Here is a 288,358-nt window from a genome sequence, read left to right as displayed (position 1 = left end):
TGCGCTGCTATGCTGAATTTGATGCCTGCTTTAAAGCAAATAAAGGTGACATAGAATTGATTAAAAGAGCACTGAGCTATGTCACTGACTCTATAATTAGTTGTTACACTGGTGATTGTGAAAATTGTTTGAAGTATTCTTATGTATGCAAAGGTGGCTCGGAAACTATTTTCCCTGAGAAAGGCAAACTAGACTTTAGCAACTCTGAAGATATGCACATCTTAAGACAGTGCCTAAATTATAGACTGGGCCCAAGGGCCATTGAATCAACAAAACTTAATACCAACACACAAAAAGTGGAGTCTTTAAACAGGATATTTCAGAAAACTAATAATAAAGTTGTCACCTTTTCGCGGAACTTCGAAGGCAGGATTCACAGTGCAGTTCACTTGAGGAATAATTGACTTAAGCAATCCACTTTGAGTAAAATGGCCTCTGTTGGTGTTAGGCCCACTTCTTCAGTTGTTAAATATCTAGAGAAAGATGAAAAACAGATGAAAATGAGAATAAATCACAAAAAGACAGTTGCATTTAAGTTAAGAGCTAGATGGAGAATCCTTAGCCGTTACAGAAGATATGACAGATCTAAAGCATTGAAAAGTAATAATGACTACAGAAGATGCATATCTATGCCAAAACTTGTATTTCCTGATCACAGCTATTCAAAGAGAGCAAGCAATTAAAAGAAAATGTATAATTTCAAGATACTACTCTGCAATAAACTGGTTGTGAAATATAAAAAAAGTTTGTTGGTCTTTCTTCTAGTCTTAAAACTTAGAAATATAATTGAGAAATCTATAAACTAAGTAAATGTAAATTTAATCCCTCTCGGAATTATCATTATAATAATAACAATAATATTAATAATTATCATATACACAATTTGGCCCCTGTCCGTGTCCGAGGCACCTGCCCACAGTATGACAATGTAATCTGTTATTGTTGATTCCGTGAGGCTCTGCTGTGACTCCACACAGGTGAGATACATGTACTTCTGTCCCTCTCGGAATGAGTAAAACCCTCTCCTTAAGCATAAATACCACCCTGTGCACTCCAACAGTAACAGAGTGTCTGGCCCCAGCAAAAGTAACCCTCATCTTCCCATAACGGACCCCACTGGAACAACTGGTGCCCCCAGTCCAAAGCCAACACTATCCCTCCTGTGTGTTATGCAATTTTGCATGTTATTTCTCTCTCAATTCTTCAAATAATTGCTGATTAGCCATTTTTGTCTGTGAAATGATGCAAGACCACCCTTTTATATCCTGTGCTGCTCTAAATTTAGAAACTGAGCCAAAAGTGAACAGTTGTCACTTTTCCTGTTCAGGGCAGAAACCACCAAATAATTTCCCATTGACGACCATACTAAGAAATGCCTTCAATACTGCATGAACAAAATTACTCTGTGAAACATTTCCCATCCCCATGGACAGTAGACACACTGACATAACTCCCAATGGCAAAAAAATATACTGTCATATCAGACTTTCTTGCTTACCGGCATCATTTGAACATTTGCACCCCTCTGTTTGTAAACAAACCACTGCACCACTCACAGTCAGTAGCCCCCTCCGCCAGAGGTCTCACGACTGCACCGCACCTGAGCCTGGTCCTGAAAAAAAAACTGGCAGTAGTATACACCCTAGCCTGCTAGTTGATACCAAAATTAACCCTAGCAACACACAAGAAATGCCAGGAAAAAAAATGGAAAAAAGCACTAATTTTCTCTCACTGAACTACATTCGTCTATAACAGGTGCTGATAGGCTGATTTAGTGGTTTCTGCCCTTCACACAAACCACCACCCACCCCCCTGTTCTTACCTTCTGACACCAAAAATTATAACCTTATTGCAATGCCAACTGCTCCGCCCAATATGACTGAGAACGGTCTCTTGATGACTGAGCCCTGTCAAGTTGAAAATGTGGTTGCTGTATGGGCCACTTTAGCCAATATTGCACCTGGTGAGAAAGCAAAATTTCATGAGTGATAAAAAGTTAAATGCAAATTTCTGTGCTTGAATTTGTTTCAATTGTTTTGAAATTTTGACACCTGATACTGGACATGTGAGATAATTTGAGATAAGCATCTTAACCAGTTGAGACTGGTTTAAGTGCACTTTGCTGAGAAATAAAGTGTAAAAAGTGGAAAATTACTAATAAAAAGATTTTAAAATATTTAAAAATTACTTAAACTCAAGTGCAAGGTTAATTGTCACAACTGTTGTTTATGTTTGTTTGTGTGTCTTGTGAGGAAACAGGAAATCATGTTTCCTGTCCCTCCCTGCAGAACAATACTCACTTGCTAAGCTGGGGACCCCCCTCCTGCACTGGGGCCATGCAGTTTGCTGTTTACAGGAAACTCCACTTCCAATCATTGTTCATACCTTTTGTTGTCATGTATCCTGCTTTCCTGCACACCTGGGAGAGACAATGGGCAGCTGATGCTATAAAATGCCCTGTCTCTGCCTCTGGACTCAGAAGTCACTTTCCATCCACCATGCCGTACGGTAAAGGTAGCTGGAAAAAACGAAGAAAAAGTGTATTTGTGAAGGGAAACAAGTTTTCCACTGGACGTCAGCAGTCTGACCAGCCTCCAGAGCCTATTGTGAGAAGATACATCAGACCCAGCCAAGAATTGTACCAGGCAGCCTCCTCTCCACCCCCTGTCGGGCCACCCACAACCCTCAACAGCAACCCTGATGCACCCGTCATACTCAGACCTAGGAGGGCCCAGTCAGAGAGTGTGTCCAGTAGCCAGCCCCAACCCCCAGATGATGAATACAAGTTGGTTTCACCAGAAAAACTTGTCAATCTGGTCAACAAAGTCTTGTCAGAGCATACAGCTGAGTGCACTGGCTCAATGGTTCGGGACAGAGAGGCAGAGAGCAAGTGGGGAGTGGCTTGGTCAATGGGATTAAATGTGACACATGTCAGTACAGGACAGGGAAACAGAAATTGTACAATGAAGTCGAGAGCAAGCAGTGTGGCAGGAGAGCAGCAACGGTGAATGCAGGCTTGCAAGTAGGCCTGTCACAAAACATGATCTCCAACACGGCCATGAGGCAGATTCTAATGGCGACCAATGTGACCCCGCCCAGTGCATCATCCATGCAAAAGCAAGCAAATAAAGTCGGTGCTGCCATAACCAAGCTAAACAAAGCTGACATGCAACAGCGCCGTGAGAATCTACGCCGCATTCAAGATCTGAGAGGGTGTGAAGGACAGCCCATAGCAGTGGAAGGAGATGGCAGATATAATAATAGTCTTTTCAGTGGAGGGAACAAAACACCATACCAGCCAGCCACTCAGACTGTATACACTGTTGCGGAAAATGTAACCAGCAAAAAAGACATCATTGGTGTTTACACCGGAAACAAGTTATGCCACAAAGCTCACCTGCTGAGAAGTAGAGGGGAAGATGTATCCTGTCCAGAGCACAGTGGTATCTGCACGGCCAATCTGCGAGAAGACGACAGCATTGGAGATGAGAAACGTGCCATGCAGCAGATTCTTGAGGAAATTTCTGGAGAGGTCACAGTTGGTGCCTTAACCACTGATGGGGATAGCCAAGCCCACTCTGTATGTGATGATGTCGAAAGTCTTCGGGACACGCGCCACTTCACTTAAGCTCTGAAAAAGCAAATTGAAAAAGCACCATTTTCCGGTCAAGTTTTTCCAGGGAAAACTAAGTACTCAAGAGACAAAATGCAAAAACGCTTTGCTCAGTGCATAGCAATGCGCTGCTATGCTGAATTTGATGCCTGCTTTAAAGCAAATAAAGGTGACATAGAATTGATTAAAAGAGCACTGAGCTATGTCACTGACTCTATAATTAGTTGTTACACTGGTGATTGTGAAAATTGTTTGAAGTATTCTTATGTATGCAAAGGTGGCTCGGAAACTATTTTCCCTGAGAAAGGCAAACTAGACTTTAGCAACTCTGAAGATATGCACATCTTAAGACAGTGCCTAAATTATAGACTGGGCCCAAGGGCCATTGAATCAACAAAACTTAATACCAACACACAAAAAGTGGAGTCTTTAAACAGGATATTTCAGAAAACTAATAATAAAGCTGTCACCTTTTCGCGGAACTTCGAAGGCAGGATTCACAGTGCAGTTCACTTGAGGAATAATTGACTTAAGCAATCCACTTTGAGTAAAATGGCCTCTGTTGGTGTTAGGCCCACTTCTTCAGTTGTTAAATATCTAGAGAAAGATGAAAAACAGATGAAAATGAGAATAAATCACAAAAAGACAGTTGCATTTAAGTTAAGAGCTAGATGGAGAATCCTTAGCCGTTACAGAAGATATGACAGATCTAAAGCATTGAAAAGTAATAATGACTACAGAAGATGCATATCTATGCCAAAACTTGTATTTCCTGATCACAGCTATTCAAAGAGAGCAAGCAATTAAAAGAAAATGTATAATTTCAAGATACTACTCTGCAATAAACTGGTTGTGAAATATAAAAAAAGTTTGTTGGTCTTTCTTCTAGTCTTAAAACTTAGAAATATAATTGAGAAATCTATAAACTAAGTAAATGTAAATTTAATCCCTCTCGGAATTATCATTATAATAATAACAATAATATTAATAATTATCATATACACAATTTGGCCCCTGTCCGTGTCCGAGGCACCTGCCCACAGTATGACAATGTAATCTGTTATTGTTGATTCCGTGAGGCTCTGCTGTGACTCCACACAGGTGAGATACATGTACTTCTGTCCCTCTCGGAATGAGTAAAACCCTCTCCTTAAGCATAAATACCACCCTGTGCACTCCAACAGTAACAGAGTGTCTGGCCCCAGCAAAAGTAACCCTCATCTTCCCATAACGGACCCCACTGGAACAACTGGTGCCCCCAGTCCAAAGCCAACACTATCCCTCCTGTGTGTTATGCAATTTTGCATGTTATTTCTCTCTCAATTCTTCAAATAATTGCTGATTAGCCATTTTTGTCTGTGAAATGATGCAAGACCACCCTTTTATATCCTGTGCTGCTCTAAATTTAGAAACTGAGCCAAAAGTGAACAGTTGTCACTTTTCCTGTTCAGGGCAGAAACCACCAAATAATTTCCCATTGACGACCATACTAAGAAATGCCTTCAATACTGCATGAACAAAATTACTCTGTGAAACATTTCCCATCCCCATGGACAGTAGACACACTGACATAACTCCCAATGGCAAAAAAATATACTGTCATATCAGACTTTCTTGCTTACCGGCATCATTTGAACATTTGCACCCCTCTGTTTGTAAACAAACCACTGCACCACTCACAGTCAGTAGCCCCCTCCGCCAGAGGTCTCACGACTGCACCGCACCTGAGCCTGGTCCTGAAAAAAAAACTGGCAGTAGTATACACCCTAGCCTGCTAGTTGATACCAAAATTAACCCTAGCAACACACAAGAAATGCCAGGAAAAAAATGGAAAAAAAGCACTAATTTTCTCTCACTGAACTAAATTCGTCTATAACAGGTGCTGATAGGCTGATTTAGTGGTTTCTGCCCTTCACACAAACCACCACCCACCCCCCTGTTCTTACCTTCTGACACCAAAAATTATAACCTTATTGCAATGCCAACTGCTCCGCCCAATATGACTGAGAACGGTCTCTTGATGACTGAGCCCTGTCAAGTTGAAAATGTGGTTGCTGTATGGGCCACTTTAGCCAATATTGCACCTGGTGAGAAAGCAAAATTTCATGAGTGATAAAAAGTTAAATGCAAATTTCTGTGCTTGAATTTGTTTCAATTGTTTTGAAATTTTGACACCTGATACTGGACATGTGAGATAATTTGAGATAAGCATCTTAACCAGTTGAGACTGGTTTAAGTGCACTTTGCTGAGAAATAAAGTGTAAAAAGTGGAAAATTACTAATAAAAAGATTTTAAAATATTTAAAAATTACTTAAACTCAAGTGCAAGGTTAATTGTCACAACTGTTGTTTATGTTTGTTTGTGTGTCTTGTGAGGAAACAGGAAATCATGTTTCCTGTCCCTCCCTGCAGAACAATACTCACTTGCTAAGCTGGGGACCCCCCTCCTGCACTGGGGCCATGCAGTTTGCTGTTTACAGGAAACTCCACTTCCAATCATTGTTCATACCTTTTGTTGTCATGTATCCTGCTTTCCTGCACACCTGGGAGAGACAATGGGCAGCTGATGCTATAAAATGCCCTGTCTCTGCCTCTGGACTCAGAAGTCACTTTCCATCCACCATGCCGTACGGTAAAGGTAGCTGGAAAAAACGAAGAAAAAGTGTATTTGTGAAGGGAAACAAGTTTTCCACTGGACGTCAGCAGTCTGACCAGCCTCCAGAGCCTATTGTGAGAAGATACATCAGACCCAGCCAAGAATTGTACCAGGCAGCCTCCTCTCCACCCCCTGTCGGGCCACCCACAACCCTCAACAGCAACCCTGATGCACCCGTCATACTCAGACCTAGGAGGGCCCAGTCAGAGAGTGTGTCCAGTAGCCAGCCCCAACCCCCAGATGATGAATACAAGTTGGTTTCACCAGAAAAACTTGTCAATCTGGTCAACAAAGTCTTGTCAGAGCATACAGCTGAGTGCACTGGCTCAATGGTTCGGGACAGAGAGGCAGAGAGCAAGTGGGGAGTGGCTTGGTCAATGGGATTAAATGTGACACATGTCAGTACAGGACAGGGAAACAGAAATTGTACAATGAAGTCGAGAGCAAGCAGTGTGGCAGGAGAGCAGCAACGGTGAATGCAGGCTTGCAAGTAGGCCTGTCACAAAACATGATCTCCAACACGGCCATGAGGCAGATTCTAATGGCGACCAATGTGACCCCGCCCAGTGCATCATCCATGCAAAAGCAAGCAAATAAAGTCGGTGCTGCCATAACCAAGCTAAACAAAGCTGACATGCAACAGCGCCGTGAGAATCTACGCCGCATTCAAGATCTGAGAGGGTGTGAAGGACAGCCCATAGCAGTGGAAGGAGATGGCAGATATAATAATAGTCTTTTCAGTGGAGGGAACAAAACACCATACCAGCCAGCCACTCAGACTGTATACACTGTTGCGGAAAATGTAACCAGCAAAAAAGACATCATTGGTGTTTACACCGGAAACAAGTTATGCCACAAAGCTCACCTGCTGAGAAGTAGAGGGGAAGATGTATCCTGTCCAGAGCACAGTGGTATCTGCACGGCCAATCTGCGAGAAGACGACAGCATTGGAGATGAGAAACGTGCCATGCAGCAGATTCTTGAGGAAATTTCTGGAGAGGTCACAGTTGGTGCCTTAACCACTGATGGGGATAGCCAAGCCCACTCTGTATGTGATGATGTCGAAAGTCTTCGGGACACGCGCCACTTCACTTAAGCTCTGAAAAAGCAAATTGAAAAAGCACCATTTTCCGGTCAAGTTTTTCCAGGGAAAACTAAGTACTCAAGAGACAAAATGCAAAAACGCTTTGCTCAGTGCATAGCAATGCGCTGCTATGCTGAATTTGATGCCTGCTTTAAAGCAAATAAAGGTGACATAGAATTGATTAAAAGAGCACTGAGCTATGTCACTGACTCTATAATTAGTTGTTACACTGGTGATTGTGAAAATTGTTTGAAGTATTCTTATGTATGCAAAGGTGGCTCGGAAACTATTTTCCCTGAGAAAGGCAAACTAGACTTTAGCAACTCTGAAGATATGCACATCTTAAGACAGTGCCTAAATTATAGACTGGGCCCAAGGGCCATTGAATCAACAAAACTTAATACCAACACACAAAAAGTGGAGTCTTTAAACAGGATATTTCAGAAAACTAATAATAAAGTTGTCACCTTTTCGCGGAACTTCGAAGGCAGGATTCACAGTGCAGTTCACTTGAGGAATAATTGACTTAAGCAATCCACTTTGAGTAAAATGGCCTCTGTTGGTGTTAGGCCCACTTCTTCAGTTGTTAAATATCTAGAGAAAGATGAAAAACAGATGAAAATGAGAATAAATCACAAAAAGACAGTTGCATTTAAGTTAAGAGCTAGATGGAGAATCCTTAGCCGTTACAGAAGATATGACAGATCTAAAGCATTGAAAAGTAATAATGACTACAGAAGATGCATATCTATGCCAAAACTTGTATTTCCTGATCACAGCTATTCAAAGAGAGCAAGCAATTAAAAGAAAATGTATAATTTCAAGATACTACTCTGCAATAAACTGGTTGTGAAATATAAAAAAAGTTTGTTGGTCTTTCTTCTAGTCTTAAAACTTAGAAATATAATTGAGAAATCTATAAACTAAGTAAATGTAAATTTAATCCCTCTCGGAATTATCATTATAATAATAACAATAATATTAATAATTATCATATACACAATTTGGCCCCTGTCCGTGTCCGAGGCACCTGCCCACAGTATGACAATGTAATCTGTTATTGTTGATTCCGTGAGGCTCTGCTGTGACTCCACACAGGTGAGATACATGTACTTCTGTCCCTCTCGGAATGAGTAAAACCCTCTCCTTAAGCATAAATACCACCCTGTGCACTCCAACAGTAACAGAGTGTCTGGCCCCAGCAAAAGTAACCCTCATCTTCCCATAACGGACCCCACTGGAACAACTGGTGCCCCCAGTCCAAAGCCAACACTATCCCTCCTGTGTGTTATGCAATTTTGCATGTTATTTCTCTCTCAATTCTTCAAATAATTGCTGATTAGCCATTTTTGTCTGTGAAATGATGCAAGACCACCCTTTTATATCCTGTGCTGCTCTAAATTTAGAAACTGAGCCAAAAGTGAACAGTTGTCACTTTTCCTGTTCAGGGCAGAAACCACCAAATAATTTCCCATTGACGACCATACTAAGAAATGCCTTCAATACTGCATGAACAAAATTACTCTGTGAAACATTTCCCATCCCCATGGACAGTAGACACACTGACATAACTCCCAATGGCAAAAAAATATACTGTCATATCAGACTTTCTTGCTTACCGGCATCATTTGAACATTTGCACCCCTCTGTTTGTAAACAAACCACTGCACCACTCACAGTCAGTAGCCCCCTCCGCCAGAGGTCTCACGACTGCACCGCACCTGAGCCTGGTCCTGAAAAAAAAACTGGCAGTAGTATACACCCTAGCCTGCTAGTTGATACCAAAATTAACCCTAGCAACACACAAGAAATGCCAGGAAAAAAAATGGAAAAAAGCACTAATTTTCTCTCACTGAACTACATTCGTCTATAACAGGTGCTGACAGGCTGATTTAGTGGTTTCTGCCCTTCACACAAACCACCACCCACCCCCCTGTTCTTACCTTCTGACACCAAAAATTAAAACCTTAATGCACTGCCAACTGCTCCGCCCAATATGACTGAGAACGGTCTCTTGATGACTGAGCCCTGTCAAGTTGAAAATGTGGTTGCTGTATGGGCCACTTTAGCCAATATTGCACCTGGTGAGAAAGCAAAATTTCATGAGTGATAAAAAGTTAAATGCAAATTTCTGTGCTTGAATTTGTTTCAATTGTTTTGAAATTTTGACACCTGATACTGGACATGTGAGATAATTTGAGATAAGCATCTTAACCAGTTGAGACTGGTTTAAGTGCACTTTGCTGAGAAATAAAGTGTAAGAAGTGGAAAATTACTAATAAAAAGATTTTAAAATATTTAAAAATTACTTAAACTCAAGTGCAAGGTTAATTGTCACAACTGTTGTTTATGTTTGTTTGTGTGTCTTGTGAGGAAACAGGAAATCATGTTTCCTGTCCCTCCCTGCAGAACAATACTCACTTGCTAAGCTGGGGACCCCCCTCCTGCACTGGGGCCATGCAGTTTGCTGTTTACAGGAAACTCCACTTCCAATCATTGTTCATACCTTTTGTTGTCATGTATCCTGCTTTCCTGCACACCTGGGAGAGACAATGGGCAGCTGATGCTATAAAATGCCCCGTCTCTGCCTCTGGACTCAGAAGTCACTTTCCATCCACCATGCCGTACGGTAAAGGTAGCTGGAAAAAACGAAAAAAAAGTGTATTTGTGAAGGGAAACAAGTTTTCCACTGGACGTCAGCAGTCTGACCAGCCTCCAGAACCTATTGTGAGAAGATACATCAGACCCAGCCAAGAATTGTACCAGGCAGCCTCCTCTCCACCCCCTGTCGGGCCACCCACAACCCTCAACAGCAACCCTGATGCACCCATCATACTCAGACCTAGGAGGGCCCAGTCAGAGAGTGTGTCCAGTAGCCAGCCCCAACCCCCAGATGATGAATACAAGTTGGTTTCACCAGAAAAACTTGTCAATCTGGTCAACAAAGTCTTGTCAGAGCATACAGCTGAGTGCACTGGCTCAATGGTTCGGGACAGAGAGGCAGAGAGCAAGTGGGGAGTGGCTTGGTCAATGGGACTAAAATGTGACATGTCAGTACAGGACAGGGAAACAGAAATTGTACAATGAAGTCGAGAGCAAGCAGCGTAGCAGGAGAGCAGCAACTGTGAATGCAGGCTTGCAAGTAGGCCTGTCACAAAACATGATCTCCAACACGGCCATGAGGCAGATTGTAATGGCGACCAATGTGACCCCGCCCAGTGCATCATCCATGCAAAAGCAAGCAAATAAAGTCGGTGCTGCCATAACCAAGCTAAAGAAAGCTGACATGCAACAGCGCCGTGAGAATCTACGCCGCATTCAAGATCTGAGAGGGTGTGAAGGACAGCCCATAGCAGTGGAAGGAGATGGCAGATATAGTAAAGGAAGTTCCAGTTAGATGGACGATTAAGATAGGCCTTGTTAAAGTTATATGTATTGTTTACCTCAGTTCAATAAAAGTATGCATGCCGGGAGGGGGGGGGGGAGTCAGAACAATTGTGCCTATCCAATTGATACAGAGGATTTGTACATACTGGGTACTAGTACAGGTGACTTTAATAAGCAGAGGATTTTCTTTTATATTCCGTGAAAAATACACTAAATTTATATAAAATAATATCATGGTTGGCCAAAAATTGTACGCACAGTGCATCCGTGCGTATGCCTAGTTACGCCCATGCACACACTCACACACAGACAGGCAAGAAACACATCAAGATTGAACACACACACTTACTCTTTCTCTCTTTCACACACACACACATACACACACGAAACACACCAAGACATCATTGAGTTTTAGGCTTCGTTCACATGCAATGTCTATTTTCTAATTTCTGTTTTCTATTTGCGCTATCTTATGATCACGGTCTGTGGCCTGAATATCCCGCCGCGTAATTACTGGCAGTGCGAGTAATTATAGTAACTTATAGTAACTGGCTCGCGCTGCCAGTAATTACGCCGCGGGATATTCAGGCCACAGACCGTGATCATAAGACATACCGCAAATAGAAAATAGAATTTAGAAAATAGACATTGCATGTGAACGAAGCCTTAATGAAGACTTCAGCTTCACTGTAAGGTGCTGCCGCCAAGTGGATAAAGCAAGCACTACATTGTAAAATGCAGCAATATGGGAAGAGCATCCCCAAGCAGTAAAGTATCATATCTTGAAATAGAAAATATGTAACAAACCAAAGAAAAATGAACAAATTGATTTCTATAGTTCATTCAAAATAATTGTTAACACAATAGCACAGGATTCAAACGACTGCGCATGCACGAAAACTGCACTGTTTGAAATGAACAAGTTGTTGAAATTGACAAAGCCTCCCAGTGTTTACCCGCTGGTTGATTTAATTAAATTTGCCCTATGGTGTTCTTTTGAAAATTTATATTAGAAACATTCTATTGATTTTATGTTTTAAAAAGTATATTCATTGGAATTTCCTTAGAATAACAGGGATCCTTATTCCTGAGTCAAAATCTCATAGGGCCACTTTGGCCCACTTGGTCAAAACAATTGGGCCATTTTTAAAAAATGTTTAACAAAGTGATCAAAATTATTATTTTATAATATGACTGACTGACACATACAGTGACAATAAAGACATAGACAGTGATCAGAATACATATAGACACATTCAATGTCTCAACAGACAATGCAAAGGTATCAAGATTTATACATGAAATTTTGTTTATATCAAGATTTTTGCCAAGCGAACCCTCGCCCCCCAACTCCAAACAGTTAACATTAACCCTTGTCACCTTGAACATATCAAAATCTGATTTGGATCTCAATGGCCCATTTACAATTGATTATTTCCCAGCTACAACATATAGTAGCGATGGTCAGAAAGGGATTGAATAGAATCAGCAGTAGGGCAATATTGTTGTTGCACTGACCTTTGCTGACACTGTGTGGTTGTAGAACGAGATGGTGAACAGATGAATTCAACTGTCCTCAGTGTGATGATAATCCAGGAAACACCTTCATTTCTACTGAAAACAGATAATAAATCATCAATAAAATATATATATATATATATATATATATATATATATATATATATATATATATATATATATCCTGGTTTGGATGGCTATACGGTAGAATTTTTTAAATTCTTTTGGACTGATCTCAAGGAGCCTCTGCTTAGGTCACTGAATAAATCCTTTGAAGTACAGTCAATGTCTACATCTCAACGCCAAGGTATAATCAAGTGTATACCAAAGGAGGGGAAGGAGAAAGTATTCCTTAAGAATTGGCGTCCAATTACTTTGCTGAATGTCGATTACAAACTTGCTTCTGCTTGCATAGCAGCCAGAATCCAATTACACATTGACGATATCATCTCTTTTACACAGGCTAGATTTGTTAAAGGTCGCTATATAGGCGAATGTTCCAGAACTATTCAAGATATCATCCATAAAACAGAAAAAGATGACATTTCAGGAATTTTATTAATGCTAGATTTCGAAAAAGCTTTTGATTCTGTAGAGTGGGCATATATTTTGCAGTGTCTTAAATTTTTTTTAATTTTAGTGAAGATATTCAAAACTGGTTCAAAACCCTTTACTCTAATATTTCCACTGCAGTGGAAAATAATGGACATCTAACAGAATTCTTTAATGTCACTCGGGGCGTTAGACAGGGTGACCCTCTGTCCCCTTTCATATTTATTATCTGCATAGAATTGCTCAGCGCAGCGGTCAAATTTGATCCAAACATAAAAGGGATCTTACTGCATAACTTAGAATACGTCATTACACAATACGCAGATGACTCCACGCTCCATCTAGCAGATGATAGAGAGTCATTGAATGCAGCTCTGGATATGCTAGAATTGTTCTCTCAATGTTCAGGATTGAAAATAAATTTTGAAAAAAGCCAGGCTGTTTGGATTGGAGCAAAGCGCTGCTGTGGTGAGGAGTATCAAACCTCTAAAAGTATATATTTTGGAATCATAGTGGGAAATTTAAACTACTGGGTATTTGGTATAACCTAGCAAAGGATGACATTTATGAAGAGAATTTTAGAGAAAAATTACATTCCATCAAATCGTTGTTAAATGATTGGTCGTTCCGTCATATTTCACTCCTAGGTAAAGTAACTATTTTAAAATCCTTGGCACTCCCTACTATCATCCAAATATTAACTGTCCTTCCTATGCCTGCTGATCATTTCTTTAAAGAATTGGAGCGAGTTTTTTTATCGCTTTATCTGGAACAGTAAAATAGATAAAGTTAAGAGAAATGTTATGATTAATTCTTATGAAAACGGTGGATTAAAGGTCCCCGAGGTGAAATCCTTCTGTAAAGCTCTTAAATTGATATGGCTAAAGAAATTGGTAAATCCACATAATTGTTCTTCGTGGAAAACTCTTTTAATGGATGAGATTGCGGAAATCGGGGGAATTGACGTATTGCTACTTCCATTGAAGGGCCTACAGTCTATACGTAATATTAATATACTAAATACTTCCTGGAAAGAGATTTTGGTAATATGGGCTTCTGTTCAAGAATTTTCTATTTCTTCTCCGGATGATATCCTAGCACAACCTTTATGGGGAAATGATCATATTAAGATCAATAAAAAGATAATCTTCTATAAACCATGGTTTCGAAAAGGTGTGCTTTACGTTAATGACCTGATTGATAATACTGGTTCAGTAAAAAGTCTAGACGTTTTTTGTGATGAATATAATATAGATTGTAATTTCCTTGACTATCAAGGCGTCATCAGCGCTTTACCTTCTGCCTGGAAAACTATTATAAGAGGGTATCAAAAGAACCTTGCAGCAATAACAAATAAAAATCTCGTATTATTAAAATCGAAAAACAAATTAATGAAACTTTTTTACCCGAAATTTATTTCAGATAAGGAAGCAATGCCTTTTAACATCCATGATAAGTGGAGGGAAAAGCTGAACATTGATTTTCCAAGTGAAAAGTGGAAGCTAGTTCATGCATTGCCCTTTCGAGAAACAAATGATCATAAACTTCTCACATTGCAATTTAGAATTTTACATAGAATTTATTTTACGAATTTGATGCTTTTTAAATATAATATGTTAGAACATGAGCGATGCACTTTCTGTAATGACCCAAAAGAAACTTTATTGCATATTTTCTGGGACTGTACATATGTTCAGGCTATTTGGACTTGTCTCATTCAGAACCTACGCACACAGTACTCTGTTGAATTGCAACAACAACCGTGCGTGTTTATATTTGGAATCCTGGACGACAGCCCTCTCTTAGGTATTAATCTACTACTTCTCTATATAAAGAAATATTTCACTCTATGTAGACAGAATAAAATTACACCTCTTTGGAATGCCTGCAAAAAGTATTTGGAAAAGCAAAAGAAAATAGATTTTCAATCTTTATACCTACTGGGTCCTCAAAAGGCAGATAATCTAAGAAAAAAATGGGACAGTATAGAAAAAATATTGATATGAATAGAAAAGAACATTTATCGTAGCCTAGGCCTACTAAGATTCTTTTATTAAAAAAAAATTCTACATGTATTTTTAATCAACATTTGTAAGAACTTTATTTGCAGTGTGTGAATGGTATGTGGAAGGTGTATCTGTCTCTTATTGTGCTTTAAATGTCCTGTATTAATTTTTGTGAATAAAAATATATATATATATATATATATATATATATATATATATATATATATATATATATATATATATATATATATATATATGCTTTATTCATACTTTCTGCACCAGACTGAGCTGGTGAAAATGTACATAGATAAGGTAATAGCACCATTAATAATGATAATAGTAATAGCAAAATACATAGATAAATAGCACCAAAATACATGTATAGAAATGTACCAATGTTTCTACTATGTGAACTAAATCTTCGTATTTATAGTAGTAATTGATAGATATCATGAAGTTGAAGATGTAGCACAGTTTCTTTTGTTAAAAGCAAGGTTAAGGAATTTGGCCAAGGAAATAATCACTGTTTCGTTTGGATTATTCATTATAAAGTGGAATTTATCTTTGTTGTTTAAATGTGCAAAGAGTTCTTTTCTGTGTTCTGTATACAGAGGGCAGGTAATTAAGAAGTGTTCTTCATCCTCTATAACTCCAGAGTGGCAGATTTGGCATTTTCTGTCTTCGACTGGTGTTGGTTTACCCTTGACGTGGCGACCTGTTTCTATTGTGCAAATTGTGGCTGCTGATTCTGAATTTGGTTAGGGTTTGACGTTTTTCTTTATCTTGTATTATATCAAGATATTTTTCTTTCTCAAAATGAAGTTTGAAAGTTTTATACCTTCTCAATTTGAGATTTTCTTGCGATATCCTACTATGCCAAAGTTGTATACTACTGTCTCTAAGTCTAACGCTAAAAGTTATATATACACACATACACGTTAGATACAACACAGACATAACACAGTGATCAAAATATATTATTATATTATAATAAACATATACAGCACCAATAAAGACATAGTGATCAGAATACATGCATGCAGACACATTCAATGTCACAACAAACAATGAACAGGCATCAGAATTTATACATGAAATTTTGTTTATATCAAGATTTTTGCTGAGCACACCCCCGCCCCCAAACACAAACAGTTTATATTAACCCCTGTCACCTTGAATATATATAAAACTGAGTGGGATCTAATTCACCTTTTTCCAAAATGATAATTTCTCAGCTAAAACATATAGCGACAATGTTCACAATGGGATTGAAGAGAATCAACAGTGTAGCAATATCGTTGTTGAACTGACCTGTGCTGATGATGTGAGGCTGAGATGAGTTCAGCAGAATACATATAGACTCATTTAATGTCACAGCAGACAATGCACAAGCATCAAAATGTATACATAAAATTTTGTCTATATCAAAATTTTTGCTTATTAAGCGCACAACTCCCTCCCACCCCCACCCAAATCTCAACAGTTCACATTAACCCTTTAAAGTCATCTTGAGCATATCTAAAACTGAGTATGCATGATATAATGACAGAATATTACAGATATAAAGAGTTTATTCTCCTGGTCATGTACGTGGTATGTAATTTTTTATTAGTTTTAAAATAATGGATAAGCTGAACACTTTTTGTTTTAACAAAATGTCAGATTTTTCTGTTTTTGTGTTTTAAAAATAATACAACTTTCAAAATTGGCATAGAATTATTGTGTTTAGTTTTTTAAAATCAATTTTGAAGTTCTTTGAGTTTTTTTAATACTTAATTCTCTATCTCTCTTACCACACCCTCCCACAAACAAGTTCTCTCTCTCACTCCCCCTTTGCTCTATCTCTCTAACACACACACACTAATTGTTTCACTCTTTCTCTCTCTCTCACACACGCACACACACATTGACAGACAAGAAACACACCAAAACATCAAGATTGAACACACACACACTTACTCTTTCTCTCTTTCACACACACACACACACACACACACACACACACACACACACGAAACACACCAAGACATCATTGAGATTTAATGAAGACTTCAGCTTCACTGAAGGTGCTGCCGCCAAGTGGATAAAGCAAGCACTACATTGTAAAATGCAGCAATATGGGAAGAGCATCCCCAAGCAGTAAAGTATCATATCTTGAAATAGAAAATATGTAACAAACCAAAGAAAAATGAACAAATTGATTTGTATAATTCATTCAAAATAATTGTTCACACAATAGCACAGGATTCAAACGACTGCGCATGCACGAAAACTGCACTGTTTGAAATGAACAAGTTGTTGAAATTGACAAAGCCTTCCAGTGTTTACCCGCTGGTTGATTTAATTAAATTTGCCCTATGGTGTTCTTTTGAAAATTTATATTAGAAACATTCTATTGATTTTATGTTTTAAAAAGTAAATTCATTGGAATTTCCTTAGAATAACAGGGATCCTTATTCCTGAGTCAAAATCTCATAGGGCCACTTTGGCCCACTTGGTCAAAACAATTGGGCCATTTTTAAAAAAATGTTTAACAAAGTGATCAAAATTGTTATGTTATAATAAACACATACAGTGACAATAAAGACATAGACAGTGATCAGAATACATATAGACACATTCAATGTCTCAACAGACAATGCAAATGCATCAAGATTTATACATAAAATTTTGTTTATATCAATATTTTTGCTAAGCCAACCCTCGCCCCCCAACTCCAAACAGTTAACATTAACCCTTGTCACCTTGAACATATCAAAATCTGATTTGGATCTCAATGACTCATTTACAATTGATTATTTCTCAGTTACAACTTATAGTGGCGTTCGTCAGAAAGGGATTGAATAGAATCAGCAGTAGGGCAATATTGTTGTTGCACTGACCTGTGCTGATGATGTGAGGCTGAGATGAGTTCAGCAGAATACATACAGACTCATTTAATGTCACAGCAGACAATGCACAAGCATCAGAATGTATACATAAAATTTTGTCTATATCAAAATTTTTGCTAAGCGCACAACTCCCTCCCACCCCACCCAAATCTCAACAGTTCACATTAACCCTTTAAGTCATCTTGAGCATATTTAAAACTGAGTATGCATGATATAATGACAGAATATTACAGATATAAAGAGATTATTCTCCTGGCCATGTACATGTTATGTAATTTTTTATTAGTTTTAAAATCATGGATAAGCTGAACACTTTTTGTTTTAACAAAATGTCAGATTTTTCTGTTTTTGTATTTTAAAAATAATACAACTTTCAAAATTGGCATAGAATTATTGTGTTTAGTTTTTTTTAAAATCAATTTTGAAGTTCTTTGAACTTTTTTAATACTAAATTCTCTCTCTCTCTTACCACACCCTCCCACAAACAAGTTCTCTCTCTCACTCCCCCTTCTCTCTATCTCTCTAACACACACACATACAAGAAACACACCAAGACATCAAGATTGAACACACACACACACTAACTCTTTCTCTCTTTCACACACACACACACACACACGAAACACACCAAGACATCATTAAGATTAAATGAAGACTTCAGCTTCACTGTAAGGTGCTGCCGCCAAGTGGATAAAGCAAGCACTACATTGTAAAATGCAGCAATATGGGAAGAGCATCCCCAAGCAGTAAAGTATCATATCTTGAAATAGAAAATATGTAACAAACCAAAGAAAAATGAACAAATTGATTTGTATAATTCATTCAAAATAATTGTTCACACAATAGCACAGGATTCAAACGACTGCGCATGCACGAAAACTGCACTGTTTGAAATGAACAAGTTGTTGAAATTGACAAAGCCTTCCAGTGTTTACCCGCTGGTTGATTTAATTAAATTTGCCCTATGGTGTTCTTTTGAAAATTTATATTAGAAACATTCTATTGATTTTATGTTTTAAAAAGTAAAGTCATTGGAATTTCCTTAGAATAACAGGGATCCTTATTCCTAAAGTTAAGATGGCCGACATGGAAGTTGTGCACAGTCAGGTAGTGAGCTGATACACTTAAATACTGATGTCCTAAGCTCTTAACAAAGACAAATCCAGTCAGAAATTGTGCATGAATATGGAAAAAATTCAATGGGAACACAAATAAGGAGTAAATGAGGACTTTAATATTGGATATTTCAAGTAGAAGGTGGAGAGGTCACAGAGGAGGATGATTTCACTTCAAATTCAATGGAGGGTCTCAGATGGACACTGGAGCAAGTGACTATAGGTAAACTCAGATAGAATATATGATAGTTCAGGAATATTCAAACAATATAGAAACAAATCTAGAAGACTCTTGAACATATTTTAACTGCTATTAATTATTTTCAAAGACAAAAACTGCCTATTATCTAAATCATGGAAGGGAAAAACAAGAAAGACAAAAACTATTATTCCGTTTCAAAAGGAAGGGTACCAGGAGTATACAAACAATGGTGCAAAGCTCATGACCAAGTCAACCTTTTCAAAGGAGCATCGCACAGAGGATATGTCCATTTTACAGGAGCCAAAAAATTTATGGAATCATCCGGAATAGAAGATTTCCTTGTTTATGATGGTGAAAATGTTTTTTCATGTGAAGAATATGAGAAAAAGACTAAGAAAGAAACAAATGCTATCACAAGTGGCACACAGAATGAAACCCCACAAACTCTTGAAGAAGAAAAAAATATAACGGACATGGTCTTTGATAGCAGCTTTAATTTAAATGACTTGAATGGAAGGGTGAACACCGAGTTGTTTCAAAAAGATGAGTCTGCTGACACCAACAGCTGTCTCTACCAGGAAACTATCAACCTCAACAGCCCAGGCCCAAGCACACCCACAGTGACACCCTCTGTGAAAAGGAGCCTACTTAACAAAGCGAGTGCAACGAAGCGTACCATTGAGTCAAACTTTCTGGTAATTAACAATACCCTGTCCAACATGGAAGCTTCCTACACAGCTTTAATTATGCGCTTGGACGCGTCAATGCAGACACAGACAAACAACAACAAGCAATTAATGGAGCTAGTCAAACTAAAAGCAGAGAAGTTAAATACACTTGTTAAGAAAACCTCCCACCTTGAAACTGAATTAAAGGAAACTAAAGCAGAACTGAAAGAAATTAGGGAAATGTCCAAACTCAAATCAGATCTGGAATTAGAACTTAAAAGAGTAGAAAAGGAAGTGAAAACACTTCAAGAGTCAAAAGAAAAAAAGAGGAGCCAAATGTGTGAAAACAAACCATCCCCAGAGTGTGAAAACAAATCAGCAGCATCTCCAAAGAGTCAAAAACAAACAGCGAAGGATGCCCAAAATCCACAAAAGAGAGAAGATGATAACACAGGCAGACCATCATATGCTGATTGTGCCAAAATTATCAAACAAACAGATTATCTTTCAAAAGATCCACCCAAATCACAAGGCAAGAGCAACAATGCAGAAAACAACTCAAAAGCTACAAAAAGAGTGCCAACCAGGGGAGTGAGCCACAATTCTGTAAATAAAGAAGCTGTGTTGATCCTGTCAGATTCAACATTCAATCGTCTAGACTGCGCACGTGCTTCAACATTAGGATCCTTTAAACACAAATATGTAAGAGGAGGGGTAAAGGAAATGCATAACTTCATAAATAGAATGGACAATCCAGACTGCAGTCATGTCTTATTCATACAGGGACAAATGACATCAAATTAAATGCAGAGCTGTTACCGCAAGACTATCAAAAAATGATTACAACAGCGCAAGAAAAGTTCTCAGGGAAAAAGATCATTGTGTCTGGTTTATTGCCTCGCAGAGACATGGCATACTATAGCATTAACAAAATCAACAAGCAGTTAGAACAACTATGTTCTTCCAAAGGGATTCAATTCCAATGTAATGACGCTGTTGTGTGTACTGACTATGGCTTATGCGAGGCTCTTTACCATGATGAGGTCCACTTAAATGACCGACACGGACTTCCAAGGCTAATTATACACACTAAATACACTCTTGGATGGCGAAAGCAAGATGTGGAAATGCCGATGTCAAAAACTGAGAGTCATGGTCATCCCTCATACAGGTACAATGACAGGTACACGCATGGAAAACATACATTCCAACGCTACGCGCGCAAACAAACCCACAATCATAACACGCATTCTTCCCCAGAGGATAATGGATACTACGACTGGAAACTGGTTCGGCGTAATTAGCGAGGGGACATCAGTAACTTTTCATTCAATTCATGAGAAGAATACAACAAGAGAGCATTCGTATCGGATGCTGGAACATTCAAGGTCTAGGGTCAAAACTTGAAGACACAGATCTTATCAGTCTCATTACACAATACGATATCTTTGCACTTACAGAGACATGGACTGATAGCAATACAATACCTTCAATGCCAGGATATGTCACATTTCACTGCTATAGAAAATCAAAACTAAAAACAGCACGTAGGAACTCTGGAGGGATAGTCATATTTGTGAAAAAGTGTTTAAACACTGGTGTAGAAAGAATTACTAGTAGGAACGAATATATTTTAAGTCTTAAACTTAAAAAAGCATTTTTCCAAACAGAAAAAGACATTATGCTAGCTACAGTATATATAAGTCCGGCTAACTCCAGTTATAGCAATCGTACAAAGATGGACATGTTTGATGAGATCCACAATGAGATTGTTCAGTATGCCAAGGAATGTGACATTATTGTACAAGGGTACTTTAATGCCTACACCAATATTCACTCAGACTTTATTGAACAGGATTCATCCCTTCATTTGCCGATAAACAATGGATACTACGTTTGTGACACTCCCGTGCAAAGAAACAATATGGACACACACAAAACAAACGAGTATGGAAAAAAGTTATTAGACTTATGCAAGTCCAGCAAAGTTAGAATTCTTAATGGAAGGAAAGCAGGAGACCTACTAGGGAATTTTACCAGCTTCCAACCAGGTGGGTGCAGCACTGTCGATTATGTCTTATGTAGTACTGAGCTCTTCTGCAATATTCTCTATATGAAAGTTGAAGATTTAACCCCCCACTCAGACCACTGCCCCCTCCATTATATGCTGCCATGCAACATCACCCACAAAGAAGGTCAAGAAAAAAAGTTAAAACCAAAACCACCTAAATACACCTGGTCCAAGGATTCTAGTGAAAAATTCACAAGTGCTCTTGCTAGCACAGAATGTCAAAGACTTATCAAAAACCTTAACGACACACTGGACCTCCAAAACCAAAGCCCTCTTAATTCAACAACTTTAGTTGACCAGTTCAATTCAATAATGGCAACAGCCGCTGAAAAATCACTAAAATGCATCAGATACTCTACAAAGAAAAGAAAAACCAATCAAAGAAAGTGGTACAACAAAACATTAAAGGAAATGAAAAGTGAACTTAAAACACTCAGCAAATCCAGAAATAAATTCCCCAACGACCCTGTAGTCTCAGGCACATACTACTCTGCCATGAACAAATACAAACGAGCCTGTAAAAAAGCCCAGCATAAATACAAGTCAGACCTTCTTGAAAAGCTCAAATCTATGGAAAATACTGACCCGAAAGTATTTTGGCAAACAATTAAAGAACTAAACGACAAAACCACAAGCTCAAATGCCAAGGATTATGTAGACCCTAACATATTTTTTGAACACTTCAAAAATCTCAGCAGTAACGCCGATAGCGGTGATTACGATAACACCTTTAAAGAGAATGTTGAATCCCAGCTCCCAATTATGGAGGCAAACAATGACAATATCAGTCTCTTAGATCATGAGATAACCACAGAGGAGATTATTAAGGGAATCAACTCCCTAGGAAACAATAAATCACCTGGGGAAGACAAAATCACAAATGAAATGTTAAAATCCAGTAAAACAATAATAGCACCAATTCTTCACAAACTATTTAATGCCGTCTTCCACAGAGCAGAATATCCAGATATTTGGAATAAAAGTTTTATTATACCTATATTCAAATCAGGCGACCCCAGCAAAGCAGACAACTATCGTGGAATTTCCATAACCAGTTGTGTTGGAAAATTATATAACTCAATCCTGCTAACCAGGCTTAAAAGCGAATGCAAAAAGAAGGGCGTCCCACTCCCCCATCAAGCAGGATTTAGGGAAAATCACAGTACTGCAAACAACACATTTATTCTCAAGTCACTTGTAACAAAATTCGCTAGGTCTAAAAGAAAACTGTACACGTGTTTTATAGACTTCAGTAAGGCGTTTGACTGTGTTTGGAGAGAGGGTCTCCTGTATAAACTGTTAAAGCTTGGGGTTGGTGGGAAATTTTACAGAAACATCAAAACCATGTATAGTCATGCAACGGCTTGTGTTAAAACCCCTTCCGGCATCACCGATTCATTCTCCACATATAAAGGTGTTAAGCAAGGGGATACTCTAAGCCCATTCTTGTTTAACCTATTTGTAGATGATTTACTAAGAGGTATAGACAATTCAAAAAGTGACCCCCCTCTGATCAATAATAAACCGGTGTCTGGGCTATTCTATGCTGACGACCTAGTTCTCTTTTCGAAAAGCCCATTAGGTCTCCAATATAGCCTGGATTGTCTAAAAACGTATTGTAAACTATGGAGACTTTCGATAAACATTTAAAAAACCCAAGTTGTCATTTTCAACAGCAAGGGAAAAATCACGGACGGCACCACTCAAAGCAAACACAGATTTAACATTGGCGGTAAACTACTCACTATCTCGTCTAGCTACAATTACCTAGGAATTCTTTTCACTAGATCTGGCAAATTCACTGCAGCTCAAACAAGATTAAAAGAAAAAGCACAAAAAGCATTTTTTGCACTAAAAAGTTACTTTCATCTAACCAGCTCTATTAAATCATCCCTCAAGGAAAAACTTTTCGATACAATCATAATGCCAATTGCAACGTACGGATCAGAGGTCTGGGGATATACCCCCCTTACAGACAGAACTCCATCGGAAAAGCTAAATCTCAGTTTTTGTAAACAAATTTTAGGTGTTCACCCAAAAACTTCAAACCACACAGTAAGAGGAGAGACTGGAAGGATTCCTGTTTACATAAAAATTAACATACAATTAATAAAATTTTGGCTCAAAATATTACGCACAGACGAAAACAACCTACTCAAACAAGCATACCTAGATGAATTACATTATTACAATTTACTCACAACAGAAAGCCTGCCAAATTTGAATGATGATAACCTGTCATGGAGTGAAGGTATTATGAAACTCTTGTTTGAAAACGGATTTGGAGATGTATGGCTAAAGCAGGATCCTGACATAAATTTCCTAAGTATGTTCAGAGAACGAATCATTAGTGGGTACGTACAAAACTGGCACAGTGAGCTTGAGCACAATTCCAAATCCAAAGTATATTGCCAATTCAAAAATACATTCAAAAAAGAAAAATATCTAGACCTTCTTCACGATACTGATAAAAGACCTAAGCCATTTTCGCACCAGTGGGCATAAACTTCACATTGAAACAGGCAGATACAACAACACTCCTCGGACCGACAGAATATGCCATTACTGTTCTAAAGACAAAATTGAAGACGAAAAACACTTTCTCACAACATGCCCCCTATACAACGACCTGCGCACAATATTATATAAGGTATTTACAAAACACGATACACATTTTGGCCTAAAAACAACTGATGAAAAATTTACTATAATTATGAAATGTCAAGAAAAAGAAACCATTATTGCACTAGCTCAGTTTCTCTCCTCTGCTTTTGCTAGGAGGGATCTACAAGATAGTGCTGCACTCATCGCAATTGAGTAATAGTAGTAATAGTAATTTTTTTTTTTTTTAATAGTAAATAAGTTAATATTCTTACTCATTGTGATTGTTTAATAACATATTCACAAAAATTGTATTCATATTGTCATTTTCATCCACACAAGTGGATGCATATGTTACAGTGAAATAAACTTTAAACTTATTCCTGAGTCAAAATCTCATAGGGCCACTTTGGCCCACTTGGTCAAAACAATTGGGCCATTTTTAAAAAATGTGTAACAAAGTGATCAAAATTATTATATTATAATAAACACATACAGTGACAATAAAGACATAGACAGTGATCAGAATAAATATAGACACATTCAATGTCTCAACAGACAATCCAAAGGCAGCAAGATTTATACATAAAATTTTGTTTATACAGGTAACGGATTATGTCAGAGGACAACGCACCACTAACGCGTGGGGTGATTAAAAAATTCGTCTAATACCTAACTACGCCCCCTTTTTATGAATGGTCGCCGTGGGAAGAAGACAATGCGACCATAAGTAATTAACGCATCGGCATTAAGGTTTAACAATGATGTTTTTCTCAAGCCAGCACTTAGCGCGAGCCTTGTCAAAATAAGCTGTTGAAGCTGCAGCGGGACGCCAACACCACTTTATCTTTGCTTGTTATGTAATCCGGTAAACGACGCGTGGCTCGTTGAATCAGCTAATAAGATCGCTTCAGTTAATTATAACCTTGTGGAACGTGCTTGCATCATATATCTCCCTAGACAACTTGATTGACTTATTTCATTATGGATTTGCCGAGCATTACTAAAATTTTACCTGAACAGTTTACCGGCCGATCTCGACAGCGTGACCCTCACATTGCAGGGCATGACTCGTGTATATGCACAGAGTCTGCTTGATATGAATATACTAATGCTGCCGTGGTTTAATATGTTCTTTAAAACTTCATATTACACTGTTAACATCTTTTCAGGCCACCATTCACAGAAAAATTATTTTCAAAACAATAACTACATTCCGCATCGAATCGACTTTGAGCATGCGGCTGATATTTCGGCGCCATTTTTTACATGTGCAAGCAACAATATATCGAACGCGCTAACTATATAGCGACAAAGTCGTTTTCGCTTTTAGATAAAACTGTTAAAAGTGCTTATGCACCTCTGCCCTTTTTTGTTTACTTTACACTTTTATTTCCAATTGAATTTCAGGTTACAAGTACGGTTACAAAGGTAATTCAGACGATGTAAGCACATGTACATGCCTTATCCGACGACAGTGTTAATTTATTGGTTTGTTTGTGGTCATTTTTATGTTGCCATGTTGCTCACTATTTTTGTTTTAATGTTTCACCTAAAAGACAACTTAAATTTTATAACCATTAATTGCATGGAATCAACATTTGTTCGGTTACACTATTAAACTAAATTAGACTTTTAAGTAACAAGTTAAAACTAAAAAAAAGTTAAACTTTTAAATTGTGGAAAAAAAGATCAAACTAACATTCGAACTAACATATTCACTGCATGCAACGTTCAGTATTATTTTGTTATCAACATTTTCTTGCTGGTAAAAGTTGTTGTTTTAAATAGGTCCGTTTTTCATATGAAGTAATAAAAGGTCCCTTAAATAGCCTAATTTTCATAAGAATTTTCAGTGTTTAAATTGTTTGTTTTTATTTGCTTCATTTTACAGATTATTGCTTGCTGAAAATTTGATAAAATATAGGACGTTTTAAGGACAATTAACTTTCTGTAAAAATTATCCAGCGTTTGTATTAATGTAAACAAAACGTAATTAAACCTTATTTAAAATAATACAATTGTTCTTCATGTACGCATACACAAATTGAATATGTAGACCCCCCTCCCAAGTAAAACGCTTCTAATATATACCCTGTATCCTTTTTTCTCTTCAGACAGACACAATAGAGAATGTGGTCAAACCAAAAATGATTTTTGGCAAACAGATAACAGATTCATCAGTATGAATAAAAGGAAACACTTCAGCAATTTTTTCTTCTGTTTTTTTTTTTCCTGTCTCAGTGAAAATTTAAATACCCCTAGGATGCTACGTGGGTCAAGCGTTCCAAAGTAACACGTACCAGTATCAGCATTCTTCAACAAAAAGTTAGAAACATTGGTATCTGCAGTGCAGTAAAATTTGAAAGAAAGACAGAAGACAAAGGCCACTCTCACATCAGGTTTTCTCCCTGTCATTATTTTATATAAGGAGTCCGTTAGTCCTCTGGTATTCCCTCCTACTTTTTTTTCATCACTACATTCTTATTTCACCTACAGGTGTTATTATAATATATCTTAAATAAGAATAAAGCAAAAATGAGTATAATATCGCATAGTTTTGGATCACTATAACATATATTTTCTTATGACGGGGCTGAACCCGATCTCAATCAACAGCCTACAAAGCACATACCAACATCTCAACATTCCGTTTGAGAAAGTTCTTTTCGAAAAAAGTATTTGTACAAATTCCGAGTGTTGGTAGTGAGTGCTTTCAATCTTTTAGTTGATCTTTGAAATAAAATTACATAAACTGTGATAATTTTGAGCCTTCCAGAAGTATTGTTATATGCGTGCTGATGTCTCTGTCCTTATCGGTATTCATCGGACATACCTCAGCAGACAATGGAAGAGGAAGTGACAAAAGAGTAGGAAACTATCAATGCTCTCATGAGACAGCACTATTGTCCCTGAAATAAAGACAGGCGATGGTTATCTGTTACTGCCTCTGGTTGAAGAGAATGAGGTGAGAAATCGACCACTAATTACTATGGCCATAAACTTCGTTATTAACCTAATTTGCCTTCTCCACCTAGATCTCGATGCCCAGACTATCACGATGCAAATACTTACGTCTGTGACCACATTCTGTACACCGCAACGTATACCAAGTAATATACATACATTGCGAACAAATCTAAAACAAATATATATATAAAGCAACTACCACACGCATGAGATGGACAGTGAATCGGTCAGCTATTCGGGGGATAAAACCATCTGACTCAACGCACTTCATGACAAAGAACGTTCACACAAAAGAAAATGATAAGATAATAAAAACAATAACGAAACGCCACCCTACAATACATATCACCCAATTTTGTAATTATTTACCAGGGGGTGAAGGATGCCAACATTCTTTGTATCTATATTTATTACAAATGTTTCACTGCCACCCCCTTACCCAGTACACACGACAGTTACTGCTCATATTTGTGTAGTGATAATGGGTGAGATAGCATATATGAACTGATACAGAGCTTTTTTTCTGTTTTAGGAAAGTGATCTTCGTTTTGTACTGCGTTTTGTACTGTTTACTAAACTAGTAATTAACCAGCGAGGGGTAGGTTAAGAGTGCAATTAGCTCGTAACTAACAAAGAGCTGCAACTCTTGTTTACGCGTCAGGGCGGATAAGACTTCTATCAACTTGTGTCGCTGTAAATAATCAAAGCAAAGTCTAGCAACACACGCAGAATGTTCGACTTTGATGTGGAAGGGTAGACTTTCATGAAGCAAGTAAAGTTTTGGAAGTTTCTACGACGACTCATATATTTAAGAGACACGAACGAAACCGCTATATCCAGGATGTAATGAACAAAAGCTGGCTGGTGGGGCAGGACATGTTAAAACATTTTTGAGAAAAAGTGCATATAAACTTCACGAGCTACGCAAAACCTAAGCATTGCCTATACACAAGTTAAAATCAACCCCCCTTTACATAAACCCCACGAGCAAATCTGTTGATACACGTATTAGTGCGGTTTCAGGAAAGTGATCTACTGCGTTTTGTGATGTTAAGTAAACTAGTAATTAACCAGAGAGGGGTAGGTTAAGGATCAGGGGCGTAACCTGACCTTTTAGAATTCTAAGCACAGATTTTCAAAATTCCCAGGTACGGTTAAATGTAAATTTAAAATAAATTAAATTCGCCCAAAAATCATAGCTCAGTTGTCACCAGTAATAAAATCATCAGATAAAATTAAATACATTGCGGCTATTCAATTAAGTTCAATTACATCATTTCACCCAGAACCAAGCCTTTTTTCTAGGATTGGGATACAGGCTGTCCAAAATGGGGTGGGAGTGTGATGAAGTGAAAAATATTTTATAAAATAATAAATTTCAATGGGAAGGGAGAGTTAATAACAATCGATAACGATCTGCCGCTGACACTCTTTTTCGAACCAATTCCCATGAATGAATATGAAAATTGCCTCTTCGTCTCGCTTAGATCGAGAACGATCTCCGGCTGACGATCTTCCGCAAACGGAAGCTATTGAACGGATATGAGAATTGCATTGTCGTTTCACTCAGATTGCGAACGATCTCCCGCTGACGATACGAAACTGGCGTTCTCGTCTTGCTCTTTGGCTAACAAAGTCTTTTTAGCAGATAAGAAAATTGCCTCCTCGTCTCTCTCGGATTGCAAACGATCTCGCGCTGAAAATGTGAAAATTGCCTTTTTGTCTATCAGCTTTGCCAGGTGCCGTATGTATGGAGGTCCAGAAGGTGTCCACTTTCATAATTTGGCAGTTTGTTTGTCATACGAATAATTAAAATGACTGCAATCTTATAACCCTACTGCAGTGTATCATGGTGTACGACTAGAATAATTATGAAAATTTATGCAGTTGTGATATTGAAATTAAATACCTTGACAATGATATAATTATAACATTTAAATTTCTTAATTTTACAGTGCATCAAACTGAATAAACGCAAGTCGGGAAAGATAGTGCGTAATTTTTACTAGCGTGTTTCGCAACAGCAAAATGTTCGTCATTTGAAATGTAAAAAAAAGTATTATAAAAGGTGGGATTATTCAAGGACTTTCAGTTATTAATTTTTTCTTCGTGGTTGTTCAACAGTATAAGGCAATTTGAGAGCATTTAATTCGAGAAATACGCGACGCGATCCGCGGGCTGCTATTGTTCTTACTCACAAAGACCGGTATTTTCACCCCGTTCACCCCATCAGGTTTATCACCCTGTTTATCTAAATGAAAGTGCAGGAGTACTTTTCTATTGATGATGGTGTCCTGCTCACAGTGGGTGGCTAAAAGCGAGCTGAGTAAATTTAGGCCGAGTTGGAGTAGTATTTATCGCTGCTGGGTCCCAACGGCTTAAGGTTTAATTCCCTATAATTAACGCACCGATAATAGTCATTTAACTACCATAAGGATTATAAACCAAGGCTATTAATCCTGTAACTGTATCAAGATTTTTGCTAAGCGAACCCTCGCAACCCAACTCCAAACAGTTAACATTAACCCTTGTCACCTTGATCATATCAAAATCTGATTTGGATCTCAATGACCCATTTACAATTGATTATTTCCCAGTTACAACATATAGTGGCGAGGTCAGAAAGGGATTGAATAGAACCAGCAGTAGGGCAATATTGTTGTTGCACTGACCTTTGCTGACACTGTGTGGTTGTAGATCGAGATGGTGAACAGATGAATTCAACTGTCCTCAGTGTGATGATAATCCAGGAAACACCTTCATTTCTACTGAAAACAGATAATAAATCATCAATAAAAAATATATATATATATACCGGTATATATATATACAGGAAGACCCAGAATCCGCCCTAAATCCGCCTCTGATATATATATATATATATATATATATATATATATATATATATATATATATATATATACACACACGTTAGTTACAACACAGACATAACACAGTGATCAAAATATATTATTATATTATAATAAACATATACAGCACCAATAAAGACATAGACAGTGATCAGAATACATGCATGCAGACACATTCAATGTTACAACAGACAATGAACAGGCATCAGAATTTATATATGAAATTTTGTTTATATCAAGATTTTTGCTGAGCACACCCCCGCCCCTAAACAGTTTATATTAACCCTTGTCACCTTGAATATGTATAAAACTGAGTGGGATCTAATTCACCTTTTTCCAAAATGATAATTTCTCAGCTAAAACATATAGCGACAATGTTCACAATGGGATCGAAGAGAATCAACAGTGTAGCAATATCGTTGTTGAACTGACCTGTGCTGATGATGTGAGGCTGAGATGAGTTCAGCAGAATACATACAGACTCATTTAATGTCACAGCAGACAATGCACAAGCATCAGAATGTATACATAAAATTTTGTCTATATCAAAATTTTTGCTAAGCGCACAACTCCCTCCCACCCCCACCCAAATCTCAACAGTTCACATTAACCCTTTAAAGTCATCTTGAGCATATCTAAAACTGAGTATGCATGATATAATGACAGAATATTACAGATATAAAGAGTTTATTCTCCTGGTCATGTGTTATGTAATTTTTTATTAGTTTTAAAATAATGGATAAGCTGAACCCTTTTTGTTTTAACAAAATGTCAGATTTTTCTGTTTTTGTATTTTAAAAATAATACAACTTTCAAAATAGGCATAGAATTATTGTGTTTAGTTTTTTAAAATCAATTTTGAAGTTCTTTGAGCTTTTTTAATACTAAATTCTCTATCTCTCTTACCACACCCTCCCACAAACAAGTTCTCTCTCTCACTCCCCCTTCTCTCTCTCTCTCTAACACACACACACACTAACTCTTTCACTCTTTCTCTCTCTCTCTCACACACACACACACACACAGACAGACAAGAAACACACCAAGACATCAAGATTGAACACACACACACGCTAACTCTTTCTCTCTTTCACACACACACACACACACACACGAAACACACCAAGACATCATAAAGATTTAATGAAGACTTCAGCTTCACTGTAAGGTGCTGCCGCCAAGTGGATAAAGCAAGCACTACATTGTAAAATGCAGCAATATGGGAAGAGCATCCCCAAGCAGTAAAGTATCATATCTTGAAATAGAAAATATGTAACAAACCAAAGAAAAATGAACAAATACAGTGTTTTGCACGGTCACGTGACTTCTGCTGAATTTTCCGTGAGAACACGAGATTTTGCGGGATTTGAAGTTTCAAGGGGCAAGTGCGGAGTGTACACGGCGGACGCCATGTCGACGAGTGCTCGTTTCGATCTGAATTTTCATGGATTTGTAACATGATAACACCTGAATTTTATCGAGAACACATTCATGCGAGTAATTGGAATAGAAATTTAACAGACGTACCTGATGACTTTTTCAAGAAAGAACTGAATACGTATCTCATAGACAGCAAGGATAGGACATACGATAAGAAATTTGTGCAGGCATTCAAAAGTCTGAAAGCTTATCGGTATTTTCAAGATGGATATGTGCAGAATATCTACACAACAGCTTTAGTGGACCACTCTGTGTCACCAGAAAACTGTCATGTTTAAAGCTAGACAAAAACAACAGGCCATATTTGAATCAGAACATAGCTACTTCACTCAAGTCCAGGGTCAAATGGCTGTGTATAACATTCATGAGTATGATTTTGTTTTGTGCACAGAGAAGTATCTCTTCATTGAATCTGTTATGTTTGATGCTGTTCATTGGGCATCTGTGGTTCCCAAACTGACAAGATTTTACAAGACATTCATTTTGACAGAGTTGGTGTACACTACTATTAAACATTTTTCTTTTTCATTCAAAAATTCAAGCTTGATTCTATGTATGCATTTAATACCAAACTGAGAATATGTGCAATATTATTCTGCATTGTGATCTTGGGTTATGAAAATCTTTAGTGTTTTATTTTCATGCTGTTATAAAAATTCCTTGCATGATAATAGTTTTTTTTTTGTATTTAACATGGATATAGATATTAAATAACACTGTGATAAAGTAAAGGTTTTAAAATATGGTTGTATTAGATGGTGCTATTATATAGGTTTTACCGGAATACAGTAGAATGGAAATGGTTCTCAGGAGTTTTAACGGTTAAAACTTTCACCGTTTTAGACTAGATTTTTTCTTTTATTGAACAGTTGATGCAGGATTCAAGTGCAATTTGTATATATTTTATGTATTTAGCAGTGCAATGGATATTTAATTACACTGTGATATAGTAATGTTTTTAATTATAACTTGGTCTCAGATGATGGTGCTTTAAATTAACATTTCCCATGTAGGTTGGTTTTATTTTACTCTGGTGTTAATGTGCAGCATTTTTAGATTAATTTTAATTGGAAGATGGCACGATGCTAGTGCATTTACTATATATTTATTTGCAAATTTGGACATGCAACAGCTCAGAAGTGAGCAAATCAAATATGTCTTTGTGTTAATATTTTTGTACGCAGTTTTACTTTTCTAAATTAACGATGAAAGAAAGTAAATTTGCTGTGATTAGCTTCTTCAATATAATTTTTCTAGTCCTACTCTCCGCCGCTTCGACCCATGTCGCACTTGAAATACTGTTAGCCGTTTTGCGTGACTTTGGTAAATCAGCTGATGGTACTGCATCAATAGACATACTATCTTTCCTGTTTGGCCTCCCGGATTGGAAGTGACAGCCACAGACCTTGAAGTTGTCAGTTATATTTTTCAATGAAATGTTCGAACGAACGAATGGCACTAATCCATAGCAATGTCCAACGTCTGTCCTTTGGAAATACCCAAAAAAATACAAACATTGCCTCTCCGGTGGCTGCAGTTATACACACAGCAGTTGTCATGACCACCCATTACCAATAAATGCAAAGAGCGGGAGATCTACTTTACATCGTGACAGCAGTCCATGAAAGCCACTTCTACTCTTTCCCCCTGAGAAACAGTCCCGCACAAAATGGTGCGAACTGCGCATGCTCCCGATTTCGTGGAAAACACTCTATTGATTTGTATAATTCATTCAAAATAATTGCTCACACAATAGCATAGGATTCAAACGACTGCGCATGCACGAAAACTGCACTGTTTGAAATGAACAAGTTGTTGAAATTGACAAAGCCTCCCAGTGTTTACCCGCTGGTTGATTTAATTAAATTTGCCCTATGGTGTTCTTTTGAAAATATATATTTGATTTTATGTTTTATAAAGTAAATTCATTGGAATTTCCTTAGAATAACAGGGATCCTTATTCCTGAGTCAAAATGTTGTAGGGCCACTTTGGCCCACTTGGTCAAAACAATTGGGCCATTTTTAAAAAAATGTGTAACAAAGTGATCAAAATTATTATATTATAATAAACACATACAGTGACAATAAAGACATAGACAGTGATCAGAATACATATAGATACATTCAATGTCTCAACAGACAATGCAAAGGCATCAAGATTTATACATGAAATTTTGTTTATATCAAGATTTTTGCTAAGCGAACCCTCGCCCCTCAACTCCAAACAGTTAACATTGTCACCTTGAACATATCAAAATGTGATTTGGATCTCAATGACCCATTTACAATTGATTATTTCCCAGTTACAACATATAGTGGTGAGGTCAGAAAGGGATTGAATAGAATCAGCAGTAGGGCAATACTGTTGTTGCACTGACCTTTGCTGACACTGTGTGGTTGTAGAACGAGATGGTGAACAGATGAATTCAACTGTCCTCAGTGTGATGATAATCCAGGAAACACCTTCATTTCTACTGAAAACAGATAATAAATCATCAATTATATATATATATATATATATATATATATATATATATATATATATATATATATATATATATATATACGTTAGTTACAACACAGACATAACACAGTGATCATAATATATTATTATATTATAATAAACATATACAGCACCAATAAAGACATAGACAGTGATCAGAATACATTCATGCAGACACATTCAATGTCACAACAGACAATGAACAGTCATCAGAATTTATACATGAAATTTTGTTTATATCAAGATTTTTGCTGAGCACACCCCTGCCCCCAAACAGTTTATATTAACCCTTAATTGTCAACTTGAATATGTATAAAACTGAGTGGGATCTAATTCACCTTTTTCCAAAACGATAATTTCTCAGCTAAAACATATAGCGACAATGTTCACAATGGGATTGAAGAGAATCAACAGTGTAGCAATATCGTTGTCGAACTGACCTGTGCTGATGATGTGAGGCTGAGATGAGTTCAGCAGAATACATACAGACTCATTTAATGTCACAGCAGACAATGCACAAGCATCAGAATGTATACATAAAATTTTGTCTATATCAAAATTTTTGCTAAGCGCACAACTCCCTCCCACCCCCACCCAAATTTCAACAGTTCACATTAACCCTTTAAAGTCATCTTGAGCATATCTAAAACTGAGTATGCATGATATAATGACAAAATATTACAGATATAAAGAGTTTATTCTCCTGGTCATGTACGTGTTATGTAATTATGTACAGACACAGATGTGTCATTATGGGAAAACTGTGTTACTTATTATTATTTTCAACTTACAAGTATGATTTATAGGATTGGCATGCAGTTCAAATAAGAAAGCCAGCTCAAATGGGTTATCATTTATTATTGAATTTATGCAGTTTTATGTGAAATTTTCATTTTTCTCATTCTGACATTTTCAAAGTGTGAACTAGTACTCCCATGGGCCTGAAGCCTTACGCTTGTTACACATTTCACTTACATTGGTATTACCAGTTGAGCATAATTAAAATTTGATGTTGAATTTGCAGTTAAGCATAATGTACTTTTGCATTAGAATTGACAGTAGCCTATTTTGTGCATTGTTATTGTCTGCTTTTTGTCTGTACATTTGACAGCTTTGCTGCCTTGTTTTTTATTAGTTTTAAAATAATGGATAAGCTGAACCCTTTTTGTTTTAACAAAATGTCAGATTTTTCTGTTTTTGTATTTTAAAAATAATACAACTTTCAAAATTGGCATAGAATTATTGTGTTTAGTTTTTTAAAATCAATTTTGAAGTTCTTTGAGCTTTTTTAATACTAAATTCTCTATCTCTCTTACCACACCCTCCCACAAACAAGTTCTCTCTCTCACTCCCCCTTCTCTCTATCTCCCTAACACACACACACACTAACTCTTTCACTCTTTCTCTCTCTCTCTCTCACACACACATAGACAGACAAGAAACACACCAAGACATGAAGATTGAACACAATCACACACACACTAACTCTTTCTCTCTTTCACACACACACACACGAAACACACCAAGACATCATTGAGATTAAATGAAGACTTCAGCTTCACTGTAAGGTGCTGCCGCCAAGTGGATAAAGCAAGCACTACATTGTAAAATGCAGCAGTATGGGAAGAGCATCCCCAAGCAGTAAAGTATCATATCTTGAAATAGAAAATATGTAACAAACCAAAGAAAAATGAACAAATCGATTTGTATAATTCATTCAAAATAATTGTGCACACAATAGCACAGGATTCAAACGACTGCGCATGCACGAAAACTGCACTGTTTGAAATGTACAAGTTGTTGAAATTGACAAAGCCTCCCAGTGTTTACCCACTGGTTGATTTAATTAAATTTGCCCTGTGGTGTTCTTTTGAAAATTTATATTAGAAACATTCTATTGATTTTTTGTTTTAAAAAGTAAATTCATTGGAATTTCCTTAGAATAACAGGGATCCTTATTCCTGAGTCAAAATCTCGTAGGGCCACTTTGGCCCACTTGGTCAAAACAATTGGGCCATTTTTAAAAAATGTGTAACAAAGTGATCAAAATTATTATATTATAACTAGAGGATCAGAGAGGCGATACCGCCTCCGAATATTGTACCACCAGCTGGAGTAAGCGCAATCATATACAGTTTTGTGCAGAGAAGATGACATTACGGATACGGATAAAGCAAAAACGATTAAGTTGTCTTACGTACGCCCCTTAAGAGGACAAAAGAATTGTGTGAAAATTTGTAAGCTAAGGACAATGCCGACTTACGTATATTTTACGGACATCTTACGTACATCTTACACACATGCAGCGATGAGTAAGAAGGGGTGGTCTTATGTAAATAGGGTGACGGCGGGGTGTTTCTCGCCTTGCGGCAACACAACCATGTGTGAAAAGAGGCGTGATATATGATCCCGCTTAATTGTGGGCTATTAAATTGTCCTCTGTTATGCTGCGACGCGACCCAAACATGACTTTGCCCTGGTTAGAATGGGACGTTTAAGAGTAATTTACATTGATTTATTGATTTCTTGTAAAAAATCAATCTCAACAGAGACTACTAGGATGCCCAGTCAATCCTTACCTTCGCCAGCAGTTATGCACGCGATTCTTCTTTTAAAAGGTGTAAGGCATTTTTTTCAAACAACTTGTTTCTCAAGCTCCGCCGACTTTAAAATGGCCAAAAAAAAAAATAAATAAATAAATAAAATACATAAAATTGAAACCAAAAATAATTTTGTTTTTTTTTTTCACCGATGTCCGACTGATCATACTGTTCAATTGGAATAACATAAACGCAAAAATTCTTACTCTCACGTCACATGACTGCCTACAAGTTGTAAACGAAGGCCATTTGTGCCAAGGTAAACGCTTGGTTCATTTCCTCGAGCTTCCGGTTTTTAAGCCAATCAGTACTTCGTTGATATTTTACACTACACATTCGACTACATGTGTCAAATTAATGCAAAATGGCGGGAAAGTGAGCTGGAGTAGCCGTCTTGATTTAAGCAGGAATTTGACCACTGTTGTGTGGCTCAGTTTATAGTAAGGGGGAACCAAAATTATTATGCAAAATGGTCTGCCCGGCCAGTGTTACAGATGTTTTAGGCAATTTTATTGACTACTTTCTGTCGGAAATGAACATATCAGTTGCAACACTTGCGTCACGTGTGGAGTGTTTAAACAGGGAACCAGCAGCGTAAAGAGCACAAAGCATGTTTTTTTATTATTATTTTGTAATTTACAAGAATGATTGACATTCATTTAGAAAAATAAAACATTGAAAATAAATTGCTGTTTTTTGTCCAGAAATTGCTTAACTGTGTTTTAGTTTTTACCATTGACTAATGTAGTGTTAAAAGTGAGTTACCTAAAAGTATTTTTCACTTTTTTTCACTATTTTTCACTTTTCACCCCATCCGACCTCTGTCAAAAATAAAAATTGTTTGAGAAAATAGTAATTAAGGCGTGAATATCACTGTAACACTACCTTTGTTAAACGCACAATTACAGGCCAGACATTATCGGTGGGGGTGAGGGGGGGGGTATACGCTAAATCTATTGTATTACAATATATAGAGCCTGTGTCTGCTTTGACAAGAGTCAGTATGGTGTACAATACTAGATAGTAAAGAGGTGCTAATAGTAATCCGTAATTATGCCGTTTCTGTAGCACATCCCACTCCCTTGATTTTAGTTTGCTTACTAGTCGATACCCTATTTAGCGCAGTCTAATTTTAAGAGTGTTGTTTTTTTTTTTTTTTACCCGTTTAAGCAACGTCCAATCCTATGTCATGAACATCAAACTTACAGATCACATCAACAACATAACAGTATAAATCTTAACGGAACCTTCTTTCTGTAATGTTTGAGTTAATTGGTGGTGGGCAGAGTCTTATTATTCAATGATGATAATAATAATTGTAGAAGTAGGGCTACATGTAGTCGCACAAAAGCACATTCCTTAATTCTGTGATCTATTCTAGGGTGTAGGTTTTCGTATATTTTTAACTGTACCATCAACTTACCAGCTTTGGACAACTGGCGAGCAGACAACTCCGTGCTTTTGATTTCCTCTAGGGATGATAATTTCACTGTTGTCAGGTGCTGGTCTCGTATCGGCAGTTGCCGCAGGGAGCGTGATTGAAATCAAAACTTGGCACATTTTGAAAGTTTAAGTCGGACAAAAGAATTTCAGGTGACCCTTTTAATCAGAGCTGCCAGGTAAGCTAACAGTTTAATTACTGCAACGTACAGGTAAATTGAGAGTTGCGATAAGTTCACCTTCTTCCTATCTCTCCATCAACATATTTCTTGAGACTGCCTTTATTTTCGTTCACTGTTCCACAAGGATAATTATCAAACGAAGAACATTGTATGGAGAAGGGGTTTTTATTCATTATTTTATTCATGAAACAATAAGCAAACTGCTTGTTTCAGCAGAAGGATGGGAATATAAAACCATTTATTTAAAATAAAGTTCTTAAAAAACTGTTTGCTTAAAGCAGTCCATCAAGATACACGTGAACTAAATCTGGATTGAATAAGTTGTATGAATAATGTCATAAAAGAATATTTGCTATATGAATATATGCCAGACATTTCACTCACTGCAATAGATAGAATATTCTGCTATAAAATCGAAAAAAAAAAACAGAAGGTAATGGTGACAGCCCGTATCGGTAATGTATAATTTGGCAGAGCAAGCTTACTAGTCCGGTTGCTTAGGGCAAAAAAATGGCCAAATCGTGACATGGCGGATAAAAGCACCAAATTTTGCATGTGGGTACCTTTTGACATACTAAATCAAATTAGAGCTGTAGCCCACGGAAAAAATTTACCGTTTGGCCAAAAATCCAAAATGGCCGCCAATTTGTGAAATTCTGTAGAAATATATACATACCTATGTTGATTTTTATCAAATTAAGTATTTTCTCAATGTTTTCCACATCCTTATTACCCTTATTATGCATATGTGTCAGGTAACAAAGTAGTGTCCCTGGACTTTTTGAAAAAATCCAAGATGGCCGCCATATGGCATAGGAATACTAGATCTTGTACACAGGTTTTCAACTAACTAATGCCAACTAGGAAGATGCATTGTCCACTATCTAATTGTTTCTTATTACACAAATAAAATATTTGTGGTGAGTAATTAACCTTTATTCTCAGGCATTTCCAGGAAAATCCAAGATGGCCGCCATATCAAAGGAATACTAGTATACACATAGGGCTTCTCCTGCCATGGAGATATAATATTAATTGATAAATTAGGTTTGTTTCTGAGTATTTTCCACATCTTTTTAATTCACGTAATATATATATGATGAGAATGTTATGTGTATCCTTTTTGAAAAGAAAACAAAACAAAATGGCTGCCATTAGCCATAGAAGGTGGGGTTCAGTTAATACCTGTGGGAGATAGGCTTACATATAAAATGAAGCTGAATTCAGTTGTTATTCTGTTTTTTTCAGTATTATTATCCAATGATACATATCTGTTAGGTAATTAATGTCCATATTTTATCATTTTGGGGAAATCCAAGATGGCCTTTTCCCCATAGGAAAACTGATGCATTAGATTTTATAGGCACTTCTAAGGCAAATGAGGGTAATCATGATATTTTGTCAAAATACATAAGGGTATACATATGTTACCCACCACATAGATATCTCAAAGTCCAAAAAGAATGTGGGAAATACCAAGAAACAAAATTAATTTTACATTGAACCCAATGTCTCTCTGGCAGTAGTTGAATGTACTATTCCTATTGTGAATCAGCAATCTTGAATTTTCTCAAATGCGCAAGATGCACACTTGCTACACACCAGATTTATATAGAGTAAGGTTAATAAGGATGTCAACATGTTTGAACATCAAACGGCTTTATTTCATGTTGGAATCAATGCCTGAACTGTTCCATTAATTGACACCTATTTGCATTTGAATGATATATTCCTATAACCACTGGCAGCTATCTTGGGTTTTCTCCGAATAATACTCAAGGATACATACACTTTCTACACACACGGAGTCTTTCATAACTGCATTTAAATTGTACTCATTGTATCTCTGGCATTATTTGATTATGTGTTCGAATATTCTAATGACAAAAGGCAGACATCTTGAATTTTTTCCAGAATACCCAAAGATACACACATGCTACAGACCAGGTTTACATCATAGGAGTAATAATAAATGGAATGAAAAACATAAATCATTTTTAAAACAAACCCATGGTAATGTAATTGTATAATAAACCATATGCCTCTCTAGCAGCATTTGAAACCCACCCATTTGTATTCCTATGTCAAATTGTAGATATATCTTGGATTTTCTCAGAATATCCAAGAATGTACACTATTTACCCATCAGATATATATCATAGGACTAATAAAGATGGGCAAAACAGGATAAGCAAACACAATTTCACCCTGGTAGTAGATGAAAAGCCATGGATATGCAGTTGTAATTCCAGTAGTATTCCTATGGCCAATGACGTCCATCTTGGATTTTCTCAAAATGATCAAATATGCACATTTATTACCTGCTAGATATGTATCACAATGTAATAATTATCTGTAAAACACTAAAAAAATAAATAAACTGAATTTGATAGTGAATTAGCTGGCATTAGTTCCAACCCTTTGTAACACTAGAAGTATTCCTATGACATATGGTGGCCATCTTGGATTTTCTCAAAATGCCCAGGAATACATGTTAGTTACTCACCACATACATATTGTGTGGGTGGAAAGGATGTGGAAAACACCCAGAAACAAACTTAATTTGATAGTGGAAAATTAATCTTTCCAGTTGCCATTAGTTGAATCCCCCGTATACTAGAATTCCTGTGGCACATGGCAGCCATATTGGATTTTCCGAAATGCCCAAGAACACTTTGTAGTTACTCACCACAAACATATTATGTGGACAACAAAAATCTGAGAAGCAGACTTAATTTGATAGTGGACAACGTATCTGTCTAGCTGGTATTAGTTGTGCACTAGTATTCCTATGGCTGTTTCTATGGCATATGACAGCCATCTTGGATTTTTTCAAAAAGTCCAAGGGAACTTGTTTGCTATCTGACATATATGAATAAAATGGGTAATAAGGGTGTGGAAAACTCTGAGTAAATAATTTATTTGATAAAAATCAACATAGATAAGTACACATTTCTATAGAATTCCATAAATTGGCGGCCATTTTGGATTTTTTGGCCAAACGGTAATTTTTTTCCGTGGGCTACGGCTCTAATTTGATTTAGTATGTCAAAAGGTACCCACATGCAAAATTTAGTGCTTTTATCCGCCGTGTCACGATTTTTTCCTTAAGCCACCGGACTATACATGCACCAAACCAAACAAATTTCAAAAAACAATTTTTGTAACATATTTATTGGTAATGGTAGCCGGTCAGATTCCTTGAAAACATTATATAACCATACTGGCAGACACTAATAGAAAAGTGCAATAAACACAGATTGGCTAGGTCAGCAAGTAGATGTAGTTATCGATGAAGGTTACTTCTGACAAATGAATTGCGGTAAAAAATGATAAAAAATTTCACCACAATCAAAATAAGCCGTAAAGCCAAAATGTCACATAAGATGACAAAATTACAAGTAAGACGTGGCACTTCTTTGACTTTGGCATTTTAAGTCGAACAAAAGATTTTGGTTACATGTTTAATCAGAGTTTACCTGCCACGTAAGTTAGATTAATAACTCCAAAGCACAGGTAGACTGAGATTTTCGATAAGATCATCCACTCATTTCTCCATCTCCGCAATTCTTTGGAGCGTCCGATAAGATCTAAAGGGACTCGGGCACGTGGATTACACGCAATTACCATGACCGTTGATTATCTTCCTTAAATGCTTGCTTAAGCTCCGATCATCCATTTTTAGCCGACTCCATGTTCTTAGAAAATCCTTTTAAAAACCATTTCTACAAGCATTTAATTTGATGCACGAGTCAATGGATATTATCGTCGTCGTCTTAATCTCCAATTGAATACTCCGCACCGCTTCATTATTAAAAGTAAAAAAAAAAAAGAAAAACGTGTTTGGATAGAATACCCGACCCCTGTTGTTCTTCGTGACCGAAAATGATGTTAAAAGGTTAGGGCAAAGCCAGGTTAAACTGCAATCAATTATATGTTCAAAATTTATAATAGTGTGAGCATTTCAATGTAATAATTTGAGATGAAATTGATGACTCAAGGAAAAACGTAAAATACGCCGTCTTAAGCCTAGGTCCCAACCGAACAAACGGGCTGCTACGTGTGGTCTACGGCCAAAAAAATGGGGAAAACGTGGGAGTTCGTGCGTGAGGAGCACGTCCATCGTGCGACTTTTGGAGGACGCAAACACCACGTAGAAACTTTTTCACATGATCAACAGCCGCTACGTGCGATCTTGCTACGTCCTAGCCGGACGCTAGTAACCTGAAAACCGTGCGTCCAAAACGTAGTTGGGACCTTGGCTTTATTAGGATTATGGATCCTTTATTTTTAACATTCAGAATCAACAACACGCAGCAAAAACATCTATTGAAACAATTTTAGGAGAAACATTTTATATTGTAACTGAGCCTTGAGAACCAAGACATCGTTAAGAAAGAAAATACTATCTAAAATACTACCTAAAGGACGAATACAATGAAAGCGTGCCCCATTTAGATGCACAATGATTGTGTGCAGTCGGGCAGATAATCAGATAAGCGGCTGGGACTTGGGAGATGATAATTAACGCTGTCGCTCAGCAGCATCAGTAGAGGGAGAGGTGGCAATTAAGGCTGTCACTCATCACCTCAAACGAGGCCAACTCGACTTACTTCCCGACTTCCTGACTTACGCAAAGCATTGTGGCCTATTGTGTTTACCCTGTAATTATGTTAAATGTGCGATACGTAAGATTATCCGTATCCGTAATGTCATCTTCTCTGCACAAAACTGTATACCCCCACACACATAAAAAAGGGACACCAGTCTTGTGCCTGACAAGCTGTAAAAATGCAATCAACAAGAATTCTCAAAATATGCAAAAATATATATATAACTAAAAATGGTACAATCAAACTTCAGTTCATAGTAAGGTAGGTCAAAGGTCAATTTAAAGGTCACAGTAAATTGCCTCTAATGACTTCATATTCAAGTTCATTAGTAACTATGGACCTATCTTTGCCAGTTTTGGAGATAAAAGGGAACCAAATTTTGCAAAGTTCAATTCATGATGAAAAGTAGGTCAAAGGTCAATTACAAGGACACATTTATATTGTCAGTATATGACTTCCTATTCAAGTTCACTCGTTACTATGGACCTATCTCTGCCAGTTTAGTAGATAAACGGGCACCAAAATTTGTTAACTTCAATTTATGATGAAAAGTAGGTCAAAGGTCAATTTCAAGGTCACATTTAGATTGCTAGTATATGACTGCCTATTCAAGTTTAATAGTAACCATGGACCTATCTCTGCCAGTTTTGGAGATAAAAGGGAGGCAAAATTTGCAAAGTTCAGTTCATGGTTAAAGGTCAATTTTAAGGTCACCGTAAATTGCCTTCAGTGACTTTCTATTCAAATTCAAGAGTAACTATGGGCGTATCTCTGCCAGTTTTGAAAATAAAAGCATTAAAAAGTTGCAAAGTTCAGTAAATGGTGTAAAGTAGGTCAAAGGTCAATTTCAAGGTCACATTTAGATTGCCAGTATATGACTTCCTATTCAAGTTCAATAGTAACCATGGACCTATCTCTGCCAGTTTTGGAGATAAAAGGGAACCAAAATTTGCAAAGTTCAATTCATGATGAAAAGTAGGTCAAAGGTCAATTTCAAGGTCACATTAAGATTGCCAGTATATGACTTCCTATTCTACTTCAATAGTAACTATTGACCTATCTCTGCCAGTTTTGGAGATATAAGGGACTAAATGTTATAATTTTGGAGTTACAATAATGTGCCATAAATTTCCTACAGAAAAAAATTAATTAAAATGAAGAAAAGGTCATTTTGATCAAAATTCTTGAAATAGGAGGTGCTCTGAAGTTCCAGATGTTCAAATTTGATGAAATAATGTCATTTTTGACCACAAGTTGTCTGCCTCGCCAAGCCTTTTGTTTTATTTTTCCGGAGTTCAAAATTTATTATCCATTACCGTACTGCAAATTTTGCTTTCACCACCAATATGTACATTTTGATACAGCGTAAATTGAAAACCGTATGGAATACAAAAAAAACGGAGACCACCTTTAGTATTGGGCTTTACATGCTCTACAAAATGCAAAAAAGAATGGGTCTCTAGCATTAACGGTTCCCGAATTAGAGACAGTTTTCAGTTTCGGTATCTTATGGCCGCTACTCCCGTGTGTAACATAAACGTGCTAACTCTGTAAGCCGCCATGCTGGAACACACGTGTATTATTCAAGTCGCTTACAACATTGTAAAATAAGAGGTGGTCGCTTAAGACAAATAAAATGTTACATCTCCCTCTTTATAATCAACTAAGATTAATAAAGTAAATAAAAGCATGTAAATTAAAATAAATTCAGTTTTTGGTGTTCACAGTTCTTTGTGAGTGTTCACTTTAACTTAAAGTCTTTCAATGTTCAATGTGAGAAGAGCATTCAGAGTCTCTGATCTTCTAGTCCTTTTGTAAATAATTTTTTTTTACTTTAACTTAAAATCATTTCATGTTCCTCAGAGAATGTCTTTAACAGTCCATTTAAATGAAAGAAAAGAAAATTAAAGAAAAGTCTTTGGCTGAGTCTTTGCATTATAACTTAAAACTGCTTTAAAGCAAGTCCACATGAAAATCCACATGTAGTATTAAATTAATACTGAATCGTTCACAAAAAACAAGTTATAAATTTAATCTGTCTGGCGGTTTCACCACACGACCAGATCTTGTTACAATCCTTGGGGTATTAATCGCTGATGTCATTGTTTTTGTTGGTGTTTTACACTGATCCTTGACAATATCTCGGGTTGGTGTTACTGTCTCCTCAGGTACTACATGCTGATCCTTGATAGGTGAATGTAATGGCTCATCACATGGCTCCAAGTCAACAAAATTGGGGTTATAGTGATGTGCTTTTTCTGTTGATGATCTTAAATGCTGACGATTACGTCTGTATACACGGTCATTTCCTTCCACTATGTATGATCTTGGATGTGTATGACGTTTAACAACAATGGCTGGTGCCCATGTTTTTGAACCTGGATGAGGCTGCATTCTCACATGTTCTCCAGGGTTGAAAGCTTTCAGTTCTTTAGCACCTTTCCTTTGATCATAATAATATTTCTGCTTTAGTTTCTCCTGGCTAAAATGACGTTTCACCTCTCGTTGGTTATATGCCTGTGGTTTTAACAGATTTCGAGCTGCAGGCAGTGTGTTTCTAGGTCTGCGTCCCATTAACAACTGCGAAGGGGACAAGTTTATGCCTTCCAAAGGTGTAGTTCTGCAGTTGAGTAGAGCAAGATACTTGTCATCACATTTTTTTCCACATTTTCTTCACAATTTGAATAGCTCTCTCAGCTTCCCCATTTGAACCTGGGTACTGAGGACTGGAGGTCATATGTTCAATATCATACACTTTGCAAAATTGTTTGAATTCATATGAACTAAACTGTGGTCCATTGTCTGATCTGATTTTAAGAGGTATGCCATGACAACTAAACACATATTTCATAGCATTGATTGTAGCAGTTGTAGTTGCGGCATTCAGTTCTACAACATCAATGTACTTTGAATAGTAATCAATGAGAAGTAGGTACCCAAAGGGTAACACTTTCCAATAATATTATTGGTTATGTCTGTGTGGTGTCTGAATAACAGCGCAAATAATTTTTTTTCGTAAAAAAATTCATTTTTTAAAAAATTTTGGCCCGTTTGACCTTGAAATAAAGGTCAAAGGTCAAATCCAAGGGCATATTTGAAATCTACACATATGACTTTTGGAAAGCCGTCTGTAGAAATTTTTCCCATAATTCCTTCCGTAGGGTAGATAATTAGCATTTAATTTTGCCATTTTTGGACAAGGGTGCATTGCAATGAGTGCCACACCTAGACCCCAATACCGACAAAGCCCAAATTTTACGTGGCCCTTACCGTCTAGGAGGAGAAGCAGTAACGGTAACATGGCGGCGGAGCCGGCAGAACGGACCGGACGGGACTAAAACCATGTGTACCGCCAGCGCCAACGTTGGTGGTACAATAAACACATACAGTGACAATAAAGACATAGACAGTGATCAGAATACATATAGACACATTCAATGTCTCAACAGACAATGCAAAGGTATGGAACGCCATTCACGCAAAAAATACACCACGCAATTTAAGAGTGTATTTTTTTTTCAAAAGTGTATTTTTTTCTAACAATGTAGTCGGATCATTTAATAATGTAGTCCCGTAATCTTATAAAATACACCACGCAATTTAAGAGTGTATTTTTTTTCAAAAGTGTATTTTTTTCTAACAATGTAGTTGGATCATTTAATAATGTAGTCCCGTAATCTTATAATGTAGTACCACTCGTCAAAAGTGTAACGTCGCGCCAAAAGTTTAATCCCGCAAGAATAGTAATGACATCATTAGACACCAGATGGCGCAGCGATCTGTTGTTGTATTATCTGTTGGCTATCTTGGAAAAGCGCCACCTATCGTGAGGTCCGCAACTCAATGCGGAGAATTCAGTATCCATGATCAGCAAATCTGAGAGCCACGTGCGGTTTGAGACAGACCTGGGCGGACAATTTACGGTTTTACCTGCCACTATTTCCTTAGGACTCAATATACTCAACCTTTGTAGCTGGTATCCAGCAGCTGAGAGTAAGAATTGGGGGATGCTGAAGTAGTGGTTATTGCTCGTACAGGAAAAAACCCAGTCCAGAGTAAGGTAAGCTGCTTTCACCTACGGCGCCTTGGACTTTGGTGTTACGGCCGCCTAAGTGTTTTACTCTTCATTAGACTCGGGGAACCAGTCCATGTCATTCAAACCACTTTACAATAGTGACATACGGCTTCCGCCTGACAAATTTGTCTCATTATATAGTATACAACATGATATATGGAAACTTATATGTTTCAGGGTAAAAAAGCATTTAGCTGTGTGTGGAGTCTGTCTAGCCAGTAAACTGTGACAACAGAAGCTACAGGACTTATTGTTGTTGTAGGGCAGGCCTGAAAAAAATTATAAAAATCAAATTTCTTAATCTTATTTATAAAAAAAATAAATGGCCTTTTCGCTTGCCTTCCATTTACATGATTTGGCCATACTGATAGCTGGCTACCTGTGGTAACTGGCATATAATTAGACTAATATTGAGCTGGGGGCCTAATAAATAAATTAGGCTTATCTGGAGCCGGCAAGTAGAGGCCTACACTTCACTACATTATTAACAAGAAAATAATAAACTCACCTTTTCTTAGTTTATGTAGGGAGCACAGACGTCCCTAGGTGGCGCTAATTGTTCGATTACGCGAACCACCATAAAAGCTGTCCCTAGAGTGTCAGATTTCAACCCCTTCTTACAATGCACGGCGTGTCTCAACTACTGCATCGGGAACAGCCTAACTTTGACACGTGATAGAGAACAGCTGTTTCTTCCTATTTTACTTTGTTTACGTGATCTACAAGAGGTCAGAAGTGAAAATTTTAAGGGCAAACTTTTGAACTGAATATTTTTTAAAAGGCGGCAAAGGGCATCAAGAAGAACAAAGACTAAGGTTTTTTTACCAGGGGAAATTGGGGCAAATATTTTTTTGGTAATTTTTTTTCCATGCACCCCCCCCCCCCCCCTCTTAGACACACACTTTCACGCCTGTTGTACCTAGTCTGCGAGGTCAAGTTTTACTGCGTACGCTTTACTCAAGTTAGTAGAGAGCGTGTGCATATATCAGTTAGAAGTGATAATAACTCTGCTTAGGAAAATGCTATGTGTTAAAACTATGTGTTAATGCCCAACTCCTATACTTATTTTGTGCCAAATTTCAAAAGTCTGTGACAATATTAAGGAGATAAAAAACGTTAGTCTTGTTTATGAATACACAGATTTTCTAGCTTTTGCCCACCAAAAATCGTTCATTTTGCCTAGTTCACATGCACATAACTCTGCTTTGGAAAATGTTTGTGATAAATATTAAGGGGATGAAAAATGATGGGGGCAACTTTTGACTCATTTTCGAAAATGGCGCAGAAAAAAAAAAGGATAAACATAGTGTCACTAAAACAAACTTATGATCTAAATAAAATAGATAAAAAATGTAAACGTTTTTTTCATACTAAAATATGTCGCACCAAATTTCAAGTCTGTAGCTCAATTAGAAAAAATCATGTGTGCTCCCTAGTATATACCCATGTACACATATCTTATTTCATGTCTTTGACTTTTATTTTTAGGCCTAGCCAGGACCTAGTCCTAGCTTTATAAACCAGTCATACTCATAGGCCATATTAAGTAGTAGGCCATAGGCCTAGGTAGTAGGGGGAAGGGCATTATGCCTGTAGTCTGTATTGCTGGTCAACTTTGTCCAATAAAGTAGATTAGAACATCTTTCTTTGACTAGCTGAAAGAATTGAGACAAAAAACGAAGATAGCTTTATGTGAGATTCATATAACATATCTGACAGGGATTGACCAGTAACTGTGAAAATTCAGTAATCTAATTCATGTAGGCCTAAATCACACTGAAATCCTGAAAGTGTGGTGCATATCTCTCCAAGCCTCGATGTTCTTTTTAATTCCAATTTTTCTTACTCTTCATTCTTTTTTAGGACTGATGCAACACCATGGAATCAAGAGAAATCCATACTGAAGTAACTCGACGATTTGAAAATTTGCTGCAGCAGGTTACTTCTGGAACAGATATTGTAGCTATTGACAGGCAGTTGGAGTGTTTATGTAGGGACCTTATATATGAGTACAGGAGGCACATAATTGTCTCGGAGGATATCATCGAGATATGCCTCAAGGCATATTCTTTAGCTCGACAACAAATTTCAACAGGATCTGATGAAAACATCCAGAGTTTTCAGGCTGTCGAAGAGCAAAATACTGGAATGAGGGGTCGTCCTAGATTCATAATAGGAAAGGAGCAACTGGAATCTTTATTAGGTGAGGCTTGCTAATGTCCTTGATTCAATTTTGTCTGAAAATCAATAAGAAATGCACCAGTCAGAATTTGAGCAATGCCAGTATAAGTATATTTTTCCTTTTTATTTTTTCTTTCAGGAAATAGATTTACAGTTCCAGATATTGCAAAACTGTATCAGGTATCACCTCGCACAATATCATATCGTATGAATCAATTCAACTTGTCAGTCCGAAACCAGTACACAGACATTCAAGATGACCTGCTTCAATCAGAAATATCACGGATCATTTCGCTTTTTCCAAATGCAGGTGAGGATCTAAAATAAGTCAAGAAGGTGAATTTCTTGGTAGAGAATAGAGCATTAAAAACTTTGTTAATGTGCTGCTATACACGTAAATCTGTCCTGATGTTTGAGCTTTTTCTATTTTAGGTGAGAGAACAATTGAAGGTCATCTTAACTCTCAAAATATATTTGTCCAAAGGAGACGTGTTCGTATAATCATACAGCAGCTAGATCCAAACAGATGTCAGTTACGTAGGTTATCTTCAATTCGACGACGTCAGTACTCGGTTCCATCGCCCCTGGCCCTCTGGCATATAGATGGTAATCATAAGTTAATAAGGTGAGATTATTTGTTAATTCACAAGATAGAATTCAGTTTAAAATGAGGATCATTTAAAAAAATCATGATGTCATATTTTTAAGGGAAATTTATTCCAGACAGGGTGTCACTGCCTGGAAGGATTGTTACTGGGTGATGGTTTTCCCCCCTAAGCGACATACACATTCTGGGAAACATTCCTTCCGATGGCGTTTTTACTGTATTTTAATTGGCCAATATTTATCTTTTACAGATGGTGCTTTGTAGTGCACGCAGGAATTGATGGATATAGTCGGTTAATAGTCTACCTTAAAGCAAGTCCCAATAACCGTTCATCAACAGTCCTTAAAGCCTTTGAAGAAGCTGTTGGTAAATGGGGTCTGCTGTCTCGGGTCAGGGCCGACCTTGGAGTTGAGAATCGGGATGTGGCCTCCTACATGTTAATACACAGAGGCACTGGATGGAGGAGTTTTATCACCAGCAAAAGCGTACACAACTCAAGGATCGAGCGGTTATGGCGAGATGTCTTCGAAGGTGTGCTTAATTCTTTCTATCAACTATTCCATCATCTTGAGGATATAAATGTTCTAGATCCTTCCAGTGATGCAGATATATATGTCCTGCATATTGTCTACCTTGGAAAACTGAACAGCATGCTCACAGAGTTTAGTGAAATGTGGAACCGGCACAAGATAAGAACTGCACAAAATAAGAGTCCACTGCAACTGTTCATAATGGGTATGCACAGGGTTGCACAGGCCGACAATATGGTGGCTTCAGAATATTTCCAACAGGTAACTGTAATTCTTAGCACCCGTATTTCAAGATATTAGTAAGCCATTTTGTAATCAAATCTAACACTGACATTTTGTCATTTATATTACAGTCAGTCCCTCAAGAGTTTGGTGAGGACCCCAACAGTCCACTGGATCCCGAAATAGATGAAGCGGTGGTTATCCCTAACATAACCCCACCATTTGAAAATGAGGAACAAGAAAGACTCTTTGAAGCAAAAAGAGAGGAAGTTTATGAACAATGTCACACAGATAATATGTGGAATCCAAATTACTATATTTTACTAAGAGAAGAACTACATAAAATACTTTCTACTGAGTGATTTTCAGACAAGATTGAATAAACATGTTAAAATCAGAATTCAGAATTTCCAATAAAAATTGGTATTTAAGAAAAGCAGAAAATAATGCACAAAATAGGCTGTCAATTCTGATGCAAAAGGACATTATGCTTAACTGCAAATTTAACATCAAATTATGCTCAAGAGGTAATTCCGATGGAAGTAAAATGTGTAACAAGCGTAAGGCTTCGGGGCCAATGAGAGTTCACACTTTGAAAATGTCAGAATGAGAAAAATGAATTTCACACAAAGTTGCATAAATGCAATAATAAACAATAACCCAATTAAGCTGCCTTTCCAATTTGAGCTGCATGCAAATTATAAAAATCATTCTTGTAAGTTAAAAATAATAACATTTTTCTTTAAATAATGTTTGTAGTAGCAGTGAAAAAAGATTTCCGTCAATTTTAATGTAACATTAAATAATAAATAACAATGATTGTCACTAATTTTTTATTATTGACTGTAAATAGCATGTACAAAATTTGATTACCACTCTGCTTCATGCCCATGTTAAATCCGAGTCCCACAAAGAATATGCCAAAACAATAAAAATAAATTTTTCACTAAAATGTTTAACTTCCAGAAAAAGAAGCCAATTAGACTGCTTTACCAACTCGTGCTGCATTCAAGTCCTAGCTGGGTTTCTTTTTTGTATGTTTGACAATCATAAGTAACATGGATTTCCCATAATGGTCATCATGGCAGCAACACCCAAAATTGTGTTTTCTTCTATTTTGATGCAATATTATATAATGCTTAACAGTATGACCATCAACTTTTAATAATAAAATATTAGTAGCATGGATATTCAGAAAATGTGACTTGCAAAGGTCTTTAGCCTATGGAGGTTCAAAGTTGCACCTTGAAAATGCCAAAATGTAAATTAAATAGGAGAGAACTGTATTCAAATGGGTTTTCTTCCATTTTTAACACTTTTTACACAGAAAAAAACAAATTTACTATACTTTTTAAATGAACAACTAAGAAAATTGTTGAGATGGAGAAAATATCAATAGAACAATGTTAAATGTTATATTTGCTCCATTCTGAAACTCTAAACATAGTGATCGATTGAATCTGACAGACTGCAATGACACTTATTTATACAATAGATCACAACAGGTTTTACACCATTTTTATATAATCAACTAACAATATTGTAAAGATGCCAAAAATGTCAAACAAAGGGTTTTACGTATCTTATTCTTTAACTAATGACACTGTAAACATGCCTATGAAATGAATCTGAGGAAAAAGCACTTACATTCAAAACAAGGCATAACTTCATCAAAACTGAACCGATCAAGTTGATTTTTGAATTTGATCTGTATATTAGTAAGATTGATCACTCCTGTGAGTTTCATGACCATACGCCATTCGGTTTTCCATGAATTGTGTTTACATTGTTGCATATCTGCTTAGAAGTGATCCACCTGAAGGTACAGCAACTTTTACTTTCCATAAGCCCTGGTTGATGAGCTGCGCTCGCTGAGCTCCTGTCGGTACAGTGTTAACATTTCTCTCGGGGATCACAACGATAGTTTTAGCAAAAGTTTTTTCTGCAAGCAGAATAAAATGACAAATTATTATATTACCAAACCAGCTAACACCTTTACATTTCAAACATTTATATCATCAATATCACTTTTAACATGGATTTGCTAGTGAATGTCAGGTGAAATTGTTACTTGGGCCACACTAAAAAAATGTTTGTTTACACTAACCCGACTTGTCAATTTGAGTTAGGGTAGGTAAGGAAGTTAGGTAGGGAAAAAAGTTTTACATTTTATGGAGGAACCCCATATGAATCCCAGATTCAATGAAATTGCAGGATTTCAGCAAAGTGTTTAATTTTCCAATCCTCCAAAATGGCTAGAAAATGATTCCAGTAGACATTTTTGGGTAACAGCAAACCAACTTTTCATAAGTTTATACCCACGTGTTTCAGTGCGATCAAATGTGTATGGACTGAAACGGCGCCTTCTATTCCTATTCCGTGGTCTAAGTGAGGGGTTAAATGGCAAGGGGTTAAATGCTTCGCCCTGTAAAGATATAGAAATGATTACAAGTAAGCCCAAGTTCTTGGTGCCTGTATACACAATAAAATCCTATTTCTTTATTTCTGGAATTCTGCATCAATTTTCAAAACAATGAGTTCTAACCTACGGAACATAGCATGCTGTGCTTGTAGATGGAAACATATGGTGTTTGCTCAACAAGTAAGTGCAGGCCTTCACTGGCTTTTTCAGGCTTCATTTCTAGCTAGGCCTGCTACTAAACAATGCTAAACTCACACTAAAGATAGGCAAAAATCCCAGAGAATGAGAGATGGACAGATTCACTTCTTCATAATAATGCTTACTTGGCCTACTGTTGTTACTGAACGTGGTGGTGATGATGTTCTTGATGCTGTGGCTGTGCCTGCTGTGATGGCTGTTGTTGTGTTGGGTCCGATTCTGTTGTTGCTGGAGCTCCTTGTCCTCGATCTTGAAAATAACTGCCTGTGTTCTGCAATCCGTTCATTACTAATTGTTCTTGCTATGGTTGTCACTACTGATGATGTTTCAGTCTCTTCGTCATGTTCCTGGCGCTGCTGCTGCCATAATTCATTTGCCCTTTCCAGAAGCCTACCAATTTCTTCATAGGTTTCTTTTCTACCAGTAGACATGATGACACGTGGTTCCCCGAGACAACCAAAACCACTGCGATATAACCACAACTTCAGCGTAAAACCGTAAATTGTCCGCCCAGGTCTGTCTCAAACCGCACGTGGCTCTCAGATTTGCTGATCATGGATACTGAATTCTCCGCAATGAGTTGCGGACCTCACGATAGGTGGCGCTTTTCCAAGATAGCCAACAGATAATACAACAACAGATCGCTGCGCCATCTGGTGTCTAATGATGTCATTACTATTCTTGCGGGATTAAACTTTTGGCGCGACGTTACACTTTTGACGAGTGGTACTACATTATAAGATTACGGGACTACATTATTAAATGATCCGACTACATTGTTAGAAAAAAATACACTTTTGAAAAAAAATACACTCTTAAATTGCGTGGTGTATTTTATAAGATTACGGGACTACATTATTAAATGATTCGACTACATTGTTAGAAAAAAATACACTTTTGAAAAAAAATACACTCTTAAATTGCGTGGTGTATTTTTTGCGTGAATGGCGTTCCATACAAAGGCATCAAGATTTATACATGAAATTTTGTTTATATCAATATTTTTGCTAAGCAAACCCTCGCCCCCCAACTCCAAACAGTTAACATTAACCCTTGTCACCTTGAACATATCAAAATCTGATTTGGATCTCAATGACCCATTTACAATTGATTATTTCTCAGTTACAACATATAGTGGCGATCGTCAGAAAGGGATTGAATAGAATCAGCAGTAGGGCAATATTGTTGTTGCACTGACCTTTGCTGACACTGTGTGGTTGAAGAACGCTATGGTGAAGAGATGAATTCAACTGTCTTCAGTGTGATGATAATCCAGGAAACACACATTCATTTCTACTGAAAATAGATAATAAATCATCAATAGAATATATATCAGTCATTCTTTGCTAGTGGTGCACTGCGGGGGGACCATAACAAGAATGTTATTTAAATTTAGATAGCCGACCAAATTCTCATGACATCGTTGTGTATGTTTCAATAACAAATCAAAGAAGCTGCATGAGCAAGGAGGATATTGTTATAAAAGCAAAAGAAGAGAAAAAGCAGAAAATATATATCGAAATTACCCTCAAAATGGCGTCTTTTTTTGTGGTATTTCGACCCTACCTCTATTTAGGAACAGTTTGTTTAGGGTTTGAATGAATTATTGAAGCAGGGAATACACTTACTGCAAGAAGATATAATAAACAGAATGTGCAAATGGTTATTTAAATAAAAATTTATTTGAAGTCACTGAAAAATGATCACAAAATTAGCTTAACTTACGATACATGCGGTGTCCCACCCCGATGAAAATTTCATCTAATCCTATCTTTCCGTATTAAAACTGTTCAATCGTCCAAAGTAGTATATCGGTTAGTTTGTGTCACGAAATAATGATAATATCAGTTTTCTTAAGAATTTCACATTTATTGCTCAGCAAGGTCGATATTTCTTCACCGCGTCCCAATATTACGTTCGCAATGCTGAAACTTCAGAGATCGATTCTTATCAGACGACTTTAAAATGCCGCGTGAAAATTATACATCGATAGCGATCTTCTTCCATACTCACTAACTGATGACGTCTACACACGAATGGCTTCTTTTACACACTAAAAAAAAACAGCTCAAACTGGCGGGTGGCCCATTCTGATAACATGTCCCGCAATGACGCTGTCGAGATAGGATGCAGGGCACAGGTGTAATTCCCTCGATTTAACCGTCACAGGATTGTTTATTGGGATCTTCTTTGTATGAAGGTGAGAAATAATGAGTTTCGTTTCATTTTTCAACATATTTGTGTACCGATTGATTTTTACCATTCTATAAGTAGGGTGACTTCGTCTGAACTTTCGTTTTGCGTCTGTTTCACATGGGGGACTAAAGGTCATATTGAACATGGTGACGCGGTGATACCGTATTCATGTTTTCTTGTTCTCGAAAACTCAATCATCGAAATTGAATTACTTTTTTTTAGTTTTGTCTTAAATTAAGCTGCTACACTGTATTCCGTGCGTTTAAAATTTAACCATCTGTAAAAACGGCAATAATGGATTACTAGCAACACTTATGTTACGCAATGAAGCACCGAAAATGGGTGAAGAAAATGTGTCTCAGTAATGCGTGTTTGCCACTCATAATGCACTGTACTTTGCTTGAATAAGCAATAAACTATTTGTGATCTTAGGTTATCCATTGTTTGTTATCAGAGTTAACAGATTCTTTGTGTGATTTTTTTTCAGAATCCAAGGGTGGATGCCTTAGTGAGCACAGAACAGATATCACCATTGGTCTACATATGTCAGGAAGAATGTTATAATTATGAACTTTGTGTTACACTGAACTTCATTTTGTTAAATTTTGTATTTAACTGAACTTTATTGTGTTAAAATAATAATAAAAAAATAATAGTTCTGATAAAAAACTACAATCTGGAACATTCTTTAGATCAACTTTGTTCAGTGTGTGTCCCATATGACAGAGTTACAGTAAATAAAATATGTGCATTATTCCTCTGTGTTTGTCAATTCCATTTTAAAAGCATGTGAAAGTGGTGTGCCCCTCATGAATGAAGTGTGTATGGATAATAGAAAAAATATTGTTATTATTTACATGATTATAAAAAGTTTTTGTACCCGCGTCAATAACGTTACCGTGACCCACATATTCACCATTTTTATTAATTATGAAATGTGGATTAAATTCTTCAAAACCAGTTTTGAAGCATTGAGACAACACCCCCTTATGATTTAAACTAAAACTGAAAACATTCCATTAGACTTTCATTAGTTTGTGCAAAATATATTACCCAGGGTAACGCGTCTTGGATTTGGTGGGTATAGCTGTTCAACTCTCCTGTGTGCCCTAAAAAGGGCAGCTGCTGTTTCCCTTTTTATGAAATGATAAACTGTGATGGTGTAGCTATCACATCGCAAAATTACAGCTTCCCAGAGAAAGTTTGAAATTTTCGGTCAAATTCAACATTTTGTAACCACTAGCAAAGAATGACAGATATATATATATATATATATATATATATATATATATATATATATATATATATATATATATATATATATATACGTTAGTTACAACACAGACATAACACAGTGATCAAAATATATTATTATATTATAATAAACATATACAGCACCAATAAGGACATAGACAGTGATCAGAATACATGCATGCAGACACATTCAATGTCACAACAGACAATGAACAGGCATCAGAATTTATACATTAAATTTTGTTTATATCAAGATTTTTGCTGAGCACACCCCTGCCCCTAAACAGTTTATATTATCCCTTAATTGTCACCTTGAATATGTATAAAACTGAGTGGGATCTAATTCACCTTTTTCCAAAATGATGATTTCTCAGCTAAAACATATAGCGGCAATGTTCACAATGGGATTGAAGAGAATCAACAGTGTAGCAACATCGTTGTTGAACTGACCTGTGCTGATGATGTGAGGCTGAGATGAGTTCAGCAGAATACATACAGACTCATTTAATGTCACAGCAGACAATGCACAAGCATCAGAATGTATACATTAAATTTTGTCTATATCAAAAATTTTGCTAAGCGCACAACTCCCTCCCACCCCCACCCAAATCTCAACAGTTCACATTAACCCTTTAAAGTCATCTTGAGCATATCTAAAACTGAGTATGCATGATATAATGACAGAATATTACAGATATAAAGAGATTATTCTCCTGGTCATGTACGTGTTATGTAATTATTTATTAGTTCTAAAATAATGGATAAGCTGAACACTTTTTGTTTTAACAAAATGTCAGATTTTTCTGTTTTTGTATTTTAAAAATAATACAACTTTCAAAATGGGGCTATCAGTTTTTTTCACCACTGGGTGGCGCGCGTGTTTTAGTTGGGGTACTTTTGCGCATGCGCGTACTTTCTCGTGTGTTTGCAGTTTCATTTTTAATCTGACGCTGTAAATATCGCTCTAAATAATGCCAGGATACTGTTGTGTTCCAGAATGTACATCGTCAACAGGAGCTCATTCTTTTCCGAAAGACACAAAGCTGAGTTACCAGTGGAGAGTTGCCATCAGGAGGGTGGATTCTACATCAAAAACACTATGGAAACCAAAGGCACATGACAAAGTCCGTTTCCTCCACTTTTGTTAGGAAGATTACACTTCTACGTAAGTTGTACTTGCTGTTGTCGCTTTTAGTATTAATGAGTTTGTCAACTTATTCATCAGGTCTTTGTTATCGATGTTTAAGTAATTATGTCGTTTAACATGCTTAGTATGATAATTTTAAAGACATCCTTCACCTAACATTATGTAGCGATTTGGGGGGAGAAAAGACTCTACCGACTAAGCTTCCGAGCCCAGGTCAACCCCGACCAGCCAATACAATTATTTCTTCGTTTTTATGTGATAATCCATGATGTTTTTTAAAGGCCACGTTTTCAAATTAAGACAACTTGATTTTTATTGTATTAATAATCGTTATGTGCACTCCTTTTGCAGATGAGAGAAAAAGACTGAAGCCAGGAACGATACCATCCATATTTCCATTTAATAAAGTGAAAGACGTACCATCATCACGTACTAGCCGTCTTGCTAAACGCCGCAAAGTATCAGATCCGGTGACAGTACCAACAGCTCCTGATTATATTCATGTAATGGAGGTAAATATAACGCATGATATAATAACAGATTTATAAATAAAATGTTTCTTATTATTTGTATAATTATCTGTGTAAATACTAGAAATACTAGAGACGGACTAAAGGGGACGAGAGGCAGTCAGATCTGCGTCATTTCTGTCATCTACACTGATTTTATGTGTTAATTAATACATGAAGTATTTTTCTTTGTGTAATTTATTAACTTATGTATTTATTTTTTGTTGTATCCTATAGGTTGATTTTCAAGCAGATGAAGCAGTGGAAGACAAACATGAAGACTGCTCTGGTGAGAGCCAAAAAGAAAGTACAACTTCCCAGTGTGATATCTCTACACCATCAGACACAAGAGAAAGCATCATGCTGTACCAGAAAAATGCAAAGGCTGTCCAGTATCCAACTGGATTTAGTCATTTTGAACACTTCATGTTGTTTTTCAATTGCCTTGGGCCAGCAGCTCACCACTTGAATTTCAAATGTTTGTCACCAGAGGACCAATGTCTTTGACCATTATGAAACTGAGACAAGCCTTTGATGATTATTATTTAGTTCTCCGTTTCAAGCTATTGGAATCAACAGTGTCAGAAATAATAAGCACATGGATGAACTTTATGTTTTTCCAGCTCAAGGAAATGAACATTTGGCCAGAACGTGACATTGTTGACGACTATATGTCTGTAAATTTTAAGAAATATGGAGTATTGATTTCATGGGTAAACAAGAGTGACTGGCATAATTTGTCCTTGTCTCGTCTTTCGGTTGCCTTCAAAATATCACCAAACCTAAAAATGATTAAATTAGTGAGATATGTTTTTATACTGTTCTTTTCAATTTGTATTTCAAATGCAAAATGAAATTGTACATTAATTCATAGCATAAAATTTTGACCTTCAAACCATGATATACTGAGTATCATCTCACAACTTGTATTTCTGTATCATAATGCAACTACAGGTACATAGTAGCTCAAGCAACATGATATTGATACAAGACATTTGAACAAGTAAAAAACTAGCAAACTTATTTTCGTTTGCACACCTACCTCGATGCTGTTATTCTCCATGATCTTTCTTCATGCCACACTCGACTTTTACTTTGGCCTCTAGTTCTGTTTTCAAGTTCTGACACTTCCTTCTCTGTGACCTACCAACATCAATGCAAGGTTATGAGGGAGTGAAAAAAAACAATGATGCTAACAAAACGATGCTAACATTCTTGGCAAACACTGTTTTGATTGTCTACCTCATCTACACTTAGTTACGTCAACTGTCATTGACATAAAACACGCATCAACCCTTGTTTCTCCTTCACAAATTTGCGTTGTTAAATGTGTTAAATGTCGGACCTGGTACACGAAATTTGATTACCGAAACGGACGGTCCTTTATCGGCTAGGAGTGCCTACAATAAACATATTTTAAACATAAATACGTTCAATATATTCTCGGAATATGGAAATATGCAATGACAATATCATTATCATGAATAAAAGTACTAAATTAGGCATATAAGTAGTGCGGAAGTAGCCGCCGCCTACACCTGGCTTTTGACAGGGAGCTCACACAGAAACCCATATTTTACAGGAAGATTCGAGCGCGAAACCTTCAATGTAAGTGATACTGTTGACACATTTATAAGTAAATACACTAACCTTTCTATCAAATCCAGTTTCTTTCCTCTTGTGGGGGCTCCTCTCTCAACTAGTTGAAATTTTAACTTCGCCAACCGTTTGCTTTCCATACTCTAAAGCCATTTCTACACGGACGCGAAAACGAGGCTATCTTCAATAACCACTATTACCCCAGCGCCCTCTTTAGGACAAACGGCTCCGCGTATAGCCCCATTGACATAGAATTATTGTGTTTAGTTTTTTAAAATCAATTTTGAAGTTCTTTGAGCTTTTTTAATACTAAATTCTCTATCTCTCTTACCACACCCTCCCACAAACAAGTTCTCTCTCTCACTCCCCCTTCTCTCTATCTCTCTAACACACACACACACACACTAACTCTTTCACTCTTTCTCTCTCTCACACACACACACACACACAGGCAGACAAGAAACACACCAAGACATCAAGATTGAACACACACACACACACTAACTCTTTCTCTCTTTCACACACACACACACACACACGAAACACACCAAGACATCATTAAGATTTAATGAAGACTTCAGCTTCACTGTAAGGTGCTGCTGCCAAGTGGACAAATCAAACATTGTAAAATGCAGCAATATGGGAAGAGCATCCCCAAGCAGTAAAGTATCATATCTTGAAATAGAAAATATGTGACGAACCAAAGAAAAATGAACAAATTGATTTCTATAATTCATTCAAAATAATTGCTCACACAATAACACAGGATTCAAACGACTGCGCAAGCATGAAAACTGCAGTTTGAAATGAACTAGTTATTGAAATTGACAAAGCCTCCCAGTGTTTACCTGCTGGTTGATTTAATTAAATTTGCCCTATGGTGTTCTTTTGAAAATTTATATTAGAAACATTCTATTGATTTTATGTTTTATAAAGTAAATTCATTGGAATTTCCTTAGAATAACAGGGATCCTTATCCCTGAGTCAAAATCTCGTAGGGCCACTTTGGCCCACTTGGTCAAAACAATTGGGCCATTTTCAAAAAATGTGTGATCATGCAAAATTATTATAATATAATAAACACATACAGTGACAATAAAGACATAGACAGTGATCAGAATACATATAGACACATTCAATGTCTCAACAGACAATGCAAAGGCATCAAGATTTATACATTAAATTTTTCTTTATATCAAGATTTTTGCTAAGCGAACCCTCGCCCCTCAACTCCAAACAGTTAACATTAACCCTTGTCACCTTGAACATATCAAAATCTGATTTGGATCTCAATGACCCATTTACAATTGATTATTTCTCAGTTACAACATATAGTGGCGAGGTCAGAAAGGGATTGAATAGAATCAGCAGTAGGGCAATATTGTTGTTGCACTGACCTTTGCTGACACTGTGTGGTTGTAGAACGAGATGGTGAACTATGGTGGCCCCTATTGGATATTTCGACTTTTCGAGTTTTCGACTTTTAGAGTTTGCGACTTTTAGAGTTTTCGAGTTTTTGACTTTTCGACTTTTTTCTGCGGACAGCTTTTTGCTGCGGAACTTCTGCACATTTGGCACACGGAAAGCAAGCAATGGAAAATCTTATTAGTTATTATTTCAAAGCAGGATACACAGCAACTGAGATTGCTAAAACTTTGTCACTTGCCCATGGTACCTATGTAAGGTGAGTGTAACTTTTCCTATGATATGGTACTGGAAAGGTTAGTATCCTCAATCATCAAACTTAATTATTGTAACTGATTATGCAAGGGGTCACGTCGGTGCGGGGGAGTATCCGGATGTAGTCTTATGTAATACCAGTTTTCAGTGCTTAATTAAGCCTCGAGGGATTTGCACATTTATTTATTTGTATTTTATATTGCAAAAAGATGTCATCTTTGCTCCCTCCTTTCTCTCTCTCCCCCCCCCCCCCATCATCAAACTTTTGCATTCTTGCATATTTAAACATTCTATGTTAAAGATATATTTGCATGTTTTGTATTTATTTAGATTGTTGTACAATGTATATATACATATTTTCTCATTTCATACTTAGTGAATCATACTTGAGGAAACGTACGTCTTGTCAAATTGAACTTAAGAAGAAAATCAATTGAAGAGGATTTACCTGAAGTGATTCATGCAATGAGAGTGAGTCTTCTAAAGAGAAACTATATGATTGTAAAATGTTAAATATCCTGCTAACTCATACATGTAGTTAAATTTGAAAACTTCTGCAAGTTTTGGCCTTTATTCTCATTTTGCACCAGGTAGTGCAAAATTCATGTACAAGCAATTCTTACTGGTGATTCTGATATGCTTTGCCTATATCTGAATTGTCAATAGGAGTGCTACATGTAGTGCATGAATTTCGTGCTATTCACCAGGGTGTCTTTTTTTGCTCATTTTAGTCTTTATAGCATGTTACACTGAGGAATGCCTGTTTTTTTTCTATGCAAAAATTTGATGTCCAGCTTATGATCTCAGCTCCTGAAATGAATTGACAAACAGTGCAATATACCAGTCGTTGAGCCCAATGAACACTCTGTTAATATTATTATGTTTACCAAATCCAAAATTTAAATTATTTTTTGTTAAATCAGTATCAGGGGGTAACTCTTACTCCACTACAGTGAAGATAGGGTTTATTAAATTAGTAACTCATGTTTTAAGCAACATTTTCAGTTGCCTTACATGCCTTGTTGCAAATAATGTAGTTTATAAGCTTGGATAATTATAGAAGATGCATTTTACAATTTACTATTCTATAATATTATTTATTACTATTTTACTATTGATTATTTTAATTATAATGGGTTTTATGTAAGAATTAGACTGTTTGTAATCATTGTCTTTATTGTAATCTATTTTTTTTTATTTGAGAATGTGGTTTATTAATTATGTAGAATCTTGTGAAAATGTGGTTTAAATGCTTGTTTTTCATGTACTGTCACTAAACATGTGAAAATGGATTTTCATTTTCTGAGGCTGTTTTGATGTAAAACCTTTGCAGGAAGAACTTGAAGGAACTGGCAGATGTCTTGGTTATCGTGGTATGTGGTCCCGACTGAAGAAAAAGTATGGTCTATCTGTAAAAAGGTACAGAAAACGTTTTTTTTTTTTGCACTCAGCTTTGTTATTGTACCACCGGCATGGTTTTAGTCCCGTCCGGATCATTCCGCCCTCTCTGCCACCATGTTACCGTTACCACTTCTCCTCCTAGACTACAAGGGCCTGCATACCCATCTCTTGGATTTAGGTCACCTATAATCTCAATTCGTTCCACGTTAAATTTGGGCTCTTTCGGTGCTGGGGTCTAGGTGTGGTGCTCATTGCAGTGCACCCTTGTCCAAAAATGGCAAAATTAAATGCTAATTATCTACCATATCGAAGGAATTATGAGAAAAATTTCTACAGACCGCCGACTGAAAGTCAATTATATGTGGAGATTTCAAATATGCCCTTGGATTTGACCTGGAAAATAAAATATAAGGCTTGGCAAGGCAGACAACTTTGGGTCAAAAATGCCATTATTTTATGAAATTTGAACATCTAGAACTTCTGAGCACCTCCCATTTCAAGAATTATTCTTTATTTCAATTAATTTTTTTGTTGGAAATTTATGGCACATTATTGTAACTCCAAAATTGTAACATTTAGTCCCCTATATCTCCAAAACTGGCAGAGATAGGTCCATAGTTACTATTGAAGTTGAATAGGAAGTCATATACTGGCAATTTGACTGTGACCTTGAAATTGACCTTTGACCTTCTTTTCACCACGAACTTAACTTTGCAACATTTTAGTCCCTTATATCTCCAAAACGGGCAAAGAAATGCCCATGGTTACTATTGAACTTGAATAGGAAGTCATATACTGGCTATCTAACTGTGACCTTGAAATTCACCTTTACCTACTTTTCATGAATGGTAAGATGATTTTGTCTTACAATTTTAATCAAAATCGCTAGGGCAGAAATATGAAATCTGAAATATGAGAGAGCGTCCTTAAAGGGATAATAACTCTTCACTTTGGACAAAAAATGAATTTTCCTGGAGTAAACAACACTTTTCCCATACTTACCAATGGTAATGAATCCATTTTTACATTCAAAGTTAGTACCTGTTTTTTTCTTAAAAGTGTGTTTTTTGTTTTAATCTCTTAAGATATTATAACAGAGAATAGCCATCAGTGGAGGTCACGTGGTCTAAAGACAAGCTCAGATATCAGAATAATAGCTATAACTGCCGTTTTTGTGGTATATCATATTTCTATGAGTTGTTCACAATGTTTTTATTGTGAAATATAGATCTCATATGAAGAGTTATTATCCTTTTTAGGAAACAGCTTAATTGGGCAAAAAAAGGAAAAAGCACTAGCACTAAATGTTCAACAAATAATACCAATCCCTTTAGCTTTATGTGGAGAAGATGGATCCCCCTATGGAGAAGATGGACCCCCCCTATAAAAGAAATAAGTCTTTATCAAGACATTTTTTTTCAATCAAATTACCCACAAGCTTTTAATACAGGGTTCCCTAAAGAAATTGCCTATACTAACATAGTTATTGATGCAATGTTTCAGGTAATAGCACCACCATTACCATTACTTTCAAACAATATGCACAATCTTTTTACAATAGGAATATCTGGGGCAGGCTAACACTCACCAATTTAGCCAAATGCTAAAATTGGCTTAAATTGGCTAAAGAAAAAGGGCTTGATTTGATGTTTTAGCCAAATTATAACCATTTTGATAACAAATTGACAAAAATGTGGTGATTTGGCTCAGTGAAAAAAATTGCTAGCGCTACCCCAGAATATACTTAAATTATTTAAAGTCAAAGATATTGTGGAAATTCATGTTGTTTTCGATAAACCAGTGGACAAAAATACTGTAAATATTATCCTAAACAAGTTGAACATGATAGGAGAGATCAGGGTTGCTTAGGATTAAATGTGGAAGAAATTACTCATGAAACCTCTTTACCAGCAGTCTGGAATGATTTTTTAAGCAATATCTAGATCTAACAAGGGTAAACTAATAGCCTACCTTGGTGATACCTTATTGCAGTTTCACTGTGAACAGTCACACTAAGATATAGGAGTACTAGGTTGTGTGTAGCTGGTAGTTATAATGACGTATGCAAGTTAGCTGTCAGTGGTTCTGTTAGGGAGGATGCTTTATTTAGTTCAAATCATGAAGAAGGGGACAGTTTAGTCTGGCTTCACAGTCTGAATAGTTCAGAAAATAATATGATAATCATATCACCAGATACTGATGTACTAGAAATAGGGCTTGGTTTGTATGATAGCAGAGAGTACCTTGGTAAAAACATTTTGATAAAATTAAGTTGTAAGTTGTATGAGGAAATTTATGTTAATGTTAATAGGTTGCATGGTTACATAGTTAATGATCCCAACTTGAGTAGGTTAAATAGGTCAAAGGTGGGTAAAATTATGCAGGTTTTGTTTGTACCGTATAGCTAAAAAAAAACACGACTATTGGTACGCGTATGATCGATAACTGATTTAATTCTCGTAAGATTACCATCCGCCCCCTTCCTTATGAATAGGTATTACTTTATTAATACAATGCAATCGTCGTGTAGCCGCATGTTAGAAGACAATGTTTGATTACGCACAGCAGTAGGAGGCCGCTACCCCTTCCCAGCAAGGAGTCAACACAGCAGCGCGTAACCCGGGGTTAATTAGGGGTTATTAGCTGTCCACTTATGATCGGTATTGTTCGTCTTGATTGCAGCACACTTCCTACTCACTATTGGTTCGACCGCCTCTTCTTTAAATGCTCTCTCAAACCTTTCCTCAGTCAGCCGAGAATGGAAACACGTTTATCTGCCGATAAACTACGTCGTTGATGTATTATTCGGCATCATTCTACAGTGGGTCATAAGGCTCTATCTATCATTTTTTTCGTCTCGCATTTTACCAGATTAAGCTGACGCTCGAAAACTAAATTTAATGAATAATTTTCTCACGTGCACCGTATCCAGCTAATTTTACGACAATAACTACCACGGCACCTCCGCCATTTGCAATTGTAGACGAACCACGTGTTTCCAACTGATAGGCCAATACAACTATACCAGACCCATTGTACGAGAAAAGACCGTTTATATTTAATGAATTAAAAAACATTTGAGGATTGCGATTTTCTATTGATATACTATCGATGGTATCCCTGTATTAAATCATCCACTGCTACCCCCTCTTTTGTAGTGTAGCATGACTCGTATCACAAGATGGCCTTATAAATGAAGTAAGACAGGCCTACACTCTGATAGTTTTTAGTCTATTATTAACCCTAATGTCGTTGCTTGTCATTCATTCTAGAACTCTCTGAGCCATCGCAAAATTATTTGCCAGGACATTTAAAGGCTACTTCTTAACGAATTTTTTTTTATTTGCACTGAGTCCAAAATGTTCGAGGACGTCTCTGTCGTTATCGCCGTTTCTCGGACGCAGTCCCAGACAAAGGATCGGAAAGTTTCTAAATAAAAGAACTTTTAAATGCTGCCACTAGCCATCCTTATTGTTCCTAAGTAAAGAGAGGCGATAATGATCTTTTCTTTCTTCTAGCTTAGTCTGTCGACTAGAATGAACAAGGTTAGGCCTACAATGCAACCACCTATTATTACGACCATTAATGAGGTTCTTTGCTACACTCCCTTTCTTCATGATCGCGAAACCAGTGGGGTGCTGTGTTTTAAATATATAAAAAAGGGTCTCGCGAGGTGAAGCTATAATAATGAAATAAAAAAATCCAATGAATAGGCCTATCTAATAAACCATGAAGCACGTAGTCTAGGCCTCTTCTTTGACCGACATCACATTTTTTCATTCTTTGTTTTAATAGGAGGACGAACGTGGTCTAATTTGTCTTTTGGTGGTGTGTGATTTTGCTCGAAGTAGCGGAGTCAAGTAAATCGGTGATTTACCGTTGGTAAGAGTAGCGATCATCACTCCTGCGTCCTCATAGATTACTTTCTAATCACCCGTAATTAACGCAGTCAGGAATAAGCGCTCAAATAGGGGTTTTTGTATCAGGGAAAATTTTAGTATTAATCTTATGTTATTATATATCTGTATTATGTAATCATGTAACTCATTTTCCCAAGGCAACCACCAATTATGACGACCATTAATGAAGTTCTCTGCTACACTCTCTCCTCATGATCACTTGCTCGATCGTGAAACCCTGGAGGTGTTGTATATATATTTGGGGTAGTTTACTATAGCATGCTACACTCTCCTCATGATCAGCTGCTCGATCGTGAAATCTGGAGTGAAACCCATGGTTTATCTAACAATGGTTTAAATAAATAAAAAGGGTGTCACGGAGGTGAAGCTGCTTAACTCATAAGAATAACGAACGAAAAAATACGATGAACATTTAATAAACCACGAAGCACGTATGTTTTGACCGTTATCGCCTTTTTTTACATAAGATGTCTCAACAAGAAGGCAGATGTAGTCCAATTTGTCTTTTGTTGGTGATTCTGCTTCAGGTGGCTGAGATTAGTTGATCGGTGATGCACCGTTGGTAAGAGTAGCAATCATCACTCCTGCGTTCTAACGGATTACTTTCCAACCCCCCATAATTATCGCAGCCAGGAATAGGCGCTGAAATAGGGGGTATTAAATCAGGAATTAATTTTTGTAATTATGTATCCGTAAAATAAGAATCGTAATATTATCACGTATTTTTCCTGATGGAAAATATCATAATTTATGCACACTGATCGAATTATAAAGAAAATCTCCAGATATAAACAAAGGTCAGTCAAGTATCACTCATCCCAGGCTGCAGGGCAGATATAGAGAATTGAATGAAGCGCCAGTGATCTGGCAACCCTACAAATTTGTCATAATGATTCATGGGCAAACAATAGAAGCATGAAATTAACACCTTTTACAGTGTGAATAACGACACCTTATGAGGCTTTTGTTTCTTCCCCTGGGTTGTTATTACAAAGTAAGTATGTTGACGTAAGTGTGTTGACTTTTGCATGTTCAAAGGAACAATGGAAATGTCATTTCAAAACAAAGAGCCACATTTCCCTACTTAGGTGGCCAAAATATTGTCAATGAAACGCAAAAAAGACAAAATCACCAGCTGTTACTGACTGAGTCTAACTCAAATGCAAAAAGGTACGCACAGCGACAAAGCGCTATTGTAAACAATGACCTGACGATGAGATCAATAAGATGTATAAAATGACTATTTGTACTATAAAACTGTACCCCTGCCCCTACTTGTATACTATTACACACACAAGGCCACCCTATACCAGAGTTACAGATTGATTTTTCATTACACAGTCTCTTGCACTGAAGAAAAATACTCATAATTAATTTGCGGCCCTAGTAGAGGGTCTTCTCTCGCTTTCTCTCAAATCAAAATAAACTAGCAAACATGAAAATTGGCAAAATGTATTAGAATGTAAACTGTTGCGAACCCTTTAAACAAGGTGAATGGTAATATGCACGTTTAGACAAATTTTAATTTTAATTTCAATTAAATTAAATTTTAATTAAAATTGATATTACCAAAATTAGTAAATGTCGTTTGCGTCATGTATCAATATTTTTGCGCATAATAGTACCTACGTTATAAACATTCAGCAAAGATATTTGGAAGGCCGCTCTTTTGTTGTTTATATCAAAGGAAAACTATTTGATACCCATCGTATCAATCATTATACCATGATAAGAGATAAGCATACTAATTTATGTCCCCAGTAATAATAACTTTAACAATAACAACAAACCTTCCTACTGTGCTTTCCGTTGAAAAAACAATTAGCCACGACTGTTTTATATATTAATAGATATTTATAATATATGACAATTTCAAAATCTTCAAAAGTACCGACAGGGACACGAACTCCCATCCGGTAGGTTGCAGACGACTCGACGACGTTAACCGTTGTTCCACCAATTCTATTGTTCACGCATACAGATATCGACAGCTCTGTATTGCCGCGCATGCCGAAGCTTTGCGGAAATTGCCGAAGGCTAGGAAAATTCTTCAAAATATACTTTTATTACATTTAATCAAATCCAATCTCCCACTGCCCTGAGGTATGGCTAAAGGCTTTCAGTTGTCATCAGACTTTGTAATTTGGGAGAAAAAAGTGAAACAGTAACTTCTGGTGATGAATAATAGGTAATAGTGCTGCAAGGTGTTGTTTTTTATCCCTGATGTACGAGTAGCTTTTTCTACAGTTTCTATAATTCTTTTAACGTATGAAAATATGCAGGTTTTCTGATATAATAAGACTTTGATAAAATCAAAACCAATAATACTTTTAAAGCCGAGAGTCGGGATAAATATCAGCAAGGTGGAGATATGTCCCGCCGGCGCTTCCGCAACAGCAAGACTGAAGGACGCAAGTTACAAAGCAAAACATGTTTAGTCAAGTTAAAGACTTAATTACCGGTTTAACTTCGGCGGCAGTGCCTACTGCTGTGAGCAACATGCGCTGTCCATCGTAATCCCCCTATCATTAACACTGTCGGGGACGTGCGCATTAGCGCGTCTGATGTAGACAGCGTGTGCTATTAAAGTGACCGGGGACTTATTAGCTATAGTGTATGTTCTGGGTGTGATTATGTTTCGTTTTTTAGGGGATTTGGTAAAAAAACAATCTACTCTGTATTTTATAGGTATGCTGACTTTATATCCGGAAAAATTGCTGTAGGAACTCTTGATGAAGTAGGTGCAGGGAACTACAGAAGTGGACTATTAGCTTTTTACCATTTGTTAGGTTGTCTTTATTTTAGGAAATGCTGCACAGGATAATTTTAATTTCTTAATGAAAGGGTGTATAATTGTAGGAAGGTAGACCACATGTGGCAACCATTGTTGGAAGTTGTGTATGTGATGGGGAGTGTTTAAATAGCTTAGATAATTTATGTAGTGAAGAAATTATAAAAGAAAACGGTGATAGTGAAAATAGTTGTAGTGAAGCAGAACTTTAAAAGCAATTCGAACACGCAAACATAAATAGCTAGGCATGCTTTATTGTTGACAGAATTTTGAATGGCTACAGAATTTGAATGCTTTGGGCTGCACACTTTTAGATTGATATGTCAGTAATAAATGATCCAATCTTGATGTCAAAGCTGATTTCCTTAAAATTTCAGTGGATGTGTCCACATAATTATTTTGGTTTAGAGAATATGAATGCTTTGGGTTGCACACTTTTATATTGAAATATCAATAATAGATGATTCAATCTAGGTGACAATCTTTGATCATAGGCTTTGATTTGATTTTATTATATTCGTATTTCATTAGGTGTTTCTACAGAATTATTTTGGGTTTGAAAATTTGTTGCTTTGGGTTGCACACTTTTACAAAGATATATATTCAACAACAAAATTGTATATATTCTTAATGGGGCAAGTCGAAATTTCTTTAAAAAATGAACGACATTTTATCAAAATCAAATGGACTAGGTACTTGTTTTTTTCAATGAAAAATCACAGACAATTGTGAATTTTACACATACTGTATTTTTTAATTAATATTTTTTAATTGTAATTTTCTCATTGAGTGGTACAACAAAAATAAGAGTGCCTTATTACAGTTTTATTCTTTATAATAAAGACACAAATCCTACATGGAAAAATATTTTTTAACTGAACTTTGCAAATTTTCTATCCCTTATATCTCGAAAACTGGCAGAGATACGCCCATAGTTACTATTGAACTTGTATAGGAGGTCATATTCTGGCAATCTCACTGAGACCTTGAAGTTGATCTTTGGGTGCTTTCCCAGAGATTTAGATCGATCTAAAGATTAAGATTTAGATTGACCTAACTCCCTGGGGGTTCACGCTAAATTGCATTCAGCCGAGCGGGCACCATAGTTAATTACCCCCTTACAGCTTTAAGTAGGCGGGACAGACGCTTAAGCCGGCCAAGCTGACAGTAATCTAGTGAGACTCCCCACAGGGATAGATCGATCTAAAAAACCTATGGAAATGGGGTGTTTGATTTACTTTTCACCATGATCTAAACTTCTCAATTTTTCAATGAATGCTATTATTTGTCAAGGGTAGAGTTACACACTATTTATAGAACTTTCTTAATTGTCGGAGTAAAATAAAGATTTTATTATTACAGGTGTTTAATCAGTTGAATTTTATTTAGATAAGACAGATTACTAATGTGCTATTTATATTTTTCAGTAAATGAAAAAAGAGACAGGAAGTGAGAGGTCTTCAACAACTTTAATAAAACTCTTAAGTCTTAACCTAACCACACCTTACCAGCTGACTGCCCACATACCTTGTATAAACTATGGATTCTGCTATGGTCTGACAGCCAAGGTATGAAATACAGTCAGTAGTACAGAAATTGCATATATGTAAAGGTGGATGATTAAGAAAGTAGTTTTAATGAGGAAAGTTGCTTTGGAATATAAAACCTTTGAAACATTCAAATGTGAATTTGTGTGAAATAATTTTTAAAATTAGCTTTGTTTCATTTTTCAGATAACAGCATTGCAAGGGCCACATACTGATCAAAAGGACATACAAGGAATGCATACTATTTGCTGTTAAGAAGAGACAAGAGATGGACATTTTATGTATTTTTTTTTTGTGTGTCTGTTGTTTAATTTCAAATGGTTGAATGTCTCATGTGCCTAGATGTTACTGTACAATTATATATTTAGCTTGGGGTATTTTATATGCTAAAATTATGTCTGCATATATTAGTGTATTGCCATTGTCTGGTGGCAGCGTGGATTTTTTGCTTTTTTATTGCCAAAGATAAATCCTGATTTAAATAGAGATGGAAAGTGACATCAGTGCAATTTAAATTCAACTGATTAAAAATTATTTAATACTAGCATCTCATCTGCTGAAAACATCAAGGTTATTGTAATGTTACTGTAGAATTAAAATAGTATTTAGCTGCTGTAAAATTAAAATAGTCTTTAGCTGAGGGGCACACTCCCGTCTAGACAGATAAATTTTAACTAGAAAAACTTGATTTAAGATACATCTGCTAGAAGCTACTATTATGATATGATTTTTAAAAAATTTAAATTTAAATTAAATGTTGAAATTGGTACAAGCATTTAAGAAGTGGTTGCATGCCTGAAATGTGCAATAAATTCTTTTGTTTTATGGGCATAATGGTCTAAATGCCCATTTTATTGCTAATAAATTACCACATATATATATATATATATATACATGTGCATAGTTGTTTTTTCTTTCATTTGTCACTCCATACAAGTCTCACTGAGGCAAATACCAATTTGGCATAGATTTTCTTAAATAAAAATACACTTGCCATAATTGTTAAAAAGTTGACATAAGACAAAATAAGTTATAAGTAATTAATAAGTAATAATGATAAGTAATATCGGAGTTTTTTTTTCATTTTTCATTATTATTTTTTATACAAACATCGTATATGTTTCTTGTCTTTCATATGTATTCTCAAAACAAGAAGTACATTTTAACTATCAGTTGCTCTTGTCTTGATAAACAAATAACACTGACATCTGACGGCTAGTATCACGATGCCAGTTTTCCGACTGGTAAAAAAGTTGCCAGGTTAGATTTTAATGAAACTTGATAGTCAATTTTCTCATGCGAAAAGCCACCTTCCATTGACGTGAATAAGTTGCACAGTTTCTGTGACATGAGATATCTAAAAATGTTAGTGTTGCTATGGCCAAAAAGTGACCAGTTGGCTGACTTCGTCGAGATCTACCTCATTCATTGCTTCTTACTTCTAGGTAAATCACACACGATAATACACATAATAAACTCTGCTACCATGTCTTAATTTTCACCAGGTACTTATGAAGGGAACAAAGTGCAATTCTTGAACTTCCGCGAAGGTTACGCAATTTACAAAATTTCAACCGCGACTTCATCTCAGAGCACGCGCTCCGTTCTGAATATCTTCCTACGCGCAGCCAGTGTATGACTGGTAAAAAAAGTCGAAAACTCTAAAAGTCAAAAAGTCGAAAAGTCTAAAAGTCGCAAACTCTAAAAGTCGAAAAGTCGAAATATCCAATAGGGGCCACCATAGTGAACAGATGAATTCAACTGTCTTCAGTGTGATGATAATCCAGGACACACACGTTCATTTCTACTGAAAACAGATAATAAATCATCAATAGAATATATATATATATATATATATATATATATATATATATATATATATATGTTAGTTACAACACAGACATAACACAGTGATCAAAATATATTATTATATTATAATAAACATACAGCACCAATAAAGACATAGACAGTAATCAGAATACATGCATGCAGACACATTCAATGTCACAACAAACAATGCATGAACAGGCATCAGAATTTATACATGAAATTTTGTTTATATCAAGATTTTTGCTGAGCACACCCCCGCCCCTAAACAGTTTATATTAACCCTTGTTACTTTGAATATGTATAAAACTGAGTGGGATCTAATTCACCTTTTTCCAAAATGATAATTTCTCAGCTAAAACATATAGCGGCAATGTTCACAATGGGATTGAAGAGAATCAACAGTGTAGCAATATCGTTGTTGAACTGACCTGTGCTGATGATGTGAGGCTGAGATGAGTTCAGCAGAATACATATAGACTCATTTAATGTCACAGCAGACAATGCACAAGCATCAGAATGTATACATTAAATTTTGTCTATATCAAAAATTTTGCTAAGCGCACAACTCCCTCCCACCCCCACCCAAATCTCAACAGTTCACATTAACCCTTTAAAGTCATCTTGAGCATATCTAAAACTGAGTATGCATGATATAATGACAGAATATTACAGATATAAAGAGACTTTCCTCCTGGTCATGTATGTGTTATGTTATTTTTTATTAGTTTTAAAATAATGGATAAGCTGAACACTTCTCTGTTTTAACAAAATGTCAAATTTTTCTGTTCTTGTATTTTAAAAATAATACAACTTTCAAAATTGGCATAGAATTATTGTGTTTAGTTTTTTAAAATCAATTTTGAAGTTCTTTGAGCTTTTTTAATACTAAATTTTCTATCTCTCTTACCACACCCTCTCACAAACAAGTTCTCTCTGTCACTCCCCCTTCTCTCTATCTCTATAACAAACACACACACTAACTCTTTCTCTCTTTCTCTCTCACACACACACACAGACAGAAAGAAAAGAAACACACCAAGACATCAAGATTGAACACACACACACTAACTCTTTCTTTCTTTCTCACACACACACACACACACTAGAAACACACTAAGACTTCATTGAGATTTAATGAAGACTTCAGCTTCACTGTAAGGTGCTGCCGCCAAGTGGATAAAGCAAGCACTACATTGTAAAATGCAGCAATATGGGAAGAGCATCCCCAAGTAGTAAAGTATCATATCTTGAAATAGAAAATATGTAACAAACCAAAGAAAAATGAACAAATTGATTTGTATAATTCATTCAAAATAATTGTGCACACGACTTTGTTCAAATAAAGATTTTTGCTGAGCACACCCTCGCCCCCAACAGTTTAAATTAACCCTTGTCACCTTGAATATATATAAAACTGAGTGGGATCTAATTCACCTTTTTCCAAAATGATAATTTCTCAGGTAAAACATATAGTGGCAATGTTCACAATGGAATTGAAGAGAATCACCAGTGAAGCAATATCATTGTTGCACTTACCTGTGCTGATGATGTGAGGCTGAGATGAGTACAGCTAATCAGAATACATACAGACCCATTTAATGTCACAACAGACAATGCATAAGCATCAGAATGTATACATTAAATTTTGTCTATATCAAAATTTTTGCTAAGCGCACAACTCCCTCCCACACCCACCCAAACCTCAACAGTTCACATTAACCCTTTACAGTCATCTTGAGCATATCTAAAACTGAGTATGCATGATTTAATGACAGAATATTACAGATATAAAGAGATTATTCTCCTGATCATGTACTCTGAAGTGCCAAATAAATGTGCCTACTGGAATAACAGTGCCCCCCCGGAAAACTTTCCAAAATTATTAACAGTGCCTAGCAGAATAACTGTGCCCCTTGGAAAAATTCCTGATATTTAATAACAGTGCCTAGCAGAATAACTGTGCCCCCTGGAAAAATTCCCGATATTTAATAATAGTGCCTAGTGCCCCCATAAAATTTTATCAAATTTAATAATTTCCGGAAAATTTTTTCAATCCAGGTGCAATTTGGTACATTTTAAGGTATTTAGAACTGATTTTTTTTACATTTTATGTGGCAATGACTTCTCTTGTTTTAGATGTTTTGAAAAATAAATTCAGTAATGACATAAAGGTTTAGACAAAATTTATTTTCCAGTCTGTGCATCTACTCAGTTTAATCCTTTACAGTTTACTGATCTCACAGTTATCTTAGGCATACTTTACCCTTCTGTTGGGGTGCCTCAAATAAAAGGAGCACACCAACTGTCCAAAATCTGTTTCTTTAGGGTTTGTGCCAAAACCTGAAATTTTTATACAGGCAGAGAGGTGTTCCTTCTCCAGCCTGTTTCTTAGACCACACCCTCCCACAAACAAGCTCTCTCTCTTTCCCCACTCTCTCTATCTCTCTAACACACACACACACACACACACACACACACACACACACACACACAGAAACACACCAAGACATTGAGAATTAATGAAGACTTCAACTTCACTGTAAGGTGCTGCCGCCAAGTGGATAAAGCAAGCACCTAGAACAACCTTAGACTGTACTCTTACTTGAGAGTACTCTATTTTATTGTCTCTATGGGGGAATATGGGGACTTCACGACATTCGGTTTGAATGCTTTAACCACTTTTGACAGGGCTTTTTTGTATTGTATTAGATAAACGTGGCAGTCTAAGGTTGTTCTAGGTGGTTTTCAAATTTATGCACCCGGTTTTAATATCATATAGCGATTTTACGTTTACTATCCAATCATAGTGACAGCCGAGCATGGGCTCATCCTGTTGGTGTTCTGACTGATACTCCAAAATGCGATCTGACACACACCTTGAAAACGGGTAGTGTGGTCCGATATTGCCCCTATTTCACACAGACCATGAATCCCACGAATGGCCATGAATTGACAAATTTCAGTTCGTGAAGTTCTTAACAGATTCGTATATATTCGTAGTCAGTTCATGCATTTCTTGACCAACAGGAATGGGTGGCAAAAACTTTGATGCCCCTATTTCACACAGACCAGGAATCGCCAGGAATTGAAAATTTGGTTGAATCGTAATCAGTTCGTGAAGTTCTTAACAGATTTGTATATAATCGTAGTAAGTTATTGCAATTCTTGATCAATCGGGAATTCGTGGCAAAAATTTTGAGCTGTTCATAGTTTTGGCCACGATCTCCCGATTCCAAAAAAGCGTAGTGAATATCTGGACAATATTCGTGCGATTCCAGCCGAATCCCACGAATATTCGTAACACTATCGCACCTGTATCATAACTGAATCGTAGAGCGTGTCGAATTAGACCAGAAAATTGGCAAAATCTCACGATTCCAGCCGAATCCCACGAATATTCGTAACACTATCGTACCTGTATTGTAAGTGAATCGTGAGCGTGTCGAATAAGACCAGAAAATTGGCAAAATCTCACGAATCCTCACGAATCCTAAAATTTGTGATGTCTATTCTGAATGAAACCAAATATCGACAGTGGGTAGAATACGTCGTAAACACCTTCAGATAGACCATATATAGCGTTTGCTAGCAATAAAAAGTTTGGGAAGAATAAGCAATTTATTTTCAAGTTCGATTGAAATATATATGCAGATGGGAAACGTTCTTGAAGTCAACACCGCAAGATCTTACATTTACTACAAACGACCAAAAGATCAGCGGGATCGACCGCCCAGACTTCTTGGCGCCAAATACCACGCGCTGTCAAAATCTGACGAACACGTGTAGCTGTTCACCTGCATGGATAACTGATTTGTCAACAATAAAAATGACGTCTTCCTTAACTCCATGGGAACTTCACAGAGAGTTCCACTGGGTATTTACGTTACCTGTGAGTCACTTTCTATTTCCCCAGATGCATGAAATGTTGATAATATTTAGTGTAATCCACGAAGAACTCCATTCCTGTGACCCCCTCCCCCAAAATGGGACTGTCTTCATTAACATGTGGTTTGTGCTATGCTGGAGCAGACCAGATAAGACCAGTCTATCATTTCTGCATGTGCTCAATTCTCAAGTCAAATTATAAATGCACCTGTTTTGTGAAAATTATGGCAATTAAATGCTTTTTTAAGTTCGGGTTGTATCAGTGGGGTTTTCAATATGCACCGTGGTTTGTGCACAGCTAGAGTATATAAGTAAGAAAATCAGAAGAGTGCCAGCAAGATACTGTATGTCTATCGGCACAGGTAGGCTCCGTATTTTGCCTTTTCTCAATATGTTTTAATATGACATGCTTTTTAAATAAAATACTTAAAAGTAATTTGAAGTTACACTGATTTCCGTTTGAGCACCAGTTGGTATTCTTTCATACGGGTGATTGAATTTTCTTCGGAAGTACGTACGTCTACGCCTCGATGCTGAGCAAGCCTTGCGGGTGGAAAACAACTGATCTCAGACTGGTAAAAAATTTCAATTCGGTTGATTTCAGTTGTCATATAAAAATTCAAATGGGGCGTATGTAGATCACACAACTAGTTTAAGTCCTCTAAAGCTACCGGTTTCAAATATAAGTGACTAGCCTTAGTTTACAACACCTGTCTCCGGGGAAATACTCGTCCCACTTGTGAAGCGCATCATGAAAATGATTGTAGGTGAGGGAAATATATAATTAGAAATTATAATTGTCGTCTCTTTTGATGTTAAGTAATGTTAGCACGAATAATACACAGGAAAATAAGATTTCAGGAGGATAAAACATGCCTGAAACACGTGTTAGGCAAAAATTGCGGCTTATCTTGCATAACACTTCTGGTAAAATGCAATACTTCCGGAGAGATGGACGTTTTGGCAGATGCCCCTAACAATCCGACAATGTCAAAGGTTTCCATTTGCTGTATTAAATCAATTCGACCAAACTGACATTTCCATGAAATTAATTAATCTTGGTCGAATTGTTTGGCATATTACCGTAACCCTCGCACCTTGAACATATCAAAAACTGATTTGGAACTCAATGACCCAATAGAATTGAATAGAATCACCAGTGTGGCAATATCGTTGTTGCACTGACCTTTGCTGATACTGTGTGGTTGTAGAATGAAATGGTGAGCAGATGAATTCAACTGTCATCAGTATGATGATAATCCATGATACACATCTTCATTTCTACTGAAAACAGATAATAAATCATCAATATATATATATATATATATATATATATATATATATATATATAGTTCCAGACTTATGCAGACACTACCCGTAAAAGCAGTGTTAGGTAGACCATCGTGTATATAGGTATTAGATGATCATTTATAATAAAAAAATAACTTTATTTTAACACTCAATGATTATTATGCACAGATTATAGAGGCACAGAAATAACAAAAAATATACAAAAAAATGGTCTGCCTAAGTTTCTGTAAGGACAGAACCAGCATTAGGCAGACCAGAACCAGCAGTAAGTAGACCACATGTACTTGTATAAATATATCAAAGTCCAGCATTAGGCAGACTATATTAAAGTATTCATTTGTTTGCTATTAATTATTGCATAATGTTGCCACTCACAGCAACCAACAGTTTAGCAGAGTAATTATTCTTGTTCATGCAATCTTGCTATTCTGTGTAATTTGGGAGACAATATGTTGTATACATTTGTGATTTTATAATTAATGGGATTGTTTTAAAAAGCAATGTCTTCACAGCCAAAAATCCAGGATAATTTTAGCAAATCAACAAAGTTTTGAGCACAAACAACAATTTATTTGGCATACATGTAACTAAACAGCAATAAGCAGACCATTTACACTATATATATATATATATATATATATATATATAAACAGCATTAGTCAGACTTTATATCAAACTACATTATTATTTATTTTTGCACTATGTTGCAACACAAAGTGCTTACCACTCAGAACAATCAACACTTTGGCACATTTTAATTATTCATGTTATCTATTTTTTGTCATTTGTGGGACAGTATGTTGTACTTTTACAATTTATGAGTATAATTTATGAGTGCTGTAACATACCATTCCTTTTCAACCAAAGAGCAAGGATAATTTCAGCAAAATAAAATTTTGACCTAATCCCACACTTTATTTTAACGTTACCCGTTATTGGATTTTTTTGTGTGACATGAAAAACAACTAACATAAACAATATGTAAGGTCTTAACATATTTATTGAGGTCACATCATTGAACAGCCTGGATGAATAACATGCACCAATCTACATAAACATAGAAAAAAAAAAAAAAAAAAAAAAAAAAACAGACAATGGACACAATTTAAGTGTAACCTGTCTGCCACCAAGCACATTACATCATTGAACAATCTTCAAGAAATGGAACTTCACTGTTACTTCAAACAGTTAAATGTGTGAAATATTACTTCCAATATTTTGGAGAGCAATCTTTGTGAAAAACTTAGTCAACTGTAAAATGAACTTGAAATGGAACACATTGTTTCTCCAAGCAACAGTTAAGTATGTGAAATATTATCTCCAATATTTTGGAGAACAATCTTTGAGAAGAATTTCATCAACTGAAATATTGAAGGTAATATTTATATACTTTGCTGTTGTTTGAAGAAACATTGGTGTTCCATTTCAAGAACAGTCATCCTCCAACAGTTGCATTATATTCTTTGAAGTTTTTTATTAACATTTTCCCTCATTGTTTTTCTCTCATTGAATATCTTTATCCTGGTATTTTTGTAGGCCTCTTGTAACTCCAAACTCTTGAGGCAGTGTGGCATGTGGCCCTCAAGAAATGTCATTATTTCTTTTTTACCTTCTGTGTAAATAAAAAATATATTAATATCATTAGCAAAGCCTCCATGAATCACAAAATTCAGTTTTGTCAGGCTGAATGATGTCACTGGTTGACCTCCTTACGTCCCCGTTACAGTTTTGGAAAATAAGATGTTAGAAAAATTATGTGCAATTTACTATTTTTAGTTTGTGGGCCTGGATTTTAAAAGTAAGTTATTTCCACTTAGATACAGATATTCATTTTCCTTAAGTACACAATGTTTTTTGTCCATCTGGTATTGTTTACACGACTTCTGCCAAAAGCAATACAAATTTTCACAAAAATTGCATTTTCGTGGCAACATAGTTTTAATTTTCTCCTCCAGTTTAAAGAAAAAAAAAAGAGTCATCTTTTCAATAACTAATTAAAAAATGCCATTGGATATTTGAACATGAAACTCTACAGATATACAGTTTGGACAAAAATTGTATGATGCCTGTAGTTCTAAATGTACACAACTACAATGTAACAATGTAATGTACTAATTGGCTATTCAATAAAATTGCACGTATGATTTCAAACGAAAAAAGTTGGCTGCTCTCTGTTACAAGTTCACCTTGAACCATATTGTCCAATTCTTCTAGTCATTACAAAAAAAAAAAAATAATAAAATAAAAAATACAGACTCTTATATCTAAGAGGTACTATGCATGAAAATGACATATAATAAAATATGCTTACTTGGAAGCCTTCCTTTGTTATCCGCAGCCTTTAGGTGAGTACTTAAATATGGCAAAAAATGGTCTCTCAACATATTTGTGTCTTTAGCAGACCAGGCCACTGAAAGAACAAAAGCACATATATCTATAACATATTTGAATCCTCTATTTCAAAGTGATGGATACAATTTCCTTCTCCGATGACATTAGTTTTGCCTATAGGACTTTAGAAGCTTATAAAAAGAAATAGCTGTTCTGAATTTATTTAGCTTACATTTCATTTTATAAAATAAAAGATAGCAATTGTTTACTTTTCTTATATGTTATTACCTGATACAGATTTCTTGCCCTCTACAATCAATGTAACAGGATTACATGTTAGATTTGATTCTGAAAAGAAAATATATGTATACATCTTTTATTGATTGAAGCACTCTGCAAAGCAAATTAACCACATAATAACATTTATTTTATTGGGAGGTGGACCATGCACATGTTGTTATGTCTGAATTATTATACTTTATTTTTTGATTTAATATAAACAATTTCTGCAAAACAATGTTAAAAAACATAACAGGGAATATATACTTTATTCAATTGATCATTTTCCCAAATTCAGTGTAGTTGTAAAACTGTCACTGTGTTTTAACCACTTAAAAATGTTTTGCAAATAATATGATTATTTGGTAAAGGTATGCATGTTATTACCTGACTGAAGTTCTTCATTTTTACCAATCTCTTTAGTTTCAGTTGCACTTGCCTCAACTGTTTGTATAGTGGTTAAATCCGTTTCTGGTTCTGGTACTGAAAACAAAAACAAATCAATGTTTACTCATTTTAGTGACTGCATCTTGTCTTTTACAGATCATGGATATCTAATGCATAGAAATATCTGTTTGGATTAAATGACAAATATTTTCAAATACAAAAAAAATGTTTAACATAGTCATGAAGAAATTAAGCATATTTTAAGTAAACATGTAATTATGAAATGAACACAATTACCATTTTCAAGATCCCCGAGTCCAACTGGACATTGGTAATTATCTCTGCTGATGTTTTTTTTCGTGACCCATATGATCTAAGAAGACCTGCTGATCTGCTGGGCTCATGCCCAGACTTGCATATACAGTTGACAAATAATGTCTGTTCTTTGTGGCATTGACTGTGACACCTTCTGCAGAGCAAATATCATTAACTGCGTGCCAACCAGAAGCATGTGCATTTGGGGACTTGGTTGCAAATAAGTAGGGATTTTCTTCAGGAACCCCAAACTCCTTTCTGTGTTTTACCAAATGATTGACAGCTTTTACCACGTCCTTAGGCACTAGGACAGGGACAAACTTCTTTCCCTTCCCATTTAAGTAAGCTAGAAGGTATTTTCCAAAGAGAAATTGTTCTGCAGGATCTCTTTTTTCCACCTCTGTATCTGGTAGCCACACCCCTTTCTGGGCGTCTTCCCACTGAGATGGATGGCTCCTCTCCTCTGCGCCCATTGAATAAGGTTAATCTGCAGACAAATAAAGATCGCAACCAAGCATATCTGCCAAATTCAAAGTTGTCTGGCAATTTCTTTTGTTACAAAGTTCTTCAATTTGGTAATGTCTTCAGGTACAACTTGCTTTTCAGAACGCCTTGCTTTGGTAAATGAGTTAGACAATGCCTTGTATCGAGAGCTAGAATACATTTCGTGAGACCTAAATAAATAAGCCTGCTGAAAGTTGCCAAGTTCTTCATACTTCAAGTCTTGCATTGTTTCTGTGTAAAGTCCTTTTAAAGATTTTATGCATCTTTGTAGAATTGCATGAATGTTTAGTTTCAATCCATGTTTTTCATCACCGTTATCCATGCTAACCAATTTTTCTATGGCCTCCCTCAGTGTTGTTAAGTGCTTTCTTGTGAACATGTCTTCAGTGGTTACATTCTCCTCACACAAATCTCTGAATATGAGGAAGACCCTTGCTAGCTCACGCATTTCCCCCATGACAGACTTTCTTGTTGCGTTTCTTTTGCTCTTGTCCTCGCGACGCATTGAATAATGGCAATATCCAACTTGCATAATCAAGTCATCTGTGGTGCACAACTGTCCAACCTCATTGTCTCTGAATTTCCGCAATATATTCATACAGAAATCTTTGTCTTTATGAACATCAATGGCTTTTAAGTGTGTAGCCTTAAGAGGTTCAGGTGTTTGTAGTAAGATCTATTGCTAAAAAACCTTCTACAACCTGAACACATAGTAACTTCATCTGGTCTTGTAGCAATGCGTTCTCTCATCATCACATTTGAATCAAGTTCAGCACCTGTAGATGTTGCTATGATGTTCAAATTGTATTTATACATCCCATCACACCTCTTCTGGTTGAAGAACTTATTCTGAAGATGTACAGGAAGTTTAAGGGCCTCTTTGACTTCAACTATATCCCGGTGTTTTCTTTGAATAAGGCGTTTTAATTTGCCACCATTAATCAGTATGTCACAGTAAGGGCAATACCTTACAGGTCTCTTCTGAAATTTAAAAACAATGTATCTATCACAATTTAACATCGAAACAAAAAAATTCAATCTTGATTACATACACATACCTCAAAAAGAAGGTGAAAATACTCAAGACAACAAAGTTTGGCAGTAATACATATAGCTTTCAACATACCTTTCTGGAGACCCCAACGCCAGAATTGGAAGTTAACTGCTCTGTTTCTTCTTCAACTGTATGCTTCTCTGGCAGTGTCTTTTCTTGCATTTCACTCCCTTAAAAAAGAGATGGGGTATAAGACACCCGTATAAGCAGTATATATCTAAGGCACAATTATGGCAAGTATATGGCACTTAAATTTACACTTTGTTGACATTTGGTTATTTCTACAGGTAAGCATAGATGAAGAGAGAAAACATATAACATTTGATATTTGAATGAGTAATTTATCCTTGCTAAGGTTGTCAATTTAATGGAAAATATAAACAGGAAGGGGAGAAAAGAGTGTCTCTTGACAAGAGACCTGGTGTCTCCAAACCATTTATGTTTTCACTCTCCATTTCTTCCAAAACCTGGATGGGTACCTCATGCTATAACAAAAAGATAGACAGTAGCTATTTTAGCCAGGTCTCGACATGTTTTCAACTTGTTTCATGCAGCCATACCCTTTTTTGATCATGCATGTCTTCATTGAGGAACTGTCAATCCAGATGGCTCAAGATTAATCTGCTGACAACTAATGATCACAAACAAACTTAGTCAAAGAAAAACTGCTAACAGTATATAAACATTATTGTATATACAGAATATATAAATTCTAAGTTTAACATTATGAATTCAAATACCTTTGGAATAAAATAAAAATTAATCAATGAAAAACTTAACATACCTTTCTGGAGACTCCACAACAATGACTGGAAGTTATTTGCTCTACTTCTTCAACAACAGGCTCTTTTGGCCGAGTTCTTTCTTGTGAGTCATTCCTTTAAAAGGGGAGGGGTTATTGAACATTTTGAACATATTGAGTATTTATGGCACAAGGCAAATCAGGCCACATTATGAGGATCATCACTTAAATACCTTGCGTAGAAGTAGAAAGATAATACTTCACGTTTGATATTTGAATTAGTTACATGTACTTATCCCATGGTTGTGAATTAACTGCAGAATTTAAAGAGTAAGGGAATTAAAAAGATGTACCTGGTTTCTTGACACCATACATTTCCAATCACAGTTTCTTCCAAAGCCTGGAGCTTGTGCTATAACAGATAAAGTAACAGAGTTCCAGTATCTATGCAAGTTACTTCAAAGACGGTTATCAAACAGTAGACTCAACAAATCCTTCTTGACTAAGTGGTAAATTTTTTACCAGTATGTATGACTAATTTTTTTTCTCTTTTTTGAGGAGGAAGGGGAATGGAATTATATCTGTACCGGCATGTACATACATCTTGCCATCTAAAAGCAAATATTTCCACTTATAACAAATACCTTATCGCCAAATCTAATAACATCTTCTGGTGAAAGCTCTGAAGAATCTTGAAGGTCACTCTCTGTAAAAGTAGCTAAAGACTGAACCTCACACACAATAGCAGGCACATAGGACTCTTTTCCTCAGATACAAGAATAACTAGACTGCAACTGGCTAAAGCCAGTGGCGGAGGATTCCCCTGCAAAATAGGTGTGGAAATGCTCTTACAAGGTCATGTGAAGGTCATGGGTTAAATTTGACCCCATATTCTGAAAGAGCATGTGTGAATTGGGGGGGGGGGGGTCAACAAAACATCACTTTTAGCCCACTTCAATATTTCTCAATGAAATAGCCAAATGACTTTGAAAATGAGGGTCAAGGTCAAATTTGACATTTGATTTGGGGGTTTTGGGTATATGTTTGGGGTAGTTTACTATAGCATGCTATGACCAAAAACCAGTGTTTCATGGAGAAATAGCCAAACTCAAGATTTCTGCGATGTCATAAATATTTAAAAATCTATATTTAAAAAAGTAATCAGGCAGTCGCTACCAAAGTACGGCTAACCTTAGATAAATATATAGGGCATCATTTGCCACTATGATCGGGGCTCTGGGCCTTCCGGTTTTTGAGATCTCGGAAACAAACCATTTTTGAGCCCGTTTGGCCATTAGCGACCTTGACCTACTTGCATAAAAGTAGGTCATTATCTGTGGATTCACCTCAGTATCACTGACCATAAGGCACATAGCCATACGGCTTATACTTAAGGCCTAATGTCAATTTCAAATTTTACAAATTTTGCCTTTAAAAGCCCCTGTGACCTTGAAAAGTAGGTCAAGGTCACTGAAACTGGGTCTGTGGCATATTCTTGCCATAGGCTACCTATGATAATTATTTCAGATTTTTTGCGAAAAAAAACGCGCGGAAAGAATAATAACTATAATACTACCAAAAACAATAGTATTCCCCTATGGGGAATCCTTAATATTTCAGTTTATATTAGTGAGTTACAAAGCATTTATATTAATAATGTTGTGAAATGTAGAAGTTAATTATAAGATATGCATTTATATTGTATATATATGTATACATACATGAGTAAATAATTTGAATTTTAAAACATAATTTGAACTGTGTAATATTCCACAGAAAAAGATATCAATTTAGAATTGGATATTGCACCAGTAATAAGCAGACCTTACATTAAAACAGCATTCAGAAAAACACTATTGTATAATTGTATTTTCCAGCACAGGTTTACAAGAACTGGCTCTGAGCAGTTATTTCCAGTAGTAATTTGACTATGTTTAAAAAAAAATTAAAAATGGAAATAACCAAGTGTCAATTTAACTTTCTTTTTATTTAACAATATAACTCACCCTGGGGTTCCCATTCGATGCCACTCGAGACAAGTTCATCACTAGTAATTAACTCAGCACCCTTGTCCAATGAAGGTCTGTAATTGGAAGTAGAGCACATTCTAATAGATTGTTTCATGCATATGGAAAGTAATCAAAATAGTAATTTATACCTAAATACCACCCGAAAGAACAAGCAAATGAACATATTGGATTGCTTCCTACCAACAGGAGGTTTTGCACAACTATATACATTTATTATATAAATGTACTAGTACATGTCTCTCTCTTATGTTGAATCAATGCATGGATCATTTCTTTAATAAATCATGTAAGGCTTCATTAAAATCAACTATTCCCTCTACTTTTTATTATCCCATACAGAAGTGTAACTTTACCTTGCATGCATATATAATGATAACAATGATAATATTATCAGAGACCAAGAAATGTTGGGTATTTACAAATTACAGGACAATGCATCATTTTCTTCTCACAAACTGCAGTGGGAGACAAAATGAATATACCATACAGCCTTAAAACCATTAGCAAAATGAAAGTTTGCAGATCTGCTTACCTTATGTACTTTTGTAAGGACGGAAATTGATCTACAACACTGCTACTGCCATCACCTTAATAAATAAATAAATACATATAAATGACTGAATAAACATAAATCCCACTTGTGTAAAGTAATTAAGAAAATAAAGATGCACTTGATATACCTTTGCATATGTATACCCACTGTATTTACACCTAGCAAACTCACTGTTATCCTCATGTAACCTCATGTAAAGCATTTTACAGCCAGAATTTTTTAGGGAATTTATAATAGGCTTACCATAACTGTTTTCTACAATCTCCTCAGGCTCTTCTGTTTTCTGAAAGTAAAGCACACCTAATCAAGCAAAAGGCTTGTAGTTACAAGATGCTCCAAACAACAATTCATGCTTGTACAATAAATCCCTCGAGTACCAAGCTTTTAACAGATTCAGTTGCTTATGTTATCTTTTGGATAGTTTATATATATTATATTAAAAAAGCAATAACTTTAAAGTATTTCGATTTCATGTATCCATTACCTTGATTCTTTTGTCAACAGGTTCTTCATCAGAATCAAAGTGATAAGGATCATACTCTGAAAGAAAATTACCTTATCAGTGTACTGAACTAAGCATTGCTTCTCACCATGTACAAATGTATACTATGTTACAATAATTAGTAGAAGGTGTTAAAATGGGGTGTGTGGGGAGTGATGCTGTGTCTCAAGAGCCCCCCCCCCCCGCCCCACAAGCCCCTGGCTTCAGTAAAAGTAAGAAAAAAAAACTTACCACTGTCGCTCACATCATCATCCATATCCTCCCATGCTTAAAACAAATACACATTTATAAAGATGCACACTACTTATTTAATTCAAAACTGGTGTCAGACATCATCTCTACAGCAGCACTATAATTTTTGAGATATCTAAGGACTTAAGACAGTAGCCCTAAGTAACAGGTTTATACAGGTGTAACTCTCTGTGAAAAAACATTTTGCAAAGGAATGCCACAAAAATAGATGGTAATGAGCCATACTGATTAAAAATCAAATTAATATACAATGCAGACATATGCATATTAAAGGTATATAATCTAGGATTTTTTGCAGGTTTTAAGCCCACGTGAAGTACTTAAATCATCTACTCAAGTTCCTATTGAATGTATCTATAATGACAAACTGTTTCTGTAACTTAAGTCTCTGGGTCAGTCTTACAGTAACACAAGCCGAAAGTGATATGGCATGTTTGAAAGTTCTGAACTACTAGTGTAGCACTCAGATTTACAAACATTTTCAAAATTTTAAAAGAGTTATGTTGACTGTCAGGCAAGAAGGATAAAAGAAAAGTTAGTAAGAGAAAAACATTTCACCCCAGAAAAATCGTTTTTTGCTGCAAAATCCTAGATACCTTTAATCATGTTTCTAGACTATACGCAACAGAAAAATAGATACCTTTTTTCTCCAATATAAATTATTTGAATCGCCATAATCATACACAATTTCATTCCCTATGTTGATCTCTTTAAGAGCAAAAAGCACTAAATGTGGAGCAGCTGGTCTTTTTTTTGTCAGTGTAATTTTACATACCACTGCGTTTGGTTTTGGGCTATCGTTAACCATTCTTCCAGCCCTTGAATAAGTTTCTGTTGCATCAAGACTGAAAAAAAAATCAAATACTAACAGAAAAGTGAAAATGATAAATAAAATAATGATAATAAATTATTTGAACATTTACATCTTAACCATTTTAATTTCAAATATATGGGAACATTATGTAGTAACCCTGTGTAAAAAAATAAAACATTTACCATAATTTTCTATCTTCATGTGTGAAAAAAAAAAACAAATAACAGTGTCGACTAGACTGTTGATACTTGAGTGATTTCTCTCTCTGTTTAGCTTCCTTCTGAGAAATCAGCTCTCCACAATACAGTTTTGTGCAGAGAACATGACATTACGGATACGGATAATCTTACGTATCGCACATTTAACATAATTACAGGGTAAACACAATAGGCCACAATGCTTTGCGTAAGTCAGCTGGGTTACGGGAAGTAAGTCGAGTTGGCCTCGTTTGAGGTGATGAGTGACAGCCTTAATTGCCACCTCTCCCTCTACTGATGCTGCTGAGCGACAGCGTTAATTGTCATCTCCCAAGTCCCAGCCGCTTATCTGATTATCTGCCCGACTGCACACAATCATTGTTCATCTATATGGGGCACGCTTTCATTGTATTCGTCCTTTAGGTAGTATTTTAGATAGTATTTTCTTTCTTAATGATGTCTTGGTTCTCAAGGCTCAGTTACAATATAAAATGTTTCTCCTAAAATTGTTTCAATAGACGTTTTTGCTGCGTATATAGAACATAGTTACTTATTTTTTTGCTGTTAATTGTGTTGAAAATTTCAAAATTCCCATGTGTTGTTGATTCTGAATGTTAAAAATAAAGGATCCATAATCCTATAATAAAGCCAAGGTCCCAACTACGTTTTGGACGCACGGTTTTCAGGTTACTAGCGTCCGGCAAGGACGTAGCGAGATCGCACATAGCGGCTGTTGATCATGTCAAAAAGTTTCTACGTGCTGTTTGCATCCTCCAAAAGTCGCACGATGGACATGCTCCTCACGCACGAACTCCCACGTTTTCCCCATTTTTTTGGCCGTAGACCACAAGTAGCAGCCCGTACATTCGGTTGAGACCTAGGCTTAAGACGGCGTATTTTACGTACGTTTTTCCTTGAGTCATCAATTTCATCTCAAATTATTACATTGAAATGCTCACACTATTATAAATTTTGAACATATAATTGATTGCAGTTTAACCTGGCTTTGCCCTAACCTTTTAACATCATTTTCGATCACGAAGAACAACAGGGGCCAGGTAATCTATCCAAACATGTTTTTCTTTTTTTTTTTACTTTTAATTATGAAGCGGCGCGGAGTATTCAATTGGAGATTAAGACGACGACGATAATATCCATTGACTCGTACATCAAATTAAATGCTTGTAGAAAGGGTTTTTTAAAGGATTTTCTAAGAACATGGAGTCGGCTAAAAATAGATGATCGGAGCTTAAGCAAGCATTTAAGGAAGATAATCAACGATCATGGTAATTGCGTGTAATCCACGTGCCCGAGTCCCTTTAGATCTTATCGGACGCTCCAAAGAATTGCGGAGATGGAGAAATGAGTGGATGATCTTATCGAAAATCTCAGTCTACCTGTTCTTTGGAGTTATTAATCTAACTTACGTGGCAGGTAAACTCTGACTAAACGTGTCACCAAAATCTTTTGTTGGACTTAAAATGCCAAAGTCAAAGAAGTGCCACGTCTTACTTGTAATTTTGTCATCTTTTGTGACATTTTGGCTTTACGGCTTATTTTGATTGTGGTGAAAATTTTTATCATTTTTTACCGCAATTCATTTGTCAGAAGTAATCTTCATCGATAACTACATCTACTTGCTGACCTAGCCAATCTGTTTTTATTGCACTTTTCTATTAGTCTCTGCCAGTATGGTTACGGTAATTCTCCAATCTATACGAACAATTTAAATTAATTATTTTTGGAAGATAATCATTTTGTTCGTAAGGCTTGAAATTCAGTCTGCTAAAAATTGCCACGCGTTCGTATCCATTGAAATACGGATGGAATACGGCTGTACCTGAAGTAATGCTCCACTTACCTACATTGCTAAGTGTAAGCATTACTTTCAGATTAAATCACTGTGATCAGCTAAAAGCACAAACAAATTATTCTTGCGATATTGCAATGAATTAAAACAAACTAAACAAAAGTCGGGAATTCAAGTTAAAAAACAATTTCTTCATACTAAAGAGGTACATTTCTCCCAAGACAAGACATCATCGTTTTTCCCTGTTATGTTTTACCAAGACAGGACAACATCGTTTTTCCCAACTTCTGTCAAAAACAGACAAGAATATTTTCGTTTCCAGTTGCATATTTTATTTATTGCGTGTTTACTTTTAATATGATTTCACATATAGAAAATTTGCAATATTAATAATGTCACCCCCCCCCCCCAATTAGGCCTACATAAATTTCTCCCGCCAAAACAAAATACTTGAAACTCCTCACAGTAGATATCACTGACGTTAATAGAGATTATACTTGATATAAAAAATAACATCAGCTCAATTCAAGTCTATTTATGAAAGTCTTTTACAGCATATTAATTTGCACGCGATCAATGTAAACTTAATTAGAAAAAATACAGAAAACTGCAGGCAAATTTGTATAAGGTCATACGGCACCTTTATTTTTCACAATCACTAATATCAGTAAGGTTTACCTAACAGTTGTTCATGTTCCTTTAACAAGGAAAAACAAACAAACAAACAAACAAACAAAAAGTACATTAACTTTATCACAACTCAAATTAGAAAAATAAACACAATACAAGACAGAACTCCTCTTAAAAAAATAAGTTCCTGATGACTACCAAAAACAAATGAAAAACTCGATCATTGACAATGGATTTCTCATACTCTTTGTTGTGCGTGGGTTTCAAGTTTATAGATTTTACTAGAAACCAGTTATCGGTGAAACACTGATGGTGGATGTTGATGATCCAGTCAGCCGGCAGAAGTTAAAAAATGATAATAAACGGTAAGTAATTTATGCGTACTGATGCTGTCAACAATTTCTCAATAACAATAGGGTTTTAAAACTACTGCCCTGTAGCTGCCGGCGGGCAGGTTGAGTCCTCCTATCGTCTCATTCAAAAACAGCACAAATACATGATAACAATCTCTCCTGTCAAGTGGCAGTTCCTTTGTTTGGAACGTTGGTCTGAAACCTCGCTTTGACGAATCATGGGGCGAGTTTCAATCGGGCACACTTTCTTGCGTTCGGAAAATTTAAATTGTGCCCAAGGTGAGTTTAGCGATCGTTCGTACAGAACGGAGACAAAAAATTCAGATTCAGAGAAAAAACGTTTCGTTCGTAATTATTGCGGCGTTCGTATAGATTGGAGAATTACCGTATATAATGTTTTCAAGGAATCTGACCGGCTACCATTACCAATAAATATGTTACAAAAATTGTTTTTTGAAATTTGTTTGGTTTGGTGCATGTAAGCTTGCTCTGCCAAATTATACATTACCGATACGGGCTGTCACCAGTACCTTCTGTTTTTTTTTTTCGATTTTATAGCAGAATATTCTGTCCATCGCAATGAGTGAAATGTCTGGCATATATTCATATAGCAAATATTCTTTTATGACATTATTCATACAACTTATTCAATCCAGATTTAGTTCACGTGTATCTTGATGGACTGCTTTAAGCAAACAGTTTTTTAAGAACTTTATTTTAAATAAATGGTTTTATATTCCCATCCTTCTGCTGAAACAAGCAGTTTGCTTATTGTTTCATGAATAAAATAATGAATAAAAACCCCTTCTCCATACAATGTTCTTCGTTTGATAATTATCCTTGTGGAACAGTGAACGAAAATAAAGGCAGTCTCAAGAAATATGTTGATGGAGAGATAGGAAGAAGGTGAACTTATCGCAACTCTCAATTTACCTGTACGTTGCAGTAATTAAACTGTTAGCTTACCTGGCAGCTCTGATTAAAAGGGTCACCTGAAATTCTTTTGTCCGACTTAAACTTTCAAAATGTGCCAAGTTTTGATTTCAATCACGCTCCCTGCGGCAACTGCCGATACGAGACCAGCACCTGACAACAGTGAAATTATCATCCCTAGAGGAAATCAAAAGCACGGAGTTGTCTGCTCGCCAGTTGTCCAAAGCTGGTAAGTTGATGGTACAGTTAAAAATATACGAAAACCTACACCCTAGAATAGATCACAGAATTAAGGAATGTGCTTTTGTGCGACTACATGTAGCCCTACTTCTACAATTATTATTATCATCATTGAATAATAAGACTCTGCCCACTGTAACATAAACGTGCTAACTCTGTAAGCCGCCATGCTGGAACACACGTGTATTATTCAAGTCGCTTACAACATTGTAAAATAAGAGGTGGTCGCTTAAGACAAATAAAATGTTACATCTCCCTCTTTATAATCAACTAAGATTAATAAAGTAAGTAAAAGCATGTAAATTAAAATAAATTCAGTTTTTGGTGTTCACAGTTCTTTGTGAGTGTTCACTTTAACTTAAAGTCTTTCAATGTTCAATGTGAGAAGAGCATTCAGAGTCTCTGATCTAGTCCTTTTGTAAATATATATATTTTTTTTACTTTAACTTAAAATCATTTCATGCTCCACAGAGAATGTCTTTAACAGTCCATTTAAATGAAAGAAAATTAAAGAAAAGTCTTTGGCTGAGTCTTTGCATTATAACTTAAAACTGCTTTAAAGCAAGTCCACATGAAAATCCATATGTAGTATTAAATTAATACTGAATCATTCACAAAACACAAGTTATAAATTTAATCTGTCTGGCGGTTTCACCACACGACCAGATCTTGTTACAATCCTTGGGGTATTAATTGCTGATGTCACTGTTTTTGTTGGTGTTTTACACTGATCCTTGACAATATCTCGGGTTGGTGTTACTGTCTCCTTAGGTACTATATGCTGATCCTTGATAGGTGAATGTAATGGCTCATCACATGGCTCCAAGTCAACAAAATTGGGGTTATAGTGATGTGCTTTTTCTGTTGATGATCTTAAGTGCTGACGATTACGTCTGTATACACGGTCATTTCCTTCCACTATGTATGATCTTGGATGTGTATGACGTTTAACAACAATGGCTGGTGCCCATGTTTTTGAACCTGGATGAGGCTGCATTCTCACATGTTCTCCAGGGTTAAAAGCTTTCAGTTCTTTAGCACCTTTCCTTTGATCATAATAATATTTCTGCTTTAGTTTCTCCTGGCTAAAATGACGTTTCACCTCTCGTTGGTTATATGCCTGTGGTTTTAACAGATTTCGAGCTGCAGGCAGTGTGTTTCTAGGTCTGCGTCCCATTAACAACTGCGAAGGGGACAAGTTTATGCCTTCCAAAGGTGTAGTTCTGTAGTTGAGTAGAGCAAGATACTTGTCATCACATTTTTTCCACATTTTCTTCACAATTTGAATAGCTCTCTCAGCTTCCCCATTTGAACCTGGGTACTGAGGACTGGAGGTCATATGTTCAATATCATACACTTTGCAAAATTGTTTGAATTCACATGAACTAAACTGTGGTCCATTGTCTGATCTGATTTTAAGAGGTATGCCATGACAACTAAACACATATTTCATAGCATTGATTGTAGCAGTTGTAGTTGCGGCATTCAGTTCTACAACATCAATGTATTTTGAATAGTAATCAATGAGAAGTAGGTACTTTTTTGCTCCAAAGTCAAATATGTCACAACCAACTTCAGTATAGGGTAGATCTGGAGGGACGGTCGGTTTCAACGGTTCTGCGGGTAACCTGTTTTGATACTCAGAACATTTTATGCAGTCTCTCACCATGTTTTCAATTTCCATATTCATTCCAGGCCAAAACATGACTTCCCTTGCACGCTGTTTGCATTTCACAACTCCAAGATGTGACTCGTGTATCAAGCTAAGCATGTACTTTTGTAATGACGGTGGAATAACTATTCTGAGGCCTTTGTAGATTACACCATCAAACACAGACAATTGGTCTCTGGAGTCCCAGAAATTTCTAATTTCATAAGGTGTCTCTCTACGCGTATCTGGCCATCCTTGAACAATTGTGTTGTATAGAGGCTGTAGCTCTCTTTGCGTTCTTGTTCTAATATCAGAGTATCTCTCGCTGCTCACAGAGATCATATAAATTAAACATAAATCATCTAGTCCTGTCACGTCAGAACTGGAGTCTGGTAAGTATGCTCTCGACAATGTATCTGCTACCACCATATCTTTGCCTTTCCTGTATACAACATTGAGATTGTACCACTGTAGACGCAGCAACATCTTCTGTAATCTCATTGGAGCTGACAGTAATGGCTTCTTAAAAATGCTCTCTAATGGCTTGTGGTCTGTGTACACTGTTGTTTCCTTACCGAAGATGTAGCAGTGGAATTTTATAGCTCCATGGACAATGGCGAGCATTTCCTTCTCTATTTGAGCATAACGCATTTCAACATCAGTAAGAGAACGTGACGTGTATGCTATGGGTCGGCCATCTTGTATTAGCACTGCCCCTAGTCCACTTCTTGATGCATCACACTGAATCTCTACGGGCTTGTTCACATCATAATAAGCTAATACAGGCGGTGTGCTACACAAGTGTTTGAGTTCCTCAAAACTTGCTTGTTGCTAATGTTCCCACTTGAATGACACATCATTCTTCAATAATGCTCTCAGTGGGGCATCCACCTGACTCAGGTTTGGTATGAACTTGGCTAGATACTGTACAAGACCAAGTATTCTTCGTACTCCATCCTTATCTGTGGGTGGTGTCATCTCAGTTATTGCGCGCACTTTTTCTGGATCTGGGCTCAGGCCCTCTGCTGTGAGGATATGTCCCACATACTGAACTCTGGGCTGGCGCACCTGACACTTGTCAAAATTGAGCTTTAGGTTGTATTCAGTAGCTCTCTGAATAACCTTCTTGAAAATCGAATCATGATGCTCACGATCTGTGCCTGCTATCAATATGTCATCCATTATAGCTGTGGCACCTTCTATGCCTTCAAGCATCTCATCCATGATTCTCTGAAAAATTTCTGGCGCCGATTTAATACAAAAGGGTAGGCGAAGCCATCTGTACCTGCCAATTGGAGTGTTGAAAGTAGTCAAAAAGGATGACTGCTCATCAAGCTGTATCTGCAAAAATCCCTGTGTGGCGTCTAACACAGAAAACACTGTGGCTTTTGGAATACTAGCTACAACTTCTTCAATAGTTTTCAGTGGATGATGCTCTCTTTTGATTGCATTGTTCAAATCACATGGGTCTATACAGATTCTAACTTTATCATTTCTTAATGAAACAACCATTGAACTGACCCATTCAGTTGGCTCATGGACTCGGGTAATGAAGCCATCTGATTCCATTTCCTGTAATTTCTCTACGATGCGTGGCTTCAGTGATGCTGGCTGTCATCTGGCTGGATGTATAACTCCCTTTGCTGTTGGGTCTATCTTTATGGTATGCTTACCTGGTAGCGTACCTGTGTTCTTGGCAAGTTCAGTGAAATCATCTACACTGTTTACCTTGTTTACTCTGACTCTATGGAGGAGCCCAAGTTTCTCTGAAACTTCACCGTTAATGACATTTTCCTGGTCTATGTCTACTATTTCAAAGTCAACTGGCAACTGAGTAGTATTGTATGCCACTGAAAGCTGTGCTTTTCCGATTGGGCGGATCTTGTGATTAGAGTAGGAGCGAAGAACTTTAGTTGTTTGGTTCAAGTTCTTGTGAAGACTAAGTTTTTCATAATCAGCTTTCACTAGAATGTTACATTTTGCTCCAGTATCTATACGAAATTTAAGTGGCTTGTCTTGGACATCTAGTGTCACTATCCATTTATCTTCAGCTGCACTGCACAGAGTCAACATTTTCATCATCAACTTCAGTTGTATGAATGTACAGTGGATCATTGTTGCTATCTTCACTCACTGAATCATCATAGTAAACATCATTATCACTTTCCTGTAAAGTGTGTACTGCCTTGGTTTTTCGTTTTCTGCATACTGAATACCAATGGTCTAGTCTTTTACAATATCTGCATTTGGTTCCTTTTGCTGGGCAAGTATTGTTTCTATGAGCTGTTGCAATATCTAAACCACACTGACCACATTTCTTGTTCTTTTGCTTCCAAGGTATGTGTTCCTGTCTCTTAGAGGCTTGTGAGGGATTTCTACTAGCATGGCTTTCCTTACTCTTATGAGACTTGTGATTAATAGCGGAAACTTCAACTTCTGGTCTTAAAATCTTCATTTGTTGCTGGGATGACTCATACTGTCTGCCTATTTCTAATGCTTGAGCTAGAGTAAGTCCTTCCCCCTTTTTCTAACAGTTTCTCTTGAACTCGAGGATAGTATACCCCACGTATTATACAGTCAATTAAAATGTCTTCAGCGTCTTGGTACTCACAATCCATAAGAATCAATCTGATGTCTTTTACAAAATTGTCAAATGTCTCACCTTCCTCCTGCTTCCTTTTCTGGAGATTAAATCTTTGTGCACGTTTGTTTTTTCTGGGTCTTACATAATTTTCAAGCTTGCCGAATATTGCTTCTGGTTTATCCTCTTCATCTTCTTCCCAAGTGAATGTTTTATAAATTTCTCTCCCTTGTTTTCCAATCCACATGCCCAACCATCCTGCCCTTATCTTATCATCTGTTTGTGATAGTGGACCCTTGAAAACGAGCTCAGCATGCTGTCGGAATCGAGTAAATTCCAAGTACAAATTTTTAGACTCCCAATCAAAACTGGGTTGCTCGAATGCATACGCCATTTTAATTAGAGTCTCGCACAATTAAAAATGTTATATGGCATGTGTAAGGACTCACTAATAGCTTGAAAAGTTCAACTTCTGACACCATGTAACATAAACGTGCTAACTCTGTAAGCCGCCATGCTGGAACACACGTGTATTATTCAAGTCGCTTACAACATTGTAAAATAAGAGGTTGTCGCTTAAGACAAATAAAATGTTACACCCACCACCAATTAATTCAAACATTACAGAAAGAAGGTTCCGTTCAGATTTATACTGTTATGTTGTTGACGTGATCTGTAAGTTTGATGTTCATTACATAGGATTGGACGTTGCTTAAACAGGTAAAAAAAAAACACAAGACTGCGCTAAATAGGGTATCGACTAGTAAGCAAACTAAAATCAAGGAGGGTGGGATGTGCTACAGAAACGGCATAATTATGGATTACTATTAGCACCTCTTTACTATCTAGTATTGTACACCATACTGACTCTTGTCAAAGCAGACACAGGCTCTATATATTGTAATACAATAGATTTAGCATATACCCCCCCCCTCACCCCCACCGATAATGACTGGCCTGTAATTGTGCGTTTAACAAAGGTAGTGTTACAGTGATATTCACGCCTTAATTACTATTTTCTCAAACAATTTTTATTTTTGACAGAGGTCGGATGGGGTGAAAAGTGAAAAATAGTGAAAAAAAGTGAAAAATACTTTTAAGTAACTCACTTTCAACACTACATTAGACAATGGTAAAAACTAAAACACAGTAAAGCAATTTCTGGACAAAAAAACAGCAATTTATTATGTTTTATTTTTCTAAATAAATGTCAATCATTCTTGTTAATTACAAAATAATAATAAAAAAAACATGCTTTGTGCTCTTTACGCTGCTGGTTCCCTGTTTAAACACTCCACACGTGACGCAAGTGTTGCAACTGATATGTTCATTGCCGACAGAAAGTAGTCAATAAAATTGCCTAAAACATCTGTAACACTGGCCAGGCAGACCATTTTGCATAATAAATTTGGTCCCTCCTTCACTATAAACTGAGCCACACAACAGTGGTCAAATTCCTGCTTAAATCAAGACTGCTACTCCAGCTCACTTTCCCGCCATTTTGCATTAATTTGACACATGTAGTCGAACGTGTAGTGTAAAATATCAACGAAGTACTGATTGGCTTAAAAACCGGAAACTCGAGGAAATGAACCAAGCCTTTACCTTGGCACAAATGGCCTTCGTTTACAACTTGTAGGCAGTCATGTGACGTGAGAGTACCGTGAAAAAGAATTTTTGCATTTATGTTATTCCAATTGAACAGTATGATCAGTCGGACGTGGGTGAAAAAAAAACAAAATTATTTTTGGTTTCAATTTTATTTATTTTATTTTTTTTTTTTGGCCATTTTAAAGTCGGCGGAGCTTGAGAAACAAGTTGTTTGAAAAAAATGCCTTACACCTTTTAAAAGAAGAATCGCGTGCATAACTGCTGGCGAAGGTAAGGATTGACTGGGCATCCTAGTAGTCTCTGTTGGGATTGATTTTTTACAAGAAATCAATAAATCAATGTAAATTACTCTTAAACGTCCCATTCTAACCAGGGCAAAGTCATGTTTGGGTCGCGTCGCAGCGTAACAGAGGACGATTTAATAGCCCACAATTAAGCGGGATCATATATCACGCCTCTTTTCACACATGGTTGTGTTGCCGCAAGGCGAGAAACACCCCGCCGTCACCTTATTTACATAAGCCCACCCCTTCTTACTCATCGCTGCATGTGTGTAAGATGTACGTAAGATGTCCGTAAAATATACGTAAGTCGGCATTGTCCTTAGCTTACGAATTTTCACACAATTCTTTTGTCCTCTTAAGGGGCTTACGTAAGACAACTTAATCGGTTTTGCTTTATCCGTATCCGCAATGTCACCTTCTCTGCACAAAACTGTACTCTAGCAGGAATTCTCCTTCTTCAAATTTCTTTGTTGCAATAACAGTTTTCATCTTCACCTGAATACATTTGAGTTTATTTCTCCATTTTTATTTAAAATATGACTGATTTTCCTTCCCAATACTGTACAAACACAAAATAAAAATATTTAATTAATGTAATCCACTTTTTTAACAAACAAACAAAACTGAAGAACCAATTTATGGCTTACAGTAAAAATTACTTATTTCTTTATTGATAAATTTTACTTCAATTCCATCTGGATCTTGGCCAGCTTTTATCCATTTTTGTGCCTCACAGATGGGGTTTTCACTAGCCTTTAATTTATATTAGAACGTCAAATTATGCTTGTCTTAATAGTGTTAAGCAAGAATGAAAAAAAAGAGTCATTACAGGCTTATATATATATATATATATATATATATATATATATATATATATGCTTCATTTCTATCTATCATATATAAGCAAAATGTTCAAGGAGAAACAGACTGAGACAGCATGCTTTATCCTATACATCCCTGCATACTTCATGCAGTTCACATAAAATGAGGACCAGCATTATCACTGGGCTGAAAATTTGCCGCAATCTCATTGGTCAATTAATTTTCAGGGTTAGTAAAAAAAGTATAAAAAATAAGTTAGCAAATTTACAAACTAATTTTTTTTTTTTTTTTTGGAATAGCTGAGACATTGATAAAAGTTACCACATAACTTAATTTTGAAAATCATCGGAAATTAGAGAGTTGCGGGTGGAGGTGGGGTATACTGCAAAAGTACCAAAATTTCTGAGTCAGTTGAAACAGGATATATAAAAGATTATTTATGCATAGGCTATTGGCTTAAAAGAGAAATATTAAAGAAGGAATAAATTAAAGTTATAACTATTATCCTGAAACAAACTGTGTTAGAGACTAGATCAGTGCTGGATGAAGATCAGAAATCTAATACACATTATAAATTAGCAGGTGGGAGTATACTAGTATTTTGAGAACCTAATACAGAGGATGCTGAAGTAGAAGTTCCAATGGACAGTAATATATGCTTATTGGCTTTAAATACATCATATTTTGCTTCATTCTGTACACTGTATCCAGTAGGTCTTTTTACTGTTTTTACTTTTTCTGTTTAACTTAGCCACAAAATAAGCTAAAGATCTGTAAATTTGCATAAATTGCATTTGCTTATATAACCATCATGACCAAATTAAAAAAAAAAAAAAAAAAAACACGTGAAATGGCAATAAAACTTAGTTACATGTGCATCAAGGAATATTATAATTTAATATCTTATACTATGATTTTTTCACAGAAGTCGATCATTAACACGCAGTAAATCTCCTCACAACATTCTCTAATTATAAAGATATGATGAAAATGTGAACTTACCAACTTTTTTCCTCTCAGAAGTGACATCTTGTGCGGCAGTCACGTACGGGTAGCCATGCCATAAAATGCATTGTGCGCCAGCGACCTATATCATAAAGGTCAAGGTCATTGCTGACTTTCTCTCTCAGAAGGAGAAAAAGGTGGCATTTCAAATATCGATCTTGTAAAAAATCCGCGTTGTAAGAAACTGATTGTGCGAAGGGATAGCTATGTGGCTAAATAACACAGATGCCAAGAGATAATTTCGATATATAGCGTATCTTGAAAATTATTGTCGATTTTCCAACGGTCTGCCGTAGCTTGTCTCATAAGTTTTTGGTATACATCGTAAATATACACAGTTGTAAAAATTCATTTGATTTATTTTAAAATGGGCTTTGCAAACAATATATAATCGATGTAAACAATAACATCGGTGTACCCTTAAGTAACTGACAGCAGATTACTTTTTCAATCTGCTTTTATCTACATTTTTGTAAGGGGGGGGGGGAAATGTTAGGCATATATATATATATATATATATATATGTTAGTTACAACATACACATAACACAGAGATCAAAATATATTATTATATTATAATAAACATATACAGCACCAATACAGACACAGACAGTGATCCGAATATACATACAGACACATTCAATGTCACAACAGACAATGAACAGGCATCAGATTTTATACATGAAATTTTGTTTATATCAAGATTTTTGCTGAGCGCACCTCCACCCCCCAACAGTTTACATTAACCCTTGTCACCTTGAATATATATAAAACTGAATGGGATCTTATTCACCTTTTTCCAAAATGATAATTTCTCTGGTAAAACATTATCGGCAATGTTCACAATGGGATTGAAGAGATTATCACCAGTGTAGCAATTATCATTGTTTCATTGACCTGCGCTATGTTAGGTTGAGATAAGTTTAGCTGATCAGAATACATACAGACTCATTCAATGTCACAACACACAATGCTCAGGCATCAGAATGTATACATAAAATTCGGTCTATATCAAGATTTTTGCTAAGCGCACATCTCCCTCCCACCCCCACCCAAATCTCAACAGTTCACATTAACCCTTGTCACCTTGAACATATCAAAAACTGATTTGGATCTGTATGACCCATTTACAAATGATAATTTCCCAGTTACAACATAAAGTGGCGATGGTCACAATGGGATTGAATAGAATCACCAGTGTAGCAATATCGTTGTTGCACTGACCTTTGCTGATACTGTGTGGTTGTAGAACTAGATGGTGAACAGATGAATTCAACTGTCATAAGTGTGATGATAATCCAAGACACACATCTTCATTTCTACTGAAAACAGATAATAAATCATCAATAAAAATAATATATATAGGCATATAGGATAGTTACAACACAAACATAGCCCAGTGATCAAAATATATTATTATATTATAATAAACATAAACAGCAACAAAAAAGGCATAGACAGTGATCAGAATACATGCAGACACATTCAATGTCACAACAGACAATGAACAGGCATCAGAATTTATACATGAAATTTTGTTTATATCAAGATTTTTGCTTAGCACACCCCCCAACCCCAAACAGCCCAAACTGATAACTAAGAATTAAACCTGAGGAAAAAACACTTTTGTACAACAAGGCAGCAAAGCTGTCAAATGTACAGACAAAAAGCAGAAAATAACAATGCATAAAATATGCTGCGGATGCAAAAGTACATTATGCTTAACTGCAAATTCAACATCAAATTTTAATCAAGTTCAACAGCTATTACCGATGTAAGTAAAATGTGTAACAACCATAAGGCTTCAGACCCATGAGAGTTCAATTGCACACTTTGAAAATGAGAATGAGAAAAATGAAAATTTATGAAATTGCATTAAGGCAATAATAAATGATAAATCAATTCAGCTGGCTTTCTAATTTGAGCTGCATCTCAAGACTAAAATTATTCTTGTAAGTTTAAAATAATAAGTAACAGTTTTCTTTTCATAACGATTGCAGTAGCAGTGCACAGAGAACATTAGTGTCAATTTTGATGTAACATTACATAATAAATTACAGAATAATTATGAGCAATTTTAATTATTGACTTTAAATAACTTGGACATGTAGAAAATTTGATTACCGTTCAGCTTTATGCCCATGGGAGTTCTGAGTTCCACATTGAATATGCCAATAAGATAAAAAAGAATGTTTCACTAAAATATATAAGTTGCAGTAAAAGAAGTAAATTAGACTGTTTTCCAACCCAGGCTGCATTTTAAGTCCTGTGTTTCTTTTTTGTAAGTTTGACAATCATAAGTAACATTGTTTTTTATAAGGGACATGATGGCAGCAGTGCCCAAAATTGGGTTTTCTTCAATTTAGATGCAATATTACATAATGCTTAACAGCATAATGACTATCAATTTATAATAATAAAATATTAGTGGCATGGATATTCAGCAATTTGACTGGCAAAGGTCTTCAAGCCCATGGAGGTTCAAAGGCACATCTTGAAAGTGGCAGCATGTAAAAAATTGTATGTTCATAAAAAAACTGTTTAACTTACAGGAAAATTAACCAAACAGACTGCATTGCCAAATGAAGTTGTATCTTTGGCCCATATTTCTTTCTTGAAAGTTTGAGAACAGTAAGTGGCATGGTTTTTCTCAAATGGTCACTATGATGACAGTGCTTAAAATAGGGCATATCTAATTTAGATGCAATATCATGAAATGCTAAACAGCATAATGACTACCAATATTTAATAATAAAGTATATGTAGCATGGATATTCAGAAAATGTGAGTGGCAAAGGTGGTCAGGCCCATAGAACTTCAAAGTCACACCTTGAAAATGCCAAAAATGTAAATAAGAGATAACTCTACTGAAATGGGTTTATTTCCATTTTTAACACTTTTTATATATAAAACAGAATTATCAATTTACTCTCATTTGTATATGATCAAATAAAAGATCTTTTAAAATGTAAATTAAGATCGAGTATAAAAGCAGCGACCAAACCTCAGAGAGGGGGAGATATATAGATAGGAGAGATATGGATAGAGAGACATAGATATAGATACAGACAGAAAGAGAGAGAGAGAGTGAGAAAGAGCAGAGACCTGAAACAAGAGGTTGAGACATAGGAGATATATATATATATATAGATAGAGACCTAGATATAGATACCGAGAGAGAGAGAGAGAGAGAGGTGGAGAGAGAGAGGCGAGTTTTACAGTCAGTCAAATAAACCATGTAGCAGAAAACTACACCTGCCTGTCTCAGTTGCCTTATTGGTGAAAAAGAAAATCTAAGAACCTGAATAACCAACTGATGGGTTATTACAATATGTTGTCATTCTAAAGATATTCTGAGTATACATAATGTGTACATGCCCCCTTTATAAAATTTTTAAAAGTTTAAACATTTTAGCAAAAAATGAAAGAGCTTATTTTGGACCTCACTGCACTTTCTTTCAGGACTACATTCAAAACATAAACTACCCATCCTGAATCTGCTTACTAGTATGTTAAATATGAAAATTGAAACTGTAATAATATCTGGGAAAATTTAGCTTCATGAGAGGACTGCACAATATTTTGATACAAGCCTTTTAAAATATAACTTTCAACTAACCGGTACTAAAATTGTCTTGTTGTGGTATTGGTGGGACTTAATTCATGACATGATTCAATCTTAAAGGACTAGGAGAGAATGAGGCTGAAGGCATTTTCATATTTTTTTCTTCATACCTGAAACATCTGACATAGTCTGAATTTATTAACTTTTATCTCATACTGGGACTATAATGAAGAAGATTGAAATGTTTTGTCATTTTCAAAGGACAATGGCAATGTGATACACACATTAAAATTTAAATCTTGCACAACTATATGAACTCGACCAGTTCAGTGATTGGGAAGGTCCAAACCACCCATGGGACAATGGCCCCTCCTGGGTCACCCTTAATGGGCCATTTTGCATATCAATGGGCCATTGTTTGACATTTATGGGCCATTTTTAAACATGACAAATATATCTGAAATATCTGTATCAATATTTTTGGGAATGATATGATAAGGTTTTGCAGTTAAACTTTGTTGATATATTTATTTAGTTAAGACTTTTATTTGTCTTTTTCAATAAAACCATTACAATGCCTTCTTTACTGAACTTATTTGAAGGTATGAGAGGAAAATTACCCTAATCAGTTGACGAATAGTTTATCGACGAGTAGACCAGGGTACGAAATAAGGACCGACCGGCAGCCCGGGACGGCTCAATTATCACCCGGGCGGTCTCTTTCCAAAAGTTGTCAGTCCGGATGTCTGGCCATTTTCTGGCCTCTAAAATAATTTTAAATCAATATGCACGTTCATATTAAGCAGATTTGGTTGAAATAAAACGAAAACAATGAGGCTTACCCTTCAAGAAATCGACACTCGAAACAAATGAACGAAAACCGAAAGTAGGTCATACATGCTTGTTTCACCTTTTTCCCGTCATGCCTTGCGCAAAGACCCTTCACCGTGTTACGAAACGTCTGATACAAAGTATCAAACGCGGCATTTATATGCTTGTTTACGAGACAAGTGACGAACGATGTGTGGTCATTCAAGTTCACACAATCTCGTCTAATTACGCAGTTTAAGGTTTGCTTCTTCTATAATCTGTACATAATCATAATTGTACGACGTCTTTCTCATAAAAAAAATTTAATTGAATGACATCACGACGCACGTGGATTGCGCCTAAGTCGCAGTTAAGATTACCCCTGTCGCAGTCTACCCTCTGTAGGCCTAAGTATTTCGGTGCTAATAATGAATGTGATGCCCCAGCACGTAAGAAAAGAACACAGGAAGGTATCAGACAATCAAATAAAGTGTATGATGACACCAAAGCAGGGCTCCACAGGTAAAAATTCAGTTCGGACAAGTGAATTTGCAGGGTGGGCTGTCCGACGGACAGGTTATGTTTTATTAGAACTTAAGAACAAAAATCTTGAAAAATAATTTTTTGCTGCATACTGACGTCTTCTTGTCTCTTCCTGGATTGCATTGAAAAGGGTGACCTACATTTGGTACAAAACACGTGGTCCCAAAACGAAGTCTTAGCAAACTTAATGCCAAATTATAAAAGTGAACACCTTCCAGAACTTCACAAGACAAAATTTATTCACATAACAGGCTGACTACTGAATATTTATTTGTTTAAAAACCTACGTGCTCTAGTAACAAAGATCGTTCCTAAAATAGAAACTACACAAGAGCCAGATTGGACTGGATGTATCTAGTTTGTTGTCAAGGCAACATTCTGCCTGTCAATCAAATGTGTTGCACGCTATCTCCTCACAACTATTTGAAGTTGGAAAGTCAAACTTTGGGACTGAAGATCTTGTTGAAATGTTGTTTATTTGCATAACCTGAAATTTTGTCAGATGTTTAATTTAATGACTCTAGCACCACCTGTGTTATTTACAGTTCAAAATTTAGTACTGGAATTTGATAAATTAGCAATGGTACCAGTGTGGTATTGATGCAAGGAAGAAAATTAGTAATAAAAATATGAGAATTTATATAAAAAAGAAGGGGGAATTTTTAAAGACTGATTTTATTTAATTCATACTGTACATTTAAAAAATCAAACACATATAGTTACCCCTAAAGAAACCAAATTGTTATTATAAATAACAATTTAAAAACTTTAAAAGTAGTGATATTTATATAAGTAAACTATTATACAATGAATATTCTTCAGTCTTAAATAAAATTTATTCAGATATAAATTTTGAATATTTTAATTAAAAAATATAACACTGCCCCCCCCCCCCCCCCCCCCCCCCCCCCCCCCACCACCACCACCACCACCACCACCACCACCTCCAGCTCAATATTTTTTAAAGACTTGGTTAAACTTCATGTGAATCTGTTATCAAATTTCAGATTTACTATTAGTGGACCCTGTACCCCAAACTCTGGGAAAAGCCCTGATCGAAACCATGTTAAATCAGACTTATATGCAAGATTAAATATTCAGGAGTTCACAAGTATGAAAAAATGACTTTTTATTTGAAAATAAATCCACTGCATTTTCCAGGCTCATTTGACTGAATATATTGGTAAAAAATACATTACATGTATGACTACACATATTAATGTTTATAAAGTTCACCGAGAGGTATGAATGGAAAAAAAATTGGTTTTGATGGACAGATTGGATTCAAAATCAGACACGTCAAATTTATGACCACCTGTCCAAAGTTAGTGTCTAGCCCTGCAAAAGGAAAATGTCAGTTCTGCCATCATGGAAAACGGAATTTTCATGGTTAATTTGTGATGAGACTGATAGTTAAAAGGTCAAACTTTTTTGCAAGGCCTATCGAAGTGTATTTGCACCATTGGTTTCTAGTCAACAACCAGAAAGATTTCATAAGTATGCCCATGGAACATTTGTAACAAGCGGGTCATGCAACAGTGAAGAATCTACTTGAATAAATTCACTTTGAGACTAAGAGTCCCTGTTTCAATATCGTTCTTGCCTGCAATTTGTTTAATCAGGTAACTTTCAAAAAAATTCAGGACTGGCTACTTTGGGTCAGGGCTGGCTACTTTTCAAGTTGCCAGCCCTGCTGTCCGGCTTCAAATTTATACGAATTTCATACCCTGAGTAGACTCTTTATTAAAACGCGAGGTATAACAAAATCATGTGCATTTATGGTGCACAAACAAGGCTTTTTATGTGCCCAGTTACGATTCTATGCACGTATGGCACAATGGTGCGTTCCTTCCCAATCACTGCCAGTTCATCAGTTCTGTAAGTTTCAAGCCAAAAGGTAAAACCTTTTTCCACTTCTTATGTTCGACGGCATCAACAGACGCAGGTAACGGTGACACATCTGTGTCTGTACATAAAAATTGCTTTTAATTTATGAAAAATCTGTAAAATATGACTTCTTGTGACATTTGACCCCTTATCAATGGCACTTGACTAATTGTCACACATTCAAGATTTATAAAATTGATTGTTCCATTCTTTGCAAATTGCTTCTATAAAGATATATAATGCATTGTGATATTATTAATCAAATTGATGTGGCAAGCATTTTCTCTCCCCTATCCCCCCCCCTTTCAAAGAACCCACATTTTGAATGTTAGGCTCACATTTTATTACATGACTTTTTCAAATAAGACAGTTGAGGCTCCAAATTTTGTTCATAAGCATTAGACTATACCATGTTTAAAATCAGTCACCAAATTTTAATTTCTTTCTCAAACAACATTTATTAAAAAGATAATGGTTTAAATTTATAAAAAAAAATTTACAAAATATGACCTCTTGTGACATCTGACCCATCATCAATTACCTTGACTTATTATCATGCATTCATAACTTATGAAATTAAATTGTCCCATCCCTTACCTCCATAAGGATATATTATGTATTGATGTATCTTTAATCATATTGATATGGCAAGTATTTTCTCTCCCCTACCCCCACTTTCAAAGATGGCATATTTGCATTGTAAGGTTCACACTCTTTTACATAATTTTCTAAATTAAGACTGCTGATGCTCCAAATTTTAGTAATTAGCTTTAGACTATACTATGCCATTCACCAAATACCATGATATTCTTATTACTCCAGCAATGATTTTAAAAAATGGTTTTAAGTTTTGAAAAATCCCCCGGGGCCCTCTAAAGCGTCCCCAAAAATGTTGGCATTTTAGAGGACGAACAGTGCCATTTGGTACCATTTGGTAAGTATGATTCAGCTATTCAAAATTCTAATTTCAAGAGCGGACCGTTGCTGTGATTTTTTTTTCAGAAAGTGAAGGGGGGTCAGGACCCCCCTGACCCCCATCTAAATTCACCACTGCATTTGACCCATTAACAATGACCCTTGACCATGCATTCATGATTTAGGAAATTAATTCTCCCATCCCTTGCCTCCATAAGGATATACAATGTATGTAGGAGACATAAGCCTTTCTAAATATCACTGATTCGTCCCTTTTTTGGTAAGTGTCTATATAGCTGGCTCATGGACCAATATATGCCAATTAGTGTATTGAGGAACACCCAAAGCAAAAGACTTGAAACAAATAGCCTCCACCAAACCAACCAATGAGTATAATACCTATTCATCATGCGCAAGCTAGCATATATAGGTAGGGGAACGTCAAGGAAATGTTATGTTTAGTTAAAGTTTAATTAACTGTAAATTCCAACTTAATTACTTATACCCGTAGAGTGACATATTACTATTTCACAATTGGTCATCATAATAGCAATTAACATACCTTACACATAAGACATATGAAGAACTATACTCACATTAGGGGCAAGCTATAGTGCTATGATCTAAGTATCAAAGTTTGAGTTGGTTGACAAAATATTGAAGTGTGAATGGTTTGAAAACACATGCCTTAGTTACAATGTCAGGGGCCATTAAGGGGAGAAACCACCAAAATATTTACCATTGACGACCATACTAAGAAATGCTTGCAAAACTGCATAAAGAAAATTACTCTGTGAAACATTTCCCATCTCCATGGACAGCAGACACACTGACATAACTCCAAATGGCAAAAAAATATACTGTCATCAACTCCGCTGTCTTACCGGCATCACTTGAACATGTGCACCCCTCTGTTTGTAAACAAACCACTGAACCACTCACAGTCAGTAGACCCTTCCGCCAGAGGTCTCACGACTGCACCGCACCTGTGCCTGGTCCTGAAAAAAAAAACTGGCAGTAGTTTACACCCTACTCTGCTAGTTGATACCAAAATTAACCCTAGCAACACACAAGAAATGCCAGGAAAAAAATGGAAAAAAGCACTCATTTTTTCTCACTGAACTATATTCGTCTATAACAGGTGCTGATTGGCTGATTTGGAGGTTTCTGCCCTGATTCAGGGTGTATTCCCAGAGATTTAGATCGATCCAGGGATTAAGATTTAGATCGACCTAACTCCCTTGGGGTTCAAGCTAAATTGCAGTCAGCCGAGGGCGCACCATAGTTAATTACACCCTTACAGCTTTCAGTAGGCGGGACAGACGCTTAAGCCGGCTAAGCTGACAGTAATCTAGTGAGACTCCCCACTGGTATGGATCGATCTAAAATCTATGGAAATGGGGTCTAAGGCTTCGTTCACATGCAATGTCTATTTTCTAAATTCTATTTTCTATTCGCGGTATGTCTTATGATCACGCTCTGTGCCCTTAATGTCCCGCGGCGTAATTACTGGCAGCGCGAGCCAGTTACTATAAGTTACTATAAGTAACTGGCTCGCGCTGCTAGTAATTACGCGGCGGGATATTCAGTGCACAGACCGTGATCATAAGATAGCGCGAATAGAAAATAGAATTTAGAAAATAGACATTGCATGTGAACGAAGCCTAAGTGCCACAATTTTTCTTTGTTCCAAAGCATGTGTATCAGAACTACAACAATAAGTTTATCTGTAATATTGGTGTAATTTGTAAAGGACTGTACAATACTAGGAACTGGTATTCTTTCTGGTTTATGAAAGACCAGACTACATTAAACCTAAATAAAACAAGGCAGCAAAGCTGTCAAATGTACAGACAAAAAACAGAAAAAAAATGCAAAATAGGTCATTTTGTTAATTTTGATGCAATAATAAATAATGCTTATAAGAGCACAGTCAGTCAACACTGATTTTTAATCATGCACAACAGGTAACATGGTCAAAAACAGGAGCAGATCCAGAGATATTTTCTGATAGTATTGCAAAGTATCTTTGTTGATCCATCCTCCATTTTGATGGTCTTCCAACAGAAACCCGTTAATATAAACTTTAAAATCTAACTGTCTTCCAGGAGACCCAGAAGATGGTCTCAATCCACCCCTTCAATCAGATTACAGTTTCGGGACCATGAGAGTTAAAATTCACATGATGAAAGTCCCAATATATGAAAAATGATGACAGTGCACTGCTTATGTGGAAATACTGAAAATGTGCAGAGCCTCAGGTGGATGGGAGTTAAAAGTCACTTCTTAAAAATGCCACTGTTGGAGAAAAAATTAAAAAGAAAACAACAAAAATATAATCCCAATGAAGCTGCTATTCACTGCTTCCTTATTATGGACACTATGTTATCTAGCAGACAGCTTAACCTTTGGGATTTTACAGGGAAATATCAACAAATGTGCTTTATGAAATTTCATTTAATGGCCACTTAATTAGGCAAATGAGTTTATAACACTGAACTTAGCCTAGTGAATACCCAAGGGGAATTTACAGACTGACCACACAAATTTGTATATCAAAGGTCTTCAGGCACATAAGTCACACCTTAAGAAAAGCAGAAAACAACTAGAGGATCAGAGAGGTGATACCGCCTCCGAATATTGTACCACCAGCTGGAGTAAGCGCATTCGTATAGACCCCCCACACACAAAAAAAGGGACACCACTATCAGTCTTGTGCTTGACAAGCTGTAAAAAATGCAATCAACAAGAATTCTCAAAATATGGGCATTTTTACAATCCTGGGCACTTTTCAGATTTTCCCACATATTGCTAATTAACAAATTACATACATATGATCAAAGAATTCTTAAATCACTATGTTAGAGAATGGTGTAAGTGAAGATAAACACTGAAAACAGAAACCAAATATCACCTCCGAGTCCAAAGTTATGCTAAAGAAAAGCCCGAAAAATGACCAAATATTTTTCTCGTTTTAGTCATATGAAATAAAAAGCAATCTGAAATAAATTAAAACAGTATTTGACATTGCATTTTTTTGGATTATAAAACACTCAGTAGTATGATGGAAGCAAAAAAGTTTAAATATTAACAGGAGAGAGAAGTATCCTAGAAAAAAGTCTTTTAATGGCATGCTGGTATTTCCGTTAAACGAAATGTCCATTCCGAAACAAAAATAAATGACTTTCAGAAAATATATCATAAAGCATACAGTATAATTAACCATCCTAATCATTATTTGGATGTATTGGTATTGTTTGTATCAAATAATGAAATCTGCGCGATGATTCTGGAGCTTGACATGGAGTGCAAAATAACCCTACTCTGTTTTTCCGTTAAATTTGTCCATTCCGAAACATTGGGTTTCTCTTACATAAAAAGAACATGTTGACACCTAGCCTGTAACAATATATATTTCTCTAAAGTCCAGGACATGTGATATTTATTTTTATATAAGAAAACCCCAGTGCACAGGAACCCATCCAACTGTGGCCTTTCTTATGATGCCCGTTAAAAATTGTCCATTCTGAAACAAAGTACCTTTACATTGCCAATGCTATAAATAGAGAGAATTCTGTCTTTAATGCTGTGTTTCACTTGACATGAGCAAATTACTGTTAGAGCATCATGCATATGACATAAAAATAATAGAAAAACATTTCTTCAGTGGCATCTTTTTAAATTTCTATATATATCCTCAATAAAAAAATTCATTTTTGCGAGTCAGCATCTTTTCTTTGGATCTACTAAAACTTCCATTGCATATTTTCCCAAAGTTCATGTATTTCAAAGTTAAATTAACATTTAATTAAAGAGATTATATCAATATAAATAGAAATATAAGCAATTTGGATGCTTTGTATCGGAAAGGACATTTTTAACACGTTGTCTAAAACACTTATTTACTCTTTGGTCTGCTCATCTATTTATTATTCATGAGGAAGAGGATGATGGGAAGTGCATCAAAGTTATGTAAAATATAATTTTGAATAATATAGCTTACCTTACTTTAAATATTGCTTACTTATGATGTACATAAAAGTATATGAAAATAGTTATGAGGCTACAGGTGTTAATGTTGCGAGAGTCAGATCTGGCACGGTTTACAGAGGCGCTTGCAGGCAGACACATGTTATAATTAACTTCCTGTGATTATTTATAATATATAAATACATCATGATACATCTATATATATATATATATATATACCATTTAAACAATTTCCTAAATGTTAAATAAATGTCCATTCCAGGACATGCCTAAAAGGGCATATTTAAAAATGTAATTACTAAAGGAAGTAGAATAGGGTATAATGGAGTGTAGAAGACTCTATTATATGTCATGATCAGATACTTAATGGAGTAACATTTCAATAATGAATCAAAAACTATCCAAACTGACCAATTAATATAATAAAAACAGTTCAATTTTAATCTAGTTTACTCATATTTTGTCCAATGATTGCTTCACCTGTGCCTTGTAAACCAACATACTATGAGATCTTAAAGCAATTTCATAAATGTTTAAAAAATGTCCTTTCTGAAACAGGGATGTTTCAGAAAGGACATTTATTTTAACATGACACTGCAATTAGTACACATGTCCGTGCAAAATAATATTTTACACAATCATGAAGCATAACATCAAGAACTAATGCAAGGTAAAGTGAAGTACAGAAGTCCTCAGAATATCTCAGAATCAAAAACTTCATGGAGTCACATTTAATACTGAAACAGGAAAATTACAAAATATCATTGATGCGTCAAATTTTGGATATTTTCATCCATTTTTTTCCCAATACATAAAAGAGCAATACTCTCTGAGTAAAACTAAGTGTTTTTTTGGAGATCAATACCCTAAATTACCATAAAAGTCACATACTTCAAGGTTTAGCTTATGAAAATTAAAAAATGATTTTCAAAATTCAAATAATCATATCTTTATACATACACAAGGTTTTATCTCGGGATTGTCATTTCTTATACCCTTCAGGTCTATACTTTCAAGAAAAGTACAAATTTCAACACAATAATGACTTCTATTTTTTGACCCTTGGTGGGAAAAAAAAAGGAGCCCAGGATTGTAAAAATGCCCATATGCAAAAAAAATATATAACTAAAAATGGTACAATAAAGGTTCAGTTCATCGTAAGGTAGGTCAAAGGTCAATTTCAAGGTCACACTTAGATTGCCAGTATATGACTTCCTATTCAAATTCAATAGTAACTATGGGCGTATCTCTGCCAGTTTTGAAAATAAAAGCATTAAAAAGTTGCAAAGTTCAGTTTATGGTGTAAAGTAGGTCAAAGGTCAATTTCAAGGTCACATTTAGATTGCCAGTATATGACTTCCTATTCAAGTTCAATAGTAACTATGGACCTATCTCTGCTAGTTTTGGAGATAAAAGGGAACAACATTTCAGTTCATGGTTAAAAGTATGTCAAAGGTCAATTTTAAGGTCACAGTAAATTGCCTCTAATGACTTTCTATTCAAATTCAATAGTACCTATGGGCGTATCTCTGCCAGTTTTGAAAATAAAAGCACTGAATAGTTGCAAAGTTCAGTTTATGGTGTAAAGTAGATCAAAGGTCAATTTCAAGGTCAGAGTAAGATTACAAGTATATGACTTCGTATTCAACTTTACTGGTAACTATGGACCTATCTCTGCCAGGTTTGGAGTTAAAAGGGAAAGAAATTAGCAAAGTTCAGTTCATGGTGATAAGTAGGTCAAAGGTCAATTTTAAGGTCACTGTAAATTGCCTCTAATCACTTTCTATTCAAATTCAACAATAACTATAGGCGTATTTTTGCCAGTTTTGGAGATAAAAGGGAAATAAAATTTGCAAAGTTAAGTTCATGGTAAAAAGTAGGTCAAAGGTCAATTTTAAGGTCACAGTAAATTTCCTCTAATGACTTCATATTCAAATTAAATAATAACTATGGACGTGTCATTGTCAGTCTTGGAGATAAAAGTGAACCAAAATTTGTGAAGTTCAATTCATGGTTAAAAGTAGGTCAAAGGTCAAATTTAAGGTCACAGTAAATTGCCTCTAATGACTTTCTATTCAAATTCAATAGTAACTATGGGCGTGTCTCTGCCAGTTTTGAAAATAAAAGCATTAAAAAGTTGCAAAGTTCAGTTTATGGTGTAAAGTAGGTCAAAGGTCAATTTCAAGGTCACATTAAGATTGCCAGTATATGACTTCCTATTCAAGTTCAATAGTAACTATGGACCTATCTCTGCCAGTTTTGGAGATATAAGGGACTAAATGTTATAACTTTGGAGTTTCAATAATGTGCCATAAATTTCGTACAGAAAAAATTAATTAAAATAAAGAAAAGGTCATTTTGGTTGAAATTCTTGAAATGGGAGGTGCTCAGAAGTTCCAGATGTTCAAATTTCATGAAATAATGTCATTTTTGACCAGAAGTTGTCTGCCTTGCCAAGCCTTATGTTTTATTTTCCCGGGGTTCAAAATTTATTATCCATTACCGTACTGCACATTTTGCTTTCACCACCAATATGTACTTTTGATACAGCGTAACTCGAAAACAGTATGGAATAAAAAAAACAGAGACCACTCCCAGTGTTGGGATTTACATGCTCTACAAAAGGCAAAAAAGAATGGGTCTCTAGCATTAACGGTTCCTGAATTAGAGACAGTTTTCAGTTTTAGTATCATATGGCCACTACTCCTGTGAAAATGCACCGATTGACCCCAATTCACGGATATGAAAGATGACCTGAAGGGTAACACTTTCCAATAATATTATTGGTTAAGTCTGTGTAGTATCTGAATAACAGTGCAAATCATTTTTTTTTAATTTTGGCCAGTTTGACCTTGAAATAAAGGTCAAATCCAAGCACATATTTGAAATCTACAAATATGACTTTTGGAAAGCCGTCTGTAGAAATTTTTCCCATAATTCCATCCGTAGGTAGATAATTAGCATTTAATTTTGCCATTTTTGGACAAGGGTGCATTGCAATGAGTGCCACACCTAGACCCGGATACAAACAAAGCCCAAATTTTACGTGGAACGAGTTGAGACTATAGGTGACCTAAATCCAAGAGATGGGTATGCAGGTCATTTTCTGTCTAAGAGGAGAAGCGGTAACGGTAACATGGCGGCGAAGCCGGCGGAACGATCTGGACGGGACTAAAACCATGTGTACCTCCAGCGCCTGGTGGTACAATAATGCAAAAAAACAGGAGACTGCCAATTCTGATGCAATAATACATTATGTTTAACTGCACAGTCAACATCAAATTTTAATTATGCACAACAGGTAACACTGATGAAAGTAGAAGCATAAGGCTTCAGGCCCATCAGAGTTCAAGTTTATACCTAGAATGTGCCAGAATGAGAAAAATGAAGATTTCAAAAATGCATAAATTTAATAAAATTGATAATCCAATAGAGCTGGTTTTCTAATATGAGCTGTATGTCACTCCTAAGAATCATTCTTGTAAGAATAGTTAAAAAAAATAGAAAGTAACACTTTACTTTACATAATATTAATGGTGGCAGAGCACAAAGTAGGTTTTTTGTCAATTTTAATGCAACATTACATGATGATTAACTAATTAAATACCACCAATTTTAAAATATCTGCTATTAAAAACATGGACCTTAAGAAAATTTGATTACCACTGGGCTTCATGCCCAAGGGAGCTCCAAGTCCCACATTGAAAATTGCAACATGTGAAAGATAAAAATTTTCACAAAAAAAAATTTATAACTTCCAGAAAATTACCTAATGAGACAATTTTTCAACTGAAGCTGTATTTCAGTCTTATGTTTCTTTCCTGTAAGTGTGAGAAGAGCAAGTGACATGGTTTTCCTTTCACCACCACATTTTTAGACTACTAGTCCTTCGGGCTAGCAGACTCTCAAACTTTACTAGCCCGAACCAAAAATCACTAGCCCAATTTAAATAATCATTTAAAAAGTTTAAGCAGATGTTGTAAAGAGTTGTGGTACCATACTGTACTTTCTTATAAACCTTATTATAGAAGTAGAGCAAGTGAATAACAAAGTCAATCAGGTTAATTTCCAGTAGATGGGGTGGTAAAATTAATTAAAAAATATATTTAATTATTTTAATATTGAAAAAATTCTTTTTTTAATTTGTAATACTGAATTAAGTTACCCTTACTTTTCATATTTTTATAATATCTTTTTTTTCCATTTTTCATATGCAATCAAAATTTTTTTTAATTCCTATTCTTTTTATTGACAATGGCTCTTTTCTGACAATTTATTTCCAATAACATCGGTATATAATGCCACTTCTAAATTAAAATACATAGGTGCTGTAAGGGTAATTAAACAAACGTCTTACAATTTTTTTTGTTACAATTCTTTTGGTTATATATTTGTAAAAACAACTTTTCAAGGACTTTACCAGGACAAAGTGTGGAGGGGTAGCCATGGCATAAACCGAACTATCCCACATTGTCAAGAATAGTTCATAGGGTATTTATGTAACTGCCAAGGTCTTATTGTTTTTAAAAGGCAATAAGCAAAGGAAAATGTATTTACTCATGGATATTAAAATTATAAATAAAAAATATAAAGAAAAAAGGAAATAGAATACTCCACCCCTCAGTCTGCTAAGTGGTCCTAACCCAAATGTTCTATGAGATAACACTTGCTTCGGAGACAGTGTTGTTTTGACAAAACCTGTTGCTAGTACTAAGGAATTCCGGTCTGATCCAGTAACTTGATTGACAGCAATTTGTAGTCATGACAACAAACTGGTCAAATAAAAAGAAGCCGACACGCTGATCAGACAGACTGCTGCTATAAATAACTACAGTGAAGTTATTTATAGCAACTAATCAATATTCAGTAGTTAGAGCTAGGTGTGAGTTTTTTCAACTGAGAGGCATATCATACTATCTAGAAACGTCAAATCAGAGGCAGGGACAAAGAAGACTGGCGACTTATATTTTTGAAATCTTACTGAGTGTTAAAATAGGTTCAAAATTACAACTAGCCCGTTCGGGCTAGTGCTTTATAAAATTTCAACTTTTTTACTAGCCCGGTGCCACTTTAGGTGGGCAATTGCCTCGGGCTAGTGCTTAACGTCGCAGACTGTGACAATATATCATCAACAAAATAAAAGGCCACCAGGATCTCCTTTGTATTTTATCTCCCTAATGTACAGGTTTAATATCCATTGAGGACCTTTTCTAGTGGATATATGACTCTTTGATATCTCCATGCTCAAACTTTTTTTTTTTTTTTTTGGGGGGGGGGGTACAGGTATATTTTTTGTTTGAATGTCTTAAGGAGTCAGTCAATATTGACCAACAAAATACACAGGTATACTGTAACTATATATAACTATATATAGAGCAGGGAGGAAACATATATACTGAGTTGCATGTCTGCTGACTGAAAATCTGCTTCGAAAACTAGAAAAACCGAAAATTAGACATACATCCCTTGAAATCGGTGCAGGGAAGTACCAGTATAGGGATGTAGCCATTCAGCGCAATCTGACCAGCACTCCCACCTTTTTAAAATTTATCGCCAGATTTAGACGATTTGAGAAAACTAAAAAAAAAAAAAAAAAAAAAAAAAAAAAAAAAAAACGAAAATCCAAATTTCTGGAACACTTTCGTGCATTCACGTATCATATATAAGATATATTAAATATTCTAAAAACTGAAAAATGACGAAATTTTGCTATCCCTGTGGCTTAACAAAACTTACCTTTTCATCGTTTTTGGCATGATCCTTCTGTACACTTTCACACTTGCTGTACATCAGCTACTCTGGAATTCATATGAAAAAGGAGTAGACTGGGCACCGCCTGCATGTAACTCTTTGCAACTCAGACGTTCAATATTCGCCTGTTCCAACATCGATGTCCGCCCATTTATATAAAAAAATTCCTTAAACAAGTAGTTTACTTAAAAATGTACCAGGCTGAAACTAATATAGTGCGTTTCAAACAAATCTAGATTTAAACAATACAATGCATTACAAGCTGCTTTGACAGCAGAAAGCAGACGACCTCGGCATCTATGCAAGACAAGCCCAACACGCTCACTCACAGCGGTGAGTGTCAGTTTGCGTTAAACGTTTTTGACAAGGACGATATTTCATTACTTTAATAAATCTATGTATGAAAAGGTCACAAAATACTTACATTTAAAGAATCGCCTTTTTATTTATTTATTATTATTATTTTATTTTTTTAGAGTTTTGCACTCTTGCACTCAGAACCATTCGGATGCCTCCGCACTCGACAATAAATGTATGGAGCTTGCGGAGTCAGCCGAGGATCAGTGCCGATTGGCACTCTTGAGAAGCAATCGGCAATCCTCGGCTCATTCCGCATTTCGTCATTGTCGAGTGCGGAGACATCCGAGTAGTTCCGAGTGCTTGAGAAGTGACCTCGGACCGGAAGACGAGCGACACAAGCGGGAATTATGAAACAAAGAGAAGGACAAAGAGAGACGGTAGTGAGTCGCAGCTAGGAGAAAGACAGAAATCCGACGATATAAGTACTGTAGTCTTATACAATAGTGGGATTTCTACGACATCAGAGGTAAGAGATATTATATTTATTTAGCTAGATTACAGAGTTCATTTATTCTATGATTCAACTTTCATATGATGAATCTGGCCAAGCACAGGTCTCAAACTACTGCGCATACGTGAAAAGTACTCAGTTTGAAATGAACAAATGGCGAAATTGACAAAGCCTGCCGGTGTTTACCGTCTGGTTGATTTGATTTAATTTGCTTTTACTTGTTTTGAGAAATTATATTAGAAATATTCTGTTGCTTTTATGTATTAAAAAGCAAATCCATCGGACTTTCCTAAGATTAACATTTATTTTGCCTGGGGGATTCCCTTCACATCTTTAGTGTTATATGTGGCCCCAAGGGGATTTTCCACCCCTTCCCTCACTCTTGATTAATACAATTCTTCATGGGCCAGATTGAAATTGATATTGCAAAATACATTCAAAATTGTAGGAAGGTTAATTGCAGATAATGCTGCGAGTACACTCTTGTGCGAGGACGAACTTAGCCAGTATAATATTTTTTTTACTTTGTCTCCCGGTTTTGGAGCGCTTGTTCTAATTTTTGAAAGTGAGGCAATGAAACTAAACAATACGACGCAATTTGTAATCTCAAAAAATTGCTATTTTTAAATAAAGACCATAGCATGGAGTACATTGAAATGCGACTCATTTATTATTATGATCTTTAATAATAATTAATATAAAATATACGATTTAATAAGTTCTTGTTCCCGGCCTATTTATTAACTAATTTATTTTTTTTTAAGTATTTGGAGATTAAAAACACAAAGGTTGTCTGGTTTCATATCCAGGCACCACATATTGTTCGTGTGCTGGTGGATGATAATCTCTCCTTTATTGATTAAGCTGTAATTGGAGACATTTTTATGTGCAGACACATATGTGTCTGTACATATAGCCATCACCTGCATCTGTCGTCGTCACCGTACACTTTCACCACCAATAACAAGATAAGTGAAAAACCGTTTTACCTTTTGACTTGAAACTTACAGAACTGATGAATGTTCATAATACGCAGGTCAAGTTCGAAAATCAGCATGATTGGGCCATTTTTATGGAAGTCATGCTGTTTTTTTCACTTTTTTCAGCATATATACAATACCGATAACACGAGAAATGAAAAAAACATTTTACCTTTTGGCTTAAAACTTAAAGAACTGATGAATATTCACAAGTTCGAAAATCAGCATGATCGGGCCATTTTTATAAAAATTATGCTGTTTCTTCACTTTTTCAGCATATATGCAACACTGATAACACAAGTGGAAAACCGATCGGCCTTTTGTGTTGCAACTCACAGGAGAGATCAGTCTGACTAATATACAGATCAAGTTTGAAAATAAACTTGTTCAGTAAAGTTTTGATGAAGTTATGCCTTTTTTAGTATTAAGCGGTTTTTCTTCAGATTTAATTCTTAGGCATGTTAACAGTCTCATTATAGAACTAATTAGATATGTAAAAGTGTTGTTTTGACATTTTCTGCTTCTTAACAATATTGTTAGTTGATTATATAAAAATGACAGTACACCTGTTATTGTGTATTGTGTAATTAAGTGTCAAAAATGGAAATAAACTCATATCTTTACAGTTTGTCAGATTCAATCATTCACTATGTTCAGAATCCCCGAATGGAGCAAATTGGACATTTAAAATTGTTCTATTGATATTTTTCCTATGTCCACAATTTTCCTAGTTGATCACTGAAAAATGGCAGTAAATTGATTATTTTGTTTTATGTAAAAAAGGTGTTGAAAATGGAAAGAAAATAATTTCAGTACAGTTATCACTTGTTTACATTTTGGCATTTTGAAAGAGTGACTCTGAAGTTCCATGGCCTTGAAGACCTTCCCATATCACATTTTCTGAATATCCATGATACTTTTATTTTTTTATAAAAAAAATTGATGGTCATTATGCTGTTAAGCATTATGTAATATTGCATCAAAGTTGAAGACAACCCTATTTTGGGCACTGCCTCATTAGTGACCATTTAAAGAAAACCATGTCACTTACTCTTCTCAAACTTACAGAAAAGTTGCATAGGACTAAAATGTAGCTTCAGTTGAAAAACCTGTTTTATCAATTAACTTTTCTGGAAATTAAATAGTTTTTTTGTGAGAATTAAAATTTTCACATAACGACATTTTCAAGATGTGACTTTGAAGTTCTATTGGCTTGAAGACCTTTGCTAATCATATTTTCTGAATATCCATGATACTGTTACTTAATTATTATAAATTGATGGTCATTATGCTGTTAAGCATTATGTTATATTGCATGAAAGTTGAAGAAAACTCTATTTTGGACACTGCTGCCAGGATAGCGATTAAGGGTAAACCATGTTACTTATGATACTCAAACTTACAGAAAAGTTTTATAGGTCTGAAGTGCAGCTTGTGATGGAAAATCAGTGTGATTGTTTTCTGTTTTGGAAGCAATGCAGTTCTATAGAGTGCTATATAAAGCAATAATTGCCCCTTGGGAGATCACCAACTAAAATCAGGGTTATAAAGTAATTTGCTTAATTAATTTTCAAGTGGCCATTAAATGAGATTACATAAAACACGTTGAGATTTCATTGTTAAGTCCCATAGGTTTAGCTCTCTTAACTGTGTCACATAATTAGGAATCGATGATAATAATGCAGGTAAATGTTGTTTTATATTGAAAATAAGTTTACAAAAGAAAAATTTTGTGTAACGCTTACTAGTACATCAATGCTAAAGATGAATAACAGTGCCTTATTATTCTTGAATTCAAAAGGGTTATTCATATCATGTTTATAGTTATACAGCTAGATTAAAAGTTTGAATAGCAGCTTTATTGGAATTTTTCGTTATGTTTTATTTTACATTTTTTTAAAAATTATTTTTCAAACACTAGCATCTTCAAGTTGTCACTTTAACTCCCATCCACCAGAAGCGCTGTGCATTTTCTCTATTTCCACATTAGCAGTTGCGTTGGTTTTTATGTCTTTAAACATTGTGTAATATTATTTTATGCACTGTCATCATTTTTCACATATTGGGATTTTCATGATGTGAATTTGAACTCTAACATATGGTCCTGAAACTGTAATCTTATTGACCATGTTATTCTGTTGTACATTTTTGTGAAATTTTTATCTTTCACATATTGGCATTTTCATTGTGGGACTCCTCAGGGCATATATATATATATATATATATATATATATATATATATATATATATATATATATATATTAAAAGTAAGTGTTTTTCCTGTATAAGTATATATTATATATAATAAAAAGAAAAAAAAAGAACATCAGCTATTTTGCCCCAACCGGTTTCATTCTTTCTTCAGGGGGTTTTGTTTATTTGTTACTAGGTGATGTCCTAAAGGCTAAAATGTGACATCTGTAACAATGGGTGTTTCATTGTTGCTTTTACCAATGCTATTATCTATTCAATGTAGGTTTATACTTATTAATGAATAGATTTTCTTTCATTTCCCCTTCTGTTTGGGTTGTTTCCCTAGTGAATTTATTAAATGGGAATACCGTAAAGTCCTTGTTTTTGTTCATAGAGCATTCCCTAATGTGCCCACTCACAGACATGCACTGATATTTAGGTTGTCTTATTTGTTGTCTGTGAACGGTCATTCTATGTCGGAGAGTGTCTCCAGTTTGTCCTATATAGTTCTCACCGCATCCACTGCAAGTTAATACATAAATTAAATTTGAGCTAGTGCAGGTGAATGGGTGTTTAATTCTAAATGTAAGGCCATTTTTAAATGTTAGATGGCTCCCCTCTTTAATTAGTGGACAGGTGCCGCACCTGGGTACCTCACCTTTCTGTACTCGTATTGTTGAGGTTTCCACATTTATCCTGGAATTGTTTTCAAATTTTGCTTTTGTTAAAATTTGCTTAAGTGATGGACTTTGTCTCTTACTCTTTATAATCTGCATTTCAGTTAGTATCTCATTCATTTTGTCATCTTGTTTTACCAAAGGTAAGTTTCCAGTTATGACATTGTGTACTTCCGGATTTTTTGGATTATATGTTGATATGTACGGTATGGCTTCCTTTTTATGTACAGACACAGATGTGTCTGTACATATAGCCGTCACCTGTGTCTGTCATCGCCGTAGGCCGTCGCCGCCATCGTCGTCGCCGTGCACTCAGCAATAACACGATAAGTGGAATCCCGTTTTACATTTTGTATTCAAATTAACAGAACTGATGAATATTCATAATACGCAGTTCAAGTTCGAAAATCAGAATGATCGGGCCATTTTTAGGGAAGTTATGCTGTTTTTTTTTACTTTTTTTAGCATTATTATAACACCGATAACACAATAAGTGAAAAACCGTTTTACCTTTTGGCTTGAAACTTACAGAATTGATGAATATTTATAATACGCAGGTCAAGTTCGAAAATCAGCATGATCGAGCCATTTTAAGGGAAGTTATGCTGTTTTTTCACTTTTTTCAGCATATATGCAGCACTGATAACACAATATAAGAAAAACAGATGGGCAAATTGTCATTATACTCACAGGACTGGTCAATCTTACTAAAATGTAGGACGAGTTGGAAAATCAGCATAATCGGGCCATTATTTTAGAAGTTATGCTGTTTTTCACATTTCCTCAGATTCAATTCTTAGGCATGTTAACATTCTCATTATTGAACTAATGAGATACGTAAAAGTGTTTGTTTGACATTTCCTGCATCTTTATAACATTGTTAGTTGATTATGTAAAAATGATGGTAAACTTGTTATTGTGTATTATGTTATAAAGTGTCAAAAATGGAAATAAACTCATATCATTGCAGTTTGTCAGATTCAATCATCTACTATCTTCAGAATCTCAGAATGGAGGAAATTGGACATTTTTAAAACACTGTTCTATTGACATTTTTCCCATCTCATCAATTTTCTTAGTTGATCATATACAAATGGTAGTAAACTGTTTATTTTGTTTTATGTTAAAAAAAGTGTTTTAAAAATGGCATGCAGTTCAAATTAGAAAGCCAGCTCAATTGGGTTGTCATTTATTATTGAATTTATGCAATTTTGTGTGAAATTTTCATTTTTCTCATTCTGGCATTTTCAAAGTGTGAACTTGAACTCCCATGGGCCTGAAGCCTTATGCTTGTTACACATTTTACTTACATTGGTATTACCTGATGAGCATAATTAAAATTTGATGTTGAATTTGTAGTTAAGCATAATGTATTTTTACATCAGAATTGACAGTAGCCTATTTTTATGTACAGACACAGATGTGTCTGTACATATAGCCCTCATCTGCGTCTATCACGCCGTCGTCGCCATCGCCGGCACTTTTACTGATAACACGATAAGTGGAAAACTGTTTTTTCTTTTGGTTTGAAACTTACAGAACTGATGAATATTCATAATACGCAGCAGGTCAAGTTAAAAAATCAGCATGATCGGGTCACTTTTAGGGAATTTATGCTGTTTTTTCACTTTTTTCAGCATATATATACAGCACCGATAACACGATAAGTGGAAAACCATTTTACCTTTTGGCTTGAAACTTACAGAACTGATGAATTTTCATAATACGCATGTCACGTTCGAAAATCAGCATGATCGGGTCACTTTTAGGGAAGTTATGCTGTTTTTTCACTTTTTTCAGCATATATGCAGCACTGATAACACAATAAGTGGAAAACTGTTTTTTCCTTTGGTTTGAAACTTACAGAACTGATGAATATTCATAATACGCAGGTTAAATTAAAAAATTGGCATGATCGGGTCACTTTTAGGGAATTTATGCTGTTTTTTTCACTTTTTTTAGCATATATGCAGCACCGATTACACGATAAGTGGAAAACCATTTTACTTTTTGGCCTGAAACTTAAAGAACTGATGAATATTCAAGTTTGAAAATTGGCTTGATTGGACTATTTTTACAAATTTAAAGTTATGCTATTTTTTTTTCCATTATTCAGCATATATGCAACACTGATAACGCATTTTAAGGAAAACCAATCAGCCTTTTGTCTTGAAACTTACAGGAGTGATCAGTCTGACTAATATACAAGTCAAGTTTGAAAATAGGCTTGATCAGTTAAGTTTTGATGAAGTTATTAGTCTTTTTGTATATAAGTGGTTTTTCTTCAGATTGAATTCTTAGGCATGTTAACAGTCTCATTATATATATATATATATCAAACTCAAAGATTAAAAGTTTGAATAGCAGCTTCATTGGAATTATATTTACCTCTGCCAAGGAGGTTATGTTTTCACCCCTGTTTGTCTGTCATCAACATAACTCAAAAAGTTATGGACCGATTTTGATGAAATTTTCAGGAAGTGTCAGAAGTGGGTCAAGGAGGACAATGATTAGTTTTTGGTGGTGGTTCAGATCAATAATCTATCAATAATCAATAATTATCAAAAATTGCTGCCTTGGCAGAGGTCTGCGCTCTCAGAGTACTTTTCTAGTTTTGTTATGTTTTCCTTTTTAATTTTTTTCAAACACTGGCATTTGTGACTTTAAACTCCCTTCCGCCGGAGGCTCTGCATATCTTCTGTATTTCCACATAAGCAGTTTTATTGGTTTTTATGTCTTTAAACATTGTGTAATATTATTTTATGCACTGTCATGATTTTTCATATATTGGGACTTTCATCATATGAATTTGAACTCTAACATATGGTCCTGAAAGTGTAATCTTATTGAAGAGATGGATTGAGACCATCTTCTGGGTCTTCCGGAAGACGGTCGGGTTTTTAAGTTTATATTGACCGATATTTATTTTTTTTCTGTTGGAAGACCATCAAAATGGAGGATGGATCAATAAAGATACTTTGGAATACTGCCAGAAAATATCTCTGGGTCCGCTCCTGTTATTGACCATGTTACCTGTTGTGCATGATTAAAATTCAGTGTTGACTAACAGTGCTATTATAAGCATTATTTATGTATTATTGCATCAAAATTGACAAAATGACCTATTTTGCATCATTATTTTCTGTTTTTTGTCTGTACATTTGACAGCTTTGCTGCCTTGTTTGCATTGTTATTTTCTGCTTTTTGTCTGTACATTAGACAGCTTTGCTGCCTTGTTAATTTTGTCTTTGGTGGTCCTCAGGTCGTTCTTTGGTATCTGTTTTGCCTTTTTAATCCCAGTTTGTATCAGTTGTCTTGGGTATTGTCTCCTTGATAGGAATCCTTCCAGCTCTTTGAGCCTTTGTTTTAATGTAGTTTCATTTGAGACAATTGTGCATAGTCTTCGAGCTAGGTTGTACAGTATGTTGTGCTTAATGTGTCTGGGATGACACGAGTTAAAAGGGAGATATTGTTTTGTGTCTGTTGTTTTGTGATACACATCTGTCTCTATTTTCCTTTTACACACATTACCATAACATCGAGGAATGGGAGTTGTGTTGAATTTGAATCCATCGTAAATTGTAAAGAGGGATGTAGGTTGTTAAGGATCAGGTTGAAGTCTTTCAATTCATTTTCTGTTTTGTCCCAAATTATAAAGCAGTCATCAAGGAAACGTTTCCATGTGTTTTCTAATTGATTCCTAAATTCGAGTCCAAACCGTTCTTCGCATTTTTTGTAAAGGCCTTTCTCGATGTATCCTAAGACAAGTGTAGTATAAGTGGGAGCTACTTTTGTACCCATTGCAGTTCCTATTTTTTGGTGATAATGTTTGCCATTGAAGTGGACCCATTGTTACAGACGTCACATTTTAGCCTTTATGACATCACCTAGTAACAAATAAACAAAACCCCCTGAAGAAAGAATGAAACCGTTCATTGATGTTCTTTTTTTCTTTATATATATATATATATATATATATATATATATATATATATATATATATATATATATATTCTATAATGATTAGAAACAGCTTTCAAAGAATTTATTTATGTAACTTATCTAGAAGATAAGGCAAATGATCTTGTAATAAATTTAATGAGTGTATTACCTAAAGTTGCCTATAGAGTGCACTTTGCACTGCATATTTTTTATCTACTTATCAGAATCATGTCATTGTGAGCACTCCTGGTACTGAACTGCCAACATTTACCAAAGCAATGGCAGCACACGTAAACCACTGTATTAAAAGTGTTACCATATATGAATTTTGTATCACCATAGGATAAATTTCCCAAACTGATAACTGCTGAGTAAAATAAAGCATTGCCTAAAAATTATTTTCAAAAGAGGTACCAAAACAATCACTTTAAATTGAAAACACAACTTTGAAAGATATTATTATGACAAAAGGATAATGTTAAGGATTTATGATTTAATTTTCTTCGTTGTGCTACTGGTTATTTGCATGACATGAGGTGTGCCAATTTTGAAAGACATTTTATTTTGGTGTGAAACATTGCCTAGAAGAAAAAGAAATCCTATATTACACATATAAATGAAAATTCACCATTTTACAATTTCTGCATTATTAGGCTGCCTAAGGATTTGTGGATGACAGACAACAATCTCACCACAGGCACATCAACACTCCTAAAATTCTCCACTGACCATACTGGTACAAGTAAAGCACAGACACAGAAAGTAAGTACTGCACAGCATTGTTAATATTAGCAAGAAAATTTATACTTTGGCACTCCCATATAAAAGTTTTATTAATATTTCTATATGTGCTATCACATGAACAATCTAGGTATAGTTTATACAGCAAATGGAGCCCAGTCATCGAATGCAAGAGTGCTTGAATGTTTTTCTTTCCAATTCAGTACCAGTACATATTTTAATATGCATTTTAAGGAGTGCCAAGGCATACATTTTTGTGCCAATATATATATTAGTTAATTGTTGATCAGCTTTAGATTCTTTGTGTAACACAACTTGGCCAGAGCTTTGTAAACTAAGCTTTAAGGCAAAACTGACTTCATACTTTTTGTTACAGAATTGTGCCACAGTTTCACATAAAATATAATATTGACTTATCTAAACTCTAAGTCACTCAAAACTTACTGGCTAACTAAGTATGTTTTGCAAAGAAACTAACATATTTGTTTTGAATGCTATTGATTGCAATGTACACTCACATGTTTGAAGAACTCTCTAAAATCACACGTGAGGTTTTGCTGGATATGATGGCCCGTCAATGTATTGTATTGTATATTGCTATCTTTCAAAAGTAAGTGGTTGTTTATTGACAGTAAAGTTAATAAAAGCAAGGTTTTTAACAATACGGTAATAGATCCATACAATTTGTATTATAAATCAAATCAAAGCATGAAAGATGTTGGCTAATTGAATTGAACAGGAATTTAGTGTTCCTGGGGGTGGGGCTGCTCCTAGGGGTAATTGATTTCAAGTTTTTGCATTGTAATATGCTATCTTTTCTTAGACTATAAAAATTACAGAATTGGAATTTCAGAAATTGATCTACCTTTTATCAGAATAAGGCATAAGCCTTTTGGAATTTTGTATATCTGGGGTTGAGGTTGCCCCTGAGGGTGCATGATTAAATTTTCACATGATAATCTGTGCTACACTTGGCTATCCTTGTACATTCCAACTTCTGACACTCAGTCTCTCTTAAACAAATTGATTTTTTCTCCCATAAATTTTTTTTAATGCAAAATTATGTTCTAGAACAAACCTTTGTTTTGCCCGATCCATTGTCAGTAAGCTGTCATTTACAACTAAAAGAAAAGGTGAGCTGTCATATCTTGCAAATTGTTTTACCTTTTTTCTTGAAGTGATGGGCTAAGACTGCAACTGACAACAGGCTGTCCCTGGGGGTGGTTGTTTCTGAATTCTTTTCACATTGTAATTTCCTCTATCTCCTCCTAGATCATTAGACATAGGAAGTTGAAACTTTGGTGATTGGAAGACATATCAGGGATGTGTGGGGCTATTTCTAAATTTTAGTGCAACAGGGGGTTGGACTGCCCCTGGGGGTGGTTGATTCTGAATTCTTATCACATAATGATTTGTCCTATCTCCCCCTAGACCTTAAGATTAGGAAGTTGAAAATTTGGTGATAGGTAAAGCTATTGTAAGGGATATACATAGGCATTGTGGAAATTTAGTGCAACAGGGGCCAAGCTGTCCCGGGGGGGGGGGGGGGGGGGGGGGGGGGGGAGGAGGGCATAGATCCCGAATAGATCCCGTATTACTTTCCGCTGTCTCCTTGTAGACCATTAGACTTAGGTAATTAAAACTTTGGTGATTGGTTGAACTGTTGTCAGGGATGTGCATGGGCATTTGAAATTTTAGTACAACAAATGGAGTTGGGCTCACGGCTGTCCCCGGGGGGGGGGGGGGGGGTTTGAATTAAAATTCTTTTTACTTTGTATTTTCTATGAACTCCTCCTTATATCAGTTGAGTTGGATAGTTAAATTTTTGGTGATTGGTTAAATTTTTCGCTTTTTGCAGAGATGGGCAGTGGTGTTTCAGAATTTAACCGTGCCTGGGGGTTGGACAGTTTTAGGGGGGGAGGGGGGGAGTTGATTCTAAATTCTTTTTATAGTGTAATTTCCACTCTCTCCTAGACCATTAGACTTATAGGAATTTTAAACATTGGTGATGGTAAAGCTGTCAATAAAATAATAATAATTTATTCAGCTTTTCAAGGCCTCCGGCCCATAGTACATAATAGTAATAATAATAATAAAAATAATAATAATAATAATAAAGTCCATGAGAAGTATTAAGGATTATTTATTTTTGTCAGTGATCCAAAATTTCTTTTCTTAATATAAAAGCATTAGATAAAGCTGTCATCAGGGATGTGTATGGGCATTTCAGAATTTTAGTACAAAGGGGTGCCATGAACTGTCCGTGGGGAGTTTGGTTGTTTCTAAATACTTTTCGTAGTGTAATTTCTGCTATCTCCTCCTAGACCATTAGACATAGGAAGTTAAAACTTTGGTAATGGGTAAAGCTGTCTTCATGGATGTGCATGGGCACAAAATTTTATAATGCCTGGGGGTTGGGCTGTCCCTGGGGGTGGTTGATTCTAAACTGTTATTACTGCTAGACCATAAGTGTAGAAAGTTGATACTTTGGGGATTACTAGACTTATCTTCAGGGAACTAAATTGTACTTGGGCTGTCCATGCAGGGTGGGTTATCCTAAGAGACCATTTCCCAAACCCTATCATACTAACTTTGGATTGAACTATCTCAGAGGGGATTCTTGCTTTTAATTGCAATTAACTTGGGTGGCTTAGATGTCTGTCACACTTGCGGATGTTGATAAGGGGTAATTAACTATCGTTTAGCAGCTTTAGTGGGCATCCCAGATGTCTAAGCTGTTTGGGCTGAAAGCAATTTAGTGAGTGACCCCATGGAATTGGACCGAACCCAGTCAAATTTCTTTTCATCTTTAAGTGGGGGGATACGTGATGGCTACCCATCAACACCATCTAATTTATTTATTTATTTATTAATTTATTTAAATTTATTTATTTATTTATTTATTTATTCATAACAAGTATAAAACAATTTTTTACTGAATATTAACTGAGTGACTTTGTCCTTAATTTTTTCCATATAAGTTTCACTACTTTTTTCATATTTGATCTACATGTGAGTGTCCATGATAGTTACTGCACTAGTGGCAGTAATTAAGTGCCTTAATGTTTTGAGAAGACATTGCGAAGACGTGTTTAGTTAACAAATACCTGCCTCTTTTACACTGTATTGTTCAGATGTGTGACGATTCTAACTTGACTTAACAATCTTCTGCTGAACAAGACCAGAAAAAAGACAATTTCATCTAAAATAGGGGCAATGCTTCACAAAATGTCTTCTTATTTATTATAATCACAAATATTCCAAATATATTGAATTCATCACTACCTGAGATCATTTTTAATATTGATTTTTGTATTTTATGTTGAATTCATATTTTATTATACCACCAGTACGAGTACTGGGGGTACCACAGTGTTGTCTTTAAACTGCCACGATCATGTTGACGTTACAGACAGACAGGTTGAATTACTATAGGTAGACAGATTCCAAAAATTTTTAAGTACTTAAAAGGGGACTAGAGCTAATCTTGACAGCTTCGACTTTCTGATTGAGGTAGTTGAAACAGACCTTTCAGGACCCTTAAGACCCACCGATTGCGATAGTTGCGACAGAGTCCATGATTTTTAAAGTACTTTAGAAGGGACTTAAGCCAAATTTGAGGGCTTCGACTTTTCGATTGCTGTAGTTGAGACAGACCTTTCGGGACCCTTAAGACCCACCGATTGCGACAGTTGCCACAGAGTCCATGATTTTGAAAGTACTTTTAAAGGGACTTAAGCCAAATTTGAGGGCTTCGACTTTTCAATTGCTGTAGTTGAGACAGACCTTTCGGGACCCTTAAGACCAACCGATTACGACAGTTGTGACAGAGTCCATGATTTTTAAAGTGCTTTTAAAGGGACTTAAGCCAAATTTGAGGGCTTCGACTTTCCGATTGCGGTAGTTGAGAGAGACCTTTCGGGACCCTTAAGACCCACCGATTGCGATAAATGCGACAGAGTCCATAATTTTTAAAGTACTCTAAAAGGGACTTAAGCCAAATTTGAGGGCTTCGACTTTTCGATTGCGGTAGTTGAGACAGACCTTTCGGGAACCTTAAGACCCACCGATTGCCACAGTTGCGACAGAGTCCATGATTTTTAAATTACTTTTATGGGACTTAAGCCAAATTTGAGGGCTTCAACTTTCCGATTGCGGTAGTTGAGACAGACCTTTTGGGACCCTTCAGACCCATCGATTGCGATAGTTGCGACAGAGTCCATGATTTTTAAAGTACTTTTAAAGGGACTTAAGCCAAATTTGATGGGCTTCGACTTTCCCATTGTGGTAGTTGAGACAGACCTTTTGGGACCCTTAAGACCAACCAATTGCGACAGAGTCCATGATTTTTAAAGTACTTTTAAAGGGACTTAAGCCAAATTTTAGGGCTTCGACTTTCCCATTGTGGTAGTTGAGACAGACCTTTCGGGACCCTTAAGACCAACCAATTGCGACAGAGTCCATGATTTTTAAAGTACTTTTAAAGGGACTTAAGCCAATTTTGAGGGCTTCGACTTTCCGATTGCGGTAGTTGAGACAGACCTTTCGGGACCCTTAAGACCCACCGATTGCGATAGTTGCGACAGAGTCCATGATTTTTAAAGTACTTTTAAAGGGACTTAAGCCAAATTTGAGGGCTTCGACTTTCCGATTGCGGTAGTTGAGACAGACCTTTCGGGACCCTTAAGACCCACCGATTGCGATAGTTGCGACAGAGTCCATGATTTTTAAAGTACTTTTAAAGGGACTTAAGCCAAATTTGAGGGCTTCGACTTTCCGATTGCGGTAGTTGAGACAGACCTTTCGCGACCCTTAAGAACCACCGATTGCGACAGAGTCCATGATTTTTAAAGTACTTTTAAAGGGACTAAAGCCAAATTTGAGGGCTTCGACTTTCCGATTGCGGTAGTTGAGACAGACCTTTCGGGACCCTTAAGACCCACCGATTGCGATAGTTGCGACAGAGTCCATGATTTTTAAAGTACTTTTAAAGGGACTTGAGCCAAATTTGAGGGCTTCGACTTTCCGATTGCGGTAGTTGAGACAGACATTTCGGGACCCTTAAGACCCACCGATTGCGACAGTTGCGACAGAGTCCATGATTTTTAAAGTACTTTTAAAGGGACTAAAGCCAAATTTGAGGGCTTCGACTTTCCGATTGCGGTAGTTGAGACAGACCTTTCGGGACCCTTAAGACCCACCGATTGCGATAGTTGCGACAGAGTCCATGATTTTTAAAGTACTTTTAAAGGGACAAAAGCCAAATTTGAGGGCTTCGACTTTCCGATTGCGGTAGTTGAGACAGACCTTTCGCGACCCTTAAGAACCACCGATTGCGATAGTTGCGACAGAGTCCATGATTTTTAAAGTACTTTTAAAGGGACTTGAGCCAAATTTGAGGGCTTCGACTTTCCGATTGCGGTAGTTGAGACAGACCTTTCGCGACCCTTAAGAACCACCGATTGCGACAGAGTCCATGATTTTTAAAGTACTTTTAAAGGGACTAAAGCCAAATTTGAGGGCTTCGACTTTCCGATTGCGGTAGTTGAGACAGACCTTTCGGGACCCTTAAGACCCACCGATTGCGATAGTTGGGACAGAGTCCATGATTTTTAAAGTACTTTTAAAGGGACTTAAGCCAAATTTGAGGGCTTCGACTTTCCGATTGCGGTAGTTGAGACAGACCTTTCGGGACCCTTCAGACCCATCGATTGCGATAGTTGCGACAGAGTCCATGATTTTTAAAGTACTTTTAAAGGGACTAAAGCCAAATTTGAGGGCTTCGACTTTCCGATTGCGGTAGTTGAGACAGACCTTTCGCGACCCTTAAGAACCACCGATTGCGACAGAGTCCATGATTTTTAAAGTATTTTTAAAGGGACTAAAGCCAAATTTGAGGGCTTCGACTTTCCGATTGCGGTAGTTGAGTCAGACCTTTCGGGACCCTTAAGACCCACCGATTGCGATAGTTGCGACAGAGTCCATGATTTTTAAAGTACTTTTAAAGGGACTTGAGCCAAATTTGAGGGCTTCGACTTTCCGATTGCGGTAGTTGAGACAGACCTTTCGGGACCCTTAAGACCCACCGATTGCGATAGTTGCGACAGAGTCCATGATTGATTTTTAAAGTACTTTTAAAGGGACTTAAGCCAAATTTGACGGCTTCGACTTTCCGATTGCGGTAGTTGAGACAGACCTTTCGGGACCCTTAAGACCCACCGATTGCGATAGTTGCGACAGAGTCCATGATTGATTTTTAAAGTACTTTTAAAGGGACTTAAGCCAATTTTGAGGGCTTCGACTTTCCGATTGCGGTAGTTGAGACAGACCTTTCAAGACCCTTAAGACCCACCGATTGCGATATTTGCGACAGAGTCCATGATTTTTAAAGTACTTTTAAAGGGACTTAAGCCAAATTTGAGGGCTTCGACTTTCCGATTGCGGTAGTTGAGACAGACCTTTCGGGACCTTTCAGACCCACGGATTACGATAGTTGCGACAGAGTCCATGATTTTTAAATTACTTTTAAAGGGACTTAAGCCAATTTTGAGGGCTTCGACTTTCCGATTGCGGTAGTTGAGACAGACCTTTCGGGACCCTTCAGACCCATCGATTGCGATAGTTGCGACAGAGTCCATTATTCTTAAAGTACTTTTAAAGGGACTTAAGCCAAATTTGACGGCTTCGACTTTCCGATTGCGGTAGTTGAGACAGACCTTTCGGGACCCTTAAGACCCACCGATTGCGACAGAGTCCATGATTTTTAAAGTACTTTTAAAGGGACTTAAGCCAATTTTGAGGGCTTCGACTTTCCGATTGCGGTAGTTGAGACAGACCTTTCGGGACCCTTAAGACCCACCGATTGCGATAGTTGAGACAGAGTCCATGATTTTTAAAGTACTTTTAAAGGGACTTGAGCCAAATTTGAGGGCTTCGACTTTCCGATTGCGGTAGTTGAGACAGACATTTCGGGACCCTTAAGACCCACCGATTGCGACAGAGTCCATGATTTTTAAAGTACTTTTAAAGGGACTTAAGCCAATTTTGAGGGCTTCGACTTTCCGATTGCGGTAGTTGAGACAGACCTTTCGGGACCCTTAAGACCCACCGATTGCGATAGTTGCGACAGAGTCCATGATTTTTAAAGTACTTTTAAAGGGACTTGAGCCAAATTTGAGGGCTTCGACTTTCCGATTGCGGTAGTTGAGACAGACATTTCGGGACCCTTAAGACCCACCGATTGCGACAGTTGCGACAGAGTCCATTATTCTTAAAGTACTTTTAAAGGGACTTAAGCCAAATTTGACGGCTTCGACTTTCCGATTGCGGTAGTTGAGACAGACCTTTCGGGACCCTTAAGACCCACCAATTGCGACAGAGTCCATGATTTTTAAAGTACTTTTAAAGGGACTTGAGCCAAATTTGAGGGCTTCGACTTTCCGATTGCGGTAGTTGAGACAGACTTTTCGGGACCCTTAAGACCCACAGATTGCGATAGTTGCGACAGAGTCCATGATTGATTTTTAAAGTACTTTTAAAGGGACTTAAGCCAAATTTGACGGCTTCGACTTTCCGATTGCGGTAGTTGAGACAGACCTTTCGGGACCTTTCAGACCCACCGATTGCGATAGTTGCGACAGAGTCCATGATTTTTAAATTACTTTTAAAGGGACTTAAGCCAAATTTGACGGCTTCGACTTTCCGATTGCGGTAGTTGAGACAGACCTTTCGGGACCCTTAAGACCCACCGATTGCGATAGTTGAGACAGAGTCCATGATTTTTAAAGTACTTTTAAAGGGACTTGAGCCAAATTTGAGGGCTTCGACTTTCCGATTGCGGTACTTGAGACAAACATTTCGGGACCCTTAAGACCCACCGATTGCGATAGTTGCGACAGAGTCCATGATTGATTTTTAAAGTACTTTTAAAGGGACTTAAGCCAAATTTGACAGCTTGGACTTTCCGATTGCGGTAGTTGAGACAGACCTTTCGGGACCCTTAAGACCCACTGATTGCGATAGTTGCGACAGAGTCCATGATTTTTAAAGTACTTTTAAAGGGACTTAAGCCAAATTTGACGGCTTCGACTTTCCGATTGCGGTAGTTGAGACAGACCTTTCGAGACCCTTAAGACCCACCGATTGCGATAGTTGCGACAGAGTCCATGATTCTTAAAGTACTTTTAAAGGGACTTAAGCCAAATTTGACGGCTTCGACTTCCCGATTGCGGTAGTTGAGACAGACCTTTTGGGACCCTTAAGACCTACCGATTGCGACAGTTGTGACAGAGTCCATGATTTTTAAAGTACTTTTAAAGGGACTTAAGCCAAATTTGACGGCTTGGACTTTCCGATTGCGGTAGTTGAGACAGACCTTTCGGGACCCTTAAGACCCACCGATTGCGATAGTTGCGACAGAGTCCATGATTTTTAAAGTACTTTTAAAGGGACTTAAGCCAATTTTGAGGGCTTCGACTTTCCGATTGCGGTAGTTGAGACAGACCTTTCGGGACCCTTAAGACCCATCGATTGCGATAGTTGCGACAGAGTCCATGATTGATTTTTAAAGTACTTTTAAAGGGACTTAAGCCAATTTTGAGGGCTTCGACTTTCCGATTGCGGTAGTTGAGACAGACCTTTCAAGACCCTTAAGACCCACCGATTGCGATATTTGCGACAGAGTCCATGATTTTTAAAGTACTTTTAAAGGGACTTAAGCCAAATTTGAGGGCTTCGATTTTCCGATTGCGGTAGTTGAGACAGACCTTTCGGGACCTTTCAGACCCACCGATTGCGATAGTTGCGACAGAGTCCATGATTGATTTTTAAAGTACTTTTAAAGGGACTTAAGCCAATTTTGAGGGCTTCGACTTTCCGATTGCGGTAGTTGAGACAGACCTTTCAAGACCCTTAAGACCCACCGATTGCGATATTTGCGACAGAGTCCATGATTTTTAAAGTACTTTTAAAGGGACTTAAGCCAAATTTGAGGGCTTCGATTTTCCGATTGCGGTAGTTGAGACAGACCTTTCGGGACCTTTCAGACCCACCGATTGCGATAGTTGCGACAGAGTCCATGATTTTTAAATTACTTTTAAAGGGACTTAAGCCAATTTTGAGGGCTTCGACTTTCCGATTGCGGTAGTTGAGACAGACCTTTCGGGACCCTTCAGACCCATCGATTGCGATAGTTGCGACAGAGTCCATTATTCTTAAAGTACTTTTAAAGGGACTTAAGCCAAATTTGACGGCTTCGACTTTCCGATTGCGGTAGTTGAGACAGACCTTTCGGGACCCTTAAGACCCACCGATTGCGACAGAGTCCATGATTTTTAAAGTACTTTTAAAGGGACTTAAGCCAATTTTGAGGGCTTCGACTTTCCGATTGCGGTAGTTGAGACAGACCTTTCGGGACCCTTAAGACCCACCGATTGCGATAGTTGCGACAGAGTCCATGATTGATTTTTAAAGTACTTTTAAAGGGACTTAAGCCAATTTTGAGGGCTTCGACTTTCCGATTGCGGTAGTTGAGACAGACCTTTCGGGACCCTTAAGACCCACCGATTGCGATAGTTGCGACAGAGTCCATGATTGATTTTTAAAGTACTTTTAAAGGGACTTAAGCCAATTTTGAGGGCTTCGACTTTCCGATTGCGGTAGTTGAGACAGACCTTTCGGGACCCTTAAGACCCACCGATTGCGATAGTTGCGACAGAGTCCATGATTGATTTTTAAAGTACTTTTAAAGGGACTTAAGCCAATTTTGAGGGCTTCGACTTTCCGATTGCGGTAGTTGAGACAGACCTTTCGGGACCCTTAAGACCCACCGATTGCGATAGTTGCGACAGAGTCCATGATTGATTTTTAAAGTACTTTTAAAGGGACTTAAGCCAATTTTGAGGGCTTCGACTTTCCGATTGCGGTAGTTGAGACAGACCTTTCAAGACCCTTAAGACCCACCGATTGCGATATTTGCGACAGAGTCCATGATTTTTAAAGTACTTTTAAAGGGACTTAAGCCAAATTTGAGGGCTTCGACTTTCCGATTGCGGTAGTTGAGACAAACCTTTTGGGACCCTTAAGACCTACCGATTGTGACAGTTGCGACAGAGCCCATTATTCTTAAAGTACTTTTAAAGGGACTTAAGCCAAATTTGAGGGCTTCGACTTTCCGATTGCGGTAGTTGAGACAGACCTTTCGGGACACTTAAAAAGAAATATAAAGAAGCGCTTTAGAGCCATGAAAAGAAGAGCTTTTTACAGTGCTTGAAAGAAAGGAAAAGAAGAGCTTTACGGGGCAAAAAAGAAAGGAAAAGAAGGGCTTTAGAGCCATAAAAAGAAGAGCTTTACAGTGCTTGAAAGAAAGGAAAAGAAGGGCTTTAGAGCCATGAAAAGAAGAGGGCAAAAAAGAAATAAAAAAATGCCTTTAGAGCCATGAAAAGAAGAGCTGTACAGGGCAAAAAAGAAATATAAAGAAGGGCTTTAGAGCCATAAAAGGAAGAGATTTACACGGAAAAAAAGGAAAAAAAATGGCTTTAGAGCCATAAAAAGAAGAGCTTTACAGGGCAAAAAAGAAATAAAAAAATGGCTTTAGAGCCATGCAAAGAAGAGTTTTACAGGGCAAACAAGAAAGGAAAAGAAGGCTTAACAGAGCTTAAAAGAAAGAAAAAAATTGGCTTAAGAGTCATGAAAAGAAAGGAAAAAAAGGACTTTACAGAGCTTTAAAGAAATATAAAGAAGCGCTTTAGAGCCATAAAAAGAAGAGCTTTACAGGGCAAAAAAGAAATAAAAAAATGATTTTAGGGCCATGCAAAGAAGAGCTTTATAGGGCAAAAAAGAAAAAAAAAGTGGCTTTATAGCCATAAAAAGAAGAGCTTTACAGGGCAAAAAAGAAAGGAAAAAATGGCTTTAGAGCCATAAAAAGAAGAGCTTTACAGGGCAAAAAAGAAAGATAAAGAAGGGCTTTAGAGCCATAAAAAGAAGAGCTTTACACGGAAAAAAAAAGGAAAAAAATGACTTTAGAGCCATGCAAAGAAGAGTTTTACAGTGCAAACGAGAAAGGAAAAGAAGGCTTAACAGAGCTTAATAGAAAGAAAAAAATGGCTTAAGAGTCATGAAAAGAAAGGAAAAGAAGGGCTTTACAGAGCTTTAAAGAAATATAAAGAAGGGCTTTAGAGCCATAAAAAGAAGAGCTTTACAGGGCAAAAAAGAAATAAAAAAAAGGATTTTAGGGCCATGCAAAGAAGAGCTTTATAGGGCAAAAAAGAAAAAAAAGTGGCTTTATAGCCATAAAAAGAAGAGCTTTACAGGGCAAAAAAGAAAGGAAAAAATGGCTTTAGAGCCATAAAAAGAAGAGCTTTACAGGGCAAAAAAGAAAGGAAAAAATTGCTTTAGAGTCATGCAAAGAAGAGTTTTACAGAGCAAAAAAAGAATATAAAGAAGGGCTTTAGAGCCATGCAAAGAAGAGTTTTACAGGGCAAACAAGAAAGGAAATGAATGCTTAACAGAGCTTAAAAGAAAGAAAAAAATGGCTTAAGAGTCATGAAAAGAAGAGCTTTACAGGGCAAAAAAAGAAATAAAAAAATGATTTTAGGGCCATGCAAAGAAGAGCTTTATAGGGCAAAAAAGAAAAAAAAAGTGGCTTTATAGCCATAAAAAGAAGTGCTTTACAGGGCAAAAAAGAAAGATAAAGAAGGGCTTTAGAGCCATAAAAAGAAGAGCTTTACAGGGCAAAAAAGAAAGGAAAAAATTGCTTTAGAGTCATGCAAAGAAGAGTTTTACAGAGCAAAAAAAGAATATAAAGAAGGGCTTTAGAGCCATGCAAAGAAGAGTTTTACAGGGCAAACAAGAAAGGAAAAGAAGGCTTAACAGAGCTTAAAAGAAAGAAAAAAATGGCTTAAGAGTCATGAAAAGAAGAGCTTTATAGGGCAAAAAAGAAAAAAAAGTGGCTTTAGAGCCATAAAAAGAAGAGCTTTACAGGGCAAAAAAGAAATAAAAAATGGCTTTAGAGCCATGCAAAGAAGAGTTTTACAGGGCAAAAAAAGAATATAAAGAAGGGCTTTAGAGCCATGCAAAGAAGAGTTTTACAGAGCAAAAAAAGAATATAAAGAAGGGCTTTAGAGCCATGCAAAGAAGAGTTTTACAGGGCAAACAAGAAAGGAAAAGAAGGCTAAACAGAGCTTAAAAGAACGAAAAAAAATTGGCTTAAGAGTCATGAAAAGAAAGGAAAAGAAGAGCTTTACAGGGCAAAAAAGAAATATAAAGAAGGGCTTTAGAGCCACAAAAAGAAGAGCTTTACAGGGCAAAAAAGAAAGAAAAAAATGGCTTAAGAGTCATGAAAAGAAGAGCTTTATAGGGCAAAAAAGAAAAAAAAGTGGCTTTAGAGCCATAAAAAGAAGAGCTTTACAGGGCAAAAAAAAAAAAAAGAAAAAATGACTTTAGAGCCATGCAAAGAAGAGCTTTACATGGCAAAAAAGAAATAAAAAAAATGCCTTTAGAGCCATGAAAAGAAGAGCTTTACAGGGCTAAAAAAGAATATAAAGAAGGGCTTTAGAGCCATGCAAGGAAGAGCTTTATAGGGCAAAAAAGAAAAAAAAAGTGGCTTTATAGCCATAAAAAGAAGAGCTTTACAGGGCAAAAAAGAAATATAAAGAAGAGCTTTAGAGCTATAAAAAGAAGAGCTTTACAGGGCAAAAAAGAAATAAAAAAATGATTTTAGGGCCATGCAAAGAAGAGCTTTATAGGGCAAAAAAGAAAAAAAAAGTGGCTTTATAGCCATAAAAAGAAGAGCTTTACAGGGCAAAAAAAGAAATAAAAAAATGATTTTAGGGCCATGCAAAGAAGAGCTTTATAGGGCAAAAAAGAAAAAAAAAAGTGGCTTTATAGCCATAAAAAGAAGTGCTTTACAGGGCAAAAAAGAAAGATAAAGAAGGGCTTTAGAGCCATAAAAAGAAGAGCTTTACAGGGCAAAAAAGAAAGGAAAAAATTGCTTTAGAGTCATGCAAAGAAGAGTTTTACAGAGCAAAAAAAGAATATAAAGAAGGGCTTTAGAGCCATGCAAAGAAGAGTTTTACAGGGCAAACAAGAAAGGAAAAGAAGGCTTAACAGAGCTTAAAAGAAAGAAAAAAATGGCTTAAGAGTCATGAAAAGAAGAGCTTTATAGGGCAAAAAAGAAAAAAAAAGTGGCTTTAGAGCCATAAAAAGAAGTGCTTTACAGGGCAAAAAAGAAAGATAAAGAAGGGCTTTAGAGCCATAAAAAGAAGAGCTTTACAGGGCAAAAAAGAAAGGAAAAAATTGCTTTAGAGTCATGCAAAGAAGAGTTTTACAGAGCAAAAAAAGAATATAAAGAAGGGCTTTAGAGCCATGCAAAGAAGAGTTTTACAGGGCAAACAAGAAAGGAAAAGAAGGCTTAACAGAGCTTAAAAGAAAGAAAAAAATGGCTTAAGAGTCATGAAAAGAAGAGCTTTATAGGGCAAAAAAGAAAAAAAAAGTGGCTTTAGAGCCATAAAAAGAAGAGCTTTACAGGGCAAAAAAGAAATAAAAAATGGCTTTAGAGCCATGCAAAGAAGAGTTTTACAGGGCAAAAAAAGAATATAAAGAAGGGCTTTAGAGCCATGCAAAGAAGAGTTTTACAGAGCAAAAAAAGAATATAAAGAAGGGCTTTAGAGCCATGCAAAGAAGAGTTTTACAGGGCAAACAAGAAAGGAAAAGAAGGCTTAACAGAGCTTAAAAGAACGAAAAAAAATTGGCTTAAGAGTCATGAAAAGAAAGGAAAAGAAGAGCTTTACAGGGCAAAAAAGAAATATAAAGAAGGGCTTTAGAGCCACAAAAAGAAGAGCTTTACAGGGCAAAAAAGAAAGAAAAAAATGGCTTAAGAGTCATGAAAAGAAGAGCTTTATAGGGCAAAAAAGAAAAAAAAAGTGGCTTTAGAGACATAAAAAGAAGAGCTTTACAGGGCAAAAAAAAAAAAAGAAAAAATGACTTTAGAGCCATGCAAAGAAGAGCTTTACATGGCAAAAAAGAAATAAAAAAAATGCCTTTAGAGCCATGAAAAGAAGAGCTTTACAGGGCTAAAAAAGAATATAAAGAAGGGCTTTAGAGCCATGCAAGGAAGAGCTTTATAGGGCAAAAAAGAAAAAAAAAGTGGCTTTATAGCCATAAAAAGAAGAGCTTTACAGGGCAAAAAAGAAATATAAAGAAGAGCTTAAGAGCCATAAAAAGAAGAGCTTTACAGGGCAAAAAAGAAATAAAAAGTGGCTTTATAGCCATAAAAAGAAGAGCTTTACAGGGAAAAAAAAAGGAAAAAAATGACTTTAGAGCCATGCAAAGAAGAGTTTTACAGGGCAAACGAGAAAGGAAAAGAAGGCTTAACAGAGCTTAATAGAAAGAAAAAAATGGCTTAAGAGTCATGAAAAGAAAGGAAAAGAAGGGCTTTACAGAGCTTTAAAGAAATATAAAGAAGGGCTTTAGAGCCATAAAAAGAAGAGCTTTACAGGGCAAAAAAGAAATAAAAAAATGATTTTAGGGCCATGCAAAGAAGAGCTTTATAGGGCAAAAAAGAAAAAAAAAGTGGCTTTATAGCCATAAAAAGAAGAGCTTTACAGGGCAAAAAAGAAAGGAAAAAATGGCTTTAGAGCCATGAAAAGAAGAGCTTTACAGGGCAAAAAAGAAATATAAAGAAGGGCTTTAGAGCCACAAAAAGAAGAGCTTTACAGGGCAAAAAAGAAATAAAAAATGGCTTTAGAGCCATGCAAAGAAGAGCTTTACAGGGCAAAAAAAGAATATAAAGAAGGGCTTTAGAGCCATGCAAAGAAGAGTTTTACAGGGCAAACAAGAAAGGAAAAGAAGGCTTAACAGAGCTTAAAAGAAAGAAAAAAATGGCTTAAGAGTCATGAAAAGAAGAGCTTTATAGGGCAAAAAAGAAAAAAAAAGTGGCTTTAGAGCCATAAAAAGAAGAGCTTTACAGGGCAAAAAAGAAATAAAAAATGGCTTTAGAGCCATGCAAAGAAGAGCTTTACAGGGCAAAAAAGAAATAAAAAAAATGATTTTAGGGCCATGCAAAGAAGAGCTTTATAGGGCAAAAAAGAAAAAAAAAGTGGCTTTATAGCCATAAAAAGAAGAGCTTTACAGGGAAAAAAAAAGGAAAAAAATGACTTTAGAGCCATGCAAAGAAGAGTTTTACAGGGCAAACGAGAAAGGAAAAGAAGGCTTAACAGAGCTTAATAGAAAGAAGCCCTCAAAATTAGCTTAAATCCCTTTAAAAGTACTTTAAGAATAATGGACTCTGTCGCAACTATCGCAATCGGTGGGTCTTAAGGGTCCCAAAAGGTCTGTCTCAACTACCGCAATCGGAAAGTCGAAGCCGTCAAATTTGGCTTAAGTCCCTTTAAAAGTACTTTAAGAATCATGGACTATGTGGCAACTATCGCAATCGGTGGGTCTTAAGGGTCCCGAAAGGTCTGTCTCAACTACCGCAATCGGAAAGTCGAAGCCCTCAAAATTGGCTTAAGTCCCTTTAAAAGTACTTTAAAAATCATGGACTCTGTCGCAACTATCGCAATCGGTGGGTCTTAAGGGTCCCGAAAGGTCTGTCTCAACTACCGCAATCGGAAAGTCGAAGCCGTCAAATTTGGCTTAAATCCCTTTAAAAGTACTTTAAGAATCATGGACTCTGTCGCAACTATCGCAATCGGTGGGTCTTAAGGGTCCCGAAAGGTCTGTCTCAACTACCGCAATCGGAAAGTCGAAGCCCTCAAAATTGGCTTAAGTCCCTTTAAAAGTACGTTAAAAATCGTGGACTCTGTCGCAACTATCGCAATCGGTGGGTCTCAAGGGTCCCGAAAGGTCTGTCTCAACTACCGCAATCGGAAAGTCTAAGCCGTCAAAATTGGCTTAAGTCCCTTTAAAAGTACTTTAAAAATCATGGACTCTGTCGCAACTATCGCAATCGGTGGGTCTTAAGGGTCCCGAAAGGTCTGTCTCAACTACCGCAATCGGAAAGTCCAAGCCGTCAAATTTGGCTTAAGTCCCTTTAAAAGTACTTTAAAAATCATGGACTCTATCACAACTGTCGCAATCGGTGGGTCTTAAGGGTCCCGAAAGGTCTGTCTCAACTACCGCCATCGGAAAGTCGAAGCCCTCAAAATTGGCTTAAGTCCCTTTAAAAGTACTTTAAAAATCATGGACTCTGTCGCAACTATCGCAATCGGTGGGTCTTAAGGGTCCCGAAAGGTCTGTCTCAACTACCGCAATCGGAAAGTCGAAGCCCTCAAAATTGGCTTAAGTCCCTTTAAAAGTACGTTAAAAATCGTGGACTCTGTCTCAACTACCGCAATCGGAAAGTCTAAGCCGTCAAATTTGGCTTAAGTCCCTTTAAAAGTACTATAAATATCATGGACTCTGTCGCAACTATCGCAATCGGTGGGTGTTAAGGGTCCCAAAAGGTCTGTCTCAACTACCGCAATCGGAAAGTCGAAGCCGTCAAATTTGGCTTAAGTCCCTTTAAAAGTACTTTAAGAATCATGGACTCTGTCGCAACTATCGCAATCGGTGGGTCTTAAGGGTCCCGAAAGGTCTGTCTCAACTACCGCAATCGGAAAGTCGAAGCCCTCAAAATTGGCTTAAGTCCCTTTAAAAGTACTTTAAAAATCATGGACTCTGTCGCAACTATCGCAATCGGTGGGTCTTAAGGGTCCCGAAAGGTCTGTCTCAACTACCGCAATCGGAAAGTCGAAGCCGTCAAATTTGGCTTAAGTCCCTTTAAAAGTACTTTAAAAATCATGGACTCTGTCGCAACTGTCGCAATCGGTAGGTTTTAAGGGTCCCAAAAGGTCTGTCTCAACTACCGCAATCGGAAAGTCGAAGCCGTCAAATTTGGCTTAAGTCCCTTTAAAAGTACTTTAAGAATCATGGACTCTGTCGCAACTATCGCAATCGGTGGGTCTTAAGGGTCCCGAAAGGTCTGTCTCAACTACCGCCATCGGAAAGTCGAAGCCCTCAAAATTGGCTTAAGTCCCTTTAAAAGTACTTTAAAAATCATGGACTCTGTCGCAACTATCGCAATCGGTGGGTCTTAAGGGTCCTGAAAGGTCTGTCTCAACTACCGCAATCGGAAAGTCGAAGCCCTCAAAATTGGCTTAAGTCCCTTTAAAAGTACGTTAAAAATCGTGGACTCTGTCGCTACTATCGCAATCGGTGGGTCTTAAGGGTCCCGAAAGGTCTGTCTCAACTACCGCAATCGGAAAGTCGAAGCCGTCAAATTTGGCTTAAGTCCCTTTAAAAGTACTTTAAAAATCATGGACTCTGTCGCAACTATCGCAATCGGTGGGTCTTAAGGGTCCCGAAAGGTCTGTCTCAACTACCGCAATCGGAAAGTCCAAGCCGTCAAATTTGGCTTAAGTCCCTTTAAAAGTACTTTAAAAATCATGGACTCTGTCGCAACTATCGCAATCGGTGGGTCTTAAGGGTCCCAAAAGGTCTGTCTCAACTACCGCAATCGGAAAGTCGAAGCCGTCAAATTTGGCTTAAGTCCCTTTAAAAGTACTTTAAGAATAATGGACTTTGTCGCAACTATCGCAACCTGTGGGTCTTAAGGGTCCCGAAAGGTCTGTCTCAACTACTGCAATCGGAAAGTCGAAGCCTTCAAATTTGGCTTAAGTCCATTTAAAAGTACTTTAAAAATCATGGACTCTGTCGCAACTGTCGCAATCGGTAGGTTTTAAGGGTCCCGAAAGGTCTGTCTCAACTACTGCAATCGGAAAGTCGAAGCCTTCAAATTTGGCTTAAGTCCATTTAAAAGTACTTTAAAAATCATGGACTCTGTCGCAACTATCGCAACCTGTGGGTCTTAAGGGTCCCGAAAGGTCTGTCTCAACTACCGCAATCGGAAAGTCAAAGCCCTCAAAATTGGCTTAAGTCCCTTTAAAAGTACGTTAAAAATCGTGGACTCTGTCGCAACTATCACAATCGGTGGGTCTTAAGGGTCCCGAAAGGTCTGTCTCAACTACCGCAATCGGAAAGTCGAAGCCGTCAAATTTGGCTTAAGTCCCTTTAAAAGTACTTTAAAAATCATGGACTCTGTCGCAACTATCGCAATCGGTGGGTCTTAAGGGTCCCGAAAGGTCTGTCTCAACTACCGCAATCGGAAAGTCGAAGCCCTCAAAATTGGCTTAAGTCCCTTTAAAAGTACTTTAAAAATCATGGACTCTGTCGCAACTATCGCAATCGGTGGGTCTTAAGGGTCCCGAAAGGTCTGTCTCAACTACCGCAATCGGAAAGTCGAAGCCGTCAAATTTGGCTTAAGTCCCTTTAAAAGTACTTTAAAAATCATGGACTCTGTCGCAACTATCGCAATCGGTGGGTCTTAAGGGTCCCGAAAGGTCTGTCTCAACTACCGCAATCGGAAAGTCCAAGCCGTCAAATTTGGCTTAAGTCCCTTTAAAAGTACTTTAAAAATCATGGACTCTGTCGCAACTATCGCAATCGGTGGGTCTTAAGGGTCCCAAAAGGTCTGTCTCAACTACCGCAATCGGAAAGTCGAAGCCGTCAAATTTGGCTTAAGTCCCTTTAAAAGTACTTTAAGAATAATGGACTTTGTCGCAACTATCGCAACCTGTGGGTCTTAAGGGTCCCGAAAGGTCTGTCTCAACTACTGCAATCGGAAAGTCGAAGCCTTCAAATTTGGCTTAAGTCCATTTAAAAGTACTTTAAAAATCATGGACTCTGTCGCAACTGTCGCAATCGGTAGGTTTTAAGGGTCCCGAAAGGTCTGTCTCAACTACTGCAATCGGAAAGTCGAAGCCTTCTAATTTGGCTTAAGTCCATTTAAAAGTACTTTAAAAATCATGGACTCTGTCGCAACTATCGCAACCTGTGGGTCTTAAGGGTCCCGAAAGGTCTGTCTCAACTACCGCAATCGGAAAGTCAAAGCCCTCAAAATTGGCTTAAGTCCCTTTAAAAGTACGTTAAAAATCGTGGACTCTGTCGCAACTATCACAATCGGTGGGTCTTAAGGGTCCCGAAAGGTCTGTCTCAACTACCGCAATCGGAAAGTCGAAGCCGTCAAATTTGGCTTAAGTCCCTTTAAAAGTACGTTAAAAATCGTGGACTCTGTCGCAACTATCGCAATCGGTGGGTCTCAAGGGTCCCGAAAGGTCTGTCTCAACTACCGCAATCGGAAAGTCTAAGCCGTCAAAATTGGCTTAAGTCCCTTTAAAAGTACTTTAAAAATCATGGACTCTGTCGCAACTATCGCAATCGGTGGGTCTTAAGGGTCCCGAAAGGTCTGTCTCAACTACCGCAATCGGAAAGTCCAAGCCGTCAAATTTGGCTTAAGTCCCTTTAAAAGTACTTTAAAAATCATGGACTCTGTCACAACTGTCGCAATCGGTGGGTCTTAAGGGTCCCGAAAGGTCTGTCTCAACTACCGCCATCGGAAAGTCGAAGCCCTCAAAATTGGCTTAAGTCCCTTTAAAAGTACTTTAAAAATCATGGACTCTGTCGCAACTATCGCAATCGGTGGGTCTTAAGGGTCCCGAAAGGTCTGTCTCAACTACCGCAATCGGAAAGTCGAAGCCCTCAAAATTGGCTTAAGTCCCTTTAAAAGTACGTTAAAAATCGTGGACTCTGTCTCAACTACCGCAATCGGAAAGTCTAAGCCGTCAAATTTGGCTTAAGTCCCTTTAAAAGTACTATAAATATCATGGACTCTGTCGCAACTATCGCAATCGGTGGGTGTTAAGGGTCCCAAAAGGTCTGTCTCAACTACCGCAATCGGAAAGTCGAAGCCGTCAAATTTGGCTTAAGTCCCTTTAAAAGTACTTTAAGAATCATGGACTCTGTCGCAACTATCGCAATCGGTGGGTCTTAAGGGTCCCGAAAGGTCTGTCTCAACTACCGCAATCGGAAAGTCGAAGCCCTCAAAATTGGCTTAAGTCCCTTTAAAAGTACTTTAAAAATCATGGACTCTGTCGCAACTATCGCAATCGGTGGGTCTTAAGGGTCCCGAAAGGTCTGTCTCAACTACCGCAATCGGAAAGTCGAAGCCGTCAAATTTGGCTTAAGTCCCTTTAAAAGTACTTTAAAAATCATGGACTCTGTCGCAACTGTCGCAATCGGTAGGTTTTAAGGGTCCCAAAAGGTCTGTCTCAACTACCGCAATCGGAAAGTCGAAGCCGTCAAATTTGGCTTAAGTCCCTTTAAAAGTACTTTAAGAATCATGGACTCTGTCGCAACTATCGCAATCGGTGGGTCTTAAGGGTCCCGAAAGGTCTGTCTCAACTACCGCCATCGGAAAGTCGAAGCCCTCAAAATTGGCTTAAGTCCCTTTAAAAGTACTTTAAAAATCATGGACTCTGTCGCAACTATCGCAATCGGTGGGTCTTAAGGGTCCTGAAAGGTCTGTCTCAACTACCGCAATCGGAAAGTCGAAGCCCTCAAAATTGGCTTAAGTCCCTTTAAAAGTACGTTAAAAATCGTGGACTCTGTCGCTACTATCGCAATCGGTGGGTCTTAAGGGTCCCGAAAGGTCTGTCTCAACTACCGCAATCGGAAAGTCGAAGCCGTCAAATTTGGCTTAAGTCCCTTTAAAAGTACTTTAAAAATCATGGACTCTGTCGCAACTATCGCAATCGGTGGGTCTTAAGGGTCCCGAAAGGTCTGTCTCAACTACCGCAATCGGAAAGTCCAAGCCGTCAAATTTGGCTTAAGTCCCTTTAAAAGTACTTTAAAAATCATGGACTCTGTCGCAACTATCGCAATCGGTGGGTCTTAAGGGTCCCAAAAGGTCTGTCTCAACTACCGCAATCGGAAAGTCGAAGCCGTCAAATTTGGCTTAAGTCCCTTTAAAAGTACTTTAAGAATAATGGACTTTGTCGCAACTATCGCAACCTGTGGGTCTTAAGGGTCCCGAAAGGTCTGTCTCAACTACTGCAATCGGAAAGTCGAAGCCTTCAAATTTGGTTTAAGTCCATTTAAAAGTACTTTAAAAATCATGGACTCTGTCGCAACTGTCGCAATCGGTAGGTTTTAAGGGTCCCGAAAGGTCTGTCTCAACTACTGCAATCGGAAAGTCGAAGCCTTCAAATTTGGCTTAAGTCCATTTAAAAGTACTTTAAAAATCATGGACTCTGTCGCAACTATCGCAACCTGTGGGTCTTAAGGGTCCCGAAAGGTCTGTCTCAACTACCGCAATCGGAAAGTCAAAGCCCTCAAAATTGGCTTAAGTCCCTTTAAAAGTACGTTAAAAATCGTGGACTCTGTCGCAACTATCACAATCGGTGGGTCTTAAGGGTCCCGAAAGGTCTGTCTCAACTACCGCAATCGGAAAGTCGAAGCCGTCAAATTTGGCTTAAGTCCCTTTAAAAGTACTTTAAAAATCATGGACTCTGTCGCAACTATCGCAATCGGTGGGTCTTAAGGGTCCCGAAAGGTCTGTCTCAACTACCGCAATCGGAAAGTCGAAGCCCTCAAAATTGGCTTAAGTCCCTTTAAAAGTACTTTAAAAATCATGGACTCTGTCGCAACTATCGCAATCGGTGGGTCTTAAGGGTCCCGAAAGGTCTGTCTCAACTACCGCAATCGGAAAGTCCAAGCCGTCAAATTTGGCTTAAGTCCCTTTAAAAGTACTTTAAAAATCATGGACTCTGTCGCAACTATCGCAATCGGTGGGTCTTAAGGGTCCCAAAAGGTCTGTCTCAACTACCGCAATCGGAAAGTCGAAGCCGTCAAATTTGGCTTAAGTCCCTTTAAAAGTACTTTAAGAATAATGGACTTTGTCGCAACTATCGCAACCTGTGGGTCTTAAGGGTCCCGAAAGGTCTGTCTCAACTACTGCAATCGGAAAGTCGAAGCCTTCAAATTTGGCTTAAGTCCATTTAAAAGTACTTTAAAAATCATGGACTCTGTCGCAACTGTCGCAATCGGTAGGTTTTAAGGGTCCCGAAAGGTCTGTCTCAACTACTGCAATCGGAAAGTCGAAGCCTTCAAATTTGGCTTAAGTCCATTTAAAAGTACTTTAAAAATCATGGACTCTGTCGCAACTATCGCAACCTGTGGGTCTTAAGGGTCCCGAAAGGTCTGTCTCAACTACCGCAATCGGAAAGTCAAAGCCCTCAAAATTGGCTTAAGTCCCTTTAAAAGTACGTTAAAAATCGTGGACTCTGTCGCAACTATCACAATCGGTGGGTCTTAAGGGTCCCGAAAGGTCTGTCTCAACTACCGCAATCGGAAAGTCGAAGCCGTCAAATTTGGCTTAAGTCCCTTTAAAAGTACTTTAAAAATCATGGACTCTGTCGCAACTATCGCAATCGGTGGGTCTTAAGGGTCCCGAAAGGTCTGTCTCAACTACCGCAATCGGAAAGTCGAAGCCCTCAAAATTGGCTTAAGTCCCTTTAAAAGTACTTTAAAAATCATGGACTCTGTCGCAACTGTCGCAATCGGTAGGTCTTAAGGGTCCCAAAAGGTCTGTCTCAACTACCGCAATCGGAAAGTCGAAGCCGTCAAATTTGGCTTAAGTCCCTTTAAAAGTACTTTAAGAATCATGGACTCTGTCGCAACTATCGCAATCGGTGGGTCTTAAGGGTCCCGAAAGGTCTGTCTCAACTACCGCAATCGGAAAGTCGAAGCCGTCAAATTTGGCTTAAGTCCCTTTAAAAGTACTTTAAGAATCATGGACTCTGTCGCAACTATCGCAATCGGTGGGTCTTAAGGGTCCCGAAAGGTCTGTCTCAACTACCGCCATCGGAAAGTCGAAGCCCTCAAAATTGGCTTAAGTCCCTTTAAAGGTACTTTAAAAATCATGGACTCTGTCGCAACTATCGCAATCGGTGGGTCTTAAGGGTCCCGAAAGGTCTGTCTCAACTACCGCAATCGGAAAGTCGAAGCCCTCAAAATTGGCTTAAGTCCCTTTAAAAGTACGTTAAAAATCGTGGACTCTGTCGCTACTATCGCAATCGGTGGGTCTTAAGGGTCCCGAAAGGTCTGTCTCAACTACCGCAATCGGAAAGTCGAAGCCGTCAAATTTGGCTTAAGTCCCTTTAAAAGTACTTTAAAAATCATGGACTCTGTCGCAACTATCGCAATCGGTGGGTCTTAAGGGTCCCGAAAGGTCTGTCTCAACTACCGCAATCGGAAAGTCCAAGCCGTCAAATTTGGCTTAAGTCCCTTTAAAAGTACTTTAAAAATCATGGACTCTGTCGCAACTATCGCAATCGGTGGGTCTTAAGGGTCCCAAAAGGTCTGTCTCAACTACCGCAATCGGAAAGTCGAAGCCGTCAAATTTGGCTTAAGTCCCTTTAAAAGTACTTTAAGAATAATGGACTTTGTCGCAACTATCGCAACCTGTGGGTCTTAAGGGTCCCGAAAGGTCTGTCTCAACTACTGCAATCGGAAAGTCGAAGCCTTCAAATTTGGCTTAAGTCCATTTAAAAGTACTTTAAAAATCATGGACTCTGTCGCAACTGTCGCAATCGGTAGGTTTTAAGGGTCCCGAAAGGTCTGTCTCAACTACTGCAATCGGAAAGTCGAAGCCTTCAAATTTGGCTTAAGTCCATTTAAAAGTACTTTAAAAATCATGGACTCTGTCGCAACTATCGCAACCTGTGGGTCTTAAGGGTCCCGAAAGGTCTGTCTCAACTACCGCAATCGGAAAGTCAAAGCCCTCAAAATTGGCTTAAGTCCCTTTAAAAGTACGTTAAAAATCGTGGACTCTGTCGCAACTATCACAATCGGTGGGTCTTAAGGGTCCCGAAAGGTCTGTCTCAACTACCGCAATCGGAAAGTCGAAGCCGTCAAATTTGGCTTAAGTCCCTTTAAAAGTACTTTAAAAATCATGGACTCTGTCGCAACTATCGCAATCGGTGGGTCTTAAGGGTCCCGAAAGGTCTGTCTCAACTACCGCAATCGGAAAGTCGAAGCCCTCAAAATTGGCTTAAGTCCCTTTAAAAGTACTTTAAAAATCATGGACTCTGTCGCAACTGTCGCAATCGGTAGGTCTTAAGGGTCCCAAAAGGTCTGTCTCAACTACCGCAATCGGAAAGTCGAAGCCGTCAAATTTGGCTTAAGTCCCTTTAAAAGTACTTTAAGAATCATGGACTCTGTCGCAACTATCGCAATCGGTGGGTCTTAAGGGTCCCGAAAGGTCTGTCTCAACTACCGCAATCGGAAAGTCGAAGCCGTCAAATTTGGCTTAAGTCCCTTTAAAAGTACTTTAAAAATCATGGACTCTGTCGCAACTGTCGCAATCGGTAGGTTTTAAGGGTCCCAAAAGGTCTGTCTCAACTACCGCAATCGGAAAGTCGAAGCCGTCAAATTTGGCTTAAGTCCCTTTAAAAGTACTTTAAGAATCATGGACTCTGTCGCAACTATCGCAATCGGTGGGTCTTAAGGGTCCCGAAAGGTCTGTCTCAACTACCGCAATCGGAAAGTCGAAGCCCTCAAAATTGGCTTAAGTCCCTTTAAAAGTACTTTAAAAACAATGGACTCTATCGCAACTGTTGCATTCGGTGGGTCTTTAGGGTCCCGAAAGGTCTGTCTCAACTACCGCAATCGGAAAGTCGAAGCCCTCAAATTTGGCTTAAGTCCCTTTAAAAGTACTTTAAAAATCATGGACTCTGTCGCAACTGTCGCAATCGGTGGGTCTTTAGGGTCACGAAAGGTCTGTATCAACTACTGCAATCGGAAAGTTGAAGCCCTCAAATTTGGCTTCAGTCCCTTTAAAAGTACCTTAAATATTATGGACAATGTCGCTAATTTGGCAAACGGTGGGTTTTAAGGGTCCCGAAAGGTCTGTCTCAACTACCGCAATCTGAAAGTCGAAGCCCTCAAATTTGGCTTAAGTCCCTTTAAAAGTACTTAAAGAATCAAGGACTCTGTCGCAACTGTCGCAATCGGTGGGTCTTTAGGGTCCCGAAAGGTCTGTATCAACTACTGCAATCGGAAAGTTGAAGCCCTCAAATTTGGCTTCAGTCCCTTTAAAAGTACTTTAAATATTATGGACAATGTCGCTAATTTGGCAAACGGTGGGTTTTAAGGGTCCCGAAAGGTCTGTCTCAACTACTGCAATCGGAAAATCGAAGCCTTCAAATTTGGCTTAAGTCCCTTTAAAAGTACTTTAAAAACAATGGACTCTATCGCAACTGTCGCAATCGGTGGGTCTTTAGGGTCCTGAAAGGTCTGTTTCAACTACCTCAATCAGAAAGTCGAAGCTGTCAAGATTAGCTCTAGTCCCCTTTTAAGTACTTAAAAATTTTTGGAATCTGTCTACCTATAGTAATTCAACCTGTCTGTCTGTAACGTCAACATGATCGTGGCAGTTTAAAGACAACACTGTGGTACCCCCAGTACTCGTACTGGTGGTATAATAAAATATGAATTCAACATAAAATACAAAAATCAATATTAAAAATGATCTCAGGTAGTGATGAATTCAATATATTTGGAATATTTGTGATTATAATAAATAAGAAGACATTTTGTGAAGCATTGCCCCTATTTTAGATGAAATTGTCTTTTTTCTGGTCTTGTTCAGCAGAAGAAGTTAGAATCGTCACACATCTGAACAATACAGTGTAAAAGAGGCAGGTATTTGTTAACTAAACACGTCTTCGCAATGTCTTCTCAAAACATTAAGGCACTTAATTACTGCCACTAGTGCAGTAACTATCATGGACACTCACATGTAGATCAAATATGAAAAAAGTAGTGAAACTTATATGGAAAAATTAAGGACAAAGTCACTCAGTTAATATTCAGTAAAAAATTGTTTTATACTTGTTATGAATAAATAAATAAATAAATTTAAATAAATTAATAAATAAATAAATAAATTAGATGGTGTTGATGGGTAGCCATCACGTATCCCCCCACTTAAAGATGAAAAGAAATTTGACTGGGTTCGGTCCAATTCCATGGGGTCACTCACTAAATTGCTTTCAGCCCAAACAGCTTAGACATCTGGGATGCCCACTAAAGCTGCTAAACGATAGTTAATTACCCCTTATCAACATCCGCAAGTGTGACAGACATCTAAGCCACCCAAGTTAATTGCAATTAAAAGCAAGAATCCCCTCTGAGATAGTTCAATCCAAAGTTAGTATGATAGGGTTTGGGAAATGGTCTCTTAGGATAACCCACCCTGCATGGACAGCCCAAGTACAATTTAGTTCCCTGAAGATAAGTCTAGTAATCCCCAAAGTATCAACTTTCTATACTTATGGTCTAGCAGTAATAACAGTTTAGAATCAACCACCCCCAGGGACAGCCCAACCCCCAGGCATTATAAAATTTTGTGCCCATGCACATCCATGAAGACAGCTTTACCCATTACCAAAGTTTTAACTTCCTATGTCTAATGGTCTAGGAGGAGATAGCAGAAATTACACTACGAAAAGTATTTAGAAACAACCAAACTCCCCACGGACAGTTCATGGCACCCCTTTGTACTAAAATTCCGAAATGCCCATACACATCCCTGATGACAGCTTTATCTAATGCTTTTATATTAAGAAAAGAAATTTTGGATCACTGACAAAAATAAATAATCCTTAATACTTCTCATGGACTTTATTATTATTATTATTATTTTTATTATTATTATTACTATTATGTACTATGGGCCGGAGGCCTTGAAAAACTGAATAAATTATTATTATTTTATTGACAGCTTTACCATCACCAATGTTTAAAATTCCTATAAGTCTAATGGTCTAGGAGAGAGTGGAAATTACACTATAAAAAGAATTTAGAATCAACTCCCCCCCTCCCCCCCTAAAACTGTCCAACCCCCAGGCACGGTTAAATTCTGAAACACCACTGCCCATCTCTGCAAAAAGCAAAAAAGTTTAACAAATCACCAAAAATTGAACTATTCAACTCAACTGATATAAGGAGGAGTTCATAGAAAAAACAAAGTAAAAAGAATTTTAATTCAACCCCCCCCCCCCCGGACAGCCGTGAGCCCAACTCCATTTGTTGTACTAAAATTTCAAATGCCCATGCACATCCCTGACAACAGTTCAACCAATCACCAAAGTTTTCATTACCTAAGTCTAATGGTCTACAAGGAGACAGCGGAAAGTAATACGGGATCTATTCGGGATCTATGCCCTCCTCCCCCCCCCCCCCCCCCCCAGGGACAGCTTGGCCCCTGTTGCACTAAATTTCCACAATGCCTATGTATATCCCTTACAATAGCTTTACCCATCACCAAATTTTCAACTTCCTAATCTTAAGGTCTAGGGGGAGATAGGACAAATCATTATGTGATAAGAATTCAGAATCAACCACCCCCAGGGGCAGTCCAACCCCCTGTTGCACTAAAATTTAGAAATAACCCCACACATCCCTGATATGTCTTCCAATCACCAAAGTTTCAACTTCCTATGTCTAATGATCTAGGAGGAGATAGAGGAAATTACAATGTGAAAAGAATTCAGAAACAACCACCCCCAGGGACAGCCTGTTGTCAGTTGCAGTCTTAGCCCATCACTTCAAGAAAAAAGGTAAAACAATTTGCAAGATATGACAGCTCACCTTTTCTTTTAGTTGTAAATGACAGCTTACTGACAATGGATCGGGCAAAACAAAGGTTTGTTCTAGAACATAATTTTGCGTTAAAAAAAAACTTATGGGAGAAAAAATCAATTTGTTTTAGAGAGACTGAGTGTCAGAAGTTGGAATGTACAAGGATAGCCAAGTGTAGCACAGATTATCATGTGAAAATTTAATCATGCACCCTCAGGGGCAACCTCAACCCCAGATATACCAAAATTCCAAAAGGCTTATGCCTTATTCTGATAAAAGGTAGATCAATTTTTGAAATTCCAATTCTGTAATTTTTATAGTCTAAGAAAAGATAGCATATTACAATGCAAAAACTTGAAATCAATTACCCCTAGGAGCAGCCCCACCCCCAGGAACACTAAATTCCTGTTCAATTCAATTAGCCAACATCTTTCATGCTTTGATTTGATTTATAATACAAATTGTATGGATCTATTACCGTATTGATAAAAACCTTGCTTTTATTAACTTTACTGTCAATAAACAACCACTTACTTTTGAAAGATAGCAATATACAATACAATACAATTCATTGACGGGCCATCATATCCAGCAAAACCTTACGTGTGATTTTAGAGAGTTCTTCAAACATGTGAGTGTACATTGCAATCAATAGCATTCAAAACAAATATGTTAGTTTCTTTGCAAAACACACTTAGTTAGCCAGTAAGTTTTGAGTGACTTAAAGTTTAGATAAGTCAATATTATATTTTATGTGAAACTGTGGCACAATTCTGTAACAAAAAGTATGAAGTCAGTTTTGCCTTAAAGCTTAGTTTACAAAGCTCTGGCCAAGTTGTGTTACACAAAGAATCTAAAGCTGATCAACAATTAACTAATATATATATTGGCACAAAAATGTATGCCTTGGCACTCCTTAAAATGCATATTAAAATATGTACTGGTACTGAATTGGAAAGAAAAACATTCAAGCACTCTTGCATTCGATGACTGGGCTCCATTTGCTGTATAAACTATACCTATATTGTTCATGTGATAGCACATATAGAAATATTAATAAAACTTTTATATGGGAGTGCCAAAGTATAAATTTTCTTGCTAATATTAACAATGCTGTGCAGTACTTACTTTCTGTGTCTGTGCTTTACTTGTACCAGTATGGTCAGTGGAGAATTTTAGGAGTGTTGATGTGCCTGTGGTGAGATTGTTGTCTGTCATCCACAAATCCTTAGGCAGCCTAATAATGCAGAAATTGTAAAATGGTGAATTTTCATTTATATGTGTAATATAGGATTTCTTTTTCTTCTAGGCAATGTTTCACACCAAAATAAAATGTCTTTCAAAATTGGCACACCTCATGTCATGCAAATAACCAGTAGCACAACGAAGAAAATTAAATCATAAATCCTTAACATTATCCTTTTGTCATAATAATATCTTTCAAAGTTGTGTTTTCAATTTAAAGTGATTGTTTTGGTACCTCTTTTGAAAATAATTTTTAGGCAATGCTTTATTTTACTCAGCAGTTATCAGTTTGGGAAATTTATCCTATGGTGATACAAAATTCATATATGGTAACACTTTTAATGCAGTGGTTTACATGTGCTGCCATTGCTTTGGTAAATGTTGGCAGTTCAGTACCAGGAGTGCTCACAATGACATGATTCTGATAAGTAGATAAAAAATATGCAGTGCAAAGTGCACTCTATAGGCAACTTTAGGTAATACACTCATTAAATTTATTACAAGATCATTTGCCTTATCTTCTAGATAAGTTACATAAATAAATTCTTTGTAAGCTGTTTCTAATCATTATAGAATATATATATATATATATAATAAAAAGAAAAAAAAAAACATCAGCTATTTTGCCCCGACCGGTTTCATTCTTTCTTCAGGGGGTTTTGTTTATTTGTTACTAGGTGATGTCATAAAGGCTAAAATGTGACGTCTGTAACAATGGGTCCACTTCAATGGCAAACATTATCGCCAAAAAATAGGAACTGCAATGGGTACAAAAGTAGCTCCCACTTATACTACACTTGTCTTAGGATACATCGAGAAAGGCCTTTACAAAAAATGCGAAGAACGGTTTGGACTCGAATTTAGGAATCAATTAGAAAACACATGGAAACGTTTCCTTGATGACTGCTTTATAATTTGGGACAAAACAGAAAATGAATTGAAAGACTTCAACCTGATCCTTAACAACCTACATCCCTCTTTACAATTTACGATGGATTCAAATTCAACACAACTCCCATTCCTCGATGTTATGGTAATGTGTGTAAAAGGAAAATGGAGACAGATGTGTATCACAAAACAACAGACACAAAACAATATCTCCCTTTTAACTCGTGTCATCCCAGACACATTAAGCACAACATACTGTACAACCTAGCTCGAAGACTATGCACAATTGTCTCAAATGAAACTACATTAAAACAAAGGCTCAAAGAGCTGGAAGGATTCCTATTAAGGAGACAATACCCAAGACAACCGATACAAACTGGGATTAAAAAGGCAAAACAGATACCAAAGAACGACCTGAGGACCACCAAAGACAAAATTAACAAGGCAGCAAAGCTGTCTAATGTACAGACAAAAAGCAGAAAATAACAATGCAAACAAGGCAGCAAAGCTGTCAAATGTACAGACAAAAAACAGAAAATAATGATGCAAAATAGGTCATTTTGTCAATTTTGATGCAATAATACATAAATAATGCTTATAATAGCACTGTTAGTCAACACTGAATTTTAATCATGCACAACAGGTAACATGGTCAATAACAGGAGCGGACCCAGAGATATTTTCTGGCAGTATTCCAAAGTATCTTTATTGATCCATCCTCCATTTTGATGGTCTTCCAAAAGAAAAAAAAATAAATATCGGTCAATATAAACTTAAAAACCCGACCGTCTTCCGGAAGACCCAGAAGATGGTCTCAATCCATCCCTTCAATAAGATTACACTTTCAGGACCATGAGAGTTCAAATTCATATGATGAAAGTCCCAATATATGAAAAATCATGACAGTGCATAAAATAATATTACACAATGTTTAAAGACATAAAAACCAATAAAACTGCTTATGTGGAAATACAGAAGATATGCAGAGCCTCAGGCGGAAGGGAGTTAAAAGTCACAAATGCCAGTGTTTGAAAAAAATTAAAAAGGAAAACATAACAAAACTAGAAAAGTACTCTGAGAGCGCAGACCTCTGCCAAGGCAGCAATTTTTGATAATTATTGATTATTGATAGATTATTGATCTGAACCACCACCAAAAACTAATCATTGTCCTCCTTGACCCACTTCTGACACTTCCTGAAAATTTCATCAAAATCGGTCCATAACTTTTTGAGTTATGTTGATGACAGACAAACAGGGGTGAAAACATAACTTCCTTGGCAGAGGTAAATATAATTCCAATGAAGCTGCTATTCAAACTTTTAATCTTTGAGTTTGATATATATATATATATATATATATATATATATATATATATATATATAATGAGACTGTTAACATGCCTAAGAATTCAATTTGAAGAAAAAACACTTATATACAAAAAGACTAATAACTTCATCAAAACTTAACTGATCAAGCCTATTTTCAAACTTGACTTGTATATTAGTCAGACTGATCACTCCTGTAAGTTTCAAGACAAAAGGCTGATTGGTTTTCCTTAAAATGCGTTATCAGTGTTGCATATATGCTGAATAATGGAAAAAAAATAGCATAACTTTAAATTTGTAAAAATAGTCCAATCAAGCCAATTTTCAAACTTGAATATTCATCAGTTCTTTAAGTTTCAGGCCAAAAAGTAAAATGGTTTTCCACTTATCGTGTAATCGGTGCTGCATATATGCTAAAAAAAGTGAAAAAAACAGCATAAATTCCCTAAAAGTGACCCGATCATGCCAATTTTTTAATTTAACCTGCGTATTATGAATATTCATCAGTTCTGTAAGTTTCAAACCAAAGGAAAAAACAGTTTTCCACTTATTGTGTTATCAGTGCTGCATATATGCTGAAAAAAGTGAAAAAACAGCATAACTTCCTTAAAAGTGACCCGATCATGCTTATTTTTCGAACTTGATCTGGGTATTATGAAAATTCATCAGTTCTGTAAGTTTCAAGCCAAAAGGTAAAATGGTTTTCCACTTATCGTGTTATCGGTGCTGCATATATGCTGAAAAAAGTGAAAAACAGCATAAATTACCTTAAAATGACCCAATCATGCTGATTTTCGAACTTGACCTGCGTATTATGAATATTCATCAGTTCTGTAAGTTTCAAGCCAAAGGGTAAAATGGTTTTCCACTTATCGTGTTATCGGTGCTGTATATATATGCTGAAAAAAGTGAAAAAACAGCATAAATTCCCTAAAAGTGACCCGATCATGCTGATTTTTGTACTTGACCTGCTGCGTATTATGAATATTCATCAGTTCTATAAGTTTCAAACCAAAAGAAAAAACAGTTTTCCACTTATCGTGTTATCAGTAAAAGTGCCGGCGATGGCGACGACGGCGTGACAGACGCAGATGACGGCTATATGTACAGACACATCTGTGTCTGTACATAAAAATAGGCTACTGTCAATTCTGATGTAAAAATACATTATGCTTAACTACAAATTCAACATCAAATTTTAATTATGCTCAACAGGTAATACCAATGTAAGTAAAATGTGTAACAAGCATATGGCTTCAGGCCCATGGGAGTTCAAGTTCACACTTTGAAAATGCCAGAATGAGAAAAATGAAAATTTCACACAAAATTGCATAAATTCAATAATAAATGACAACCCAATTGAGCTGGCTTTCTAATTTGAACTGCATGCCATTTTTAAAACACTCTTTTAACATAAAACAAAATAAACAGTTCACTACCATTTGTATATGATCAACTAAGAAAATTGTGGACATAGGAAAAATATCAATAGAACAATTTTAAATGTCCAATTTGCTCCATTCGGGGATTCTGAAGATAGTAGATGATTGAATCTGATAAACTGCAATGATATGAGTTTATTTCCATTTTTGACACTTTATAACATAATACACAATAACAAGTTTACCATCATTTTTACATAATCAACTAACAATGTTATAAAGATGCAGGAAATGTCAAAACAACACTTTTACATATCTAATTAGTTCTATAATGAGACTGTTAACATGCCTAAGAATTAAATCTGAAGAAAAACCGCTTAATACTAAAAAAGGCATAACTTCATCAAAACTTTACTGAACAAGTTTATTTTCAAACTTGATCTGTATACTAGTCAGACTGATCTCTCCTGTGAGTTGCAACACAAAAGGCCAATCGGTTTTCCACTTGTGTTATCAGTGTTGCATAGGCCTATATGCTGAAAAAGTGAAAAAACAGCATAATTTTTATAAAAATGGCCCGATCATGCTGATTTTCGAACTTGTGAATATTCATCAGTTCTTTAAGTTTTAAGCCAAAAAGTAAAACATTTTTTCATTTATCGTGTTATCGGTATTGTATATATACTGAAAAAAGTGAAAAAAACAGCATGACTTCCATAAAAATGGCCCGATCATGCCGATTTTCGAACTTGACCTGCATATTATGTATGTTCATCAGTTCTGTAAGATTCAAGTCAAAAGGTAAAACGGTTTTTCACTTATCTTGTTATTGGTGGTGAAAGTACACAATGACGACAACAGACACAGGTGATGGCTATATGTACAGACACATCTGTGTCTGCACATAAAAATGTCTTAATTTACAGCTTAATCAATAAAGGAGAGATTATCATCCACCAGCACACGAACAATATGTGGTGCCTGGATATGAAACCAGACAACTTTTGTGTTTTTAATCTCCAAATACTAAAAAAAATCAATTAGTTAATAAATAGGCCGGGAACAAGAACTTATTAAATCGTATATTTTATATTAATTATTATTAAAGATCATAATAATAAATGAGTCGCATTTCAATGTACTCCATGCTATGGTCTTTATTTAAAAATAGCAATTTTTTGAGATTACAAATTGCGTAGTATTGTTTAGTTTCATTGCCTCACTTTCAAAAATTAGAACAGGCGCTCCAAAACCAGGAGACGAAGTAAAAAAAATATTATACTGGCTAAGTTCGCCTTCGCACAAGAGTGTACTCGCAGCATTATCTGCAATTAACCTTCCTACAATTTTGAATGTATTTTGCAATATCATTTTCAATCTGGCCCATGAAGAATTGTATTAATCAAAAGTGAGGGAAGGGGTGGAAAATCCCCTTGGGGCCACATATAACACTAAAAATGTGAAGGGAATCCCCCAGGCAAAATAAATGTTAATCTTAGGAAAGTCCGATGGATTTGCTTTTTAATACATAAAAGCAACAGAATATTTCTAATATAATTTCTCAAAACAACACCAGAAAGCAAATTAAATCAAATCAACCAGACGGTAAACACCGGCAGGCTTTGTCAATTTCACCATTTGTTCATTTCAAACTGAGTACTTTTCACGAATGCGCAGTAGTTTGAGACCTGTGCTTGGCCAGATTCATCATATGAAAGTTGAATCACAGAATAAATGAACTCTGTAATCTAGCTAAATAAATATAATATCTCTTACCTCTGATGTCGTAGAAATCCCACTATTGTATAAGACTACAGTACTTATATCGTCGGATTTCTGTCTTTCTCCTAGCTGCGACTCACTACCGTCTCTCTTTGTCCTTCTCTTTGTTTCATAATTCCCGCTTGTGCCGCTCGTCTTCCGGTCCGAGGTCACTTCTCAAGCACTCGGAACTACTCGGATGTCTCCGCACTCGACAATGACGAAATGCGGAATGAGCCGAGGATTGCCGATTGCTTCTCAAGAGTGCCAATCGGCACTGATCCTCGGCTGACTCCGCAAGCTCCATACATTTATTGTCGAGTGCGGAGGCATCCGAATGGTTCTGAGTGCAAGAGTGCAAAACTCTAAAAAAAATAAAATAATAATAATAAATAAATAAAAAGGCGATTCTTTAAATGTAAGTATTTTGTGACCTTTTCATACATAGATTTATTAAAGTAATGAAATATCGTCCTTGTCAAAAACGTTTAACGCAAACTGACACTCACCGCTGTGAGTGAGCGTGTTGGGCTTGTCTTGCATAGATGCCGAGGTCGTCTGCTTTCTGCTGTCAAAGCAGCTTGTAATGCATTGTATTGTTTAAATCTAGATTTGTTTGAAACGCACTATATTAGTTTCAGCCTGGTACATTTTTAAGTAAACTACTTGTTTAAGGAATTTTTTTATATAAATGGGCGTACATCGATGTTGGAACAGGCGAATATTGAACGTCTGAGTTGCAAAGAGTTACATGCAGGCGGTGCCCAGTCTACTCCTTTTTCATATGAATTCCAGTAGCTGATGTTCAGCAAGTGTGAAAGTGTACAGAAGGATCATGCCAGAAACGATGAAAAGGTAAGTTTCGTTAAGCCACAGGGATAGCAAAATTTCGTCATTTTTCAGTTTTTAGAATATTTAATATATCTTATATATGATACGTGAATGCACGAAAGTGTTCCAGAGTTTTGGATTTTGTTTTGTTTTGTTTTGTTTTTAAGTTTTCTCAAATCGCCTAAATCTGGCGATAAAATTTAAAAAGGTGAGAGTGCTGGTCAGATTGTGCTGAATGGCTACATCCCTATACTGGTACTTCCCTGCACCGATTTCAAGGGATGTATGTCTAATTTTCGGTTTTTCTAGTTTTCGAAGCAGATTTTCAGTCAGCAGACATGCAACTCAGTATATATGTTTCCTCCCTGCTCTATATATAGTTATATATAGTTACAGTATACCTGTGTATATTTTGTTGGTCAATATTGACTGACTCCTTAATTAAGACATTCAAACAAAAAATATACCTGTACCCCCCGAAAATGTCCGAAAATGAATGAAGTTAGATTGGTGTTGCTCTACAGTCTTGGCCGGTAATACGTACCTGCTCATTTATATATTTTATAATACTTAATCTTTATTTTTAAGTAAAAATAAGTGGATTTTTTGGAAGTATAGCGATCCCCAATACAAATCTTCCCCCAGGAAAATACTTATAACCAATAACTTAATAGGTGGAACATTGTAACTAGCTTTCCCATGCAAGTACTTATGTCTCCTTTAACTGAATAGAAAATTAAAGTATTTTTAACTTTAAAAAGAATGAAACACATGATTTTTTTTTTACAAACAACTCAAACCAATGCAACTTCAAATGATCCAACTAATGGATCCCCCTTCATGAGAAAAAATTATGTGCAAACTCATCATACACCCTGGATTATTTTGCACTATTTAGGACCAGGACCCTATATTGCTATGAATTTTAATTAAGTCTATTAGGGCTGGCCTGCTGTGCCATCAAACATTTTATACTAAAGGACTCCTATTTTCAGTGATTGCTGTATACAAGACTGCATGATGAGAATAACAGGTATGAGCTATAAAAAAATGCATTTGCAAGTATAGTAAATCAAATATATGTGTCTGTACATATAGCCATCACCTGCATCTGTTGATGCTGTTGTTGCTTTGCACTTTTACCGATAACATGATAGTGGAAAAAGATTTTACCTTTTGGCTTGAAACTTGCAGAACTAATGAATATTCATAAAAAGCTGCTTGAGTTCCAAAATCAACATGAACGGGCCATTTTTTAAAGTTTTTTCTCTTTTTTCAGCATATATGCAACACTAATAACACATTTCAAGGTAAACCGACAGAAACTCACAGAATTAAGTGATCAATCTTAGTTAAATGATCAGACCATTTTTAGAAAAGTTATGCAATTTTGTCCCATGTTTCAGTATTATGCAACACTGACAACACATTTCCAGGTAAACCGATTGGCATATCTTGAAATTCACAGGAATGACCAATCTTACTAAAATACAGGTTTAGTTTGGTTCAGTTTTGATGAAGTTATGCCTTTTTTGTATATGAGTGGCTTTTTCTCAGATTCAGTTATAAGGCGTGTTAACAGTCTCATTATTGAACTAATCAGATATGTCAAAGTGTTCTTTTGACATTTTTTGCATCTTAACAACATTGTTACTTGATAATATAAAAATGATGATAAACCTGTTATCATGTATAGTGTTACAAATGGAAATAAACTCATATCATTGCACTTTGTCAGATTCAATCATTCCTATGTTCAGGATCTCAGAAAGGAGCAAATAGCCTATAAAATTGTTCTGTTGATATTTTTCCTATGTCAACAATTTTCTAAGTTGTTTAATGTAAAAAAAAAAGGTGTTAAAATGGAAATAAACTCATTTCAGCACAGTTATTCTTTTTTTAACATTATTTGAGTAAGAAATTGCATGGCATTTGGTGAATGATTTGTAAACTTGCCACTTGGCATAGTGTTATATAAGCTTATAATCAAAATTGGAGAATAAACAGTGTGAGAAAGTAATGCCTCATTAGAAATAAGTCAAAAGGTTCATCAAGGTCAAATTTTAAGCTTTCTTATGCATGTATATATAAACCTTAACATCGTAAAACAATTACTTTTTTGGTTTAAGAAATTATATTTCAGCATAACTTGATATTATGTAATAATTTATGACTAATGCATTTAGTTTGAGACTGTATTCAATTTTCAGATTTTATATTAACATATATGACATCAATTCCAAGTAGCAGTGGGGTCTTAGTGTACAAAAAGAGCATCGGATAGAAGTAATATTCTGAATGTAATTTGAAGTTGGAATACATATGATATATATTGCAAATTAGGCAATTTCCTAATTTTTTTCTGTTGAATTAACATATATTTTGCGATTTGATCAAATATCTTAAAACATAAGACGTGGGGCAAAGATCCCACATTTCCTACTTATGTATAAGTACAAATGACATATGTTTACTTGTGTGCTGCATCAACATATGTCTTTCCCTGCTTGTGTATAAATACAGATGTAATATGTTTACTAGTGCGCTGTATCAACATGTCTTTTCCTGCTTGTGTATTAGTACAAATGGCACATTTACTTGTATTTTTATGATGCAATTTTTATCCACGAAAGTGTAATATTTGCTGATGACAATGTTTGTATTCTTGTATATGATTTGAGTGCAAAACAAAATTTTATGATTATCCTGGTTCAGTTGATAAATAAAAAAAATTAAAAAAAAACTATGAAAAACTATTGAAAAATGCACTTAATTTACAATCTATTTGTAATATGATAAAAGTAAAAGGTGGAAGTCTTCTAGTCAGCTAGCCTGCCTATATATTGTGCAACTCTCTGATGTGATGCAGGTTTTTAGGTACAGCATGCATCCCAGGAAATTTATTATAACTCAAAAACTAAATAAGATATCTTTATGAAATTTTCTGACATTGTTTAAAACATATTTTGGATGTTTATGAGAAAATTTCAACCAATTATTTAGCTAAGTGAAAAAGAATGTGCATGCTGAAATTAAAGTTTTGTTTTTTACTTTTCTTCGAGAAAAGCAAGTCTCATATTTAAACTCCTGCAATTTCTACCAAAGTTACCAAATGTGAACAAAACTGATATAAATTTTAAGCTTACATTCTTGGCTTTCTAAGAATGTACAGTTCTTAGGTGTTTTTTATAGACAAGTAAATACATTATCATTGATTAAATGAGGCCGCCTGTAAAATTGAGTGCATCCGGGTAGAGGGCTCAGGACCAGGGGCACTTTCTAGGTCAGGTGCTGTCAGGCTCTATGGGGTTAACAGAAGTTACAATTTAAAATTCCATCAGTTAGGTAAAAACGAGCCAGCCCAGTCAATACTTGGGTCAATACACTGTTTATGAAACACACTTTTAACCATCTTTTAGTTTAGGGGTGTTAGGAGAATTTATCCACTGGTTAGGCTTATACACTGCATGGTTAGTGCTAAACGTCCTTTATGAAACTGGGCCCTTGAGTCTCCTAAGACGGCATGGTTAATTTAGCTATTGGTTTGACTGACCAAACTCACTCTGAGCTCTGAGCTCCAATCTCTCTGATCTCTGATACAAAGTTATTCTCCTTATATACTCATGATACACACAAAATACATTACAGTGAATCCTAAAACAATTCAGAGATATTGAAGCCAATTAACAGAATACATTACAGTGAATCCTAAAACAATTCAGAGATATTGAAGCCAATTAACAGAATTAAGGTGGGAATGTAGGTTTGAGATTTTCTCTTAAAATAAAGGTCTTAGCTTTTTTATTCCTGTCACATTCATTTAATGTATCTTCAAAATATCTAATTATGCTTGGAACACAGCTCCAACTTCATCGTGTGACGTAATATTGGGATTTTGGGGACAAAAACACCATATTTATACACCTGATTTTCTCAAGCACCTGGACAGCTATAAACATGCTTTTAATGGCATTATAACACTTGAACAAAGTACTACAGGACGGAGTCGGGGATTTTTCTTCAGAAACTTATTGTTGATTTTATCTATAAAAAACGTGAAATTACATCAAAATATTAAGGAATTTTCACTTTCAAAGTCAATAAATTAGAAAAGAGAGGATCAATCAAAATTTCTTAAAAATCACTTTTAGTGCATATACATTTCTTAATTAGCATGGTGAATTTGGTCTCCCTCAGGTGTACAGGTTATAGCTCTCTCCGATAATGTTATCTTGTCAATATTGAAAGCGAAGAAAACAAGCAAAAACCCTTTCAGGGAAGTTAATTGTCCAAAATAGCAAATTAAATTGTTGACAGCTTTACTCGTATCATTCTGACGATTGCGAAGATGGGTACTCTATTGCCAGTTGAAATTAGCTTGTTTGCATACATTTGGATGTAAGAATCAATCTCACCTCCTGTTAGTAACTTCAAGGGGTTACCGCTAGCACTGCCAGAATGATTGACAGGCAATCAAGTAAGCCCTAATGACTCAAGCAATGAGTGGCCACGTCAATTGCTGTCGGGGGAAGTGTTAGGGATGCGCTTTAGGATATGCACATTATAGCAGCATCGCAGGCAGTCTTGTCCAGATTTGCCAAGCGAAAAATGGTTCAAAAACAGTCGTGTTACAGGACGCCGATCGGACCATCAACAACAAGAAATAGATGCAACCAAAAAGGCTTTGTTAGAGGAAATGTCTAAAGTTGGGTGAGTCAGGAAAAATTCTGCTATAATTGTTGAAGAAAAAAGCACTATGTTGGCCTTGAAAGTGCGTACATGCATCCAGAACTGTACCTCGCGGTATACCAGCATAAATTTACGTTTAAAATGCTAGGGCTTATTGTACAGCTCATATCTTATAGTCATAATGAATAATTCGGAAAAATCAAAATGTTGATAATAAGCTCTTTCGTGATCTCAGGTGAGATGGAACTGGGAGATATTATCAGATCGTTAACTTTTCATGATGCCTAACCTGATAATTGCAGATAAGCCGACATCAAGGTATTTAACTTTAACTGATGCACAAAGAAATAATTGCAGATAAGCTGAAATTAGTATATGGCATGCTAGCAAGACTAGAGCTTGATGTCATCTTGACACTTGCGTTAACTGCGTTTCAGTTGGAAAGCTTAGATATTATTGTTAATTTTCCGATGATCATTGGTAAGCAGAAATAATTAAGAGAGGGCTAGAGGCTAGTTGCGCCTCGATGCTAGGCCAAATTGCCCAAGTTGCATAGATTTATAAAATCTAACGACTGCATCGAGCTGTTCTTGAAGATGGATCGATAGTATGACGGTTGCTGTCACGGGTAGCAAGCAATGGAATTTTCTTTTTTTATGTACAGACACAGATGTGTCTGTACATATAGCCATCACTGCGTCTGTCGTCGCTGTCGCCGTGCACTTTTACCGATAACATGATAAGTGGAAAACTGATTTTTCCTTTGGCTTGAAACTTACAGAATATTCATAATACGCAGGTCAAGTTCAAAATCAGCATGATCGGGCCATTTTCGGGGAAGTTATGCTGTTTTTTCACTTTTTTCAGCATTTATGTAGCACCGATAACACGATAAGTGGAAAACCGTTTTACCATTTGGCTTGAAACTTACAGAACTGATGATTATTCATAATACGCGGGTCAAGTTTGAAAATCAGCATGATCGGGCCATTTATATGGAAGTTATGCAGTTTTTTTCACTTTTTTCAGCATTTATGCAACACCGATAACACAATATTTGAAAAACCATTTTACCTTTTGGCTTGAAACTTACAGAATGGATAAATAATCATAATACGCAGGTCAAGTGCGAAAATCAGCATGATCGGGCCATTTATATTGAAGTTATACAGTTTTTTTCACTTTTTTCAGCATTTATGCAACCCTGATAACACGATAAGTGAAGAACCGCTTTACTATTTGGCTTGAAACTTACAGAACTGATGAATATCTTTAATACGCAAGTCAAGTTCATAAATTGGCATGATCAGGGCATTTTTATAAAAGTTTTGCTGTTTTTTCACTTTTTTTCAGCATATATGCAGCACCGATAACACGATAAGTGGAAAACCATTTTACCTTTGGGCTTGAAACTTACAGAACTGATGAATATTCATGATACGCAGGTCAAGTTCGAAAATCAGCATGATCCGGTCATTTTTAGGGAAGTTATGCTGTTTTTTCACTTTTTTCAACATATATGCAACATTGATAACACAATATAAGAAAAACAGATTGGCCAATTGTCATTATACTCAAAGGAGTGGTCAATCTTACTAAAACGCAGGTTGAGTTTGAAAATCAGCTTAATCAGGCCATTTTTTTAGAAGTTATGCTTTTTTTTCACATTTCAATTTCAGATTCAATTCATATGCATGTTAACAGTCTCATTATTGAACTAATAAGATACGTAAAAGTACTTGTTTGACATTTCCTGCATCTTTACAACATTGTTAGTTGATTATGTAAAAATGATGGTAAACTTGTTATCGTGTATTGTGTAATAAAGTGTCAAAAATGGAAATAAACTCTTATCATTGCAGTTTGTCAGATTCAATTATCCACTATGTTCAGAATCTCAGAATGGAGCAAGTTGGACATTTATAATTGTTCTATTGATATTTTTGCTTTGACAACATATTTTTGATTGATCATATAAAAATGACAGTAAATTGATTATTTTGCTTTATGTAAAAAAGGTCTTGAAAATGGAAATAAACTCTTTCAACACAGTTTACTCTTGTTTACATTTTGGGATTTTCAAAGTATGACTCTGAACTCTATGGGCTAGTCACCTTTTCTGAATATCCATGATACTTTTATTTTATCATTAAAAATTTATGGTTATTATGTTGTTAAGCATTGTGTAATATTGCATCAAAATTGAACAAAACCCTATTCTGGGCACTGCCTCCGTAGTGGCGGTGAAAGGAAAACCATGTCACTTGCTCTTCTCACACTTACAGGAAAGAAACAGGACTGAAATACAGCTTCAGTTGAAAAATTGTCTCATTAGTTAATTGTTTGGAAGTAATACAGGTTTTTTTGTGAAATTTTTTATCTTTCACATGTTGCAATTTTCAATGTGGGACTTAGAGCTCCCTTGGGCATGAAGCCTAGTGGTAATCAAATTTTTTTCTTAATGTCCATGTTCTTAATAGTAGATATTTTAAAATTGGTGGTATTTAATTAGTTAATCATTATGTAATATTGCATCAAAATTGACAAAAAACCTACTTTGTGCTCTGCCACCATTTATATTACTGTATGTAAAGTAAAGTTTTACATTCTATTTTTTTAACTATTCTTACAAGAATGATTCTTAGGATTGACATACAGCTCATATTAGAAAACCAGCTCTATTGGATTATCATTTTTATTAAATTTATGCATTTTTTGTGAAATTTTCATTTTTCTCATTCTGGCACTTTCTAATTGAAAACTTGAACTCTGATGGGCCTGGAGCCTTATGCTTTTACTTTCATCATTGTTACATGTTGTGCATAATTAAAATTTTATGTTGACTGTGCAGTTAAACATAATATATTATTGCATCATAATTGGCAGTCTCCTGTTTTTGTGCATTATTGTTTTCTACTTTTCTTAAGGTGTGACTTATGGGCCTGAAGACCTTTGATAGACAAATTTGTGTGGTCAGTCTGTAAATTCCCCTTGGGTATTCACTAGGCTAATTTCAGTGCTATAAACTCATTTGCTTAATTAAGTGGCCATAAAATGAAATTTCATTAAGCACACTTGTTGATATTTCCTTGTAAACTCCCAAAGGTTAAGCTCTCTGCTAGATAACATAGTGTCCATAATAAGGAAGCAGTGAATAACAGCTTTATTGGCATTATATTTTTGTTGTTTTCTATTTAATTTTTTTCTCCAACACTGGCATTTTTAAGATGTGATTTTTAACTCCCATCCACCTGAGGCTCTGCACATTTTCAGTATTTCCACATAAGCAGCTGTATTGGTTTTATGTCTTTAAACACGCTGTAATATTATTTTATGCACTGTCATCATTTTTCATATATTGGGACTTTCATCATGTGAATTTTAACTCTCATGGTCCTGACACTGTAATCTTATTGAAAGGGTGGATTAAGACCATCTTCTGGGTCTCCTGGAAGACAGTCAGATTTTAAAGTTTATATTAACGGGTTTCTGTTGGAAGACCATCAAAATGGAGGATGGATCAACAAAGATACTTTGGAATACTGTCAGAAAATATCTCTGGATCTGCTCCTGTTATTGACCATGTTACCTGTTGTGCATGATTAAAAATCAGTGTTGACTGACTGTGCTATTATAAGCATTTATTATTGCATCAAAATTGACAAAATGACCTATTTTCAGTGTTAGAAATTAAGGCTGGACCGTCTGCCCGGGGCTGACAACTTTCAGAATGGGCTGAGAAGTTTTCCCACCTGATAGACATTCAGTCCAGCTACTTTTCAAGATGGCTGGACTTTTGGTCCAGCAACTAAATTTCCTAAGAGGCAAACACTGCCTATTTTGCATCTTTTTTTTTCTGTTTTTTTGTGTGTACATTTGACAGCTTTGCTACCTTGTTTTTTTTTTTTTTTTTTTTTTTGCGTATCTTAAAAAGTTAACAAGGAAATCGAAAAAGCGTGTGTAACAACAAGCTATTCAAGGGAGAACGCGTATTTCGAGCAAATCCAATGTGTTGAAAAAGATTCATCTTAGCGCTGATCACAATCAAGAGCGACTATCAAAACAGCTTAAGCAGAACAATAGCCACTGCTTTGCCGATCGCTGTTTATGACAAAGGGGGCATCGCACATCCCTGTTCTATTGTTTCTCTAGTCGTGCTGATGCTGCTAAGGTCTGCCCACCGAGTTTACCCATGCCAACGGCCCTTGACAACGAAGGCGTGGCATAGACCAGGCCACCGGTGCCGATGTGTGCAGCATCAGAATCCTCAGAAAAAACATATTTTTTGTTCAAAATGTAAAAATTTTATTCTGTTAAACGTAAGATACATATTTAACCAATAATTAGACATAAAAAACCAAAAATGACGATTTTTATCCATATTTGGGTACATCCATCCCTTAAGGCATGTTACTAGTGACCTTTAACAATTAAACTGACACTGACTTTAACTGCAACTAGGAGATGAAGCCATAAATGAAGTTGTTCAATTCGTTTAAAACTTAAAACATCCTTTTAAAACTTGGTTACAGTTCTTTCTAATGAATAAAATACATAATCAGATTCATGTAATATTATATCATTATAATGGAGGCATTTGAACAATCTTTACCAAATGTTGATTTAATTTGATTTAAATGTGAAAGTTTTCTAAAATGAAGTTTGGCCGTGAAATCACCACTATGATACAATTGAATGTTCACATATTAGATAGAAAAAAGACTATGGGAACCAAGCTGCTTGTAAAAGTATATTACTAGTATAAGTTTCTGACCATATTCATGTTTATTAACAGACTGAATGTTTTAAGATTTTATACTTTCACATTACTTCAAGTCAACTACACATTGACTAACATAATATGCACTGCTAATTAATTTACATGTAGAAAGCACTGAATCTTTCAGTTTTTGCATTTGCTTAGATGGAACACTATCCATTTTGTACACTGAATTGACAAGCACTTTTAACTGCTGAACCTCAGATGCTGTCTGATGTTGAAAAGCATAATGTTGATTAATTAGGGTCTTGTATTCAATCATACAAATTTAAAAATGTTATATGCTTTAATTAATTTCCCAAAAGCTTTTAGTTATTTCCCCAAATACATTTTATTAGTAAGATATTGTTACGGTCTACAGGCTTACAATTTTTAGATATGGCAAAAGTTACAGCTTGAGAAAATTGTAGAGGCTGCTGTGACCTAAATCCATACAATTCCATGCTCAGATACTGTACAAAAAGGGTATTACTGGCAGTATACATGTACCATACAGGCATCGGATTTCAAATGTTATCTAGGCTTTATTCTTCTTAACCTTACAGGAAAGAAACACAAGATCTTAATGCAGACTGAGTTACAAAAGCAGTCTAATTGGCTACTTCTTCTGTGTGCATTATTGTGAAATTTTTGTCTTTCACATATTGCATGGCATTTTCAATGTGGGACTTAGAACTCTCATGGGCATGTTATTAATGGAATATAATTTTAAACAACCATGCACACAGCATCAACAAAGGTCAGTGCAACAACACTGTTGCTACACTGGTGATTCTATTCAATCCCATTGTGACCATTGCTACTATATGTTGTAACTGGAAAATTATAATTTCAGGCCTACCCAACTACCAGACTCGGCACCTACGGATCCAGAATAAACCGGTATATCAGACCACACCACCCGTTTTCAAGGTGTGTGTCAGATCGCATTACAGAGTATCAGCCACCACACTGATTTTGCCTGGTGCGCGATGTGATAGCGATGATCCTAGTAATAGATAGACCCCGAGTCAGCGAGGGTTATGTGGCATAGACGAGTGTGTATCTTATTTAGACCACGGGTCCATGAACAGGTTATAACGCATTCATGCGAGATGTGCGGTTATGCGAGTTACACCATGTCTGAGTCTTTTGTTCTTCACTTCCACCGTGGTCTAAAGCGGGGTTGGAAAGTAGTGCATCTCATCTAGATTCATGCGCTGCTGCAATTTTCCCTGTTTATGCTAAAAATCAGACAATACCGCAATTTCTAACATAAAATTTAGGTTGGAACATAGCCAATGATGTTTTGTAAATAAGATCTTGCAAACTTATATACTCATTTAGAAAAGTAGACCTAATTTTGATAGCGGAAGCTTATTCTGTCGGGGGTTTAATATTTTCTGGACGAGATTCAGTGAGTCGTCTGTTGCCATGTTGTCACTCAGAACTACTCCGCTGTCTCCGCACTCGACAATAGTATGGAGCTTGCGGAATGAGCCGAGGATTGCCGATTTCCATGTTGTTGTATTTATACGACTCCTACTTGACGAAAACGAGACGCGATACCCGGATGACAGGTAGGCTTACAAAATTTGTGATGGGGTATGCTACTCTGTAATGCAATCTGACACACACCTTGAAAACGGGTAGCGTGGTCTGATATACCGGTTTATTCTGGATCCGTAGGTGCCGAATCTGGTAGTTGGGTAGGCCTGAATTTGTTAATGGGTCATTGAGATCCAAATCAGTTTTTGATGTGTTCAAGGTGATAAGGGTTAATGTAAACTGTTCAGAGTTGGGGGGCGAGGGTTTGCTTAGTAAAAATCTTGATATAAACAACATTTCATGTATACACCTTGATGCCTTTACATTGTCTGCTGAGACATTGAATGTGTCTGTATGTATTCTGATCACTGTCTATGTCTTTATTGTAGCTGTATGTGTTTATTATAATATGTTGTACCTGAGAAAGTATCATTTTGGAAAAAGGACACTTAGATCCCACTCAGTTTTATATTTATATATTCAATATAAATATCATATGATACAAGGGTAAATGTAAACTGTTCGGGGTTGGGGGGCGGGGGGTGAACTTAGCAAAAATCTTTATATAGACAAATTTTCGTGTATAAATTCTGATGCCTGTCCATTGTCTGTTGTGACATGTGTGTCTGTATGTATTCTGATCACTGTCTATTGTTGCTGTATGTGTTTATTATAATACAATGATATATTATAATCACTGTGTTATATGTCTGTGTTGTAACTACATACTGTACGTATGTGTCTGCATATATATATTTTTATTGATGATATATTATCTGTTTTCAGTAGAGATGATGTGTTTCCTGGATTATCACATGTCAGTACAACAATGATATTTACTGCTACACTGGCAATTCTCTTCAATCCCATTGTGACCATTGCCACTATACATGTATGTTGTACCTAAGAAATTATTATTTTGGAAAAGGGTCACTTAGATCCCATGCACTCAGTTATATATATTTTTAAGGTGACAATTATAAGGGTTAATTTTAACTGTTCTGAGTTGGGAGCGAGGGTTCGCTTAGCATAAATCTTTATATAGACAAAATTTCATGTATATAGACCTTTTTACATCCTATGAAATAAGAAGTGCACATGACAGGAACCGCGTGCCACAGGGGTCATTGTAGTTGTCTGCTGTTTTCAGCATGGCACCACTATGTAGATATGATGTACAGGGTCCCGGTGTTTATATATATAGGCCTATAAAATTGCCATTTGCAGTATGCATGGCTATGTGTCAAACTAAAAGGTGGCTAAAGCACAGAAATGCGTCAACTGTAGGCAAGAAAACAGCTATTTGGACTGAGAATCGAGCAATTAAATGTTTTATTTCTCAGTTTAAAAATGGTGCTCTGTACAACTAGACTTCATCCAATGGTCTGAGCCTTGGCTGCACTTTCAATAGTGATGACGAACTATAGCTTCAGAGTTCTTTTAAATGCTTCCGATAATAAAGATATGCGAAAGAGACACGTTATATATTTTTTTTATGAAATCAAAATAGCCAGTAGACTCGCACACAGCTTTTTAGAGTGTGGACAGGTGCGTAGGCCTATGTCTTCACAATATTACATGTAATTATGCAAGCTGTGGCGATATCACTTCATTTACTATCATGTGTAAATGTACTGGCAGTATCAATTCATTATGATTTTTATGTCTTGTTTGAAGGATGTCTTAAGATATTTTTGAAATTATAAGATAAAAAGATTTCCTGCATTGCTTGACTCGTACCTACTGTTTATACAGGTAAAACTGACACGCAGATTGTTCGTCGGCTAACTAATTAAATCATTTGGTACCTGATAAGGCATCAGGTGTTACTTTTTCAATTGTTCGGTAAGGGGGGTGGCCACAACCACGACCTTTCTTCTGTAATTGAAACCCTGTGTTAAGTGTTAAATACAAGATGTAGGTGAGACAGGAATTTTTGACTCCTTCGCAGACAACAATTAAACAGTTTACTGTGTCTTACACTAGTATATGTACAAAATTTATGGCAGGTAAAAAATGTCAGACTTTCGGTATGAAAATTATGTCAAACTGAAACAAAAGCATCAGACCAAAACAAAATCATACCAAGAGGCCAAATTTTTTTATTTTAAAATGTTTTCATGCGTATTTACATCATTTTCAATCATAAACAATAAAATCATTCAAATAAACTGTTTTCCATACATTTCATACTTTTCAAGTATCTAAGACAGGTAAATACCCGTAGGCCTACTTTAATACTAAGCATATATTTGTATTACTTTACAAATACGTTGTTAGATTATTTTTATTATCCATTTTGTCTTTACCATACATGTATTAGCCTATGCACCTGTAGCTTACAGAAAGGCTTTTCTGCATTTTTTGTAAATAACAATATATGTCCATTGAATTTTCCAATTCTCTTGTCATTGAGTTCAGAAATAAATAACTTTTTATTTTGCCGATAACGCGTTCAACAAGAGTCGATCGATGTAGGCTTACTTTCTTCTTTGTATGTCTCTGTTGATCTTGATAATATGAACCCCGTTTGTACAAATTAGTAATATGGGACTGGATACATAATAATAATAATAATAATTTTATTCACGTCTCAAGTTAAAAAAAAATGAAACCCACCCTACTAAGGGTTATGAGAGACTAAAACCTGTGATAGGCTACTATATTTAAAATTATCACATATTAATAAAACACAAACAAAAAAAGGATATTACATACAAAACTTTTCAAACCCTCTCTTTGTTGTTATACAAGAAGTTGTGAAAGTTCTTGAATTTTTTGTTAGTAGAATCCCTGTGTAAATCTTCACAGCTTTTAGTTTCTTTTTCCATAATCTAATGCTTAAAGTCTTTTCTTTTTTTCTTCAGATCTTTATAATGTTTTTTTTTTTTCTCGCATTGTTTACCCCTGAGTTCTATTTGCCGATAGTTCGTTATATCCGTTGATTAGCTAAGCATTTCTGTTTTTTATTTAAGCACCTAATATTATAGTTTTTCTTCCTGCCTTTGAAATGTTCAGTGCAAACGCGGTGCCCTGCTTTTGACCCAAACCTGCTATATTTTCCTTTCTTTCTACTATATTTTTCATTTTAACGGGTTTGTTGGGAACTTATTAAACCTCATGTGTCGATCTCGCTTACTGTTATTGTAGCAGCAGGACAAAAAGCACATAAACCCAGCCATGGTTTTTAGCACCGCTGTAAGTGTTTCGACATAGCAAGGACTCACTTTCCCACAATGCAATTTCCATTTCCGGAAAAGATGAAAAAGGTTAATAGGATTTCCTATAAGATCCTATAAGAAATTAATGTTAGTTAAAATCTTGAGAAAAATGCATATCTTATAAACAAATATCATTCTAAACAACAGATATTTGATATAGATCAATTTAATTAGTTGAATTGTCAATTAAATATCACTATTAAAGCAAATAAGCTTTTTATTGTTTATAATGTACAATCTCTTACTCTTCTATAGAAATTCTTTAATTTCTATTTTTAAAAAATGTTGAAAAAAATTGATCATTTATAAAGCAATCTTTTATGGAGAAATATTTTTTTATTAGGAATGTTTTTGTACCAAATTGAAGCTGAAATTTTTTTTAAATTTATGTTCAGACCATTACAAATATTCCTTTAGGATCCTATATAGGAAATCTTATAGGAATTTCTATAGGAACCTATAGGAAATCCTATTATAATTCATATAGGCAATTTTTGATAAGGGTTGAATGAAAAATAATAAATCTGGTCTAAATATCAGAATATGATGTATTTTTACTATTTTTATGATGATATTCTTTAACTTATATTTCTTCTATTATATCAAAGAGTTATAACAGGATGTTTTCTTTCGACTTTTAGGTGATTTATCTCTAGGGTGTGCAATAAAAAGCTATCTATCATCGATAGAAATTAAAACTCATGGCGACTCTCCTCAGTCACCATCCCATCACCTCTCTCTATGATATCATTCCCTTCCAGCACATCGTCCAAATAACCACCTCTGAAAAAAAATCGTCAGCATACAGCGTTGACACTACTGATCTCGAATTCTAACTCGATATAACGCACATGAAATCAATCTCCAAGGTGAGAGTGACGCAGACGAAACCTTGAGACAGGAGCCCCCCACCCCCACCCCCGTAGCTAGCTCCGCCCACCGTAACAGACATCGGACAATAGAGAGGCTCACGTGTAATCTTCTGTTATAACTCCTTGATTATATTAAAAGTCAACCTTATCTAGTCAGATTTTTTTTTTATATATACACAATACATCAAGAATACATGACAATACAAATACAAACAAACAGACACTCGCTCACACACTCACACATAAGAGATGTTATACTATATAACACTTTTTAGTTAATTACATTGTCATACGCTAAATATTCAAATTGAAATTATCTTAATTATATTTGAATTGTACTGACAGATTGACTTATCTGTTTTCACCAGATATCTAAGCGATGAAATCAAACCTAATGTTGGTTTACCCTGTGAACATCTTCTTAAGTAAATATAAAATTTAAATTGCAACATAATGAGATTAATAATTGGAGAGAGGCTCATAGAGCCGACTAAGCAATTCCTTTTTGAGACAGGTAGAGTAACTTGAGTATTAGCTAATATATTTTCTACCAAGTCGGTCAATAATTTTTGGGTAAGCGCACAATTCCAGAATAAATGCTCTGTTGTTTCTTCAGCTCCTTTGCAAAGGGAACATATACTGTTGTCGACCATTTTATATTTGAAAAGCAGTGAATTTGTGGTAAGAATATTATGATTAATTCGAAATTGGAACCAGTGAAGCTTTGAATTTTTTGTTATTGTGAAAGGAAGTTTGAAAATCTTCGGGCATTCATTTTCCTCCAAATTTAACAACTCCTTCCATTTATTCATACCTTTTGACCTCTCAAGAACACCTGCTTTACTTTAAGTTTTATAATAAATCTTTGAACCTTTTGAACAACCTGACAGCAAAAATATATGATCAGGAATTAAAGGAGTGGCAATTTTACTTAATTTTTCAGGAATACCACCAAGCCATTCTTTTATGGCTGAGATAATTCCATGGTATTCGACAAAATTTGTGTCAATACCGTGGATATCCCTGAACGCAGTGAAGTCATAGAACTCTCCAGAGTCCAGGAGTAGATCATTAACAAATCTAATGTTTTTGTCATACCACGATGTATGGAAGACAGGTTTATTTCCAATAAGTATATTTTCATTTAGAAAGAGTGGAATGTTACCAAAATCCTTGATTTTATTGGCCATTATTGTACCACAGAGTTCTTTCCAGGATGCTAAGGCATCAATCCAGAATCTATTTTTTATGTTTTTCAAGATTTTTGAGATATATTCTGTACCACATGTGATTAGTTTTTCAGTGTCTACATATTTAGATATAATATTTTTCCAATCTTTATTTTCGAACATAAGTTTTCTTACCCATGGAATTTTTAACGATTTTATAAAATGCCTCACGCTTACCATCCTCAAGCCCCTAGCTTTATAATCTCTTATAATGATATTTCTTTTAATTTTATCAGGTTTATTATTCCAGAGAAAAGAAAAAAGACACTTTTCTAATATTTAATCTGTTTTTCCTCTGGGTTTGGGAGCGATATAAATATATGATTCAATACCGACAAGGCTAATGTTTTTATTACTGTATTTTACCAATTGGTGTTATATTTCTTTCTCTCCACTGATTAAATATTTTTTTCATGGAAGTTAATTTGGTCTCCATATTTTGCTTCGTTATCTTACCTAAATCTACGTCAAATTCTATCCCTAGCATTTTGAAACTAGTTTTTCCCCAATCTAATCTATATTTTGGGCAGAGGATATCTTTAGAGTGTCGCTTTGACCCAATCCATATAACTTCAGTTTTAGAGAGATTAATATGCAGACCGGAGATCTTCGAAAATTTATCCAAGACAAACATACATTCATTCAGTGACTTTTCACTCCCGTCAAGTATAAGAGTAGTGTCATCTGCATATAATGAAATTTTTAATTCTTTTGCACCTATATTAATACCTGTTATATTGTCATTGTTTCGTATAAACGCCACCAATATTTCGGCGCATAGAATTAAGAGATAGGCTGAGAGGGGATCCCCCTGACGGCATCCTCTATTAATTTTAAAGAATTCCGACATATTCCCCCCTTGATTTACTGTAGCAGAGATGTCATTGTAGAACAATGATACCCATCTCCTGACTGAATCACCAAAGTTAAAAAAGGTCAGAACCTTTTGAATGAATGACCAAGACAAGGAATTGAATGCCTTTTCAAAGTCAATTAATAACAGTAACCCAGGAATATTTTCTTCCTCAGTATACTGCATTCTATTGTATATAAGTCACGTGTTCTCTCCGATATATCTACCAGCACGATATATCTATCATCAGCACAGGTCAGTGCAATAACAATATTGCTACACTGGTGATTCTCTTCAATCCCACTGTGAACATTGCCCCCTATATATGTTATACCTGAGAAATTATTATTTTGGAAAAGGGTCACTTAGATCCCACTCAGTTATATATTTTCAAGGTGACAAGGGTTAATGTGAACTGTTCGGAGTTGGGGAAGCGAGGCTTTGCTTAGCATGAATCTTTATTTGGACAAAATTTCATGTATACATTCTGATACCTGTGTATTGCCTGTTGTGACATTGAATGTGTCTGTATGTATTCTCATCACTGTCTATATGTGTCTTTATTGTTGCTGTTTGTGTTTATTATAATATAATGATATATTTTGGTCACTGTGTTCTTTCTGTGTTATAACTACTGTATGTGTCTACAGATATATTTTTTATTGATGATGTATTATCTGTTATCAGTAGAGATGAAGGTGTGTTTCCTGGATTATCATCTCGCTGAGCACAGCTGAACTCATCTTAACCTTGCAGCCTCCTCACAGGTCGGTACAACAATGATATTGCTAAACTGGCAATTCTCTTTAGTCCCACTGTGGCCATTAATTGCTTCTATATGTTGTACCTTAGAAATAATTATTTTGAAAAAGTGTCACTCATTTAGATCCCACTCAGTTAGGCAGTTCTTTTTAATTACCTGTTTCTCAAACAATTTTTATTTTTATCAGAGGTCGGAGGGGAGAAAAAATAAATATTTTTCAAAATAATGACTTTTTGGTCACTCATTTTCAAAACTACATTAGACAATGGTAAATACTGGTTTTAACACAGTATAGCAATTTTTGGATAAAAACAGCAGTTCCTTTTCAATGTTTTATTTGTCTAAATGAATGTCAATTCAACGAATCATCCTTGTAAATTACAAAACAAAAAACAGTTTGCCTTTCTATGCATTCACGATGGCAGTGCACAAAACAGTTCTTTGTCAATCTTGATGCAATATTATGTATGATTTAATGATTAAGTGGAAAATCATCAAATTTAAATTACTTCATGTAACATGGCCATCCAGAAACAATATGGCTTCATGCCCATGTAAGTTCCAAGTCCCACATAGAAAACACCAATACATGTATATGAAAAATGACCATTTCACAAAAACGGCATTACTTCCATAAAAAGAATCCAATCAGGCTATATTTCAGACCTTTGAATCTTTCAATAAGTTTGAGAATCATCTTGTTAAATGGCCTTTCTTAAATGGTCACTATGGCAGCTGCACTAAACTAGCCAGTCTCTCTCTGCATATGGGCTTCTATACCATAGCTCCTCTGTCAGTGTCTCTGCTATGTGTTTTCCAAGATTTTTGGCCTGTCCAGCCCGAAGACAAAGATTGAAGTCTTCCACTACTGGCGAGATAGAATTATACATTGCCTGCCTTGCATTACTTGGGGATTCACTAAAAAAAAATATTTCAGATAAGTTAACTGAGTTGGATGTGTGCCTTCTCTTAGCTGCATAGGAATAACCTTGCGCGCGTTACACATCACAGGACTTGTGTAACTACCCACGTGCTACGATTTTTCCCTTGGGCGGGCGTCAAGCGGACATTTTGTACAGGAGCAATGCAAAGATGGGTGAGAACGATATGTTGTTTTTAACCGAAGATGATGTCCCCGGGGCGAAACTGCCTACACCAAAAGTAAAGGATCATACCAACGTTGTTTTGAAACGATGTGGTTAGCCTATCAGTGGCGAGTTAGGGAGAAAAGAGCAGCACTGATAGTAAGGTACTGTGTACACGTGAACCGGCAAAGTTAATGATAATTTCATGTTGCAAAAGCATAATTAAATTAGTTAGTTATTTTCCAAACGATATTATTTGAATAGCAGATACATAGGTCAAACTAACTATAATATAAAATTTTGATGACACTGAAAATCAAAACCTGCGGTGCAAGATAGGTTGAGGATGACACTGCCACAGCAAGTAATGCATGAAATTTTGTTGCATAACACTCTATGCTTGTGTCGTTGTTAACTTTGTGGTATTATTGCTGCTTAAATTAATACCTGATCTTATTTCTCAGGCTACCAAGTACGTATCAACTTTTTTTGTGGCATTAATTAACCTCCATGTTCCATCATGTGTGCAGGTTGTTTCTTATATTATTATTGTTATTATTATTTGTTCAAGCACATTTTGATAAAGTGGCTATGCTTTAACAAGAGAAAGTCAAGATTTATGCTGAAGTTTAAAAGATTAAATCATCACTAGTATGTACAATTAAAGCTATTTGATTATGCATATTTGATTTTCAATTATCTTGATTATGGTATGAGGTTTCTGCCTTTTTCTCTCGCCCTGAAATCAATATATAACAAGTAAATTGATGGTGCTTTATTACAATTTTTGCTGTACACTTTCAGATGCAAAAACTGTGTAGCAGTTGGTAAAGCTGTAGAGATTGATGTGAGCAAAGACAAGGGGAAATGGTATCAGAGAAACTAGGAGAACAAGATAATGTAGATCCATCATCACAGCAAGGGTAGTTGGTGTGATCTTGTCCCTGAAGCTGTGCCACAAGTTTTCAACTGGTTGAGTCCTTACTAAGACAAGCTGCTGCCGTGTGAATCGCAATATGTACATTCAGGTTATGTGTGGCAGATTTATGACAAAAGAAACCTTCATAATATACTTCAAAGGAGTTATCCTTGCATCTATGCCTCCTCAAAAGTACACAGTTACAGTGACTAGAACATTGTCTGCATATAGTGAGGCAGTGAAGGCTGTCGTGGTTTTCTGTTGTTATGTAACTTATGTAACTTAAGTGTACATTTTTTTAATAACTCATTTATTACATAACACATCCAGCCATGCTGGCTAACTGGTAGAGAAGGAACAATGCATTATGGGAGATATGTTAATTACATTACAATATACAACATCTCCCTTTTTTTTAATTAAAAAAAAAATCTTTCAATTATTTTTTTTAAGTTGCTAATAAACATAATCAGTTCACTGTCCGTGTTGTCTTTGTCTCCAAGACATTGCAATGTTCACAGTTCATAGACACATGTAAATGTTCATTTTTTTTTTTTAACACAAAAGTCAACAGAATCTCAAGTCCAGAGTTCATAAATGAAACAATTATGATTAAGCTTATTCAAATTACAGTCAATTTTGTGACATCTTTCACAACTGACTTGTTACAGTCACTATTACTGAATTTATTCATAAGTTCAATCTCTCTGGAGGTTTAATGTTCCTGCTTGATCTGCGTAAGGGTTGAGATTGAGGTGTTTCACATTTTGTAACAGTCTCTGTGTTTGTAATGTCAACAAGAGGTTCATCAGTTTCCTCAATCTCATTGTTTCTGAAATCAAAATGTTCTTTTGTCTTATGAATGTGTTTTCTGTTGCGTCGGTAAATTCCACCATTGGATTCCACAGAATAAGATCTGGGTTTGTCTGATACAGTTTTAACTTTGGCAGGTTGCCATGTATTATTCTGAGTGTCATACATGCGAACAATTCCTCCTTCATGTAAAGGTGCAAGTGGTTTGACATGCTGATCATAGTGCGTTTTACTCGCGTTCTGTCTCTTCTGTAATGCTACATTGTAGTCGGTGTTCAACTGTGACTGTCCAGCGGGAATATTTGTTTTATACTTCCGGTTATTCAATAACTCACAAGGCGCTGGTAGGTTGTGATCAATGGGTGTTGTGCGAAGACATAACATGGATAGGTGGGGATCTGAATTTGATTCCCATGCTTTCTGAAATAGACTTTTAACAGTCTGTACCATTCGTTCTATGAATCCATTTGACTGCGGATACATAGGTGAGGATGTAATGTGCGTAAATCCCCAAGTGTTTGCGAAGTTTTTGAATCCTTCTGATGAAAACTGAGGTCCATTGTCAGTTTTAAGAATCTCAGGGATGCCATGCTCCTCGAATATGCTCTTTAAGTGTGCAATTACACTGCCTGATGATGTACTTGTAAGTTTCCGCACTAAAGGATATTTGCTGTACTGGTCAGCAACTAATAAGTAGTCAGTTTGTCTCCAATAGAACAAATCTGCTGCTAATGTGTGCCATGCGGGGGGAGGTACATCTGCTGGCAATAAGGGTTCCTTACTGTTGGCAGCTTGGTGTTTCTGGCAAGGTGGACACAGTCCGACTGTGTGCTCAATATCATTATTCATGCCAGGCCAGAATACAGACGATTTTGCACGTAGCTTACATTTCTCCACTCCCTGGTGGGCATAATGTAGCTGTTTAAGTAAGTCAGGGCGAAGTACTGTAGGAATAATCATCCTATTCCCCTTCATAATGATTCCATCTGCGATGCCTAACTCATCACGGTAGTTCCAGTATGGGTGAAGAATTTCTGGACACTCGCTGCGTGTAGCTGGCCATCCTACAGAAATCATTTCACGAAGAGCTGCTAGCTGTGGTTCTTTACTGGTTTCCTCACGAATTTGCTCAATGCGTGTTGGACTTGCGTTCATGTACGAGTGTAATTCATGTACTGTAATGTCAAGTCCTTTGATGTCATCACCATCACAAGGTTTCATGCGAGAGAGGGCATCAGCTAGTCCTATACTTTTGCTTGGGACATACACAATCTCTGTGTCATAACACTGTGTTCTCAGCAACATGCGGGTCAGACGCGGTGGTGCGTTGTGTAGGTGCTTCTTGAAAATGGCTTCTAGAGGCTTATGGTCAGTCTCTACTTTAACATGTCTACCATAGACATAATGGTGAAACTTTTCAAGACCAAACACTACTGCTAACATCTCGCGTTCAATGTTGGAGTAACGTTACTCTGTTTCTGTGAGTGCTTTGCTAGCATATGCAACTGGGCCTTTATCCTGGATTAAGGCAGCTCCTAATCCATAAGATGAAGCGTCAACCTGGAGTGTAAGTGACTTGCTACTGTCGTAGAATTGTAGGTTGGTTGCGTTTGCTATTTCTCTTTTAATCTCGTTGAATGCAATACTGTGTTCAGCATTCCACTGAAAAACACTATCCTTCTTGCACAGGTCTCTGAGACTGGCTGTAAGTTGAGACATATGGGGAATGTATCTGCTTAGATAATTGGTCATCCCAAGGAATGTTTGTAGTTCCGATACATTTCTCGGCTCATTCATTACATAAATGGCTTCTACCTTTGCTGGGTCTGGTTTTAGCCCGTCTTTTCCTATAATATGACCGAAGAATGGAATTTCCTCCTTTCTAAGAATCATCTTGTCTTCATTAAAGCGTATCCCCTTTCTTCTGGCTGTATCTAATACAACGCGCAGAGTCGCATCGTGGTCAGATCCGTCTTCCTGCCAACCTGCTATGATAAGGTTGTCGGCGATTCCAGTACACCCTGGAATGTCTTTGAATACTTCTTCAATCTTGGCCTGGAAGGCGTCTTGAGATAGCGAGAGGCCAAAGGGTAGTCTGTTGTATCTAAATCTTCCGAAGGGCGTATTGAAGGTAGTCAGAAGAGAACTTTCTTCATCTAATGTGATATTCCAATACCCACTCCGAAGGTCAAGTATACTGAAATAACGCGCGCCACTCAGTTGAGGTAGGATGTCATCCAGTGTTGGTGTGTAGTGGTGTGGACATCTAATTGCCGTATTTAAGTCTTTTGGATCCAGGCAGAGACGTATTTTTCCATTGGGTTTGGTAACACATACACACGAGTTTACCCATTTCGTTGGTTGTGTGACAGGTGACAGGATCCCTTGCTCAACGAGAGAGTCCAACTCCTCCTTGAGTGCTGGCTGCAATGCAATAGGTACACGCCGTGGTGGGTGAACAACAGGAGAAACAGTGGGGTCAATATTTATGTGATATTCCCCATCCAATTTCCCGATACCTTCAAAGACATCCTTATACTCTGATAGTATGGACTGTCTTGTCACTGTATTTATGTTCAGAGTAACAAGTCCCAGTTTCTGACTGGTTTCCATTCCTAGTATAACTGGTCCTTCACAGTCCACAATATAGCTGTCTGAGGTCACCATGACCTTGTCATTTGTGAATGTCAATGTTGCTATTCCACATACTGGTAACTTACTGCCACCATATGCCGTAATCGTGTCATTCGTAGGCTTTAGTGGTTGCTGAATTGCAAGCTTTTTGAAAGAAGACAGTGGTATTACATTTCCCTCAGCACCGGTGTCTATTTTGCAACGTAATGTTGAAGTAGAGTTCCCAACTTTAACTTCAATGTCAGCAAATGGCTTGACTGGGGACTGTTTTGACTGAATACTATCTACATATATAGAGTCAAAGTATACACTGCTACTGTCACTTTCATTTGCTACTGAATGCACAGTTTTACTATGGGTCGATGCAGTTACTATTTTTGTTCTACATACCCTTTTCCAGTGATCTGGCTTGCCACATTTGAGACAAATTGTACCTTTAGCTGGGCACTGTTGAAAATCATGTTCAGTTCCACACTTACCACATTCTTGCAGTGGCTGTCGTGAGCGTTGTTTGTTTGGTACCTTTGATTGAGTTTGCTGGCGAGGAGTGCGAGGTTGTGGCTGTCTGTAACGCGGTCTCCCTCTTTGACTGTTTCCACTTGGCCGTAGTGCATGAATTTCCTTTGCCGATGTACTGTGAAGATCCTCAATCTGTTTCTTGCCACATTTGAGACAAATTGTACCTTTAGCTGGGCACTGTTGAAAATCATGTTCAGTTCCACACTTACCACATTCTTGCAGTGGCTGTCGTGAGCGTTGTTTGTTTGGTACCTTTGATTGAGTTTGCTGGCGAGGAGTGCGAGGTTGTGGCTGTCTGTAACGCGGTCTCCCTCTTTGACTGTTTCCACTTGGCCGTAGTGCATGAATTTCCTTTGCCGATGTACTGTGAAGATCCTCAATCTGTTTCTTAGTTGCTTCCTCTGTTCGTGCAATGACAAGAGCCTGATCTAGAGTCAAATCTTCTTCTCTTTGTAATAATTTCGCCTGAATTCTCTCCAAGTTTGTGCCAAAAATAAGAGTGTCAATTATGTGTTGATCAACATCGGTATATTTGCATTCATTTGCCACGAGTCTGATTCGTCTGACAAAAGAATCAATGCTCTCACCTGCTTCTTGTCTGCATGCTCTAAGTTTAAATCTCTGAATTCGAAAGTTACTCTTGGGCTTCGTGTATTCTTCCAATTTTTGCCAATACGAGGTCAACACGTCTGGATCATCAATGTTAAAAGTTTTCACAATTTCGCGGCCTTTTTCTCCGATCCAAAGGAGAAGAAATTTCACTTGTCTTTCCTCTGATACAGCATCTAAAGGTCCTTGGAATATCAATTCACACTTTTCCTTGAAAAGTTTGAAAGTACGCGGTAAGTCCATGGATTCCCAGTCCATGTGAGGCGGCTGTATCCCATACATGTGCTCCATTTTTTTTGTTTTTTTAGTGATTCAAAATCCGTTTTTATCTTGTAGTTTGTGGGTCATCCAATCTCCAAATCATGCTACATCCAATGTAGATCCCGATTCTGACACCATGTCGTGGTTTTCTGTTGTTATGTAACTTATGTAACTTAAGTGTACATTTTTTTAATAACTCATTTATTACATAACACATCCAGCCATGCTGGCTAACTGGTAGAGAAGGAACAATGCATTATGGGAGATATGTTAATTACATTACAATATACAACAAAGGCTGCAAGGTGCCATTGTTTTTCAGTATTAAGAATGACAGTATCTGTTTTTTTTTTTTTTTTTTTTTTTTTTTTTTTTTTTATTCATTTTTAATGGGAGGGAGATTCACTTTGTTCTTTCTATGCCCATTCAGTTTAGGGTTGGTGGCAATATATGGTAAATCTGTCATGTCTGTATGTAGAGTTTCTCTTGCTCAGATTTCTATAGTTATTGAGTGCATTATGAAGTTTACTGACTGATGGTTGGCAACTGAAAATAACCTTGTCACGCAACCCTATTGTATAATTCAAAAGACAGCAAACAATTGCTTAGCCAGATTGTTGAAAATACAAAAAACAGCAAGGGTAATATGGCCTGTTATGGAACTGTGGTCTTAATTTTAATTAAATCTAAATGGCAGCAACAACTTAACTTATTTAATATTATTGAATGATCCACCCTTTTTATCAGGAAAAGGTCTGCTCTAGATCAAAATTGATCTAGGCGCATGAAGGTTTTATGGTAAATGGTTCACTTTTTCAGAAAAAGAACCCTCTTTTGAAATTGCTGGCTACAGGCCTGGTTAAACTTAATATCTATATACGCCTTAAAAACTTGGTGGAAAACTTAATTGAACTATGAATTCATGTTGACAGGCTCATTATCCAAAGCACATGATAGTTTACAGCTATTACCTGCCTTAATTTAATTAAAAAAATGTCAAAGACACGATGCTTCAGTATAGAAACATCTGCTGTTGTGAGCGAGCAATTAGCATTTAACATACGTTTTTGTGAAAGTGCAAGAAAGGACATTTACCAACATATCAATGCCTAAAATACATTCACCTTAAAAAACCATGACCCTCTAGACTGATAAAATGAAAAAAAAAAATACTCATCATTTCTGGAGGCTTTCAGAAGTAGGCCTACGCGAGTGCTGCATTAAAAATCCAATGCGCTCTGTATTTGGATGTTCTCAGAGAGTTTAGTTGAGCCTGCATCTTTTGGTGTTCACTGCCAACTGTTATCTGAATGCACCTAATGTCAATATCTACCACTGTAGTGACCGGCATTCTTACATTCAGTTCAGAACCTATTTTTGCTCCCTGTTGAAACTTCTACACATGACAAGTGTTGCAGTTGATATTTTCATTTCTGACAGAAAGCAGTCAATAAAATGGCCTAAAACGTCTGTAACACTGGCCGGACAGACCTTTTTGCATAATATCTTTGGTCCTTCCTTCACTATAACACTGAGCCACACAACAGTGGTCAATTTCCTGCTTAAGTAAAGACAGCTACTCCAGTATGCGTCTCCTGCCATGTTGTATTAATTTGACACATGCAGTGTAAAATATCAGCGAAGCATTGATTGGCTTAAAAACCAGAAGCTGGGGGAAATGAACCAATTGTTTACTTTGGCTTAAATACCCTTCGTTTTGAACTTATAGGCAGTCATGTGACGCAGGAGTCCCGTGAAACTTGTTATGTTTCATGTTTACGATCGAACAGTACGATCAGTCAGAAGTCGGGGGAAAAAATAAAAGTATTTTTGATTTCAATTTTTTTTTTTTTCTATTTTGGCCTTTTTGAGGTCGGCGAAGCTTGAGAAACAGGTTATTAAAAAAAACTGCCTTATATGTATTTTTAAGGTGACAAGGGTTAATGTTAACTGTTCAGAGTTGGGGGGCGTGTGAACTGTTTGGGGGGGGGGTTAGCTTAGCATAAATATTTATATGGACAAAATTTCATGTATACATTCTGATACCTGTGCATTGTCTGTTGTGACATTGAATGTGTTTGTATGTATTCTGATCACTATGTCCTTATTGTTTCTGTATGTGTTTATTATAATATATTAATATATTTTGATCACTGTGTTATTTCTGTATTATAATTACTGTATGTGTCTACATATATATTTTTAATTGATGATTTATTATCTGTTTTCAGTAGAGATGAAGGTGTGTTTCCTGTATTATCAACACACTGAGGACAGCTGAACTCATCTCAACCTTGCAGCCTCATCACAGGTCGGTACAACAATGATATTGCTACACTGGCAATTCTCTTTAATCCCATTGTGAACATTGCTGCTATATGTTGTACCTGAGAAATTCTCATTTTGGAAAAGGGTCACTTAATTAGATCCCACTCAGTTTTATATATGTTTCAAGGTGACAGCGGTTAATGTAAACTTTTCGACGTTGTGGGCTGGGGGGGGAGGGGGTTCGCTTAGCAGATATCTTGATAAAGACAAAATGTCTTTATTGCCGCTGTTTGTGTCTATTATAGTATAATAATATTTTTTAATCACTACGTGTTATGTCTGTGTTTTAACTACCGTATATGTCTACACATATACGTATATTTTATTAATGATTTGTTATCTGTTTTCAGTTGAAATGAAGGTGTGTAAATTTCCTGTATTATCATCACACTGAGGAAAGTTGAATTCATCTGTTCACCATCTCGTTCTACAGCCACACAGTATAAGCAAAGGTCAGTGCAACAACATTATTGCTATACTGGTGATTCTATTCAATCCCTTTGTGACCATCGCCACTATATATGTTGTAACTATGAAATTATCATTTGGAAATGGGTCATTGAGATCCAAATCAGTTTTAATATGTTCAAGGTGACAAGGCTTAATGTGAACTAGCTGTTTGGAGTTGGGGGGCGAGGGTTCGCTTAGGAAAATCTTGATATAAACAAAATTTACATATTATATACATACATCTTGATGCCTTAATTTGCATTGTTGAGACATTGAGTGTGTCTGTATGTATTCTGATCACTGTCCATGTGTCCATGTGTATATCTTTCTTGTCACTGTATGTGTTTATTATAATATAATTATATATTTTGATCACTGTGTTACACATTTTTTTAAAAATGGCCCACTTTTTTTTTACCAAGTGGGCCAAAATGGCCCAACCAGATTTTGACCCAGGAATTAAGATCCCTATTATTCTAAGGAAATTCTGATGGATTTACTTTTTAAAACATAAAATCAATAGAATGTTTCTAATATAAATTTTGAAAACAAGAGCAGAGGGCAAATTAAATAAAATCAACCAGCGGATAAACACCGGCAGGCTTTCTCAATTTCACCAACTTGTATTTCAAACAGTGCACTTTTTGCTCATGCGCAGTCGTTTGAATCCCGTGCTATTGTGTACAATTTATTTGAATGAATTATAGAAATCAATTTGTTCATTTTCCTTTGGTTTGTTACGTATTTTCTATTTCAAGATATGATATTTTACTGCTTGGAGATGCTCTTCCCATTACTGCATTTTACAATGTAGTGCTTGCTTTATCTTCTTGGCGGCAGCACCTTACAGTGAAGTCTTCATTTAATCTCAATGATTTACGGTAATGTGCCAAGCATTTCGACAGGCCCAGTCAATCCGACCAAAAAAATTATATAATAAAATTAATTTTTCTGGGCTCAAACATTTAGTCCATACGTCAAAATCATGCGCCAGAATTTTTTTCTTGTTCCGATTGTTCGACCACATCGTCGGCAAGACTTGGTAAATTTTCAAGCCAGTCATATAGATGCTGCATGCCGGGCCCTTTGTCAATTGTTGTCCTTTCAATAGCTCTCGTCAATGAGGAAGAAACTATTAATTGAAGATCTAATCTGGAAGCATGACGTACCTGTCATTTCTTTTGTCCCCGATGACAAAATAGTGTTAAAGACATACAATCTGTGCTAATTAAGCAGACTTGCCCTTGCTGACTGATTCATCACGCCCGTAACTGGGGAAGGTCCATTCTGGATGAAACCAAATATCGACAGTGAGTAGAATACGTCGTAAACACCTTCATATAGACCATATATAGCGTTTGCTACCAATAAAAAGTTTGGGAAGAATATAAGCAATTTATTTTCAAGTTTGATTGAAATATATATGCAGATGGGGAAACGTTCTTGAAGTCAACACCGCAAGATTTTACATTTACTACAATCGACCGAAAGATCAGCGGGATCGACCGCCCAGACTTCTTGGCGCCAAATACCACGCGCTGTCAAAATCTGACGAACATGTGTAGCTGTTCACCTACATGGATAACTGATTTGTCAACAATAAAAATGAAGTCTTCCTTAACTCCATGAGAGCTTCATAGAGAGTTCCACTGGACATTAACGTTACCTGTGAGTTACTTTTTATTTCCCCAGATGCATGAAATGTTGATGATATTTAGCGTAATCCACAAAGAACTCCATTCCTGTGACCCCCCCTCCCCCAAAATGGGACCGTCTTCATTAACATGTGGTTTGCGCTATGCTGGACCACACCAGATAAGACCAGTCTCATTTCTGCATGTGCTCAATTCTCGCGTCAAATTATAAATGCACTTGTTTTGTGAAAATTATGGCAATTAAATGCTTTTTTTTTACGTTCGGGTTGTATCAGTGGGGTTTTCAATATGCACCGTGGTTTGTGCACAGCGAGAGTATATAAGTAAGAAAATCGGAAGAGTGCAAGCAAGATAGGCCTACTGTACGTCTATTGGCACAGGTAGGCTCCGTATTTTGCCTTTTCTCAATGTTTTAATATGACATGCTTTTTAAATAAAATACTTATAAGTAATTTGAAGTTACACTGAATTCCGTTTGAGTACCAGTTGGTATTCTTTGATACGGGTGATTGAATTTTCTTCGGAAGTATGTCTACGCCTCGACGCTGAGCAATTCGGTTGATTTCAGTTGTCATATTAAAATTCAAATAGGGCGTACGTAGATCACATAACTAGTTTAAGTCTACTGACGCTACCGGTTTCAAATATAAGTGACCGGCCTTTGTTTACAACACCTGTTTGGGGAAATACTCGTCCCACTCGTGAAGCGCATCATGAAAATGATCGTAGGTGAGGGAAATATATAATTAGAAATTATAATTGTCGTCTTTTTATGTACAGACACAGATGTGTCTGTACATATAGCCATCATCTGCGTCTGTCGTCGCCGTCGGCGCCATCGTCGCCGTCGTCGCCGTGCACTTTTACCGATAACCCGATAAGTGGAAAACCATTTTACCTTTTGACTTGAAACTTGCAGAACTGATGAATATTCATAATACACAGGTCAAGTTCGAAAATCAGCATGATCGGGTCACTTTTAGGGAATTTATGCTGTTTTTTCACTTTTTTCAGCATATATGCAGCACCGATAACACGATAAGTGGAAAACCATTTTACCTTTTGACTTGAAACTTACAGAACTGATGAATATTCATAATACGCAGGTCAAGTTCGAAAATCAGCATGATCGGGTCACTTTTAGGGAATTTATGCTGTTTTTTCACTTTTTTCAGCATATATGCAGCACCGATAACACGATAAGTGGAAAACCATTTTACCTTTTGACTTGAAACTTACAGAACTGATGAATATTCATAATACGCAGGTCAAGTTCATTTTTAGGGAATTTATGCTGTTTTTTCACTATTTTCAATATAAATACAACACTGATAACACAATATAAGAAAAACGGATTGGCCAATTGTAATTATACCCACAGGGGTGGTCAATCTTACTAAAACACAGGTTGAGTTCGAAAATCAGCATAATCGGGCCATTATTTTAGAAGTTATACTGTTTTTCACATTTCCTCAGATTCAATTATTAGGCATGTTAACAGTCTCATTATTTAACTAATAAGATGCCTAAAAGTGTTTGTTTGATATTTCCTGCATCTTTACAACATTGTTAGTTGATCATGTAAAAAACATGGTAAATTTGTTATCATGTATTGTGTAATAAAGTGTCAAAAATGGAAATAAACTCATATCATTGCAGTTTGTCAGATTCAATCATCCACTATGTTCAGAATCTCAGAATGGAGGAAATTGGACATTTAACACTGTTCTATTGATACTTTTCCCATCTCATCAATTTTCTTAGTTGGTCATATAAATTGGCAGTAAAATGTTTATTTTGTTTTATGTTAAAAAAGTGTTAAAAATGGAAATAAACCCATTTCAGAACAGTGCTGTCTTGTTTACATTTTGGCATTTTCAAGGCGTGACTTTGAAGTTCCATGGGCCTGAAGACCTTTGCTAGTCACATTTTCTGAATATCTGTGAAACAAATATTTTATAATTAAAAATTGATGGTCATTAAGCTGTTAAACATTATGTAATATTGCATCAAAATTTGAAGAAACCCCTATTTTGGGCACTGCTTCCATGATGACCATTTAAGGAAAATCATGTCACTTACTGTTCTCAAACTTACAGGAAAGAAACATGGGACTAAAATACAGCTTCAGTAGGCAATGCAGTCTGTTTGGTATTTTTATTTATTTATTTATTTTTTTTTTTTTGGCAGTTAAACAGTTTTTTTGTGAAAATTTAATTTTTCACATATTGGCATTTACAAGGTGTGACTTTAAAGTTCCATGATCTTGAAGACTTTTGCTTGTCACATTTTCTGAATGTCCATGTTACTAATATTTTATTAATAACATTTGATTGTCATTATGCTGTTAAACATTATGTAATGTTGCATCAAAATTTGAAGAAACTCCTATTTTGGGCACTGCTCCTATGATGACCATTTAAGGGAAATCATGTCACTTACTGTTATCAAACTTACAGGAAAGAAACATGGGTCTAACATACAGCTTCAATGGCAATGCAGTCTGTTTGGTAAATTTTTGTGGCAATTTAACAGTTTTTTGTGAAAATTTAATTTTTCACTTGTTTGCATCTTTATTTTCTGTTCTTTGTCTGTACATTTGACAGCTTTGCTGCCTTGTTTAATGTTAAGTAATGTTAGCACATATTATACACAGCAAAATAAGATTTTAAAAGGAGGATAAAACAAGCCTGAAACACGTGTTAGGCGAAAATTGCGGCTTATCTTGCGTAACACTTCCGGTAAAATGCAATACTTCCGGAAAGATGGACGTTTTGGCAGATGCCCCTAACAATCCGACGATATCAAAGGTTTCCATTTGCTGTATTTTAATCAATTCGACCAAACTGACATTTCCATGAAATTAATTAATTAATCTTGGTCAAATTGTTTGGCATATTACCGTAATCTCAATGTGTGTTTCTGTTTGTGTGAATGTGTGAGAGAGAAGGAGAGAGAGAGTTAGACCCCATTCCCAGAGATCAGATCGATCCAAACTAGATCGACCTAACTCCCTGAGGGTTCACGCTAAATAGCTGTCAGGCAAGCGGGCACGAAAGTTAATTACCCCCTTACAGCTTGTAGTAGGTGGGACGGACATTTAAGCCGGATTATCTGACAGTAATCTAGTGAGACTCCCCACGGGGATAGATCGATCTAAAATCTATGGGAATATGCCCTTTGTGTGTGTGTGAGTGTGTGAAAGAGAGAGAGTGGAGGGAGAGTGAGAGCTTGTCTGTGGGAGGGTGTGGTAAGAGAGATAGAGAATTAATTATTTAAAAAAACTCAAACAACTTCAAAATTGATTTTAAATAGGTGAACTAAATAATTCTATGCCAATTTTGAAAGTTGTATTATCTTTAGAATACAATTTTGTCAAAACAAAGAAGTGATCAGCTTATCCAGCATTTTAAAAATATTACAACATAACATAACACATACATGACCAGGGGAAAAATCTCTATATCTGTAATATTGTGCCATTATATCATGCATACTCAGTTTTAGATATGCTCAAGGTGACAATTAAGGGTTAATGTGAACTATTGAGATTTGGGTGGGGATGGGAGGCAGTTGTGCACTTAGCAAAAATCTTGATATAGACAAAATTTTGTGTATACATTCTGATGCCTGTGCATTGTCTGTTGTGACATTGAATGAGTCTGTATGTGTTCTGATCAGCTGAACTCATCTCAACCTTAGATCATCAGCAAAGGTCAGTGCAATAACGATATTGCTACACTGGCGATTCTCTTCAATCCCATTGTGACCATTGTTATACCTGAGAAATTATTATTTTGGAAAAGGTTCACTTAGATCCCACTCAGTTATATATTTTCAAGGCAACAGGGTTGGGCGACAGTGCTTGGACATAATAACAAAAGGACATGAAACGCGAAGCAAGATCAAAGGATAATCAGCTTAGTGCCAGCTCCTGTACAAGTAGCGAGCATATTGCAGTTGTCATTGACTTTTTGTGTCATTTGGGCAGGTAGTTTGCGATAACGTGAGGCAATCCTTCTGGTGGATAAGACAATAAACTTATAGAGATTAATTATAAGTACAATTTGTTCTATCAATTTGGAAGCTATGTCAGAATTTGATATGTTTGTTCATGGAGGAATTCAAATTACCATATGTGGTAAAGGCAATCTTGTTTTTTGCCGTAAAATGAGCATTCAAAATTGTATTATTGTAGTGTAGCCTACCTTTTTTAGCTATGATCCGATAGGAAAATATTTTTAGCGTCGAAATTTTCTCTCTGTGTGAGAAATGAGTCGGCGATGCCGCAATAATGAAACATTCAATCATGTCTAGAATTTAAATGAGGCAATTTCTCTTTGATTTCTTAGGCTCGCTGACATTTCTTTTAGGCCGGGATTTTTTATTCGCCTTTTAAATAAAGATGACATCAACACTGCTGTATACTAATGTATAAATTCGTGCCACTTGCTAAAATATGGGCGATCTTTAGGATGAAAATAAATATTTTCTACTCTCAATAAAGGCTCTCGTTGCAATATGGCACCACACATGCATTTGTGACACACAAAAATGCACCCGTAATGCCTTTTAATACAGTTTTGTGCAGAGAAGATGGCATTACGGATACGGATAAACAACCCTAATCTTACGTATCGCACACCAGCAAAAGGGGCGGTTCTTTCGAACCCCCCGAACCCCCCCTGGCTACGGGCTTGAAGAAGGTGATCTTATCGCAACTCTCAATTTTCCTTTACGTTGCAGTAATTAAACTGTTAGCTTACGTGGCAGCTCTGATTAAAAGGCAGGGGAGTAACCAGACCTTTAAAAATTGTACACACAGATTTTTAAATAATAAAATCATCATTTAAGTCAAAAATATTCTCGGGATTTAATAAAGTTTCAATATTTTTATTTACCCAGAACGGCATATTCATTTAAAAGGAGGCTAACTTCGCATCAGCGGACCCCCCTCCCCTCTTCAAGTAATGCTGGATCCTCCTCTGAGTTGAACTTATTTACAGTTTCATCCAGCTTTCATGCATGGCTCCCAAAAACAACCAATTATATGACACAATAGAGCTCTGATACATCTAAGTTTAACTATTTGTTTGTGGAAATTGCCCATGTCACCCTATTAGTTTGGAGGGCTAAACTGGATCAAGTCCGTGTGAAATTCTTTGAAGCTTTACAGGAAAAATTCTTCCTTTGTTTCTCTATCTCCTTATTAAACCTGGTGTCAAGATTTTATCTAGTGCCCCCAGGTCTACGGGAGCTGCTCTTTGAAAATAACACACAGGTAGATTTTATCTGAGATAAATATCACCAGCAAGAGTGCGTTCGTTACTCTCATGACTACAGGAGAGTTGAAGGCCACTTAACCCTCCAATTAAGAGGTAAAGGATGTTCCAGTTAGATGGACGATTAAGATAGGACTTGTAAAGGTAACAGGCATTGTTTACCTCAATTGAATAAAAGTATGCAAGACGGGGGGTCAGAATAATTGTGCGTATACAGAGGATTTGTACATACAGGTGACTTTAATTCGCAGAGGATTTTTGATATATATTCCGTGAAAAATACACTAAATTTATATAAAATAATATCATGGTTGGCCAAAAAAATTGTACGCACAGTGCATCCGTGCGTATGCCTAGTTACGCCCATGAAAGGGTCACCTGAAATTCTTTTGTCCAACTTAAACTTTCAAGATATGCCAAGTTTGATTTCAATCACGCTCCCTGCGGCAACTGCTGATACGAGACCAGCACCTGACAACAGTGAAATTAATTATCATCCCTAGAGGAAATCTAAAGCACGGAGATGTCTGCTCGCCAGTTGTCCAAAGTTTGTAAGTTGATGGTACAGTTAAAAAATATACGAAAACCTACACCCTAGAATAGATCACAGAATTAAGGAATGTGCTTTTGTGCGACTACATGTAGCCCTACTTCTACAATTATTACTATCATCATTGAATAATAAGACTCTACCCACCACCAGTTAACTCAAACATTACAGTAAGAAGGTTCCGTTAAGATTTACACTGTTATGTTGTTGATGTGATCTGTAAGTTTGATGTTCATTACATAGGATTGGATGTTGCTTAAACAGGTAAAAAAAAAGGCAACACTCTTAAAATTAGACTGCGCTAAATAGGGTATCGACTAGTAAGCAAACTAAAATCAAGGAGGGTGGGATGTGCTACAGAAACGGCATAATTACGGATTACTATTAGCACCTCTTTACTATCTAGTATTGTACACCATACTGACTCTTGTCAAAGCAGACACAGGCTCTATATATTGTAATACAATAGATTTAGCGTATACCCCCCCTCACCCCCACCGATAATGACTGGCCTGTAATTGTGCGTTTAAAAAAGGTAGTTTTACAGTGATATTCATGCCTTAATTACTATTTTCTCAAACAATTTTTATTTTTGACAGAGGTCGGATGGGGTGAAAAGTGAAAAATAGTGAAAAAAAGTGAAAAATACCTTTAGGTAACTCACTTTCAACACTACATTACACAATGGTAAAAACTAAAACACAGTAAAGCAATTTCTGGACAAAAAACAGCAATTTATTTTCAATGTTTTATTTTTCTAAATAAATGTCAATCATTCTTGTAAATTACAAAATAATAATAAAAAAACATGCTTTGTGCTCTTTACGCTGCTGGTTCCCTGTTTAAAGACTCCACACGTGATGCAAGTGTTGCAACTGATATGTTCATTTCCGACAGAAAGTAGTCAATAAAATTGCCTAAAACATCTGTAACACTGGCCAGGCAGACCATTTTGCAATAATAATTTTGGTCCCTCCTTCACTATAAACTGAGCCACACAACAGTGGTCAAATTCCTGCTTAAATCAAGATGGCTACTCCAGCTCACTTTCCTGCCATTTTGCATTAATTTGACACATGTAGTCGAACGTGTAGTGTAAAATATCAACGAAGTACTGATTGGTTTAAAAACCCGAAGCTCGAGGAAATGAACCAAGCGTTCACCTTGGCACAAATGGCCTTCGTTTACAACTTGTAGGCAGTCATGTGACGTGAGAGTACCCTGAAAAAGAATTTTTGCGTTTATGTTATTCCAATTGAACATTATAATCAGTCGGACGTCGGTGAAAAAAAACAAAATTATTTTTGGTTTCAATTTTATTTATTTTATTCTTTTTTGGCCATTTTAAAGTCGGCGGAGCTTGAGAAACAAGTTGTTTGAAAAAAATGCCTTACACCTTTTAAAAGAAGAATCGCATGCCTAACTGCTGGGGAAGGTAAGGATTGACTGGGCATCCTAGTAGTCTCTGTTGGGATTGATTTTTTACAAGAAATCAATAAATCAATGTAAGTTACTCTTAAACGTCCCATTCTAACCAGGGCAAAGTCATGTTTGGGTCGCGTCGCAGCGTAACAGAGGACGATTTAATAGCCCACAATTAAGCGGGATCATATATCACGCCTCTTTTCACACATGGTTGTGTTGCCGCAAGGCGAGAAACACCCCGCCGTCACCCTATTTACATAAGCCCACCCCTTCTTACTCATCGCTGCATGTGTGTAAGATGTACGTAAGATGTACTTAAGATGTCCGTAAAATATACGTAAATCGGCATTGTCCTTAGCTTACAAATTTTCAGACAATTCTTTTGTCCTCTTAAGGGGCGTACGTAAGACAACTTAATAGTTTTTGAAGTAAGCATATCCCTAATGTCATCTTCTCTGCACAAAACTGTATCTCTTTATCATAGTTGACATCCATGCTTTTGTGAACTGTATGTATACGTTCATTTTACCAGCTAACGTCTTCTGGAATTTGGGGTTGCTAATTAATTTTTTTTTTTTTTTACCCTCAATATAGGTTCTTGTTGCAATATGGCAAAATACATGCATTTGTGACACACAAAAAGGTGCCCGGGGTGCTTTTAATAACCTTTTATCAAAGTTGACATCAACACTATTGTGAACTGTACATATAGGGACAGTCGGTCATCCGGGCACTTTACCTTAGCAACCAGCATCTGGGGTAAAACAAATCGGGCAACATGGCGGATCGCATTGACTTCTATGAAAAAGTTGGCAGACTTTGTCCAAAGATATCATACTTCACAGTTCCTGACCACTTGTGTCAGTGAAGTGTAGTTATTTACCTGGTTGATTTCCTTTACAGGCTTTTGTAATTAGCCGCTGCAAACCCGGTTAAGAGATAAAATCGGCCTTAACTGCCGATCGTTATCTGTGATCGGGAATCTTACAGTGGTAGATTGCAAAGACTCATTTGCTTACCTGGATGAGCATATTATTCACATCTCTTTGAAAAGAAAACCATGTGGAAGCAACTGATAATATCAAGGAAGGTCTCAATTCTACTAATAACTGTTGACATTGCATATTGCTGACACATGTGACGGGTAGATTTTCAAGCTTAATGAATTTAACCAGTACAGTTTAACTCTCAGGCACGCGTACAAAATTGAAATGGTGGAAGCTTGCTGTGCAACCAGGTGACACTACCAACACATTAATAAAATCTTATGGGATTTGTTAGATTTCAAAGATCAACGGCAAAGTAAATGACTGTTGCAGGCTATAGGTCGTGTAAACGTGACTAAAGATGGGATTGTTGATCGAAACAAAATTTGGTCATAGCTATACATGCACTACGAGATTTGTGTATATGTGTAGGCCTATAGTTCATTTTATCATAGATAAGGAGAAAATCATTGTACCTTGTTTGGTATTTATGTTTGTCATTTGTTACATGAATTAATAAGTAGTATTTACAAGAAATTGAGATTACATCTTGTGTTGGCGTGTGACGGTATATCAATTCTTTTAGTTAAAATTAATGGACAATAACGTCGGACTTTTTTGTTGTAAGTTAATTGAGGGTGTTATAAAGATAAGAAAAAATACATACGTCAATATATTAACAAACCTGTCAGTTAATGTCTAAATCTTTAAGTTATCAAGTAAAATATAAAAAAGTTGCCATAAATAAAGCGACCTTAACTGGTAAAATTACATACAGCTTTATTACCGTGTTTGCTATTCATTTAATTCTGTCTTCCAAGATATTTCGCCAATTTTTGTACCAGTAAAGTGCACAATAAGATTGTAAACACTCAAAGACGCATAGCTGCAAATATTAATACAGGTAACACCACGTGTCTTCTCTTCAAAAACGTTAGCAAGCAACTGTTTATGCTGTCCTTTCAGGCTTTTATTAATATACATGAACTGTATACGGACCAAAGAGGCCATGGGACCGATGACATTTCACCTATCCCGTTCCCCTGGCTATTGCAGCAGCAGGTGATTTAATCACAATTTGTAGAAATCTTATTCTAATAACTTCTCAGTGTTGCACATTTTCCAGGCCTTTCTCACGATCCACGTTCTAAGAAGCCATTCCTATATCACAAACTTATGTACATGTATATACATAGGGTGGACATTTGTGTATGCAGTTGAGATCAATTTTATCCTGTAACAAGTTAAACAGTAGCTTATTACAAAGGCCTGCTAACTCAATAGTCCAGGTAAATGATTCAACCTGCCAGACACAAAAGGTCAAGCACTGTCTTTGCAAAATCTTCTGCTGTAAACTTCCCGATCACAGATAACGATCAGCAGTTATGTTAAGGCCGATTTTATCTCTTAACCAGGTGTGCAGCGGCTAATTACAAAGGCCTGTAAATGAAATCGACAAGTGGTCAGGCACTGTGAAGTATGATATCTTCGGACAAAGTCTGCCAACTTTTACATAGAAGTCAATGCGATCCGCCATGTTGCCCGATTTGTTTTACCCCAGATGCCGGTTGCTAAGGTGCGTGACGTCAGCCCGACTGTCTCTATACCGTGTAGCTATTTAGTCCCTGGTCACTTTAATAGCCCACGCTGTCTACATCATACGAGCACGTGCGCAAGCCCCCGACAGTGTTTTTTTTTTTTTTTTTTCCAGAATATACCAAAAATACACTAAATAATAACTAGGATAATTAACTAAACCTCTCACTCCCATACACGCACACATGCCTCTCACATTTGGAGCAACTACATAGTATTATCATTGTGACTTTGCCATTTCTATCTAGGTATAAAAAATAAAAATGTAGTATACTATCACTTTTTACAACCACTATTTACAGAGAGGTAGACAATAGGCTAATAAGTCTAAGATACAAGGCTTTTTTTTTTTAGCCGTAATAAAATAAATATATGGATATATAAAAATACTAATGTGAAGAAAAAAGAAACAAAGTGTAGACTTAATATAAATTACATTTTTAATGGACAGAATGGGAAACCCCACATGTTTTAATTTTCGAAAATTAGCTTCATGTTCTCCCATTTCTCTGTGATTTCTAATCTTTTTTTCTCAGTCCATAAATAATTGGAATACATGTCTATATCTCTATATGATTTTATAAATGTTTTTGTGCTTTTCCAGTTTGGGATTTCCAATTTTGTCCTACAGAGAGTAATATATTTTTTGATTAGAAGGATGACAAGATATATACCGGGCAATTGCTTATTCAGAGTACCCAGTACAAAATATTCTAGTTTTCTTTCTATCGTGAGTCCGCAATGTTTTTTCAAACTTCTGATCAAACATGTCCAAATATTTTGCACATGGACACAGTCCCAAAATAAGTGTTTCAGTGTTTCTTTTGACAAATGACAAAAGGTACATTCTGCTGACTCCCTTCGTTTGCTTTTGTATAGAAAAGAATTTGTACAAAAAATCTTGTGGTTAATTTTAAACTGGAGGGCTTGTAGTCGAGTATCGTCGGTTTGTTCAAACGGTGCCCCAAAAATCGCCCCCCATATATCATCGTCACTATGGTAATGCAGAGTGGACTCCCAGCGATTCTGATATCTGGGGCACGTCTTTTTAAGGAACAATTTATAATACTTAAGTGTTCGAGAAAGTTAAAGTTAGATTGATATTTTGCATTGATCTCATATATAGTGTAAAACTCGCCTGAAGCATTCATCAAATCGCATATAAAAAAGACACCTTTATCACACCACCTTTTCCAATAATAGGGGACATCATTAATTCTCACGTTTTCGTTATACCAAATAGGTTGTGATAAAATGTCGCTTGTTGACTCTGCGGGGCTATCTTGTAATTCTGCCCATACAGAAATAACGTTTTTCCAAAGTGGATTGAAAATAAATTTTGTTTGTGAAAGGCCATTTTTCGTGAGATACCAAAAATTACGTCGGCTCCCCCAATTTTTTCTAGGTTTTTCTTCAAAAGTACTTTCCATGCGCTGCTATGATTATCATTTAGATACTTTTTTACCCACGTAATTTTTAGGGATTTTGCTAAAAGCCTAAAGTCAGGAGCGCGCAGTCCTCCCTCTTCGTAATTTCTTTTCATGGTTGATCTTTTTACTTTATCAATTGCGCTTCCCCAAATAAAAGCAAAAGTTATTTTTTCTAATTCCTTGAAGAAGATTTCCTCGGGAGTTGGTAAAACTGTGAGCATTTGTATTAGCAGTGGCATAGCAATCGTTCGTACTACTACTATTTTACCTATCAAGGATAAAGTTCTAAAGGACCAATCATCGAGTACTTTTTTGTATTTATGAAGTTTTTCAGAGAAGTTTTCATGGTACATATCTTCTTTGGACAAGTCGTATTTTATACCTAGGAGCTTGAATTTTCCTTCAAGATTCCATTTTAGTTCTAGTTTGGTTTTTATTGTTTCCCTTTCCCCCCTTTTTGATCCAATCCAAACTGCCTCAGTTTTATTAAAATTGGTGCGTAGTCCAGAACATTCTGCAACTAAGGTTATGATCTCCATAGTTTTTTCCAGCGAAACTCTGTCATCACTTAATATAACCGTAGTGTCGTTTGCGTACTGACTTAGTAGATATTCATTTCCCTCGATAGTAATTCCTTTTATTTCTTGCTCATGCTTTAGTGCCGAACTGAGTAATTCCAATGATAAGATAAATAGATATGGGGACAGAGGGTCCCCTTGTCTTACTCCTCTTTTGATATCAAAGAAATTGGACAAATGTCCGTTATTTTGAATTGAACTTGAAATATCCTTATATAGTGTTCTAAACCATCTTACTATTTTTTCCCCAAAATTATAAAAGTGAAGTGTTTTTCAATGAAAACCCATTCCAAAGAATCGAAAGCTTTTTCCATGTCAAGTAGAAGTAAAACTCAGGATATGTTTTCTTTTTCAGTTTTTTCTATCAAGTCGTTCACCAACCGAGTGCACTCCCCAATATATCGGCCTTTTAGAAATCCCAACTGCGTTTCACTTATAATTCGACTGAGAAAAGGTTTTATTTTGTTTGCGTTACACGCGGACGCAATTTTATAGTCGATGTTTAATAAACTTATAGGTCTCCAATTATTTAAATATTCTTTCTTTTTCTCCCCCTTCGGTAGACATGTTATCAGACCTTGTCTTTGAGATATGGACATGCTTTGTATTTCGTATGAGTATCGAAACGATCGTAGTAAATAGTGTTTTATGTCAGGCCAAAACATCTTATAAAATTCAGCGGTGAAACCGTCAATTCCTGGAGATTTACCATTTGGCATTTGTTTCAAAGCGGCTAGGCATTCTTGTTCTGTGATGTTCGCGTCTATATTTTCATTTTCTCGTGGGAGTTTAGTGATATAGGGATTTTTATCGTTAAAGAAAATGTCAGAATGTTTTTAGTACCTTTTGAGGAGTATAAATCTGCATAGTATCTTTTCTGTTCATTGACAATATCCTCAATTGCTTTAATTTTGGTTCCATTTTTAAGTATAAGTTTAGGAATGCTTTTATCAACATAGTTTCGTTTTTCCAAATTACAGAAATACTTCGTACTTTTTTCACCCTCTACTTTCCACTTCGCTTTTGTTCTCATTATTATACCCTTTATTCTGTATTCTCTTAACTCTTTAAGTTCTGATTCCACCTTAAATATTTCACCCTTATCCAAATTTGTTCCAGTTGCAGCATATAAGATTTTTAGTCTTTCTTCTAGGTCTTTTTCAGCTTTTTCTCTCTCTTTCTTTTTCTGTGTGGAATATCGAATCGAGTTGCCTCTTATTTTGAGTTTCAACATCTCCCAAAGCAAGTGATCATTTATACTATACAAAGTTTCTGGATATTCAACAGTGTTTTCTGTTCTATAGTCATTTAAGACTTGTGTAATTGTTTCTTTTACTAGCAAGATGTAGTTTGGGTCTCCCAATAGACTTATTTAATTTCCACGTCCCTTTGCCTCTTTTCTGATATTAATAAATCTAAATTCTGTTGATATTGGTGAATGGTCAGAGCGGTATGCTAAATCAATGTCAGAATCAACTAAGTATTGCTGTAAGTCGGCCGAGATAAGAAAGTAATCTAGGCGACTTTGTTTGTGATGAGGGCCATGCCACGTATATTTGTTTTCATAAGGGTGTTGCTCTCTCCATGCATCAATCAAATCAAAAGTATTCATTAGTGATTGGACAGTTTTATTAGACTTTTCATTATTTTTATTCATGTAATTTCAGTGTCCCTTAAGTAATCAAGCGGAACATTCCAGTCACCAGCGATAATAATCGTAGTATTTCCAAGTGTGCTTAGTTTCCGTTCGATGTTTTTGAAAAATTCCGGTGAGTCAGTGTTAGGTCCATAAATTGCCGCGAGCGAAAGGCGCGTTTCTTGTACAGTTATGTCCATGATGACAAAGTTCCCCTCAGGATCTAATATCTTACTGTGTATTTCATATTGAAACGAATTTCGGAGAAGCACCATTACTCCCCTGCTTTTTGAAGAGAATGAACTAAAAATTACATTTCCACCCCATTCATTTCTCCACATATCTTCGGCATTTTTCTCACTGGGTGTATCTATTAGCAAGGGCTACGTCATATTGTTTCCTACACTTGGCAAAAAAGTCTCTCCTTTTTACTTGATCTGAGCTCAACCCCCTGCAGTTCATGCACCCTATTTTAATACTCGCCATGTTCAATAATTAGCAATAGGTAATGGTTATTATACTGGTAGTACCTTATCTGGTGTAAATAGTGATTTCTTATGAAACAAGTTATACTGCAATAAATTATCGTCTCGAGTCCAGTATGCTCCCACATCCATACACTTAAACATACAACATTACACGCCACATAGAGGTTACACTTACACACAATATTCTTCATGGCTGACTCAATTACCAGCTAGAAAAACCAGTGTCCATCAGTCAATACGATGCATTAGCATATATTTATAGTTAGTTCAATACACAGAATAAATGACATCTTGTTTATTTTCTTTTCTTTATCTTTTCGTCTATTATGTCAAATATATCAAATTTAATCTTGGTCTCGCTATTCTTTGCTTTTCCATAAACGTTCCCGTTGAAAAACCAGGCTTGTTCAGTTGACTCATTTTCATTCAGCCTGTGTAGAAGTTCGATATTTAATTTCGTCACATCGTCTGCAAATTTGATTCCTTTTCCGGACTTCTTCACAGCTGATCGTTTTTTCATAATACGCGCCTTCACGTCGTTATTTTTCACCTTCACTAGAATCGGTCTCTCTTGGCCCTGTTTGCCTGGTATTCTGTGGACTGCTAAAAGTTCATCCATGTTCACCTTGACATCCACTTCTTGTTGGAGTAGTTTTGCCACTGTATTGGTCGTGTTTTCATCTCTTAACTCCTTAACACCATAAATTTTAATATTGTTTTTACGCGAGTACTGTTCATTATAGCTCGCTTTGATTTGTGCTGATTTCGACATTTGGCACGCCTCTAATTTTCATGTTTGCTAGTTTATTTTGATTTGAGAGAAAGCGAGAGAAGACCCTCTACTAAGGCCGCAAATTAATTAGAGTATTTTTCTTCAGTGCAAGAGACTGTGTAATGAAAAATCAATCTGTAACTCTGGTATAGGGTGGCCTTGTGTGTGTAATGATATACAAGAAGGGGCAGGGGTACAGTTTTATAGTACAATAAGTCATTTTATACATCTAATTGATCTCATCGTCGGGTCATTGTTTACAATAGCGCTTTGTCGCTGTGCATGCGTACCTTTTTGCACTCAGTCAGTAACAGCTGGTGATTTTGTCTTTTTGCGTTTCATTGACAATATTTTGGCCACCTAAGTAGGGAAATGTGGCTCTTTGTTTTGAAATGACATTTCCATTGTTCATTTGAGCACGCAAAAGTCTTCACCAGGAAGCAGATAACACTTACGTCAACATGCTTTGTAATAACCACCAAGGGGAAGAAACAAAAGCCTCATCAGGTGTCGTCCTTCAAACTGTAAAAGGTGTTAATTTCCTACTTCTATTGTTTGCCCATGAATCATTATGACAAAATTGTAGGGTTGCCAGATCACTCGCGCTTCATTCAATTCTCTATATCTGCCCTGCAGCCTGGGATGAGTGATACTTGACTGACCTTTGTTTACATCTGGAGATTTTCTTTATAATTCGATCAGTGTGCATAAATTATGATATTTTCCATCAGGAAAAATACGTGATAATGTAACGATTCTTATTTTACGGATACATAATTACAAAAATTAATTCCTGATATAATACCCCCTATTTCAGCGCCTATTCCTGGCTGCGTTAATTATGGGGGGTTGGAAAGTAATCCGTTAGGACGCGGGAGTGATGATTGCTACTCTTACCAACGGTACATCACCGATCAACTAAACTCAGCCACCTGAAGCAGAATCACCAACAAAAGACAAATTGGACTACATCTACCCTCTTGTTGAAACATCTTATGTAAAAAAGGCGATGACGGTCAAAACATACGTGCTTCTTGGTTTATTAAATGTTCATCATATTTTTTCGTTCATTATTCTTATGAGTCACCTCTGTGATACCCTTTTTATTTATTTAAACCATTGTTAGATAAGCCATGGGTTTCACTCCAGATTTCACGATCAAGCAAGTGATCATGAGGAGAGTGTAGCATGCTATAGTAAACTACCCTAAATATATACCCAACACCTCCAGGGTTTCACGATCGAGCAAGTGATCATGAGGAGAGAGTGTAGCAGAGAACTTCATTAACGGTCGACATAATTGGTGGTTGCCTTGGGCAAATGAGTTACACGAGTACATAATACAGATACATGATAACATAAGATTAATACTAAAATTTTCCCTGATACAAAATCCCCTATTTCAGCGCTTATTCCTGACTGCGTTAATTACGGGGGATTAGAAAGTAATCTGTGAGGATCAGGAGCGATGATTGCTACTCTTACCAATGGTAAATCACCGATTTACTTGACTCTGCTACTTCGAGCAAAATCACCACCAAAAGACAAATTAGACTACGTTCGTCCTCTTATTAAAACAAAGAATGTAAAAATGTGATGTCGGTCAAAGAAGAGGCCTAGGCAACGTGCTTCATGGTTTATTATCGTAGATATTCATCGTATTTTTTTTTTGTTCATTATTATAGCTTCGCCTCGCGAGACGCTTTTTATATATTTAAAACACAGCACTCCATGGGTTTCGCGATCATGAAGAAAGGGAGTGTAACAGAGAACCTCATTAATTGGTGTAATAATTGGTGGTTGCATTGTAGGCCTAACCTTGTTCATTTTAGTCGACAGACTAAGCTAGAAGAAAGAACAGATCATTATCGCCTCTCTTTACTTAGGAACAATAACGTTGGCTAGTGGCAGCATTTATAAGTTCTTTTATTAAGAAACTTTCCGATCCTTTGTCTGGGACTGCCGTTCAACGCCGTATAAATGAAGTCCGAGAAACGGCGATAACGACAGAGACGTCCTTGAACATTTTTGGACTCAATGAAAATAAAAAAATCCGTTAAGAAGTAGCCTTTTAATGTCCTGGCAAATAACTTTGCGATGGCTCAGAGAAATCTAGAATGAATGACAAGAAACGGCATTAGGGTTAATAATAGACTAAAAACTATCAGAGTGTAGGCCTGTCTTACTTCATTTCTAAGGCCATCTTGTGATACGAGTCATGCTACACTACAATAGAGGGGGTAGCAGGTAGCAGTGGATGATTTAATACAGGGATACCATTGCTAGTATATCAATAGAAAATCGCGATCCTCAAATGTGTTTTAATTCATTAAATATAATCGGTCTTGACCCTGGTCACCCAGCGAATAGCCTACTTATGCATATGTCAACAAGCCGACTACAGTCATTAAAAGCAACCTCCACGCGCACTAAAAATAGTTTTTATCCATCAGCAGTATGTACAGTGGTCGGAATAATTTTGTTTCCGTTGTACACCGGTGTAACAACGTTCGAAATGTTTTAATCCCTATCTTGTGAATAGAAGGGGGCGGACAAACAATGGAGGGCCGACCGCACGAACGCACAAACACAATAGCTTAGGTGGAATAACACAATACTTAATACGAGTGAACCCCATGACGCCGGTTTCTGTGGCCCAGCGCGAGCGTGACAATCCGCTGTAACTAGGTGTAATTAACAGCACGATACATCGGCCAGAAGGTACCTATTGTTTGTTGCGGCGATAGGATTATAGCTTGAAGAGGCTAAACCCATGCTAAGGCGTGCCACGCGAAGCAAACTGTCCTTTTGTTCACTAGTTTGGCACGCGCAGCTGGTTTTTAGTGTTGCTAACAAACTGCTAGTTAAATTTGTTATCAGTTATTTCATCCTATATGAAATTTCCGCAGTCAAAAATTGAACTAATTATTGTTTGTTTGGTTGAAATGCATGAGCATCAGCATCAATCTGTCTCAAAAAATTCCTATTGCATTAATTTATAAATGTATAATTTATTTATGTACTTACGTTTTAATTTGAAATATCTGCATTCAAGCGTTCAAGTATTTTTAAAACATGAATGATAATGAAAGAGGAATAAGGAAATAACATATTACTTATATTATGCTTATATTATAATATTGAAATTAAATGAGGTGCATTGACATAGGCGCAATGACAATCCAACTACAACGTGCAACAGGGGGAAGTCTGGCTGTATGATCATACAATATACGAAAGTACGGTCAATTAAAAGTGTAAATCATCAGTTAAAGAGGAGGGGGTCTTACTATAGCTCGCTATCTATTGTTAAACCCGACTGTTATTATCTCTCGAACAAGCTTAAAGCATGCCTATACAATTACTGTGTCTCTGGCTGCCATTCAGAAACACCATGTCGAACATATTTTCCTACAGTGAAAAAAAATGGTACACTAGTGACTTGCTTTAGATCACTCAAGAAAGGATGCATTCGTGCGACACCAGAGGAAAAACAATCAAGTATGCATCTGATCCATTAATAGTAATTGCACAGTGCCTGTCTTTCACACTTTTACACAAACACACGAAGGTTTAATAAACGGAGTCCCGGCGCGATAACTATCTCTTTCATTCGAACAAGCAAAGGGCTGACTCGAAGTAAGCTTTCTATACTATAATGTCCTTTTTATTGTATATTGTAATTACTCTACTTGCTCGCCTCCATTGTCTTGTAAAAGTGACAAAGAATGTGTTGTATTCACACACGAGTTGAAAGAACTTTGCATAACTCCTTTGCCTTAAGTTGCAAAATGTCTTTCTCAAGGTTATAATCAGTGTGAAGAGGGTGTCTTGCCTCATTTAAAAAGGGTGTTGTTCTTCATACTGGTTGTTGCTTAACTTATGCTAATCTTAAACTTTTATGTACCAATATGGTTTTAATAAATCACCAAAATTATGAATTTAATGAACATTGTGTATCAAACGTTTTGATACGATTTAAATAAATGGACGAGGAGGATTACGGTATTAGGTTCTATTTACCTCTGGCTTTAACTTCGCCCTGCTATATAAATGAACAAATGTTGCAGATCGTAACAAAAAACTTTCTTATAGTGTTTTATGACATATGATTTACACATTTGATAGTGAATCACTCCTTGACTTTAACGAATCACCTGACGTAAACTGTCTACCCGCGCTCCCCGGAAAACTGTTTCTTTTAATTTTGAAATGAATTGCTTTTAAGGCAAAGAAGTCCATTAAACCCTTTAGTCTCAATATCATTGTACAGCATGTTGTAATCGATATTTAAAAAAGTTAATTTTTGTACTCCGCTTTCATCGAGGATACCTCAAGTTGAGGTTACAATTACGTCGCTCGCCTATGCTACTGGAATATATATTTAAGGACAAATTTAGCTTTGTAAAGTCCCTATTGTCACACACCATTTATTTTGTCTTGAATGAAAAAATAGCCTCAAATTATCGTTCTTAAACCTTTCATTACTTGAACCAAGATCTGTACTATAGCTACCAAGACGTACATGCATCAAGTTGGGTCTGCTGGGGGAGGGGAGCATTTAAATGATAAACAAGGAAGTCTACGTGCAAAAGCAGCAGCAGTGGTTTAAATAATCGCTATCTAGACTCCTTTTTCTTTGACAGCAACATAAAAAGTGTTTAGGGAGAAAGTCACTCAAAGACCCGACGTTGTTTTGTCTTCAGCATTTCCTCTTCCTTGTTATCTGCAATTACTATCGTCAATTAATGAAATTGAGAAAGCAATTAAGTGACGGCACATTGAATATAGTCACTAGGTGCATTTCGCTGAGTGTTTACAAGATCTAGCGACACATTTTATCGCCACGTGTTCTAGTTTGATTAGTTTAGAAAATTAAACAGTTACTCTGGCGGCTCTCCATCATTGCTATGAATCTGACATCGAATTTAGTCCAAAATATTAGTAAATTCAGAATTATTAGCTAAAACGTAAATTGCCCTAATTTGTCAGATAATCAAAAATGCCAGTGATCCACACAGAGGGTACGTTTTCCTGATGGTAGCGGCGATGAACGGCGATGATATTTTTCTGAATAGTGAACCTTTATTAGTTACGAAAAGCCCCCTTTTCAACAGGCGTGTTTTATTAAGAGCTTGTCCACGAGAGAACCAGCCCAGGGTGGCAAGGTGGGGGTCAGCGGATTTCAACCAAATTTGTTGTATGGAGGCATATTAGGAAGTTATTCATGAGTTAGGAAGGAATCCCAAAAATATCCTTTCTTCAGAGAATTATAGCCTATTATAAGTCATGGCTTATGTAGCCTCTTTGAGACTCCATTTTTACCTTGGAAAAATAATGATATATTTTGTGTAAATTAAACAAAAATGGAGAAAACTAAAAAATATTAGACCTTACAATCATTGAAAACAATCATTTGGCTTGCCACAGATATATGTAGAATTCAGATAAGACCCTGCTTGGGCGAGCCACACCCATTTATAACACCCCTCCCCCCAAAGTCCAACTACCATCTTTAATTGCATATATCTCCATCTTCACAGGGTTTACAGCTATAAAACTGCATCAATATTTTAGGCAGATATGGATCACTCCAAATCAAGTTTCAAAAGTTACTGCTGTATTAAAACAGGTACTGAAAAATACCTCCAAAGTTGGCCATTTTTAAGGCAAAAAATCGTGGTGGATTCATTCAAGTCTATGTAGACAATGGGTTTGATTAATTTATTAAACCATTTTGCTCTACAATGATGTTACTAAATTAATAGGGCTGGTGAACATGGAAAGTGGATGTGTACTAATGAATATCAGGTCAGTAGGTCAAGGTCACTGGGCTTCATATTTGTAAATTGCCATATATGGACTTTTTAATTTATATGGACAAAAAGTTTAGAGGAAATAAATCTTAGATTCTGTTACTTTGGATAGGCACTGGCAATTAACTTGAGAGTTTACAAGATAATTTTAATATATATATTTTTAATATCATCAATTTGGTGAATACAAATTAAAATCTTAGTTTAGTAGCGATTTTTTTTTTTTGGTGCAATATTTATCATATATCAGGATATGCTATAGTATTTATGATAGCAAAGCCAGAACAAATCTTTTTTAATTATCAAGAGTTTTTTTTTTTATCATCCACACCACTTTTTGGTGACTATTTATGAGCATACAGTAACTAAAAAATTATTGAATTTAGTTAATTGTTGTCTCAGATGAATAATTACAAATAATAAAAAAAATCACAAAATTATAATATAGCAATACATGCAAAGCAGTGCAACATTAGTTGTGATCATTACAAACTATATCATACTGTAATGTAGCAAAACAAGATAATTTTCTATTCAAAAAGCAAAACTAACACAACCGCAAAATATATCCTGGTGTTATGAAACATCTTTGCAGTTTTATATCAAACATTACAGCTCATAACATCAAAGTTTTTAATACATTCAAAAATAACTGCCAATTTTTTCTTCCTGAATAGTCTGTAACCCTCCTTACTGACATTTCAATCTCATCTTCATGCTCACAATTGCTAGGTTCTGCTGGCCTGTTTCTTGTGCCCTTCTAAACTCCTTCAGTAAAAACTCCTTTACTTTATTTGAATATAGTTTCAAAGGTTTAGATGACTTTAAAGCTCATCCATTGTGTAACTCAGTGAGATATTCAAGAGGGTGGAGTTCTCTCACAGCTGATGTGTTTTTCTTTAGTCAGATTGTTGGCCCACTAGACTTTAATTTGATCAAAAGCTGTTTTTTTTTTTTTTTTGGCACATTTTATAACTGTGGTCTAAAAAAGGACCTTACAAATACTCTTCAGTCTTAGTAGCAAAAGATTTCATAGAAGACTTCTCTGGACAAGAATAAATTTCCCTGTTTGTGATCTTGCTTGGTATAGTCCCATTTGGCATCTTTGCCTCAGAAAAACCCAAATTAACTTTAACATCAGTATCACTCATGTTAAAACTGCTCAAGGAAGGGAGACACCTTTTCTCGTGTTGTAGGAATCAAGAAAGCTAAATTGTTGTAATTGGACACTCCAGTCCATGCAGGTTTGGAAGATGTCTGTCTAGCTGGATGTAGAAAATGGCTCCAACTGCAGAAACTAGGGCCTCATGCATCTCCTCAGCATTTGTTATATTGTGGCTTTCATTTACATACATGCCTTTCTACAACAGCCGTCATTTCCACACTAGTTTCAGTTTCTGCAAGACTTTGGACTCTTTTGCTGACCATAAGAACACTGTGTGTCAAATAACACTTCTCAAATATGCCTGAAATATAAATATAGCTTACTATAGACACATGAAAACACTTATCTGAAAGTTAATTGATACACTGATGAAAAATAAATTATTATCCCATTTGTCCATGTTTTATAAGTAAGGCATGGTTTCGAATATTAATTATGATGAGCCTAGCAATTTTGCCAAGACCAGCCCTAGCTTCAATCTAATTCCAATTGTTACCCTTAAATTTATTTTACCCAAGTACCATTAAACCTACATAAATACCCACACAAATATAGCTTAAAAGATAAAATTATCACAGGTCCTTAGGCTGCAATTTCATTATTTGAAAGGGGGCATTTTTCTTTTAAAAAAAATGGACTGTTTACCATTAAAAAATTACACCTAGATCATTTTTCTGAGTGAACTTTTTTTCTGGATTTTAGCCTGTATTAAAATACAAACAAACCCTATTCTTACCTGAACCAAGTGGCACCAGTACATTCCAATGGCTTTTTGTATACACTGACATCTGCAAGTTAATCCCATGACATATTTCGTTATAGGCTCGTTTTCCCCTGTGTGGATGGTTTCCAGCACAAACCAAGCCCATATCTCAGTGCTGGTCACATGGTGTAACCCATTTATTCTCCCAAAGATACTTGAAAAAGTCCAGTTGCGGTCATCGGATACAAAAGAATTCACACCTGACAAGAATCAGTTTGCTTTCGTAACTCATGCTGTTTTGCTTCACGTAAACGCGACGACGATGACTGTTAATATCTCTGTTGCAATTTTTCAATACACTACATGTTTTTTTATATCTGTAGACAGAGTATAAACCACATGATACACGACTTCGTTGAGGAAGATTTGTAAACAAACAGTCTGCGATTTCCGCCATGTTGGATAATGACGTTGTGTTGTTCTGACGTTAGTACATTAGTTTCACATGATTTTAAAATGTGTTAGATGCTTGTTTTAACCTTAAAAAAATTAGAATAGGTAAAATGAAAATAAAAAGTTCAACTAACAGTGTTTTAAACCATTTGTTGACTTGAAAGAGATAGCTGAAGTTCAGTGCACCGATATATGTGTTCGGATATATTTACGAAAAATGAAGAAATTAGGTCATGTTCTATCTGTTACAACGGACAAGTTGTAGAACAGCAGTAAGTTTTGATTTCATTTATAAATAGACTAATGAGTTATCTGTTAGTCCTGAACACGCTTTACCCTAAAGACCTGTGAAGATGAAGATATTGTCAAAAATAGAAGGGGGGTGTTCAAAGCATGTGGTTTGTAGGCCTGAGAAAAATGCTTGGTTTGTTACCTTGGAAACAAAGAGAGTGGTAAAAGTGTATATCATTTTAATCCCCTATCTCTAGGTTATAATAAATCACCAAACTAAATCATTTAGTGACACCTGTATAAACTTTAAGACCAATCAATATAACCCTGTTTTTCAGAAGAATTTTTGGTTGATAAACCCCCCCAAATTGTCACTGGCCATATCTCTGTAAGTAGGGATTTTTTTCAGGAAATATTGCAGCCTCAGATATTGTTCATATAAAGGTTCAAACACACCAAATATAATGTAAATCCGTTCACCCCCACCTTGCCGCAATTTCTACATTTGGTTTGGTTTTCTCGTGGACACACACTTAATTACTTCATGTCACAAAGTTAATTTATACAGGCAAAACTTTATTCAAGGAAATAGTTTCACGAAATGAACGAGAGTAAAATATAAGTCGGCACAAATATAAGGCATACAACAATGAGTCATGTTATGGATCATGTTATGGGCCATGTCGGATTATAATGGCATACCTTGATGCAAAACAGTCTATCGTTTCTTCCACCGCGAGCCCCTTTATTTAATGTAATGTATTACTCATTACCTGTTTCATTTGACACTCTGTCTTTTTATCTCCCTTCCCCTTTCTCTTGTTAGAAGGAGGGTAAATAATTAAGCACTCAAAATCTGCACCACCAATCTTCAGAAAAACATAAGTCAACGAACCAGTGGGCTGATCCACAACATCCGACACAGCAGAACGAATCAAATAACAGCTAGCACAAATTTATATGCAGTTAGCTATAGTGTCACTACATACATAATCAGCTGCACGCGCGAAGCTGTTCAACAAAAGGATAGTTCGCTACTGGAGACCATTTGTTTACATAAGTACTCTTAGGGGGCGTGGCTACCCAGGCGTCCAGGGGATTAGGCTAGTTACTAAATATATGCCGTCAACAATCGTTTAGTGACCCTATCATTATACACTCTCTCTATTGTATTTTCCACCGCATTAATCGCAGTGTAATCTTCAAATGGTCCACGGGGTAAATGTACACATTCTTAATCCTAGTACGGTATTTTTAATGAACAAAATGTATTTTAATCATTTCACTGTATCACATTTTATCGACAGATCATACCGATTTTCATTTTATACTTGTATAAATATGACAATAAATTATTATTATTATTATTTTCTCGTGCAATGGGTCAGTTATAGTTGTATTGGCCTATCAGTTGGAAACACGTGGTTCGTCTACAATTGCAAATGGCGGAGGTGCCGTGGTAGTTATTGTCGTAAAATTAGCTGGATACGTGCACGTGAGAAAATTATTCATTAAATTTAGTTTTCAAGCATCAGCTTAATCTGGTAAAATGCGAGACGAAAAAAATAGAGCCATAGATAGAGCCTTATGACACACTGTAGAATGATGCCGAATAATACATCAACAACGTAGTTTATCGGCAGATAAACGTGTTTCCATTCTCGGCTGACTGAGGAAAGGTTTGAGAGAGCATTTAAAGAAGAGGCGGGCAAACCAATAGTGAGTAGGAAGAGTGTTGCAATCAAGACGAACAATACCGATCATAAGTGGACAGCTAATAACCCCTAATTAAGCCCGGGGTACGCGCTGCTGTGTTGACTCCTTGCTGGGGAGCGGTAGCGGCCTCCTACTGCTGTGAGTAATCACGCATTGTCTTCTAACTTGCGGCTTAGTTAACTCCTTGCTGGGAAGGGGTAGCGGCCTCATACTGCTGTGCGTAATCACACATTGTCTTCTAACTTGTGGCTACATGTCGGTTGCATTGTATTAATAAAGTAATACCTATTCATAAGGAAGGGGGCGGATGGTAATCTTACGAGAATTAAATCAGTTATCAATCTAACGCGTACCAGTAGTCTTGTTTTTTAATAGCTAAACGGTATGTTCATTTTACCGGCTAACGTCTTCTCGAAAATGGGGGTGCCAATTAATATTTTTACCCTCAATATCGGTTCTCGTTGCAATATGGCAAAACACATGCATTTGTGACACACAAAAACGTGCCCAGGGTGCTTTTAATAACCTTTTATCAAAGTTGACAATAACACTACTGTGAACTGTATATATATGTTCATTTTACCAGCTATTGTCTGCTCGAATTTGGGGATGGTAATTGATAATTTCATTACTCTCATTATCGGCTCTTGTTGAAAAATGGCACCACACATGCATTTGTGACACACAAAAACGCGCCCAGGTACTTTTAATATTATTTTATCAAAGCTGACATCAACACTACTGGAAACTGTATATATATATGTTCATTGTACCGGCTATTGTCTGCTCAAATTTGGGGTTGTTAATTGATAATTTCATTACTCTCAATATCGACTGTCATTGGAAAATGGCACCATACATGAATTGGCCAATACATTGCTTTAAAACCAGTTATATATCACCTCAACATAGATCAATACAATCTTTGAAATAATAACAAGTATAGACAAATGACAGAAACCGTTTTAATGAGGTTACAAGAAAAAGATACTGAAAACTTGAAAAAAAAAATCCATGTGTTGACGCAAGCTTATGTGCTCGACGCTGCAAGTTGGCAGCAATGCTGTATCAAAGCAACCACGAGGGACTGCGAGAAATTACGTTATCCATGCAATAGAACAAAAGAAAATCACTGAGGCACAGCGCGCGCTACCTTGATAATAAGCTGTTCAGACTCCCGTGGAGCTGTCAAAACAGCTTATCTAAGACAATGGGCAAATGTTTACCCGAACGCACATAGCTTTAAAGGAAGATGCCGCATTTCACGTCCTTTCATTGTTATGTCCAAGGTCAGTGCAATAACGATATAATTGTTACACTGGCGATTTTCTTCAATCCCATTGTGACCATTGCCCCTATATGTTATACCTGAGAAATTATTATTTTTGAAAAGGGTCACTTAGATCCCACTCAGTTATATATTTTCAAGGAGACAAGGGTCAATGTGAACTGTTCGGAGTTGGAGAGGTGACGGTTTGCTTAGCATAAATCTTTATATGGACAAAATTTCATGCATTCTTATACCTATGCATTGTCTGTTGTGACACGTGTGTCTGTATGTATTCTGATCACTGTCTATGTCTTTGTTGTTGCTGTATGTGTTTATTATAATACAATGATATATTATAATCACTGTGTTATATGTCTGTGTTGTAACTACATACTGTACGTATGTGTCTGCATATATATATTTTTATTGATGATATATTATCTGTTTTCAGTAGAGATGGTGTACGTGTTTCCTGGATTATCGTCACACTGAGGACAGCTGAACTCATCTCAACCTCACAGCCTCATCACAGGTCATTACAACAATGATATATACTGCTACACTGGCAATTCTCTTCAATCCAACTGTGACCATTGCTGCTATATGTTATATCTTACAAATAATTATTTTGAAAAAGGGTCACTTAATTACATCCCACTTAAGTTATATATATTCTAAGGTGACAATGGAGTTGGGGAGGGGATATATATATATATATATATATATATATATATATATATAGTCAAAATTTCATGTATACATTCTGATCACTGTGCATTGTCTGTTGTGACATTGAATGTGTTTGTATGTATTCTGATCACTGTCAATGTCTTTGTTGTTTCTGCATGTGTTAATTATAATATAATAATATAACCTGATTACTGTGTTATTTCCATGATGTAACTATACTGTATGTGTCTATAAATGGTTTAAGTGATGATATATTATCTATTTTCAGTAGAGATGAAGGTGTGTTTCCTGGATTATCATTATACTGAGGACAGCTGAACTGATCTCAACCTAGCAGCCTCAGCACATGTCAGTACAACAATGATATTGCTGCACTGGTGATTTTCTTCAATCCCATTGTGAACATTGCTGCTATATGTTGTACCTGAGAAATTCTCATTTTGGAAAAGGGTCACTTAATTAGATCCCACTCAGTTTTATATATGTTCAAGGTGACAACAGTTAATGTAAACTTTTCGACGTCGCTTAGCAAATTTGATATAGACAAAATGTCTTTATTGCTGCTATATGTGTCTATTATAGTGTCTATTATGTGTTATGTCTGTGTTTTAACTACCCTATATGTCTACACATATATATATGTATATATATATATTATTGATGATTTGTTATCTGTTTTCAGTAGAAATGAAGGTGTGTTTTCTGTATTATCATCACTCTGAGGACAGTTGAATTCGTCTGTTCACCATCTCCTTCTACAACCACATAGTATTAGCAAAGGTCAGTGCAACAAAGATATTGCCAGGGGCGGATCCAGAGATATTTTCTGACAGGCTTCCGCATTATCTTTATTGATCCATGCTCCACTTTTGACCGTCTTCCGACAGAAAAAATAGATATCTGTTAATGTAAACTTGAAAATCTGACCGTCTTCCGGAAGACCCAGAAGACGGCCTAAATCCGCCCCTGATTGCTATACATCTTGATGCCTTAATTTGCATTGTCTGTTGAGACATTGAATGTATCTGTATGTATTCTGATCACTGTCCACTTGTATGTCTTTATTGTCACTATCATTCTAAGGAAATTCCGATGGATTTACTTTTTAAAACATAAAATCAATAGAATGTCTCTAATATCAATTTTCAAAACAACAGCAGATGGCAAATCAAATAAAATCAACCAGTGGATAAACATCGGCAGACTTTGTCAATGTTTCACCAACTTGTTAGTTTTAAACAGTGCACTTTTCACTCATGCGCAGTCGTTTAAATCCTGTGCTATTGTGTGTACAATTTATTTAAATGAATTATAGAAACCAATTTGTTCATTTTCCTTTGGTTTGTTACGCATTTTCTATTTTTGATACTTCCCATTGCTGGGGCTGCTCTTCCCATTGCTGCATTTTACAATGTAGTGCTTGCTTTATCCACTTGGCGGCAGCACCTTACAGTGAAGCTTAAGTCTTCATTTAATCTCAATGATGTCTTAGTGTGTTTCTGTTTGTATGAATTTGTGTGTGTGTGTGAGACAGACAAAGAGAGAGAGAGAGTTAGTGTGTGTGTGTATGTGAGAGAGAGAGAGAGAGAGGGGGGGGGGAGAGTGAGTGAGAGCTTGTTTGTGGGAGGGTGTGGTAAGAGAGATATATGAGAATTTATTATTAAAAAAACTCAAACAACTTCAAAATTGATTTTAAATAACTAAACTAAATAATTCTATGCCAATTTTGTAAGTTGTATTATCTTTAGAATACAATTTTCTCAAAACAAAGAAGTGTTCAGCTTATCCAGTATTTTGAAAATATTACAGTATTACATAATCTCACTGATGTCTTAGACCGCATTCACAACGAATTGAGCCAGGCTTTACAAATACTGAGACTAAATATGGCGGACGTACATGAAAGGAAAACCGCCTAATCTTTTAATAGTCTCTCCGCCTCTCACACACCTCTCCATGTGTAGTCCCAATGATTCCGAGATATAATGACTATACCCCCGCAGGCTCTTAGTGTGTTTCTGTTTGTATGAATGTGTGTGTGTGTGAGAGAGAGAGAAAGAGAGGGGGGAGAGTGAGTGAGAGCTTGTTTGTGGGAGGGTGTGGTAAGAGAGATAGAGAATTTATTTTAAAAAAATCTCAAACAACTTCAAAATTGATTTTAAATAACTAAACTAAATAATTCTATGCCAATTTTAAAAGTTGTATTATCTTTAGAATACAATTTTGTCAAAACCAAGAAGTGTTCAGCTTATCTAGTAGTTTAAAAATATTACAGCATTATATAACAGTTAAACACGTACATGACCAGGGGAAAAATCTCTATATCTGTAATATTGTGCCATTATATCATGCATACTCAGTTTTAGATATGGTCAAGGTGACAATAAAGGGTTAATGTGAACTATTGAGATTTGGGTGGGGATGGGAGGCAGTTGTGTGCTTAGCAAAAAATCTTGATATAGACAAAATTTTGTGTATACATTCTGATGCCTGTGCATTGTCTGTTGTGACATAGAATGAGTCTGTATGTATTCTGATCAGCTGGACTCATCTCAACCTCACATCATCACCACAGGTTGGTGCAATAACGATATTGCTACACTGGCGATTCTCTTCAATCCCATTGTCATCATTGCCCCTATATGTTATACCTGAGAAATTATTATTTTGGAAAAGGTTCACTTAGATCCCACTCAGTTATATATTTTCAAGGAGACAATTAAGGATTAATGTGAACTGTTCTGAGTTGGAGAGGCGAGGGTTTGCTTAGCATAAATCTTCTTATGAACAAAATTTTATGTATACATTCTGATACCTATGCATTGACTGTTGTGACATAGAATGTGTCTCTATGTATTCTCATCACTGTCTATATATGTCTTTATTGTTGCTGTATGTGTTTATTGTACCACCAGCGTAGGCGATGGCGGTGCACATGGTTTTAGTTCCGACCCGCCTGTTCCGCCGGCTCCGTTGGCTCTGCCGGCTCCACCGCCATGTCATCATTACCGCTTCTCCTCCTAGACTACAAGGGTCTGCGTACCCATCTCTTGGATTTAGGTCACCTATAATCTCAAAGCGTTCCACGTAAAATTTGGGATTCGTAGGTGCTTGGGTCTAGGTGTGGCACTCATTGCAATGCACCCTTGTCCAAAAAAGGCAAAATTAAATGCTAATTATCTACCCTACAGAAGGAATTATGGGAAAAATTTCTACAGACGGCTGACCGAAAGTCATATGTGGAGATTTCAAATATGCCCTTGGATTTGACCTTTGACCTTTATTTCAAGGTCAAATTGGCCAAAATTTTCAAAAAAATGAATTTTTTTACGAAAAAAAAATTATTTGTGCTGATATTCAGAAACTACACAGACCTAACCAATAATATTGTTGGAAAGTGTTACTTTTCGGGTCATCTTTCATCTCCATGAATTTGGGGTCAATCGTTGCATTTTGACGGGAGAAGCGGCCATAAGATACCGAAACTGAAAACTGTCTCTAATTCGGGAACCGTTAATGCTGGAGCCCCATTCTTTTTTGCATTTTGTAGAGCATGTAAAACCCAACACTTGAGGTGAGGTTTTTTTGTATTTCATACCGTTTTCGAATTGACCTTTGACCTATATTTCATCATGAATTGAACTTTGCAAATTTTTGTTTCCTTTTATCTCCAAAACTGGCAGAGATAGATCCATAGTTACTATTGAACTTGAATAGGAAGTCATATACTGGCAATTAACTCTGACACTGAAATTGACCTTTGACCTATTTTTAACCATGAATTGAACTTTGCAAATTTTCGTTCCCTTTTATCCCCAAAACTGGCAGAGATACGCCCATAGTTACTTTGAACTTGAATAGAAAGTCATTACAGGCAATTTACTATGACCTTAAAATTGACCTTTGACCTATTTTTCATCATGAACTGAACTTTGCAAATTTTCATTCCCTTTTATCTCTAAAACTGGCAGAGATAGGTCCACAGTTACTATTGAACTTGATTAGGAAATCATATACTGGCAATCTAAGTGTGACTTTGAAATTGACCTTTGACCTACTTTTAACCATGAATTGAACTTTGCACATTTTCGTTCCCTTTTATCTCCAAAACTGGCAGAGATAGGTCCATAGTTACTATTGAACTTGAATAGGAAGTCATATACTGGCAATTTACTGTGATCTTAAAATTGACCTTTGGCCTACTTTTTACCATGAACTGAACTTTGCTAATTTCTTTCGCTTTTATCTCCAAAACTGGCAGAAATAAGTCCATAGTTACTATTGAACTTGAATAGGACGTCATATACTGGCAATTTACTGTGACCTTAAAATTGACCTTTGACCTACTTTTTACCATGAACTGAACTTTTCAAATTTTTGTTCCCTTTTATCTCCAAAACTGGCAAAGATACGCCCATACAGTCATAAGATTATGTATGTGTGCATTTATTCCATCTAACGTAAGAAGATTAGATACAATTATAACGTCAGAAAATACAATTGAGGGAGTGTGATAATTATAGGGTCGCTAAACGAATTTGACGGAATATAGTGACTAGCCTAATCCTCTTGTCGCCTGGTTAGGCACGCCCCCTTAGAGTACTTATGTAAACAAAAGGTCTTCCATAGAGAACTATCCTTTTGTTCAACAGCTTCGCGCGTGCAGCGGATTATGTATATAGTGACGCTATACAGCTAACTGCAGTTAAATCTGTGAAAGCTGTTATTTAATTTATTCTGCTGTGTCGGACGTTGTGGGCCAGCCCAATGGTTCATTCACTCATTCTTTTCTGAAGATTGGTGATGCATATTTTGAATGCTTAATTATTTGCCCTCCTTCTTACAAGAGAAAGGAAAAGGGGAGAGAAACAGAGACAGTGTCAAATAAAAAGGGTAAAGAGTAATATAATACATTAATTAAAGGGACTCGCGGTAGGAGAAACGATAGACTGTTTTGCATCAAGGTATGCAATTATAATCCCACATGGCCATCGCATATACGGCCGTAGTTTAAATACATTACTCATAGTTGTATTAAATTACATTATTTTGCTGAATAGACATACATTTTAAAGTTGGTCTTTCAGGAAATCGTTTTGTTTGAAATAACGCAAACGACAGAGGTGAAATCACATATAAATTTATTCTGAAATAAAATGTTTCGCTAGATCGTGTTTACACTCAGCGAAATGCACATAGTGATTATATTCAATGTGCCATCATTTAATTGCTTTCTCGGTTTAATTAATTGACGATAATAATTGCAGTAAGCAGGAAGGAGGAAATGCTGAAGACAAAACAACGCCGTGGGTATGTGTGACTTTCTCCCTTAACATTTTCTATGATGCTGTCAAAGGAAAAATAACCGAGATAGCGATCATTTAAACCGCTGCTGTTTACAGGTGGACTTCTTCGTTTATCATTTAAATGCCCCCTCCCCCAGCAGACCCAACTTGAGGAATGCCATTGTAGCTACAGTACACTGTATATCAAACTCCGGTCCAAGTTATGAACTTTTTTAAATATCGATTACAACATGCTGTACAATGACTGAGTCGTGAAAGGGGTATTGGACTTCTTTACGTTAAAAACAAATTCATTTCGAAATCAAAAGAGCATTTTTTTGGGGGGGGGAGGGGGGGCGTGGGGGGAGGTAAATAGTAACTCATTCCGTAATCCTTCTTGCACATTTATTTAATCGTATCAAAACGTTTGATATACAATGTTCACTAGTGTCATGATTTTGGCGATTTATTAAAACCATATTTGTACAAAATAGGTTAGCATAAGTTAGGCAAAAACCAGTGTGAAGAACAACTCCCTTTTTAAGTGAGGCAAGACAACCTATTCAAACTGATTATAACCTTGATAAAGACACAAGGCAAAGGAGTTATGTAAACTAGCGTGTGAAAACACATTCTTTGTCACTGTTACAAGACAATGGAGGCGACCAAGTGGAGTAATTACAATATACCCTTGTACAGTCAAAGAGAAATTAGTTATGCCAGCTTACTTCGGGTCAGCCCTTAATTTGCTTGTTCGAAAGAAAGAGATAGATATCGCAACGCGAATCCTTTTATTAACCCTTCAAGGGTTTTTGTAAAAGTGTGAAAGACAGGCAACGATCTCAAGTCGCTGTACATGTTGATATTGTTCGCAATTAATATTGGAGTATACCGCCTACACGTAAACATCAGACAAGGCGTTGAGATCGATAAAAGTGGAGGTTTATCTGAAAAATTAGATGCCATTTTTGTGAAATGACTTATTAAATGATGTGCATGTACCTAACATGTTTAAATTCTTGATTCTTATTATTTGAAACATCTTCATACACGGCCTCATATTTATATTTCTCTCAGGCCATACTCATTTGCTTGTATAACATGGGACTCTAAAGCACAGAGCATTGTGAAAGTTAATTGTCTACAGAGACTTGTTATCCTTCATGTGTTTATATAGCGTGGATGAACTAGAAACATGCTTTACTTAGCTTTACTTAAATCTAAGATCTAATAAACGGAATATTAGATCTTAGCTTAAATTGACTTGATGTTAACCTAACACTGGTTTTAAAAGAAGAAATATTAATATGTTCGATGGATTAAATCACCGACACCATTCTATTTTAACTTGGTCAAATACACGGTAACACAGATAATATTTATAAGTTGTCTGTCGTTCAGCACGCATTATAGGCGAGTAGCCAAACAGTGACGATGATCAATCCAAGTAAAATTTAGGCATGTGTTGTTTACAAAATAGATCATGATGAATAAACCTACGCTTTAATAAACAATCACCACACGGTTCTGTTTTTGTCACTTAAAAGCTTTCGTTTAAAGACGCTCAATGATATCAAAAATGATTCGACCCTGTAAAAATGGACCGGTTCAAGGGGCATTTTTTGTTTCAGCTAGGGGGATTTCAGGAAGAGGATTCAGTGTAGGTGTTTCCTCGGATGATAGCAGCATCACACCCTAGGTCTAAGCCAGTTGACTAGAAGCTTTTTGTCCAACCATCCTATTCCTACTACTAAACTTATTAACTCTAAACCACAAAGGTTTATGCGGTAAAAATATTTAAACTAAATGAGGTGTATTGACAGAGGCACAAGTACAATCCAACGCCAACGTGCAACAGGGGAAAGTCTGTCAGTGTATTACATAATATATGAAAGTGCGGTCAATATTAACAGTGTAAGACATCAGTTAAAGAGGAGGGGGTCTTACTATCTTTTGTTAAACGCGACTGTTATTATCTCTCGAACAAGCTTAAACCATGCCTTATACAATTACTGTGTCTCCGACTGTCGTGCAGAAACGGCATGTCGAACATATTTTGCTACAGTTACAAACAGGGCAAACTAGCGACTTGTTCTAGATCGCTCTAGTAAGAAAGCATAAGTGCGGCGCCCGGGCAAAACAATCAACTACCCGGTATAACATTCATATCTTAGCGTTTACATATGACGCGCAAAGAGCTAAGTACATATGACGCGCAATGAGCTAAGCAATTAGCCTTAACAAAGTGGTCCGTTTTAAAACAACAACGAGAAAAAAGAACGCCTTGTCATAGTTATGAGACAAATCGCTTGCAACGTGCAACAAGGGGGATGGCTGACACTGTGGTCACACTACATGTTTATGTACGTTGAATTAACAGTCTTAGACATCGCCCAAAGAGGCAGGACTTACTATAGCCCTCAATCTATTGTTAAACGCGATCATTATCTGCTCTCATGCAACCTTAAACAAAACCTAAGCAATAAGATTGTTAAATCAGATAAGTGATGTAAAATCATATAGGAAATTTACGTTAACGACGGAGACTTTCATTCGCAAAGTTAATGAAACAAGACTGGTCCAAGTTAACTGCCCATATTGAATAAATCTTAGGCTGATAAACCTAAAGCCCTGCTTTACTTTGGTAATAGTTAATTAGTAAGCTAGGTTTATTCACATCACTTATGCTGCAAACAACCCATTTTGAACGCAATCGTCATCGCTCCAGAACAACCTGAAATCATGCCTATACAATATTAGGAGATGCACGTCGAGTAAAAGATTCAACACCTGGGTGCCCAGCACTATTATGAAAAGGAAAAATGACTTGATGTTTCATGCACAATCATCATCGAAAGCCTAATATCATTATGCTTCGTGCGCAGTCGATTTTTATCAGAATAAAAAGTGTGTTTTATACAAGCAAAATCTAACTTTCCTTTATAACTGTTACTGAACAGCGAAGAGTTACATACACCCGGTTATAAATTTACAAATGTAATTATGAGGCTAATTTCTCTAATGTGGAATGAAATATTTTGTTGGCTTTCAAATGATAGGACACTCACTTTAATCTTAAAAGAAATTAGTTTATATGCTCGTTCCCCTAACGCGCGTGCAAAAAAGTCCCATCAAATAAACAGATACATATCTGTCTATACTGGCAACTAGTGAAAATCTATCTGTGGCCCTGATAATGGGTAGACTTCACAGCGATTATTAAATCAAAATTTATTTATGAAATTATTTAAAATAATTTATCTTTTATTTAATGATTTATACCATCTAATTTCTATCTATCTTTTTTATTTGATTCTTAATGTCATCTTATTATTTACTTTATTCTTTAAATAATGTATTTATTTATCAAGCCCGTAGCCAGCAATTTCAAAGGGGGGGGGGGGTCCTTTTCTGACAAAGTGGACCTTTTACCGGAAAATCCCCATGTAATTATGTCAAATTTTACCCAGAGTGGACTTTTTTTCAGCAAAAGGGGGGTCTTTCGAACCTCCCGAACTCCCCGTGGCTGCGGGCCTGTTTATTTATTTATTTATTTATTTATTTATTAAGACTTTCTATTATTATCCTTTTACGGATTCGCTCTATTATTTTATATAAAATGTAACTTAATGTAGTAATTGAGGCAACACGTCAGCTTGTAATGTGAAAAAATTGTTTTAATAATGTTTCTTTCTTTGTTATTTCTAAACAGTTATCTATTTTTACACAGGTAGCGATGATGGAAATTTGTGTACGGAGCATCTTTAAACTTTTTGAGACGGGGTGATTTGTTAATCATGCTGATGTACGTTGCTGATACATGTATATCAAATTCAATTTTTGACCACAGAACACTTCATATTGAATAAAATAACTGATACTAAATTAAACTAGCAGTTTTCTTGCAACACTTAATTAATACATGATCTGCTGCGCGTGCCAAGCTAGTGAACAAAAGGATAGGTGGCCACGGGAGTGGCACGCGTTAGCATGGGTTCTAGCATCTTAAAGCTATAATCTTATCGCCGCAACAAACAATAGGCACCTTCTGGCTGATGTATCCTGCTGTTAATTACACCTGGTCACAGCGGATTGTCCCGCTCGCGCTGGACCACAGAAACAGGCGTCATGGGTTTCACTCGCCTAAGGTATTGTGTGTTATTACGTCTAAACTATTGTGTTTTGGCGTTCGAATTTTGAAGGGATTAGACGGCTCTCCATTGTTTGTCCGCCCCCTTCTATTCATAGGATAGGGATTAAAACGTTTCTGACGTTTTTAAAACGTCGTACAACGGAAACTTAATTTTTATTACTATTGTAGTTACTATTGAATTTGAATAGAAAGTAATTACAGGCAATTTACTGTGATCTTAAAATTGACCTTTGACCTACTGTTCATCATTAATTGAACTTTGCAAAATTTGGTTCCCTTTTATCTCCAAAACTGGCAGAGGTAGGTCCGTAGTTACTACAGTGGTAGTAATAATTTTGTTTCCGTTGTACACCGGTGTAACAACATTCAAAATGTTTTAATCCCTATCTTGTGAATAGAAGGGGGCGGACAAACAATGGAGGGCCATATAAATCCCTTCAAAATTCGAATGCACAAACACAATAGCTTAGGTGGAATAACACAATACTTAAGACAAGTGAACTCCATGACGCCAGTTTCTGTGGTCCAGTGCGAGTGCGACAATCCGCTGTAACTAGGTGTAATTAACAGCAGGATACATCAGCCAGAAGGTCCCTATTGTTTGTTGCGGCGATAGGATTATAGCTTTAAGAGGCTAAAACCCATGCCCGTGCCACGCGAAGCAAACTTTCCTTTTGTTCACTAGTTTGGCATGCGCAGCTGGTTTTTAGTGTTGCTAACAAACTGCTAGTTAAATTTGTTATCAGTTATTCATCCAATATGAAATTTCCGCAGTCAAAAATTGAACTAAGTATTGTTTGTTTGATTGAGATGCATGAGCGTCAGCATCAATGTGTCTCAAAAAATTCTTATTGCATTAATTTATAAATGTATAATTTATTCATGTACTTACGTTTTAATTTGAAACATCTGCATTCAAGTCTTCAAGTATTTTTAAAACATGAATGATAATGAAAGAGGAATAAAGAAAGAATATATTACTTATACTATGCTTATATTATAATATTGAAATTAAATGAGGTGCATTGACATAGGCGCAGGGACAATCCAACTCTAACGTGCAACAGGAGGAAGTCTGGCTGTGTGATCATACAATATACGAGTGTACGGTCAATCATGGACATAATAAGATTATTCACATATTTAGGTCCAAGGGTCAATTAACAGTGTAAATCATCAGTTAAAGAGGAGGGGGTCTTACTATAGCTTGCTATCTATTGTTAAACGCGACTATTATTATCTCTCAAACAAGCTTAAACCATGCTTATACAATTACTGTGAAACGCCATGTCGAACATATTTTGTTCTTTGAAAAACCAGTGTCAGGTTAACACCAGATCAAAGCAAGCCTTGCAGACTGGTTTTGTTTAAACTGTCGTATATTAAGTAAAGCTAAGTAAAGCCTGTTTCTACTTCGCAGTGTTCATCCAAGCTATAAAACTGCATGGAGGATAACAAGACTCCGTAGCGAATTAACTTTCACAATGCCATGTGCTTCAGGTTTCCAGGAGTCCCTTGTAATACAATAATATCAAAGAGTATGGCCTGAGAGCAATACAAATATGAGGCCGTGTATGAAAGATTTTACAAATTAGAAATTCAAAAATTTAAACATGCTAGGTACATGCACATTACTTAATAAGTCATTTCACAAAAATTGCACTTAATTGTTTAGATTAACCTCTACTTTTATCAATCTCATCGCCTTGTCTCAACCACCTAAAAAAAATATAGTGAACATGAGGAAAAGTAACACGTTTACTGTACATGCAGGCGAAGGAGTTATACTTCAATATTAATCGCGAACAATATCAACAGCGACTCAAGACCATTGCCTGTCTTTCACACATTTACACAAACAAACGAAGGTTAAATAAAGGGAGTCGCGGCGCGATATCTATCTCTTTCATTCGAACAAGCAAAGGGCTGACCCGAAGTAAGCTTTCTAAACTAATGTCCTTTTTATTGTATATTGTAATTACTCCACTTGCTCGCCTCCATTGTCTTGTAAAAGTGACAAAGAATGTGTTGTATTCACACACGAGTTGAAAGAACTTTGCATAATTCCTTTGCCTTGTTGCATAATGCTTTCTCAAGGTTATAATCAGTGTGAAGAGGGTGTTTTGCCTCATTTAAAAAGGGTGTTGTTCTTCATACTGGTTGTTGCTTAACTTATGCTTATCTATCATGTACAAATATGGTTTTAATAAATCGCCAAAATTATGACGTTAATGAACATTGTGTATCAAACGTTTTGATACGATTTAAATAAATGGACGAGGAAGATTACGGTATTAGTTACTATTTACCTCTGGCGTTAACTTCGCCCTGCTATATAAATGAACAAATGTTGCAGATCATAATAAAAAACTTTCTTATAGTGTTTTTATGACAGTGAAACACTCCTCGAATTTAACGTATCACCTGATGTAAACTGTCTAGCCACGCTCCCCGAAAAAAACTTTCTTTTAATTTCGAAATTAATTTCTTTTAAGACAAAGAAGTCCATTAACCCTTTTTGACTCATTGTCATTGTACAGCATATTGTAATCGATATTTAAAAAGTTAATTTTTGTACTCCGCTTTTCAGTGTTCATCCTGATGCTTTTGGGTTACAATTACGTCGCTCGCCTAAATCCATATGCTACTGGAATATATATTTAAGGACAAATTAAAGCTTTGTAAAGTCCCTATCCCAGAGGGCAAATTATGTTGTTTTAACGTTGAAACAACATTGAACCATAACGTTGAAAAGACATTGAATAAATGTTGGATTTGAAAGTTGTGTCAACCTCAGATAACAACGTTGTATCAACGTCAGAAAACAATGTTATATCATCCCCACCCAGCGGGAAATTTGCCTGGATGTATTTAGCAGTAGGACATGTTTGATGGCTAAATTTATGTAGGGTATAAATGTATGGCCTGTAAGTTAAAATTTCAAAGGTTTAGATTAATATATATATATATATATATATATATATATATATATATATATATATAAAACAAGGTCACAGTCACCTCAACCTGTCTATCTATAACAAGTTACCAAGAACTGTTAACTCCATCACATTACAGCAACTTATTCATTCTAGTGTTAGCTGACCTTGCAAGCAGTTCAGTTTATTGGAATGTATTTCTGAATAACAAGATAAGAAAATTCACTAGTTAACTAAAGACACAAAACAACTGTCACTTTTACTTTAAAACCATTTTGTTATTATTTTGATAAATTTATTACAATATTGATTACAGTATTGATAAACAAAGTATCACATTTTCAATAATTAATATTTCAAATTACAATCTATAACTGCAAGGTTGTGTCATTGACCAAAATACAACGTTGAGTCAACGTGGCTGGATCAACGTTGATTTAACTTTGAATTTAGGTAGATCAACTGCAATTCAATGTATCAACCTGTTTTCAACGTTGATCCAACGCAACTATGCCTGCTGGGTATTGTCACACACCATAGATACTTTATTTTGTCTTGAATAAAAAAAATAGCCTCAAATTATCGTTTTGTGCTTAAACCTTTCATAACTTGAACCCAGATCTGATATACAGTGTACTATAACTACTATGACATTCATCAAGTTAGGTCTGTTGGGGGAGGGGAGCATTTAAATGATAAACGAGGAAGTGTATCTGCAAAAGCAGCAGCAGTGATTTAAATGATCGTTATCTCGGCTCCTTTTTCTTTGACAGCAACATAAAAAGTGTTTAGGGAGAAAGTCACACAAAGACCCGACGTTATTTTGTCTTCAGCATTTCCTCTTCCTTGTTTACTGCAATTACTATCGTCAATTAATGAAATCGAGAAAGCAATTAAGTGACGGCACATTGAATATAGTCACTGGGTGCATTTTGCTGAGTGTTTACAAGATCTAGTGACACATTTTATCGCCACGCGTTCTAGTCTGATTAATCAGTGGGTGTTTATTATGAATGTTATGGGCCATGTCGGATTATAATGTCATACCTTGATGCAAAACAGCTAGTCTATCGTGTCTTCCACTGCGAGTCCCTTTATTTAATATATTGTATTACTCATTACCCATTTCATTTGACACTCTCTCTTTTTCTCTCCCTTCCCCTTTCTCTTGTTAGGAGGGTAAATAATTAAGCACTCAAAATCTGCATCACCAATCTTCAGAAAAAAATAAGTCAACGAACCAGTGGGCTGATCCACAACATCCGCCAAGCAGAATGAATCAAATAACAGCTAGCACAAATTTATATGCAGATAGCTATAGTGTCACTACGTACATAATCAGCTGCACGCGCGAAGCTGTTCAACAAAAGGATAGTTCGCTACTGGAGACCATTTGTTTACACAATTACTCTAAGGGGGCGTGGCTACCCAGGCGACCAGGGGATTAGGCTAGTTACTATATGCCGTCAACAATCGTTTAGCAACCCTATCATTATACACTCTCTCTATTGTATCTTCCACCGCATTAATCGCAGTGTAATCTTCAAATGGTCCACGGGGTAAATATACACATTCTTAATACTAGTACGGTATTAAACTTAAATAGGAAGTCATATACTGGCAATTTACTGTGACCTTAAAATTGACCTTTGACCTACTTTTTACCATAAACTGAACTTTGCAAATTTTCATTCCCTTTTATCTCCAAAACTGGCAGAGATAGGTCCATAGTTACTATTGAACTTGAATAGGAAGTAATACACTGGCAATCTGTGACCTTGGGGGGGGGGGGTCCATATGAATGCGCTTACTCCAGCTGGTGGTACAATATCTGGAGGCGGTATCACCTCTCTGATCCTCTAGTTATAATATAATAATATATTTTGATCACTGTGTTATTTCTGTGTTGTAACTACCATATATGTCTACACACATATATATATATTTTATTGATGATTTGTTATCTGTTTTCAGTAGAAATGAAGGTGTGTTTCCTGTATTATCATCACTCTGAGGACAGTTGAATTCATCTGTTCACCATCTCGTTCTACAACCACACAGTATTAGCAAAGGTCAGTGCAACAACAATATTGCTATAGACCTTTTTCATCTTTTCAGGAAATGGAAATTGCATTGTGGGTAGGGGAGTCCTCTGGTCGTCATTACGTATAGCATCAGATACTCAAATCATGCCTCGATTTACTTGCTGTGTGCCTCACTGTTACAATAACAATCAGAGAGATAGACATTTGAGCTTTTACACTTTCCCAGCAGACACGGAGGAAGGGAAAGAATGGGTTGATAACATTGGTAGAGCTTTGAAGAAAGGGAAGTTCAGTAGGTTTGAGCCAACAACAGGGCACCACGTTTGCTCTGAACCTTCGAAGGAGGGGAGAAAACGTACACTAACAGAAGACCAACGGTATTTAGATACCTAACAGAAAAGGTAACTCAATCTAGGAGAACTTTGATAAGACAAACACCACCTGTCACTGAGTCAATGTCGGAAAATGCAAAAAGAGACGTCGGACATTACGACAACCATTCCTACAGCTTGCCACATTCAGACATGAAGGACCTTCTCAAATCTGTGAAAGAAAAAAGTGGGATTATTCATGAAATGGAGGACAAATTGCATGATATACAAAAAGAACTTTCAGAGACAATACAACATCTTAAACAATGCCAGACCGATTGGGAACAGACAAAGAAGAATGCAGAAGAAAATGATGTGTGGGAAGAGCGTTATAAAGATCTCCAGAAAAAACTTGAAGAAGAGAAGAAGAAAGAAAACACTTTCAGCATGGAGTCTTTGAAAGACAGACCAGAAGCTATTAAGTTTTACACAGGGTTTTCTTCTTATGTAGAGTTCAAGAACTTTCATGACTTTCTGTCTCCAGATATTTCTGATATATGCACTACTGGGGTTCAACTTACCATGACAAAGACAAAGAGAAAAATACACCTGTTCTTTAGATTCAGAAGATGAATTACTTCTTGTCTTGGCCAGGCTGAGAGTTGGATTACTAGGAGAAGACCTAGCTTTCAGGTATAAGCTTATATTAATGTATACTTACTACATAGACTGACAGTACAGTACTTATATGTATTCTTTATATATTATATTCAAGTGCATGTTGGAATTTACACCTTTAATTTATGTTCACTTTTTTGAGAAAAATGATTAATTTAAAGAAACTGACATAGCATTTGTTTCATTGATTGGTTTATATTTTCATGTGTTTATAGGATGGGAGTAGGTGTAGCAACAGTTTCATGGATTTGCAGGACATATTTTGAGCTGATGCATTTTCGCTTCCGGAAGTTGCCAATCTGGTCATCTAAAGAAATTGTAGAAGCTACTATGCCACAGTGCTTCAAAGAAGAGTATCCATCTACGAGGGTCATTTTGGACTGTACAGAACTTTTCATTGAAAGGCCATCAGGATACGTTACACAGTCAGAGACATATTCTTCCTACAAAAGTCACAATACTGCCAAAGGACTTGTGGGAATAGCACCAAATGGATTTATCAGTTATGTGTCAGATTTGGCTCCTGGGCGCATGTCAGACAAAGAAATGACAGAACTTAGTGGACTTGTGGATCTGATGGACGAGGGGGATTCTGTCATGGCAGACCGAGGATTCCTAATTGATAAATATCTCGCGAAGAGGAAGGTAAAATTGAATATCCCTCCATTTATTGGTTCTTAGGGACAACCTAGTCCTGCGGAAGAGGAAGAAAAAAGAAGAATTGCCAGGCTCAGAATTCATATGGAACGTGTTATCGGGAGAATTAAAAACTATCGTTTACTGAATTATGTTTTTCCAAACTCAGTGGCTAGTGATTTGAACAAGATATGGGTCATGTTTTTATTTAGTGAACCTATGCACAGAGCCATTATTTTCTGAATGACTGGTAAAATTATCATGTGCAGACTGAAAACTGTCCAGACTGTTCTGATTAACTAGGCTGTCTGAAACGTGAGAAACAAGAATGTGAATATCTTATTAAATTTATTTGGGAAGTAAAAATGTTCCATCACAGATGCCTTTAATCACAGTTACAAAACTTGTTTGTAAGGAAATATTTTCTGGAATGTTAACTTAAGAAGCACCATCACAATTTCTAGGGAGGCTTAATCTTAATGATACAGCACCAAGTTACAATAAAAGACACATCACATATTGTGTAAACTACACATAAATATGGTAAAAACACCAAATGGATAATAAATCTCATCCGACCATGTACATGTATGTATTTAATAAGTAATACAATATGTTGAGTAATAAAATCTCTCAAATATCATCACAGTTATACATTTACTCAAAATGCTCAGTACCAAAAATTGCCATCATAAATTAAATGCTTTTAATACAGAGAATATTATCACATGTTAAACAATAAAAAAAAAGGTTTCCATTAAAGAAGACAAATTTACCAAAGTTGTAACACTTGAGCTCATAATTTCTCAATGTCTAACACTTTGACCTGTACTTGTAATGATATGAATGTATGTACAATCTCTTGCCTCTAAACACGCCTTGACTCAAAATCTCTGGAACAAGAGCATTCCTGTAGAAATTTGTTATCTTGGGTAAAATTGTAGTCTGCCACAAGACACTATTGAAGTGCACTCTCTGGACAAATACTTCAGTGGACAGGCACCCTTCCCTCTTTTCTGATGTTAAAAAGACTACAAAATCGCACCACTGTCTGTTGGTTACTGCAAGCTGCATCTGGACTTGACAGTAATAAATGTGTTTTTCATTAAGCTTAAGCTTGCGAGTTTTATGAGAAATTTCCATAGCCGCCTCGTCCTCATGCACTGCATAGCACAGACTTCCTCTGCTCCGGGGACAAGACAAAAGTCTTTCCGGGAAGCCACTAGCCCCTGAAGGGTCTGATCTTGGGGGGGGAAAGGGGCATTTGACTTCCAATACTCCTTGTGGGGGGTTGTAGCTGTTGTCAGTCACCATCCCATCTACAGAAGCTACCAGAAAATAGTGGAGTGGGTGAATCACCAACCCTGCTTTGCCCACACTGACTGGAGACCCTGTGACTTCTTTCAACATCCTACATAAACCCAGATAGCAAGCATACGTTGGGCCAACGTAGGGGAATCGTTAGTTTGTTGGCACATAGTTGGCGTTGGTAGTAATACGTTGGCCCAACCACATCATAATATGCACAACATAACTGCAATATGCTCACGTTGGCCCAACGTTGGGCCAACGTGTGCATATTTATTGCAAACGTTGGCCTAACGTTGGGCCAACATATCCAATTAACAACTCAATAGAAATGAATAATGTTTCTGTAATAATAAAAATGTTTCTGTTCACAACTGAGAAACACATGTGATTATTTATTGATCAGTAACATTTAGTTTTTAGGATTAAAAAAACATAATTTTTTTATGAAGAGTTTGTCAAATTCCTTGGGTTAAAAAACAGTTTTCTGCTTTTATTTGTCAACCAAGCTATATACCCTCATATATAGTACATAGACTTCACCGATAAAAAAATAACTGAGTTAACAGTTTTCTATTTTTATATAATGCTGTGAAACAAATTTATTATTATTGCTATTATTATGATTATTATTGTTATTGAAATCAGACAAATGATTGAAATCTTATTATAATGTACAATTGCACAATATATAAATTTAATATATAAGTTAGCATCACTTGACTTTTAAACCGATAACTTTCACTAGACCAGATTCATCACAAGCCATCAATTTCTGGATATAAAAAGAAGACATCTTTTTGGAAATTAGAAAATGAAGAGATATAGAGACAGGATAAGATGTGAGCATGTACTGGTAAGTGACTTTTTATTTTCCCATTATTTACTGATGCACCAGGATCCATACAGCCTTGAAAAGTGTTCAAATTTAATCCAGCACTTTAAACTAGTTTAAATGTAACTAGTTTAAATGGCTCTAGTTTAAATGTAACTTTGAAAAGTAATTGAAAATGCTATAATATATATATAAATTGAAAAAGGTTTGCATTTCAGCATTTTGTCTTTATAAAAATATTATTTAAAACTATGTAGTTTATTGACATGAATACAGACAATAATTCATAGATGGGGGTATACTTTTTAATACATTATTGTACCACCAGCGTTAGCGCTGGCGGTACACATGGTTTCGGTCCCGTCCGGATCGTTCCGCCGGCTCCGCCGGCTCCACCGGACGGCTACCGTTACCGCTTCTCCTCCTAGACGGTAAGGGCCCCCGTACCCATCTCATGGATTTAGGTCACCTATAATCTCAACTCGTTCCACGTAAAATTTGGGCTTTGTCGGTATTGGGGTCTGGGTGTGGCACTCATTGCAATGCACCCTTGTCTAAAAATGGCAAAATTAAATGCTAATTATCTACCCTACGGAAGGAGTTATGGGAAAAATTTCTATAGACGGCTTTCCAAAAGTCATATGTGTAGATTTCAAATATACCCTTGGATTTGACCTTTGACCTCTACTTCAAGGTCAAATGGGCCAAAATTTTCAAAAAAATGAATTTTTTTACGAAAAAAATTTTTTTTGCCCTGTTATTCAGACACCACACAGACTTAACCAATAATATTATTGGAAAGTGTTACCCTTCAGGTCATCTTTCATCTCCATGAATTTGGGGTCAATCGGTGCATTTTCACGGGAGTAGCGGCCATAAGATACCGAAACTGAAAACTGTCTCTAATTCGGGAACCGTTAATGCTAGAGACCCATTCTTTTTTGCATTTTGTAGAGCATGTAAAGCCCAACACTGGAGGTGGTCTCGGTTATTTTGTATTCCATACGGTTTTCGAGTTACGCTGTATCAAAAAGTACATATTGGTGGTAAAAGCAAAATGTGCAGTACGGTAATGGATAATAAATTTTGAACTCTGGAAAAATAAAACATAAGGCTTGGCAAAGCAGACAACTTGTGTTCTAAAATGACATTATTTCATCAAATTTGAACTTCTGAAACTTCAGAGCACCTCCTATTTCAAGAATTTTGACCAAAATGACATTTTCTTTATTTTAATTAATTTTTTCTGTACGAAATTTAAGGCACATTATGGTAACTCCAAAATTATAACATCTAGTCCCTTATATCTCCAAAACTGGCAGAGATAGGTCCATAGTTACTATTGAAGTTGAATAGGAAGTCATATACTGGCAATCTTACTATGACCTTGAAATTGACCTTTGACCTACTTTTCACCATGAACTGCACTTTGCAAATTTTTCTTCCCTTTTATCTCCAAAACTGGCAGACATAGGTCCGTAGTTACTATTGAACTTGAATAGGAAGTCATATACTGGCAATCTAAATGTGACCTTAAAATTGACCTTTGACCTACTTTACACCATGAACTGAATTTTGCAAATTTTGCTTTCCTTTTATCTCCAAAACTGGCAGAGATAGGTCCGTAGTTACTATTGAACTTGAATAGGAAGTCATATACTGGCAATCTAAATGTGACCTTAAAATTGACCTTTGACCTACTTTTCACCATAAACTGAACTTTGCAAATTTTTCTTCCCTTTTATCTCCAAAACTGGCAGAGATAGGTCCGTAGTTACTATTGAAGTTGAATAGGAAGTCATATACTGGCAATCTAAATGTGACCTTAAAATTGACCTTTGACCTACTTTACACCATGAACTGAATTTTGCAAATTTTGCTTTCCTTTTATCTCCAAAACTGGCTGAGATAGGTCCGTAGTTACTATTGAACTTGAATAGGAAGTCATATACTGGCAATCTAAATGTGACCTTGAAATTGACCTTTGACCTACTTTTCACCATAAACTGAACTTTGCAAATTTTGCTTCCCTTTTATCTCCAAAACTGGCAGAGATAGGTCCATAGTTACTATTGAACTTGAATAGGAAGTCATATACTGGCAATCTAAATGTGACCTTGAAATTGACCTTTGACCTACTTTTTACCATGAACTGAACTTTGCAAACTTTTCTTCCCTTTTATCTCCAAAACTGGCTGAGATAGGTCCGTAGTTACTATTGAACTTGAAAAGGAAGTCATATACTGGCAATCTAAATGTGACCTTGAAATTGACCTTTGACCTACTTTACACCATGAACTGAATTTTGCAAATTTTGCTTTCCTTTTATCTCCAAAACTGGCTGAGATAGGTCCATAGTTACTATTGAACATGAATAGGAAGTCATATACTGACAATCTAAATGTGACCTTGAAATTGACCTTTGACCTTCTTTTCACCATAAACTGAACTTTGCAAATTTTGCTTCCCTTTTATCTCCAAAACTGGCAGAGATAAGTCGGTAGTTACTATTGAACTTGAATAGGAAGTCATATACTGGCAATCTAAATGTGACCTTGAAATTGACCTTTGACCTACTTTTCACCATAAACTGAACTTTGCAAATTTTGCTTCCCTTTTATCTCCAAAACTGGCAGAGATAGAACCGTAGTTACTATTGAACTTGAATAGGAAGTCATATACTGGCAATCTAAATGTGACCTTGAAATTGACCTTTGACCTACTTTTCACCATGAACTGAACTTTGCAAACTTTTCTTCCCTTTTATCTCCAAAACTGGCTGAGATAGGTCCGTTGTTACTATTGAACTTGAATAGGAAGTCATATACTGGCATTATATATGTGACATTAAAATTGACCTTTGTCCTACTTTTCACCATAAACTGAACTTTGCAAATTTTGCTTCCCTTTTATCTCCAAAACTGGCAGAGATAGTTCCATAGTTACTATTGAACTTGAATAGAAAGTCATATACTGGCAATCTAAATGTGACCTTGAAATTGACCTTTGACCTACTTTTCACCATGAACTGAATTTTGCAAATTTTGCTTCCCTTTTATCTCCAAAACTGGCTGAGATAGGTCCATAGTTACTATTGAAGTTGAATAGGAAGTCCTATACTGGCAATCTAAGTGTGACCTTGAAATTGACCTTTGACCTACTTTTTATCATGAACTGAACTCTGCTAATTTCTTTCTCTTTTAACTTTAAACTTGACAGAGATAGGTCCATAGTTACTCTTGAACTTGAATAGGAAGTCATATACTGGCAATTTACTGTGACCTTGAAATTGACCCTTGACCTACCTTACGAAGAACTTAAATTTGATTGTACCATATATATTTTTTGCAATAGTTTAAAAATTCTTGTTGATTGCATTTTTACAGCTTGTCAAGCACAAAACTGGTGGCTGTGTCCCTTATTTTGTGTATGTGGGGGTCTATACGAATGCGTTTGCTCCAGCTGGTGGTACAATATTTGGAGGCGGTATCGCCTCTCTGATCCTCTAGTTACTTGTACTTTTATTTTCAACTTTTCATCATCAATGTGTTACAAAGACGAAGTTTAAATGAAATGAGTCCTTTTTCCTTTGGTATGTACACTTTAAAATAACTGTATTAATGTATAACTTGTCCTCATTACTAGTAGTTAAAAATCATTGAAAATGATTTGAATTAGAGCCTTAAAAGTCCTTGTAGTCTAGTGAGATTTTTGAAAAAAGGCTCTGCATAAGAGGCAAGAGGCATTTTGGGGTAAAAGTTGGGAACCAGGCTTCTTAGCATAATTTTGGGATGCTGAATCCGATTTACCCGGTTCCCAAGCGAAATTTTGCGTTTTTAACGGTCTAATTTGCAAAAAAAAAATGGCCGCCAGATTTCCTATTTTCTGCAATATCTCTGGAACTAGACAGGGGAATATGACAAATGAAGTGTCTTTACCTATATTTTCAGGGTCGAGGAACATTATTAAGATGTTTCTGTTAGAATTAGATTTACTCAATTTTCCTAAATATGCAAATTAGGATCGCCATTACTGAAAAAACGGTTTACTTCTGTATCTCTGTAACTAGGCAAGCAAACATGACAAATGAAGTGTCTACACCTATGTTCTCAGGGTCAAGGAATGTGATAAATCAGATTTCTTGTCTGATGGGTAGCACTGACTTTGTGAATCATGTCCGAGTAGCACCTTTTATTGTTAATTCCCTGTATCTGTCAAACACAAGTCAATCTGCTGATAGTTAGAACCTGCCTTCAGAACTGCTCTTACGTAGGCCTACGTGTCAGCCAAACTACCAAAGGTCACTGCATTGTCAGGCTTTCCCAGTGAAATTGCCAGTGCTTGCCCATCAATTATAAGGCAAGGTGAGCAGAGGCGGATCCAGGATTATTTTAAGGGGGGGAGTCCGCGGATGCAAAGCCTCCCCCCTCCCCCCCCCCCCAACTTGGCAACGGGTTAGGGGCCTGTTGAAGGGCCACGAAAAATTTTGGTATTTAAGGGGTGAACGGTGCCATTTGGTATGGTTTACAAGTATGATTCAGCTAGTCAAAATTATAATTTCAAGGGGGGACCAGAATTCGAAGGGGGGACCAGAATTCGAAGGGGGGGGGGGGGTCAGGACCCGCCTTACGTAATATGTGACAGTTTGTCTGAGCAGTCCTCTTTGGCTGGTTACAGAATGCGTATAAAAGGGCAGCAGTTCTGCAGAATAAGTCTCTATATTTCGGCAACGTCCAGTCAGAAGTTTGATATTTTGCAGACTCTTAGCTGACCTTACGGTATGTGAACTAACGGCAGCAACTTGCCACACTATTGTTGCATTATGCCAGAATGGACAGAAGCAAACTGCTATTGCCAGACAGCTGAATGTGTCCCAGGGAGCAGTTTCTAACGTCGTACAGAAACACGCCCAGACTGGTGTATTAACACAGTCTGAGACCACGGTCAGGACGTCCTAATGTCACCACCAGAAGGGAAGACCGCTTGCTTCTGCGGTTATGTCGCAACAACCGAACAAAGACAACTCTTGCTGTACAAAATGAGTGGCAAATTACCATTCAAAAGCATGTTTCTAGAACTCTAGTGAATGCAAGGCTACTTTTAGCTGGTTAACTCTATGAACAGAGCAACATGGTGGGCTAGACGCCATTTGCGGTTCCAGGCACAGCACTGGGTTCATGTAGATTTTTACAGATGAGGCAGGGTTTCAGTTCCACCACCGCGATGGCTGAATCAGAGTCAGTAGGTTTCCAGACGAGTTACTGCACGAGGATTGAGTCACACTACAGTGACTTGTGGCCGTGGCAGTAACTGTGTATGGGCCGGTTTCCACTCTGGAGCCAAAACACTATTGGTGGCAATTGACGGAAAACCCAACCAGATAAAATACAGAGACATTTTAGAGAATACTTGCTTGCAATTTGCAAGAAGGTACTTCCAGGACAACTTCATCCTGCAAGATGACAATGTCCGACCACACCATGCCCATGCAATAACTGCTTTTCTGCAAAACCAAGAGGTAAACCAGTTGCCTTGGCCGACGAAATTCCCCTGACATGAATTCTATAGAAAACCTGTAAATCGCTAGCAGAATCAAGAGCTTACCCATCCACCCTACAAATCGGCACAAGCCTAGGCAAGCTCTGACTAATGCGTGTAACACAATACTGAATCATATTCTCAGAAACCTCTCTGCATGGAATGAGGGCTCTGGTTGCAGTTAGAAGAGGCTGCACGCGTTGTCATCAGTTTCCATTTTTCACATTTGTCTTGATGATTCTTTTGTGTGAGAGAAAATCCTTACCAACTGATATTCTTGATAATATCGAGTTCATAAGAATTTAATACCAGTTTGTTATCAGCTATAAAATTATCCATGCGCTGTTTATAACGCTGATTTGAATACGTATTTAAATTAAATTTATGATGATGTATTCACACAGGTTAATTTATTAAAGCCATATCGAACACGATAACAAGTGTTTTTCATCCATTACTAATATATGGGAAAAAAATCAAAGAAAATGTTTGAAAAAAATCCATTTTAAATGTGAAGTCTGTACATTGCATCACATGAATTACTTGATTCAGCAAATCCGTCCACTGCATTAATAAGGTAATTTTTTTTTAAATCTAAGTAAAAGGGGCAGTTGTGTGATCCAATATGTTTACATCCCAATGGCAGCGCAGTATTTAATTGCAGAATTCAATTCAGATTCGAATAATTGCTACAGTGTGACAGTGTAGCACTCATTGCTGATTTGATTATAGTGAAAATGTCTTAATCACTTTCCCTAACGCTGAAAACATGGGTGTGGGCACTTCATATGTCATGTTTGCTTGCCTAGTTAACGTAAAAGCAGTTCTGAAGGCAGGTTCTAACTATCAGCAGATTGACTTGTGTTTGACAGATACAGGGAAGAAACAATAAAAGATGCTACTCGGACATGATTCACAAAGTCAGTGCTACCCATAAGACAAGACATCTGATTTATCACATTCCCTGACCCTGAGAACATAGGTGTAGATACTTCATTTGTCATGTTTGCTTTCCTAGTTACAGAGATACAGAAGTAAAACGGTTTTTCAGTAATGGTGATCCTAATTTGCATATTTAGGAAAATTGCGTAAATCTAATTCTAACAGAAACATCTTAATGATGTTCCTCGACCCTGAAAATATAGGTAAAGACACTTCATTTGTCATATTCCCTTGTCTAGTTCCAGAGATATTGCAGAAAATAGGAAATCTGGCGGCCATTTTGTTTTTTTGCAAATTAGACCATTAAAAACGCAAAATTTCGCTTGGGAACCGGGTAAATCGGATTCAGCATCCCAAAATTATGCTAATAAGCCTGGTTCCCAACTTTTACCCCAAAATGCCCCTACTATTCATCTTTTGTGGAAATCCCACTAGACTATTGGAAGCTAATTGTTCTTATGTGTCTGTATGAATCCTGATATAAACAAAATTTCATGTATACATCTTGATGCCTTAATTTGCATTGTCTGTTGAGACATTGAATGTGTCTGTATGTATTCTGATTACTGTCCACATGTATGTCTTTATTGTCACTGTATGTGTTTATTATAATATACAGGCCCATAGCCAGCAATTTCAAAAGGGGGGTTCTTATTCGGAAAAATGTGGACCTTTTCCCATGAAAACTTCAAGTACTGTACCTAGATCAAATTTTATCCAGAAAGGACCTTTTTCCAGCAAAAGGGGCGGTTCTTTCTAACCCCCCGAACCCCCCCTGGCTACGGGCCTGATATAATTATATATTTTGATCACTGCGTTACACATTTTTTTAAAAGTGGCTCACTTTTTTGACCAAGTGGGCCAAAATGGCCCAACCAGATTTTGACCCAGGAATTAAGACCCCTATTATTCTAAGGAAATTCCAATAGATTTACCTTTTAAAATATGAAATCAATAGAATGTTTCTAATATAAATTTTTAAAACAAGAGCAGAGGGCAAATTAAATGAAATCAACCAGCAGATAAACACCGGCAGACTTTGTCAATTTTACCAACTTGTTTATTTTAAACAGTGCACTTTTCGCTCATGAGCAGTCATTTGAATTCTGTGCTATTGTGTGTACAATTTATTTTAATGAATTATAGAAATCAATTTGTTCATTTTCCTTTGGTTTGTTACATATTTTCTATTTCAATATATGATACTTTACTGCTTGGGCATGCTCTTCCCATTGCTGCATTTTACAATGTAGTGCTTGCTTTATCCACTTGGCAGCAGCACCTTACAGTGAAGCTGAAGTCTTCATTTAATCTCAATGATGTCTTAGTGTGTTTCTGTTTGTATGAATGTGTGTGTGTGTGTGTGTGAGACAGACAAAGAGAGAGAGAGTTAGTGTGTGTGTGTGTGTGTGTGTGTGTGTGTGTGTGTGTGTGAGAGAGAGAGAGAGAGAAAGATAGAGAGAGGGGGGGGAGAGTGAGTGAGAGCTTGTTTCAACTTCAAAATTGATTTTAAATAACTAAACTAAATAATTCTATGCCAATTTTGTAAGTTGTATAATCTTTAGAATACAATTTTCTCAAAACAAAGAAGTGTTCAGCTTATCCAGTATGTATGTATTCTGTATGTATTCTGATCAGCTGGACTCATCTCAACCTCTCATCATCACCACAGGTCGGTGCAATAACGATATTGCTACACTGGCGATTCTCTTCAATCCCATTGTGACCATTGCCCCTATATGTTATACCTGAGAAATTATTAATTTGGAAAAGGTTCACTTAGATCCCACTCAGTTATATATTTTTAAGGAGACAAGGGTTAATGTGAACTGTTCGGAGTTGGAGAGGTGAGGGTTTGCTCAGCGTAAATCTTCATATGGACAAAATTTTATGTATACATTCTGATACCTACATAGAATGTGTCTGTATGTATTCTCATCTCTGTCTATATATGTCTTTATTGTTGCTGTACATTGTATTATAATATAATAATATATTTTGATCACTGTGTTATTTCTGTGTTATAACTACTGTATGTGTCTACATATATATCTTTTATTGATGATTTATTATCTGTTTTCAGTAGAGATGAAGGTGTGTTTCCTGGATTATCATCTCTCTGAGCACTGCTGAACTCATCTCAACCTTGCAGCCTCATCACAGGTCGGTACAACAATGATATTGCTACACTGGCAATTCTCTTTAATCCCATTGTGACCATTGCCGCTATATGTTATACCTTTAGAAATTATTATTTTGAAAAAGGGTAACTTAATTAGAACCCACTCAAGTTATATATATTTTAAGGTGACAATGGTTAATGTTAACTGTTCGCAGTTGGGCGGGGGGATAAATCTTTATATAGACCTAATTTCATGAATACATTCTGATCACTGTGCATTGTCTGTTGTGACATTGAATGTGTTTATATTTATTCTTATCACTGTCAATGTCTTTGTTGTTTCTGTATATGTTAATTATAATAAAATAATATAACCTGATAACTGTGTTATTTCTGTGATGTAACTATACTGTATGTCTCTATAAAAAGTTTAAGTGATGATATATTATCTATTTTCAGTAGAGATGGAGGTGTGTTTCCTGGATTATCATCACACTGAGGATAGCCGAAATGATCTCAACCTCGCAGCCTCAGCACATGTCAGTGCAACAACGTTATTGCTGCACTGGTGATTTTCTTCAATCCCATTGTGACCAACGCCACTATATATGTTAAATTGTAACAGGGATATTATCATTTGGAAATGGTTCATTGAAATCCAAATCAGTTTTGATATGTTCAAGGTGACAAGGGTTAATGTGAACTGTTTGGAGTTGGGGGGCGAGGGTTCACTTAGCAAACACCTTGATATAAACAAAATTTCATGTATACATCTTGATGCCTTAATTTGCATTGTCTGTTGAGACATTGAATGTGTCTTTATGTATTCTGATCACTGTCCACATGTATGTCTTTATTGTCACTGTATGTGTTTATTATAATATACAGGCCCGTAGCCAGCAATTTCAAAAGGGGGGTTCTTATTCGGAAAAATGTGGACCTTTTCCCATGAAAACTTCATGTACCTAGATCAAATTTTATCCAGAAAGGACCTTTTTCCAGCAAAAGGGGCAGTTCTTTCTAACCCCCCGAACCCCCCTGGCTACGGGCCTGATATAATTATATATTTTGATCACTGCGTTACACATTTTTTTAAAAATGGCTCACTTTTTTGACCAAGTGGGCCAAAATGGCCCAACCAGATTTTGACCCAGGAATGAAGACCCCTATTATTCTAAGGAAATTCCAATGGATTTACTTTTTAAAATATAAAATCAATAGAATGTTTCTAATATAAATTTTCAAAACAAGAGCAGAGGACAAATTAAATAAAATCAACCAGCAGATAAACACCGGCAGACTTTGTCAATTTTACCAACTTGTTTATTTTAAACAGTGCACTTTTCGCTCATGAGCAGTCATTTGAATTCTGTGCTATTGTGTGTACAATTTATTTAAATGAATTATAGAAATCAATTTGTTCATTTTCCTTTGGTTTGTTACATATTTTCTATTTCAATATATGATACTTTACTGCTTGGGCATGCTCTTCCCATTGCTGCATTTTACAATGTAGTGCTTGCTTTATCCACTTGGCAGCAGCACCTTACAGTGAAGCTGAAGTCTTCATTTAATCTCAATGATGTCTTAGTGTGTTTCTGTTTGTATGAATGTGTGTGTGTGTGAGACAGACAAAGAGAGAGAGAGTTAGTGTGTGTGTGTGTGAGAGAGAGTGAAAGAGAGAGAGAAGGGGGAGAGTGAGTGAGAGCTTGTTTGTGGGAGGGTGTGGTAAGAGAGATATATGAGAATTTATTATTAAAAATTACTCAAACAACTTCAAAATTGATTTTAAATAACTAAACTAAATAATTCTATGCCAATTTTGTAAGTTGTATAATCTTTAGAATACAATTTTCTCAAAACAAAGAAGTGTTCAGCTTATCCAGTATTTTGAAAATATTACAGTATTACATAACACGTACGTACATGAACAGGGGAAAAATCTCTATATCTGTAACATTGTGCCATTATATCATTCGTACTCAGTTTTAGATATGCTCAAGGTGACAATAAAGGGTTAATGTGAACTATTGAGATTTGGGTGGGGGTGGGAGGCAGTTGTGCGCTTAGCAAAAAATCTTGATATAGACAAAATTTTGTGTATACATTCTGATGCCTGTGCATTGTCTGTTGTGACATTGAATGAGTCTGTATGTATTCTGATCAGCTGGACTCATCTCAACCTCTCATCATCACCACAGGTCGGTGCAATAATGATATTGCTACACTGGCGATTCTCTTCAATCCCATTGTGACCATTGCCCCTGTATGTTATACCTGGGAAATTATTATTTTGGAAAAGGTTCACTTAGATCCCACTCAATTTTCAAGGAGACAAGGGTTAATGTCAACTGTTTGGAGTTGGAGAGGTGAGGGTTTGCTCAGCATAAATCTTCATATGGACAAAATTTTATGTATTCATTCTGATACCTATGCATTGTCTGTTGTGACATAGAATGTGTCTGTATGTTTTCTCATCACTGTCTATATATGTCTTTATTGTTGCTGTATGTGTTTATTATAATATAATAATATATTTTGATCACTGTGTTATTTCTGTGTTATAACTACTGTATGTGTCTACATATATATTTTCTATTGATGATTTATTATCTGTTTTCAGTAGAGATGAAGGTGTGTTTCCTGGATTATCATCTCTCTGAGCACTGCTGAACTCATCTCAACCTTGCAGCCTCATCACAGGTCGGTACAACAATGATATTGCTACACTGGCAATTCTCTTTAATCCCATTGTGACCATTGCCGTTATATGTTATACCTTTAGAAATTATTATTTTGAAAAATGGGTCACTTAATTAGATCACACTCAAGTTATATATATTTAAAGGTGACAATGGTTAATGTTAACTGTTCGGAGTTGGGGGGGGGGGGGGATAAATCTTTATATAGACCAAATTTCATGAATACATTTTGATCACTGTGCATTTTCTGTTGTGACATTGAATGTGTTTGTATATATTCTGATCACTGTCAATGACTTTGTTGTTTCTGTATGTGTTAATTATAATAAAATAATATAACCTGATAACTGTGTTATTTCTGTGATGTAACTATACTGTATGTGTCTATAAAAAGTTTAAGTGATGATATATCATCTATTTTCAGTAGAGATGAAGGTGTGTTTCCTGGATTATCATCACACTGAGGATAGCCGAAATGATTTCAACCTCGCAGCCTCAGCACATGTCAGTGCAACAACGATATTGCTGCACTGGTGATTTTCTTCAATCCCATTGTGACCACCGCCACTATATATGTTAAATTGTAACCGGGATATTATCATTTGATAATGGGTCATTGAAATCCAAATCAGTTTTAATGTGTTCAAGGTGACAAGGGTTAATGTGAACTGTTTAGAGTTGGGGGACGAGGGTTCACTTAGCAATTCAGATAGCAAGCATATGTTGGGCCAACGTAGGGGAATCGTTGGTTTGTTGGCACATGGTTGGCGTTGGTAGTAATACGTTGGCCCAACGTTGGCCCAACCACATCATTATATGCACAACATAACTGCAATATGCTCACGTTGGCCCAACGTTGGGCCAACGTGTGCATATTTGTCGCATACGTTGGCCTAACGTTGGGCCAACGTATCCAATTAACAACTCAATAGAATTGAATAATGTTTCTGTTATAATAAAAATGTTTCTGTTCACAACTGAGAATCACATGTGCTTATCTATTGATCAGTAACATATAGTTTTTAGGATTAAATTTTTTTTTTTTATTAAGAGTTTGTCAAATTCCTTGGGCTAAAAAACAGTGTTCTACTTTTATTTGTCTTCCAAGCTATATACTCTCATATATATATATATATATATATATATATATTTTTCATCTTGTCTTTTTTTCTGAATGGAAATAGTGTATAGTACATAGACTTCACCTATAAAAAATTACTGAGTGAACAGATTTATATTTTTAAATAATGCTGTGAAAAATATTTATTATTATTGCTATTATTATTATTGTTATTGAAATCAGACAAATGATTGAAATCTTATTATAATGTACAATTGCACAATATATAAATTTTAAACTTTATAGTTAGCATCAATTGACTTTTGATTAAAGTACACTGGTAACTTTCACTGGACCAGATTCATTACAAGCCAGGTGTTTATCTTAACTGTCAGTTTGATATAAACAGTCTGCCTACTGCCTGCTCAAACAGGTCAAATAACTATACATAGCACAGTCCTAAGCGCGCTGACCGTTGAGCCAATTCAAAAATCTAAGCTAGAAGGTCAGAAATGTTCTAAGGAAGAGGCAAGAATTACGGCTGAAAGCATTGATTTCTGGATATAAAAAGAAGATATTTTTGGAAATTAGAAAATGAAGAGATAAAGAGACAGGATAAGAAGTGAGCATGTACTGGTAAGTGACTTTTTAATTGTGTATTTTCCCATTATTTACTGATGCACCAGGATCCATACAGCCTTGAAAAGTGTTCAAATTTAGTCCAGCACTTCGGACTAGTTTAAATGTAACTAGTTACATTATGGCTCTAGTTTAAATGTAACTTTGAAAAGTACTTGAAAATGCTATTAGGCTTGAAAAAGGTTTGCATTTCAGCATTTTGTCTTTGTAAAAATATTATTTAAAACTTTGTAGTTTATTGAGATGAATACAGACAATAATTCACAGATGGGGGTAATACCTTTTAATACATCATTACTTGTACTTTTATTATGTACCAGGGGCGTAACCAGACCTTTAAAAATTGTACGCACAGATTTGTAAAATTCCCAGCAAAATGTAGACTAACGCAAGAGATGAAGGACAGCGTAATTACAGCATATGTGCCACACATCGCAGCTTAATTTCCATTAATAATAAAATGATCATTTAGTCAGAAATATTCTCGCAATTAAAAAAGTTTTCATATTCTTATTACCCAGAATGGCATATTTATTTAAAAGGAGGCTAGCTTCGCATATGTGGAACCCCCTTCCAATAATCCTGGATCCACCTCTGAGTTGAACTAACATACGGTTTCATTCACCTTACATGTATCCGTATGCATGGCTACCAAAAACAACCAATTGTACGACACGACAGAGCTCTGATACATCTAAGTTTAATTATTTGTTTGTAAAAATTGCCCATGTCACCCTGTTAGTTTGGAGGGGTAAGCTGGGTCAAAATTTTTCCTTTGTTTCTCTAGCTCCTTCTTAAACCTGGTGTCCAGATTTTATCTAGTGTCCCCAGGGTTGTGGGAGCTGCTCTTTGAAAATAACACTCAGGTAAAGGGAGTTTCAGTTAGATGGACAATTAAGATAGGACTTGTTAAGGTCACAGGCATTGTTTACCTCAGTTTGCAAGACCGGGGGGGGGGGGGGGGGGGGGGGGGTCAGAACAATTGTGCCTATACAATTTTTACCGATAACACGATAAGTGGAAAACCATTTTACCTTTTGACTTGAAACTTGCAGAACTGATGAATATTCATAATACGCAGGTCAAGTTCGAAAATCAGCATGATCGGGTCACTTTTAGGGAATTTATGCTGTTTTTTCACTTTTTTCAGCATATATGCAGCACCGATAACACGATAAGTGGAAAACCATTTTACCTTTTGACTTGAAACTTACAGAACTGATGAATATTCATAATACGCAGGTCAAGTTCGAAAATCAGCATGTTCGGGTCACTTTTAGGGAATTTATGCTGTTTTTTCACTTTTTTCAGCATATATGCAGCACCGATAACACGATAAGTGGAAAACCATTTTACCTTTTGACTTGAAACTTACAGAACTGATGAATATTCATAATACGCAGGTCAAGTTCGAAAATCAGCATGATTGGGCCATTTTTAGGGAATTTATGCCGTTTTTTCACTATTTTCAATATAAATACAACACTGATAACACAATATAAGAAAAACGGATTGGCCAATTGTAATTATACTCACAGGAGTGGTCAATCTTACTAAAACGCAGGTTGAGTTCGAAAATCAGCATAATCGGGCCATTATTTTAGAAGTTATACTGTTTTTCACATTTCCTCAGATTCAATTATTAGGCATGTTAACAGTCTCATTATTTAACTAATAAGATGCCTAAAAGTGTTTGTTTGATATTTCCTGCATCTTTACAACATTGTTAGTTGATTATGTAAAAAACATGGTAAACTTGTTATCATGTATTGTGTAATAAAGTGTCAAAAATGGAAATAAACTCATATCATTGCAGTTTGTCAGATTCAATCATGATTTGTGATACAAATATTTTATAATTAAACATTATGTAATATTGCATCAAAATTTGAAGAAACCCCTATTTTGGGCACTGCTTCCATGATGACCATTTAAGGAAAATCATGTCACTTACTGTTCTCAAACTTACAGGAAAGAAACATGGGGCTAAAATACAGGTTCAGTAGGCAATGCAGTCTGTTTTGTATTTTTTTTTTTTTTTTTTTTTTTTTTTTTTTTTTTTTTTTTTGGCAGTTAAACAGTTTTGTGTGAAAATTTAATTTTTCACATATTGGCATTTTAAAGGTGTGACTTTAAAGTTCCATGATCTTGAAGACTTTTGCTTGTCACATTTTCTGAATGTCCATGTTACTAATATTTTATTAATAACATTTGATTGTCATTATGCTGTTAAACATTATGTAATGTTGCATCAAAATTTGAAGAAACCCCTATTTTGGGCACTGCTCCTATGATGACCATTTAAGGGAAATCATGTCACTTACTGTTCTCAAACTTACAGGAAAGAAACATGGGTCTAACATACAGCTTCAATAGGCAACGCAGTCTGTTTGGTAAATTTTTCTGGCAATTTAACAGTTTTTTGTGAAAATTTAATTTTTCACTTATTTGCATCTTTATTTTCTGTTCTTTGTCTGTACATTTGACAGCTTTGCTGCCTTGTTTTCAACTTTTCATCATCAATGTGTTACAAAGACAAAGTTTAAATGAAATGAGTCCTTTTTCCTTTGGTATGTACACTTTAATATAACTGTATTAATGTATAACTTGCCCTCATTAGTTAAAATCATTGAAAATGATTTGAATTAGAGCCTTAAAAGTCCTTGGAAGCCAATTGTTCTTATGTGTCTTTATGAATCCTGGCCAGTAAATTCTGTGATAGAGTTGTTGGAATGATTAAATGATGTGGAATTTAGTGGTACATTACAGTTGTCTAAAAACTGAATTCATGGTCAAGTGTACACGTAAGAACTAATTTAAACAAATCACTATAAATTACTGCACACAAGACACACACTTTTAAAGTTAAGATATTGGCTTTTGCCTAACTTAGAAAAGGTGGGGAGATTATCATATAATACACACCTACTAGTACTAGTTTGTATATGAAATATGGGGGAAGAGGTACAGTCATGTTATGTACCATACCAATTCTAGCATTATATTTCAAGTGTTTTTAATATTTAAATTTGTAGGTGCAGCACACTCTTCTGTGACTGTTCAGAAAAAGATGTTGAAGATACACCTAACTAATCGTGCTTTGCCAAAGATCATGCAGGTGCAGGACAGGAAAGAGAGAAAAAAACACAAAGATTGAACTCATATGACCACTGATTTGATTTTTAAAGAGACAATGTCTGAGATTTTGCCTGACGGAAGAGACTTGACATATAACTTATGAAAGTTCCTATGAAAAGCATCTTACCTGACATTAACAAGGGTTTCAGGTTTAAAATTTAATTTAATGAAAATATTTTTAAAAATTGAAATGGGGCAAAAAAGACTTTACTAGTAGAACAATGCCTTGACTCCAGGAATAAGGTGAAAAGTCATAGGACTGTTAAAATTTTTTTGATGTGAATCATGTAACAATTGATATAATACACACTTATTAATGTTTAAATTTAATATTATAATATCTTATTAAAATTATCTTTGTTGTCTTTTTGTATTATATTTCAATTCACATATCATTATTTAGTTGGTGTAATGTATTTGTTTTATGTTATGTTATGAATTAATTAAACAGTTCAAAATATATCACTAATCTTTTTGTTTCAACTACAATTATTAATTGACAATTTTCCAGGTGTAGTGTAAATGATCACAGGCAGATCAAGTCCTCTGAAGGATTCATCCCTTAGAAACCTTGCCAATTTTTCAGCCATATCTTGCAGTTTGCAGATTTCAGATGCTCAAGATATTTCATCAGGACATTGATCTGCCTGTGCATCAGATGTGTAATTACAGTGCCCTACTATGTATGTGATTCCAAAAAAAAAAAAAAGGTTGTGCCTTTAGCTCAATGTTGGGTTACTGTAAATCACTGTGCCCCTGGTTTTAGGTTGGATCATAATTTGTTGTGCAAATTGCAGATAACTTGGTGACCAGTTGGCCTACCGTTGGGCCAACGCGGATACATTGTTGGTTTGAGGTTGGGTAATTGTTGGACTGATGTTGGTTATTAGTAGAACCAACGTAATTGCACTGTTGGTTACAGGTTGGGTAATTGTTGGACCAATGTTGGTTATTAGTTGGCCCAATGTAGGGCCAACGCAGTTTGGTTGGGTAATCGTTGGACTGATGTTGGTTATTAGTAGGACCAACGTAAATACACTGTTGGTTACAGGTTGGGTAATTGTTGGACCAATGTTGGTTATTAGTTGGCCCAATGTAGGGCCAACGCAGTTTGGTTGGGAATACGTTGGCAATGCGTTGGCATTAAAAAAACGTTCAGCCAACCGTTGGCCAAAGTGAGCACTTAGATGGAAACCCAACGTTGGGCCAACGTTGCATGGTCAACCAAGGCAACGTTGGGCCAACGTTGGCCCAACGTATGCATGCTATCTGGGAATATTAATTTAAACACCTTAATATAAACAAAATTTCATGTATACATCTTGATGCCTTAATTTGCATTGTCTGTTGAGACATTGAATGTGTCTGTATGTATTCTGATTACTGTCCACATGTATGTCTTTATTGTCACTGTATGTGTTTATTATAATATACAGGCCCGTAGCCAGCAATTTCAAAAAGAGGGTTCTTATTCGGAAAAATGTGGACCTTTTCCCATGAAAACTTCATGTACCTAGATCAAATTTTATCCAGAAAGGACCTTTTTCCAGCAAAAGGGGCAGTTCTTTCTAACCCCCCGAACCCCCCTGGCTACGGGCCTCATATAATGATATATTTTGATCACTGTGTTACACATTTTTTTTAAAAAATGGCTCACTTTTTTTGACCAAGTGGGCCAAAATGGCCCAACAAGATTTTGACCCAGGAATTAAGACCCCTATTATTCTAAGGAAATTCCAATGGATTTACTTTTTAAAACATAAAATCAATAGAATGTTTCTAATATAAATTTTCAAAACAACAGCAGAGGGCAAATTAAATAAAATCAACCAGTGGATAAACATCGGCAGACTTTGTCAATTTTACCAACTTGTTTATTTTAAACAGTGCACTTTTCGCTCATGAGCAGTCATTTGAATTCTGTGCTATTGTGTGTACAATTTATTTAAATGAATTATAGAAATCAATTTGTTCATTTTCCTTTGGTTTGTTAAGTATTTTCTATTTCAAGATATGATACTTTACTGCTTGGGCATGCTCTTCCCATTGCTGCATTTTACAATGTAGTGCTTGCTTTATCCACTTGGAGGCAGCACCTTACAGTGAAGCTGAAGTCTTCATTTAATCTCAATGATGTCTTAGTGTGTTTCTGTTTGTATGAATGTGTGTGTGTGTGAGACAGACAAAGAGAGAGTTAGTGTGTGTGTGTGTGTGTGTGTGTGTGTGTGTGTGTGTGTGTGAGAGAGAGAGAGAGAAAGATAGAGAGAGAGAGGGGGGGAGAGAGAGTGAGAGCTTATTTGTGGGAGGGTGTGGTAAGAGAGATATATGAGAATTTATTATTTAAAAAAACCTCAAACAACTTCAAAATTGATTTTAAATAACTAAACTAAATAATTCCATGCCAATTTTGTAAGTTGTATTATCTTTAGAATACAATTTTCTCAAAACAAAGAAGTGTTCTGCTTATCCAGTATTTTGAAAATATTACAGTATTACATAACACGTACGTACATGACCAGGGGAAAAATCTCTATATCTGTAATATTGTGCCATTATATCATTCGTATTCAGTTTTAGATATGCTCAAGGTGACAATAAAGGGTTAATGTGAACTATTGAGATTTGGGTGGGGATGGGAGGCAGTTGTGCGCTTAGCAAAAAATCTTGATATAGACAAAATTTTGTGTATACATTCTGATGCCTGTGCATTGTCTGTTGTGACATTGAATGAGTCTGTATGTATTCTGATCAGCTGGACTCATCTCAACCTCTCATCATCACCACAGGTCGGTGCAATAACGATATTGCTACACTGGCGATTCTCTTCAATCCCATTGTGACCATTGCCCCTATATGTTATACCTGAGAAATTATTAATTTGGAAAAGGTTCACTTAGATCCCACTCAGTTATATATTTTCAAGGAGACAAGGGTTAATGTGAACTGTTCGGAGTTGGAGAGGTGAGGGTTTGCTTAGCATAAATCTTCATATGGACAAAATTTTATGTATACATTCTGATACCTACATAGAATGTGTCTGTATGTATTCTCATCTCTGTCTATATATGTCTTTATTGTTGCTGTATGTGTTTATTATAATATAATAATATATTTTGATCACTGTGTTATTTCTGTGTTATAACTACTGTATGTGTCTACATATATATCTTTTATTGATGATTTATTATCTGTTTTCAGTAGAGATGAAGGTGTTTCCTGGATTATCATCTCTCTGAGCACTGCTGCACTCATCTCAACCTTGCAGCCTCATCACAGGTCAGTACAACAATGATATTGCTACACTGGCAATTCTCTTTAATCCCATTGTGACCATTGCCGCTATATGTTATACCTTTAGAAATTATTATTTTGAAAAAGGGTCACTTAATTAGATCCCACTCAAGTTATATATATTTTAAGGTGACAATGGTTAATGTTAACTGTTCGGAGTTGGAGGGGGGGGGGATAAATCTTTATACAGACCAAATTTCATGAATACATTCTGATCACTGTGCATTGTCTGTTGTGACATTGAATGTGTTTGTATGTATTCTGATAACTGTCAATGTCTTTGTTGTTTCTGTATGTGTTAATTCTAATAAAATAATATAACCTGATAACTGTGTTATTTCTGTGATGTAACTATACTGTATGTGTCTATAAAAAGTTTAAGTGATGATATATCATCTATTTTCAGTAGAGTTGAAGGTGTGTTTCCTGGATTATCATCACACTGAGGATAGCCTGTTGTGTATAAGTAGGTCAGCTTATGACGTCACCATATCGCGAGAGCATGAGTATCTCGAGAGCGTTAGTTTAGACAGACGCTGGGAGTATGAACGGATAGGAGACTGAGTTTTGTTTTGTGACTTTTGAAGGAGAATATATTTTTTTTGGAACCTATTTACCACTGAACCGACACTCATATTTTCTACTGGAACTTGCATCGTAATTACTGTGGGATTTCATCGGACACTTTCACTGAACTTTGAGCCGATTTATCTCCATTCACTCTACATTCGACGGATTCACATCGGACAGGACACTTCATGCTTTCAGATAGGTTTATTTGTGTATTAAGAATAGCTTATTGTTATTGTCATTAGTTTATTTAGTTTTAATAAAATATTAAAACTTCTTTAAATCTTTTGTCATTGATTTTTGCTGGCATTGGGTAGTCTGACCCGTAACAGAATTGGGGGCTCATCCGGGAGTTTAGATTTTCTTATCGGTAGCAATTTTTGTGTGCAAATTTACTACAGTAGCCAGCAGAAATCAATTCCACCATGGTATTCTCTGTCACCGAATTTCTCCAATCTCCTACGGTGGCAGACTTTGAAGCTTTGAAAAAAGATGAGTTAGTTGCCATAGCTTTACATTTCAATTTAGTTGTGAAATCATCCATGAAAAAACAAGAGATTAGAGGAATAGTAGTGAAGAAACTTGTAGATGAACAAATATTTAAGTCTGATGATTTACCGCCAATAGTTAAGGCAGAAACCAACATTTCAGAGTATGAATTTGAACTGGAGAAGTTAAGAATAGATAGACAGTTTCAGTTAGAAAAAGAAAAGTTAGAAAGAGAAAGAGAAGAAAGAGATAAAGATAGGCAGTTTCAGTTGGAAAAACTAAGATTAGAGCACAGTGAAAGATCAACTTCACATGTCAGGTATGAATTTGATGCAGCAAAGAACATTAGGTTAGTTCCTAAATTCCAAGAAAAATCAGTTGATAAATTTTTCCCACAATTTGAAAAAATAGCAGAACATCTCCAATGGCCATTGGAAGTATGCCCCACACCAAAGTGTTTTGGTAGGGAAAGCTGCTGAGGTGTACTCAGCTCTCAGTTTAGCAGAAAGCTCAGATTATGAAAAGGTGAAATCTGCTATTTTAAAGGCATATGAATTGGTGCCAGAAGCTTACAGACAAAAATTTAGGAAACAGAAGAAAATAGAAACTCAGACTTACGTAGAATTTGCTAGAGAGAAAGAAGACTTATTTGATAAGTGGTTTAGATCCAAAAAGTGTGAAAAGAATTTTGCAAATTTACGTCAACTTATTCTAGTAGAAGAGTTTAAGGAATGTGTTTCCCAAGATCTAAAAATCCATTTAGAAGACAAGAATGTTGAAACTCTTGAGCAAGCAGCAGTTATTTCGGATTCATACACACTAACCAATAAGAAAAACTTTGTACCTACATGTAGATCTCAGTCTCCTATCCAGTCTCCCAAAAACAATATTCTCTGTCCCAAGTCATCACATTACAGTGGTTCCACAACCCCACAGCCGGGTCATTTTGCGTCACCTCAAACTGTAGGGTCATCCCCAACTTGCAATTACTGCAAGAAAAAGGGTCATCTCATTGGTGAATGTATCAAACTTAAGATGAAAAATGACCCTCTAAAGCGACAGACAAATGCCTGTGCAGCTTTAAGAAATGATAGGAAAGCCTTAGATTTGTTACATGCTGACACTCCTTATGTCCAGGATTCAAAGTCCAGTTTTGTTGATTCTGTGGAGGATCATTATAAGCCCTTTTTGTCTCAGGGATTTGTTTCACTCAGTGATTCTAGCCAAGCTTTACCTGTTCAGATTTTGAGAGATACTGGAGCTGCACAGACTCTGCTGTTAGAGGGCGTGTTGCCTTTGTCTGAGGAGACGTCTATTGGTAGTTCAGTTTTATTACAGGGTGTTGGGCTAGGTGTCATTGATGTTCCTCTTTACAGAGTTTATCTGAAGTCAGATTTAGCTACTGGACCAGTTATTGTAGGTGTTCGACCTACTCTTCCCATTCAAGGCATTTCCTTGTTGCTAGGCAACGATTTAGCAGGTGGTAAAGTGATACCTGATCCCATTGTTTGTGAGAAAACAATTTCTGATGTCGTTTCTGATGATGATGAAGACGACTTGTACCCAGCCTGTGTTGTTACGAGGGCAATGGCTTCAAAACAAAAGGCTGAGGCTGATGGTACTCTAGTAGTGGATAAAGCTGATTCACTTAAAGAAATTTCACTTAGTGAAACGTTTATGACAACCATTGATGACAGTTTACCTGTAGAGTCATATGAAACCAAAGTGCCAGTTGACATTGATGTGTCTCTGAAGGCATCTAGTGTTGAGTCTGATTTGTCATTTGACAAGGGTAAGGACACCCTCAGTCGTGAACAGTTACTGTTGGAACAAAGTAAAGATCCAGATATTGTCAGACTTACTAAAAGAGCTCTTCCAATGGAAGAAACAGCAAAAGTCGGAGAGTGTTTTTACCTCAAAGACAGCATCCTTATGCGAAAATGGCGTCCACCTGATGCATCACCTGACGAGGTGTGGCGTATTATTCACCAGGTAGTGGTTCCTGTAGTATATCGCAATGATATCATGAGTTTAGCTCACGCCACCCCTACGGCAGGTCATTTAGGTGTAAATAAGACCTGTAGCAAAATTTTGAGTCATTTTTATTGGCCAAAGTTGAGAGAGGATGTGTCTGAGTTTTGCAAGTCTTGTCATGTATGTCAGATGGTAGGAAAACCAAATCAGAAAATACCATCTTTTCCCCTGCAACCCATTCCAGCCTTTGAGGAACCTTTTAGTAGGGTGTTAGTTGATTGTGTAGGACCTTTGCCTAAAACTAGGTCAGGGAATCAGTATTTACTTACCATAATGTGTACCTCCACTCGGTTCCCTGAAGCTATACCTCTGAGGAATATTAAAGCAAAGACCATAGTCAAGGCCCTTGCTAAATTTTTCTGTTTTGTAGGTATCCCCAAAGCTATTCAGTCAGACCAGGGCTCAAACTTTATGTCAGGGTTGTTTCAGCAGGTCATGCATGAATTAGCTATTAATAATAATAATAATTTATTAAGATTGCAACCCAGGTCTTAAATTTTGGCACTTTGTATCTATTGTTAGATCTTAAAAGACGATTGGAATGCTCAATTAAGATGTGATTCAATTTGTCATAGGATTCAGTTATTTTGTAAAAGAAAGTTTTGCACAGATCTTCCCTTCGTTTTTCTAAAGTGCACATATTTGCCAGGTTCAGGGCTTCATCATAGTGTAGGTCAGGGAAAATTATTTTTAAAGCACGACTTTGGACAGTCTCTAAAAGTTTGCATTGCTCTATAGTTAGTCCTGGATGCCATACAGGGCAGGCATATTCTAGAATTGAGCGCACAATACTTTGGTAAACTTGGATTAAGTCAGCAGGGCTGAGCTTAGCTCGCTTCAGTTGACGGAGGAAATAGAGTCTTGCACATGCCTTTTTTATATATATGATCCACATGAGTGCCCCATTTTAGGTCATTGCTAATATGGATGCCCAGAAGTTTGAACTGTGTAACCTCACAGATTGGCGTGTCATTTATGACTATTGGTTTAGAACGTGTAAAATTTAGGGTCACGGTCTTGGTTTTTTTGGCATTCAGTTTCATATTGTTATTTTGTGTCCACAGCACTATTTCGTTACTTGCACTTTGTAAGTAGCATGGACCATCAATATTACAAATGTCATACACTGTAGTATCGTCAACATATTTGTAGTCTGGACATCTGGATTTTAAGTCATCAATCATGATAGCAAAAAGCAGTGGCCCAAGAAGGGTACCCTGGGGTACTCCACCATGTGGGTGTAGCCATTCAGAGAGTGAGCTTTTATATTGTACTCTCTGGGAGCGGTTGGATAGGAATGACTGCACCCACCTGACAAGTAGTTCAGGTACACCCTTGTCATAAAGTTTTCTTAGTAAAATGTTATGATCAATGAGATCAAATGCCTTTGAAAAGTCCAGGAAAAGAATTCTGGCATACTTCTTGTGATTTTGAGAGGGTTCAAGACCCTGCATCCAATTGTGAATGAGTTCAGTTACTGCATGTGTAGTGGAACTGCCCTTGACTACTCCAAACTGTGTTCTGTCAATATTAATGTATTTGCAAATCCACTTAACAATAAATGATTCAAACACTCTACTAAGAACAGGAGTGAGTGATATTGGACGCAAGTCATTCTCAATAGACATTGGTGGAGAGGATTTAGGAAGAGGGATGACATCTGCTGATTTCCATACGTCAGGGACAAATCCCTCGTGCAATGAGCTGTTGAAAATGGCGCAAATCGGCTTCGCAAGGAACCCTGCAAAATCCCTCAGCACCCAGGTTGGGAGCTGGTCTGGGCCGGTGGCCTTGCTAGTGTTGAGATTTAGTAGGCATTTCTCTACATCGTCTGGGTCTATTGAAAAATGTGCAATGGATTCAGGTTTGTATTTTGAAGACGGTGGTACTAATGGAATGAGATTTTGGCTCACTGAGATAAAGAAATTGTTAATTCTACTTGTAAGGGTGTTGATGTCACCACCACAGGTTTTATCTGCTAGGGATTGTAGAGAACTCGGCCGATTGATTACTGACTACCAGGATATTTTCCCTGATATTCCAAAAAAGACGAATGCTGCTCTTCATGACGTCAGTGTAGGGGATGCTCAGCCTATCAAACAGCACCCATACAGACTGAATCCAATAAAGCTTCAGTATCTGAGAAAGGAAGTTCAATATATGCTGGAAAATGACATTATTGAACCAAGCAGTAGTGACTGGAGTTCACCATGCATTCTTGTCCCAAAGTCAGATGGAACTTATCGCTTTTGCACAGATTTCCGCAAAGTAAATTCTGTTACCAAAACAGACTCCTATCCTATCCCACGAATTGATGATTGCATAGATAGAATTGGCAGTGCGAAATTTGTCAGTAAATTTGACTTGCTGAAGGGTTACTGGCAAGTACCCTTAACTGACAGAGCTAAAGAAATTTCAGCATTTGTGACTCCGGATGGATTGTACCAGTACAAAGTTATGCCATTCGGGATGAAGAACTCGCCGGCCACGTTTCAACGGATGATTCATTCACTTCTGCGTGATCTTAAGGGATGTGGAGCCTATATTGATGATGTCATTATCTACAGTGACACCTGGAAGGAGCATCTCCAGATTATGCGTGAATTCTTCAACATACTGGTGAAAGCAAATCTCATTGTGAACCTGGCAAAGAGTGAATTTTGTCAGGCTACTGTAGAGTATTTAGGTCACAGAGTAGGTCAGGGTTTAAGTACACCTATCATGGCTAAAGTAGAAGCCATCTCAGAGTTTCCAGTTCCTACCAACAAGAAAGAATTGATGAGATTTCTAGGTATGGCAGGATTTTACAGAAAATTTTGCCCAAACTTTTCCTCTGTTGTTAGTCCACTTACTAACCTCTTAAAAAAGAGGATGATATTTAATTGGACAAAGGACTGTGATGAGTCCTTCAGGAAAATTAAGGCAATCCTTATGAGTAGTCCAGTTTTGTCAGCTCCAGATTTTGAGAGGCAATTTAAACTTGCTGTTGATGCTAGTGATGTAGGAATAGGAGCTGCTTTATTCCAGGAAAATGATGACAATGTAGATAGAGTTGTTTCTTCCTTTTCAAAGAAACTTACAAAATGTCAGAAAAACTATTCTACTATTGAGAAAGAATGTCTTGCTTTGTTGTTAGCTTTACAACACTTTGATGTGTATTTGAATGTTACTTTACATCCTATTCTTGTCTACACAGACCATAATCCACTCACATTTTTGCACAAAATGTCAAATAAGAATCAGAGACTGACAAGGTGGAGTTTGTTGTTACAAGAGTATGATATTGTTATTAAACATATTAAGGGCAAAGACAATGTCATTGCAGATGCCCTTTCAAGAGTGTCATAATTGGACATATATATGCATTATTTAGAGTGTAAAATTTAAGTTTTCATTGATATTCAAACTTTTTAAGGGGGGAGGTGTTGTGTATAAGTAGGTCAGCTTATGACATCACCATATCGCGAGAGCATGAGTATCTCGAGAGCGTTAGTTTAGACAGACGCTGGGAGTATGATAGGAGACTGAGTTTTGTTTTGGGACTTTTGAAGGAGAATATTTTTTTTTTTTTGGAACCTATTTACCACTGAACCAACACTCATATTTTCTACTGGAACTTGCATCGTAATTACTGTGGGATTTCATCGGACACTTTCACTGAACTTTGAGCCGATTTATCTCCATTCACTCTCCATTCGACAGATTCACATCAGACTTTCACACAGGACACTTCATGCTTTCAGATAGGTTTATTTGTGTATTAAGAATAGCTTATTGTTTTTGTCATTAGTTTATTTAGTTTTAATAAAATATTAAAACTTCTTTAAATCTTTTGTCATTGATTTTTTCTGGCATTGGGTACTCTGACCCGTAACAAGCCGAAATGATCTCAACCTCGCAGCCTCAGCACATGTCAGTGCAACAACAATATTGCTGCACTGGTGATTTTCTTCAATCCCATTGTGACCACCGCCACTATATATATGTTAAGAGCGCGTCCATGAGAAAGCCAGACAGATCAGTCAGAAGGCGGCAAGGTGGGGGTCAGCAGATTTTAATAATTTTTGGTGTGGTAAATCATCAACATAAAAGATATTGTGAGCCACTGGCTTTCTTATTTTGGATCATTAGTTTTAGAGATATGGGGGCAGATCTTTTATTGGCAATTTTGCCAAAATATAGCATTTTTTAGCTCTTGAAAAGTTATAATTTTAAATATTCTTTTAAAAAATCATGTACATCATAAGGATTTATATAGGTAAGCCACATGATAGGTTAAGGAAAGATCTTTAATACCCAGTACAGATTTTTTGAAAAGGCACTGTCATGACCACACAAGGTTGATTCTAATAAGGCATGTTTTCCGTATGCTTGACCCCCTCCCCTTCTTTAAATGCACACAACTTCTTTTTTGCAGGTTGTATCCATATAATTTTGGTATGTGCTGATAGAAAAGGGTTGAAAAATAAATTTTGTAAAATAAAATCTGTGTTAAACCTTGTAAAATAAGAACTATAACAATTTTAAAAAGGGCCTAAAAACGAATATTTTTATACTACTTAAATGCTAAACTGTTTCTTCAACTAAATTAATAAGTCAAAACCATGTATAGGTTTGTGAAAAGCCCTTAAAATAATTATGTTTGCCCTGCAGACAACCTTATGAAGCGAAAATACATTTTTTTAAATTTGTTTATGTTGTAGAAACTAAATGTAAAATAACGATGCTAACTCTGTGACCTATTTTCAACATAGCGGGTACTAGGATTATCACCGGAGCAACTGTGGAGCAAAGCACATCGTCTTCACAGTGTTAAAACATAATACTTTATTAAATTTATGAAGAACATGCACTAGAGATGCTTAGATACATCTCAGAAGGATTGGTGTGCTCCAGAATATAACAAGAAATGACCATAGCAGCTAGTCGTCCTTAGAATGTGCATTTTTGGTTGAACCACTTCAGGCTGTTGTCAGGCTTGGGTTCCTCAATATATCCATCTCATCGATTTACCTCTGGATGTTTGTTGTAAGGTAAGTGATCAGTGATGGCATACATATACTAGAATCAGATACACTAAAAACTCAAACCAGTTTAAATAATAAGTTTGAATATTATTCAGTAATATAAAGAATATAAGCAAATTTAAAAGACATACTGGTATATTTCAATTCACAGAGTTTTACTTGATTTCTGTTTCATGGTAAACATGTATGCTGAAAAGAATTAACTGTGTAGCTAACTTATGAAGTATATTTTTGCATTAAATTCTAGGGCTTTGTTACATGTGTTATCATAAGACAAACAGTTAAAGACTATACTGAGCTTGAAGACAGCTTCATAAGAAATTTCTTACCCAGAATCAAAGGTATGTAACACACATTCAGTTTCAAGTTTTTGCATTTTAGGGGATGTTACTTGTGCCAGTTTTTTATATTTTAGTTTTGTATTCACTATGCAGATTTATGTGTGTTTACAATGAAGTTGAAGTTAACTGCCTGTGCTTCAATTTTCAAGACTTACATATTACACAGGGCACTTGTAACTAAAGGTACTTTAGTAAAATCAGGAAAACTTTGCAGTCCATTATGTTGTTCATGTTGCTTTGCAAGGGGGCGTGCCAGACAATTAAGCTGATTACAACGACTGAGCCCGAGTGTGATACTCCGCTGAGATAGATTGATCCTGCTCGATAGTTTCTATTCTGAACACAGTAAGCCTCTGTTGTTGTAAAGCATTTATTGATGTTATGTTTATTTTTCAGATTTTACATCCTAGGCCTGTATGTGAACCTTGACCTGGACAATCTTACAGACAATAATAGAAAAGTCACCTGAAATTGCACAGGCAAATTCATCAGATTCAGATGTGACCACCAACTTTGTAATGCCTGGAACACTTCCACGGAGAAGAAAAAAGGTTTACCTTTTTTTCATTTGTTTCTTTTTCTATTTTGAAATTCTGGTAGCTACAATCATGCATATTTGATTTCCTTTTTTACACTTATGCAATATGTTTGATCAGAATATTATTTAGTAATTGTTCTTATACAGCAATTAACATGAGTTTAAAATATGTTAAATACATTTTCTTTTGACAGCCTGTCCTGCCATCTTCAGGTAGACGCAGTAGTGGATATCCTGGCAAACCTCTATTGGACTCAGAGCCACCTTGGGTCAATCCCCCATAACAAATGTGCATCTTAGGCTTGGTAATCTCAATCAGTTTTGTAGGAAAGGAGGATAATTGGCGCCATTGAATTGACAAATATTGACAATTGACAGTTCAGTCACACTAAACTATAGTGGCATGTTGCTTCAAGTTACCACACTTATTCTAAGATTGCTGAATTATCATTACTGTAGGAGACCCTGGATCTCTCAACCAGAAGAAGAAACTTGGGGACCAATCAGTTATAAGATTAAAATCTGTGGAACACTACCCATCACTGTTGTGTTCAGTATATGGAAAAGATGACCGTGATATTGGAACCTTGGAGATTCATAACTTGATTTCACTCCTGTAAAAAGTAACTGCTTTGTTCTTTTACTGTCCAATTGATAATATGAAAATAAAGTACTCCTCCTGTCATTGTATGTTGCTGACTCTGTTTTAATTTTCTTTATAGAAAAAGAATATAGATATCAAGATATCACATGTATTTACAAAGCCTATGAATCATTTGAAAGGAAAAAATTGGTTGAAAAATGCAATATAAATCATTTCAAGTGGATTAATTAGTGTTGCACTTGAGAAAACTGATAAAATGAGAAAGTCATTCCCTTTTACCTTTAGAAAAATCATTTGCAATTTTTTTTCTCTATTGCTCCCTGAAAATAAGGTATATACACAATGCTGATGATACTGGATATGCACAGTAATAACTTATTAAATGGGGGGGGGGGGGGGGGGGGTGAATAACTTGTCACTAGTAATTTAAATTTATTCAGAAGTTGTATGGCTCTGTTTGAAAAGAATATTATTTGAGCAATCCTGTATTACAGATCTCAAAATAAAAAACCTGCAAAAATGGGCCTCTTGATTATTTTGAGGAATTAGGGTAACTGTATTTTGGGGCAGATTTGATGGCAGCCATTTTGTATTTATAAAAATTGGATAGATTTGCCCTTATCAAAGCATAGTTTGAATTCCTGGCTGTGAGTCTTTGATTAAATTTGATTATTGGAAGGTATTATCTCAAAATGTACTGATATCTTGATTTCGGCCGTTTGGTTTTCTGCTAAAATTGCTAAAGTTTGAGGCACTTTTTCAATATCTTCTGTTGTGTTTAACACACTTTTTGAATTTTGTATGATTAGACCAATATATGCTTAGGATCCCTATAAAATTTTATGGCTGTCAAGCCTGCAAAAAGAGAGATATGAATGCTTGAACATTGCTTGGTAGAAAAGTGAGTTTGGGGGGTGGGGTCATAAAAATGGGCATGGCTCGTTAGTTTGTGGGTTAAACTGAAATTTAGTAACATATTCTCAATGGCAAATGGCTGGTTTAAATAGGTAAATTTTCAATTAATTTTAAAAAGTCATCAGTTTTGACATATTTGCTTATGAAGTGGCTTTATTGACCGAAGCTGAAAATCAAGCCAAAAATGGCCAAAACATAAAATATCATATTATAATTATATCCAATGATTTCTTTTGGGATTGTTGCCTTCAATCTTAATATCTCCTATATATGCAACAATATTATGAATTTGGTTGAAATCTGTTGACCCCCACCTTGCCACCCTCTGACTGGTCCTATCATGGACACACACTTAAATTGTAACTGGGATATTATCATTTGGAAATGGGTCATTGAAATCCAAATCAGTTTTAATGTGTTCAAGGTGACAAGGGTTAATGTGAACTGTTTGGAGTTGGGGGGCGAGGGTTCACTTAGCAAACACCTTGATATAAACAAAATTTCATGTATACATCTTGATGCCTTTCATGTATACATCTTGATTTGCATTGTCTGTTGAGACATTGAATGTGTCTGTATGTATTCTGATCACTGTCCACATGTATGTCTTTATTGTCACTGTATGTGTTTATTATAATATACAGGCCCGTAGCCAGCAATTTCAAAAGGGGGGTTCTTATTCCGAAAAATTTGGACCTTTTCCCATGAAAACTTCATGTACCTAGATCAAATTTTATCCAGAAAGGACCTTTTTCCAGCAAAAGGGGCGGTTCTTTCTAACCCCCCCTGGCTACGGGCCTGATATAATTATATATTCTGATCACTGTGTTACACATTTTTTTTAAAAAATGGCTCACTTTTTATGTACAGACACAGATGTGTCTGTACATATGGCCGTCATCTGCGTCTGTCGTCGCCGTTGCCGTCGTCGCCGTCGTTGCCGTCGTCGCCGTGCACTTTTACCGATAACACGATAAGTGGAAAACTGTTTTTTCTTTTTGTTTGAAACTTACAGAACTGATGAATATTCATAATACGCAGGTCGAGTTCGAAAATCAGCATGATCGGGTCACTTATATGGAATTTATGCTGTTTTTTCACTTTTTATGTACAGACACAGATGTGTCTGTACATATTGCCATCACCTGCGTCTGTCGTCGCCGTGCACTTTCCTTGTAAACACGATAAGTGGAAGGTAGTTTTACTTTTTGGCTTTATATTTACAGAGCTGATGAATATTCATAAAACGCAGGTCAAGTTCGAAAATCAGCATGATGGGGCCATTATTGTAGAAGTTATGCTGTTTTTTCACTTTTCAGCATATATGCAACCTTGTAAACACATTTTAAGGAAAACCATTAGGCCTGTTGTCATGAAACTCACAGGAGTAATCAATCTTACTAAAACGCAGGTCAAGTTCGAAAATCAGCATGATCGGGCCACTATTTTAGTAGTTATGCGTTTTTTTCATTGTTCAGCATATATGCAACACTGTAAACACAATATAAGAAAAACAGAAAGCCCAATTATCATTAAACTCACAGGAATGGTCAGTCTTACTAAAACGCAGGTTGAGTTCGAAAATCAGCATAATCGGGGCATTATTTTAGAAGTTGTGCTGTTTTTTCACATTTCCTCAGATTTCCTCAGATTTAATTCTTAGGCATGTTAATAGCCTTATTATTTAAGTAATAAGATACGTAAAAGTGTTTGTTTGACATTTCCTGCATCTTTACAACATTGTTAGTTGATTATGTAAAAATGATGGTAAACTTGTTATCTTGTATTGTGTAATAAAGTGTCAAAAATGGAAATAAACTCATATCATTGCAGTTTGTCAGATTCAATCATTCACTATGTTCAGAATCTCAGAATGGAAGAAATTGGACATTTAACACTGTTCTATTGATATTTTTCACATCTCATCAATTTTCTTAGTTGATCTTATAAAAATGGCAGTAACCTATTAATTTTGTTTTATGTTTAAAAAGTGTTAAAAATGGAAATAAACCCATTTCAGAACAGTGCAGTCTTGTTTACATTTTGGCATTTTTAAGGCGTGACTTTGAAGTTCCATCAGCCTAAAAACCTTTGTTAGTCACGTTTACTATTTGTCCATGATACTAATATTTTATTATTAAAAATTGATGATCATTATGCTGTTAAACATTATGTAATATTGCATCAAAATTTGAAAAAAACCTATTTTGGGCTTTGCTCCCATGATGACCATTTAAGAAAAACCATGTCACTTACTGTTCTCAAACAGTACAGTTAATATGTACAGATGTGTCTGTACATATTGCCATCACCTGCGTCTGTCGTCGCCGTCGTTGCCGTCACTGTCCCTGTCACTGGCGCCATGCACTTTCATTGTAAACACGATAAGTGAAAGGCAGTTTTACTTTTTGGCTGTTTATTTACAGAGCTGATGAATATTCATAAAATGCAGGTCAAGTTCGAAAATCAGCATGATGGGGCCATTAATGTAGAAGTTATGCTGTTTTTTCACTTTTCAGCATATATGCAACACTGTAAACACATTTCAAGGAAAACCGATAAGCTTTTTGTCATGAAACTCACAGGAGTAATCGATCTTACTATAACGCAGGTCAAGTTAGAAAATCGGCATGATCAGGCCACTATTTTAGTAGTTATGCTTTTTTTTTCGCTTTTCAGCATATATGCAACACTGTAAACACAATATAAGAAAAACAGATGGGCCAATTGTCATTAAACTCACAGGAGTGGTCATTCCTGCTAAAATGCAGGTTGAGTTCAAAAATCAGCATAATCGGGCCATTATTTTAAAGAAATGCAGTTTTTTCACATTTCCTCAGATTTAATTCTTAGGCATGTAAGCAGTTTCATTATTTAACTAATAAGATACGTAAAAGTGTTTGTTTGGCATTTCCTGCAATTTTACAACATTATTAGTTGATTATGTAAAAATGATGGTAAACTTGTTATCGTGTATTGTGTAATAAAGTTTCAAAAATGGAAATAAACTCATATCATTGCAGTTTGTCAGATTCAATCATTCACTATGTTCAGAATCTCAGAATGGAAGAGATTGGACATTTAACACTGCTCTGTTGATATTTTTCCCATCTCATCAATTTTCTTAGTTGATCATATAAAAACGGCAGAAAACTGTTAATTTTGTTTTATGTTAAAAATTGTTAAAAATGGAAAAAAAACATTTCAGAACAGTGCTGTCTCGTTTACATTTTGGCATTTTCAAGTTGTGACTTTGAAGTTCCATGAGCGTGAAGACCTTTGCTAGTCACATTTTCTGAATATCCATAATACTAATATTTTATTATTAAAGTTGATGGTCATTATGCTGTTAAACATTATGTAATATTGCATCAAAATTTGAAGAAACCCCTATTTTGGACACTGCTCCCATGATGACCATTTAAGAAAAACCATGTCATATACTGTTCTCAAACTTACAGGAAAGAAACATGGGACTAAAATACAGCTTCAGTAGGAAATACAGTCTGTTTGGTAATTCTTACTGCCAGTTAAACAGTTATTTTGTGAAAATTTTAATTTTTCACATATTGGCATTTTCAAGGTGTGACTTTGAAGTTCCACGGGCTTGAAGACCCATGCTAGTCACATTTTCTGAAAATCCATGATACGTATATTTTATTATTAAAAATTGACGGTCATTATGCTGTTAACCATTATGTAATATTGCATCAGAATAGAAGAAAACACAATTTTGGGTGCTGCTGCCATGATGACCATTATGGGAAAACCATGTTACTTATGATTGCCAAACTTTCAAAAAAGAAATACAGGACTAAAATGCAGTCTGAGTTGGAAAAGCAGTCTAAGTGATTTCTTTTTCTGGAAGTTATACATTTTCAAAGTGTAAACTTGTCACATATTTTAATTACATTGGTATTACCTGTTGAGGATAATTAAAATTTGATGTTGAATTTGCAGTTTAACATAATGTATTTTTGCATCAGAATTGACAGTAGCCTATTTTGTGCATAGTTATTTCCTGTTTTTTGTCTGTACATTTGACAGCTTTGCTGCCTTGTTTCAGCATATATGGAGCACCGATAACACGATAAGTGGAAAACCATTTTACCTTTTGGCTTGAAACTTACAGAACTGATGAATATACATAATACGGAGGTCAAATTCGAAAATCAGCGTGATTAGGTCATTTTTAGTGAATTTAGGCTATTTTTTCGTTTTTTTCAGCATATGTGCAGCACCGATAACACGATAAGTGGAAAACCATTTTACCTTTTGGCTTGAAACTTACAAAACTGATGAATATTCATAATGCTTAGGTCAAGTTCAAAAATCAGCATGATCGGGCCATTTTAAGGGAAGTTATGCTGTTTTTTCACTTTTTTCAACATATATGCAACATTGATAACACAATATAAGAAAAACAGATTGCCCAATTGTCATTAAACTCACAGGAATGGTCAGTCTTACTAAAACGCAGGTTGAGTTTGAAAATCAGCATAATCGGGGCATTATTTTAGAAGTTATGCTGTTTTTTTCACATTTCCTCAGATTTCCTCAGATTTAATTCTTAGGCATGTTAATAGCCTTATTATTTAAGTAATAAGATACGTAAAAGTGTTTGTTTGACATTTCCTGCATCTTTACAACATTGTTAGTTGATTATGTAAAAATGATGGTAAACTTGTTATCGTGTATTGTGTAATAAAGTGTCAAAAATGGAAATAAACTCATATCATTGCAGTTTGTCAGATTCAATCATCCACTATGTTCAGAATCTCAGAATGGAGGAAATTGGACATTTAACACTGTTCTATTGATACTTTTCCCATCTCATCAATTTTCTTAGTTGGTCATATAAAAATGGCAGTAAAATGTTTATTTTGTTTTATGTTAAAAAAGTGTTAAAAATGGAAATAAACCCATTTCAGAACAGTACTGTTTTGTTTACATTTTGGCATTTTCAATATGTGACTTTGAAGTTCCATGGGCCTGAAGACTTTTGCTTGTCACATTTTCTGAATAACCATGATACTAATATTTTATAATTAAAAATTGATGGTCATTATGCTGTAAAACATTATGTAATATTGCATCAAAATTTGAAGAAACCCCTATTTTGGGCACTGCTCCCATGATGACCATTTAAGGAAAATCATGTCTTTTACTGTTCTCAAACTTACAGGAAAGAAACATGGGACTCAAATACAGCTTCAGTAGGCAATGCAGTCTGTTTGGTAAATTTTTCTAGCAATTAAAGTTTTTTGTGAAAATTTAATTTTTCACATATTGGCATTTCCAAGGTGTGACTTAGAACCTCCACAGACTTGAAGACCCATGCTAGTCACATTTTGTGAAAATCCATGACACTTGTATTTTATTATTAAAAATCGATGGTCATTATGCTGTTAAGCATTATGTAATGTTGCATCAAAATAGAAGAAAACACAATTTTTGGTGCTGCTGCCTTGACGATCATTATGGGAAAACCGTGTTACTTATGACTGTCAAACTTTCAAAAAAGAAACACAGGACTAAAATGCAGCCTGAGTTAGAAAAGCAGTTTAATTGGCTTCTTTTTCTGGAAGTTATACATTTTAGTGTAATATTCATTATCTTTTTGGCATATTCATTGTGGGACTCGGAGCTCCCATGGGCATGAAGCCAAATGGTAATCATATTTTCTACATGTCCATCCTATTTATAGTCAATAAACAAAAATTGGTGATAATTATTCTCTAATTTATTATGTAATGTTACATCAAAATTGACAACAATCTTTTTGCACTGCTACTGCAAACATTATGAAAAGAAAACTGTGCCACTTATTATAATTTTAAACTTATAAGTACGATTTTTAGGATTGGCCTTCAGCTCATGAGAAAACCAGCTCTATTGGATTATCATGTTTATTGTATTTATGCATTTTTTGTGAAATTTTCATTTTTCTCATTCTGGCACTTTCTAAGTATAAACTTGAACTCTGATGGGCCTGGAGCCTTATGCTTTTACTTTCGTCTGTGTTACCTGTTGTGCATAAGTTGATGTTGACTGTGCAGTTAAACATAATGTATTATTGCATCAGGATTGGTAGTCTCCTATTTTGTGCATTATGGTTTTGTGCTTTTCTTAAGGTGTGACTTATGGGCCTGAAGACCTTTGAGTGGGTCAGTCTGTAAATTACCCTTGGGTATCACTAGATTAATTTCAGAGTTATAAAGTCATTTGCTTTAATAGGCCATTAAATGAGATTACGTAAAGCACACTTGTTGATATTTCCCTGTAAACTCCCAAAGGTAAAGCTCTCTGCTAGATTAATAATAAGGAAGCAGTGATAATTATGCAGGTAAATTTTGTTTAATATTGCAAATAAGTTTTAAATATATATATATATATATATATATATATATATATATATATATATATATATATATATATCAAACTGGAAGATTAAAAGTTTGAATAGCATCTCCATTGGAATTATATTTACCTCAAGCTCTGCCAAGGAGGTTATATTTTCACCCCTGTTTGTCTGTCATCCACATAACACAAAAAAGTTATGGACCGATTTTGCAGAAATTTTCAGGAACTGTCGGAAGTGGGCCAAAGAGGACAATGATTAATTTTTGGTGGTGGTCCGGATCAATAATCAATCAATTATCAATAATAATCAACAATTGCTGCCTTGGCAGAGGTCTGCACTCTCAAAGTGCTTTTCTAGTTTTGTTGTTTTCCTTTATAATTTTTTCTCAAACACTTGCATTTGTGACTTTTAACTCTCATCTGCCTGGGGCTCTGCACATTTTCTGTATTTTTACATAAGCAGTTGTATTGTTTTTTATGTCTTTAAACATTATGTAATATTATTTTATGCACTGTCATCATTTTTCAAATATTGAGACTTTCATAATGTGAATTTGAACTCTCATGGTCCTGAAACTGTAATCTTATTGAAGGGGTGGATTGTGACCATCTTCTGGGTCTTCCAGAAGACAGTCAGGTTATTAAGTTTATATTGACTGGTATCTATTTTTTTCTGTTGGAAGACCATCAAAATGGAGGATGGATCAACATAGATACTTTGGAATACTGTCAGAAAATATTTCTGGGTCTGCTCCTGTTATTGACCATGTTACCTGTTGTGCAAGATTAAAATTCAGTGTTGACTGACAGTGCTATTATAAGCATTATTTATTAATGCATCAAAATTGACAAAATGACCTTTTTTGCATCTTTATTTTCTGTTTTTTGTCTGTACATTTGACAGCTTTGCTGCCTTGTTTTGACCAAGTGGGCCAAAATGGCCCAACCAGATTTTGACCCAGGAATTAAGACCCCTATTATTCTAAGGAAATTCCAATGGATTTACTTTTTAAAACATAAAATCAATAGAATGTTTCTAATATAAATTTTCAAAACAACAGCAGAGGGCAAAATAAATAAAATCAACCAGCAGATAAACACCGGCAGACTTTGTCAATTTTACCAACTTGTTTATTTTAAACAGTGCACTTTTGGCTCATGAGCAGTCATTTGAATTCTGTGCTATTGTGTGTACAATTTATTTAAATGAATTATAGAAATCAATTTGTTCATTTTCCTTTGGTTTGTTACATATTTTCTATTTCAAGATATGATACTTTACTGCTTGGGCATGCTCTTCCCATTGCTGCATTTTACAATGTAGTGCTTGCTTTATCCACTTGGCGGCAGCATCTTACAGTGATGCTGAAGTCTTCATTTAATCTCAATGATGTCTTAGTGTGTTTCTGTTTGTATGAATGTGTGTGTGTGTGTGAGACAGACAAAGAGAGAGAGAGAGTTAGTGTGTGTGTGTGTGTGAGAGAGAGAGAGAAAGATAGAGAGAGAGAGGGGGGGAGAGTGAGTGAGAGCTTGTTTGTGGGAGGGTGTGGTAAGAGAGATATATGAGAATTTATTATTAAAAAAACTCAAACAACTTCAAAATTGATTTTAAATAACTAAACTAAATAATTCTATGCCAATTTTGTAAGTTGTATTATCTTTAGAATACAATTTATCTCAAAACAAAGAAGTGTTCAGCTTATCCAGTATTTTGAAAATATTACAGTGTTACATAACGACGTACATACATGACCAGGGAATAAAATCTCTATATCTGTAATATTGTGCCATTATATTATTCGTACTCAGTTTTAGATATGCTCAAGGTGACAATAAAGGGTTAATGTTAACTATTGAGATTTGGGTGGGGGTGGGAGGCAGTTGTGCACTTAGCAAAAAATCTTGATATAGACAAAATTTTGTGTATACATTCTGATACCTGTGCAATGTCTGTTGTGACATTGAATGAGTCTGTATGTATTCTGATCAGCTGGACTCATCTCAACCTCTCATCATCACCACAGGTCAGTGCAATAACGATATTGCTACACTGGCGATTCTCTTCAATCCCATTGTGAGACCATTGCCCCTATATGTTATACCTGAGAAATTATTATTTTGGAAAAGGTTCACTTAGATCCCACTCAGTTATATATTTTCAAGGAGACAAGGGTTAATGTGAACTGTTCAGAGTTGGAGAGGCGAGGGTTTGCTTAGCATAAATCTTCATATGGACAAAATTTTATGTATACATTCTGATACCTATGCATTGTCTGTTGTGACATAAAATGTGTCTGTATGTATTCTCATCACTGTCTATATATGTCTTTATTGTTGCTGTATGTGTTTATTATAATATAATAATATATTTTGATCACTGGTGTTATTTCTGTGTTATAACTACTGTCTGTGTCTACATATATATCTTTTATTGATGATTTATTATCTGTTTTCAGTAGAGATGAAGGTGTTTCCTGGATTATCATCTCTCTGAGCACTGCTGAACTCATCTCAACCTTGCAGCCTCATCACAGGTCAGTACAACAATGATATTGCTACACTGGCAATTCTCTTTAATCCCATTGTGACCATTGCCGCTATATGTTATACCTTTAGAAATTATTATTTTGAAAAAGGGTCACTTAATTAGATCCCACTCAAGTTATATATATTTTAAGGTGACAATGGTTAATGTTAACTCTTCGGAGTTGGGGGGGGGGGGGGATAAATCTTTATATAGACAAAATTTCATGTATACATTCTGATCACTGTACATTGTCTGTTGTGACATTGAATGTGTTTGTATGTATTCTGATCACTGTCAATGTCTTTGTTGTTTCTGTATGTGTTAATTATAATATAATAATATAACCTGATAACTGTGTTATTTCTGTGATGTAACTATACTGTATGTGTCTATAAAAAGTTTAAGTGATGATATATCATCTATTTTCAGTAGAGTTGAAGGTGTGTTTCCTGGATTATCATCACACTGAGGATAGCCGAAATGATCTCAACCTCGCAGCCTCAGCACATGTCAGTGCAACAACGATATTGCTGCACTGGTGATTTTCTTCAATCCCATTGTGACCACCGCCACTATATATATGTTAAATTGTAACTGGGATATTATCATTTGGAAATGGGTCATTGAAATCCAAATCAGTTTTAATGTGTTCAAGGTGACAAGGGTCAATGTGAACTGTTTGGAGTTGGGGGACAAGGGTTCACTTAGCAAACACCTTGATATAAACAAAATTTCATGTATACATCTTGATGCCTTAATTTGCATTGTCTGTTGAGACATTGAATGTGTCTTTATTGTCACTGTATGTGTTTATTATAATATACAGGCCCGTAGCCAGCAATTTCAAAAGGGGGGTTCTTATTCGGAAAAATGTGGACCTTTTCCAATGAAAACTTCATGTACCTAGATCAAATTTTATCCAGAAAGGACCTTTTTCCAGCAAAAGGGGCGGTTCTTTCTAACCCCCGAACCCCCCCCCCCCCTGGCTACGGGCCTGATATAATTATATATTTTGATCTCTGTGTTACACATTTTTTTTAAAATGGCTCACTTTTTTTGACCAAGTGGGCCAAAATGGCCCAACCAGATTTTGACCCAGGAATTAAGACCCCTATTATTCTAGGGAAATTCCAATGGATTTACTTTTTAAAACATAAACTCAATAGAATGTTTCTAATATAAATTTTCAAAACAACAGCCGAGGGCAAAATAAATAAAATCAACCAGCAGATAAACACCGGCAGACTTTGTCAATTTTACCAACTTGTTTATTTTAAACAGTGCACTTTTCACTCATGAGCAGTCATTTGAATTCTATTTTGTGTACAATTTATTTAAATGAATTATAGAAATCAATTTGTTCATTTTCCTTTGGTTTGTTACATATTTTCTATTTCAAGATATGATACTTTACTGCTTGGGCATGCTCTTCCCATTGCTGCATTTTACAATGTAGTGCTTGCTTTATCCACTTGGCGGCAGCACCTTACAGTGATGCTGAAGTCTTCATTTAATCTCAATGATGTCTTAGTGTGTTTCTGTTTGTATGAATGTGTGTGTGTGTGTGAGACAGACAAAGAGAGAGAGAGAGAGTTAGTGTATGTGTGTGTGTGTGTGAGGGAGAGAGAGAGAGAGAGAGAGAGAGAGAGAGAGAAAGATAGAGAGAGAGAGAGGGGGGAAGAGTGAGTGAGAGCTTGTTTGTGGGAGGGTGTGGTAAGAGAGATATATGAGAATTTATTATTAAAAAAACTCAAACAACTTCAAAATTGATTTTAAATAACTAAACTAAATAATTCTATGCCAATTTTGTAAGTTGTATTATCTTTAGAATACAATTTATCTCAAAACAAAGAAGTGTTCAGCTTATCCAGTATTTTGAAAATATTACAGTGTTACATAACACGTACATACATGACCAGGGAAAAAATCTCTATATCTGTAATATTGTGCCATTATATTATTCGTACTCAGTTTTAGATATGCTCAAGGTGACAATAAAGGGTTAATGTGAACTATTGAGATTTGGGTGGGGGTGGGAGGCAGTTGTGCACTTAGCAAAAAATCTTGATATAGACAAAATTTTGTGTATACATTCTGATACCTGTGCAATGTCTGTTGTGACATTGAATGAGTCTGTATGTATTCTGATCAGCTGGACTCATCTCAACCTCTCATCATCACCACAGGTCGGTGCAATAACGATATTGCTACACTGGCGATTCTCTTCAATCCCATTGTGAGACCATTGCCCCTATATGTTATACCTGAGAAATTATTATTTTGGAAAAGGTTCACTTAGATCCCACTCAGTTATATATTTTCAAGGAGACAAGGGTTAATGTGAACTGTTCAGAGTTGGAGAGGCGAGGGTTTGCTTAGCATAAATCTTCATATGGACAAAATTTTATGTATACATTCTGATACCTATGCATTGTCTGTTGTGACATAAAATGTGTCTGTATGTATTCTCATCACTGTCTATATAAGTCTTTATTGTTGCTGTATGTGTTTATTATAATATAATAATATATTTTGATCACTGGTGTTATTTCTGTGTTATAACTACTGTCTGTGTCTACATATATATCTTTTATTATGTACAGACACAGATGTGTCTGTACATATTGCCATCATCTGCGTCTGTCGTCGCCGTCGTCGCCGTGCACTTTTACCGATAACACGATAAGTGGAAAACCATTTTACCTTTTGACTTGAAACTTGCAGAACTGATGAATATTCATAATACGCAGGTCAAGTTCGAAAATCAGCATGATCGGGTCACTTTTAGGGAATTTATGCTGTTTTTTTCACTTTTTTCAGCATATATGCAGCACCGATAACACGATAAGTGGAAAACCATTTTACCTTTTGCCTTGAAACTTACAGAACTGATGAATATTCATAATACGCAGGTCAAGTTCGAAAATCAGCATGATCGGATCACTTTTAGGGAATTTATGCTGTTTTTTCACTTTTTTCAGCATATATGCAGCACCGATAACACGATAAGTGGAAAACCATTTTACCTTTTGACTTGAAACTTACAGAACTGATGAATATTCATAATACGCAGGTCAAGTTCGAAAATCAGCATGATTGGGCCATTTTTAGGGAATTTATGCTGTTTTTTCACTATTTTCAATATAAATACAACACTGATAACACAATATAAGAAAAACGGATTGGCCAATTGTAATCATACTCACAGGAGTGGTCAATCTTACTAAAACGCAGGTTGAGTGCGAAAATCAGCATAATCAGGCCATTATTTTAGAAGTTATACTGTTTTTCACATTTCCTCAGATTCAATTATTAGGCATGTTAACAGTCTCATTATTTAACTAATAAGATGCCTAAAAGTGTTTGTTTGATATTTCCTGCATCTTTACAACATTGTTAGTTGATTATGTAAAAAACATGGTAAACTTGTTATCATGTATTGTGTAATAAAGTGTCAAAAATGGAAATAAACTCATATCATTGCAGTTTGTCAGATTCAATCATCCACTATGTTCAGAATCTCAGAATGGAGGAAATTGGACATTTAACACTGTTCTATTGATACTTTTCCCATCTCATCAATTTTCTTAGTTGGTCATATAAAATGGCAGTAAAATGTTTATTTTGTTTTATGTTAAAAAAGTGTTAAAAATGGAAATAAACCCATTTCAGAACAGTGCTGTCTTGTTTACATTTTGGCATTTTCAAGGCGTGACTTTGAAGTTCCATGGGCCTGAAGACCTTTGCTAGTCACATTTTCTGAATATCTGTGAAACAAATATTTTATAATTAAAAATTGATGGTCATTAAGCTGTTAAACATTATGTAATATTGCATCAAAATTTGAAGAAACCCCTATTTTGGGCACTGCTTCCATGATGACCATTTAAGGAAAATCATGTCACTTACTGTTCTCAAACTTACAGGAAAGAAACATGGGACTAAAATACAGCTTCAGTAGGCAATGCAGTCTGTTTGGTATTTTTATTTATTTATTTATTTATTTTGGCAGTTAAACAGTTTTTTGTGAAAATTTAATTTTTCACATATTGGCATTTTCAAGGTGTGACTTTAAAGTTCCATGATCTTGAAGACTTTTGCTTGTCACATTTTCTGAATGTCCATGTTACTAATATTTTATTAATAACATTTGATTGTCATTATGCTGTTAAACATTATGTAATGTTGCATCAAAATTTGAAGAAACCCCTATTTTGGGCACTGCTCCTATGATGACCATTTAAGGGAAATCATGTCACTTACTGTTCTCAAACTTACAGGAAAGAAACATGGGTCTAACATACAGCTTCAATAGGCAACGCAGTCTGTTTGGTAAATTTTTCTGGCAATTTAACAGTTTTTTGTGAAAATTTAATTTTTCACTTATTTGCATCTTTATTTTCTGTTCTTTGTCTGTACATTTGACAGCTTTGCTGCCTTGTTGATGATTTATTATCTGTTTTCAGTAGAGATGAAGGTGTTTCCTGGATTATCATCTCTCTGAGCACTGCTGAACTCATCTCAACCTTGCAGCCTCATCACAGGTCAGTACAACAATGATATTGCTACACTGGCAATTCTCTTTTATCCCATTGTGACCATTGCCGCTATATGTTATAACTTTAGAAATTATTATTTTGAAAAAGGGTCACTTAATTAGATCCCACTCAAGTTATATATATTTTAAGGTGACAATGGTTAATGTTAACTCTTCGGAGTTGGGGGGGGGGGATAAATCTTTATATAGACAAAATTTCATGTATACATTCTGATCACTGTGCATTGTCTGTTGTGACATTGAATGTGTTTGTATGTATTCTGATCACTGTCAATGTCTTTGTTGTTTCTGTATGTGTTAATTATAATATAATAATATAACCTGATAACTGTGTTATTTCTGTGATGTAACTATACTGTATGTGTCTATAAAAAGTTTAAGTGATGATATATCATCTATTTTCAGTAGAGTTGAAGGTGTGTTTCCTGGATTATCATCACACTGAGGATAGCCGAAATGATCTCAACCTCGCAGCCTCAGCACATGTCAGTGCAACAACGATATTGCTGCACTGGTGATTTTCTTCAATCCCATTGTGACCACCGCCACTATATATATGTTAAATTGTAACTGGGATATTATCATTTGGAAATGGGTCATTGAAATCCAAATCAGTTTTAATGTGTTCAAGGTGACAAGGGTTAATGTGAACTGTTTGGAGTTGGGGGGCGAGGGTTCACTTAGCAAACACCTTGATATAAACAAAATTTCATGTATACATCTTGATGCCTTAATTTGCATTGTCTGTTGAGACATTGAATGTGTCTTTATGTATTCTGATCACTGTCCACATGTATGTCTTTATTGTCACTGTATGTGTTTATTATAATATACAGGCCCGTAGCCAGCAATTTCAAAAGGGGGGTTCTTATTCGGAAAAATGTGGACCTTTTCCAATGAAAACTTCATGTACCTAGATCAAATTTTATCCAGAAAGGACCTTTTTCCAGCAAAAGGGGCGGTTCTTTCTAACCCCCGAACCCCCCCCCCCCCTGGCTACGGGCCTGATTTAATTATATATTTTGATCTCTGTGTTACACATTTTTTTAAAAATGGCTCACTTTTTTTGACCAAGTGGGCCAAAATGGCCCAACCAGATTTTGACCCAGGAATTAAGACCCCTATTATTCTAAGGAAATTCCAATGGATTTACTTTTTAAAACATAAACTCAATAGAATGTTTCTAATATAAATTTTCAAAACAACAGCCGAGGGCAAAATAAATAAAATCAACCAGCAGATAAACACCGGCAGACTTTGTCAATTTTACCAACTTGTTTATTTTAAACAGTGCACTTTTCACTCATGAGCAGTCATTTGAATTCTATTTTGTGTACAATTTATTTAAATGAATTATAGAAATCAATTTGTGCATTTTCCTTTGGTTTGTTACATATTTTCTATTTCAAGATATGATACTTTACTGCTTGGGCATGCTCTTCCCATTGCTGCATTTTACAATGTAGTGCTTGCTTTATCCACTTGGCGGCAGCACCTTACAGTGTTGCTGAAGTCTTCATTTAATCTCAATGATGTCTTAGTGTGTTTCTGTTTGTATGAATGTGTGTGTGTGTGAGACAGACAAAGAGAGAGAGAGAGTTAGTGTGTGTATGTGTGTGTGTGTGTGAGAGAGAGAGAGAGAGAGAGAGAGAAAGATAGAGAGAGAGAGAGGGGGGGAGAGTGAGTGAGAGCTTGTTTGTGGGAGGGTGTGGTAAGAGAGATATATGAGAATTTATTATTAAAAAAACTCAAACAACTTCAAAATTGATTTTAAATAACTAAACTAAATAATTCTATGCCAATTTTGTAAGTTGTATTATCTTTAGAATACAATTTATCTCAAAACAAAGAAGTGTTCAGCTTATCCAGTATTTTGAAAATATTACAGTATTACATAACACGTACGTACATGACCAGGGAAAAAATCTCTATATCTGTAATATTGTGCCATTATATTATTCGTACTCAGTTTTAGATATGCTCAAGGTGACAATAAAGGGTTAATGTGAACTATTGAGATTTGGGTGGGGGTGGGAGGCAGTTGTGCACTTAGCAAAAAATCTTGATATAGACAAAATTTTTTGTATACATTCTGATACCTGTGCAATGTCTGTTGTGACATTGAATGAGTCTGTATGTATTCTGATCAGCTGGACTCATCTCAACCTCTCATCATCACCACAGGTCGGTGCAATAACAATATTGCTACACTGGCGATTCTCTTCAATCCCATTGTGAGACCATTGCCCCTATATGTTATACCTGAGAAATTATTATTTTGGAAAAGGTTCACTTAGATCCCACTCAGTTATATATTTTCAAGGAGACAAGGGTTAATGTGAACTGTTCAGAGTTGGAGAGGCGAGGGTTTGCTTAGCATAAATCTTCATATGGACAAAATTTTATGTATACATTCTGATACCTATGCATTGTCTGTTGTGACATAAAATGTGTCTGTATGTATTCTCATCACTGTCTATATAAGTCTTTATTGTTGCTGTATGTGTTTATTATAATATAATAATATATTTTGATCACTGGTGTTATTTCTGTGTTATAACTACTGTCTGTGTCTACATATATATCTTTTATTATGTACAGACACAGATGTGTCTGTACATATTGCCATCATCTGCGTCTGTCGTCGCCGTCGTCGCCGTGCACTTTTACCGATAACACGATAAGTGGAAAACCATTTTACCTTTTGACTTGAAACTTGCAGAACTGATGAATATTCATAATACGCAGGTCAAGTTCGAAAATCAGCATGATCGGGTCACTTTTAGGGAATTTATGCTGTTTTTTTCACTTTTTTCAGCATATATGCAGCACCGATAACACGATAAGTGGAAAACCATTTTACCTTTTGCCTTGAAACTTACAGAACTGATGAATATTCATAATACGCAGGTCAAGTTCGAAAATCAGCATGATCGGATCACTTTTAGGGAATTTATGCTGTTTTTTCACTTTTTTCAGCATATATGCAGCACCGATAACACGATAAGTGGAAAACCATTTTACCTTTTGACTTGAAACTTACAGAACTGATGAATATTCATAATACGCAGGTCAAGTTCGAAAATCAGCATGATTGGGCCATTTTTAGGGAATTTATGCTGTTTTTTCACTATTTTCAATATAAATACAACACTGATAACACAATATAAGAAAAACGGATTGGCCAATTGTAATCATACTCACAGGAGTGGTCAATCTTACTAAAACGCAGGTTGAGTTCGAAAATCAGCATAATCAGGCCATTATTTTAGAAGTTATACTGTTTTTCACATTTCCTCAGATTCAATTATTAGGCATGTTAACAGTCTCATTATTTAACTAATAAGATGCCTAAAAGTGTTTGTTTGATATTTCCTGCATCTTTACAACATTGTTAGTTGATTATGTAAAAAACATGGTAAACTTGTTATCATGTATTGTGTAATAAAGTGTCAAAAATGGAAATAAACTCATATCATTGCAGTTTGTCAGATTCAATCATCCACTATGTTCAGAATCTCAGAATGGAGGAAATTGGACATTTAACACTGTTCTATTGATACTTTTCCCATCTCATCAATTTTCTTAGTTGGTCATATAAAATGGCAGTAAAATGTTTATTTTGTTTTATGTTAAAAAAGTGTTAAAAATGGAAATAAACCCATTTCAGAACAGTGCTGTCTTGTTTACATTTTGGCATTTTCAAGGCGTGACTTTGAAGTTCCATGGGCCTGAAGACCTTTGCTAGTCACATTTTCTGAATATCTGTGAAACAAATATTTTATAATTAAAAATTGATGGTCATTAAGCTGTTAAACATTATGTAATATTGCATCAAAATTTGAAGAAACCCCTATTTTGGGCACTGCTTCCATGATGACCATTTAAGGAAAATCATGTCACTTACTGTTCTCAAACTTACAGGAAAGAAACATGGGACTAAAATACAGCTTCAGTAGGCAATGCAGTCTGTTTGGTATTTTTATTTATTTATTTATTTATTTTGGCAGTTAAACAGTTTTTTGTGAAAATTTAATTTTTCACATATTGGCATTTTCAAGGTGTGACTTTAAAGTTCCATGATCTTGAAGACTTTTGCTTGTCACATTTTCTGAATGTCCATGTTACTTATATTTTATTAATAACATTTGATTGTCATTATGCTGTTAAACATTATGTAATGTTGCATCAAAATTTGAAGAAACCCCTATTTTGGGCACTGCTCCTATGATGACCATTTAAGGGAAATCATGTCACTTACTGTTCTCAAACTTACAGGAAAGAAACATGGGTCTAACATACAGCTTCAATAGGCAACACAGTCTGTTTGGTAAATTTTTCTGGCAATTTAACAGTTTTTTGTGAAAATTTAATTTTTCACTTATTTGCATCTTTATTTTCTGTTCTTTGTCTGTACATTTGACAGCTTTGCTGCCTTGTTGATGATTTATTATCTGTTTTCAGTAGAGATGAAGGTGTTTCCTGGATTATCATCTCTCTGAGCACTGCTGAACTCATCTCAACCTTGCAGCCTCATCACAGGTCAGTACAACAATGATATTGCTACACTGGCAATTCTCTTTTATCCCATTGTGACCATTGCCGCTATATGTTATAACTTTAGAAATTATTATTTTGAAAAAGGGTCACTTAATTAGATCCCACTCAAGTTATATATATTTTAAGGTGACAATGGTTAATGTTAACTCTTCGGAGTTGGGGGGGGGGGATAAATCTTTATATAGACAAAATTTCATGTATACATTCTGATCACTGTGCATTGTCTGTTGTGACATTGAATGTGTTTGTATGTATTCTGATCACTGTCAATGTCTTTGTTGTTTCTGTATGTGTTAATTATAATATAATAATATAACCTGATAACTGTGTTATTTCTGTGATGTAACTATACTGTATGTGTCTATAAAAAGTTTAAGTGATGATATATCATCTATTTTCAGTAGAGTTGAAGGTGTGTTTCCTGGATTATCATCACACTGAGGATAGCCGAAATGATCTCAACCTCGCAGCCTCAGCACATGTCAGTGCAACAACGATATTGCTGCACTGGTGATTTTCTTCAATCCCATTGTGACTACCGCCACTATATATATGTTAAATTGTAACTGGGATATTATCATTTGGAAATGGGTCATTGAAATCCAAATCAGTTTTAATGTGTTCAAGGTGACAAGGGTTAATGTGAACTGTTTGGAGTTGGGGGACAAGGGTTCACTTAGCAAACACCTTGATATAAACAAAATTTCATGTATACATCTTGATGCCTTAATTTGCATTGTCTGTTGAGACATTGAATGTGTCTTTATGTATTCTGATCACTGTCCACATGTATGTCTTTATTGTCACTGTATGTGTTTATTATAATATACAGGCCCGTAGCCAGCAATTTCAAAAGGGGGGTTCTTATTCGGAAAAATGTGGACCTTTTCCAATGAAAACTTCATGTACCTAGATCAAATTTTATCCAGAAAGGACCTTTTTCCAGCAAAAGGGGCGGTTCTTTCTAACCCCCGAACCCCCCCCCCCCCCTGGCTACGGGCCTGATTTAATTATATATTTTGATCTCTGTGTTACACATTTTTTTAAAAATGGCTCACTTTTTTTGACCAAGTGGGCCAAAATGGCCCAACCAGATTTTGACCCAGGAATTAAGACCCCTATTATTCTAAGGAAATTCCAATGGATTTACTTTTTAAAACATAAACTCAATAGAATGTTTCTAATATAAATTTTCAAAAGAACAGCCGAGGGCAAAATAAATAAAATCAACCAGCAGATAAACACCGGCAGACTTTGTCAATTTTACCAACTTGTTTATTTTAAACAGTGCACTTTTCACTCATGAGCAGTCATTTGAATTCTATTTTGTGTACAATTTATTTAAATGAATTATAGAAATCAATTTGTTCATTTTCCTTTGGTTTGTTACATATTTTCTATTTCAAGATATGATACTTTACTGCTTGGGCATGCTCTTCCCATTGCTGCATTTTACAATGTAGTGCTTGCTTTATCCACTTGGCGGCAGCACCTTACAGTGTTGCTGAAGTCTTCATTTAATCTCAATGATGTCTTAGTGTGTTTCTGTTTGTATGAATGTGTGTGTGTGTGAGACAGACAAAGAGAGAGAGAGAGAGTTAGTGTGTATGTGTGTGTGTGTGTGTGAGAGAGAGAGAGAGAGAGAGAGAGAGAGAGAGAAAGATAGAGAGAGAGAGAGGGGGGGAGAGTGAGTGAGAGCTTGTTTGTGGGAGGGTGTGGTAAGAGAGATATATGAGAATTTATTATTAAAAAAACTCAAACAACTTCAAAATTGATTTAAAATAACTAAACTAAATAATTCTATGCCAATTTTGTAAGTTGTATTATCTTTAGAATACAATTTATCTCAAAACAAAGAAGTGTTCAGCTTATCCAGTATTTTGAAAATATTACAGTGTTACATAACACATACATACATGACCAGGGAAAAAATCTCTATATCTGTAATATTGTGCCATTATATTATTCGTACTCAGTTTTAGATATGCTCAAGGTGACAATAAAGGTTAATGTGAACTATTGAGATTTGGGTGGGGGTGGGAGGCAGTTGTGCACTTAGCAAAAAATCTTGATATAGACAAAATTTTGTGTATACATTCTGATGCCTGTGCAATGTCTGTTGTGACATTGAATGAGTCTGTATGTATTCTGATCAGCTGGACTCATCTCAACCTCTCATCATCACCACAGGTCGGTGCAATAACGATATTGCTACACTGGCGATTCTCTTCAATCCCATTGTGAGACCATTGCCCCTATATGTTATACCTGAGAAATTATTATTTTGGAAAAGGTTCACTTAGATCCCACTCAGTTATATATTTTCAAGGAGACAAGGGTTAATGTGAACTGTTCAGAGTTGGAGAGGCGAGGGTTTGCTTAGCATAAATCTTCATATGGACAAAATTTTATGTATACATTCTGATACCTATGCATTGTCTGTTGTGACATAAAATGTGTCTGTATGTATTCTCATCACTGTCTATATATGTCTTTATTGTTGCTGTATGTGTTTATTATAATATAATAATATATTTTGATCACTGGTGTTATTTCTGTGTTATAACTACTGTCTGTGTCTACATATATATCTTTTATTATGTACAGACACAGATGTGTCTGTACATATTGCCATCATCTGCGTCTGTCGTCGCCGTCGTCGCCGTGCACTTTTACCGATAACACGATAAGTGGAAAACCATTTTACCTTTTGACTTGAAACTTGCAGAACTGATGAATATTCATAATACGCAGGTCAAGTTCGAAAATCAGCATGATCGGGTCACTTTTAGGGAATTTATGCTGTTTTTTCACTTTTTTCAGCATATATGCAGCACCGATAACACGATAAGTGGAAAACCATTTTACCTTTTGACTTGAAACTTACAGAACTGATGAATATTCATAATACGCAGGTCAAGTTCGAAAATCAGCATGATTGGGCCATTTTTAGGGAATTTATGCTGTTTTTTCACTATTTTCAATATAAATACAACACTGATAACACAATATAAGAAAAACGGATTGGCCAATTGTAATCATACTCACAGGAGTGGTCAATCTTACTAAAACGCAGGTTGAGTTCGAAAATCAGCATAATCAGGCCATTATTTTAGAAGTTATACTGTTTTTCACATTTCCTCAGATTCAATTATTAGGCATGTTAACAGTCTCATTATTTAACTAATAAGATGCCTAAAAGTGTTTGTTTGATATTTCCTGCATCTTTACAACATTGTTAGTTGATTATGTAAAAAACATGGTAAACTTGTTATCATGTATTGTGTAATAAAGTGTCAAAAATGGAAATAAACTCATATCATTGCAGTTTGTCAGATTCAATCATCCACTATGTTCAGAATCTCAGAATGGAGGAAATTGGACATTTAACACTGTTCTATTGATACTTTTCCCATCTCATCAATTTTCTTAGTTGGTCATATAAAATGGCAGTAAAATGTTTATTTTGTTTTATGTTAAAAAAGTGTTAAAAATGGAAATAAACCCATTTCAGAACAGTGCTGTCTTGTTTACATTTTGGCATTTTCAAGGCGTGACTTTGAAGTTCCATGGGCCTGAAGACCTTTGCTAGTCACATTTTCTGAATATCTGTGAAACAAATATTTTATAATTAAAAATTGATGGTCATTAAGCTGTTAAACATTATGTAATATTGCATCAAAATTTGAAGAAACCCCTATTTTGGGCACTGCTTCCATGATGACCATTTAAGGAAAATCATGTCACTTACTGTTCTCAAACTTACAGGAAAGAAACATGGGACTAAAATACAGCTTCAGTAGGCAATGCAGTCTGTTTGGTATTTTTATTTATTTATTTATTTATTTTGGCAGTTAAACAGTTTTTTGTGAAAATTTAATTTTTCACATATTGGCATTTTCAAGGTGTGACTTTAAAGTTCCATGATCTTGAAGACTTTTGCTTGTCACATTTTCTGAATGTCCATGTTACTTATATTTTATTAATAACATTTGAATGTCATTATGCTGTTAAACATTATGTAATGTTGCATCAAAATTTGAAGAAACCCCTATTTTGGGCACTGCTCCTATGATGACCATTTAAGGGAAATCATGTCACTTACTGTTCTCAAACTTACAGGAAAGAAACATGGGTCTAACATACAGCTTCAATAGGCAACACAGTCTGTTTGGTAAATTTTTCTGGCAATTTAACAGTTTTTTGTGAAAATTTAATTTTTCACTTATTTGCATCTTTATTTTCTGTTCTTTGTCTGTACATTTGACAGCTTTGCTGCCTTGTTGATGATT

At 36.2% G+C, this 288,358-nt stretch overlaps 3 protein-coding genes, 7 long non-coding RNA genes and 1 pseudogene across 13 annotated transcripts; 7 read left to right on the top strand and 4 right to left on the bottom strand.

Annotated features, from left to right (window-relative positions):
- The first annotated feature begins 46,579 nt into the window (after positions 1-46,579).
- LOC106156844 (uncharacterized) lies at positions 46,580-50,997 on the top strand. 3 transcript variants are annotated; one of them, XM_086997601.1, is made up of 6 exons: positions 46,580-47,042; positions 48,921-49,260; positions 49,378-49,548; positions 49,671-49,863; positions 50,096-50,636; positions 50,729-50,997. In XM_086997601.1, exons 2-6 carry the CDS (start codon positions 48,936-48,938, stop codon positions 50,957-50,959), a joined length of 1,461 nt encoding a protein of 486 aa, XP_086853727.1. In that variant the 5' UTR covers positions 46,580-47,042; positions 48,921-48,935; the 3' UTR covers positions 50,960-50,997. The 3 variants fall into 3 exon arrangements, with proteins under 3 accessions (XP_086853727.1, XP_086853729.1, XP_086853728.1); XM_086997603.1 differs by having other exon boundaries at positions 46,611-47,042; positions 50,096-50,376; XM_086997602.1 differs by lacking the exon at positions 46,580-47,042 and adding an exon at positions 47,051-47,315.
- On the bottom strand, positions 49,376-54,091 carry LOC106156876 (uncharacterized). The gene is made up of 3 exons (XM_086997604.1): positions 53,343-54,091; positions 52,920-53,022; positions 49,376-52,539 (listed from the first exon to the last, which is right to left on the bottom strand). Exons 1-3 carry the CDS (start codon positions 53,646-53,648, stop codon positions 52,379-52,381), a joined length of 570 nt encoding a protein of 189 aa, XP_086853730.1. The 5' UTR covers positions 53,649-54,091; the 3' UTR covers positions 49,376-52,378.
- Positions 54,092-57,678: 3,587 nt separating this feature from the next.
- On the top strand, positions 57,679-58,830 carry LOC112041849 (uncharacterized). Its single transcript, XM_024075569.2, has 3 exons — positions 57,679-57,832; positions 58,166-58,326; positions 58,561-58,830. Exons 1-3 carry the CDS (start codon positions 57,784-57,786, stop codon positions 58,828-58,830), a joined length of 480 nt encoding a protein of 159 aa, XP_023931337.2. The 5' UTR covers positions 57,679-57,783.
- A 106-nt stretch (positions 58,831-58,936) lies between these two features.
- Positions 58,937-60,260, bottom strand: LOC147759539 (uncharacterized). The gene is made up of 3 exons (XR_015331268.1): positions 59,974-60,260; positions 59,366-59,466; positions 58,937-59,105 (listed from the first exon to the last, which is right to left on the bottom strand). It is a non-coding gene; the product is annotated as an uncharacterized LOC147759539 (long non-coding RNA).
- A 1,169-nt stretch (positions 60,261-61,429) lies between these two features.
- LOC106157340 (uncharacterized) lies at positions 61,430-72,150 on the top strand. The gene is made up of 5 exons (XR_015331388.1): positions 61,430-61,606; positions 61,979-62,073; positions 62,936-63,021; positions 71,142-71,282; positions 71,448-72,150. It is a non-coding gene; the product is annotated as an uncharacterized LOC106157340 (long non-coding RNA).
- A 12,251-nt stretch (positions 72,151-84,401) lies between these two features.
- Positions 84,402-87,098, bottom strand: LOC106171416 (uncharacterized). The gene is made up of 5 exons (XR_015331545.1): positions 86,967-87,098; positions 86,726-86,765; positions 86,462-86,516; positions 85,906-85,982; positions 84,402-84,605 (listed from the first exon to the last, which is right to left on the bottom strand). It is a non-coding gene; the product is annotated as an uncharacterized LOC106171416 (long non-coding RNA).
- Positions 87,099-118,168: 31,070 nt separating this feature from the next.
- On the top strand, positions 118,169-128,213 carry LOC147759538 (uncharacterized). Its single transcript, XR_015331277.1, has 2 exons — positions 118,169-118,453; positions 126,884-128,213. It is a non-coding gene; the product is annotated as an uncharacterized LOC147759538 (long non-coding RNA).
- A 27,405-nt stretch (positions 128,214-155,618) lies between these two features.
- Positions 155,619-161,384, bottom strand: LOC147759537 (uncharacterized). Its single transcript, XR_015331432.1, has 2 exons — positions 161,109-161,384; positions 155,619-155,727 (listed from the first exon to the last, which is right to left on the bottom strand). It is a non-coding gene; the product is annotated as an uncharacterized LOC147759537 (long non-coding RNA).
- Positions 161,385-161,825: 441 nt separating this feature from the next.
- Positions 161,826-234,779, top strand: LOC106181602 (uncharacterized; annotated as a pseudogene). Its single transcript, XR_001240222.3, has 10 exons — positions 161,826-161,948; positions 162,920-162,957; positions 179,783-179,862; positions 188,930-189,009; positions 189,377-189,478; positions 217,680-217,760; positions 218,187-218,266; positions 218,601-218,698; positions 232,414-233,344; positions 233,545-234,779. The product of XR_001240222.3 is annotated as an uncharacterized LOC106181602 (transcript).
- Positions 234,780-263,314: 28,535 nt separating this feature from the next.
- Positions 263,315-265,229, top strand: LOC147759536 (uncharacterized). Its single transcript, XR_015331349.1, has 4 exons — positions 263,315-263,666; positions 263,908-264,001; positions 264,398-264,552; positions 264,734-265,229. It is a non-coding gene; the product is annotated as an uncharacterized LOC147759536 (long non-coding RNA).
- Positions 265,230-276,981: 11,752 nt separating this feature from the next.
- On the top strand, positions 276,982-285,185 carry LOC147759535 (uncharacterized). Its single transcript, XR_015331454.1, has 3 exons — positions 276,982-279,492; positions 279,912-284,048; positions 284,468-285,185. It is a non-coding gene; the product is annotated as an uncharacterized LOC147759535 (long non-coding RNA).
- Positions 285,186-288,358: the final 3,173 nt, after the last annotated feature.

This window comes from Lingula anatina, chromosome 10, assembly GCF_051362555.1.
Source record: "Lingula anatina isolate TDL-2025a chromosome 10, LinAna3.0, whole genome shotgun sequence".
Taxonomy (NCBI): domain Eukaryota; kingdom Metazoa; phylum Brachiopoda; class Lingulata; order Lingulida; family Lingulidae; genus Lingula; species Lingula anatina.
This window is presented reverse-complemented; position numbering and strand designations above follow the sequence as displayed.

Excerpts from the sequence above, each read along its gene's own strand:
- LOC106156844 (XM_086997601.1), top strand. The coding sequence starts at position 48,936 with ATGGAATCAAGAGAAATCCATACTGAAGTAACTCGACGATTTGAAAAT. Across the intron at positions 49,549-49,670 it reads TTCGCTTTTTCCAAATGCAG|GTGAGAGAACAATTGAAGGT; the intron begins GTGAGGATCTAA and ends TTTCTATTTTAG. Across the intron at positions 50,637-50,728 it reads CTTCAGAATATTTCCAACAG|TCAGTCCCTCAAGAGTTTGG; the intron begins GTAACTGTAATT and ends TTTATATTACAG.
- LOC106156876 (XM_086997604.1), bottom strand. The coding sequence starts at position 53,648 with ATGTCTACTGGTAGAAAAGAAACCTATGAAGAAATTGGTAGGCTTCTG. Across the intron at positions 53,023-53,342 it reads CAGTAACAACAGTAGGCCAA|GGCGAAGCATTTAACCCCTT; the intron begins GTAAGCATTATT and ends ATATCTTTACAG. Across the intron at positions 52,540-52,919 it reads ATTTGATCGCACTGAAACAC|AAAAAACTTTTGCTAAAACT; the intron begins GTGGGTATAAAC and ends TTCTGCTTGCAG.
- LOC112041849 (XM_024075569.2), top strand. The coding sequence starts at position 57,784 with ATGACAAAGTCCGTTTCCTCCACTTTTGTTAGGAAGATTACACTTCTA. Across the intron at positions 57,833-58,165 it reads TAGGAAGATTACACTTCTAC|ATGAGAGAAAAAGACTGAAG; the intron begins GTAAGTTGTACT and ends CTCCTTTTGCAG. Across the intron at positions 58,327-58,560 it reads ATTATATTCATGTAATGGAG|GTTGATTTTCAAGCAGATGA; the intron begins GTAAATATAACG and ends TGTATCCTATAG.